At 44.9% G+C, this 288,358-nt stretch overlaps 1 protein-coding gene and 1 long non-coding RNA gene across 7 annotated transcripts in view; both read right to left on the bottom strand.

Annotated features, from left to right (window-relative positions):
• The window catches only part of LOC137846969 (uncharacterized), a 207,103-nt gene extending 137,410 nt beyond the window's left edge, over window positions 1-69,693 (bottom strand). Inside the window, exon 1 of one of the 2 annotated variants that reach the window (XR_011090684.1) lies at window positions 69,193-69,693. This is a non-coding gene — a long non-coding RNA (uncharacterized lncRNA). The remainder of the gene's footprint in view (window positions 1-69,192) is intronic. The other variant, XR_011090682.1, reaches the window with a different exon arrangement.
• Window positions 69,694-82,476: 12,783 nt separating this feature from the next.
• LOC137846967 (polycomb group RING finger protein 3-like) lies at window positions 82,477-209,769 on the bottom strand. 5 transcript variants are annotated; one of them, XM_068665122.1, is made up of 11 exons: window positions 209,484-209,769; window positions 141,886-141,928; window positions 136,540-136,704; window positions 135,480-135,597; window positions 134,000-134,096; window positions 129,420-129,475; window positions 127,534-127,644; window positions 126,452-126,537; window positions 102,069-102,206; window positions 96,523-96,603; window positions 82,477-84,700 (listed from the first exon to the last, which is right to left on the bottom strand). In XM_068665122.1, exons 3-11 carry the CDS (start codon window positions 136,654-136,656, stop codon window positions 84,653-84,655), a joined length of 852 nt encoding a protein of 283 aa, XP_068521223.1. In that variant the 5' UTR covers window positions 136,657-136,704; window positions 141,886-141,928; window positions 209,484-209,769; the 3' UTR covers window positions 82,477-84,652. The 5 variants fall into 5 exon arrangements, with proteins under 5 accessions (XP_068521223.1, XP_068521224.1, XP_068521226.1 ...); XM_068665123.1 differs by lacking the exon at window positions 209,484-209,769 and adding an exon at window positions 142,185-142,408; XM_068665125.1 differs by lacking the exon at window positions 136,540-136,704.
• Between the last annotated feature and the right edge of the window lie 78,589 nt (window positions 209,770-288,358).

Genomic DNA, 288,358 nt, shown 5'->3' with positions numbered 1-288,358 from the left:
AACCCCCATTCGGATTCCCCAACAGGTTCCCTTGCACCACTCGGGGGAAGGACGTACAAGAGGGTAGATGGAGGGAGGGTGTTTTTAGTTTGTTTTTAGTTTCTCGCTGTTATAGTCTGTTAGTGATAAGCAATAAATTTTATTAATCTCCCTATGCTGAGTCTGTTTTGCCTGTAACAATAATTGTTGAGTGATGTCCCTGTGCTTCTCTTAACCCTAGAACCCTTTTCATTGTATTTTCTTCACCTTTCCATTTGAGGAGGGGGAGTGAGAGAGCGGTTGTGGTAGAGTTTAGCTACCCAGCTGGGTAAAACCACCGCGCCAGTGACAAGACAAGAAGCAATGGGCACAAACAGAAGCACCAAAAGTTCTCTCTGAACATCAGGAAGTGCTTCTTTACTGCACTGGTGATGGAGCACTGAAACAGGTTGCCCAGAGAGGTTGTGAAGTCTCCCTCTTTGGAGGTCTTCAAAAGCTGCCTGGACATGGCCCTGGGCAACCTTCTTTAGGTGTCCCTGCTTAAGCAGGGGTGTTGGACCAAATGACCTCCAGAGGTCCCTTCCAACCTCAGCCACTCTCTGATTCTGTGATTTTTTGATCCTGCTCAGACAGAGAGGGGAAGGCCATTGGTTCTTTCTCTGTGCCTATCTGAGATCTGTGTGGTCAGCCATGTATAGATGTGCTATATATGTCTGCTCTGTGCACATACGACTACTGGGAATACATCTTCAACTTTGCTACTGGTTGGACCTGGGGGTCATGGAGCTGTGGCAGCTTCCCCTCTCTTGGGCCTGATATTTTTCCACTAACAGTTTGCAACTGAACAGCCTCTTTTAATTGCTCTCAAATGGCTTAAATAAGATTAACAAAGCCTTATAATATATCAGCTTATAATATATACGTTGGTAGCTCTTATTTATTAAAGAAGCTTGGAACAAATACAGACCTACTTACTTGTCCAGAGTCACTGCTTTGTAAGAGAATAGGACTGGAAAACCACAACCCCTAATTTCAGCCTGTGTAAGAGCCTGCAACTATAGTCCTTCACAGTATATTCTGTCACCAGAAAGGAAACCTCTTTACTATATAGCACTACACAAACTTTGCTTAGTCCAATTTCAGGCTAAGCATCTGCCATGATGACTGCAGTCAGTTTCAGCAGCTCTCAGGATCAGCCCCTCAGTTGTAAAATCTTTTCCCAATGTTCAAAAAATAACATGCACATTCAAACCTCAGTCAGAACCATAAACAAGATGTTTCACTTAATAAATGTTAATCCAAAATAGATATATATTTTCATTTTCTAGAAATAACAAACTTGTTAACAGTATTTGCATGTAGAGTGCATAACATTTTCAATTACAGATTCTTCATTTTGAAAGGATGAATGAAGATACAAACAACAATAATTGCCTACTAACCTTTGCCAGGTCCACCAAAGTGTTGGCTTGATCATTCAGTTTCCTTTGCTCCATTTTTAGGCTTCTTAATCTAAAAAGGGGAATTTGAAGTCAGATTTTTGTATGCGCTTGTGTACCTGTGTGGTCATCTTAGATCTGCTAAAACCATGCATAAAACTTACAATAAAGGATAACTACACGGACAATGCCTTGAGTCCTTTGTATAAAGTCAGAATTGGTCATGTGTCTGGTACAATGAGAAGCATGCCTCTTCAACACCACAAAAGAGAAAGAACAAGGAAATGTGATGTCCCAGAGACTAGTTTGCCATGGGTAAAGCTGCATTCAAAAAGGGAGATAACAATTTATCCAGACTATATGAAAGAAAGCCAAAGCATTCCTCAAAGCCTCAGTATCATTACAAGTAAATATAGGAAGAAAAATAGGACAAATGTTTTTTGTCATTAATGTAGCAATCAAGTATATTCCCATGCCTACAAGACTAGATACAGGTATTAACCCTGTTCTGTCAGAAATGGATTGGATTAGCAGGTGTTTGAACCTGATGGAAATACAGTAATAAGTGTGTTTCTCATTACTTTAAACAGAACTTCCATCTGAGCAGCATCTAAATAACCAATACACTTGCCAGTACATTTAATTTTCTTACCATGAATCTAAATATGGTTACATTTTAAACTTACATTAGATATACCTTTCCAATGCAATATTTCAACTAGACTGTTGTAAAAATTGTGAAAGAAGAAACAAGGGTGTCTTTTCTTTTTGACACCTAACAAACTGCATTATTAATTAGTGATGCACGTACTCTGACATATATGTAAGTGACCTTTTCTATGTGTTCTCTGAATCAAACTCCATGTTTTTCAGATTAACTACTAAAGGAGTGCTTTGTAGAAGTGATTTTTCAAAACTAAATTAATTTATGAAATGTGTGATAGATGCCATGCAGTATCTCAAAGGGCAGTCAAGCTAACCATTTTGTTAGCTCTCAGATGAAAATAATTTTGGCAGCATTTTGTGGTACATCAGTTGCTAACACATACTCCGCCTAGTTCTCAATTATTATCTTACTTAGATACATATATCTTATAAGGCAAACATGACTTCACAAAACCATATAAAACTGTTCCTGTAAAGCAAAAGCTAAAACTCTGGTAAATGGTACAAAATAACTCCTATATAATAACTGCTAGCCTGTATAGTACAGCTATAATAGTTGCAAAAGAGGCATTCTTTTTTACTTCAAGGCTTTGTATGCCTCAAAGTGTTCCAACCAAACCCTGAATATAGTGGATGAAATTCTGACTCAAACGACACAACTTCCAAAGCCTTCAGTGGGATCAGGATTATTTCCTTAAACTCCTAGAAGACAACTAATCTGTTCATCTTCAATAGGTTGATCGTTCCAAGATGGCTATAAATTATTTTAACCTGGATGCAGAACTGGGGGGTCAGGAGTCCTATTTAGGGACATGTATGTTTCCAAACTAAATTGGGGAAAATTAATACAAATTACCACTTAAATTCTGAGAAGCAGATGAAGTCTGGTAGGTTGAACAAAGTATCAAGTTTTTGTTATTGTTCGATTGTTGTTGTTTTTTTTTAAAATTAAAGCCTTTGCGAAGATACTCAGGAATCTGAAGTTTGTGTCAGATGTTTAATTACCATACATTTTTATTTCAAATCCATGAAAAAGAATGCTGTGAAATATTTTTCTTAATACGTGGTAATAACTGTTAAGGTAGAAATCGTTCACATAAAATTTACATTCCAGCGATCTGTTACTGGTGAATCATTGGGATGAATCACCGGCAATACCGTTTTTTCTCTGGATACCCAGTACCCTGAACTGGTGGAAGGGGATGGGGAGCAGGATGTGGCCCTCACTATCCACGAGGAAATGGTTGGCGACATGCTATGGCACTTGGATGTATGCAAGTCGATGGGGCCGGATGGGATCCACCCAAGGGTACTGAGAGAACTGGCGGAGGAGCTGGCCAAGCCGCTTACCATCATTTATCAGCAGTCCTGGCTATCAGGGGAGGTCCCAGTCGACTGGCGGATAGCAAACGTGACACCCATCTACAAGAAGGGCCGGAGGGCAGACCCGGGGAACTATAGGCCTGTCAGTTTGACCTCAGTGTCAAGGAAGCTCATGGAGCAGATTATCTTGAGAGTCATCACACGGCACTTGCAGGGCAAGCAGGCCCAGTTTTATGAAAGGCAGGTCCTGCTTGACAAATCTGATCTCCTTCTATGACAAAGTGACGCGCTGGGTGGATGAGGGAAAGGCTGTGGATGTGGTCTACCTTGACTTCAGCAAGGCTTTTGACACCGCTTCCCACAGCATTCTCCTCAAGAAACTGGCTGCTCTTGGCTTGGAGTGGCATATGCTTCGTTGGGTTAGAAACTGGCTGGATAGCCGGACCTAAAGAGTTGTGGTGAATGGAGTCAAATCCAGTTGGAGGCTGGTCACTAGTGGCGTTCCCCAGGGCTCGGTGCTGGGGCCGGTCCTCTTTAATATCTTCATCAGTGATCTGGATGAAGGCATTGAGTGCACCCTCACTAAGTTTGCAGATGACACCAAGTTAGGTGCGTGTGTCAGTCTGCTCGAGGGTAGGAAGGCTCTGCAGGAGGATCTGGATAGGCTGGACCGATGGGCTGAGGCCAACTGCATGAAGTTCAACAAGTCCAAGTGCCGGGTCCTGCACCTGGGGTGCAACAACCCCAAGCAGAGCTACAGGCTGGGAGAAGAATGGTTGGAAAGCTGCCATGCGGAGAAGGACCTGGGAGTATTGGTGGATAGTCGGCTGAATATGAGCCAGCAGTGTGCTCAGGTGGCCAAGAAGGCCAACAGCATCCTGGCTTGTATAAGAAGCAGCGTGGCCAGCAGGTCTAGGAAAGTGATTCCCCCTGTACTTGGGTCTGGTGAGTCCACACCTCGAGTACTGTGTTCAGTTTTGGGCCTCTCGCTACAAGAAGGACATCGTGGTGCTCAAGCGAGTCCAGAGAAGGGCGACGAAGCTGGTGAGCGGTCTGGAGAACAAGTCTTACGAGGAGCGGCTGAGGGAGCTGGGTTTGTTCAGCCTGGAGAAGAGGAGGCTCAGGGGCGACCTTATCGCTCTTTATAAGTACATTAAAGGAGGCTGTAGGGAGGTGGGTTTGGTCTATTCTCCCATGTGCCTGGTGACAGGACGAGGAGGAATGGGTTATAGTTGCGCCAGTGGAGTTTTAGGTTCGATATTAGGAAGAACTTCTTTACTGAGAGGGTTGTTTGGCATTGGAATAGGCTGCCCAGGGAAGTGGTGGAGCCACCATCCCTGGAGGTCTTTAAAAAACACTTAGATGTTGAACTTAGCGATATGGTTTAGTGCAGGACTTGTTAGTGTTAGGTCAGAGGTTGGACTCGATGATCTTGAGGTCTCTTCCTACCTAGAATCATAGAATCATAGAATATCCTGAGTTGGAAGGGACCCTTAAGGATCATCAAGTCCAACTCTTGACACCACACAGGTCTACCCAAAAGTTCAGACCATGTGACTAAGTGCACAGTCCAATCTCTTCTTAAATTCAGACAGGCTCGGTGCAGTGACCACTTCCCTGGGGAGCCTGTTCCAGTGTGCAACCACCCTCTCTGTGAACAACTTCCTCCTGATGTCAAGCCTAAACTTCCCCTGCCTCAGCTTAACCCCGTTCCCCCGGGTCCTGTCGCTGGTGTTAATGGAGAAAAGGTCTCCTGCCTCTCGACACCCCCTTACGAGGAAGTTGTAGACTGCGATGAGGTCTCCCCTCAGCCTCCTCTTCTCCAGGCTGAACAGGCCCAGTGCCCTCAGCCGTTCCTCGTACGTCTTCCCCTCCAGGCCTTTCACCATCTTCGTAGCCCTCCTCTGGACACTCTCCAACAGTTTCATGTCCTTTTTATACTGTGGTGCCCAGAACTGCACACAGTGCTCGAGGTGAGGCCGCACCAGCGCAGAGTAGAGCGGGACAATCACCTCCCTCGACCTACCAGCGATGCCGTGCTTGATGCACCCCAGGACACGGTTGGCCCTCCTGGCTGCCAGGGCACACTGCCGGCTCATATTCAACTTGCTGTCTACCACGACCCCCAGATCCCTCTCTTCTAGGCTGCTCTCCAGCGTCTCATCGCCCAGTCTGTACGTGCAGCCAGGGTTTCCCCGTCCCAGGTGCAGGACCCGGCACTTGCTCTTATTGAACTTCATGCGGTTGGCGATCGCCCAGCTCTCCAACCTATCCAGATCCCTATGCAAGGCCTTTCCACCCTCATTCGAGTCCACAGCTCCTCCAAGTTTGGTGTCATCAGCAAACTTGCTCAAAATACCTTCTATTCCTACATCCAGATCGTTTATAAAAATATTGAAAAATACCGGCCCTAAAATGGAGCCTTGAGGGACCCCACTGGTGACCGCCCGCCAGCCTGACGCAGCCCCATTCACCATAACCCTTTGGGCCCTGCCCATTAGCCAATTGCTCACCCATCGTATGATGTTTTTATTTAGCTGTATGGTGGACATTTTGTCCAGTAGGATCCTATGGGAAACCGTGTCAAAAGCCTTGCTGAAGTCCAAAAAAATCACATCAGCTGGTTTCCCTTGGTCCACCATACGGGTGATCTTATCATAAAAGGAAATCAGGTTAGTTAGGCAGGACCTACCCTTCACAAACCCATGCTGGCTGGGACCAATGACTGCTTTGTCCCCCAGGTGCGCCTCAGTAAGTTCGAGAACCATCTTCTCCATGATTTTACCAGGCACTGACGTGAGACTGACAGGCCTGTAATTGCTAGGGTCTTCTTTCTGACCCTTCTTGAAAATCGGCACAACATTTGCCAGCTTCCAGTCTACCAGGACCTCTCCAGACTCCCAGGATCGTTGAAAAATAATTGAGAGAGGTTCCGCGATGACGTCCGCCAGCTCTTTCAGCACCCGGGGATGAATCCCATCCGGACCCATGGACTTGTAGGGATCCAGGTGGAGTAGCAAATCCCGCACACGTTCGGGGTCGGTTGGGAGTTTGTCATCCCCACTGTCCCGGTCCTCCAGCTCAGGGCACCCTGAAAGAAGGGTGAAGACAGAGGTGAAGAAGGCATTAAATGTCTCTGCTTTGCCTATGTCCTTGTCTGTGAGGTGACCATCCCCATCAAGTAGCCGACCTATGTTTCATCTGGTCCTCCTTTTTCTGTTCACATATGTTAAAAAGCACTTTTTATTGTCTCCCACAGACATGGCCAGGTTCAACTCTTGTTGGGCTTTGGCCCCACGAATTTTATCCCTACAAACACAAACGGCATCCCTGTATTCCTTTCTTGTCGCCTGACCCTGCTTCGAGCATCTATACACTTTCTTTTTGTGCCTAAGCTCCAGAAGATCACTCGTCAGCCAAGACGGACTTCTGCCCCACCTGCTTGACTTCCGATATTTTGGAATTGCCTGGCCCTGTGCTTTTAGGAGGAAGTGCTTAAAGATTGACCAGCACTGATGGACACCAACGCCTTCAAAAGCAGTTTCCCAGGGGACCTTACCAACTAGTTCCCTGAGTCTGCTCTCCCTATTTCCAGGGCTGAAGTTTTGGTGGCAATTTTCCTCCTGTCACCAAGAATTTTAAACTCAACCACTTCATAGTCACTATGACCAAGATGGCTGCTAATTGCCACGTCTCCCACAAGATCCTCTCTGTTCTCCAGCAACAGATCTAGGAGGGCACCTTTCCTAGTGGGCTCCCTTAGCACCTGCACCAAGAAGTTATCATCAAGGTGCTTTAGGAAACTCCTGGACCTGCTCATGTCAGCCGTGTGGTAATCCCAGTTGACGTCTGGCAAGTTGAAGTCCCCCATAAGAACAAGGGTTAGTTGATCTCGAGGTATTTCTTAGTTCCTCAGAGAATAATGCATCAGTATCTTCTTCCTGGACGGGTGGTCTGTAATAGACTCCCATGACATCATCCCCTTCATTTGTTCGTCCCTTAATCCTTACCCAGAGGCTCTCAACTTTGCCACTGCCAACTGCAAGCTCCACATAGTCCAGCCCCTCCTTTACATACAGCACCACCCCACTGCCTCTCCTGCCCTGCCTGTCTCTCCTGAGAAGCCTGTAGCCATCTGTTGCAACACACCAGTCACAGGACTCATCCCACCAGGCTTTGCTTATGATATCATAGCTCTCGGACTGGGCCAAGACTTCTCGCTCATCTAGTTTGTTCCTCATACTGCGTGCCTTGGTGTAGAAGCAATTCAAATGTGCCTTATTGTACATAGCACCTTGTGGAGCAGACTGAAAGACCTCACTAGCACACAGTCCCTCTGATTCTGGCACGTCGTCCCTTAGCTTATCACCGGCAGGCCTGGTTTTATCCTTTTCCCCCTTCGACTCTAGTTTAAAGCCCTATCTATCAGCCTTGCTAACTCCTGGGCAAAAATCTTTTTCCCCCTCTGAGAGAGATGCTTCCCATCTGATGCCAGCAGGCCTGGTGTCGCATAGACCTTCCTGTGATCAAGAAACCCAAAGTTCTGCCAGTGTACCAGTCTCGAAGCCACGTATTGATGAGCTGAGTCTGCCTGTCAACGTTGATCCCTCCTATTGGAAGGACAGAGGCAAACACGATCTGTGCCCCTGATCCTTTAACCAGACGCCCCAAAGCCCTAAAGTCCCTTTTGATTGCTCTTGGACTTCTCCTTGCTACTTTGTCATTACCAGCCTGAAAAAACAGTAACGGGTAGTAGTCAGAGGGCCATACCAGGTGAGTTTTTATCTGTAACACAAGAGGACACAAGTCTGAAAATCTGCATATATTAAGCTATCACAGAGCATAGAAAATATATGAAGAAGTTATCACGGATTTGGGGTAGGAGGTTTAAAGAAACCAACGTTCCGGCAGTATCGGACAATAAATGGCACAGAAACTATAGTAATGCTGAGCCGTACTGGAGCAAACGATTTGTGAATAGCATATGCCAACAGAAATGTGCCTGTACCAGCAGCCCTTTTAGACTGCAGCAATGATTCACTGAAACCAAGTTTGAAGAGAACTGCAGTCATATCCACACCACTTGACACAGTCAGGTAGAAGATACTAATGAAATTCCAACGTGGAATGAAACCCCCACAGCACCACATTATTTGAAAACTTTTTTCAGCTGCTGGGATTTATTGAGTTTCTTGTTTTCACTGTTGAGATCTGTGGCGGCCTTTTCAGGGGATCCACCCACATCCTTGGCCGAGCTGCCGGTGGCGGCCCGCAACGCCAGCAGAGGGACCAGAGGGCAGAAGCGGGAGCGGGGAGGGGGGAGTGGCGGCGGCGGCAGCGGTGGTTGGCCCCGAGCCGGCCCGGGCACAACAGCAGGCGGAACATGGCAGCGCCTGGTGCGTGCATGCGTGCGCTCGAACCTGAGAAACGCAGCAGCCAGCGGCAGGGCAGGGTGGGCGGGTGCTCGGAGGTGACAGCAGGGGTGCAGTTGGCGCTGGACCCTGCGCTCAAATAATGACTCAGTCCCCATCAACTGTGGGATCCCTGCTCCCCGGAGGGTGTCGCCAGGCTGCCGTTCTATGTTACCCAGGGCAGCTAATACACACCCTGCTTTCCATTTTTGCTCCCAGAGTAATTTTTGTGTTGGCGTTAAAATCAGCGCGGCTATCTGATGGCAATTGTACGGCACCAACAACTGACCAGTCATAACATTTTCTAACAGTGACTGAGTAAATGGTGCGTGTAATCCATATGTAGCCACAGTCTGTCTTAATTCTTTAATTAGGTCCCATTGGAAGGCATTATATTCATTTGGACCGTTGGGTTGCACCTGCACTGGGAAAGCCATTCGTTCCAGGCCCCTGTCCTTTAGCGCTTCCTGGCACACTTGCTCCCATCGTTCCCATGGGTTGAAAGCTCGGGCCCCAAGGGAGGCATTATCAGGGGTAGGCAAGGTGGGAGCAGAGGGGGTCAGCAGGGAGGGGCTCTGCAGTGGCGGTCCGCAGTCCTCTTCCTTGTCATCCTTGCCCTTCCTTGTCTATCAACTTGCACCACTCTGGTGACCTTGCAGACTCTAATCTCAGTTCGGCTGCTGTTATTGCCTGGGCAGTGGTGTTCTGTACATTCTTTTCTGCCTGCCACGATCTTAAAGTCTCAGTCACCAGCCACCACGTAGTCATCACCTCAGCAGCATTAGTATCCCCACTGGACGCTGCTTCCCATATTTTTTCCCCCACTTGGTCCCAAGTTTTTACATCAAATACTGTGGAAGTCATTGAGGGGAACCCTTGTTTTCGCAAAAATTTCAATAATAGCTTTATCTTAAACAGATCGTTTTATACTCGTTTTATAGCTTCTTCCTCTGCCGAAAGGCTAGCTCCCATGATTACTGCCCAGCCGCTCACCTGTCCTTCAGGTGATGTCCCGGGGTTGAAGCTGCAGTCCAGCTGCGAGCTTGACTCGTTCAGCTGTGTTCCCTTAAGACGTTCATGCAGCGCTTCTCCTCCCCTATCACCATTGAAGGGTCACCACTGAAGGGATGCAAGACACGGACTCTTGATGGCTCTTGAACGGGAGACCTTTATTGCCCTTTTCACTGCTACATGTACTTTCCCTGTAGCCCCACGCACCGTCCACGTGCCCGAATCTGTCATACAATCGGTTAGAGACCCTCAGACACGCACCTCTAGCCAGCCAGCAATTGGCTGCTGCACAAAGCTCATCTTTAATACTGAAGCCAAGGTAATTTGTAGAAAAGTTAATTTGACCTTGCTCAAGTTTCTGTTTCTACTGCTTATTTCCTCATTATCTCTAATTCTGCTCAGGGAACTAGTCAGCAAGGTCCCCGGGAAGCTGCTTTTGAAGGCATTGGCATCCATCAGTGCTGGTCAATCTTTAAGCACTGCCTCCTAAAGGCACAAGATCAGGGAATTCCAAAATATCGGAAGTCAAACAGGCAGTGCAGAAGATCAGTCTGGCTGACCAGGGATCTTCTACTGGAGCTTAGACGGAAAAAGAAAGTGTATAGATGCTGGAAGCAGGGTCAGGCGACGAGAAAGGAATACAGGGATGCCGTTCGTGTTTGTAGGGAGAAAATTTGTGGGGCCAAAGCCCAACAAGAGTTGAACCTGGCCACGTCTGTGGGATACATCAGATTGATGTAGATATGACTGTCACCATGTCGTGTGGCTAATAAGACTGCTCTAAGTTCCCCCACTTGAGTGCTCCCTTTACCTATGTCCTGTGACTACTTCTAAAGCCATGACCTTATATTTCCCCTCATTATTTTGCCGATAAGATGTGCATCGATGAACCGTACTCGCTTAAGTTCACTGCCTTCCCTCAGAGGGAGACACCTCCTGAATCAGAGATGGTTTGCTTGGCAGGGTTTGGAATAGTAAAGTACTGTTTATATCTTTCTGCAATTTAGATACCTTAACATTGCCTTCTGTAATAGGCATAATTTCATTGATACCTTGCAGATAGGCATACCACTTACAGACTGAGTTTCTGGGCAATTCCTGCAGGTGGTACCAGACCCTTGTGAACTATATCTAGGAGATGGAAAGGACCCTGAACAATCACACTCTGTTCTATTTTTATCTGTTCCACCTGCTTCACCATTTGCACTAGAGACAGCAAGCTTTTTTCAAGATCAGAATACCTCATTTTGGTGTCATTAAAAGAGTGGGAGCTAAACTCTAGTGGTCTCTCTGGTCCTTCTGGTCCCTTTTGCCAGAGACTACAGTGGGAACCATGTTCACTGAATCCCCATTCTACATGCATAGGGTCTGTTGGGTGTAAGGGACCTAGCTGTTGAAATAACCTGAGTTATTTTATTAAATTCTAGCACATTCTTGTGCTGTTTAGTCCAGTCCCATGATTTCCTTTTTCTAAGTAGATTCTATAAGGGACGGGCAATGATAGAAAAAACAGGAATATGTTTACATCAGTAACCTAAAACTCCCAGAACTTGCTGTAACTACTTTGTGCTAGAAGGACTCTGCCCTTACTCTATTTACTCCAGGGTGTCTGGAGGAATAGAAGTGGCTCCTGTCATCCACCAGACTCCACAGGAACTTAACCTCTTGTGCAGGCACCTGACATTTTGATGGAGTGTTGTGGTTTAACCCGGCCAGCAGCTAAGCACCGCACAGCCGTTTGCTCACCCTCTCCCCTCCCTCTCTGGGATGGGGGAGAGAAACGGGCAAGTGAAGCCTGTGAGCTGAGATAAAGACAGTTTATTAAGACAGGAAAATAATAATAATAATAGTACTAAAATAATAATGTGAACGAAACAAGTGATGCACAATGCAATTGCTCACCACCTGATGATCAACGCCCAGCCTATTCCCACAGCAATCTCCTGAAGAAACTGGCTGCTCATGGCTTGGACTGGCGTATGCTTCATTGAGTTAAAAACTGGCTGGATAGCCGGGCCCAAAGAGTCATGGTGAATGGAGTTAAATCCAGTTGGAGGCCAGTCACTAGTGGCATCCCCCAGGGCTTGGTACTGGGGCCAGTCCTCTTTAATATCTTTATCAATGATCTGGATGAAGGCATTGAGTGCACCCTCACTAAGTTTGCAGATGACACCAAGTTAGGTGCATGTGTCAGTCTGCTCAAGGGTAGGAAGGCTCTGCAGGAGCATCTAGATAGTCTGGACCGATGGGCTGAGTCCAACTGCATGAAGTTCAACAAGGCCAAGTGCCAGGTCCTGCACTTGGGACACAACAACCCCAAGCAGCACTACAGGCTGGGAGAAGAATGGCTGGAAAGCTGCCTGGCACTTTTTGGTGGTGCCCAGTTACAGGGATCATCCCTCCGTAGGGATCATTCCCTTAGGCTTAAAGTTTTACATCCTTTTCTTCATGATGTCCTTTGCAATGTCCCTTTCCCTGAAGGAAAAGCTGAGGTACCCAGTAAGTGCTTTGCCTCAGTCTTCACTGGTGGTCGAGTTTCCTATGTCTGTCAGGACCATGAACCTCAAGGAGAGGGTGAGAGGAGCGGATTCCATCCCACTGTGACAGTGGACCAAGTCCAGGACTGCCTGATGAAATTGGATGTGTATAAGTCCATGGGGCCAGATGGTATACATCCCAGGGTGCTGAGAGAGATGGCTGATGTGGTTGCCGAGCCGCTCTCCATCATATCTGAAAAATCGTGGCTGTCAGGTGAAGACCTGGGGACTAGAAAAAGGGAAATATTGCTCCCATTTTTAAGAAAGGGAGAAAGGAAGACCCAGGGAACTACAGGCCGGTGAGCCTCACCTTTGTGACTGGGAAGATCATGGAGCAGTATGTGCTCTCTGTCGTGCTGTTTATCCTTTCCGAGCCCTGGTTTAAGATCGTTATGGTACTGTGTGGTGTAACACTGGCTTATGATACAATGAAATTTCTGGTCATGACTCTAACCTGGTATTTGTACTCAGCACTGTCATCGACTCTATACTTTGGAAACCTTTGGTAGTTCTACTCGAGTGGGCAGCCGAGCTCCACTACAACCGCTCTCTCACTCCCCCTCCTCAAAGAGGAATGGGGAGAAAATATGTGAAAAGGGCTCAAGGATTGAGATAAGGACGAGAAAATCACGCAATAATTATTGTAACGGGCAAAACAGACTCGGCATAAGAAGACAGATAGTAAGATTTATTGCTCATTACTAACAAGCTAGAGAAGTGAGAAACAAAGGAAAGAAACCAAAAGCACCTTCCCCCCCCATCCACCCTCTTCCACCTCCTCCCCCCGAGCGGCGCAGGGGAACGGGGGAATGGGGGTTATGGTCAGTCTATAGCGCTTCTTCTCTGCCGCTCCTCATTCACTCTCGTCCCCTGTGCTGTGGGGTCCCTCCCACAGGATGCAGTCCTTCCTGAACTGATCCTGCATGGGCTTCCCACAGGCAGCAGCTCTTCAAGAACTGCTCCTGATATGGGTCCATACCACGGGGTCCATCCCTCAGGAGCAAACTGTTCCAACCTGGATCCCCCATGGGCAGCAGCTCCTGCCAGGTCACCTGATCCTGTGTGGGCTCCTCTCCACGGCCTACAGGCCCGGCCTGTAATCTGCTCGTACAGGGGTCCTCCACAGGCCGCAGACTCCTTCAGGGCAGGTCCATCTGCTCCACTGTGGTCTCCTCCAGGGGATGCAGCGTGGAACCCTGCTCCACTGTGGTACTCCATGGGCTGAAGGGGTGCAGCCTGCTTCACCATGGTCCTCATCACAGGCCGCAGGGACTTCTGCTCCAGCGCCTGGAGCACCTCTCCCCCTCCTTCTTTACCAACCTTGGTGTCTGCAAGGCTGTTTTTCACTCCTCTCTCTCCCAGCTGTTCCTGTGCAGTTCCCCCCCCCCCCCCGTCTTAAATATGCTCTCATGGAAGCGCAAACAACTTCATTTTTTGGCCTGGCTCTGGCCAGCGGCTGGGCCCTTATCTAGCATGGGGCAGCTTCTGGATTGTTCTTGCAGATGCCACTCCTATGCCCCCCCGCTACCAAAACCTTGCCATGTAAATCCACTGCAAGTGTTCGTTCCCCTTTTGCTGTAGATAATTATATCCCAACCAAACCAGGACATATCTGACAACTTCAGTTACTGCTTCTGGTAATTGATAAGGATTTTTCAGATATTATTTCATTTAGATTAGTTTTCTTTCATAGAATCATAGAATCATTAAGGTTGGAAAAGACTTCCAAGATCATCTGGTCCAACCAGATTAACCAGATCCATACCCCTGCCACCAATGTTAGCCACTAAACCACATCCCTAAGTACTACATGCAGCCTTTCCTTAAACACTCCCAAGGACTGTGACTATACCACCTCCCTGGGCAACCCCTTTTAAGCAGGAAAAAAACCAACAAACATAACAACAACAACAAAACCCAACAATAACAAAAAAACTTTTCTCCTTAAAAGTATGAAGGTATTCAATAATCAGAGGAAACACAGAAGAGGCAAGTGTACATCACTGTGCTTTGTAACCTCTGGTCTCCTTGTGGCTTACAAAACTCTGTTTGCAAATCTTATGATGGTGCATTTTGAAGCATCTAAATGTCTAAAAAGATGTGTTGTTTTGTTTAATTCATTAAGAGCTTGACATTTCAAATACTACTCAAAATAGCAGTGTTAAATTTCTGCTCGACAAATTTATCACTAGTAGGAAGTTTGTCATGAATCTGCAGGTAAAATTATTTCACAAGATTAGACCTTGTTATAATACTTATATCTTCTTTTTTTTTTTTTTTTTTTTGAAATGCAAAAACATTTAGGAACCCTTGTAGAGTTGCATTACAATATTTACAATATATGTATGTGAAATATGTTTATCTGATTCGTGTCAGTATGGAACAATGCTAGGGCCCCATGGTATGATGAATGTGACCTTCTGTCTTACATACCCTTGTATAACCACAAGTCTAAGGAAAACAGAGTGGTTAATGTATATAATTCTTGTATCTTGCAAAGGAATGTTTTAGCAATTCGTGTCAATAGAGAGCTTGAAGGGAAATGTATTTGTAGGCTTTTCCTTGAACTCTCTGATATCTGGGGGGTTTCAGAATAACTGATAACTATTATGACTATTGCATGGGACACTATGCAAGTCTCTGATATCTGGCCAGGAGATTAAGGAGAAGGGGAGAGCTGAAGAACAACTAAAAGACAAAGCTTGCAGGGGACATCCACAGCCTTTCCCTCGTCCACCCAGCGCGTCACTTTGTCATAGAAGGAGATTAGGTTCGTCAAGCAGGATCTGCCTTCCATAAACCCATGCTGATTGGGCCTGACCAGAGAATGCAAATCTCATATCGCAACTAATTCAAGCTTTCAGGCATAGGCATAATGTTAGTCAAATCACAATGTGCCTACCCCTTCCCCAGTCTGCCAGTTCACCAGTAACTTGGAGAATATTGTCCATTGGACTGACCCAAACTTGGGAGGATATTTGGAAAATGCAAAACTGTGCAAATCTAACATGGCACACTGAGGAAGGGAAAGCTGACCTATAGTCGACTCTTACAAAAAATGGAACCATAGATAATTGCAATATCACTAAGCCTCCCCTAAAGATGAAGGTTGGCAGTGAAACAGCTGGAATGATCTATCGACCTTCTGGGGAAGAGTGCACCAACACACCTTGGGGAATGTGTATTCTAGGGTGTGGGGAGCATCACAGCATGGTCACTACTATTACATGCAGACTACTGACTGGTGTATTAATTGGTATAGCTCAATAGAGATAAGTTAGGCGAGCTAAAACAACCAATCAGAAGCAGCCAGAGAGATAGTTTACACAAGTTAGCTGTGTATAAGTAAAGGTGCTTAAAGTCAGTGGTGTGCTTGCTTTGGGAAAGATTGCCAAGCACCTGATTATGCAGAATTATATGACTAATTATTTAATTAAAAGACCTTTGTGTGAGTTCTGACTCTGTGTGCTTATTGGTGAGGTGCACCAGGCACGAACCTACGGATAACATTCCCACTGCCAAGTGAGTGAGATAGCAGCTGAGTCCTGATTTTGTCTAGGGTAGAGTTAATTTTCCTCCTAGTAGCTGGTAGGGTGCCATGTTTGGGATTTAGGATGAGAACTGATAACACGCTGATGTTTTAATTGTTGCAGAGCCGTGCTTACACCAAGCCAAGGACTTTTCAGCTTCTCGCTCTCTTCTGCCAGCGGGCAGGCTGGGGGTGCAGCAGGAGCTGGGAGGGGACAGACCCAGGACAGCTGACCCAAACTGGCCAAAGGGGTATTCCATACCATATGACGACACGCTGAATAATTAAGACGGGCTGGCTGGCTGGGGTGGGAGGACTGCTGCTCCGGGTTAGGCTGGGCATTGGTCAGTGGGTGGAGAGCAATTGCATTACACGTCACGTGTTTTGTACACGTTATTATTAGCAGTACTATTATCATTATTATTATCATTTTCCTTTCTTGTCTACCCTAATAAACTATCTTTATCTCAACCCACAGGCTTTCACTTTTTTTCTGAATCTCTCCCTGTCGTGGTTTAACCCGGCCAGCAGCTAAACACCACACAGCCATTCGCTCACCCTCCCCCCTCCCTCTCTGGGACAATATGTAACAATCTATGTAACAATAACAATAACAATAACAATAACAATACAATGATGATAATAGTACTACTAATAATAATTTTAAGTTGGTGGACCTCTTCATAAAGTTTCTCCACAGCTGAGACGCAGGCCTGTAAGGAAGAGGAGAGACTTTCTTCGTACTGCTGGAGTTGTTTAGCCACTTCATCCACTGTGGGTTCCTCATCCTCTTTCCAGGCCATTATTGCCAATGAGCTGGCATATGATGATGGTGCACTCCGTACAAACTTCCGCCACATGGGTCGTGTACACCTGACTTCATCTGGATCTTTGGATGTTTGTCTGAGGTCTGGGTCCTCATAAATCACTTCCCGTACGGCTAATTCCCTCAGGTACTGGATTCCCTTCTCCATAGTGGTCCACTTGCCTGGTAGACATAAAAGTTCTTCCTTGAAGGGATACCTTTCCCTCACAGCTGACAGGAGACGCCTCCAGAGGCTGGTGGATTGTGCTCCATCTGCAATTGCTTTGTCAATGCCTGCGTCTCGAGCAAGGGATCCCAGTCGCTTGGCTTCCCTGCCGTCTAATTCCACACAATTGGCTCCAGTGTCCCAGCATTGGAGCAGCCAGGTGACAAGCTGCTCACCTATACAGCGACCAAAATCTTTTTGCACATCTCGTAGCTCATGCTCGTATAGATTTTGGGGTAGTTACTGTTGATTTTTCGGCATCCTCATCTTCCTCATCCTGAATCCCTGATGGCCCAGCATCGTCATCTCTATACCTAGATTTGGCAGAAGACTCTCTGCGTTCTAAACGACCTGAATCTCTATACCATTTTTTCACCTTCTCTACAGGGGCAGCTTGCACTGCTACAGCTCATTTCTCTGACCCAGCTACAGGGTCTGCCACAGAGGTTGGAATACCCTCTGCAGGGTCAACTTGCACTGCTACAGCTTGTTTCTCTGACCCGGCCACAGGAGCTGGAGCAGCTGCAGGAGCTGAAGCAGCTGCAGGAACTGGAACTGGAGCGGCTACAGGAGCTGGAACTGGAGCAGCTGCAGAGTCCACCATAGGGGTCGCAGTGGCCATTGGATCTGTCACAGGACTTGGAGTGGCCGCAGGGTCTGTCACTAAGTTGATAGCAGTATCAATGGCAGCTCGATAGGCATGAGCCAGGACCCAGCAACAATTAAAACATCAGTGTGTTATCAACACTCTTCTCATCCTAAATCCCAAACACGGCACCCTACCAGCTACTAGGAGGAAAATTAACTCTATCCTAGCTAAAACCAGGACACACACTGATGATTTAATTTTTGCAGAGCAGTGCTTACACTAAGACAAAGGACTTTTCAGCTTCTCACTCTGTCCTGCCAGTGGGGTGGCCAGGCATGCAGCAAGATCTGGGAGGGGACAGAACTAGGATAGCTGGCTCACACTGGCCAAAGGGATATTCCATACCATATGTGTTGTCATGCTGAATAATTAATATGGGGTGGCTGGCCGGCGCGTGTGTGTGGGGGTACTGGCTGCTCCGGGATAGGCTGGGCATCGGTAAGTGCGTGGTGAGCAATTGCATTTTGCATCACTTGTTTTGTAAACATTAGTATAATAATAATAATAATTGTTATTGTTATTGTTATTGTTATTGTTATTGTTATTGTTATTGTTATTGTTATTGTTATTGTTATTGTTATTATTATTATCCTTTCTTTCAATCCTAATAAACTGTATCTACCTCAACCCAGAGGCTTCATTTTTTCCAGTTCTCTCCCCCATCCCGGTGGGGGGGAGGGGGGAGCAAACGGCTGTATGGTGCTTAGCTGCCGGCCAGATTAAACCACAATATATTTCCTTATAATTGTTTTACATACACTTTCTTTTTTAATCATAGGTATGCTTGCAAGTGGTTAGTGAGTAATGTGTAATACAGTAGAGAAATTTAGGAAATAAAGCCTCTTGTGCCTGTGTATTATGTAATCCTGTGAAGCCACTGTTTCTCTCTATACACCTTTATCTGGGTAATCCTTTAGGTCATGTCACTTATCCACCACTGGTCAAAGCTGAGCCAATGACTGAAGATGATAGCTCCTCTGTGAAAACATAGTTTAAAAGTTAAAAATAAATAAATAAATTGTGTGGCAGTTGTGAGAGAGTGAAGTAAGAAATGGATGCTAAAGGGATTTCTGTAGGTATTGTAAACTAATCAGGACTGAGACAGGAGGGCTCTGGAAGACAAGGGATTTCTATAGGTACTGTAAACTAATCAGGACAGGACTGAGACAATGGAAATGATTTCCTGGAACTCATTGTAATAAAGATCACCCTTTCAGGAAGAGGTTATGAGTACATGTATTTTCTCCCTCTGCCCTGTTGAGAAGGGGGAGTGAGAGACTGGCTGGACAGGCAGCTGGCCAAGGTCAGCCCACCACAATGCTACAGCATTATTTAAATAAAGCTTTTAGTATTTTCTGTATGCTGCATTGTAAGAGTATTCCCAGCAGGCTCCAGGTGAGGATGGTCAGGGCAATTAACATCTGTCAGTGCACTCAAGACCCTGACACAGTTAATTTCATAACAGTGCTTAGTGTGCTTGAAATCCAAAGTAAGGGGTTACTTCTGAAAAAGGGAATAGTCTAAGCTATATTCTCTAGTTTCTCAGTCAGTGTAGTTCCCATTCTTAGGTACCAACCTCTTCCTAGATAATTTGTACTGGGTAATACTTAAATCACTCTAGATCTAGCTCTCAAACTCAAAAGCATTACTTTTGTAATTATTTTTTCCAAATAGTCTTATAACTATACAGTGAACACAAAATTTAAATAAAGTTATAGAGAAGACATTTATTATTTGAAAATGTAAATGAGCTGATGATAGGAAGTAGATTTTTGTTTTGCTCACCTATGGTATTCACAAACATATCTAATATATTCCTTGGTTATGTAAACTCCATTTTCATTCATTGGTAAAGTTTCCTGAAACTCAGTTTAAACATATAATATGGTAAATTTAAATGCACTTCTTTAATGAAAGCCAGTATGTTGCTGTTGAAGTTGGCATCACTGCATGCTAATCTCTTGCTAGCAATTCATTTCTTATGACTACTTTTAAAGTAATCTTAGAGTCTATCTTGAAGGACAAAAGGGTGTAGTTTTTTCATTCCAGTTAGCACAGTCTACCTACTTTATATGAGTGGGAAACGAGCCAAGTGATTGAAGACGGTTATATTTTATCTCAGGGAAACTCTTTTAAAAATACATCCAGTTCAGGCAGGCAGCTTAAACATGTCATCCTACATCTTAATGGAAATTAAGAAATTAAATGATTTACCATCATTCAAGAAACAATATCTTTTCCTTTCAGTACAAAGGCTTATGAGATACAAGCACTGCAGAATTCATCCTGCTGTCCTTGAGCTTCATAAATCAAAGGTATACATATAATAATTTGTTTTTAATATCTGAAAAATGAATTATCATGGCAAATTTATCATAGTTTGGATTGGAGTAGCAACTCAGGTTACCAGTATTTCTCAAGCACTTGGATCACAGAATCACAGAACTGAAGGGGTTGGAAGGGACCTCGAAAGATCATCAGGTCCAAGCCCCCTGCCAAAGCAGGTTCCCTAGACCAGGCTGCCCAGGTAGGCATCCAGATGGGCCTTAAATATCTCCAGAGAAGGAGACTTCACAACCTCCTTGGGCAGCCTGTTCCAATGCTCCGTCACCCTCACCATGAAGTTCTTTCACATGTCGGTGCGGAACTTCCTGTGCTCTGTCTTGTGACCATTACCCCTTGTCTTGTCCCCACAAACCACTGAAAAGAGGTTGGCCAAATTCCTCCGTCTCCCACACCTCAGGTATTTATACACATGGATGAGATCCCCTCTCAGTCTTCTCTTCTCCAGGCTGAACAGACCCAGGTCTCTCAGTCTTTCTTCATAAGTGTCCTGGTTTTAGTTAGAATTAATTTTCTTCCTAGTAGCTGGTGGAATGCTGTGTTTTGGCTTAGGATGAGAAGAGTGCTGATAACACCCCGATGCTTTAATTGTTGCAGAGCAGTGCTTATACTAAGCCAAGGACATCTCAGCCTTTTGCTCTGTCCTGCCAACAGGCAGGCTGGGGGTGCAGTAAGAGCTGGGAGGGGACAGACCCAGGACAGGTGACCCAAACTAGCCAAAGGGGTATTCCATGCCATCTGACGTCATGCTAAACAATATATAGGGGTGGCTAGCCGGGAGGAGGGGGCCGGACTGCTCGGGGTTAGGCTGGGCATCGGTCAGCGAGTGGTGAGCAATTGCATTGTGCATCACTTGTTTGTACATATTATTATTACTTTCCTATTATCACCATTGTATCATTATTATTATTATTGTTATTATTATTTTTATTATTATTATTTTCCTGTCTTATTAAACTGTCTTTATCTCAACTCACGGGCTTCACTTTCCATTTCTCTCCCCCGTCCCAGAGAGGGAGGGGGGAGGGTGAGCGAACGGCTGCGTGGTGTTTAGCTGCCGGCCGGGTTAAACCACGACAGTCTTTTCGGCGCCCAACGTGGGGCTCGAAAGGTTGAGATAACGGCAGATCTAACCAGAGTGTGTTAAACTAAAATTGGTGTAAGGATTAGACCTGCTTAATAGTCACTTGTCATGATGCTGATTGCTTTAATCTCAACTCTGCTGCGCCTGTTTTCCAAATTGAGTATTATAGTACATTATTTTCCGTATTTGCTCTCTGTAGTGTTGTTTATCCTCTCCGGGCCCTGGTTTCAGATCATTATGGTACTGAGTGTTATAGCAATGGCTTATGAGACGATAAGATATCTGGTCATGACTCTAACTTGTTATTTATACTCAGTAACATCGTGGACTCTGTACGTTGGAAACAGCATCTTGGGAACTATTAGCAATTATACCTATTGTTTTTCTCCATTAGAGAGTCAATCTGTGGAGGGGAAAGGGGAAGATATTTTTTTCATACTTGATTACTCTGCCTTCCTCCTTCACCACCCTCTTATCCCCTGAGCTTGTCACAATAGCTCTCCAAGATATTGAATATTCTTGGGATACTCAGACCACCATAGTCTTGTTGTTCTGCCTCCTGAATGCACTTCAGATTCTGCTTAAAGTTAAACAACTACTTAGGAAGCTCATCCGGAGATCTGCCCGGAGGCAGTATAGTTGTGGGTGGCAGGGAGTATGGGTGGATATGGGCAGGCATCTAGAGCAGTTGGCACCCCCAGTGTTTTGGAAATTCACCCCTGAACAATGGCAAAATCCTCAAAAACTGGCAGAATGCTTGAAAAAAGGTGTCATGATTCTGGCAGTTCCAAAGAAACACAAATCATTGTAACGTGCTGGGGCCTGGCTCATGCCTATCGAGCTGCCATTGATACTGCTATCAACTTAGTGACAGACCCTGCGGCCACTCCAAGCCCTTGTGACAGATCCAACGGCCACTGTGACCCCTACGGTGGACTCTGCAGCCGCTCCAGCTCCGGTTCCTGCAGCCGCTCCAGCTCCAGCTCCTGCAGCCGCTCCAGTCCCAGCTCCTGCAGCCGCTCCAGTTCCAGCTCCTGAAGCCGCTCCAGCTCCAGCTCCTGCCGCTACTCCAGTCCCAGCTCCTGCAACTGCTCCAGCTCCAGCTCCTGCAGCCGCTCCAGCTCCAGCTCCTGAAGCCACTCCAGCTCCAGTTCCTGCAGCCTCTCCAGCTCCAGCTCCTGCAGCCGCTCCAGCTCCAGCTCCTGAAGCCACTCCAGCTCCAGCTCCTGCAACCGCTCCAGCTCTAGCTCCTGCAACTGCTCCAGCTCCTGCAGCCGCTCCAGCTCCTGTGGCCGTGTCAGAGAAATGAGCTGTAGCAGTGCAAGTTGACCCTGCAGAGGGTATTCCAACCCCTGTAACGGGGTCAGAGAAACGAGCTGTAGCAGTGCAAGTTGACCCTGCAGAGGGTATTCCAACCCCTGTAACGGGGTCAGAGAAACGAGCTGTAGCAGTGCAAGTTGACCCTGCAGGGGGTATTCCAACCTCTGTGGCAGACCCTGTAACAAAGTCAGAGAAACGAGCAGTAGCAGTGCAAGCTGCCCCTGCAGAGGGTATTCCAACCTCTGTGGCAGACCCTGTAACAAAGTCAGAGAAACGAGCAGTAGCAGTGCAAGCTGCCCCTGTAGAGAAGGTGAAAAAATGGTATAGAGATTCAGGTCGTTTAGAACGCAGAGAGTCTTCTGCCAATCTAGGTAAGGCTTCTGCCAAATCTAGGTATAGAGATGACGAAGATGACGACGACGCTGGGCCATCAAGGATTCAGGAGGAGGAAGATGAGGATGCCGAAAAATCAACAGTAACTACCCCAAAATCTATACGAGCATGAGCTACGAGATGTGCGAAAAGATTTTGGTCGCTGTATAGGTGAGCAGCTTGTCACCTGGCTGCTCCGGTGCTGGGACTCTGGAGCCAATTGTGTGGAATTAGACGGCAGGGAAGCCAAGCGGCTGGGATCCCTTGCTCGAGATGCCGGCATTGACAAAGCAATTGCAGATGGAGCACAATCCACCAGCCTCTGGAGGTGTCTCAGCTGTGAGGGAAAGGTATCCCTTCAAGGAAGAACTTTTATGTCTACCAGGCAAGTGGACCACTATGGAGAAGGGAATCCAGTACCTGAGGGAATTAGCCGTACGGGAAGTGATTTATGAGGATCCAGACCTCAGACAAACATCCAAAGACCCAGATGAAGTCAGGTGTACACGACCCATGTGGCGGAAGTTTGTACGGAGTGCACCATCATCATATGCCAGCTCATTGGCAATAATGGCCTGGAAAGAGGATGAGGAACCCACAGTGGATGAAGTGGCTAAACAACTCCGGCAGTACAAAGAAAGTCTCTCCTCTTCCTTACAGGCCTGCGTCTCAGCTGTGGAGAAACTTTCTGAAGAGGTCCACCAACTTAAAGAGAATCTATCTTCCCCCCAACCTGAACCAACCAGTGTCCAACGACCAAAAGAGAACACTTGGGAGAAACTTTCTGAAAAGTTTCACCAACTTGAAGAGAGATTATTCTCCTCCGTACCTGTACAAAGCAGTGTCTCAGCTGTCAGGGGTAGGCGTTCACCCACACAAGGAAGACGATATGGTGGGTACTCACCCCGTGCCACCCTGTGGTTTTACTTACGAGACCATGGAGAGGACATGAGAAAATGGGATGGAAAATCTACCGCGACCCTAGAGGCACGGGTACGTGAGTTGCAAAAGAAAACAATCAGGAAAAAGGGATTCTCCGAAAAGTTTGCTGCTCCAACTTCCAGCAGACAGTCCTTCAAACGCAGAAACGAAGAAGATTTTGACCAGGATTAGGGGGGCCCTGCCTCCAGCCAGGGGGAGGAAAGGGACAATCGAGTTTATTGGACTGTGTGGATTCGATGGCCTGGCACATCAGACGCACAGAAGTATAAGGCTTTAGTAGACACCGGTGCACAATGTACTATAATGCCATCGAGCTATAAAGGACCAGAGCCCATCTATATTTGTGGAGTGACAGGGGGATCTCAGCAGTTGACTGTATTGGAGGCTGAAGTGAGTCTGACTGGGAATGAGTGGGAAAAGCACCGCATTGTGACTGGCCCAGATGCTCCATGTATCCTTGGCATAGACTATCTTAGAAGAGGATATTGCAAGGACCCAAAAGGGTTCCGGTGGGCTTTTGGTATAGCTGCCTTAGAGACAGAGGGCATTAAACAATTATCTACTTTGCCTGGTCTCTCAGAGGACCCCTCTGTTGTGGGGTTGCTGAGGGTCGAAGAACAGCAAGTGCCAATCGCTACCACAACTGTGCACCGGCGGCAATATCGCACTAACCGAGACTCCCTGATTCCCATCCATAAGCTAATTCGTCAATTGGAGAGCCAAGGAGTGATCAGCAAGACCCAGTCACCTTTTAATAGTCCCATATGGCCAGTGCGAAAGTCTAATGGCGAGTGGAGACTAACAGTGGACTATCGCGGCCTGAACGAAGTCACGCCACCACTGAGTGCTGCAGTGCCGGACATGCTGGAACTTCAGTACGAACTTGAATCGAAGGCAGCCAAGTGGTACGCCACAATTGATATCGCTAATGCATTTTTCTCCATCCCTCTAGCAGCAGAGTGCAGGCCACAATTTGCCTTCACTTGGAGGGGAGTCCAATATACTTGGAATAGGCTGCCCCAGGGGTGGAAACACAGCCCTACCATTTGCCATGGACTGATCCAGTCTGCTCTAGGCAGGGGGAAGCTCCTGAACATCTGCAGTACATCGATGACATTATTGTGTGGGGTGACACAGCAGAGGAAGTTTTCGAGAAAGGGAAGAAAATAGTCCAAATCCTTCTGAAAGCCGGTTTTGCCATAAAACAAAATAAAGTCAAAGGACCTGCACGAGAGATCCAGTTTTTAGGAATAAAATGGCAAGATGGACGTCGTCAAATCCCAATGGATGTGATCAACAAAATAACAGCTATGTCTCCACCAACTAACAAAAAAGAAACACAGACTTTCCTAGGTGTTGTGGGGTTTTGGAGAATGCACATCCCAAATTACAGTCTGATTGTAAACCCGCTCTACCAAGTAACCCGTAAGAAGAATGAGTTTGAATGGGGCCCTGAACAACGACAAGCCTTTGAACAAATCAAGCAGGAAATAGTCCATGCAGTAGCCCTTGGGCCAGTTCGAACAGGACCAGATGTAAAGAATGTGCTCTACACTGCAGCTGGGGAGAACGGCCCCACCTGGAGCCTCTGGCAGAAAGAACCTGGGGAAACTCGAGGTCGGCCCCTGGGGTTTTGGAGTCGGGGATACAGAGGATCTGAGGCCCGCTATACTCCAACTGAAAAGGAGGTATTGGCAGCATATGAAGGAGTTCGATCTGCTTCGGAGGTGGTCGGTACTGAAGCGCAGCTCCTCCTAGCACCCCGATTGCCGGTACTAGGCTGGATGTTCAAGGGAAGGGTCCCCTCTACGCATCATGCAACTGATGCTACATGGAGCAAGTGGGTTGCACTGATTACTCAGCGGGCTCGAATAGGAAACCCCAGTCGCCCAGGAATATTGGAAGTGATCATGGACTGGCCAGAAGGCAAATACTTTGGGATATCATCAGAGGAGGAGGTGGGTCGTGCTGAAGAAGCCCCACTGTACAACCAGTTGCCAGAGAATGAAAAGAAATATGCCCTGTTCACTGATGGGTCCTGTCGTATTGTGGGGAAGCATCGGAGATGGAAGGCTGCTGTATGGAGTCCTACGCGACGAGTTGCAGAAGCTGCTGAGGGAGAAGGTGAATCGAGTCAGTTTGCAGAAGTGAAAGCCATTCAGCTGGCTTTAGACATTGCTGAACGAGAAAAATGGCCAGTTCTCTATCTCTACACCGATTCATGGATGGTAGCAAATGCCCTGTGGGGATGGTTACAGCAATGGAAGCAAAACAACTGGCAGCGTAGGGGCAAACCCATCTGGGCTGCTGCATTGTGGCAAGATATTGCTGCTCGGGTAGAGAACCTGGCTGTGAAAGTACGCCACGTAGATGCTCATGTGCCCAAGAATCGGGCTACTGAAGAACATCAAAACAACCAGCAGGTGGATCAGGCTGCTAAGATTGAAGTAGCTCAGGTGGACCTGGATTGGCAGCATAAAGGTGAATTATTTATAGCCCGATGGGCCCATGACACCTCAGGCCATCAAGGTAGAGATGCAACATACAGATGGGCTCGTGATCGAGGGGTGGACCTGCCCATGGACGCTATAGCACAGGTTATTCATGACTGTGAAACATGTGCTGCAATCAAGCAAGCCAAACGGTCAAAGCCTCTTTGGTATGGAGGACGATGGCTGAAATATAAATATGGAGAGGCCTGGCAGATTGATTACATCACACTCCCTCAAACTCGCAATGGCAAGCGCCACGTACTTACAATGGTGGAAGGAACCACCGGATGGCTGGAAACATATCCTGTGCCTCATGCCACCGCCCGGAACACCATCCTGGGCCTTGAAAAGCAAGTCCTATGGCGACATGGCACCCCAGAAAGAATAGAATCAGACAATGGGACTCACTTCCGAAACAACCTTATAGACACTTGGGCCAAAGAACATGGTATTGAATGGGTGTATCACATCCCCTATCATGCACCAGCCTCCGGGAAAGTTGAACGATACAATGGCCTGTTAAAGACTACCTTGAAAGCAATGGGCGCTGGGACGTTCAAAAACTGGGATACGCATTTGGCAAAGGCCACCTGGTTAGTCAATACTAGGGGATCTGCCAACCGAGCTGGACCTGCCCAATCAAACCAGTTACGTACTGTAGATGGGGATAAAGTTCCTGTAGTGCATGTAAAAAATATGCTGGGTAAAACAGTCTGGGCTACTCCTGCCTCAGGAAAAGGCAAACCTATTCGTGGAATTGTTTTCGCTCAGGGACCTGGATACACTTGGTGGGTGATGCAAAAGAACGGAGAGGTCCGGTGTGTACCTCAAGGAGATTTAATACTGGGTGAGAATAGCCCATGAACTGAATTGTACCATGTTAATTAGTATATTATACTGTATGTTATCACTACCATGATTACTATAGGTGACTAATTAGAATGTATGGAAAAGAGTGTAACCTGAGCATGACATAAATGGTATGGAATAAGGGGTGGATAGATGTCCTGGTTTCAGTTAGAATTAATTTTCTTCCTAGTAGCTGGTGGAATGCTGTGTTTTGGCTTAGGATGAGAAGAGTGCTGATAACACCCCGATGTTTTAATTGTTGCAGAGCAGTGCTTATACCAAGCCAAGGACATCTCAGCCTTTTGCTCTGTCCTGCCAACAGGCAGGCTGGGGGTGCAGTAAGAGCTGGGAGGGGACAGACCCAGGACAGGTGACCCAAACTAGCCAAAGGGGTATTCCATACCATCTGACGTCATGCTAAACAATATATAGGGGTGGCTAGCCGGGGGGAGGGGGCCGGACTGCTCGGGGTTAGGCTGGGCATCGGTCAGCGAGTGGTGAGCAATTGCATTGTGCATCACTTGTTTGTACATATTATTATTACTTTCCTATTATCACCATTGTATTATTATTGTTATTATTGTTATTATTATTTTGTTATTATTATTTTCCTGTCTTATTAAACTGTCTTTATCTCAACTCACGGGCTTCACTTTCCATTTCTCTCCCCCGTCCCAGAGAGGGAGGGGGGAGGGTGAGCGAACGGCTGCGTGGTGTTTAGCTGCCGCCGGGTTAAACCACGACACTTGGATGCTAAATTTAGCTACTGTATCTCGACTAGGACCTTGGACAGGGGAAAGTCATAACGGTGAATGGGTCTAAATTATGTCTTTCAAGGATCCTCTGGCATGCAGAAAGCAAACTCTACAATCAGTAAGATTGTAAAGTAGGTATGTAATAAATGGCTCAGTCTTCAAAATAGGACTATAATCAAAGTTTACAATTCATTAAAGGAATAGAGGTAAGCAAACAGCGCTGGGTGCGCCGGGAGTCTCTGCTCCACCAAGACGCACACCAGTCACATCAAGCAGCTGATTTTTATGCTCCTACGCTAATACATATTCATTACTACTTCTAGAAAAAACAGGGTTATTATAAGTAGTTTCCGGAATCCAAACCCTCCTACTGGAGCATGCGTATCAGTCTCCGGTGGTCCCTCTGGGGGTCTCTGGGGGTCTCTCGTGCTGAAGGTTCATAGTCTTCCTCCCTCTTGTCCTTCTCCTTTGTCCAACTTGGCTGTATGTCAGAGACTTGTGCAGCATCCCCTGCAAGCTTTTTCTTTTAGTTATTCTTCAGCTCTCCCCTTCTCCTTAATCTCCTGGCCAGATATCAGAGACTTGCATAGTGTCCCATGCAATAGTCATAATAGTTATCAGTTATTCTGAAACCCCCCAGATATCAGAGAGTTCAAGGAAAAGCCTACAAATACATTTCCCTTCAAGCTCTCTATTGACACGAATTGCTGAAACATTCCTTTGCAAGATACAAGAATTATATACATTAACCACTCTGTTTTTCTTGGCCTTGTGGTTATACAAGGGTATGTAAGACAGAAGATCACATTCAGCATACCATGCGGCCCTAGAATTGTTCCATACTGACACGAATCAGATGAACGTATCTCACAGGTATGTTTATTCAGCACTGGGCAGCACGGAGGGTAGTCCCACCAAAGTCATGCACACCCCAATGTGGCACTTGCCTTGGTTATATGTGGTGAAGAGTTACATATACATGAAGTTTCTTGATACACCTATACGTATGCATGACCTATCCCCACTTTGTATTAAAATTAGTTCCAGGGAGTCATTTTCATAGATTCCTCCTATCCACGGTTGCACAGTGTTTTCTGTTAGTGGTCGCTGGGGATCTTGGGGATGAAGATTAGTGAGTCTTCCTTGTCACTGATGGTTGACCTCTCATCTCAGCGCAGACTCATAAGCTTCTCAGCTTCTGCTTAAACTGCAGATTCGGTTTCAGTTGTTGTTTGTACTGGGTCTGGCTGGGGAGTTAACTTTCCCTGCAGCATCCCATACAGTGCTGCGCTCTGCACTTGTAGCTAGAACAGCAGTGGTATCACACCAGGGTTGTGTCTGCTGCTGAGCAGTGCTGGCACAGCATCGGGACTCTCTCTAACCCTCCTTGGGGGTGGGCAAAAAAGTGAGAAAATAAACATCACCAGGGCAGCTGACCTAAACCGACCAAAGGGATATTCCATACCATATGATGTCACACTCAGCAATAAAAGGTGGAAACAGGAAGAAGAAGAAGAGGGGTGGGCTCTCGTTTTGAAAATGTCGGTCCTCCTCCCGAACACCAGCTGCGTGCGTTGAGGCCCTGCTTCAAGGACGTGGTCAAGCATCACTCATTTGTGGGAAGTAGAGAGTAATTTCTTTCCTCTGCACTTCCACATAGCCTTTATTTGTTTTTTGTTTGTTTGTTTTTTCCCCTCCCTTTTCCCCTTTCCCTTTTTTTTCCCTTTAGTTAAATTGTTTAGTTAATAATAATCTTTCCTTAATAATTATTATTTTTTTCCCTTTGATTAAATTATCCTTATCTCAACCTGTGAGTTGTTCTTTCCTTTGCTTCTTCCCCTCCTCATCTAAGGAGGGGGAGTGAGAGAGTGGTTGTGATGTTTAGCTGCTTAGCATGGTAAAACCACCACAGTTCTTGAAATGTGTTTCCTGTTTTCTATCAGGAACTGTTTTTTGTGAGGAATCCCAGAATTTCCTACCTCAGTTTCTTTGCACAATAGGTAGCGGAAGATATAATACATGTCCCTTAGCCTGTATTATTTACTAAAATTCTTTTGGCTTCCTTTCACATGCCCATTAGCCTATCTTATCTACTAAAATTCTTTCAGCCTCCTCTCACCCCTTTAAGAAGGGTATATATACCTATATCAAAATAAGCTATGTATATTTGCAATAAGTCTGCAGACAGGTTTTTTTGACCTGTAATGATTTACTTAAATCCAGTATCTTTTCAAGAGCAAGAAAAGCCAAGTAATGTTCAATTTCAAAAACGAAAATTAAACAGAAATACAAAACCTTGCTCAAACAATAATTATGAGTAAAATCTGTACAAGCAGCGTGAAGACTACTTAATATATTGGACACTGAGAACAGATGTACACCACCTATAAAAATGTAAGGAGTGAGTAAAAATAATCCAAGCAAGGCTAAACTGCACGGAAATGGAAATTATAAGATGCAAGAAAGCATCCTAAAAAGCAGAAGTTGTGTCTAAGTGCGGAAGATATAAAGTCTCAAAATCCATTGGATTAAATGTAAAAACACAATAAAAAGACAGCAATGTACAAAATGCAAAAAATGCTTGGAAAAGCACAGATTAAGAGCAGAAAGTGCAACACAATTTGTAGAACTAACATTATTAAAGTATAAAGCTATTTTAAGATCCTTCCTACTACCTTCCATTATTGCTGGTCTAACGAATTCCTCAGATTCATGATATATTTGCTTGGAGAAAGATGTATAATGTATCTATTGCAAACTGATTTTACTGTTAGCCTTAAATTAATCCAAAAATTTAAATAAGACAATTCATGGTATTGAGAGGCCCTTGCTAAAATCAAACCTTCAAATGTCCTTAATATATTAACTGACTGAAGAAAAAGTGAGAATTCATCAACCTTGAAGCCTGCCAAACAAAAAAGACAAATCTTCATTTGAACTTTAGTTTGACCTATTGCGATTTTCATTGTCAGCCAAAGTCTGGATGAAATGAGAGGCTCTTCTCACAGTGACCCTCTACAAACAGGCATATATATGCTTTATTGAAAGTTTAGAGAAGAAAATAATAATACCCTGATTACTAATAATTGTTTTCACCATGAAAGAAAAAAATTCACAAAGAAAGGAAGAATAGATGAAGTTCACAGAACTGTAAGTAGAATTGGCAAACCAATCCAAAGGTGGTACCAGAGAAACAGGAATGACGACTCTGAACTGAAAATAATGAAGCATGATCAAAATCATAAAAGCCCTATGCTCTTGGGCAGACTTGCAAAGCCTGTGCTTATAGCATCACAGCTTTGTTGATATTTGTATTTAAGATGCATTAAATGCAGTTTGGATAGGCTTCAAAAACACTTCAGTGACAACATTTAATTGCAGTGCAGATAAAGCACAAATTAGAATTATTAATATATGGTTAGATATACTATTCCAATGTTTGTTTGTTTTTTTGGTCTTAGTTCAGTTTCACTCTTCTCTTTGATAATGTTCTCTAAATTATCTTGGTTTCCCAAATAATACAGTAGTGATGACAAATTTTTCCACTAGGGTTTGAATGATAAATGAGTAAAGATATACTACATAACACATATGCACATCAAAAATGCAGTAAAAATGTATATTTTTGTTATCATAAGTTTTATTGATTCTACAGAACCACTACATACAACACACATGCCCTTGTTATTTCCTGTCATTGTGACAACAAAAGCATTTTAAAAAACATTTTCAAAAAACAGAGGTTCGTAACAAAGGTTCATACAAATCAACCTCTGTACAGCTTTGTTTTGCAGTAGGTTGTGAAGTCCGTTTCTGTATTTCACCAAATGTCACACACATAATAAATGCATTAGAACAAATATTACGGAAAACCCTTTTCACCATCAGGACAGTCAGGAAGTGGAGCATAGGAATCCAGAGAAGTTGTGTAGTCTCCATCCTTGGTGGTTTTCGAGACCTCAGCAACCTGGTCTGGCATCATAGCTGACTGCTTTGAGTAGGAGGTTAGACTAGAGACCTCCTGAGGGTCCTTCCAACCTGAATTATCCTATGATCTTGAGATCTCTGGATTGTTTTTTATTAAAAATACTCTTCTCTTGCAAGGTTTGTAGTTAATAATTTAAACTTCCTATTCAACTTGTTATTTTAGATTTGATTTTTTTAAACTTAAATAACAATTGTATTTCTCCAGAATGAATTCACATCCTTCCTTTACATTTTTAATGCCAAGAAGTTATAAAACTGTAGAGGAATGGTTAACTGAAATAGGTCACGTAGACATAAAGCAGCTGAGACAGTAAGAATCCCATGGCCTGCTGTAGCTGAGCAAACCAAGCTACCAGAGTAACTGTGAGAAGCTCCCACGGCAATGACTCCCACATCGCCCAATTAAGGAACTCAGAAAAATACTGTTACCAGCAGCTGGCTTCAAGGACAAGGTTTACGTGACTGCTAAACACAAGGGGTTCTTTTCTTGCAGGTGGGGTTGTTTTCTTGTAACTGTTTGTCTGACTGCCTTTGACCAATGATCTTGTGTGAGACACTGTCCGCCCCTGTTAAGTTCACTATAAAAGTTAGGCTATTCGGGCAATAAAATGAAGCTTGCTGATCACTCATATTGAGTGTCCCTGTCTTCCTTCCGTCGACAACAAATGGCGCCCGAACAGGCTGAGACTTGAACGGGACCTGGACACCACTGGCGGTGAACCTGTGCCAATGTTGGACGGAATACGGGTACCGGTCCTGCAACGCAGACCAGGAGGTGAAAGGGACGAGAATCGCGGTCTGGTCTGAAAGGTGAAAGGGAAGAAAACTTGGAACCCCTGCACCCGTGTCGCCGCGGTCTGAAAGGTGACAGGGACGAAAACTTGGAACCCCTGCACCTGTGTCTTGGAAGGTGAAACGGAGTCCCCGCACCCGGGAGCACCTATAGAGGGTCCCGCTGGTTACACGCCGCTGCCGTCTTGCAAAGGCTGCAACATCATAAATAAAGGTATGGAGAGACAAGCGGCGTATGATTTGCTCAAATACTTTTTAGAAAAGCGGAGCACGCAGGGTATAGACTGCAAAAAGGATTTACCAGGATTATTAGCATATGGAGTAGCGCAGGGTTGTTTTATCAATCCTGATACAGTTTTTGAACAAACAGAGTGGCGTAAATTTGGGGAAAAATTGTTTGATGATGTTATTAATGAAAATAAGGCTGCTAAAAAATTATTGAAGCCTTGGAGAGCAGTCACTAACGCTTTAGCTATACATCAGGCTGAGCAGAGAGTCGCTGCTGCCGCTACAGAGCGACTGGGATTGCACGGAAGAGCTGGTAGTGTTAACCCTCAACAGGGAGGGATGGAGGGAGCTGGGGATTGCCCATTGCTGCCTTCAGTGAGATCAATAACGCTGCCTCAGGGGGCTATGGGACAAGGGGAGCCTCCTCCTCTCTCATCACCCCTCTCAGAGCCGGCGCTTGTGCTCCCGCCATCACCAGCAGCACCACCGGCTCCTTCTCACAAAAGTGGGAAAATGGATGAGGAACACAAAGAGAGTCACCCTCACCGTGTGGCGAGTCACAGAGCAGAGCAGAGGGGCGGACATCAGGACCCTGCAGACTGTCTGACGTAACCATGGAAGCAGCGGCGGCTGTGCTGCTTCTCTCTGGCATTCTTTTTATAAGAGGTTTATCTTGCAATGCAAAAAAGACTATTCGTCCCCAGATCAGTGTTATAACTATTACTAATGACGATTTAGCTCTATTGCAGGGCAGGAGTGCAGAGACGCAGCTTACACTGCCAAATGACCACCAGCAGGCTCTTTCACAAACAGCTTCTAAGGTTGCAGCTGGCACTGCCTGCAGCCGTATAGCAGACGTTACACTCTCTTTCCTAACTAGTAATCATGTGTCTCATCCATTTGTGGTGAATGGTCAGTGGCAAAAAGAAAAGGGGGAGAGTAAGGGACGACAAAGACAGAAATGGTACCGGGAGGATGCCACTGACACTAACAGCACGGGTAATAGGAGTAGTATAAGTGACACAGGTGCGGGGCGGCGGCGGGCGCTGCTGCGCTGCGGGGCACTCTGCCTGCTGCTCGCCTTCGCCGGCCTGTGCACTGCTGCTGACAGTGCTAGAGCAAAATGTGAAGACCGCTCAGATGGCAGTGATGAGAGTGCTTGTGTGAAGAAGATGTGTGCTGAATCTGACTTTGTGTGCAACAGTGGCCAGTATGTGCCAAACAGATGGCAGTGTGATGGGGATCTGGACTGTGAAAATGGGTCTGATGAGAGTGCTGAGCTGTGTCATATGAGAACATGCCAGGTAAATGAAATCAGCTGTGGTCCTCAGTCAACCCAGCGTATCCTGGTATCCTGGAAATGTGATGGTGAAAAAGACTGTAACAGAGATCCTGATTGCAAGGATGGAAGTGATGAAATTAACTGCCCTTCTCAGACCTGCAGGCCAGACCAGTTCAGATGTGAAGATGGGAACTGTGTCCATGGGAGTAGGCAGTGCAGTGGTGTGAGAGACTATCCGGATGGCACTGATGAAGCAAACTGTAACAATGTTATTCAGTGCTGTGGACCTGGCAAATTCAAGTGCAGAAGTGGAGAATGCATAGATATCAATAAAGTGTGTAACCAGCAGAGAGACTGCAAGGACTGGGGTGATGAGCCCCTGAAGGAATGCATCATAAATGAATGTGACTGTCCAGCTGGGTTTGAGTTTGTAGACAAGAGAAACTGGAGATATTGATGAATGCCAAAACCCTGGTATCTGTAGTCAAATCTGTATCAACCTGAAAGGTGGCTACAAATGTGAATGTAACTGTGGCAATCAGATGAATCCTGCTACAGGAACCTGGAAAGGGCTATACGGGTATAGAAATACAAATAACACCTGTGATTACAATGACACTGCTAAGCAGGGTTTAGGGGTTTATGGCACGGAGACAAGGGGTAACAGCTACAGTGTTTGGAACAATTGTACAGCTTTGGCCTTACCTCCTGATGTTTTTCTGATTTGTGAGGATAGGGCCTGGCAAGGTATCCCTGCAAATGCTATCAGATGTCCATGTTACTTAGATAAACTCATTGTATTTGCTCCTAGCTTGTTACAGTTGCATGAGATCACCAGACATAAATGGGCATTGCTTGCACCGGATTGCAATGATAAAGTTGAATTGTGTGGGGTTGCAGCTAGAGCGGCACTGGCAGCTTTAGTGCCTGGAGTGGCATCTGCGGCCGCACGTAACAACTGCTTGGCTGCGGGGATCGGCTGCGGCGTGGACGCCCCTAGGTGCACCCTGAGCGTTTTGTTCGGAGGGGACTCCACTCTCAGCTGCTCACCGCAGGAGCAGACAAAGATCTCCTGAAGCTGCAGACAAACAGTATGTTTTCAGCTGCTGGAGGGATACTAACTGGAGTGTTAATAATTGTATGTGTTATTCTTAAATGTCCAGGTATTTTGTGTTGAAAGTATTTGTGTAAGGGTAAGGTTTTAAAATAAAGTGTTGCAGGTCACTTCACGAGGAACACAATGAGAGACAATACTTGTTTGTTTGGTTATGATTCTAAATTATATTGGCCGCACGTATTGTTTGCTTATCATTCTAAATTATATTCTTGTGGTATGATTGAGGTTGTGGTATGATTGAGAGTGAGATGTGCCAGAGGCCTCTGGGTGTGCGAGTGTGCTGTGTACTGTGTTAGTGAGAGCGCGTTTATTGCCATAGTGCAGGCTGAAATCATAGGAAATTAGTGCCGGTCGAGCAAAATCATGTTTCACAACTATGGGATCATTGTGTGAAGTAGCCACTTGGAGAAACTTAAGGGAATGTACTGTTTAAACCTTTTGATCATAATGAGTCAATTCACAAATTCATTACTTTCCTGAAAGAACACATGAGAAAGAGTCAATATGGTATCAATCCTTTCAATCAATGGTTCATTGATTTGTTTGAAACAATGCATAGATGGTTACTGGGATTAATCAAAGAGGGATTAAGGATTCTGTTTGCTGTGGTGTCAATCATCATTGCATGTATTATTGTGATAAATGTGGTTAAAGGGTTACTTGCAAAAATGTTATAAAATGTTATAGAGATTTTGAAGTGGTGCCGGAAACAGGTACCCAGTGGATCACTGCAAAGTGGACTGAAGCAGCTTTAGAATCTGTACACGCCGAAGACAACCATGAAGAGGTTCCTGATAATCATTCTGACAATGACGTGGGCTGTGACACCTCAAGGACTGTCAAGAACAGCCTTCGATCACCATCAAGTGATTAGGTTTAAGTGTGTTACTATTAAGTTGTGTTACTTACTATTAAATTGTGTTACCATTAAGTGCTTACAGTAATTGTAGTGTTATTAGGGTTAAGTACTGCTTGTACAAATAGAAAGAATAGGAAAAGCTCTCTTTGTACTTAACCATTTATGTGTGTTTGGGGACAGCACTGAGCCCCCTATAGTACGTCACCATGCTGGGGCAGAAACTTCTAAGCCACGACACATGAAGGTGTTATACAGAGACATGAAAACAGGGCAATGGCTAGGCCCTGCTGAAGTGATTTACCTGAGGCGCGGTTATGTTTGTGTTTCTTCCCCTACAGGTGCGATCTGGGTGCCTAGCCAATGCGTAAAACCAGCTGTTGAAGACGCAGACGGCTGTCGCCAGAAGGAGAATATTGAAGAGTAAACAGCAGATAGAGTCAGCAGAAATGGCCTCGAAGCACTCAAACATTGGGTGGCCGGGGATGTACTGGGTCGGTCTCATGCTGGTGATGATGGTTGGAGATGACAGTGAAGCTGTATTGGAAAAGATTAATCCACAACAGAATATGTGGGTCACATGGGCCAATCAGACGGGGCAAAATTCATTCTGTCTGTCTCTTGCCTCGGCTACTGATCCCTTTAGGACGTTTATTTGGGGTACCAGTAGGAGATGCGGAACAGTTGATTAAAATGACGCAAGGGTACATGAAGAGCAATTGTAGCGACTTTACGCACAAAAATGTATCTGAAGCTGCGTCCTGTATAATTAGTAACTTGAACACCTCATTACCAGGGGATCCACAAGAGCTGGATCTCCTTGGGTCCGTAGCTGTGGGGAATAGTAGTGAAAGATGGACTCAAACATGCTTTATGATAGGCAATCATAGGCAAGGACTAAATATTTTCTGGAATCATAACCTTACAGGCTGGACCAATGTATCTTCCGCAACGCAAGGATTTGGATACCGAAATAAAGGGGACTACTGTGGCACCAATACCTCCAGGAATCAAGTCCAAAACATAAGGACAAATCGATCTGGAATAATGACACTGCAAAAGCTCTGCCATCTGGCATATTTTTGATCTGTGGGGACCGCGAATGGCAAGGAATACCTGCTAATGTATTTGGGGGTCCGTGTTATCTAGGACAACTTACGTTGTTCGCTCCGGACTTACACAGTCTCCGGAACCAGAGCTTGTCACGGAGATCCAAGCGAGCTCTTAAAACTTTGGGTTCTGACTGTGATGATGGTGTGGAATTATGGGGTGCTGCTGGAAGAGTATTTGCTTCGCTTGTTCCAGCAATTGGAACCGCACATGCATTAGCTAGTATTAATAAGCTTGCTTGTTGGGCTGTTAAACAATCAACGGTAACTACTCAAATCCTTACAGAAATGGCACAAGACAGGGATAAGCCTTCGACATGCAATTTTGCAGAATAGGGCAGCGATTGATTTCTTGCTTTTAGCACAAGGGCATGGGTGTGAAGAGGTCGAAGGGATGTGTTGTTTCAACCTCTCGGATCACGGTCAATCAATTCATGGCCAACTGAAATGGTTGAGGGAGCACACGGGGAAAATTACGGTACAAACTAGTTGGTTTGACAATTGGCTGCAATCCATCTTTGGGGGTCTATCTAATTGGTTAGTGAGTTTAATCAAAGAGGGATTTCACTTTCTGCTTATAGTTATACTGATAATAATAGCTGCGCGAGTAATTTTTGGGTGCTTAACTAAGAAGCTTGAGCAGGTCACAGAAAAGGCATTAGTAGTCCAAAATAAAAACGGGGGAATTGTAGAGGAATGGTTAACTGAAATAGGTCACGTAGACATAAAGCAGCTGAGACAGTAAGAATCCCATGGCCTGCTGTAGCTGAGCAAACCAAGCTACCAGAGTAACTGTGAGAAGCTCCCACGGCAATGACTCCCACATCGCCCAATTAAGGAACTCAGAAAAATACTGTTACCAGCAGCTGGTGTGGTGTAAATGCCTGAAGTAACTAGGAAAATAAAACTAACATTCACACTTTTAAGGAAAAGGTACAGCATTGAAGAGGCTTTCAGGGTAGGGCATAACTGCATTACCTGAGCATTCCCTAGGCTCCCAACCTTAGATGCTATCGCGCTGGGGAAACCTGGTGTGCTAGCTCTAAGGAACAGCACGGAGCGTGGAGTGGAGTGGAGACACCACGGCTAGGCTCTGTGATCAGGTGGGGCCTCGATTGTTCTTGTGCACAAAGCTGCACTTTTTGCCACCCTAAGCCAAAGACCTGTCATGTTTTGACAAATGCTGTACCCTAGTGTACTTTTTGCTCATTATCATATCATTATAATACCAAAACACACCTCCATCCCAAAAGCTACCCGCCTCCAAGGTGCGACCACCCCTCACTGAGCATACGCCCTGAATTTCTCGGAGCGTATTACTTTAAACGGAGACGGGAAAACTTTACACCAATCATAACTAAGATATGCTTGACTAGAGCCACTCAAGCTCCACCTAGAAGACAGAAAATAATATAAATTGGCCCAAGAGAGAGGGTGTTAGGGAAGATACCATCGTCAGGGGAAATACCATCCCGAGGACATACAACATCCTTAGGACCTCCTGACTCCTGGGATCAGTCGACGGGCTGAGCCTCTCTTCCCCCCCCATTGGGATGCCTTTGGGTGAGATCTGAATATTTGCTTATAAATCTCTATAGAGTCTTTGATCCTTTTAATGTGTTTATTTCTAGGCTGCGCACCTGTAACACCTATAACACCTATAACATCTGTAACACTTATAACATCTGTAACATCTGTAACATCTATAACATCTGTAACACCTACAACACCTGTATAACATCTGTAACACCTATAACACCTGTGTATTTCATGCATACTAGCTTGCTTTTGCAGATAGTCACTATCACCGGCAATCCAAAAGAACCTGATTATCTGTTGCTGTAATAAACCATACTTGATTGCATTGTGATAGCTCTCATTAATGCAACTAGGGTGAGGGTGGTTATCCGTGATAGTTCAGTGTTCTGAATCTAACCAGACCCCCAGACGGTTAATGCATTTTTGGTGAATGTCTGAACTGACCCCCAGGTGGTTAATACGTTTTTGGTGAATGTCTGAGCGGACCCCCAGGCAGTTATTACGTTTTTGGTGAATGTCCGAACGGACCCCCAGACCGTTAATGCGTTTTTGGTGAATGTCTGACTGGACCCCCAGGCGGTTAATGTGTTTTTGGTGAATGTCCGACTGGTTCAGTACTCTGAATCCAACCGGGCCCGTAACGGTTAATCAGCCTTTAACGCGACAGCTGGCTTCAAGGACAAGGTTTACGTGACTGCTAAACACAAGGGGTTCTTTTCTTGCAGGTGGGGTTGTTTTCTTGTAACTGTTTGTCTGACTGCCTTTGACCAATGATCTTGTGTGAGACACTGTCCGCCCCTGTTAAGTTCACTATAAAAGTTAGGCTATTCGGGCAATAAAATGAAGCTTGCTGATCACTCATATTGAGTGTCCCTGTCTTCCTTCTGTCGACAACATAAAACAATAAAATATTTTGTCCAAATCACTCCTGTTATCCTAAATTTAAAAACAACACTCAAAACAGATTTGCATATGCTTGAAGAATACCCACCCCACCCCCCTGATCAAGAAGGCCAATGGCATCCTGGCTTGTATCAGGAATAGTGTAGCCAGCAGGACCAGGGAGGTGATCGTCCCCTTGTATTCTGTTCTGATGAGGCTGCACCTCGAGTACTGTGTTCAGGTTTGGGTCCCTCACTACAAGAAAGACATCGAGGCCCTGTAATGTGCCCAGAGAAGGGCTATGAAGCTGGTGAAGGGCCTGGAACTCAAGTCTTATGAGGAGTGGCTGAGAGAACTGGGGTTGTGTAGTCTGGAGAAGAGGAGGCTCACGGGAGACATTATTGCTCTCTACAACTACCTGAAAGGAAGTTGTGGGGAGCTGGCGGTCAGCCTCTTCTTTCAGGTAACTAGAGATAGGACTAGAGGGAATGGCCTCAAGTTGCACCAGAGGAGGTTTAGTTTGGGAATTAGGAGACATTTCTTTTCAGAAAGAGTAGTCAGACATTGGAAGGAATTGCCCAGGGAGGTAGTGGTATCACAATCCCTGGGGGTGTTCAAGGAAATAGGTTGGATGTTAGGAAGAACTTCTTTACTGAAAGGGTTGTTAGGCATTGGAACGGGCCTACATCTACATTAGATGTAGAGCTTAGCGATATGGTTTAGTGGAGTTAGTGTTAGTGTTAGGTCAGAGGTTGGACTCGATGATCTTGAGGTCTCTTCCAACCTTGAAATTCTGTGATTCTGTGAAATGTTGGATGTGGTACTTAGGGACATGGTTTAGTCGGTGATATCAGTGGTAGGGGGATAGTTGAACCAGACTTTTATAGCAAACTTAACAGGGGTGGATAGTGTCTCACACAAGATTATTGGTCAAAAGCACTCAAACAACTGCAAGAAAATAACCCCACCTGCAAGAAAACAACCCCCTTGTGATTAGCAGTCACGTAGATCTTGTCCTTGAAGCCAGCTGCTGGCAAAAATATATTTTTTTTAATTCCTCAATCGGGCGATGTGGAAACACTGTCATGGGAACTTCTCACAGTTGTCCTGGTAGCTCGGTTTGCTCAGAGGAAGCAAGTCATAGCCTCCTTGCTGTTTCAAAAATCCCTCAACACCTTAAGCAAAATACCAGAAGATGAGGATTGGTAAATATACAAGGATGATTTACTTATATATTTTCTCATTCTAAACAAGGTACCTCTTTGTTATTTGCAACTAGAGGAATTGCTGAAGAGCTTTTATATTTCTGGTATGTTTTTCATCCTTGTACTGTATGTAAACATATTTAAATTTTATGTTAAGATTTTATTTATAAATATAATTCATAAACTATTAGTATTAAGCATTATTGATCATTATAGAATTTCAAAAATAATCTTGTTCAGTTTATGACATCTGTGATATTAACTGATGTTATTCAACTTTACCTACAGTGGTGCTTCCCCAACCTTTTGTTTTATTTCAGCTTCACCGTTCCTTCTCCTTGAATCCTTTTCTTTCACCCTTAGTCTCAGCCCTTGTTGCTGCCTCCTTGTCTTTCCCTTATTCTATATTCCGCATTTTTCCTACTGTGAGAAAAACACTACCTTACTCCTCCCCATTTCCAGTAACTCTAGCATCACCAGGAATAAACCCAAACTAGTAAGCCTTTCTGGACTCAGCTAATTGAATTCTGAGCTGATTCTGCATGGAGCCAGCATCAGCCCACTGAAGCCTTTCATCTTGAGCTCCATGCCACATCTCAGCTGTATCAGTTACGTGAAACTCAAACCATCTGTACTTATAACCTGCTTGTAGCATACATTAAATGTTAATCTTTAATCTTTTATAAGTGACTTACATTTATAACTTCAGAATTGTTTTCCATTATGAATACATCAGTAGATGTCTATGGACAAGTTTTATAGAAATGCTTTGAAGTGTACTTTGTGATAGATTTTAGTGGAACTACACACTGCAAATAAATTATTTTAATTACTTTAGAAGTTTTAACATTCTATGGAAGTAAATAACTTTGTGTACTATGCTACAGTAGCTGCTTCATATTGAGTAAGTTTGTTTATTGTTGTGTCTAATGCTCTACCATTTTTTTTCTGGGTGTTGCAGATGGAAATGATATGCACTTCACTTGGAAGAGAGAAGCAGCAATATGTTTATTGATATAAAGTAGTGATTTAACAAAGCTTATGTGATGTAACAAAGATTTGATGATGGCAAAGTACACTAGGTCATTTACTGTATAGAGGAGAGGGTGTGTCAAACACATCGGGGAGACCTTCCTGTTGAGTCACAATGTTCAGAGAGGACCCTCTCGCTTTCTAAACTCCTGCTGAGAGGAGTGTAGGTGCAACTGGATCCAGTCCTAGTCCCAGACTTGGTCAACGGTTTATGTCTAAAGGATTATATGTACACAATTAATCTAAGATATAATCTTAGTGAAGCTTACAAAGCAAGCTAATAGGCACTTGACAAGGGTCTGTTGCAGTAAGCAATCTCTCAGTGTCAAGGAGTAAGGGATCTCTGCAGCAAGTGTAACCTCTAGAGGCGTCCCTACTCAAAGGGAAACCCTGCCATGTAGCCTGCTGCCATGAAGGAGAGCTCAAAAGGCTCTTGGGCTGCTCACTATTTACAGGGTAAGATAGTATCATAAGTATGCAAATATGACTTACACTCATATTTGCATACCAAGTGCAGATGTTAATTTCTTCCAAATTTGCCTTGAGTCAGACATTCTTCCAAATTTGGCTTGACTCAGACAGTGACCAGCACTGTGGTTAGGTGGGCACATTGCTATTGTGTTCTTATCTGTCTCCCCTGAATCCACCTTGAGCTGGATCACAACCAGACACACCCATTACTACAGCCACTGGTGGTTATTGCTTGAGCAGGGCTATGGGAAATAAAGGTCAGGGTGGGGGAGTGAGGGGAAACACCATCACACTGGGTCCTTTTCTCCGGACTCTATTTATATTTATACCTATGTTTAACTTTGGTTGAGACATTCAGTGAGTTTTTTTTTTTCATTGTGCATACGTGCACAATGAGATGTTTCTGCTGCTTTAAAAAGAAATAGCCATTTCCTTTTGAATTTCCTGAACTGAAAGGAATTTTACTCAAATTTGCTTCATTTGGAGAAACTGCTGACTTAGAACACTATCTAGAAAAAAAACTTTTAATACACATTCTAAATATGTATGAGTTGTTTTGTTGGGTAGCATGTGAATCCCCAGGTTTTCTACTTTTGTGCAGAGAAGATTAATATGCCTCAACATCCATTCACTTCCTAGCAATTGCTATTGGAAATGAGAAGATCTTATTGGAAGACCTTAGTGCTTCCAAATCATGTGTTGGAAAGCCTTCTCAGTGCTATAATGCTTTAGAGTTGGTCACTGCCCTTTAACAGGGTTCTTTTGTGACTGTGCTTGACTTTTGGTTATAACAGCTGAGAAGTTTTTTGACTACAGTCATCCAGAACATTAAGGGAATTATTATTTATGATCTGTCCTCTGAAAGTTCAGATCTGTTTAGTGTATCCATTCTTCTTCAGGTCCTTACTCACAAAATACTCTATAAACAGTACTCCAGCAGCAAAAAGTAATTTTGTGTTCCAATATTAATCACAACAAAGGTTGCAAAAAAAAAGAAAATATAGGTGCTCCAAGTTGTTTGTTTGTTGTTTGTTGTTGTTGTTGTTGTTGTTTTTTAAAAAAAGAACAACCCTCAAAATACCCTTGTCTCTCCTAGTAAAAATTTTTATCCTGATTTATTCTGCATCATCAAGCATTGAACAGGTTTTTTAGATATATCAGGAATGCTGATACTAAAATCTCACCAGTGTCTCTTTAGTTTGCACTAGGATTATTATGGACTGTTGAGTTCTGCAAATGATTTTCAAGATTATGTAATACAGTTCTGGTCTTTACTGACAACCTTTCTGTTTCAGAAGCACTTATTATGAGACACTCCTGTGAATTATGATTCTTCTGTAGTTCTGAGAATGAAAAAGTTAAAAGAATACAAAGGTTGTCAAAGTATTGCAATTATTCTTCAGTTAGGTCTCCTTACACTTTTCCAGTAATGTGACTGTAACTGCTTTGTGTATAATCCCAGGAATGTTATCCTTCATGCAGAAGACTTGGTAAAGGCCCAGATAAGAAGTGAACTGACTAACAGGTGGGATTTTAAAGGCCCTCAAGTTGGGGTTAAGTGCATCTAAAAACGTTTATAAGCCTTTCCACTACCTTTCCTAGCCAAAGGGTTATTAATTTCCACACATAATAGAAGCTAAATCCATATGGTTAAAACATTCTGAAGAACAGATATTAAGCTATTTTACTTAATTCAGTTTGCTGTATAAAAATAAGAGCTTTAACATTGTACTTGGCTCTGGTGAGGCCACACCTCGAGTACTGTGTTCAGTTTTGGGCACCTCACTTCAAGAAGGTGCTCGAGCGTGTCCAGAGAAGGGCAATGAAGTTGGTAAGGGGTCTGGAGAACAAGTCTTACAAGGAGCGCTGAGGGAGCTGGAGTTGTTCAGCCTGGAGAAGAGGAGGCTCAGGGGTGACCTTATTGCTCTCTACAGGTACCCCAAAGGGGGCTGTAGTGAGGTGGGGGATGGCCTGTTCTCCCACGTGCCTGGTGACAGGACGAGGGGGAATGGGCTAAAGTTGCTCCAGGAGAGATTTAGGTTGGATATTAGGAAGAACTTCTTTACTGAGAGGGTTGTGAGGCATTGGAATGGGCTGCCCAGGGAAGTGGTGGAGTCACCATCCCTGGAGGTCTTTAAAAGACATTTAGATGTTGAACTTAGTGATGTGGTTTAGTGGAGGACTGGTTAGTGTTAGGTCAGAGGTTGGACTCGATGATCTTGAGATCTCTTCCAACCTAGAAATTCTGTGATTCTGTGATTCATTCATGTAAGTAGATAGATCGTTCTGTGGATGATGTCAGTGGGTGGGAGTGGATCTGTCTCCTGATAGCTAATTTTGGGATATACAGCAATGCCAGCCCTATGCAGTCTTAATACTTTCTAGTCTTAATGCATGTTGTCTGTAAAAGGACTCAAATTATTCAAGTGCAAAAGAAGAACAACTCTTTATTCTATATTCTCCTTGCATATCAGCTAAGGGTCATTGCACAGTCTGGTCCCTAGTTTCTTGCTAGATTTTTGTTTGTTTTGTGGTGGGTTAACCTTGGCTGGCAGCCAGGTGCCCACCAAGCTGTTCTCTCACTTCCCCTCCTCAGCAAGACAAGGGGAGAAAATGCAATGAAAAAAACTTGTGGATTGAGATAAGGACAAGGAGATCACTCAACAAATATCATCATGGACAAAACAGACTCGACTTGGGAAAGATTAATTTAATTTATTGCCAATTAAAAATAAAGTACGATGGTGAGAAACAAAGACGAAACTAAAAACACCTTCTCCCCACCCCTCACCCCTTCTTTCCAGGCAAAACTTCACTCCCAACTCTTCTGCCTCCTCCTCTCCCACTGAGCAGCACAGAGGGGATGGGGAATGGGGGTTGTGGTCATTTCATAACTCTTTGTCTCTGCTGCTCCTTCTTCTTCACTCTTTACCCCTGCTCCAGCATGGGGTCCTCCCATGAGCTACAGCCCTTCATGAACTGCTCCAACAAGGATCCTTTTCTATGGGGTACAGTCTTTCAGGAACAGACGGCTGTGTTGGGTCTTTCCCCTGTTTTAAACTCCAGCATTAGTATTTGCAGTAAATTGTGTTGGGTCTGTCTGAGCTGGAGTCACCTTTTCCCTGCAGCAGCCCACACAGTGCTGTGCTCCGCACTCGTAGCTGGAACAGCACTGATATCACTCCAGTGTTGTGTCTATTGCTGCATAGTGCTGGCACAGCATCAGGACTCCTTCCAAGCCCCCAAGAGCCAGCAGGCTGGGGGTGGGCAAGTGATGGGGAGGGGACATTGCCGGGGCAGCTGACCTAAACCAACCAAAGGGATATTCCATAACACCTGATGTCTCACTCAGCAATAAAAAGGGGGGCTCTTGTGGGTGAGGGGGCTGTTCCTCCTGAACAACCACTACGCGTTTTGAGGCCCTGCTTCCCAGGACGTGGCCGAACATCGCTCATTGATGGGAAGTAGAGAATAATTTTTTTTCCCTCTCTGTGCTTCCGCGCAGACTTGTTGTTTCTTTTGTTTCTTTTTTCTCCCCATTCCCTTTCCCGTTAATTAAACCTTTCTCATCTCAAACCTCGAGTTCTCTGTGTTGTATTTTCTCCCCCTTCCTCTTTGAGGAGAGGGGGAGTGAGAGAGCGGTTGTGGTGGAACTCAGCTGCCCACCTGAGTAAAACCACCAGAACGGCTCCAGTGTGGGTTCCCCACGGGATGCAGTTCCTGCCACGAGCCTGTTCCTGCATGGGCTCTCCATTGGCTCCATGGGCTGCAGCTGCCTTCAGGACATATCCATCTGCTGCAGTGTGGATATCTGCTCCAATGTGGTCCTCCATGGGCTGCAGGTGGACAACCTGCTTCTCCATGGTCTTCTCTGTGGGCTGCAGGGTAGTCTGCTCCAGTGCCCAAAGCACCTCCTCCCACTTCTTCTCTGACCTTGGTGTCTGCAGGGTTGTTTCTCTTGCACATTTTCTTACTCCAGTCTCTTACAGCTGCTGCACAACATTTTTTTTTTTTTACCCTTTCTTAAATATGCTATCACAGGGGCACAACCAGTGTCACCGATTGCCTTAGCTTTGGTCTTTGGACAGTGGTGGGTCCATTCTAGAGACAGCTGGAACCATCTCTGTCTGGCACAGGGGCAGCTCCTAACCTCTTCCCACAAAGGCCACTCCTGCAGACCCCCTGTTACCAAATCCTTGCCATGTAAATCCAAGATATTTAGCTCTTGGCCTTTGTGAAAAACAAATTTAGGAATTATCATTAAAATATAAATTCATCACACAATCTTCAGAAACTCACATCAACAAAAAGAATTCCCCACACAAAAGTAAACATATCATTATGAAACTGACAAATTTGGGAAGTTAATATACACAATATACCCCTTGTCACATTGCAACAACAAAAATTCCCCACAATTACTCCATTTTCCAGTAATGTCCAGTCTGAGTTTTGCCTGCTACATCTCTAACTTACTGTCCTTTTCTCAAATTCCTTGAGAACCTCATTTTGGAGCAAGATCCCAACACATTTTTTTAATGGAAATTTTTTAGTTACAAATTTTAATAGTGTGAAATGTGACAAACACCCTCTAGGGGCCCAGAATGCAGTTTGGGAAACATTGATAGAATTCTCACATACAGATGAAAACCACCCTGTATGCTAAACAACGTTTTATATTGTGGTGGGTTGACCTCTGCCAACAACCAAGCATCCACACAGCTGCTTGCTCACTCCCTGCACCTGCAGGACAGGAAGAAAATAGAAGGAAGGACAGAAGACTTGTGGATCGAGATAAAGACAGTTTAATAGGTGAAGCAAACGCTGCACACACTAGCAAAGCACAATAAGAAATTAATTTACTACCTCCCCTCAGTAGGCAGATATTTAGCCACTTTCTGGTAAACAGGGCTGTCGTGGTTTAGCCCGGCCGGCAGCTAAACACCACGCAGCCGTTCGCTCACCCTCCCCGCTCCCTCTCTGGGACGGGGGAGAGAAATGGAAAGTGAAGCCCGTGAGTTGAGATAAAGACAGTTTAATAAGACAGGAAAATAATAATAACAAAATAATAATAACAATAATAACAATAATAATACAATGGTGATAATAGGAAAGTAATAATAATATGTACAAACAAGTGATGCACAATGCAATTGCTCACCACTCGCTGACCGATGCCCAGCCTAACCCCGAGCAGTCTGCCCCCCCCCCCCCCCCCCGGCTAGCCACCCCTATATATTGTTTAGCATGACGTCAGATGGTATGGAATACCCCTTTGGCTAGTTTGGGTCACCTGTCCTGGGTCTGTCCCTTCCCAGCTCTTACTGCACCCCCAGCCTGCCTGTTGGCAGGACAGAGCAAAAGGCTGAGATGTCCTTGGCTTGGTGTAAGCACTGCTCTGCAACAATTAAAACATCGGGGTGTTATCAGCACTCTTCTCATCCTGAGCCAAAACACAGCATTCCACCAGCTACTAGGAAGAAAATTAATTCCGTTCTAACTGAAACCAGGACAGGGCTTCAGCACACGTAATGGTTGCTTGGGAAGACAAATGCCATAACCACAATCATCCCTGCTTCTTCTTCCTTTCCTTGAGCTTTTATTGTTGAACATGGCATCATATGGTATGGAATATCCGTTTGGTGAATTTGGGTCAGATGTTCTGTCTGTGTCCCCTCCCAGCTTCTTTTGCACACCCAGCCTACTGGAAAAAAAGAAAGCCTTGATGCTGTGCAGGCACTGATCAGCAGTAGACAAAACAACGGTGTGTTATCAACGCTGTTTTAGTTGCAGATCCAAAGTACAGCACCATAGGAGCTGCTATGAGGAAAATTAACTTTATCCCAGACAGACACAGTACAAATATCATATACAAGATTCAGTTAAGAAAACATTGAGAGTGTGATTAAACAGTCATAAAGCAGAAAATGCCGTAGTTAAATATACCCCCTTATGAGCTTAATTTGTGACATTACAGAGAAGAGAGAGACAGACACTTAGAGATGCACTGGAATAGGACAAGAGAAAAAGGATGCAAGCTGGAACATGGGGAAAATTCTATTAAAGATTTTTTTTTTTTCATGTTGAGAGTGGTCAAACACTGGAACAGAGGCCCAGAGAGGTTGTGGGATCTCCATCCTTGATTCAAACCTTGACCAGACAAGGCCCTGGGGAAAGTGTTCTAGTTGGCCCTGCTTTGAATCAGGGGTTGAAACACATGATTTTCAGAGGTTCCTTCCCACCTACATTACTCTGATTCTAAGAAAGACTGGACTTCAGGAATCTCAGGTACCAGAGACAAGGGGGAAAATCTGGAACAAGGAAGAAGGACGCTTGGTGGAAGAGTATCAGGTCAGGGAACATTTAAGCAAACTGAACATTTGCAAGTCCAGAATCCCTGTTGGGATAAAAAAAAAAAAAAAAAAGAAGACTAGAGGAAAGCAAATGTCACTCCTATTTTCAAGAGGTGCAAGAAAGAGAACCTGGGTAACTACAGGCCAGTGAGCCTCTCCTCAATCCCTGGGAATGTGATGGAGCAGCTAATCTGAGAAACCATTTCCAGGCACATGAAAGAAAAGAGAGTCATCAGGAGTAGTCAGCGTGAATTCACCAAGGGGAAGTCCCACCTGACCAACCAGATAAGCTTCTACTATGAAATCACCAGCCTGATGGATGACGGTGTGAAATATGTTCATCTGATTCTTGTTAGTATGGAACAATGCTAGGGCCGCATGGTATGATGAATGTGACCTTCTGTCTTACATACCCTTGTATAACCACAAGTCTAAGAAAAACACAGTGGTTAATGTATATAGTTCTTGTGTCTTGCAAAGGAATGTTTTAGCAATTTGTGTCAATAGAGAGCTTGAAGGGAAATGTATTTGTAGGCTTTTCCTTGAAGTCTCTGATATCTGGGGGGTTTCAGAATAACTGATAACTATTATGACTATTGCATGGGACACTATGCAAGTCTCTGATATCTGGCCAGGAGATTAAGGAGACGGGGAGAGCTGAAGAACGACTAAAAGTCAAAGCTTGCAGGGGACGCTGCACAAGTCTCTGACATACAGCCAAGTTGGACAAAGGAGAAGGACAAGAGGGAGGAAGACTATGAGCCTTCAGCACGAGAGACCCCCAGAGGGACCACCGGAGACTGATACGCATGCTCCAGTAGGAGGGTTTGGATTCCAGAAACTAATTATAATAACCCTGTTTTTTCTAGAAGTAGTAATGAATATGTATTAGCGTAGGAGCATAAAAATCAGCTGCTTGATGTGACTGGTGTGCATCTTGGTGGAGCAGAGACTCCCGGCGCACCCAGCGCTGTTTGCTTACCTCTATTCCTTTAATGAATTGTAAACTTTGATTATAGTCCTATTTTGAAGACTGAGCCATTTATTACACTTCCCACTGTGGTTTCAGAGTTTTTTCTGTAAGAGACTTGATATATATATAATCCCCAGGCTGTATGCCATGCACCGGTCCATCCAGCTCTCTACTCTGAGTTCCAGCCATGTGTTTGTCTATTTGTCTAAGTTGCTTACTCAAAGCCACCATATAGGTCGTCAATGTCTCTTCCCCAACCTGGGTAGTCATTCCCTTCTGGACCCCATATGGTCTCCCATAAAGCATTTCAAAAGGACTTAATTTTTCTTTAGTTCGGGGTTTAGTCCGAATCCGCAGCAATGCCAGAGGGAGAGCTTGGGGCCAGGGCAAGGTAGCTTCTTGCCCTAACCTTACAATTTGCTGTTTGATCAAATGGTTCATTTTCTCCACTTGACCACTCGATTGAGGGTGGTATGGAGTGTGGAGTTCCCACTCTATGCCCAAACGCAGACTAATTTGCTGTACTATTTCTGAGATAAAATGTGGCCCCCTGTCTGAGGACACGGTGGCTGGAACTCCAAAGTGTGGTATTATTTCTTGTAACAATACTCTGGTTACCTGTCGGGATTTGGCAGTCGTTTTCTGATTGTACATATGTATAGGTGTACTCGAGTTTAGTATGTAAAAGCAATGTTCTGTATATTTAGAATGTTCAATGTTCGTGTGTGCGTTGGTGGATCGTAGACTCCCTGCACACCCAGCGCTGTTTACTTGCCTTTTATACCTTTTGTAAGTATTCCTCTTATAAATGTTACTAAATTCAGTTTGAGTTGAGACTTCATTTAGAACAAGTCCATCCTAGCCAGACACATAAAATATAAATACATAAAATATATCAAAATATATGATGCACTGCCAAGTGAGATCCAGCTTATGGATATGTCTGTGATGCTTTAATACATGGTGTGCTGGCTTTGGCTAGGATAGAGTTAATTTCCCTCCTAGTAGCTGGTAGGGTGCTGTGTTTTGGCTTAGGATGAGAAGAGTGCTGATAACATGCTGATGTTTTAATTGTTGCAGAGCAGTGCTTACACCAAGCCTAGGACTTTTCAGCTTCTCTCTCTGTCCTGCCAACAGGCAGGCTGGGGGTGCAGCAGGAGCTGGGAGGGGACACAGACAGAACATCTGACCCAAATTCACCAAACGGGTGAACCCTGACTTGTGAACTGATTTCTTGGTTTGTCTTCAGACTTGTGTCATGTCTATAGACCTGCCTGGTAATCACTGGGCTGGTTAATCTCACCAAAACTGATTTGATACCACATGTATCAGTACAGGCTGGAGGATGACCTGCTGGAGAGGAGCTCTGAGGAGAAGGACCTGGGGGTCCTGATGGACAACAGGTTGACCATGAGCCAGTAGTGTTCCCTGGTGGACAAGAGGGCCAATGGGATCCTGGTGTACTTTAAAAGGAGTGTGGCCAGCAGGTCAAGGGAGGTAATCCTCCCCCTCTACTCTGCCCTGGTCAGGCCTCACCTGGAGTACTGCGTCCAGTTCTGGGCTCCCCGGTACAAGAAAGACAGGGATCTCCTGGAAAGAGTCCAGCGGAAGGCCACCAAGATGATATGGGGCCTGGAGCATCTTCCTTATTGTCGTGGTTTAACCCGGCCGGCAGCTAAACACCACGCAGCCGTTCGCTCACCCTCCCCCCTCCCTCTCTGGGACGGGGGAGAGAAATGGAAAGTGAAGCCCGTGAGTTGAGATAAAGACAGTTTAATAAGACAGGAAAATAATAATAACAAAAATAATAATAACAATAATAATAATAATAATACAATGGTGATAATAGGAAAGTAATAATAATATGTACAAACAAGTGATGCACAATGCAATTGCTCACCACTCGCTGACCGATGCCCAGCCTAACCCCGAGCAGTCCGGCCCCCTCCCCCCGGCTAGCCACCCCTATATATTGTTTAGCATGACGTCAGATGGTATGGAATACCCCTTTGGCTAGTTTGGGTCACCTGTCCTGGGTCTGTCCCCTCCCAGCTCTTACTGCACCCCCAGCCTGCCCGTTGGCAGGACAGAGCAAAAGGCTGAGATGTCCTTGGCTTGGTATAAGCACTGCTCTGCAACAATTAAAGCATCGGGGTGTTATCAGCACTCTTCTCATCCTAAGCCAAAACACAGCATTCCACCAGCTACTAGGAAGAAAATTAATTCTAACTGAAACCAGGACATCTATCCACCCCTTATTCCATACCATTTATGTCATGCTCAGGTTACACTCTTTTCCATACATTCTAATTAGTCACCTATAGTAATCATGGTAGTGATAACATACAGTATAATATACTAATTAACATGGTACAATTCAGTTTATGGGCTATTCTCACCCAGTATTAAATCTCCTTGAGGTACACACCGGACCTCTCCGTTCTTTTGCATCACCCACCAAGTGTATCCAGGTCCCTGAGCGAAAACAATTCCACGAATAGGTTTGCCTTTTCCTGAGGCAGGAGTAGCCCAGACTGTTTTACCCAGCATATTTTTTACATGCACTACAGGAACTTTATCCCCATCTACAGTACGTAACAGGTTTGATTGGGCAGGTCCAGCTCGGTTGGCAGATCCCCTAGCATTGACTAACCAGGTGGCCTTTGCCAAATGCGTATCCCAGTTTTTGAACGTCCCAGCGCCCATTGCTTTCAAGGTAGTCTTTAACAGGCCATTGTATCGTTCAACTTTCCCGGAGGCTGGTGCATGATAGGGGATGTGATACACCCATTCAATACCATGTTCTTTGGCCCAAGTGTCTATAAGGTTGTTTCGGAAGTGAGTCCCATTGTCTGATTCTATTCTTTCTGGGGTGCCATGTCGCCATAGGACTTGTTTTTCAAGGCCCAGGATGGTGTTCCGGGCGGTGGCATGAGGCACAGGATATGTTTCCAGCCATCCGGTGGTTCCTTCCACCATTGTAAGTACGTGGCGCTTGCCATTGCGAGTTTGAGGGAGTGTGATGTAATCAATCTGCCAGGCCTCTCCATATTTATATTTCAGCCATCGTCCTCCATACCAAAGAGGCTTTGACCGTTTGGCTTGCTTGATTGCAGCACATGTTTCACAGTCATGAATAACCTGTGCTATAGCGTCCATGGGCAGGTCCACCCCTCGATCACGAGCCCATCTGTATGTTGCATCTCTACCTTGATGGCCTGAGGTGTCATGGGCCCATCGGGCTATAAATAATTCACCTTTATGCTGCCAATCCAGGTCCACCTGAGCTACTTCAATCTTAGCAGCCTGATCCACCTGCTGGTTGTTTTGATGTTCTTCAGTAGCCCGATTCTTGGGCACATGAGCATCTACGTGGCGTACTTTCACAGCCAGGTTCTCTACCCGAGCAGCAATATCTTGCCACAATGCAGCAGCCCAGATGGGTTTGCCCCTACGCTGCCAGTTGTTTTGCTTCCATTGCTGTAACCATCCCCACAGGGCATTTGCTACCATCCATGAATCGGTGTAGAGATAGAGAACTGGCCATTTTTCTCGTTCAGCAATGTCTAAAGCCAGCTGAATGGCTTTCACTTCTGCAAACTGACTCGATTCACCTTCTCCCTCAGCAGCTTCTGCAACTCGTCGCGTAGGACTCCATACAGCAGCCTTCCATCTCCGATGCTTCCCCACAATACGACAGGACCCATCAGTGAACAGGGCATATTTCTTTTCATTCTCTGGTAACTGGTTGTACAGTGGGGCTTCTTCAGCACGACCCACCTCCTCTGATGATATCCCAAAGTATTTGCCTTCTGGCCAGTCCATGATCACTTCCAATATTCCTGGGCGACTGGGGTTTCCTATTCGAGCCCGCTGAGTAATCAGTGCAACCCACTTGCTCCATGTAGCATCAGTTGCATGATGCGTAGAGGGGACCCTTCCCTTGAACATCCAGCCTAGTTCCAGCAATCGGGGTGCTAGGAGGAGCTGCGCTTCAGTACCGACCACCTCCGAAGCAGATCGAACTCCTTCATATGCTGCCAATACCTCCTTTTCAGTTGGAGTATAGTGGGCCTCAGATCCTCTGTATCCCCGACTCCAAAACCCCAGGGGCCGACCTCGAGTTTCCCCAGGTTCTTTCTGCCAGAGGCTCCAGGTGGGGCCGTTCTCCCCAGCTGCAGTGTAGAGCACATTCTTTACATCTGGTCCTGTTCGAACTGGCCCAAGGGCTACTGCATGGACTATTTCCTGCTTGATTTGTTCAAAGGCTTGTCGTTGTTCAGGGCCCCATTCAAACTCATTCTTCTTACGGGTTACTTGGTAGAGCGGGTTTACAATCAGACTGTAATTTGGGATGTGCATTCTCCAAAACCCCACAACACCTAGGAAAGTCTGTGTTTCTTTTTTGTTAGTTGGTGGAGACATAGCTGTTATTTTGTTGATCACATCCATTGGGATTTGACGACGTCCATCTTGCCATTTTATTCCTAAAAACTGGATCTCTCGTGCAGGTCCTTTGACTTTATTTTGTTTTATGGCAAAACCGGCTTTCAGAAGGATTTGGACTATTTTCTTCCCTTTCTCGAAAACTTCCTCTGCTGTGTCACCCCACACAATAATGTCATCGATGTACTGCAGATGTTCAGGAGCTTCCCCCTGCCTAGAGCAGACTGGATCAGTCCATGGCAAATGGTAGGGCTGTGTTTCCACCCCTGGGGCAGCCTATTCCAAGTATATTGGACTCCCCTCCAAGTGAAGGCAAATTGTGGCCTGCACTCTGCTGCTAGAGGGATGGAGAAAAATGCATTAGCGATATCAATTGTGGCGTACCACTTGGCTGCCTTCGATTCAAGTTCGTACTGAAGTTCCAGCATGTCCGGCACTGCAGCACTCAGTGGTGGCGTGACTTCGTTCAGGCCGCGATAGTCCACTGTTAGTCTCCACTCGCCATTAGACTTTCGCACTGGCCATATGGGACTATTAAAAGGTGACTGGGTCTTGCTGATCACTCCTTGGCTCTCCAATTGACGAATTAGCTTATGGATGGGAATCAGGGAGTCTCGGTTAGTGCGATATTGCCGCCGGTGCACAGTTGTGGTAGCGATTGGCACTTGCTGTTCTTCGACCCTCAGCAACCCCACAACAGAGGGGTCCTCTGAGAGACCAGGCAAAGTAGATAATTGTTTAATGCCCTCTGTCTCTAAGGCAGCTATACCAAAAGCCCACCGGAACCCTTTTGGGTCCTTGCAATATCCTCTTCTAAGATAGTCTATGCCAAGGATACATGGAGCATCTGGGCCAGTCACAATGCGGTGCTTTTCCCACTCATTCCCAGTCAGACTCACTTCAGCCTCCAATACAGTCAACTGCTGAGATCCCCCTGTCACTCCACAAATATAGATGGGCTCTGGTCCTTTATAGCTCGATGGCATTATAGTACATTGTGCACCGGTGTCTACTAAAGCCTTATACTTCTGTGCGTCTGATGTGCCAGGCCATCGAATCCACACAGTCCAATAAACTCGATTGTCCCTTTCCTCCCCCTGGCTGGAGGCAGGGCCCCCCTAATCCTGGTCAAAATCTTCTTCGTTTCTGCGTTTGAAGGACTGTCTGCTGGAAGTTGGAGCAGCAAACTTTTCGGAGAATCCCTTTTTCCTGATTGTTTTCTTTTGCAACTCACGTACCCGTGCCTCTAGGGTCGCGGTAGATTTTCCATCCCATTTTCTCATGTCCTCTCCATGGTCTCGTAAGTAAAACCACAGGGTGGCACGGGGTGAGTACCCACCATATCGTCTTCCTTGTGTGGGTGAACGCCTACCCCTGACAGCTGAGACACTGCTTTGTACAGGTACGGAGGAGAATAATCTCTCTTCAAGTTGGTGAAACTTTTCAGAAAGTTTCTCCCAAGTGTTCTCTTTTGGTCGTTGGACACTGGTTGGTTCAGGTTGGGGGGAAGATAGATTCTCTTTAAGTTGGTGGACCTCTTCAGAAAGTTTCTCCACAGCTGAGACGCAGGCCTGTAAGGAAGAGGAGAGACTTTCTTCGTACTGCCGGAGTTGTTTAGCCGCTTCATCCACTGTGGGTTCCTCATCCTCTTTCCAGGCCATTATTGCCAATGAGCTGGCATATGATGATGGTGCACTCCGTACAAACTTCCGCCACATGGGTCGTGTACACCTGACTTCATCTGGGTCTTTGGATGTTTGTCTGAGGTCTGGATCCTCATAAATCACTTCCCGTACGGCTAATTCCCTCAGGTACTGGATTCCCTTCTCCATAGTGGTCCACTTGCCTGGTAGACATAAAAGTTCTTCCTTGAAGGGATACCTTTCCCTCACAGCTGAGACACCTCCAGAGGCTGGTGGATTGTGCTCCATCTGCAATTGCTTTGTCAATGCCGGCATCTCGAGCAAGGGATCCCAGCCGCTTGGCTTCCCTGCCGTCTAATTCCACACAATTGGCTCCAGAGTCCCAGCACCGGAGCAGCCAGGTGACAAGCTGCTCACCTATACAGCGACCAAAATCTTTTCGCACATCTCGTAGCTCATGCTCGTATAGATTTTGGGGTAGTTACTGTTGATTTTTCGGCATCCTCATCTTCCTCCTCCTGAATCCTTGATGGCCCAGCGTCGTCGTCATCTTCGTCATCTCTATACCTAGATTTGGCAGAAGCCTTACCTGGATTGGCAGAAGACTCTCTGCGTTCTAAACGACCTGAATCTCTATACCATTTTTTCACCTTCTCTACAGGGGCAGCTTGCACTGCTACTGCTCGTTTCTCTGACTTTGTTACAGGGTCTGCCACAGAGGTTGGAATACCCTCTGCAGGGGCAGCTTGCACTGCTACTGCTCGTTTCTCTGACTTTGTTACAGGGGTTGAAATACCCTCTGCAGGGTCAACTTGCACTGCTACAGCTCGTTTCTCTGACCCCATTACAGGGGTTGGAATACCCTCTGCAGGGTCAACTTGCACTGCTACAGCTCGTTTCTCTGACCCCGTTACAGGGGTTGGAATACCCTCTGCAGGGTCAACTTGCACTGCTACAGCTCGTTTCTCTGACACGGCCACAGGAGCTGGAGCGGCTGCAGGAGCTGGAGCGGCTGCAGGAGCTGGAGCTGGAGCGGCTGCAGGAGCTGGAGCTGGAGTAGCGGCAGGAGCTGGAGCTGGAGCGGCTTCAGGAGCTGGAACTGGAGCGGCTGCAGGAGCTGGGACTGGAGCGGCTGCAGGAGCTGGGACTGGAGCGGCTGCAGGAGCTGGGACTGGAGCGGCTGCAGGAACCGGATCTGGAGTGGCTGCAGGAGCTGGAACTGGATCAGCTGCAGGAGCTGGGACTGGAGCGGCTGCAGAGTCCACCGTAGGGGTCACAGTGGCCGTTGGATCTGTCACAGGGCTTGGAGTGGCCGCAGGGTCTGTCACTAAGTTGATAGCAGTATCAATGGCAGCTCGATAGGCATGAGCCAGGCCCCAGCACGTTACAATGATTTGTGTTACTTTGGAACTGCCAGAATCATGACACCTTTTTTTCAAGCATTCTGCCAGTTTTTGAGGATTTTGCCATTGTTCAGGGGTGAATTTCCAAAACACTGGGGGTGCCAACTGCTCTAGATGCCTGCCCATATCCACCCATACTCCCTGCCACCCACAACTATACTGCCTCCGGGCAGATCTCTGGATGAGCTTCCTAAGTAGTTGTTTAACTTTAAGCAGAATCTGAAGTGCATTCAGGAGGCAGAACAACAAGACTATGGTGGTCTGAGTATCCCAAGAATATTCAATATCTTGGAGAGCTATTGTGACAAGCTCAGGGGATAAGAGGGTGGTGAAGGAGGAAGGCAGAGTGATCCAGGAGGATACAGGGGTGGTGAAGGAGAAAGGGAGAGTAATCAAGTAAGAAAAAATATCTTCCCCTTTTCCCTCCACAGATTGACTCTCTAATAGAGAAAAACAATAGGTATAATTGCTAATAGTTTCCAAGATACTGTTTCCAAAGTACAGAGTCCACGATGTTACTGAGTATAAATACCAAGTTAGAGTCATGACCAGATATCTTATCGTCTCATAAGCCATTGCTATAACACTCAGTACCATAATGATCTGAAACCAGGGCCCGGAGAGGATAAACAACACTACAGAGAGCAAATACGGAAAATAATGTACTATAATACTCAATTTGGAAAACAGGCGCAGCAGAGTTGAGATTAAAGCAATCAGCATCATGACAAGTGACTATTAAGCAGGTCTAATTCTTACACCAATTTTAGTTTAACACACTCTGATCAGATCTGCCGTTATCTCAACCTTTCGAGCCCCACGTTGGGCACCAAAAAGACTGTCGTGGTTTAACCCGGCCGGCAGCTAAACACCACGCAGCCGTTCGCTCACCCTCCCCCCTCCCTCTCTGGGACGGGGGAGAGAAATGGAAAGTGAAGCCCATGAGTTGAGATAAAGACAGTTTAATAAGACAGGAAAATAATAATAATAAAAATAATAATAACAATAATAATAATAATGATACAATGGTGATAATAGGAAAGTAATAATAATATATAATAATAGGAGGGCTACGAAGATGGTGAAAGGCCTGGAGGGGAAGACGTACGAGGAACGGCTGAGGGCACTGGGCCTGTTCAGCCTGGAGAAGAGGAGGCTGAGGGGAGACCTCATCGCAGTCTACAACTTCCTCGTAAGGGGGTGTCGAGAGGCAGGAGACCTTTTCTCCATTAACACCAGCGACAGGACCCGCGGGAACGGGGTTAAGCTGAGGCAGGGGAAGTTTAGGCTTGACATCAGGAGGAAGTTGTTCACAGAGAGTGGTTGCACACTGGAACAGGCTCCCCAGGGAAGTGGTCACTGCACCGAGCCTGACTGAATTTAAGAAGAGATTGGACTGTGCACTTAGTCACATGGTCTGAACTTTTGGGTAGACCTGTGCGGTGTCAAGAGTTGGACTTGATGATCCTTAAGGGTCCCTTCCAACTCAGGATATTCTATGATTCTATGATTCTATGAATATGTACAAACAAGTGATGCACAATGCAATTGCTCACCACTCGCTGACCGATGCCCAGCCTAACCCCGAGCAGTCCGGCCCCCTCCCCCTGGCTAGCCACCCCTATATATTGTTTAGCATGACGTCAGATGGTATGGAATACCCCTTTGGCTAGTTTGGGTCACCTGTCCTGGGTCTGTCCCCTCCCAGCTCTTACTGCACCCCCAGCCTGCCCGTTGGCAGGACAGAGCAAAAGGCTGAGATGTCCTTGGCTTAGTATAAGCACTGCTCTGCAACAATTAAAGCATTGGGGTGTTATCAGCACTCTTCTCATCCTAAGCCAAAACACAGCATTCCACCAGCTACTAGGAAGAAAATTAATTCTAACTGAAACCAGGACACCAAGTAATCATAAAACAGCAAGGTTAGAAGAGACTGAATGCATTCATTTTAGACCATTCTTTAAGATAAACTGTAACTGTTGCTATTTCTGAAAGGTATTTGTCTAACCTGTTACTAAGGGCATCCTTTTCTTTCCTCCCCTTTCTTTTTTCTATTCTCTTCCTCAGCCACAATTTCCATTTTACAAACCATCCCTGTGCCCTGGGTAGTTCACAAAATCATAGAATGGTTTGTGTTGACAGGGACCTCAAAGATCATCTAGTTCCAGCACTCTTGCCATTGGCAGGGACACCCTCCACTAGAAAAGGTTGCTCAAAGCCCCATCCAACCTGGCCTTGAACTCTTACAGGGATGGGGCATCCACAATTTCTCTGGGCAACCTGTTCCAGTGCCTCACCACCCTCAGAGTAAAGAATTTCTTCCTGTCTTTCTGTCCTGTTTTAAAGGAAGAGAAAGAAATTTCAGGAGATTCCACTGCATTCAGAGGACTGGAGAGATTACAGTTTTTAACTGCTTAAGCATTAAACCTCCTGACACTTCCACATCCCTGATTCTTAAAAGAGAAAATGAAAGGTCATTCCTTAGGTCTACCTGCCACTCCCCTGTATGTATCCTCCTTCCATTGCAGTCTGGAAGAACTGATATTTCGTCATTAGTGGTTCAGTTTTGCTATTAAAAATGGATAAAAATGTGTTGTTATACATATCAAGTGACTTTGACTGTGAATGTGCTGGTTTTTTGTCTTGAAATGTAAGGGCATTGAAGTTGCAGACCAAACGTATCTTATTTGAGATAGTGTTATCTCTTGAGTTTAAATAGCTAAATTGTTTACGAGCTCTGTTTTACTTCATGGCAAGAGGGAGGAGAAAAATAGAGATTAAACTTGTTTCAAGGAAAGAAATTGTAAAGCTTATTGTGAGATTTGATTTTTAATTTTATTATGCACTGTTTGGTAATTGCATTTTGTACTCTTTTGTGTTCAAGAATACCTGGAATCAGAGACCAGTTGACATAACGTTATTAGTTTAGCTTTGTGACTGGCTGCATGGCTGATCATAGATAGATTATCTAGGAAAGTTTTATTACTGTTTAGGTATTTGAGAAGTGTCTAAAGAAGCTGTGTTGCCAGGCTTGGTGCTGACATGCACTAATGCTCCGTGGAAGAGGAAAGTGATACACTCTGTTATAAATGAAGATACAACTCAATCTGAATTTAGTAATATTTATAAAAGGCAAGTAAACAGCGCTGGGTGTGTGGGGAGTCTACGCTCCACCAACATGTACACACAAATATCAAACATTCTAAACATATACAGAACATTGCTTTTACATATTAAACCTGAGTATGCCTATATATATGTACAAGCAGAAAAGGTATCAATTGAAACATAAACATTGCAAAGTTTTTAAAGGCAAGTGTTTAATAAGCAATCCTTTAATTCTATTACTATTAATGTCCATGACTGGGGAAGCATAGTTGGAGTTAGTAATCCTGGTTGAAGTTGTGAGAAACACTCTGTAGCCAATAACTTAGGCTCAGGCGAGGATCTCAGTGAAGTAGTAATTTAATCGCGATTGCAATGGCGGGCGCCCCACAAGCAGGAGAGAGCGCATCTACTAGTTCCAAAACACAGTTTATATACCTTTTGATGACGGGACCCTCCCCTGTTTCCCCACTGAGTGTGTAATCCAGGTTCACAATCTATCTGATGCTTCACAAACAATGCATGGCCTTCAGTAGCCGGCCTGTTAAATTTCAAATTTCTTTTGACATTTTTACTGCTTGAAGTGGTAATGTTTCTTCACTTATCTGACTTGACTTGACACCGTGATTTTCACCTAATTGTCCTAAGGAGTCTGGTTGTCTGCATTCTACAAGGTCGCCTGCTAAGCTTTCTTATCACTGTAAGCATATCTCAGTACCACATTCCCTCCTTCTAAACAATGTAACTCTGCAAAAACAACATTTATATTCCCACAAAGTGCTCCCATATCTTCCATGACTTCATTAATTTCTCTCGGATCATATAACAGTCTCCATTTTCCATTCCTTTTCTTGATTACAAACACCAGAGAATTCCAGGGCTAGTCGTGGGAACAATATGTCTCACTATGTCAATAGTGGGTTTGAAAGGTAAACCTTGAGACTCAGGTCTAGGGGTTAAGAGAACAAAGGAGTTTCAAAATAACTATCGCATGGGGCGCTTCACGGGTCTCTGATATCTGGCTAAGAGATAAGCGAATAAAGAGAAAGGGGGGGAAGATGAAGAATGACTGAAAGACAAAGCCTGGAAGGAAGACTATGAGCCTTAAGTATGAGCAACCCCCCAGAGGGACCACCGGAGACCGATACGCATGTGTCTGTGGGATGGTTCGGATCCCGGGAAACTAATTATAATAACCCTGCCTTTTCCAAAAAGTGGTGTGGAATATGTATTAGCCTAGGAGCATAAAAAACAGCCACCTGATGTAATAGGTGTGTGTCTTGGTGGAGCAGAGACTCCTGGCACACCCAGCGCTGTTTGCTTGCCTCTATTCTTTAATAAATTGTAAACTTTAATTTCAATCCTATTTGGGACTCAGTCATTTATTACAGTTAATAAAGGGAATAAGCTGTAAGGTTACCAGGACAGTCTTTGTTCCTAAGGACGTATGATTTCCCATAGTGCGCAACTGCTTACCAGCTAGGTGCAGTTGTGTGCGCGGGTCCGCTTCTCTCAACTTGAGTTTCTTTCCAGCTCCGGTGCGCCTATTTCCAGCGACTGTCTGTATGAGCTTCTCTGAGCGGTTTGCTGAGTTTATATACTTATATATACTATATATACTTATATACTTTATATACTTATATACTTTATTTACTTATATAGTGTTGCATTTTCATCTTGAGGACAGGCTCCCCTCTTATACCCTTCTCTCCACAGCAGTTCTTTTCCACTAACTATTCATTGGTCAACAACTTTGCTAGGCAACTCGCAAATCCCCAGCAGCTTCCATGCCTTAACGGCTGGAGAACAAGCAACCCGAGACTGCATGGCCTCTCCTGAATCACCCTTCTTTGTTCCCCCTAAACTCTTTTACATTCCTGATGGCCTCATCTTAAGAGTCTGATGTTACCAGCAACCACCGGGCTTGCCGACCCCCATGGCCACACTCCCAAATCTCTCCCTTCTTTATTAATATCAACCATTTTCTCGACATGAATTACCATTCCATATATAATGTTATAAATGAAGTCTCAACTCAATCTGAATTTAGTAATATTTATACTTATAAAACGTATAAAAGGTATAAAAGGTAAGTAAACAGCACTGGGTGTGCGGGGAGTCTACGCTCCACCAACACGCACACACGAACATCAAACATTCTAAACATATACAAAACATTGCTTTACATACTAAACCCAAGTATGCCTATACATACGTACAATCAGGAAAAGTAACAAACAATCCTCTAAGTTCCATAACTTACTAAAATCAAGTAAGCCTATACATATTCACATTCAGAAAAGGTAACAAACAATCCTTAAAGTTCCATGACTTAACAGTCTCCATTTTCCATTCCTTTTCTTGATTACTGATTTAAAGATCAAATCCGAAATTTTCTTAAGTGGTATATTCTTTTTTGCAGCGCTGGATGCACGGGGGATCCTTCCGCCTATCGTGCATGTTCGAAGTGACAAAATATCTCATATTTATACAGCGAAACAATGAATATTCAATTAGCACCCATACATATTCATTACCTAACCCCGCCTACCCTCGCTTCGTATGCTAATTAGCTTATCAGTCCTTGCGCTTGCGCAAAGCCTTCCAAGAATTGTGGGCCGGGGTCTCCAGGATGTGGGCAGTGGTCTTTGGGAGGAAGGCTGTAGGTCTTCCTCGTAATGCACTTTTCACCTTTGCTTAATCAGTTGTTTTCCAAGCTGTAAAAATGCTGAGTTGGCTTTCAGTTTAACTGAGGGTCGGCAGATAACAGGAAGTCTCAGTTAACAAGACAAGACAATTGACTCAAGTTATCTCAAGTCTCAGCCTGACTAACGGTTAACAGATACTGGGATGTTTTCAAATAACAAGATGCTTAAACATAACAAAAGGTCTACAGATAACAAGATGTCGTTTACTTTGTCCTTGCTAACTTTTAACCACAAGTTTTATTCTATCCTAAAGTGAGTTTATATTATATCATTCCCCCCTTTTCTGGAAAATCTAGTAAATTCTTTTACTTAATACAGAAATTTTCTTCCCAGTCTTTATGATATGTACCCCTCAATACCTGACCATGCACATTTGTCAAGGAGGTTAACATGGACATTCGTTGTAACAATTTCCAATTCCAAACAAGTAATATAAAAGACAATATTAAACTTACACCAACTAATATCAATAAAACAATAATTGGGTGACTCAATGTGTTCAAAATCCCAGTTACAGTTGGCGACCATCCAAAAAGTGTATCCCACCAGTTGTGACTTGTGTCTCGTTTTACTCTTTGCAAAACTCTGCTTATTTCCTTTGTATCATGATGGACAGTAATTAGAGTCTTCTCTCCATTTTCCTGAATGCCTTTTAAAATTCTAATCAGGTCTTGGTGTTTAACTAGTTGCTTCACTAATGTGAGGTTCATCCCAATAGGTGTAGGTTGTAACTTATGATACATTGTGTTGTTAGACTTGATCAGCTGGTGGGATACCACTGGTGCCAAATATAGAATATCACACCCGACGATTCTAACAAAGTTACAAATACAGAAATTAGAATGATGTTTGCTATGGAGAGTTATGTTCTCCTTATCTACTTCTACAAAATCACAAACAGTTCTTAAACACACACACCCTTGACCAACATATACAAGCACATTCTTTTGGCTAGTATTTGGATGAATTTCAAAGTGACAGATACCTTGCTCCGTGTCAGAACATACATCCTGAGCCTCAATTGTATTGCTTTCACAAATAAATCCTCGTTGTTCCCCGGTAACACATGATTCTAGATTTACAGACTGCCATTTCCCATTCTCCATCCGTATAGTAAGCACGAAGGCAGTAGCCAATGGGCATAAGTACAATTTACCAGGGTCCACGAGGACTGGAACTTCTCAAAATCATTGGCATTGTCCCAGACTGCCTCTTGGACTTCAGCTGGAAAAATGCCTTTACTTCCTTCCCTAATGATCAAGGCAGCCGTTGCCTGCAACCATAACTGTGCTTGCATACAACTAAGAGCTCAGGATACATTATCTTGTGTCCACTCTTCTCCTAATTTTCACCATTCTGATGGTTTATATAAATAGTTACCATTTGTTCACCAGATGACCATAACTGATAACTTTCCATTAAAGTTCTTATCCTCTGTTGTTACGGCTTTAGTTCAAGGCCACCCACCATTCTCTATTATCACAGAGGCACCTTCTTGAATCACAATTACAACTACAAGCCATAAAAACAAAACAAGTCTATGAACAAATTTTCTACCAACCATATTACCAAATACTCCCGACCATAATGTCCTCATCTTGATCGACTAAGCTTTAGTTTCAGTTCATTGTCACCCAGTGTTACTTTTCAGGGAGCTCCTGGAGCCTTCTTCGCTCGGGAATAGTGGATCCAAGCGGCTTGTTCTCTAATCTTGATAGCAGTGTGAGTTGTCAGCAACACTTGATACAGTCCATTCCATTTTTCCTGTAGGGGTTGTCCTGAAAAAGTCTTTATACATATATTCCGCAGGCTTAAAGGGGTGGATTGGTTGATCCAACCCTCTAGCCCTAGTCCCTAACACAAATTTATGTACTTTATTTAATTGTTTTTGAAGTTCAGTTATATAAGTATATAAATATTCTGATCCCAGCTGCATTAGATCCTCTCCACTAAATATAAATTTATATGGCCTTTAATATAAAATTTCAAAGGGGCTCAAATTCTTCTTTACTCTAGGTTTAACTCTAATTCTAAGTAATGCTAAAGGGAGGGATTGAGGCCATGACAAATTAGCCTCTTGTCCGATTTTAGCTATTTGTTGTTTAATTAAATGGTTCATTTTTTCTACCTGTCCACTTGCCTGCAGTCTATAAAGAGTATGCAGTTGCCAATCTATCTTTAGAATCTTACTTATCTGTTGTACCACTTGCACACAAAAATGTGAACCTCTCTCAGAAGACATTGCTACTGGAATCCCAAAGCATGGTATTATTTCATTTAACAAGACTTTAACCACTTCTCTTGCTTTGTTTGTTCGACAAGGAAAAGCTTCGGGCCATCCTGGAAACATGTCAGTCAGAACCAGTAAATAACAAAACCCCCCTTTTCTAGGGAGTTCTGAAAAAATCAATTTACCACTGTTGTCCCAGATAATTTCCTTTACCAATTATTCCAAATTTTATTCTATTCCTGGTATTGGGGTTATTACGTAAACAGATGCTACATTGTTAAGTTACTTGTTTTATTGTTGTGTATAAATTTCATCCCACTAATGTCTGACTCATGCTCTTATGCAATGTGTCAGCTCCCCGATGTGTTTTATTGTGTTCTGTAAAAACTATGGGCCATATCAAATTAGAGGGTATTATTACACAGTTATCTTTTAAATATACTCATCTATCTGGTTTCATTTTACCTTTCAAATCTTCAATTAATTTTAAGTCTTCTTTTGTATAATTTGGCTTTTTGGTTCATGTATATAGTTTGGATTTTACCATCTGGTATTAAAAACAATGCCTTCACCTCAGTTATTTCAGCTGCCTGTTTAGCCTCTTGATCTGCCAATCGATTTCCAATTTCAAAATCAGCATTCCCCTTTTGGTGTCCCCGACAATGCATGATAGCTACCTTTTCTGGTTGTTTTACTGCCTCTAACAACCTTAAAATTTCTTCAGCATGTTTTATCTGTTTTCCCTGGGCAGTCAACAATCCACGTTCTTTCCAAATTGCTCCATGAGCATGTACCACGCCAAATGCATATTTAGAGTCTGTCCAAATATTTATTTTCCTTCCTGCTGCCAGTTCCAGTGCTCACGTAAGTGCAATTACCTGTGCTTTCTGGGTGGACGTCCCAGGGAGTAATGGTTTGGACTCAATTACCTGTTGAGCAGTTGTAACAGCATATCCTGCCTTACGTTGTCCTTGTTTTACAAAGCTGCTCCCATCAGTATACCAAGATTCATCAGCATCTTCTAAAGGTTCTTCCTTAAGATCGGGTCAACTAGAATACACAGTCTCCATTGTTTCTATACAATCATGAGTTATAGGTTCATCCAGAGTTCCGCTAAGGAAAGAAGCTGTCATTCCTAGAAAGATTCGTAGCTCCTTTACCGTTTGAGGTTCTGGAGTCTGGCAAATGACTTCCTTACGTTCAGTTCCTAGTTCTCGCTGACCTCCCGAAATTCCAAATCCCAAGTAGGTCACGTGTTGTTGAACCAGCTGGACTTTCTGTCGAGAGACTCGATATCCATTTAAACCCAGAAAATTAAGGAGACTTACAGTCCATTGAATACAACTCTCTTTAGTCTCGGTAGCTATTAAGAGACCATCTACGTATTGTAACAAAGCCCCTTCAGTGTCCAGAGGTATCCAAGTTTCAAGTTCCTTTGCTAATTGGTTTCCAAAAATAGTGGGGCTATTCTTGAATCCTTGTGGTGGCACTGTCCACGTTAACTGTGTCTTTCTGCCTGAGTCGGGGTTTTCCCATTCAAAGGCAAATAGGTTTTGGCTTTCAGTGGCTAAAGGTGGGCAGAAGAAGGCATCTTTTAAATCCAGTACGGTAAACCAGGCTTGACTATTCCTTAATTTAGTCAGCAAAGTATAAGGGTTTGCCACTACTGGATGTATATCCTCAGTGATCTTATTTATGGCCCTTAGATCCTGAACTAGCCTATATCTTTTTCCATCTGCCTTTTTAATTGGCAATATAGCTGTATTGTATTCTGATTCGCATTCAATCAATAATCCATACTGTATAAATCTATCAATTATCTCTTTAATTCCTTTGCTATCTTCTATCCTCAAAGGATATTGCTTAACCTTAACGGGTTTCTCTCCTGGCTTTAATTTAATAATTATTGGGGTCACATTTTTAGCTCTTCCAGAGACTTCAGTGGCCCAAACTCCTGGATATACTTGATTTATGATCTCTAAGGGTATTTCACTTTTAGGGTCGGTTTGTATTAGTGCCAGGCTTAACACATTTATTAGTTGTTCTTCTCCTATCCTTAATTCCATTTTCCTTTTTTCAAAGATAATTTCTGCTTCTAATTGTTCTAACAAATCTCAACCTAATAGAGATTTTGGAGATCCAGGTAGATATAAAAACCTATGTATCCCCATTTGTTTCCTGCTATAAATGAGGTCTGAATTTTGTAATATTTATAAAACAAATATTTCTAAAAGGTATATAAAAGGCAAGTAAACAGCGCTGGGTGTGCAGGGAGTCTATGCTCCACCAACACGCACACACAAACATCAAACGTTCTAAATACATGTATACAGAACATTGCTTTACATAATAACCTGAGTATGCCTATACATACATACAATCAGGATAGGTAACAAACAATCCTTTAAATTCCATAACTTAACAGTCCCCATTCTGCCAGCCTGTTCCTCTTCACTTCTTTTTCCTACTTCTGTACTGATGTAACTTCATAGTGTTTTTTTGTTTTTTTTTTTTTTTCCTTGAGGGCAGGCTCCCCTCTAATACCCTTCTCTCCACAGCAGTTCTTTTCAAAACAACTTTTTAATTGGTCAAACAACTTTGAATGTAACAACAACAGCAAACACCCAGAAACATCCATGCCTTAACGTCTGGAGAACAAGAAACCACCTGGAGAACAAGAAACCCCAGACTGCATGGAGTCTCCTGAATCACCCTTCTTTGTTAATATCAACCATTTTCTCGACACGAATTACCACTCCATATATAACATTTCCCCAACTTGTATTTCAAAGGTTCACAAAAATAAGCCTTTTTGGTTGCACCCTTTTACCCTAACATAATCATTCTGTAAAGGCATTAATGCTTGATTTAGAACTGAATACGTTGCCCCATATCAATAAGAAACTTCACTTCTGTTCCTCTCCTAACTTCATTATAATCAGTGGAGGATCTGCTAGGGTAGATTCCCCGGGTCCCCATTAGACCTGTTGAAATCAGGGGCCGATGATTACCCTAGAAAAAGGCTAGTCGATTTGTCCTCTGAAGCCAGGTCCAAACCGTTTTTTTTTTTTTTTTTTCTCTTTCTTCCCCATTACATTTCAGAGTTGGTCCAAAAATTCCACAGGGGTTTCTTTTAGACCTTGTTGGAAGCATATTCTCAATTCCCAATTCGTCCAGATTCTAGTATTTACTTAACCGTTCATAATTTTCAGGATGATTAGGGTCTTAGTGGGGGTCGGTCAGGAAAATGCAATTGTCCACAGTTCCCTGAGCGATCCCATCGGCAATCTGAGCTCGCACATGAACTCAGGTTGTTTTCAGAGTTAACTGCTTTTCTGTTTCTGTGACAACTCTCTGGGACCCATCATGATCCCTTTGCCCCAGAGGGCTAACACCCAAGATTTTAAGGTCTCAGCCCCAGGCCGAGGCAGAACCGTTAACATTCCTACATCCTCTTTCCCTGCTCATTCAACTTCAAACACCTTTAACACTTGCAATAACCCTTTTAACACTTCCTTTATCTTTCTCCAGCCTGTACTTTTCTAATGCCAGCATCAAAAGCGCAGTCAGGGACCAACTTAATTCCGTACCTTTTCCCTCCAAGATGCTGAAACAACATCAGTATACAACATTCCATCCTATTTTCCTTCTCAAAAACAACATTGACTGTAGCAAAGTATTATAGTTTAAAGCTCCATTAAAAGGCCACTTTTTCAACATTCCAGCTTATAAAGCAGCCACCATTGATTACAATATTTTGTCAGAGTTTTCTTATTTTCACTTCCACCCGGAGCCCTGTGGTGGTTTTACTGTACTGGGCAGCTAAACCCCACAACCGCTCTCTCACTCCCCCTCCTTTAGATGAGGAGGGGGAGAAGTAAAGCAAAGAACAACTCACGGGTTGAGATAAGGATAATTTAATTAAAGGGAAAATAATTATAATAATAAAATAAAGACTACCGAACTAACAATTTAACTAAGGGGAAATAAAAAGGGAAAGGGGAAAGGGAGGGGAAAAAAAGGAAAATAAAAAGAAGGGAGGAAAACAAACAAACAAAATAAATGAAGGCTATATGGAAGTGCAGAGGAAAGAAATTACTCTCTACTTCCCACAAATGAGCGATGATTGACCACGTCCTTGAAGCAAGGCCTCAACGCACGCAGCCGGTGTTCGAGAGGAGGACCGACGTCTTCCAAACGAGAGCCCACCCCTCCCCTCTTCTTCCTGTTTCCACCTTTTATTGCTGAGTGTGACATCACATGGTATGGAATATCCCTTTGATTGGTTTAGGCCAGCTGCCCTAGTGATGTTTCTCTCCTCACCTTTTGCCCACCCCCTAGGAGGGTTAGAGAAAGGCCTAATACTGTGCCACTGCTGCTCAGCAGCAGACACAACACTGGTGTGATAACACTGCTGTTCCAGCTACAAGTACAGAGTACGGCACTGTATGGGCTGCTGCCGGGAAAGTTAACATTCCAGCCAGACCCAATACAACCTCCACCCCTTATTCCATAACATTTGTGTCACACTCAGATCCCCATACTTTAGCATACAAGCATCCTCATCATTATTCCTTGTCCTTTAACAGGACAAGGATTTAATAGGGTATTTCTCGCATCTCACTCAGGGATAAGGATCGAGTGATTTCTGATTCCTTTATGATTTCTGTCTCGTCTTCCCGCTGTTTTTGTGATGGCCCTGCTTTAGAGGTGCCTGCCATTTCCTCTTCTCCCTCCTCCTTAGAAGAGCCTTCTTCCCTTACTAAACGAGCTGATTTCCGTTTCCATTTTTTTGACTTGACTATGGGGGCGACTGATACCATAGTTGGTTGGTCTTTTGGGTCAGCCACATCGTGTGTTACTTGGTCATCATATTCAGAGACTTCCTCCCTCTCTTCAAGTTGCTGGATGATGTTAAACAGTGTTTGATAGGAATAAGCCAGGACCCAGCACAATGCTGCAAGCTGTCGTTCTCCGGCATTATCAGGGTCAGGACATACAACTCTCAAACATTCTACTAATTTTTTAGGATTTAGCACTTGCTCAGGGGTGAAGTTCAAAACTATTGGAGGAGACACTCGTGACAGGTATCTGCTAACATCATCCCACACACCTAGCCACTCACCACAAGACTGTTTCGGGACAGATTCCCAAGTAAGTTTTCTAAACAATCGACTAATCTTAGAGAGAAAATGAAACTGGTTGTTCAGAATTAGAAATAGCAATACATGGGTTACAGATGGATCTTCAAAATACTCCCAAACGGTTGTAATTAGCCCACTGTGAAAGAAGGGAAAGGTACCATTCTTAATATTATTAATAAGCTGGTGTCCAGATGAGAAAAGGAAGGCAGTGTAGTTCTGAATATTCTCTGAAAGATAGTTTCCATGGGACCCAAATGATAACAGTGCAGAGCCTGAATTCCAGATTAAAACCAAGGTCAGTGCTTGGCAGCACAGCGAATTAAAAAAAGTGAACACAGATTGTAGCACTTTGTCGGATCGGATATATAGGAGAAAGGAGAATATGACACGGATTGCATGACATAGGAACAAAGCTATTATTATTAACAGGGCAATGTACATGGTTACTAGCAAGCAAGTGTGTTAGTTATATGCGTTTAATCAATTCTATTGTTATCTCAACCCTTCGAGCCCCACGTTGGGCGCCAAAAAGGACTGTGGTGGTTTTACTGTACTGGGCAGCTAAACCCCACAACCGCTCTCTCACTCCCCCTCCTTTAGATGAGGAGGGGGAGAAGTAAAGCAAAGAACAACTCACGGGTTGAGATAAGGATAATTTAATTAAAGGGAAAATAATTATAATAATAAAATAAAGACTACCGAACTAACAATTTAACTAAGGGGAAATAAAAAGGGAAAGGGGAAAGGGAGGGGAAAAAAAGGAAAATAAAAAGAAGGGAGGAAAACAAACAAACAAAATAAATGAAGGCTATATGGAAGTGCAGAGGAAAGAAATTACTCTCTACTTCCCACAAATGAGCGATGATTGACCACGTCCTTGAAGCAAGGCCTCAACGCACGCAGCCGGTGTTCGAGAGGAGGACCGACGTCTTCCAAACGAGAGCCCACCCCTCCCCTCTTCTTCCTGTTTCCACCTTTTATTGCTGAGTGTGACATCACATGGTATGGAATATCCCTTTGATTGGTTTAGGCCAGCTGCCCTAGTGATGTTTCTCTCCTCACCTTTTGCCCACCCCCTAGGAGGGTTAGAGAAAGGCCTAATACTGTGCCACTGCTGCTCAGCAGCAGACACAACACTGGTGTGATAACACTGCTGTTCCAGCTACAAGTACAGAGTACGGCACTGTATGGGCTGCTGCCGGGAAAGTTAACATTCCAGCCAGACCCAATACAAGCCCCCCCTATATCCTTCCAATAACTCAAAATACAGCCCAACGTACTTTTCTTAGGAATTTCACTGCTTACTCGTCCCCCCATTTTCCAGTTCACACTTTCAGAATACATGTATCACTTACAAAACTGTGGGCACACAGGTATCTTTCAATAGCAATGTCACAAAACTACTATTATTACCAGGAGATATTGCCAAAATCACAATAACAATAATCAGAGTCAAATTCCACATGCGATAGGTCAGAAAACCAAAATATGTAACACTGTAACGATATCTTTCTTATAACAACGCCACGAAACTACTATTATCACCAAGAAAATAGCCAAAATCGCAGTAACAATAACCAGAGTTAAATATCACACTCCATGAGTCAGAAAACCAAAGTAGGCAACACAATTCCAGATGGACCTTAAAGCGAGCTCTTTCCTTAAGGTCCCCAAATATACTTATGGTGCTTACCACAAAGTATATACCAAATACTGCCTTGCAGAAGATCACCTTCCGACTTACAGACAGTTCCAGATACAGATGGACCTCAAGGTCCCCAAATATACTTGTGGTACTAACCACAAAGTATATACCAAATACTGTCCTGCAGAAGATCACCTTCCGACTTAACGGACAGTTCCAAATGACCGGTCTACCAGCAAACCAAACCAGAATAAAGAATATACTCACTTACAATGATGGGGTCCTTGTCTGCCTCCGCAGTGATCCGGTGAGTCGAGGAGTCCCTCCGGGAAATCCCGGGGGTACCCTAGGGAGTCCTGTCCCCAGCGGGTCCTGCAGACCGGCAGAGAGGTTGTCCCATCTGGGTCGCCAAATTGATTTAAAGATCAAAGCCGAAATTTCCTTAAGTGGTATATTCTTTATTGCAGCGCTGGATGCACGGGGGATCCTTCCGCCTATCGTGCATGTTCGAAGTGACAAAATATCTCATATTTATACAGCGAAACAATGAATATTCAATTAGCACCCATACATATTCATTACCTAACCCCGCCTACCCTCGCTTCGTATGCTAATTAGCTTATCAGTCCTTGCGCTTGCGCAAAGCCTTCCAAGAATTGTGGGCCGGGGTCTCCAGGATGTGGGCAGTGGTCTTTGGGAGGAAGGCTGTAGGTCTTCCTCGTAATGCACTTTTCACCTTTGCTTAATCAGTTGTTTTCCAAGCTGTAAAAATGCTGAGTTGGCTTTCAGTTTAACTGAGGGTCGGCAGATAACAGGAAGTCTCAGTTAACAAGACAAGACAATTGACTCAAGTTATCTCAAGTCTCAGCCTGACTAACGGTTAACAGATACTGGGATGTTTTCAAATAACAAGATGCTTAAACATAACAAAAGGTCTACAGATAACAAGATGTCGTTTACTTTGTCCTTGCTAACTTTTAACCACAAGTTTTATTCTATCCTAAAGTGAGTTTATATTATATCATTACAAACAAGTCTCCATTTTCCATTCCTTTTGAACAATATGTCTCGCTTTAAGTTGTCAAGCAACTCGGTCTTCAGGCCTTATGTATCCCGTTCTTCCCAGATCGAAGAAAAGCATATCCATCTCCTTTTCAAGGCCAATAGGCCTGGGTCAAAAGGCATGTTCAGGTCAACAGGGGGCGTAACAGCAACAGGGGGCGTAACAATGGCTGTAGCAGCAGAGGGGCCCATGGCGTAGCAGTTGGATCAGTAAAGGAGCCCGCAGCTCCCTCACTGTCTGGCAAGCCACACGTTTGTGATTGTGGCTCCACATGGCTCTTTAAGGCCTCAGAGACTGCTCGCCAGGTGTCGAGCAATCCTACTGCAACCTTGACATTTTTAGTTGCAGAGTCCCACACCTTGACCGCAGTTTGGTCCCATATTTCAGGATCATAAACTGTCCGATTGTTAATAAGGAGAATGAGCTGTAAGGTTACCAGGACAGTCTTTGTTCCTAAGGACATATGATTCCCCATAATGCACAACTGCTTACCAGTGAGAGGCAGTTGTGTGCACGGGTCCGCTTCTCTCATCTTGAGCTTCTCTCCAGCTCCAGTGTGCCTATTTCCAGCGACTTTCTGTACGAGCTTCTCTGAGCAGTTTGCTGAGTTTGGCCGAAGCTATGTTCATGAGGCAATCAATGTGCCTGTTCCCGTCCTGGTCTCCATTCTGCCAGCCTGTTCCTCTTCACTTCTTTTTCCTGCTTCTTTATTGATGTAACTTCATCGTGTTGCATTTTTTTTTATCTTGAGGGCAGGCTCCCCTCTTATACCCTTGTCGTGGTTTAGCCCGGCTGGCAGCTAAACACCACGCAGCCGTTCGCTCACCCTCCCCCCTCCCTCTCTGGGACGGGGGAGAGAAATGGAAAGTGAAGCCTGTGAGTTGAGATAAAGACAGTTTAATAAGACAGGAAAATAATAATAACAATAATAATAAAATAATAATAATAATAATAATAATAATAATAATAATAATAATACAATGGTGATAATAGTACTACTACTAATAATATGTACAAACAAGTGATGCACAATGCAATTGTTCACCACCCGCTGACCGATGCCCAGCCTAACCCCGAGCAGTCTGGCCCCCTCCCCCCGGCTAGCCACCCCTATATATTGTTTAGCATGACGTCAGATGGTATGGAATACCCCTTTGGCTAGTTTGGGTCACCTGTCCCAGGTCTGTCCCCTCCCAGCTCTTACTGCACCCCCAGCCTGCTCGTTGGCAGGACAGAGCAAGAAACTGAGATGTCCTTGTCTTAGTATAAGCACTGCTCTGCAACAATTAAAACATCGGGGTGTTATCAGCACTCTTCTCATCCTGAGCCAAAACACAGCATTCCACCAGCTACTAGGAAGAAAATTAATTCTGTTCTAACTGAAACCAGGAGAACCCTTTTCTCCACATTTACGATGGCATACCTTGATCTTCTTTTTCTATGTACTACTTTGGAAGATACAATAATAAATAATTTTTCCCCTGTTTCTAATTCTGTCTCCTCGAGATCGGGCCAGATTTTGGTTTGCAATTCAATCACTTCCACACAGTTATGCTGTAGTTCTGTTAGGGGTTCCCCATATAGAAACTGTGCAGGACTCTGTGCAGCAGTTACTTTTAGTTCTAAATCAGGGGAGTCGATCAGGATGGCCTCATACTTCAGCATCCTACTATCAGTTAACCATTTTTCAGCCTTTTGCTGGAGTACTCCCCTAACATTATGTGGAGTATATATCTTCAGAGGTGCCCTAAAAGTGACTTTTCTAGCTTCCTCAATCAGTAAGGCAGTAGCCACAATTGCCTGTAAGCACACTGGCCACCCCCTATAGGCTCACAGGGTCTAATAGTTTGGAACAATATCCCACAGGTTTCTTGATTCCTGCCCATTCTTGAGTTAGTACTCCATATGCAGTTTGGTTAGAAACATTTACAAATAAATAAAAGGGTCTTTCTAAATCTGGGAGGCTCAGCACTGGAGCTTCTACATGTATTAACGTTTTCTTGATCAACCTCAACTTTTCCTCATCTTCCTCATTCCACTTAATTTTTTCTCCAGTCAATTTTTCATATAAAAACTTTGCCTTTTCACTAAACCCTTCAATCCAGGGCCTACAATATCCCAAGAGGCCGAGCAGTTGCCTCACTTCCTTCTTCATTTTGGGTGATGACAGGGCTAAAATCCCAGATACCCTGTCAGGATCCATTTTTTTCTTTCCTTGGCTAAGCCAATGTCCTAAATACCTTACTTCCTTTTCCACGAATTGTCCTTTCCCCTGTTAGTTCTTGCCCACAGAGCCGCATAATCGCTTTCTTCTTGGTTAAAAGGCTCCTTAGAGTTAACATAGAGGTTTAATGCCTGACATACCCAATCCTCAAAGGATCCAAAAGCTGGCCAAAAAACATGTGGCCTTAAAGGTTCCTTTGGCCATTTTTATCATACAAAATTGAGCCATTTTCTCTTTATTTTTTCCTTTCCTCGATTCCCAAACATCCCAATATTTTAACATTATCCCTAATGGGCTTTCTGGTGGAATGTCTGGGCTCTCTGAGTCTCCCAGGTCAGAGAATCTACTTTTCCCCCAGACCCATCCTGGAACCTTCAAATAAGTTCCGAATCCCTGGAACCCTTAAAGAGGTTCCGAATCCCTGGCTGTGTTTGTGTAGAGGTGTCTTGCAAGTGGTTAACCCACCCATGACCAATAGCATCAGTCCTTCACCAGCCGAGTCCCTCGCGGGAGATCGGAACCGCGGTTAGAAGATGTCCGCACTCGCTTTGGAACTAAGTTCCGTCTCAGTCACACCCTTACACACAGTCACACAACCGAATCCCACTCAACCAAATGGTATCTTCATTCGGGTCTTTGCGTGCACAATTATGAGTCACAAAGGGAGAGCTCTTGGTTCTTTACTTGCCTCTTATGTTTGAAATCTTGTTGGACTCTAGCACCACTATCGGCAAGGGCCACTATGTGGGGCGTCTACCTTTACCGGTCACAGATCCAAAGTCCAAGAAGATCATGTCGGGGTCACCAATTTGCTATAAATGAAGTCTCAACTCAATCTGAATTTAGTAATATTTATAAAAGGAATATTTATAAAAGGCAAATAAACAGCACTGGGTGTGCGGGTATGGTGCAATTGCCTGAAGTAACTACAAAAATAAAACTAACATTCACATTTTAAAGAAAATGTACAGCACTGAAGAGGCTTTCAGGGTAGGGCATAGCTGTATTACCTGAGTGTTCCCTAGGCTTCCAACCTTAGATGCTATCGTGCTGGGGAAACCTGGTGTGCTAGCTCTAAGGAACAGTACGGAGCGTAGAGTGGAGTGGAGACACCACGGCTAGGCTCTGTGATCAGGTGGGGACTCGATTGTTCTTGTGCACACCAAGACCGATAAGCTGCACTTTTTGCTACCCTGAGACAAGGACCTGTCATGTTTTGACAAATGCTGTACCCTAGTGTACTTTTGCTCATTATCATATCATTATAATACCAAAACACACCTCCATCCCAAAAGCTACCCGCCTCCAAGGTGCGACCACCCCTTACTGAGCATGTGCTCTGAATTTCTCGGAGCCTATTACTTTAAACGGAGACGGGAGAACTTTTCACCAATCATAACTAAGATATACTTGACTAGAGTCACTCAAGCTCCACCTAAAAGATAGAAAATAATATAAATTGTCTTAAGAGAAAGGGGATGTTAGAGAAGATACCATTGTCAGGGAAGATACTGTCGTGAGGGACCTTCTGACTTCTGGGATCAGTCGATGAGCTGAGCCTCTCTTCCCCCCCACTGGGATGCCTTTGGGTGAGATTTGAACACTTGGTTATAAATCTTTCTAGAGTCTTTGATCCTTTTAACGCGTTTATTTCTAGGCTGCGCACCTGTAACACCTGTAACACCTGTAACACCTGTGTTTCATGCATGCTAGCTTGCTTTTGCAGACAGTCACTATCGCCAGCAATCCAAAGAACCTGTGTACCTGTTGCTGTAATAAATCACACTTGATTGTATTGTTATAGCTCTCATTAAGTGCAACTAGGGTAAGGGTGGTTATACATTATTGGTGAATCCGTGACCGTGATAGTTCAGTGTTCTGAATCCAAGCAGACCCCTAATGGTTAATGCATTATTGGTGAATCCGACTGGACCCCTAACGGTTAATGCGTCATTGGTGAAATCTGTGATTGATAGTTCAGTACCCTGAATCCGACCAGGCCCATAACGGTTAATCAGCTACACCCCTTAATGCGACAGCGGGGAGTCTACGTTCCACCAACATGCACACACAAACATCAAACTTTCTAAATATACAAAACATTGCTTTTACATACTAAACCTGAGTACACCTATACATATGTACAATCAGAAAAGGTAAAAAACAATCCTTTAAGTTCCATGACTTAAGAGTCTCCATTTTCCATTCCTTTTGAGCAATATGTCTTGCTTTAAGTTGTCAAGCAACTAGGCCTTCGGTCCTTATGTATCCCGTTCTTCCCGTATTGAAGAAAAGCATATCCATCATGTCCATGGCTCTATGTCCAGGTGCAGACCAGTGACAAGTGGTGTCCCTCAGGGGACTGTCCTGGGACTGGTACTGTTTAAAATCTTTATCAATGACATAGACATTGGGATCGAGCGTACCCTCAGCAAGTTTGCAAAGGGCATCAAGCTGAGTTGTTCAGTTGATACAAGAGAAGGAAGGGATGCCATCCAAAGGGACCTGGACAAGCTTGAGAACTTGGCCCACATGAACCTAATGAGGTTCAAAAAGTCCAAGTGAAGCATGGGATTAAAAATTAGAGTGATTGATTAAGAGTGAATATATAGGCAACACTCATTGCTTAATATGTGCTATATTTCTGATGTACTGTGCCTGTGCTGCGCTTAGGCCTCCAGATAACAAGAGCCCCTGGGACCCCGAGAACCAGATGAAACCAACCTTATGGTTTGGACTGTGACCAAGGGCTCAGAAATAAGGAGGACTATTCTTAAAAAGGGATGTCGAACAAGCAAGGCCTCGAGATAACAGGAGCCCCTCGTGAGAGAGGGAGTTAGGAGAATCTTATCAAGTAGCGATAAAGCGCTGACGGCATTAAACTAGGATGCTACTTAGTGTCTTTGCTAACTATGGTGCATTGTGCAAATTAACTAAAGCAAGAAGCCTTGGGCCCCTTACCAAGGTCAGTCTCCTAATAAGAGTGTGAGCCTATTTTAAGAAACTGGTAGAAACTGGTCCTGCGGATGGACAAGAGCCAAGGAGCAACTGAGTCTGCGCAAAGACAAGAGGTCAACTAGCGGTGACGAGGAAGAGTCATCAATCTTCATCCCCATGACCCCCGACGACCACCACCAGAATACACTGTGCAAGCGCAGATGGGAGGAGTTTATGGAAATGACTCTTTGGAACTAATTTTAATATGAAGTGGAGACAGGTTATGAATATATACAGGCGTATTGTGAAACTTCATGCATATGTAACTGTTTACTACATATAGCTAAGGCAAGTTGCCACGTCAGGCGCGCACGACTTTGACGGGACTACCCCCCATGCTGCCCAGCTCTGAATAAACATACCTACTTTACAATCTTACTGATTGTGGAGTCAGTTTTCCATGAGTCACAAGTGCAAGGTGCTGCACTTGGATTGGGGCAATCCTGCACATGAGTACAGACTAGGAAAATAACTCATTGAGAGCAGACCAGCATGAAAAGGACTTCGGGGTTCTGGTGGATGAAAAGCTCGATGTGAGCCAGCAGTGCATGCTTGTAGATCAGAAGGCCAGCTGCATCCTGAGCTGCATCAAAAGGTGAGTGGCCAGCAGATCGAGGGAGGGGATTGTGCCCCTCTCCTCTGCCCTTGTGAGGCCCCACTTGGAGTACTGCATCCAGGTTTGGAGCCCCCAGCACAAGAAATATGTTGATCTGTTAAAGCGGGTCCAGAGGAGGACCACAAAGATCATTAAGGGGCTGGATTAGCTCTTCTACGAAGAAAGGCTGAGAGAGCTGGTGCTGTTCAGTCTGGACAAAAGAAGGATCTGGGGCAACCTTATTGCAACCTTTAAGTACTTAAAGGGGCCATAAAAAAGTTGGAGAGTGACTCTTTGCTCAAATAGATAATGTCAGGAGAAGGGGGAATGGTTTAAGCTAAAAGAGGTGAGATTTAGATTAGAGGTTAGGAAGAAATTCTTCACTCAAAGGGTGGTGAGGCACTGGAACAGGTTTCCCAGAGAGGTTGTGGATGCTCCATTCCTGGAGGTATTGAAGACCAGGTTAGATGAGGCCCTGGGCAACCTGATCTAGTGGGTGACATCCCTGCCTATGGCAGGGGTGTTGGAACTAGATGATCTTTGAGGTCCCTTCCAGCCCAAGCTATTCTATGATTGAATGACTCTATGATTCATTCTATGATTCTATGATTATATATGGCTACCATTGGTGTGAGAATTGCATGTAAGAACAAACCTCTAACTTGGAACCTAACAAAAACTCTTGACAGTTCCTAAATTGATAGCAGGAAAAGAACCCTTTTGCATTCCTCAATACAAAGAGCAATAGAATAGTCTGTAAACTTGCAATACTGTAGGAAGATGCTGTAAGAAAATCATCAGGGACAGGTATGACCCCTTCCCCCCCTATTTGAGAACAAACAGAATTTGGGTTGGTATGCATTTCACTTTTACTTGTGTCACAGTCCAATCTACCCTCTACATCAGCATCATCAGTTGCAAGCTAAACTTAAAGTAACATGTACATGTAGGGTAAGTATATTTAGATACACAAATACATATAGATGGCAAAACACCTACAACCCCCCAATAGAAGATATTAACTGACATTAATAGTTAATTTCAGCATGATAAGTAGTGAAGTATGGGGATAAATATTGATTATGGAACCATGTATGTCATTCTTGTTCCAATCGTTGTGTGTTTAAGAACATAAAAGACTAGCTCACATAATATAGTACTGGGGGCGGGGGCAGGGGTGGGGGGGAATGGAACAACTACCACCAGCCTTGCAGGATTTCAATTAGCTTTTTTACTTTTATTAACAAGCATATAATATTATTTGGCAAAACACTGAATACAAGCATCACTATCATAAAATCAAAACATTAAGCAATAATCCCAAAAGACTTCTTCAGACCAAAACTATACACCAATAGTACAAAAATCACAGAGGAAACAGTATAAAAAGTAAACTCTCAAGTGAAACCAAGTAAAAAATATGGTCTTACACTGTGATAGTTTTAGTATTTCTATTATGCCACATATTGAGGATAAAGGTTTAGTGATTGCACTAGCTTATTGTATTTAACCTTAATTTAATACTGTTGCAGAAAGAACAAACTCTTTTTGTCCAATTAAATTACTTCGATAAAAACTCTATTAAACCAATGCTTTAAGTTAAATGTTACAGAAACATCAATCCATCCTTCAAAAATTGGGACTCCATCTTGCAGACACACATTTAAGCAATTCCACTGCCTTCAGTGGAATCATCCAGGTTAGTAATAAAGTTACCAGTGTTAGAATTTGCAGAATTGGACTTTTAACCTCTGTTCTGTAATCTGACTTCAGCAGGTCATGGCAGCTTCAGAAGGTTTCCAAGAAGCCTTGAGGATCCGCTCAAGTGGCTCAATGAGCAGAAATGGAGTTTTAGATTTGTATATACGCATATCAAACTATGTTGTAGAAATTTAACTGTTGGCTTTCCATAAAAGGCAGGTACCCAAAGAGTGTCTGTACCTGATTACAAATTTTGAGGAAAGCAGACATTACATTATTTTTCTATGCTAATGTTATGCACCGTAATGCTCTCTCTGTACCTTTAAAAGAGACAGAAGTCAATACCTCTCAGTTGTATCTAAGTGAATCTTATGCAATGATTCCAATGCGTATGACATTTTTTCTTGTTATTAACTACTACCTTCTGGCAGAAGAACTAAAGCATAAATTGTATTAATATCTCCGGGTGAAATGTCCAAACTGAATCAATCACCATAGGAAATACATAAACTAGATTTCTCTATACAATTCAGCCTTATGTACTAAATACATTTCTTAAGTACTGCTAAGAAAACACATTTATTAAGTTTAATGTGTTGATGTACAGACTATTTGGCTCTTTCCTATTATACTTAACTAAGATTCATATAATTGGAGAATAGGCTAGCTGCATAGTCACTTTTACCATCCAGTAGGAACAACAACAAAAAAGTGAATCTCTTAAGACTAATTATACTGTTATAACAATAGAGCCAGAAAAGCTTTCAAAGCTTCATAGTCTATTGAAAAAACAATAGTACCATCATAGTTGTAGTATTATTTTGGCAGTTGCATGTTATCAGAGGTTACAAGTGCTGTGTATATTATTGCACAACCAATAAAAATACATATTCCCAGTTTAGATGATACACAAAGATACCAAACATAGCTATGGCAAAATACAATTTTAGATAGGCTGCATCTTTTGCAGATTACTTCCACAATTCTTGCTAGATAATTCATTTTAAAATATTGCTGATGGGTAGTTCTTGCACTTACATATTTTACAACCCCATAAAATTCCAAACTTCATTCTTAAACACAAAAAACCGACAAAAGCCACAAATGAAAATCCAAAGCAAAAACCCACTGAATATATATATGAAAATTCCCTCCTATATTCCTTTTCAGTTTAGGAGTAGATGCTAAATTTACAATTTAAACACATACCTTATAAATGCATGTTTTTGACCCACTGGACAAAAGAATCAATGCTCTTTAGCCATATATCTCAAAGACATACAAATAAAAGGCATTCAAACTTCATATAAAAAGAATCTGTAAAACCTTTTTTGTTCTTATATGCAAATAAAGCCAGACCTTTGAAACCAAAAATACTCAGATGACAAAGCAGAATGCTTAATATAATGAATAATTTTTATAAAGTTAACTTAAAGTTCACAAATCTTATTTAAATACAATATTATATATATTTCTGTGAATTACCTATTTTTAATGAAAACTATATCTACAGAAGCTCTGAACCTGGGATAATTCAGTCTCATTGCTGCTGAGGATAATGTTATGAGATACCTTTTATCTCAATTATTTACCAGCATAAGTGGATGCAAAAATTGCTTCACAATAATGCTATCTTCATTAAGATCAAAATAAATTAATCATGACCTCAGCAAGTTTCAAGAAATACTGAGCCCAACTTTAAGATTTTAAAGTTTAAAAAGTCAGTATTTTTTTTTACCCAATATAATTTTGACATTAAACCAACTGTTTCTTAAGCTTCAAATAAATAAAACTGAATTTTGACCCCAAGGCTTGCCTCTGACTTTAATTAACAGCTGTTGTGTAGTCTTTCTATAAAGCTAGAAAGCAAACAAATTGTGTAGACACCATCCCATTCCTCCCTATGGGAAATAAGTTTTTGGAATGAATATATTGTGAAATGATGAGAAAAAATAGGGCTGTGAGGTGTGGGTTGTTTGTTTGTTTGTTTGTTTTATTTTGTGTGTGTGTGTGGTTGTTTTTTGTTTTTTTTTTTAACATTGCTGAGGTTTTATCAGATTAAACTAAACACAGATAGAATTATGAGTAATCACCAGCTATAAGTATTAACACTGGCTACAGGTGCATACCTATATAAACAGATTTAAATATATTGATATAGCACCATAACAAATTCAAGTGATTCCAAATGTAGTTACATATTCTGTACTATAGACTGTTAGAGCAAGAGTTAGAACTGAATGGCTGAGTGGTTTCTGAAATTATGTTTGTAACTGCTAACCTCTTTCAGTTTCCACTGGCCTTACTGTGTCTTTCTTGGCCATCCCCATAGTTCAGTAGACTTTTTTTTTCCTCTTTGTATTTCTTTCAACTTCCTTACCATTCACATATGGGTACTGAAATGAAAACAAGGGTCCCATTCCCAAAGAAAAACAAGAAAACTTAACACTTCACTCTAGCAACAGCAAAACTAGGAACGAACTAAAAAGCCCAATTAAGAAAAGCATGGGAGATGCACAGAACAACATGTTTGAAAAATTCAAGAAGAAACAATAGGATTTAGAATACTTGAATAAGCCTCTTGTGGGATCAACCTCCCATTATCAAGTAACATTAAGCAATGCTTTCTTGCAAAGTAGGAGAACACATTTGGAAGAAACAGGACAGTGCTAACTGGCATACTGATTTTCTGAGTCACTGACATTTTATGAAAGAATAAAGTGTTTGATATAACTGCCATTTTCAGCTGACAGGAAAACTCATCCAAGAGTTAAAAACTACTGGCAGCCACCAGCTGCCAATAATACTACTTATCTTCTTTTCAGTGACTTAAGACCCCATGTCAAACACACACACCCATGCTATATATATATAATGCTATGCAGCATAAAGCTTGCAGAAATCACTTTCAACTACTACCACAATTTTATGAAGCTGACTATTTTAAAAAGCCTTTCAAGCTGTGCAATCAGTACTCTGCTAAGTACTACTGAAGGTAGATTCTCTAAGGTGCATGCACATCTGTACATAGACACCCATACACATATTGTATCTCTCAGGGGTTGACACAATCAAACTTATCAGATAAGGTCAGAAGGTACCCCTGTAATCTAATCTGACCTCAAAGATAACTATAAGTTGCGCTTAAAATAGTTATGGTTTCATATAGAAAACAGAAAGAAACACAGAACTGGTTTGCAGTTAACTGAAGAATTTTTATCTAGTGAAATGGAAGCTTCTGCAGCATCAATAAAAGGTGCCTAACAACCATAGTTTTTACAGCTATGAAACAGCAAATACTCCCTAAAGTAAAATTTGAGTTTTGCAATCTCTGATTACATGACATATTTGTTTTAAAACAATTTCACAAGTTCAGTACTTCTGAGCATTTGTTACAATCAGACCTAATGTATTCCATGGCAAAAATATTAAGACTTATTTAAAAAAAAAAAAAAGATTAAAGAAAAAGTCAAGTGAACTCATTTCTATTAAACCCAAAATAACACATAAATGTGGGGATATTAAAACATTACTGAAATACAAAATACAGATCAAACATTGCATAAAACTAATGAACTAATTGGATCTCCAGGCTTTTTGGAAGTTTATAATGCAGCATAATAAATATTACCAGTCACTGTATCATTAATTCAATGATACACTATGATTCACTATATTCAATGTTCTATAGAATGGCTTGATTAAAGGTGACAAAACTGGACATATTATATAAAACAAGAAAAACTCAGAAAGATATACGGAAATAAGTTGTAAAGTTTCAAGAAAAAAATAAGCAAATGTAGTAATTTTTTGTTAAAAGCAACATTTTAAATCATTCCCACGACATTCTAACTTATTTTTGTATGGCTACAAATAGATGAATCAGGCTGAGCTCCATGGAACTGTGAAGTGTTCACTACCTGTAAATTCAGTGCTGGTAGAGTACTGTTGAGTTGTGAATTATTTCATTTTGTACAAAAATATATATATATATTTGTCCAAAAATCCATGCAGCAAATCACTAGAAATATTCAGAAGGACAGTCTGCTATAAAAGCACTACAGACTTCCAAAATGATTCTGTTGGTTCACATCACATAAGAGTTAAATGCTGCACTAAGGTGTCAGATGATAGTCTCTTAAAAAAAAAAAAAAAAAAAAACACCTGTCCAGAAGGACAATAAAGATCTCTTACAGCAATTCCATTTTGGGTCTGTAATGTAGAAGTAGAGGTGCTTTCTGCAAGACAGAATCATCGGACAGGTTAAGAGGCAAAATTAAAATGAATTAAACTACTTTGTAAATAAAACTTATCTGTTTCATAAATTAAAGCTTAGAGGGACTATCAGTGTAGCTATATTCCAAAATGCAACCAAAATATCCCACCTATCGAGCTTCCCCCAAAGAATCCTTCTATTTTTGTTTGCAATCTGTTCCCAGCAGGGGCCAACTGCAGATCCTTGGGGAAAGGTATAAGAATGGCAAATAAATAACAATAGCCTCCAGAATGCTCCCCAATTACAAACAATTCAGGACTTTCCTAAACCAGATGTGGGGCCTTGTATTAATAATCCTCAGCCAATAATTCTTCTGAGAATTTACCAATTGCTTTTTAAAAGCTATGTAAATGTCTAATACCCACATCATCCTGCAGTACAGAGTTCTATAGTGTAAGTATACACAACATAAAGAACTGTTATAAAAGCCTCTTCTGTACAAGTTTGTGTGAATTGGCTCTATAGGTACATATGTATGTGGATGGAGCAATAGTTACCAGAAAAGAGCAGGCCAAAGAAGAAAAACCCATGCTGAGAAGATAATATGTGAAAGTCTCCCAAGGACTGATAAGCTCCTAAAACTAGCAATCCTGTTGAATCCACAAGAACCGATAAACTCAGAACACCAAAGGTCTGCTGAATGTCATGGCCATGAGCACACACTGGCATCAATAATGGGTTGCATACTTGGACCACATTCCAGACAGTGGTGGCTACTATAAGCAGGTGAAAACTAAGAGTATTATATACCATAGAATAATAGAATGGTTTGGATTGGAAAGGACCTTAAAGACCATCAATTTCCAACCCTCCCCCGCCATGGGCAGGGACACCTACCACTAGAAAAGGTTGCTCAAAGTCCCATACAACCTGACACTGAACACCTCCAAGGATGGGGCGGGCATCCACAAGTTCTCTGGGCAACCTGTTCCAGTGCCTCACCACCCTCATAGTAAAGAATTTCTTCCTTATATCTAATCTAAATCTACCATTTTTTAGTTTAAAACTTTTACCCATTCTCCTATCACTACATAACCTGGTAAAAAGTCCCTCATCTTTTCTGTAGGCCTTCTTTAAGTGCTGAAAGGCTGCTATAAGGTCTTCCTGGAGCCTTCTCTTCTTTAGGCTATAACCCAACTCTCTCAACCTACTTTCTGAGGGTGTACTCAATCCCACTGTCCATGTCACCAACAAAAATGCTAAATAATACCAGTCCCAAAAAAGACCACTAAGGGACAACACTAGTCACTGGTCTCTACCTGGACAATGAGCCGCTGACTGCAACTCTGTATGTGAACATACAGCCTACTCACTGGCGAGGCAGCATGAGAAGCACTATGTAAGCACTGCTTAGCAAAAACTAAAACATCAGTGTGTTATCAGCACTACTGTCATTACAAATCCATAACATAGCACCATACCAGCCACTATAAAGGAAATTAACTCTATCCCTGTGGGAGTATTGCCATGGGAGTCGACAAGCCCCATGACTGGTGATAAGTTGGACTCCTGATGATGAAGCCATGAGGAATGTAAACAAGTAAGAAGGAACAAAGAAGGGTGATTCAGGAGACACCTTGCTGTCTCAAACTGCTTATTCTCAAACATTAAGACATGGAAGTTGCTAAATATTTGCTTTTGCCGAGCAAATATTTAACCTACGAATAGTTAGTGGAAAAGTACTACTTGTAGAGCTAATGATATAAGAAGGGAGCCTGTCCTCAATAAAGTAGTTGAAGTTATTGATCCTAAAAGAAATGCTGGTGTCCTTGTGGTCATTACGCCACATGGGGCCCTTCCCAAACATGGGGCAGCTTCTAGATCTTTCTCACAGAAACCACCCCTATGGCCCCCTGCTACCAAAACATTGCCATGTAAACCCACTACAGTTACTATCCATTATATTTGTGAAGTCGTGGAAGTCTGGTGAAGTTCCCAGTGACTGGAAAAGGGGAAACATAACCCCTATTTTTAAAAAGGGAAAAAAGGAACACCCAGGGAACTACAGGTCGGTCTTCCTGGTTGAGTGGCCTGTAGCACACTCTAACTATAATGTCCCTTGTTCCTGCCCTCCCTTTAATCCTGACCCATAAGCTCTCAGTCAGCTCCTCTCCTCATCCATTCCCAGGCAGAGCTCTATGCACTGGTCATTGGCATAGAGGGTGACACCCCTTCCTCATCTCCCCTGCCTGTCTTTCCTAAAGAACCTGTATCCTTCCATTCCAACACTCCAGTCATAGGAGCCACTACATCTCCGTGATGCCAATAGGATCATAGCCCTGCAGGCATGCATACATCTCTAACTCCTCTTGTTTATTCCCCATGCTACGTGCATTAACGTAGAGACATTTGACTTGGGCCCCTGATGAAGCTAACTTACTGTCTGGAGTGGCTGGACTTCCTTTGTGCTGCTCTTCAGGTGTTCTCCTGCTGACCTGTGATACTTTTCCAGGCTTTGGGCATCTATTACTGGCACTGGCATCAAACTGGTAGGAGCTGGATGGACTGAGGTTCCCCTACAACAGCAACTTTAGTTTAAAGCCCTCTTCACTAGCTTGGCAAGCCTATGACCGAAGATGCTCTTCCCCGTCTCTGACAGATGGATGCCATCTGCCCCAAGTAGACCAGGTTTCTCAAAGCAAGTCCCATGGTCTAACTAGCTAAACCCTTGGTTGTCACACCAGTCCTGCAAACATCTGTTAATTTTCCAGCTTTGACTGGCCCTTTCAATCTTCTCCCCTTTGACCAGCAGGACTGATGATAAAACTACCTGCACTCCTGAGTCCTTTACTACTGCTCCCAGGGCTCTGTAATCCCTCTTGACACTCCTCAGGCTGCTCCTGGCTGCATCATTGGTGCCCACGTGAAACAGCAGCAGTGGATAATTGTCCTTAGGCCGTACAAGGCTTGGCAGTCTCTTGGTAACATCCCGGATACGAGCCTCTGGTAAGCAGCAGACTTACTTCAAGAGCAGATCGGGTCAACAGATGGGTGCCTCTGTACCTCTCAGAAGAGAATCTCCTACTAGAATCATAATCATAGAATCATTAGGGTTGGAAAAGACCTCCAAGATCATCTGGTCCAACCATACCCCTACCACCAGTATCACCCACTAAACCATGTCCCTAGGCACCACATCCAACCTTTCCTTAAACACCCCCAGGGATGATGTAGTGGGTTTATGTGGCAAGGTTTTGGTAGTGGGGGGGGCAGAGGGGTGGCTTTTGTGAGAAGAATCTAGAAGCTGCCCCATGTTAGGTAAGGGCCCCGCTGCTGACCAGAGCTGAGCCAATAAGTGGTGTTGTTAGCGCCTCATATTTAAGACAGGAAAACAAACAAACAAACAAACAAACAACTGCTGGGGAACAGCAGCAGAGAGAGGAGTGAGAAACAGTTTTGTAGGCACCAAGGTCAGTAAAGGAGGGGGAGGGCGGGAGCGGCGCTCCAGGCAGAAGTCCCCTGTGGCCTGTGGTGAGGACCATGGTGTAGCAGGTTATCCCCCTGCAGCTCATGGAGTACCATAGTGCAGCAGGGTTCCACACTTCAGCCTGTGGAGGAGACCACGGTGGAGCAGATGGACCTGCACTGAAGGAGGCTGCGGCCTGTGTAGGACCCCTGCCGGAGCAGATTCCAGGCCAGACCTGTAGCCCATGGAGAGGAGCCCACACAAGAGCAGGTGACCTGGCAGGAGCCATTGTCCATGGGGGACCCAGGTTGGAGCAATGTGCTCCTGAGGGATAGACCCCATGGTACAGACCCATATCTGGAGCAGTTCTGGAAGAGCTGCTGCCTGTGTGAAGCCCACGCAGGATCAGTTCGGATCAGACCTCCCTGGTCCTGCTGGCTACACTATTCCTGATACAAGCCAGGATGCCAGTGGCCTTCTTGGCTGCCTGGGCATACTGCCAGCTCATGTTCAGGCAAGCATCAGCCAACACCCCTAGATCCCTTTCCTCTGCACAGCTTTCCAGCCACTCTACCCCAAGCCTGTAGCGCTGCATGGGGTTGTTGTGGCCAAAGTGCAGGACCTGGCACTTGGCCATGTTGAACCTCATCCCATTTTTAATCTCTGCCTATTTATCCAACCTGTCCAGGTCCCTTTGCAGGGCCCTTCCAACCCTACAGCAGATCGACTCTTCCCCCCAGCTTGGTGTTGTCTGAAAACTTACTGAGGGCGCACTCTATTCCCTCATCCAAATCAGTAAAGATATTAAAAAGGGTGGGCCCCAACAAGGCCCACTAAGGGCTTGTTGAAGCACCAGATATGAGAGACTGAATGTTGGGATCACTCAGGCTGGAGGAAAAAGCTGTATGGGATCTCATCAATGTATATATACTCCTGATTAGGAACGAATGGGGGAAGCAGAGAGTAAAGAAGATGGAGCTAGACTCTCAGAGGTATCTAGTAACATGACAAACAGCAGCATACAGAAGCTGAGATACAGCATATTCCATTTAAACATAAGAGTAAACCTCTTTGCTATGAGAATGGTCAAATAACGAAACAGCTTCCCTAGAAGTGTTGTGGAGTCTCTATCCTTAAAGATATTCAAAATCCAACTAGATGTGGCCCTGGAGAACATGCTGTAGTTGAGCCTACTCTGAGCAGTGCATGGCAAGGTGGAGGAGGAGATGGACATTCACACAACTAGCTGATTTCCAGAGTTTTCATCTAACCTCAACAGTTTCGTAATTGTGTGAAATATTTTGATAAGCGTACTTTTAACACCACAGGTACATCAAAACATTCTTCTGCAAAAGGGGCGGGTGTTCCTGGTGCTCCAAGAATCAGGTTCTTAACTCAGAACTGTACTATTACCAAAAGTCAAAACTATGAAATGCTAGAGTACACTAACAACTGTTTATCTTAAACGTTTCAGATTACTATATTATTCAGTCAAGTTTGACCAAGTGGGAAGGTTACATAATAAGTTAGCTATCCGATAAGGAGGAAGTCAGACAACTACTCAAACCTCATTATGCGAACCTATACTTTTCTGTAGATGTCTGGGAGAAGCAGATTGCTTGCAAAGAGCAAAAAAAAGGAGGAAATTGTTTCTGTCAGTTGCCATTGCAACTGTAATAATTTAAAAATTAAGTGCAGGAAGTTTGGTTCACTGCAATGGTACAGAACAACGTAATAAATTAAGCAAAATATTTTCTAGATGAGACTACTCTGGGCACATGAAAAGCATTTGCATATACTGAACAGTTAGTTTACAATCCAAACATATTACTCTTACTTGGAAAATTTCTGTGTGACTATACTGAGGTACACAAAGATCAATCATAGATGATTTAGAGATTTTTAGTGATAATTCATTTTTCGCTTGTCATGCGTTGTTAGAATCTTCAGAGGCAAACTGCTAACCAGGCAGAGTCATAAGGCAAGTGCAAACTCAGCTACTAAATGTCCCAGACTGCTTAAAGAAATAATAGTATGCAACAAATACTACTATCACTCATTGCCTTTTCTTAGTTGGACTACTTGTTACGCGGGGAGCAGATTGGGCTGTCTTTCTCAGCTCCACCCTCCCTGCAATGGGTTTTTCCTTTTCAGTCTGCAGAGAGGGGTGAAGCAGTTCTGTAAGGGTACCTCAGGCTTTGGGGGGAAGACCGTGAGTGTCAGTGAGGGAGTTTTGGGCTGTTTGGCTGTGGGCTGTTGGTCCCCTGCAGACTGTCCTAGGATCCAGTTAACTCTGTTTTGTGTGAAAGAGATAAAATATGTACTTTGAGGAAAGGACAAGATGACCCAGGCCTTGGAGATGTCTAAAGGATGATGAACTGAGGAACTGCTAATCCTGCTAATCAGGAAGACCATTATGTTGACATTCTTGAGGGAAATAGGTCGCCAATCAATGTAATGTGAATAGTTCCCTGAAAAACAAAGATCAGGAGTATTCTAATATAATCTATCTGTGAACTATCCTCATTATAATAGTAAAAATCATGCCCCTAGGCTGGAAGACCCTGGCCCAACAAGGAATCCTTCCTCTCTGAGGATGTGCAGAATGATTATGTCATGTCAGCAGTATGCTAATTATGTAACCAATCAGAGGCTAGGGGATTGTAAAAACATGTAAATGTATTGATAAGTGATTGTATAAAGAGTGGCACGGAAAATCCTTAGGTGTGCCAGCTTAGTGGTAATCCACCTGGTACCCAGACTTGCACAATTCTGAAATAAACAATATCTCAACCTAGTGTGTGGATTGTCTCATTGCACACCAGGTAACAAATCTGAACTTCTTATCAGACAACAACGTGGCCCTCCATGGGCTGCATTGGGAACAACCTGCTTCAGGTTCATGGTCTTCTCCTAGGGCTTGTGGGGAATCTTTGTTCTAGTGCCTGGAGCACCTCCTCCCCTTCCTTCTTCACTGACCTTGGTGTCTGCAGTGTTGTTCCTCTCATATTTTCCTCACCCATCTCACCAAGGTGCTGCTGTGCAGTGTTTATTTTATCCTTTCTTAAATATGCTCTCACAGAGGTACAACCAGCATCACTCATTGGCTCAGCTTTGGCCAGCAGTGGGTCCCTTTTGGAGTCAGCTGGAACTGGCTCAGTCTGACACGGGGCCAGCTTCTGGCCTCTTTTCACAGAGGCCACCCCTGCAGCGCCCCCCCCCCCCCCAAAAAAAAAAAGTTCCATGTCAAACCAATACAGTACACCCCCCCCCCCCCCCCCTTAACTTATTAATCTGTCTTTATCTGGACCCCTGAGTTTTCTTGCTTTTTCTCTTCTTATTCTGTTCCCTGTCCCATTGATGGGAATAATTGACTGTGCGGGTGTTTAGTGGCTGGTCAGGGTCAACCCACAACAAAGGATTATCCAAAACAGCAGAAGTATAGGCTACCATAGAAGTTATTAAAAGGCAAACCCTCTAAACAGAACCCATTAAATCTCTTTATGTACAGTGATTATTGGAGTAAAATAGTAGACTAATGACTAGGTGAAAGAGGAATGGAAGACCAGAATGGAAGAAAAGCAGAGGTTCATTTTACAAGCTCAGAGAGACAGTGAGAAAAATATATAAGCATGTTAAAGCACATGAGAAGACTGAAAACAACACTGAGAAACAGTTCAATGATCAAATAGATCAGTCAACAATTGCCACAGTTTAAACCAGGAAACAGGTAATGATAAGAGGAAATGGATAGCAGTGTTGTCTTAAAGAAAACAAATCATCTTAGATTGTCATAATAAGTTACATGAAGGAGCACAAGGCACTCTAAAAAGAGTTCAAGGAATTTATACTTGGCCACAAATGAAGCAAGAAATTGAGCACATAATTAAAAATTGTATGAGATATTCAATGATACAAAAGTAAACTAGTAAAACTAAGGTGCCACCTCTATTGTATCAGAAAAGCATTGGATCTTAGCAAATACTTCAAATGGATTATAAAGATAAGTTTCCATGAACTAAAGGAGGATATAAGTATTTCCTTGTCATCATAGATATATTATCAGGATGGGTTGAAATTTTTTCCACTAAAAGGAACACAGCCACTGTAACTGTAAAAAATCTGTTTAAGGAAATTATGTGTAGATATGGAACACCAGCAGACAGAGGATCAGAAAACAAAGGGACTTTTGTAAATGAAGGTACTCAAGCCTGAATGAGTGACCGGGGGATTAAACAAAGACTGCATATATCCTACCACCCACAATCATCCAGAATGGTAGAAAGAATGAATCAGACTATAAAAAATAGTCTAACAAAAATTGTAGGACAATATCCAAAACAATGGGCTGGAAAAATACCCTTTATATTAGCAGCTTTAAGGAATGGTGACAGATTAAGTAGTGGTTTAAAACTGTACCATATAACATTTGAACAGCCCATACCTTGGTGACCCCTAGAGCTCCTGAAAAGAGATCAGTGTGAAAAAGTGAAAACATTACAACAGGATGAAGAAGAAATCAAGTCTCACGTGGAAGTAATACAAGAAAAAAATGGAAAATGAGAAAGGAAGAATTGAATTCATGTATATCCTATAGAAAAGGGGACCAAGTGATGTATTTGAAACTGGATAAATGGAACATGCTTTAGAGCTGAAATAGAAAGGGTCCAATTATATAACAGATAGGATGAACCCTGTAACATCAAATAGATGAAGGTAATGGCAAATATGTCAGGACTTTCAGGGCACTAATAGGCCTTAATGGACCTGAACAACATCACCTGGGGCCTCCCCTCATCTGTCCATCTCAGAGTTGAGCCTTCACTTCTTGTCTGAGATGTGTTGTGGGAGTATTGATCTCCACAGCTGTTGCTGATCATATACCCTCATAGATCCTGACCTGTGGCCTAACTTTCTGGCTTGATCTTGGACCTGACCTGTTTTGGACGTTACTTATATCTAATAATCAGAACTTAACCACTAAACCTAGCATTTCTGTAAAAGAAGAAAGAGAATGGTAGAAGTCTATACATGAATGTAATGAATGTGAACAGCTCTGTGTAATTCCCCCTGCTATTTCTCCTTCTCCCTCCCCAACTGTTTAGTCGCCTGCGTCCCAAGGATCCAAAGCCCAGCTCTGATACTACACAGCTGCCTAGCCTGGTGACACATTTCTGAGAAAATCACTAAGTTATGAGAGAGCCTGCAAGAAGATAAGAAGGGCAAAATTAGAGCAAGGATAGCTGAGAACTTTGGATCAGATCAAGCCACTAATATCAACAGTGAAAGCTAGATGAAACTGGTTTGATCATGTTCGCTTTTTCAGTAGTGACCAGGAATATCACTATTCTTGTACCAGGGCTACATTATGTGACAATTATATTAGGATACCTAACAAGATATGTAAAATGTACATGTATAATAGAATTGGGAAAGATCTGCTGTAAATGTAATCTTACTCATGATAAAAGAGAACATATTGGCTAACTAAACAATTATATGAGGAATGAGAAACATTTCAACATTACCAACATGTCATGGGGAGATATTGGGGAAAGCATTTAAGGGATAAGGCTGAAGGAAATATTTGTATATCTCTTAAGCCCCTCCCCGTTGTATGATTAATCACATTTGAATGTATAGTTTTATTAATTGTGATAATCATAAATACTATAGAATCAAAATGTTTATGCTTATAATTATTATACAGTTAATGAAACATTCTGTGATTATGTAAACTATGAATGAAAATTGACAATACTGTTTAACTTAGGTATGAACGTGGAGAGTTGTGTTATAAAGGATTGTTTGAACACCTACTTAGAAGCCACTGGCATGTCTGTATGACCCTCTGCTTCTGAATACACAGATGGAGTTGGTCTCCCTGTTGTTTTTCCAACTGGGTAACTATGAGCAAATGTGTGAGGGAATAAATGAGTTATCATCTGCTATTAATAATAGTTTGACCCTATTAGTAACAGCTTTATAAATTCTGTTATTAATGAATATTGGTTGTGATCTTTGTTTCTCCCAACTCAATTCCCCATCAGGGTAAATAGAATTTACAACAAAATTGCTTTTCCTCTTTGTTCATTCCAAACTTCATACCTACTAGTTTCACTTGCCACCCTTCATCTCTTTCATAGAATATGACAGTTTATAGTTTTTCCTTTTTCCATGCCAATCACGACTGCACATGATACAGGTAAATAGTGGATTTATACAGAAGCACAGCAGTGCTCTTGTTTAGCTCTCTATTCTTTTCCTAATAATTTCTAGCATTTCTTCTGTGTTTTTCTTGGACCATTACTGAGCCAATATCTTTATGTCTAACCCCAAAGCCTGATTACTGTTTGATGTCAGTCAATTCAGAGCCCACCATTTTTATACATAAAGTTCAGATACATGTTTTGCCCTTGATATGATTTATCTATGTATCTATGCCCAGATACATGATTTACCCTTACTGAACCTCAGGTGCCATTTTATCACCTGGTCATCCAGTACTATAAAGGTCTCCTGCGACCTTTCATCACTAACATTTATCTTTACTGTCTTGAATAACTTTATTGGTGCCAGTGTCACCTCACTATTTCACCTCTCTTCCAGGTCATTCACGAATATGTCATAACTGACCTAAGTCTCATATCCTCTGTTTCCTAATCTGAAATCAATTATTTCCTCATACATGGATAAAAATTGCCTACCTATTCTCACTCATCCCTTCTATTTATGCATCCAAAAGTATTAGGAAGCTTGTGTTGCATATTCATTATGAACACTAACCCCTCTTCAAAGTTCAAACTCATGAGGTATGAACCTCAAGAAGTTCAACTAGGCCAAGTACAAGGTCCTGCACCTGTGTTGGGACAATCCCAAGCATAAATACAGGATGGGCAGAGAATGGACTGAGAGCAGCCATGAGGAGAAGGACTTGGGGGTGTTGGTTGATGAGAAGCTCAGCGTGAGTCAGCGCATTGCTAACCATATCCTGGGCTGCATCAAAAATAGTGTGGACAGCAGGTCGAGGGAGATTATTCTCCCCCTCTACTCTGATCTTGTGAGACCCCACCCAGAGTACTGCATTCAGCTCTGGAGCCCCCAATATAAGAAGGACATGGGCCTGTTGGAGCATGTCCAGAGGAGGGCCATGAGGATGCTCAGAGGGCTGGAACACCTCTCCTACAAAGACAGGCTGAGAGAGTTGGGGTTCTTCAGCCTGAAGAAGAGAAGGCTCCGGGGAGACCTCATAGCAGCCTTCCAGTACCTAAAGGGGACCTACAAGAAAGCTGGGGAGGGACTCTTTATCAGGGAGTGTACTGATAGGACAAGGGGGAATGACTTTAAACTACAAGAGGGTCGATTTAGATTAGATATTAGGATGAAAGTCTTTACTCTGAGGAAGGTGAGGCACTGGAACAGGTTGCCCACAGAAGCTGTGGATGCCCCATTACTGGAAGTGGTTGGATGGGGCTTTGAGCAACCTTGTCTAATAGAAGGTGTCCCTGTCCATGGCAGGGGGGTTAGAACTAGATGATTTTTAAGGTCCCTTCCAACCCAAACTATTCTCTGAACCTATTATTCTATATAGGTTCTCTCTCCCAAACCATACACACTTCTAGGTGTGACTTGTAGCCTAGATTTTTAACCTGACATTTCATGATACTTAAACCCATTTTATTTGTGTGGGTATAAATCACATGAATGCACAGTATGAATCCTCATGAATCCAGTATAAATCTCTCAGTATGAATGCCCCATCATTGCTATTCAGTTCTGTTTTGTTGTGCAGGGGTTTGGTTTTATTTTGTTTAAAGATACTAACATCAGTAACTCAGAGACCCACTCAACTGCTTTCCCCAGACTACTAAATGTTGATACAAGTCTCTTGAACTTAAAGTGGGGAGTAAATTTAATTCATCCTCATCCTTTAATGAGTATATTCACCCTCTCTCTACCAAACTACAGGGTACGAATATACTAAATATTTGTCTCTTCTGCATTGTAACCAGTTTCACAACCTACACAAAGTAATATTAATTGTATATGATTTACATGGCTGAGAAAAATGCCCTTCTCAATGGCTTCAGCCTCTTTTACCTTATAATTTTTAATTACAATCAACTTGACATCTGCTATTAACTTCCCCTTTTCCTTAGTGGCATATTTTAAAATTTTCCTCCCTTTTCTCTTTCAAACCAAGAAAAATACCTGCTTTTAAAGGTAGTTTATTAGACATTTTTAAAAATATGTTTTAACCATTTTGAAGTTATTGCAGTATAGACATGTGAGATATATGTTTTATGAACTTTGTTCTTTAGTCAGCTAACGATTTATATGGAAAATGAAAATTTTGCTGAAAAGCAGTTGTGTCATACCTTAAACCTCCATCTAGTAACAACTACAAACTTGAGTGTGTGGTCCTTGCCAAGAATCTCTTCATTGCATAATATATCCAGCTGACAAAAAAAGAAGAAATAATTAATTCACTGATACACAGAACATGGCCTTGAAACAATGCACTTCATACAAGGCCCAATAAAAAGATCAAAGAAACAGAACAATTCTCAGGTAAAGACAGCTTTGTTGTTTGACATGCTATGAAAATTGCTTACACAGTGCCCAGGAAGTGACTTTCTACTTTGAAGATACATTTTTAAAAAGGCTATTCCCCCTTATACATCAGTGGGGTTTTTGTTTTACAGAGACTTTATAGTTGTTTTTTCTTTTCTATGTCAGCTTTGAAAGATCTTGATATTGGAAACAGCGAGGGTATGGATACATGAGCAAATGTGAAATCATGTGACCAGCCATCAGCTGAATTTCAATAGATGATCACGCACATGATCTTATCTTACCTGAACTGCAAGGTGACATGTACTGAAAGGATAAGTCACCGTGACAGTGACATATGCTAGTGGCACTTTACCACAACCTGAGAAAGCTAAGAATGTGCATGCAATCCATTAACATGGCTTAGCTGACAGACTCAAATCAGGATTTGTCTATAGCATTCAACCAAGTGTTCACATCCTTATAGCTTTCCTCCTCAACACATATTTTCACTGGACATACCAATACACAGTTTCCACAAAAATGCTGTGTGCCCTTTAAGGGGGAAAGACTCCTGAAACTCAAATACATGAACATTCTTGCATTTCAATAAGAACCAGGTAGGTTGTAAAAACAGAGATTGCTGCAGTGGAATAGTAAGTTTAAACACAAAAGGAATGGTGCAATTGGTAAGAAAGCAGTCCAGGTTTCTGAAAGGTATCGGAGACTAACATAGATGCTAGATGGGCCAACCAGGGGTGACATACAGCTGGATCTATTACTCACCAAAAAGGAAGAACTTTCTGGGGACATGATAATCGATGGCAGTCATGACTATAGGAACAACGAAATAGTGAAATTCAAGATTCTGAAGGGAGTGAGGAAATCAAGTAGCAGAGTATAGATCCCAGACTTCAGGAGAGCAGATTTTTGCTTTTCAGGGAGCTGGTGGGTGGGATCCCATGGGAGACAGCTCTGAAGTGCAAAGAAGCTCAAGAGATGACAGGTCTTTAAAGACAACCTCTTCCAACCACAAGAACTGTTCATCCCAATACTTAGCAAAATGAGTAGATGTGTCAGGAGATCAGTTTGACTCAACAGGAAGCTCATGACTGAACTCCAATGCAAAAAGAACATATACAGGAGGTGGAAATGTGAACAGGCTACATAGAAGGAATATAGAAACATTGCCTGGGTATACAGAGATGGTTTGGGGAAAGCTCATCTGGAATTGAAACTGGCAAGAGACATTAAAGGCAACAAGAACTTCTACTGCTATGTTACCAATAAAAGAATAAACAAGGAAAATGTGTGCCCATTGCTGCATGGGCTAGACAATTTAGTGACAGTGTCTGCAGATAAAGCTGAGGTACTCAGTTCCTTCTTTGCCTTGGTTTTCACCAACACGGTCTCCCATGTCTTTGTGCCTAGAGACAGGTTTCAAGGAGGAGAAAAACTACCAGTAGTAGAGGAGGATTGAGCCAGGGATCTATTGAGAAATCTCAACCCATAGTAGTCCAGATGGGATGCATCCAAGGGTGCCACAAGAGTTGGCTGATATAATTGCAAGACCACACTATCATCACTGAAAGGTCATGGAGATCAGGAAAGGTATCCAATGACTTGAGAAATGTTGCACCCATCTTTAAAAATGGTATTAAGGACTATCTAGGGAACTAGAGACCAGTCAGCCTCACTTTGGTGATCTCTGAGAGAGTCATCTTGGAAGCCATTTCTGGGCACATAAAGGTGAAGGTGTTGGCTATTTCCAGCCACCAAGGGAAAAATAATGCTTGACCAACCTGAATGTCTTCTTTAATGAAATAACTAGATCCATGGATCAGTAGAGAACAGTGGATGTTGTCCACCTTGACGGAAGCAAGGCTTTCAGCACCATCTTGCACAGCATCCTTGTATCCAAATTTGCTGGATGGGTGGACTTCCTGATGGGTGAAAAAATGGGTGGATCATTGGGCTCAGAGGGCAGTGGTTAATGGGTTGTACTCTACACAGAGAACAGTGACATGTGGAGTATTGCAGGGGTCTATCCTGGGACCTGTCCTGTTGAATGTCCTTATCAGTGATCTGGAAGAGGGGACAGAATCCATCTCATCAAGCTTGTGTATGACACCATGTCGTGGTTCCGCTCGAGTGGGCAGCCGAGCTCCACCACAGCCGCTCTCTCACTCCCCCTCCTCAAAGAGGAACGGGGAGAAAATATGATGGAAAGGGCTCAAAGGTTGAGATAAGGACGAGAAAATCACGCAATAATTATTGTAACGGGCAAAACAGACTCGGCATAGGGAGACAGCAAGATTTATTGCTTATTACTAACAACAAGCTAGAGAAGTGAGAAACAAAGGAAAGAAACCAAAAGCACCTTCCCCCCCCATCCACTCTCTTCCACCTCCTCCCCCCGAGTGGCGCAGGGGAACGGGGGAATGGGGGTTATGGTCAGTCTACAGCGCTTCTTCTCTGCCGCTCCTTCTCGGTCACTCTCATCCCCAGTGCTGTGGGGTCCCTCCCACAGGATGCAGTCCTTGATGAACTGATCCGGCGTGGGCTCCCCACAGGCAGCAGCTCTTCCAGAACTGCTCCAGATATGGGTCTGTACCACAGGGTTCATCCCTCAGGAGCAAACTGCTCCAACCTGGGTCCCCCACGGGCAGCAGCTCCTGCCAAGTCACCTGCTCCTGCGTGGTCTCCTCTTCACGGGCTACAGGTCCGGCCCAGAACCTGCTCCGGCAGCAGCCTCTGTCAGTGCAGGGCCACCTGCTCCACTGTGGTCTCCTCCACGGGCTGCAGCGTGAAACCCTGCTCCACCGTGGTACTCCATGGGCTGCAGAGGGACATCCTGCTTCACCATGGTCCTCACCACAGGCCGCAGAGGACTTCTGCTCCGGTGCCTGGAGCACCTCTCCCCCTCCTTCTTCACTGAACTTGGTGCCTGCAAGGTTGTTCCTCACTCCTCTCACTCTCCCAGCTGCTGTGTGGTGCAGCATTTTTTTTCCCTGTCTTAAATATGCTCTCACAGAGGCACAAAACAACATCGCTTATTGGCTCAGCTCTGGTCAGCAGTGGGGCCCTTACAATGGGACAGCAATGGGACAGCTTCTAGATCCTTCTCACAGAAGCCATCCCCATGGCCCCCTGCTACCAAAACCTTGCCACGTAAACCCACTGCACACCATACTGGGGGAGAGCAGCTGACGTAATTGAGGAAGCTGCTGCCATTCAGGGAGACCTAAACAGACTAGAGGGATGGGCTGACAAGAACCTCATGAAATTCAACAAGAATACTAGAAAAGTCATGAGATGGTACAAGCTGGGCAGCAGCTCTGCTGAAAAGGACCTAAGGGTTCTGGTTGACAGCAAGCTGAACATCAGTCAGCAGTATGTTCTTGCAGTGATGAAGACTAACAGCATTCTGGACTGTATCAATAGAAGCAGAGCCAGCAGATTGAGGGAGGTGATTATTCCCCTTTGCTCAGCACTTATTAGACCACATATGGAATGCTGCATCCAGTTTTGGCCCCTCCAGTACAAGAAATGTTGATAAACTTGAGCAAGTTCAGTGGAGGGCCACCAAGATGGTCAGGGTGCTTGAACACAGGACCTATGAGGAGAGGTTGAGGGAACTGGGCTTGTTTAGCTTGGAAAAGAGAAAGCTTAAGGGGAACCTAGTTACAGACTTCCAATACCTAAGAGAAGCCTATAGAGAATATAGAGCTAGGGTCTTTTCTGAGGTACATGGTGGGAGAATGAGAGACAATGGTCTTCAATGGAAAAAAAAAAGGAAGCTCTGACTGGATATAAGAAAAAAAATCAATACGAGGATAATTAATCAACAGAAAAAGTTGTCCAAAGAGGTCATGTCATCACCATCTTTAGAAGTTTTCAAGATTGAGAGATGGAAGTTTGAGAGTCAGACTGAATGGAAGGGACTGTGACTAATACCAACAAAGGGAGGAACAGAGGCTGAGTTTTCACATGCCTGCCATTATGTGTTCTAGTTTTAGAACCTGAAATGGCAGAACTTGCAGAGGATAGAAAAGCCTCTTTCTTCCCTTACCAAGATTTCTTTGAGGATCAGTCTGATTATATACTCCCTGCAGGGAAAAAGTTGTCCTAGTTTCAGTTAGGATAGAGTTAATTTTCTTCCTAGTAGCTGGTAGAATGCTATGTTTTGGCTTAGGATGAGAAGAGTGCTGATAACATGCTGATGTTTTAACTGTTGCAGAGCAGTGCTTACACCAAGCCTAGGACTTTTCAGCTTCTCACTCTGTCCTGCAAGTGGGCAGGCTGGGGGTGCAGCAGGAGCTGGGAGGGGACAGACCCAGGACAGCTGACCCAAACTGGCCAAAGGGATATTCCACCCCATCTGACATCATGCTAAACAATATATAGGGGTGGCTAGCCGGGGCGGGGGGGGGGGGGGGGGGGGGGCTGCTCGAGGATTGTCAGGGCATTGGTCAGTGGGTGGTGAGCAGTTGTATTGTGCATCACTTGTTCCGTATATATTATTATTATTATTATTATTATTATTATTATTATTATTATTATTTTCCTGTCTTATTAAACTGTCTTTATCTCAACCCACAGGCTTCACTTTCCCATTTCTCTCCCCCATCCCAGAGAGGGAAGGGGGAGGGTGAAAGAATGGCTCTGTGGTGCTTGGCTGCTGGCCAGCTGTGTGGTGCTTAGCTGCTGGCTGGGTTAAACCACAACAATTAACTCTATCCTAACTGAAACCAGGACAAGGTAAAATAGTTATTTACTGCCCTTCTGCTCAGAGTAGGCAGCACCAGCTGAGTTTCACTCAGAGTAGAGAAGCAGAAGAAAGTATATATGCTGCTTTCCATTAAATCAGTCTTTCAGTAATCCCCAAGTGTTATCATCTATTCTCCGCACTGAGTGAAAAATCTCAGCTGAAGCAGCGTATCCCTTCATTAAAGGCCACCAAAGCATCTTGCAGAACAGAGGTGGAAATACATAACCAAGCCTCTTGGTATATTTTAAAACTGGTCATGGAACAACACACGGAGCTGCACTGCCAACTCTGTATAAAGCCAACAATTAGTAAGAGCTACATTTCCATTGTATTGGAGGAGAGGAATAAAAGGGAAGATGACCAGCATTCCTAAATTAAAGTGTGTGTGTATGTGTGTATGTGTGTGTGTGAAAAAAAACTATTTCTCTGCATTAAGCTCATCAATTTAAATAGCCATTTTCTGTTTCTTTATATCAGGAAATACAGTATGCTTTTGTTTTTTGAAAATCTAATTGGAAAGAAATACACTGTTTTGAAAATAATCCATAAGATTTTGATTTACAAAATCATGTTTAAACATTAAAACATTAAAACAATTACCTCATTAAAAGAAGAAAGGTTAAGTTTTTTAGCAATGAACTTCTTTATATGCAAGACCGTTGCTTGTGCTGAGCAGCGGATCCATTTTCGTTTCAATCCACGTAATTTGCTGCTATTGCATTCCAAGCAGATGCTCACCTTTGGGGAAAAGCAAACAGTCAGGGCTGATTGACAGAATTTTCAGCAATCCCCATTAAGCATTGCACATCCAGCCTTCATGAGTCCAACAAAAAGGTGAAAATGTAGAATAACAGTATTGTTTAAACTGAAAAACATACAGTCTCACTAAAGAAAAGGTTCTCTAGTATTTTGTCATCTTATTATTAAGCACCATTCAATTCAAAATCACAGAATCACAGAATGGCCGAGTTTAGAAGGGACCTATGAAGATCATCTAGTCCAACCCCCCTGCCAAGCAGGATCACTTAGAAAATACTGCGCAGGATGGCATCAAGGTGGGCTTTGAATATTCCCAGAGAAGGAGACTCTACAACCTCTCTGGGCAACCTGTTCCAGTGCTCTGTCACCCTCACAGTAAAGAAGTGCCTCCTCATATTAAGCCAGAAGCTCCTGTGCTTCAGTTTGTGCCCATTGCCTCTCGTCCTCTCACTGGGCACAACTGAAGAGACCGGCTCCATCCTCTTGACACCCTCCCCTCAGATATTCATACATGTTGATGAGGTCTCCCCTCAGTCTTCTCTTTTCCAGGCTAAACAGGCCCAGTTCTTTCAGCCTGTCCTCCTATGGCAGGTGCTCCAGTCCTCTAATCATCTTCATAGCCTTCCTTTGGACTCACTCCAGTAGTTCCATATTACTCTTGTACTGGGGAGCCCAGAACTGATCACACTACTCCAGGTGTGGCCTCACTGGGACTGAGTAGAGGGGGAGAATCACCTCCCGTGACCTGCTGGAAACACTCTTCCGAATGCAGCCCATAATACCATTGGTCTTCTTGGCCACAATGCCACATTGCTGACTCATGGTCAGCCTGCCGTCCACCAGGACTCCCAGGTCCCTCTCTGCAGAGCTGCACTCCAGAAGGTCACCCCCCAGCCTGTACTGGTGCTTAGAGTTATTCCTCCCTAGGTGCAGGACCCTGCACTTGCCCTTTGTTGAACTTTATGAGGTTCCTCTCGGCCCAACCCTCCAGCCTCTCGAGGTCCCTCTGAAAGGCAGCACAGCCCTCTGGGGTGTCAGCCACTCCTCCCAGCTTTGTCATCAGCAAACTTGCTGAAGGTGCACTCTGTTCCATCGTACAGGCTCTTGATGAATAAATTGAACAAGACTGACCCCTGGGAGACACCGCTACCTACAGGCCTCCAACTAGATTTTGTACCACTAAGCAGAACCCTCTGAGCTCTGTTGTCCAGCCAATCGCCAATCCACCTCACCGTCTGCTCATCTAGGTTGCATGTCCTGAGCTTGTCTATGAGGATGTTATGGGAGACAGTGTCAAAAGTCTTGCTAAAGTCAAGGTAGACCACATCCACCACTCTCTCCTCATCTACACAACCAGTCATCTCATCATAGAAGGATATCAGATTGGACAAACATGACTTCCCCTTGGTGAACCCATGATGACTATTCCTGATCACCTTCGTATCCTCCACATGCTTGGAGATAGGATGAGCTGTTCCATCACCTTTCCAGGGATGGAGGTGAGACTGACTGGCCTGTAGTTCCCTGAGTCCTCCTTCTTGCTCTTTTTGAAGACTGGCATGACATTGGCTCTCTTCCAGTCCTCAGGCACCTCTCCTATTCTCCACACCATATTCTGGCCTAGCAATAACATCGGTCAGCTCCCTCAGCATCTGTGGGTGCATTCCATCAGGGCCCATGTATTTGTGGGTGTCAAGTTTGCTTAGATGATCTCTGAACTGATCCTCTTTGACCAAGGGAAAGTCCTCCTTTCTCTGGACTTCCTCTCTTGTCTCCAGGGTCTGAGATTCCTGAGGGCTGAAGCAAAAAAGGCATTCAGCAACTCTGCCTTCTCCATATTGTTTGTCACCAAGGCACCCGCCCCAAAAGGTTAAAAGGGTTGTTGAAGGTGTTAAAGGTGTGGCATGTAGTATTTACCAGAGCTGTTTGAAGTTGAATGAGCAGGGAAAGAGGATGTAGGAATGTTAATAGTTCTGCCTCAACCCAAGGCTGAGATCTCAAAATCACGGGCCTTCCTTGTTGTATCCCTGCATACTCTGACAGTGTCTCTATATTCCTCCCAAGTAGTCTGTCCCTTTTTCCACATGCTGTAAACTTCCTTCTTCTGTCTGAGCTTTGCCAGGAGCTCCCTGCTCATCCATGCAGGTCTCCCGCCCCCTTTGCTTGTCTTTTTGCTCATAGGGATGCACTGATCTTCAGCTTGGAGAAAGTGATACTTGAATACTGACCAGCTGCCTTGGATCCCCTTTCCTTCCAGGTCCCTAACCCATGGAATTCTTCCAAGCAGATACCTGAAGAGGACAAAATGGATCTGGACAAAAGTTCAAGGCAGAACGTGAGGGCTGCCTTGTTCCAGAGCTTTACTCCAACTGAAAAGGTTACAAGTAGTTCAGAAAAAGACTAGGTAAAAGCCAAAGTGAGAGATCTAATATGAAAACCTATAACAATAAGATAAAATGAGGTGTTAAAAGGGTTGTTGAAGGTGTTGACGGTGTGGCATGTAGTATTTGACAGAGATGTCTGAAGTTGAATAAGCAGGGAAAGAGGATGTATTCCAGGGTTGAGGCAGAGACCTCAAAATCACTGGTGTGAGCCCTCTGGAGCAGAGGGATCATGATGGGTCCGAGAGAGTTGTCATGGAAACAGAAAAACAGCTAACTCTTAAAACAACCTGAGTTCATGTGTGAGCTCAGATTGCCAATGGGACCGCTCAGGGAACTTTCAATGATTGCATTCCCCTGACCAACCCCCCCAAGTGAGACCCTAATCACCCCGGAAATTATTGACGGTTTTATACCAAAATATTGCCTTTGGATGGGAAAATAATAATAGAGGACGGAAAACTCAGCTTACTTAGTGTTACCACAGGGGTTCAAGAATAGCCCCACCATATTTGGGAACTCTGATCTTGAAGCTTGAAAGACCCCTCAGGAAAAGGGGACACTGCTGCAGTATGCAAATGATAGCTACTGAAGAAGAAAAGGAATGTGTATAATGGACTCTTATTTTATTTTATTTTTTATTTTTTTTTGGCACTAATACTGTGAACCCAGCCTCTTTCCTCAGTAACAGAGTTTCCAGATCACCCATTCATGATTGCATCAAGACACGGTACACTCCAGCTGACCAGATTTAAAGGAAACACCCCTAGAAGATGTGGAGGATTGGTATATAGATGGTAGCAGCTTCGTCCGCCAGGGATTTCGCCTCACAGGATATGCGGTAACAAACATCAGCCCAAAAGGTGGAAATCATCGCCTTGATAAGAGCTCTTGAGCTGGCAAACATTTGGACAGATTTGAAATATGCCTTTGGTGTGGTGCATGCACAAGGTGCAATTTGGAAGGAGAGAGGACTGTTATTTTCCTCAATTAAATATGCAGAAGAGGCTGATAGCAGTTATTAGGGAAGAAGGAAAAAGGAGGCCCAGACAGGAACAGCCCCAGCTAGGCAAGGAGCAATGTGCCCTATGTAAGAAATTTGGGCATTGGAAAAATGAATGCCCAGAATGGAAAAGAAATGGAAAAGGGAAGCGGGGAAGGGAGATGGTAGTCGCGCGTGCAAAAGACGACTGAAGAGGACCGGGGGAATCAACCCCAGCAGATCCACTGGTTATAAAAATGAAGCTGGGGAAGGAGGGAGAAGAGGTGGAACTTATGGTGGATGTGGGGGCAATATATTCAGTTTTAAATAAAGCATTAGTATCAGTGGGGAATGATTACGTTGTAGTGAAGGGGGCAACTGGCCAATCTGAAAGAGCATATTTCTGCAAACCATTGAAATATGGGAAACAGTGGGGCATTCACAAGTTCCTGTACATGCCCAACTCCCCGGAGTCACTTCTAGGGAGAGATTTATTGCAAAGATTACATGCAACCATTTTATTTAAAAATAAATAAAATTTATTAAAATATATATATATAATTTTTATTAAAAAATATATATATATGTAGGTAAATGATCAAAGATATGTGGAAGTGTTGAGTTTGATATTGACAGCTATTGAGACCAAAGAGGAAATTAGTGAGGAAATCCTAAGTCAAGTGTTTTCCAGAGTATGATCTTCTAATGTACCAGGGAAGGCAAAAAAAAAAAAAATGCACTTAAACAGTACCTCTTGAAAAGGGAAGATAGAGAAGGAATTAGCCCGATAATTGATTAACATGCTTAACACCAGAGCTAACTTGGTTTACCATTTTAGACCTGAAGGATGCTTTCTTTTGCCTCCCTCTCCATGAAGCCAGTCAGAAAATCTTTGCATTTGATTGGAAAAGCCCTAAGAGTGGGCGTAAAACACAGCTCACATGAACAAGGTTGCCTCAGGGCTTTAAGAACTCACCCACCTTGTTCGGAAAACAACTTGCAAAGGACTTGGAGACCTGGGAAGCCCCATCAGGAGAAGGAAGGCTGTTGCAGTATGACATCCTAATAGCCACCCAGACAGAAAGAAGCATGTGTGGCCTGGACAGTAAGCTTCCTAAACTTTCTGGGACTACAGGGTTACAGGGTATCGAAGAAGAAGGCTCAGGTGGTAAAGCAGAAGGTGACCTACCAGGGTTATGAGATTAGTGCCGGACAATGGACCTTGGGGCAAGATCATAAAGAAGCGATATGTCAAACCCTGAAACCCAAGACAATAAAGGAACTGTGAACCTTCTTGGGAATGACGGGGGGGTGGTGTAGATTGTGGCTCTATAATTACGGATTGCTTGTAAAACCACTGTATGCACTCATTACAAATGGGAAAAGGGACCTCCAATGGACAAAGGAGGCCACGTGAGCCTTTGACCAGCTAAAGAAGGCTCTCATGTCAGCCCCAGCTCTGGGACTTCCAGATGTGAATAAACCATTTTTCCCCTTCTCCCATGAGAAACAGGGGATTGCCCTGGGAACTAGCACAGGACCTGGGCCCATATCAAAGGGCAGTTGCTTATTTTTCTAAGCAGCTGGATGCTGCTGCCAAGGGATGGCCGGGATGCCTCAGAGTCGTTGCAGCAGTGGTGCTAAATATCCAGGAAGCACACAAGTTCACCTTGGGACAGAAAATAACTGTACTAGTGTCTCACACAGTGTCCACAGTGCTGGAAGTGAAAGGCGGTCACTGGCTTTCCCCACAAAGGTTCCTGAAATCAGCAGAAACCAAGGGGAGCCAGTACACCATGACTGCCTGGAGACCATTGAAGCTACCTACTCCAGCCATCCAGATCTGAAAGACACTCCTTTTGATGATGTGGAAATATGGGAGCAGCTACGTCATCAGCAGAAAACGACACATTGGGTATGCAGTTACCACTTGCAAAGACGTAATAGAATCTGGAAAATAAACATCTATACGGACTAAATAATGAGATTATGGGAAGCAGTTCAGCTGCCTGAAAAGGTAGCAATCATGCACACTGAGGCACACCAGAAGGTGAGCTCAGAATTGGAGGAAGGAAATGATCTGGCGGACAGAGAGGCAAAAGAAGCAGCAGAAGGTGAGGTAGCAACTGAGGGAGCCCTGATTCCAGACAGGCAAATTCCCCTTGAAGGTAACCTTGTATATAACAAAAAGGATAGAAAATTTATCAAAAGACAAGAGGGAAAATATAACCAAGAGGGATGGGCTATTACCAAAAAGGGAAGGGAAGCCAGTCATGCCCTCCAATTTATTGTGGTCACCGGTAAAGAAAGAACACCAGAAAACACATTGGGGAATAGACGCTTTTCATAACTATTTAATTGAAAAAAAATATTGCCAGGAACTTATATGCTACCATCACTCAAATAACAATGTGATCTTTGTCTCCAGACTACCCCCAAAAATGCCCCCAAACCAAAACTGTCAAATTGGAAAAGGCCATGAGCCCAGGAAACAGTGGCAAATTGACTTTTTTGAACTTCCAAGAAAAGGGGGGTGTTGATATTTACTGGTGTTGACAGATACCTTTTCAGGATGGCCAGAGGCTTTCCCCACTAGGACTGCCAAAGCCTGAGAAGTAACTAAGTCTCTTGTAGAGAAAACTTTGAAACCACAGTGGAAAGGACTATACCAGGTGCTCCTTACAACCTCCACCGCAATTGAGATCAAGGAGCAGAGTGCCTGGATTCACCATTCTCAAGTGAAGAAAGCTCTAGAAGACCCCTGGAAAGTAACGCCAGGTGACGGTGAACTGAAACTAAAGCTCAGTCGAGCAAAATGAGGACATTACGGTCAGGAGTATTTACTAATATAGTTAGCAGGAATTTAGTTAACAGAATTGTTTTATTTCTATGGCTTATAAGTTTTAATTGTGATTCAAGAAGGCGCCTCTATGATAATAGAGAATGGTGAGTGGCCTTGGTCTGAAGCTGTAACAACAGAGGATAAGAGCATTAATGGAAAGTTAGATCTTTAGCTCTTAGTTGTATGCAAGCACAGCTATGGATGCAGGCAACGGCTGCCTTGATCGTTAGGGAAGGAAGTGAAGGAATTTTTTCCAGCTGAAGTCCAAAAGACTGTTTGGGACAATACCAATGATTTTGAGAAGAATCACAGAATTTCTAGGTTGGAAGAGACCTCAAGATCATCGAGTCCAACCTCTAACCTAACGCTAACAGTCCCCACTAAACCATATCCCTAAGCTCTACATCTAAACGTCTTTTAAAGACCTCCAGGGATGGTGACTCCACCACCTCCCTGGGCAGCCTGTTCCAGTGCCTAAAAACCCTTTCAGTAAAGAAGTTCTTCCTAACATCTAACCTAAAACTCCCCTGGCGCAACTTAAGCCCATTCCCCCTCGTCCTGTCACCAGTCACGTGGGAGAACAGGCCAACCCCCACCTCGCTACAGCCTCCTTTAAGGTATCTGTAGAGAGCAATAAGGTCGCCCCTGAGCCTCCTTTTCTCCAGGCTGAACAAGCCCAGCTCCTTCAGCCGCTCCTCGTAGGACTTGTTCTCCAGGCCCCTCACCAGCTTCGTCGCCCTTCTCTGGACCCACTCAAGCACCTCGATGTCCTTCTTGTAGCGAGGGGCCCAAAAACTGAACACAGTACTCGAGGTGCGGACTCACCAGAGCCGAGTACAGGGGGACGATCACCTCCCTAGCCCTGCTGGCCACACTGTTTCTGATACAAGCCAGGATGCCATTGGCCTTCTTGGCCACCTGAGCACACTGCTGGCTCATATTCAGCCGACTGTCCACCATCACTCCCAGGTCCTTCTCTGCCTGGCAGCTCTCCAACCATTCCTCTCCCAGCCTGTAGCTCTGCTTGGGGTTATTGCGCCCCAGGTGCAGGACCCGGCACTTGGCCTTGTTGAACTTCATGCAGCTGACCTCAGCCCATCGGTGCAGCCTATCCAGATCCTCCTGCAGAGCTTTCCTACCCTCGAGCAGATCAACACACGCACCTAACTTGGTGTCATCTGCAAACTTACTGAGTGTGCACTCAATGCCCTCATCCAGATCATCGATGAAGATATTAAAGAGGATCGGCCCCAGCACCAAGCCCTGGGGAACGCCACTAGTGACCGGCCTCCAACTGGACTTGACTCCATTTACCATGACTCTTTGGGCCTGGCCATCCAGCCAGTTTCTAACCCAATGAAGCGTGCGCCAGTCCAAGTCAAGAGCAGCCAGTTTATGCCATCTATGTCATCAGTCGCCCCTATAGTAAAGACAAAACAGTGGAAACGGAGATCAGGTCATTTAATAAGGCAAGAAGCTCCTCCTACGGATGAGGGAGAAGAGGAAAAGGCAGGCAGCTCTAAAACAGCGTCATCACGGCAACATCACGGAGAAGAGACTGAAATCATAGATGAATCAGAAACTACTCGGTCTCTATCCTTGAGTGAGCTGCGAGAAATATGAAAAGACTTCAGTCATCATCCAGGTGAGCACATCCTCACTTGGCTGCTTCGATGCTGGGATAGTGGGTCCAATACCCAACAGCTAGAAGGCAATGAAGCCAAGCAGCTGGGATCCCTCTCTAGAGAAAGGCTCATTGATAGAGTAATTGGGAGAGAGGCACAAGTTATCAGCCTCTGGAGGTGAATCCTAACAGCTGTGAAAGAAAGGTATCCCCACAAAGAGGATATTGTATACCAAGTAAGCAAATGGACCACTATGGATAAGGGCCTCCAGCAGCTGCGGGAATTAGCTGTGCTGGAGATGCTTTATAGTGATTTAAATAACGCCCAGGCACCTAAAGACCCTGATGAAGTCCAATGCACAACGTCCATGTGGCAGAAGTTTGTACGGGCTGCACCCCCAACACATGCCAGCACACTGGCAGCAATGGGTTGGGAGGAGGGGATGGGGCCAACTGTGGACAACGTGTCCAATCAACTTCATAAATATGAAGAAAATCTCTCTGTCCCAGTACGGGGCTGCATTTCAGCTGTGGAGAGACTGTCCCAACGGTTAGATGAACACATAGCTTCGTCCTCACCTAGATGGAAAAATGTTTCGGCCATCAAGTGCCAGCAGTCTCCGGCTCAAACAAGGGAGAATCCGGGATGCACACCGCGAGGTACCTTGTGGTTTTATTTACGTGAACACGGGGAAGATATGAGGAAGTGGGACGGTGAACCGACCTCGGCCCTAGCTGCTCGGGTACGTGAGCTACGGAAAGATACCACAGCAAGGCACTGAGGGGAACATATCATAGAAACCAGGAAGAAGAATTTTTGTGTTAAGTAAAAGAATTTACTAGATTTTCCAGAGAAGGGGGGACTGAAACACGGGATTAGAAATTAGAGAGCAATTGATTAAGAATGAATAAGTGCTACATTTGCGATTGTGGGAATAAAAATGTGTTGTTTTTTTTTTCAGAGTTACATTGTTTAAAGATAAGCAATGTGGTATTGAGATATGCTTGCAGTGATAAGAAAATTTAGCAGGAGACCTTGTAAAATGCAGACAACCAGACTCCTTAGAACAATTAGGTGAAAATCACGGTGTTAAGTCAAGTCAGATAAGTGAAGAAATGTTACCACTTCAAAAAGTAACAAAAGTCAAAAGAAATTTGAAATTTAACAGGCTGGCAACTGAAGGCCACGCATTGTCTGTGAAGCATCAGATAGATTGTGAACCTGGATTACACACTCAGTGGGGAAACAGGGGAGGGTCCTGTCATCAAAAAGTATATAAACTGTATTTTGCAACTAGTAGGTGCTCACGACTTTGGTGGGACTACCCCCCGTGCTGCCCAGTGCTGAATAAACATACCTACTTTGCAATCTTACTGACTGTGGAGTCCGTTTCCGTGTTTCCAAGAATCACTCAGGGAAGGCAGTGAGACACCCTGCTCGGTGGTTGTTAGCTATACAACGGCTCTTTCATAAATACTACAAACTTGTAATTTTTATCCTGATAAGAATGTGGTGTAATTGCCTGAAGTAACTACAAAAATAAAACTAACATTCACATTTTAAAGAAAATGTACAGCACTGAAGAGGCTTTCAGGGTAGGGCATAGCTGCATTACCTGAGTGTTCCCTAGGCTTCCAACCTTAGATGCTATCGTGCTGGGGAAACCTGGTGTGCTAGCTCTAAGGAACAGTACGGAGCGTAGAGTGGAGTGGAGACACCACGGCTAGGCTCTGTGATCAGGTGGGGACTCGACTCTTCTTGTGCACACCGAGACCGATAAGCTGCATTTTTTGCTACCCTGAGACAAGGACCTGTAATTTTTTGACAAATGCTGTACCCTAGTGTACTTTTGCTCATTATCATATCATTATAATTCCAAAACACACCTCCATCCCAAAAGCTACCCGCCTCCAAGGTGCAACCACCCCTCACCGAGCATGTGCTCTGAATTTCTCGGAGCCTATTACTTTAAACGGAGACGGGAGAACTTTTCACCAATCATAACTAAGATATGCTTGACTAGAGTCACTCAAGCTCCACCTAAAAGATAGAAAATAATATAAATTGGCCTAAGAGAGAGGGGATGTTAGGGAAGATACCACCGTCAGGGGAGATACCATCCCGAGGGAATACAACATCCTTAGGACCTCCTGAGCCTCTCTTCCCCCCGCATTGGGATGCCTTTGGGTGAGATTTGAACACTTGGTTATAAATCTCTCTAGAGTCTTTGATCCTTTTAACATGTTAATTTCTAGGCTGTGCACCTGTAACACCTGTAAAACCTGTGTTTCATGCATGCTAGCTTGCTTTTGCAGACAGTCACTATTGCTGGCAATCCAAAGAACCTGTGTATCTGTTGCTGTAATAAATCACACTTGAGTGTATTGTTATAGCTCTCATTAAGTGCAACTAGGGTAAGGGTGGTTATATGTTATTGGTGAATCCGTGACCGTGATAGTTCAGTGTTCTGAATCCAAGCAGACCCCTAACGGTTAATGCGTTATTGGTGAAATCTGTGATTGTGATAGTTCAGTACCCTGAATCCGACTGGGCCCATAACGGTTAATCAGCTACACCCCTTAACGCGACAAAGACTGATATCAGTAATTACTAATGAAATAGAAGACGATTAAATATAAAGCACAGTCACCGTAAGGTAAAATTTACAGGGATTGATGGATTCATCATGGAATGCCTTACAACAAAAAGCAATTCCAAAACATTGGAAGTCAAGCAGGTGGGGCAGAAGGCCTTGGGTGACCAAGGATCTTCTTCTGGAGCTTAGACACAAAATGAAAGTATATGGCTGCTGGAAGCTGGGTCAGTGTCCTGGTTTCAGTTAGGACAGAGTTAATTTTCTTCCTAGTAGCTGGTAGAATGCTATGTTTTGGCTTAGGATGAGAAGAGTGCTGATAACACCCCGATGTTTTAATTGTTGCAGAGCAGTGCTTACACCAAGCCAAGGATGTATCAGCTTCTTGCTCTGTCCTGCCAACGGGCAGGCTGGGGGTGCAGCAAGAGCTGGGAGGGGACAGACCCAGGACAGGTGATCCAAACTGGCCAAAGTGGTGTTCCATACCATCTGACGTCATGCTAAACAATATATAGGGGTGGCTAGCCGGGGGGCGGGAGGCCGGACTGCTTGGGGTTAGGCTGGGCATCGGTTAGTGGGTGGTGAGCAATTGCACTGTGCATCACTTGTTTGTACACATTATTATTAGTAGTACTATTATCATCATTGTTATTATTGTTATTGTTGTTTTTGTTATTATTATTATTATTATTATTGTTGTTGTTGTTGTTGTTGTTGTTGTTGTTATTGTTATTATTATTTTCCTGTCTTATTAAACTGTCTTTATCTCAACTCACGGGCTTCACTTTCCCACTTCTCTCCCCCATCCCAGAGAGGGAGGGGGGAGGGTGAGCGAACGGCTGTGTGGTGTTTAGCTGCCGGCCGGGTTAAACCACGACAGTCAGGCAACATGGAAGGACTGTTGCGAGGCTGTGCAGGGATAAAATTAGAAAGGCCAAAGCTCATCTGGAGCTCAATCTGGCTACTGCCATTAAAGATAACAAAAAATGTTTTTATAAATACATCAAAAAGGAGGACTAAGGAGAATCTCCATCCTTTACTGGATGCGGGGGGAAACTTAGTGACAAAAGATGAGGAAAAGGCGGAGGTGCTTAATGCCTTCTTCGCCTCAGTCTTTAGTGGCAATACCGGTTGTTCTCTGGACAGCCAGTACCCTGCTGGTGGAAGGGGATGGGGAGCAGGATGTGGCCCTCACTATCCACGAAGAAATGGTTGGTGACCTGCTAATGCACTTGGATGTACACAAGTCGATGGGGCCAGATGGGATCCACCCAAGGGTACTGAGAGAGCTGGCAGAGGAGCTGGCCAAGCCCCTATCCATCATTTATCAGCAGTCCTGGCTATCGGGGGGAGCTGAGTGAGGGAGCTGCGGGCTCTGTTACTGATACGACTGCTACGCCATCGGCCCCCCCACTGCTACTGCCATCGCAGGCCTTTGCTGTTATGCCCCCTGGTGACGTGGACGTGCCTTTTGACCCAGGCCTATTGGCCTTGAAAAGGAGATGGATATGCTTTTCTTCATTCCGGGAAGAACGGGATACATAAGGCCTGAAGACTGAATTGCTTGACAACTTAAAGCGAGACATATTGTTCAAAAGGAATGGAAAATGGAGACTAAGTCATGGAACTTAAAGGATTGTTTGTTACCTTTCCTGATTGTACCTATGTATAGGCATACTTGGGTTTAGTATGTAAAGCAATGTTCTATATATTTAGAATGTTCAATGTTCATGTGTGCGTGTTGGTGGAGCGTAGACTCCCCGCACACCCAGCGCTGTTTACTTGCCTTTTATATGTTTTATACCTTTTATACCTTTTATAGCTTTTATACCTTTTATAAGTATAAATATTACTAAATTCAGACTGAGTTGAGACTTCATTTATAACAATGGGCTGGTAACAAATTTGGAGAAAAGAAGCATCATTACTCACATTCATTCCCCTTACAATTCTCCTGTCTGGCCACTTTAAAAGACAAATGGACCGTGGCATCTTATAATTGATTCTAGGCGACTGAATGCTAACACTGCCCCTTTAACTTCAGCCGTACCAAATATTACAGAGATGGTAAGAAATTCAGGGAGCATCATACCCGTGGATGGCAACTTTGGTTGTTATTTATATGCTTTTCATGATGCATCTGTAATGGAAGAAACTCTGCCTTGGAATAGATGTATAATCTGTTTAATTGAGCATCTCTATAATCAGATATTATTTATGTAGTACAGGACAAAATAAATTGCTTAACATTTACCTAAGACACATTACCATATATGGATAAAAGGGTACTTCATCAAAAAAGACCACCAAGGACCTCCAAAGAAAGGAAGGCATGCACAGAAGTTCCTGAAAAGGAGCCAAGAAGAATGGTGTAACACAATTACACAACATATGTAGATTAGCATGAATATGTATTAGATGGATAGAATATGCATAATTACAGTGTATAAATATATTAACTATTACGCTGGCATTGGATGTGCTTGATTTTTAGAGAATCCACTGAGCACCCAGGCCTGAATAAAAGTAATATCTCTCCTGAGTGTGTGAATTGGCTTATTGCACACCAAGTAAAAGAATCCACTTTTTTGGACAACAGTTTTTGGTGATCCAGATGGGACTGCCGTAAGGCCTTGCTTGGATCAACTTACTGGCTGCCAACGGGGAGACACTGTTCTCCGGACTCTAGTGTGCACTGAGCTTTTCAATGGGGACTCTGCAAGTATTCTTCCTGAGTCACAGTGGGTAAGTGACACAGTGGTGTAACATTTGCAGGAGATATTGCTTATCTTAGTTAATCAGTAATTGTATACACTTGACAGTGACAAGTGGAATCTACGATATTCAGGTAAAGCACGCTCTGGTATAGTTTGGTTAATCTGTAATTGTATGCGCTCGACAGTTATGACTGGAGTATACGGTATCTGGATATAAGCATAGGTACATTTTGGGAATAGGTATTCTGATGATATGAGATTTTGGTTAAAAAGATTCTTTTTGCGTAAAGATATGGGCAAAAGGATCTACAATAACTCCTTGCTCCCCTTTTGGTTGTGTTTCAAAACACTGGAACAAGTTTGGAGGGGATCCCCTGATGAAAAGAAAAATGACTGAATATTGTAATAATTTGTGGCTGATGTACAAATTGGACAGCGAAGAAAAAATGGCCTGAAAATGGGACTTTGAATTATAATACTATTTTGCAGCTGATGCTTTGTCGAAGATTAGATAAATGGGATGAGGTACCTTATGTGGATGTATTCTTTACTTTGAGGAATGATAACGTGAATCAAAATAAATGTAGATTATTGACTTCAGATTCTAATGTAATAATGAGGATGGATGATATGAAGAAGCCTTCGCAGCGTTGTTCCACTTGTAACACAGGAAAGATATTTAAAGCTAGAGAATGAAGAGGAGGGTATCCAGATGCTGATAGCTCCAGGGGGGAAAGTGTTATGACTGAAATGGAGGGTGGAGATCAGGGCAGCGAAACCTTTAGCCCAGTGGCCGGAAGAACTCAAGCACAACAGCATCCTGTGATCCAAGCCCCCCCTTCACCAGGCAGTGGGCCCAGATGGATCACCAGTATATGTAAAAGTACCATTTACAACATCAGACATAATGAACTGGAGGGAATCTGCTGAGCCCTATTGAGATAATCCTGATAAGATGCTTTGATCCTTTAGGATGATTGTTGAAAATCATAACCCAGATTGGCAGGGTATTCAAGTATTGTTGAATAATTTATGCGCTCCAGAAGAAAACAGAATGGTTATGGAAAAGGCAAGGGAAGAGAATGAGAGGCAGAATGATAGAGATGGTCCTGGTCAATTTATGCCAACCCAGGAACCCAACTGGAACCCGAATATGAGTGCAGGGAGATTAATGATTAAGCAATGTCAACAGCTAATCTTGCATGGAATTAAAAACAGAATATCTCGATCAAAGAACCTTACCAAGTTATACCAAGTGGTAAGTGGTAAGATGGAGGATCTGTCTGCTTTCTCTGAAAGATTGTGTGAGGTGACTAGAAAATGGACAGATCTGGATCCAGAGGATGAGGCTAATAGAATGACCTTTACTACTCTATTTGTGAGGCAGTCAGCACCTGATATTAGAAGAAAGTTGCAGAAGGTAGATGGGATGTCAGGAATGACCATATCTGAAGTGAATGAGATTGCATAGAAATTATATAATAGGGAGGAGGCTGAAAAAAAGGAAAATGAAAAGGAAAAATTGACGGTCAGAAAACAAAATGCAGCAATATTGGCAGACAGTTTCGCAAGGGCTCAAGCTCCATCTAGGGACTGGGATTTGAAAGAAAAACCAGGACAGGGGAGAGGTAGAAGAATAGGAAAAGACTAGATGTGAGGACTTCCTTGGCAAAAGATCAGGGTGCCTATTGCAAGGAGAAGGGACATTGGAAAAATGAATGTCCAAAAAGGCAGTCCAATTGGGTTCCCATTCCAACTACAACCCCAGTACCTGGAGAAATGACTGGAGTAGTGAAAGGGGACTCAAGACTGATGGGGACAGGGGGTTGAAGAAATGACATCCACAGTTGACCCCCTGGTTGACATTAAGCTAGGGAACGATGTAGTTAAATTTCTAGTTGATACAGGAACAAGTTACTCCATGTTAAATAGCTATAAAGGACCTATGAGTAAATATTCTGCAACCAGAATTGGTGCGACGGGAAGGCAGGAGGTTAAGACCTTTTTTCCAACCCATTACGTGCAGAACTGGCAACAAAATGTTTGTGCATAAGTTTCTACACATGCCCCTACCATACCACACCCCTAATGGGAAGGGACCTATTGAGACAGGCAGGTGGGAATGATGGTCTGGTTGTGGTGAAAAGTGCCTTTTTCAATCACAGATTTAAATAACTGGAAAATAGCTGCCAGAAGTTACAGGGATGACCCAGATAGGATGGCTAGTGCTTTGGAAACAATGAAATTCAGAGGAAGTTACTTAAGCTGCAGGGGGCAGATGCTAGAGATTTCACAAAATTGTTGGATACAGCTTGGGTGGTTTATAGAAATATGGAACAGCAGAAAGAGAAATGGACTGCTAGATTGATTGTTATACTAGAAGGAACTTATGGTTCTCAAAGAGGACCTGGAGGTGGATTTAGAAGAGGTTATGGGGGAAAAGGACGTGGTAAAGGAATGCCAAAGTCCCTGATAGGAGAAACTCAGTGTGCCTATTGTTAAAAGGAAGGGCACTGGAAATGAGAGTGCCCATCACTACAGGGGCCCAAGGGACCAAATATTCCCATAGTAGCCATAGAGGCTAGACAGTGAAAGGGACCAGAGGAAACTTCCCCAGCAGAACCCCTGGTTAAAATTAAGCTGGGGGGAGACAAAACTGAAATAGAGTGTCTGGTTGATACAGGGGCTACTTATTCAGTTTTAAACACAAAAGAATATGAATTAGGGTACGATACTGTAAGAAATACCAGTGCGACAGGAAAATCGGAAACAAGGCCCTTCTTTAAACCCTTAAAGTTTAAAACTGGAAAACAATAGGTAACGCATCAGTTTTCATATCTTCCAGGTACACCAAAACCATTAATAGGTAGAGATTTATTGGAAAGGTAGAAGCTGAAATAAAATGAAAAAATGGTGAGGTAGAGGTATTGCCTGATTCTAAATTTGTCCAAGCTTCAATATTGTTATTACAGGAGACTGAACAAGGGGAAGGAAAAATCTCAGTTGAGGTTGAGGACGCAGTGGTTCCTATTGCTTGGGCAGGAGAAATACCAGGAAGATCAAAGAGGGCTGAACCCATAAGGATAGATCTTAAACCAGGATTAGCACTGGTAAGATTGAAATGGTATCACTTAAAATTAGAAGCTAAACTTGTGTTAGTCCCTAATATACAGAAGTTTTTAGAATATGGGATGTTGAGAGTGTGAATCGAAGTATAACACTCCAATTTTACCCATTAAGAAAGCTGATGGGAAATCTTATAGGTTAGTCCAAAGTCTGAGAGCAGTGAATCAAATTATCCAAGATATCCACCCTGTGATAGTAAATCCATAGACGTTATTAACTGCTCTCACTGGAGAACAGGGATGGTTTATGGTTTTAGATTTAAAAGATGCCTTTCTCTGCATCTGAGAGTCAGGAATTGTTCACCTTTGAATGGGAGAACCCCGAGATGGGAAGGAAAACTCAGTGTACTTGGACAGTGTTTTCACAAGGATTTAAAAAAAAAAAAAAAAAAAAAAGGCAAAAGAATTAGAATTACGGAGACAAGACAACAGAAAGGGAATAATACTACAATATGTTGAGCTAACAACTCCCAGGAAGAATGTCTGGAACTGACAATTAGCCTATTAAACTTCCTCGTACTTAGTGGGTATAGAGCATCAAAGGAGAAGGCTCAAATTGCACAAGAAACTGTAGCATATTTAGGTTTTGAAATCTTAAACGGACAGAGACAGTAAAGTACTGAAAGGAAGGAAGCTATTTGCCAGCTCCCAGAACCTCGAAATGTTCATGAATTAAGAACTTTCCTGGGAATGGTGCTGCATGTGGATTCCTAATTATGGACTGATGATGAAAGCTTTATATGAATTGTTGAAGTTATCCAAGGGCTCCCTTCAGTGGACCAATGACAATCGGAGTCTGCTTAAAAGAGCCTTGAAGAAAGCCCTGGGTTTCAGGCTGCCTAATTTAGAAAAGCCTTTCAAACTGTTCACCTATGAAAAGCAGGCTGTAGCCCTCGATGTCCTGACCCAACGCTTAGGGGAATATGTTAGCAGTGGCATGCTTTTCCAAGCAATTGGATCCAGTGAGTCAGAGATGGCCTGGATGCTTGAGGGCAATGGCTGCTACAGTGTTGCTAATACAAGAGTCCTGGAAGCTCACCATGGGACAAAAAATAACTGTTTATGTTCTGCACGTGGTAACTACGGTATTGGATCAGAAGGGGGGACACTGGCTCTCCCCAGCATAATTTTAAAGTGGTACTTTGTGGGAAAGGAATTCGCAGGTGGCTTCGTGCTGTTTCACACATCCCTGAATTAGAGATAATGAGGAAACAAGTGGTAGAAACAAAAACTTGAGCAAGGTTGAGATAAAGTAAATTGGCTACAGTGTTAAAGATGAGCTTTGGGCAGTGGCCAATTGCTGGCTGGCTCCAGGCGCGTGTCTGAGGGTCTCTAACCAATTGTATGATAGATTCAGGCGCATGGACAGCGCGTGGGGCTACGTGGAAATTATATGTAGTAGTGAAAAAGGGCAATAAACATCTCCTGTTCAAGAGCCATCAGGAGTCTGTGTGTCATGCATCCCTTCAGTACTTATAGAACCAGATGATGTGACCATCAAGACTACAGCTGTGGTCAACCCTGTCATGTTTCTTTCAACTCGACATGAAGAAAGTAAACCTGAGCATGACTGCTTATAAACAACTGAGGAGTCTATTCAAGTAGACCTGACCTGAGTGATACCCCTTTGCAAGACACAAATTGGGAATTGTATACAGATGGTAGCAGTTTTATGAAGGAAGTAAAAAGAGTATCTGGATATGTAGTCACTACTGTTGAGATGGTAGTAGAAGTTCAAATGTTGCCTCCCAGCACATCAGCCCAGAAGGCCAAATTAATTGCCCTCACTTGAGCTTTGCAGTTAAGCAAAGGCAAACACATAAATACTTGACTGATTCAAAATATGCCTTCGGAGTAGTCCATGCACATGGAGCCATTTGGAAAGAGAGAGTACTACTATGCACAATGGACAGAGATAAAGCATAAGGAAGAAATTTTGAGTTTACTTGAAAGTATACAAGTCCCTGTTGTTGTAGCTGATATGCATTGTAAACCTCACCAGTCAGGGTGAACCACCCAAAAAAGAGGAAATAAGCTGTCTAATTTAACTGTGAAACAGTCTGCAGAAAAAAGCAAGGAAAAAGAAGTATTAGCTACAGTGCCACAGAAAAGTTTCTCTTCAAAAGAACATGGATCAAAAATAAGGAGGAGTACTCATCAATTATCCAGTGAATTCAATTGAAATGATGCAAATATGAGAAGCTAGTTTAGAGAATCGGGCTGTTATCGATTAGTTATTATTAAGACATAATCATGGCTGTGAAGAGTTCAAAGGAATGTGTTGTTTTAATCTCTGTGATAATTCACAGCTATTAGAGGAGAATATTCAACAGTTAGAGAAATTGGCTTTGGAAGTTTATGAAAGGGAAGGATGGGATCTCTCTTGGTTAACCTCGTGGCTCCCTAATCTAGGATGGCTTAAGCACTTATTTGTAATTATTTTGTTGATTGCTTTAATGATTATAGTCGCTTGCTACTTAATTCAATGTATACTTTTCTGTATCCCAAGAAGACGAAATAAATATGTTGAGACTTAAGGATGTTATATCACCTTAAGTCTCAAAAGGGGGGAGATAGTTGTAATTAGGCATGCACAGAAGAGCCTAAAAAGGAGCCAAGAAGAATGGCACAGCACAATTACACAGCCTATATAGGTTATCATGAATATTCATTAGATAGATAGAATATGCGTGCATGCAATGTATAAATGTAATGAAGAAACTGGCATTGGGTGTGCTTGATTTGTGGAGAATCCACTGAGCACCCAGGCCTGAATAAATGCAATATCTCTCCTTAGTGTTTGAATTGGCTTATTGCACGCAGGGTAAAAGGATCCACTTTTTCAGACAACACCCCTCCAGGACCACGATAAGACCCAATTTGCATTTACTTGGAAAGGGATACAGTATACCTTTAATAGACTGCCTCAGGAATATTAACACTCCTCTACCATTGCTCATAATGCCTCATCAAAGGTTTTAACAGAAGTCCCCAGTCTACCAGGTGTTACAGTATACCAATATGTCGGTGACATCTTGATAGGAGAAGAAAATTCGAAGGAAATTGGACATACCATGGAAGGTGTATGAGAAAAAAATGTTAAATTTAGGATTAGAAATTCCTCTGTCCAAATATAAGGGACCCGCACAAGAGCTAAAGTTCCTGGGGATCTGGTGGATTAAAGGAGCTGCTTCTATTCCCCCAGAAAAGAAGAGAAATGCTCTAATTTGGAGGAAATAGAGCACGGGCAAAATCCATCTAGCATGAGGGAGTTCGAGCAAGTCCTGGGAATTTTAGGTTATTATTGCTCATCCCTTATACAATTTGCTCAGAAAGGGAAAATCATGAGAATGGACTGAACAGCATGAGAACACATTAGAATTATTAATAAAAGAACTGAGGCTATTCCAGCAGCTAGGTCCTTTACACCTAACCCTATGCATGTAGAATGGGGATTCAGTGAGCATGGTTCCCATTGTAATTCTGGCAGAAGGGACTAGAAGGACCAGAGAGACCACTAGAGTTTAGTTCCCACTGTTTGAATGACACCAAAATGACATATTCTGATTGTGAGAAACAAAGTTGTGTTTTTGCAGTAGAATGTGCTTTTGCAGTGGAAAATTCCACTAACCTTGCATATACAACCCCCTTGGGCAGCCTGTTCCAGTGTTTTATCACTCTCACCGTAAAAAAGTTTTGTCTCATATTTAAGCAGAACCTCCTATGTTCCAGCTTGCACCCATTGCCCCTTGTCCTATCATTGGATGTCACCGAGAAGAGCCTGGCTCCATCCTCCTGACACTCCTTTACATATTGATAAACATTAATAAGGTCACCCCTCAGTCTCCTCCAAGCTAAAGAGACCCAGCTCCCTCAGCCTTTCCTCATAAGGGAGATGCTCCACTCCCTTAATCATCCTTGTTGCTCTGTGCTAGACTCTCTCAAGCAGTTCCCTGTCCTTGAACTGAGGGGCCCAGAACTGGACACAGTATTCTAGATGTGGTCTCACTAGGGAAGAGTAGAGGGGGAGGAGAACCTCTCTCAACCTACTAACCACACCCCTTCTGATACACCCCAGGATGCCATTGGCCTTCTTGGCCACAAGGGCACAGTGCTGGAAATTCCACTAACCTTGCATATTCAAATTCCACTAACCTTGCATATTCAAAATTGATTGTGCAGGCATGACAGTGGCATAGCAGTGGGGACTATGTTAAGCAGTAAGGGGAAGGTCCCGCTGTCCCAAATTAAGGAGGATAGCTAAGAAAAACAGGACAAGCACTGAGAAATCAGTAAAAACAAAAATCATGGGCCCTCTAGTCATGAGAGAAGGAAAAAAAAAAAGAAAAGGAGAAATTAATGGTTCGTCAAATTAAATTGTACATATATGATATAGTAAGGTGTCGAGTAGCTTGTGAACCTGTAGTACTCAGCCAATGAGGAAACAGGGAAGGAATCAAGCATCAGGTAATAGGGAATATAAGGTTATGATATACTTTTACTGTGCTCTTCTACTTGCAGGACGCCCACCACTGCAATTGCAAATAAAAATGCTACTTCACTGAGATCCTCGCCTGAGCCTATGTTATTGGCTACAGAGTGTTTCTCACAAGATCTTGAAAAAGGCTTGCTGTCCCTAGTGCAAGCAGTGAAACAGGTGGAACAGAGAAGAAAAGGACAGGTGCCGATCTCTTCTCTCTGGTAACACGCAATAAGAACCAAGGGAATGGCTTGAAGCTGCAACAGGGGAGGTTCAGGCTGGATATCAGGAAAAGGTTTTTCACCCAGAGGGTGGTTGGGCACTGGAACAGGCTCCCCAGGGAAGTGGTCACGGCACCAAGCCTGACAGAGTTCAAGAAGCATTTGGACAATCTCAGACACATGATCTGATTTTTTAAATATTTTTTTTTGGTGGTCCTCTGGGAACCCAGGAGTTGGACTCGATGATCCTTATGGGTCCCTTCCAACTCAGATATTCTATGATTTTATGACAGAGCATGTTCATCCAGGGACCTTTCTGTCTCCTAGATATAGTTCGTAAAGTTACACCGCCACCTGCAGGCATTGCCCAGAAACCTGGGCTGTAAATGGTATGCCTATCTGGAAGGTATCAAAGAAATTATGCCTATTACAGAAGACAACATTAAAGTATGTAAATTGCAGAAAGATATAGACAGCGCTTTGTTATTCCAAAACCAGACAAGCAAACCATCTCCAATTCAGGAGGTACCTCATCTGAGGGAAGGCAGTGACCTTGAAGGAGCATGGTTCACCAGTGTATCATCCTATAGGCAAAACAGTGAGTGGAATTATAAGTCTGTGGCACTGGAAGCGGCCACAGGGGAAAGGTTAAGTGAAACAGGTGGAGGAAGTGTGCAAATAGGAGAGCTTAGGGCATGCTATTAGCTGCACAATATGGTGCCAGCCATATCTACATAGACTCATACACTGCTTTCAAGGGAGCTACAGAGTGGATAGGCCACTGGGCAGCCAATGACTGGCAAGTAAATAGAGTCCCAGTCTGGCAAACTGACAGCTGGAAGCAATTGCTAGAAATAAGAGAACAAAGGGTGCTGCACATTGGTCTGGTAAAAGAGCATGATTGGTCAGCTTCCACTACTGCCAATTGAACCAACAAGTGGATAGCCTTACATGACTATGGAAAATTGATGTCATGAGTGATGACCACTAATGGGAACGCTTACTCAAATGGTTGCATGTAAAATGAGGCCACACCCAACAAACCAACTTGTATCGAGAAGGCATAGCCCGAGGATGGCCTGTATCAGTGAAGTTGTGCAAACAAGTGACCATTGCCTGTTCACAATGTCTTTTGAGACTGCAAAAAAAAACACACCAAACATTTGAGTAAAGTGCCTTCCCTGCATATCCAGGACAGAAAAACACTGTGGCACACCTGGCAGATCGACTATGTAGGTCTACTGTGACCCTCAGGGGGTAAAAAATACATATTGGTGGGGGTAGATGTCATCTCAGGAATTACCATAGCCACATAGCCACAGTAGTTGCAGCTTCCACTGGAGAAAGTACAGTCCATAGCTTAAAGGAATGGTTTACTACAGTCCCCCTTCCAGAGGAGATTCAGAGTGATAATGGATCATTTTTTACAGCTGTAGTTATACAAGACTGGGACAAGGAGGAGTCATCTGGTGGGTATTCCATACTCCATTCTATCCCCAGGCCAATGGTATTGTTGAACGGACTAATGGGTTAGTCAAGTGATTTGCTAAAACCCATGAATCTGGATGGCATCTGCGACTGTCCAGTGTCATCTATCAATTAAACAATAGATGTAGTGGAAATAGTTGTCCAAAGATGAAAGCTTTTTGTGCTTCTGCTACAATTTTGGTACTAAAGGAAGATGTAAAACTGAGGAAATACCCTACTGGCTTTTATGCAGGTCAGCCTGTGCTGGTTAAAATGACTCAGATTGGGACAGTGTTAATGGTATTAACAACCCCAAAGAACCTTTACACTTGGGAAGTGAAAGATAGTTCCAGGAAACTACATCGAATCAGCACTAGATGGTAGTACCCACCTTTTAACCTAAAATCTGCTGGTTGGATAACAACCGAGCACCTTTTCTTTTGTCTGTTCCCAGTTACTCTAAATGCTGTTTTCTACACCTGGGATCACAGACTCCCCTATACCAATCTAGAGTGTTCCCAAACAGAGTTAATTTTATTTGTTGGGTATTTCTGTTTTTTGTCTTATCTGTAAACCAAAACTGTAATACCAGCCATCATTAGGGAAGGAGAAGGAGGAACCTTACCCACTGAAATTCGCAAAGTAATCTGGGATAATGAATCAGAGTTTGAAAAGGAGTTTCAATTCTGGTGGCAATTAATCAACTTCACTTATCATTCAAAGTACAAAAAAAAATGTTGGCTTTGTCTTTACTATATGCAATGCTTCAATATATACCATATACCCAATTACTGTGCTAGGATTAGAACCCAGAGCATGTGCCCAACGAAATGTAAATACATGGCAAACTGTTGATGTTAATACATGTGTTGTTCGAGAACAACAAGGTTTCATTTGTGAGAGTAACACCCTTAAAGCTCAAGATACCTGTCTAGATACAGAACAGAATATCTGCTGCTTTGAAATACATCCCAATGAGATTCCTGGAACGGTAGTTCTATACATTGGGAAAGGGTGTGTATGTATGCAAACATTATGTAAATCCTTGTTAATAGATGATATTGTTAATAGTGTTACTAATCACTCTGATGTTTGTAACTTTTCCATAATCATAGATTGTGATTTTAATTTCTCTGCACCCATAATTACTCATGAAGATTTGTCTTTTGACTATATGCTATATCATGAACTGCAACCAGCACCTATTGGAATGTATTTGACCCTAGTCAAGCGACCCCTCCACCATCCTGACCTGGCAAGCCTCCTACAACAGGCACAGAGAACAGGACAAAAGACTCTTATCACAGTCCATCAATGACAGTGAAGAAATACATCAAGTGTTGGAGAGTTAGGAAGGACAGAGAATATCAATGGTGGGAAGTCCACATATACCCTTAACATGATAAGGATTAAAATAAATACTAAATTAAAAAAGACTTTTCATTCTAATTATTGAAACATATTCAGTCCTGATGCATCAGAGTGGCATGAGAGTAGACCCTTTCAGAAAAAGGGCCCAAATGACTTGAAATCTAGTTGAGATGAAAACCAACACAGAATTTAGCTGATAGTCCAAAAACTCAGAACTAGTTATAAACTATCAAACCTCAATCAAATTTCCCCACAGCTACCTAAAAAAAAAGACAAAGTTCAAGTTTACACAAAAGCATGGGAGAACACTGTATCTTGTCTCTGTCAGAGGGAAAAAAAATAATAATTTAAAGTAGAACAGGACTGAAGCTGAAATAGAAAATAAAACTAACAAATGACCTATATCAGAAGTAAGCCCACCTGTTCATCACTTCGATGATAGTCATTATCTTCTTCTTTTTCTTCAGAAGTTTCTTTGTTTGAATTTTCATCTGTTTTAGTTTCACCTTCAAGAATAAAGCAGAGCATTACAATAATTAAATTAGACATCTCAGATGACAATTAATCCTGAAACAAAGTCAAGGCTATAAGAGCAACTAGTTTTTGGTGGTTTTTTTTGTTGGTTTGTTGGTTGTTTTTTTTTTTTTGTGTTTGTTTTTCAAAGTAATTAGGTTTGTCAGAACATGATCAGCTTCTCTTCTAACCAGGAAAAAGGTTGGAAAACAGCTTTATTCTTGGTAGCAGAAACATATGTAATGCGTCTACCCTTCCTGGACATTAATCCAAAGCTTCCCAAAAAAGGCTTCTTGTCAATTCAAAACACCTTGCTATAAATTTATCAGGGATCATTCACTATTGTGTACAACTGGTATGCTCTCCTGACAGTCATAAATTTCAGAATTCTTTTGCCCTAGAATAAATACACACACACCTTAATATAACCACCACACCATTTCTATCACAAAATTATACTTAACATCAGCAGTTTCTGAAATTAATGTCAGTACAGTTCAGTACTGGAATAAAAAAATAACATAATAACTTAATAAAAAATAACCCTGCCTCCAAGTCATGGCCATCTACTTAAGCAACATCAGCTGCCAATAGGCCCACACAGTCAAAATGGGAACAAGTATATAGTGCAGCGCTCAATATAACCAGCTCTGCTAGCAGCCCAGAAGCAGAGTATCATCATAGAGCTCCCACATAGATACTAATGAAGATCTTCACCAGGAACGCATTACAGCCAGCTAAAAGAACATATTCTATAAACAAGTCTGATGCAAAACAACAATACTGGACTCAAATGGTGAGTTCAAAGATGGTGAGCACATATATAGTCCAATATACATGCACAAACAAGCATTGTACAATATTATACAATTACATGTGTTAATAAATATTAGCTAGACACCTAGCTATGACAGATCCTTTCAGCAGTTTAATGGCAGTCTGTTTCCCACCCCCCTACCCCAAGACAGAATAAACATAAGACCATTTACCACTGCGATATGAATCTAGATGTTGCTTTGAAGAGCATGTCTCCCCTTTGATGTCCCCTGGTACTTCCATACCCAGTTTGTGATAGAATTCCTTCTGCTTTTTCATTTCCGCTGTTTACAATTGTACATATTAGTTATGTAATAAAGTTATAGCCCAATATTTATCAAGGTATTCTAAAATGCTCCTCTGACCTGTAAAAGAAGCTTGTCAGGCAGAAAGTAGTATTAGCACTTTTTGCTACTTCTCCGCTCTTGCTGCCATAATCGTGTTACCCTAGATCTTACTCTTGAGAGGCATAATATTACCAAGTCATTTGCAGAGCTATTATTACACCATTATGTTATTATAGATAAAATAGATTTTAAATACTATACCATACTTTGTATTTCCTCCTTCAGTATTTCTGTCAAAACATTGGTTTTGAATGTTTATGCTTATTTCAATAAGGCCAAGTGCAAGGCGCTGCATCTCAGTTGGGGCAACTGCCAGTATCAGTGCAGACTAGGGGATGAATGGATTGAGAGCAGCCCACAGAGAAGGAATTGGGGGTACTAGTGAATGAAAAATTGACTATAAGCCAGCAATGTGCATTTGCAGCTCAGAAAGTTAATCATATTCTGGGCTGTATCATAAGAAGTATGGCCAGCAGTTTGAGGGAGGTGATTCTCCCTGTCTACTCCGCTCTCTTGATACTCCATCTGGAGTACTGCATACAGGTCTGGGGCCCTCAGCACAAGAAAGACTTGGACCTGTTCTGTTAGAGTGGGTCCAGAGGAGGACCGCGAATATGATCAGAGGGCTGGAACACCTCTCAGACTGAGAGAGTTGGGGTTGCTCAGTCTGGAGAAGAGAAGGCTCTGGGGAGACCTTAGAGGGGCCTTCCAGTACCTAAAGGGGAGCTACAGAAAAGCTGTGGAGGGACTCTATCAGGGAATGTAGCAATAGGACAAGGGGTAAAGGTTCTAAACTGAAAGAGTATAGATTTAAATTAAACATTAGGAAGAAATTATTTACTATGAGGATGGTGAGGCACTGGAAGAGGTTGCCCAGAGAAGTTGTGGATGCCCCATCCCTGGAAGTGTTCAAGGCCAGGTTGGACAGGGCTTTGGGCAACCTGATCTAGTGGTTGGCATCCCTGCCCATGGCAGAGGGGTTGGAACTAGATGATCTTTAAAGGTCCTTTCCAACCCAAATCATTCTATGATTCTATGATTTATGATTTTTCAATATCTTAGAAACAATTTAAAAACAATCCCTTTACCTAAACTTGCTTATAAATGTCTGATATTGTCCTCATTTGACAGCTTGATTGGATTCTACTTAAATAAAAGTAGCAACACACCACTGAAAAATAATACTGAATAATTAATATAAAGCATTCCTTTAGTTCAACAGATGCATGGTCAAAATAGATTATGAAAGAACAAATGTTTTGCTAGCAAGTACCTTGGTATTTAAGTATGTTTTAGGAGAAGAAAACTTAACTGAAAATAAAAATTACACTAGATTAATATTCTGTCTCTTAGAACTCTGCAAACCTGGCAGAAAAGACATGAATACATACACAGTTTAAAGAAGAATGTATGCAATATAGAGAATGCCAACATGAAAACTTTGTAGTGCTATTTAGGTTAACAAAATGTTACTTTTCACTGAAACAAACACTAGTATTTTCATTACTGACTTTTTTCAGTGATGCTGCTAGTACAAGTCTAAAACAGAAAAAAGCACTGAAGTATAGAGAAGTAGTGCTAGAACTGGAACAAGTGAAGATGGTATTTTTCATCTTCCCATGAATACTTTCCTCACTTCCTCCTTTCATTAATGAAAAGGAACTATGTGTAAATCTAACATTCAGTAAAAACAGGTCATACAGAAAACTTACCTTCTTGGAGGCCTGGCACAAGTTTGTAAACAATATCTTGCATTGTTCTATCATGACTAGCAGGGAAAAAAAATGAAGGTTTAAATTAGCCATCTTGATTCAAAACATTTCTCTTTAAGAGATTCCATATTAAATTGACTCCACAAACCTCTGAAGTCTTGTAAGAAATATACTGATTTCAGATAACTGAAATGTCAAACAGAAGACGACAGTAACAGGAAAGGAATGCAGACAAGGTTCAGGCTAAGACAAGAACTGAAAAAAAAAAATTAAATTGACAGAAGTTTAACAGAAATGCTAAGAAGGATGGTCTTTACGTTGCAAAGGAAGGAATCCTGTAAGAAATGTTTCTACCAGCATGTATATCAGTAACATACTCTCGAAATTCTTTGAAAAATTTGACAAAAGTATGTTTAGCTTTTCTGTTTCTAGACTCTAGACACTTGTCCTGGTTTCAGCTATGATACAATTAATTTTCCTCCTAGTAGCTGGTAGGGTGCTGTGTTTGGGATTTAGGATGAGAATAATGTTGATAACACACTGATATTTTAATTGTTGCAGAGTAATGCTTACACTAAGTCAAGGACTTTTCAGCTTCTCACTCTGTCCTGCAAGTGGGCAGGCTGGGAGTGCAGCAGGAGCTGGGAGGGGACAGACCCAGGACAGCTGGCCAAACTGGCCAAAAGGATATTCCACACCATCTGACGTCATGCTGAACAATTAAGATGGGGGGAGGCTGGTCAGGGTGGGGGGACTGACTGCTTGGGGATAGGCTGGGCATCGGTCAGCAGGTGGTGAGCAATTGCATTGTGCATCACTTGTTTTGTACACATTATTATTATTAGTACTATTATTATTATTACTTTATTTTCTGTCCTAATAAACTGCCTCTGTCTCAACCCACAGGCTTCATTTTTCTGATTCTGTCCCCCCATCCCAGAGAGGGAGGGGGGCAGGTGAGCGAGTGGCTGTGTAGTGCTTGGCTGCCAGCTGGGTTAAACCCCAACTACACTTTTATTTTAATAGAAATTAGACTGCTTCTTATCCCTTTTAATTAATCTCTCATGTTGTTAGGTTTTTAGCTATCCATACTGGGATTTTTAAAAAACATGAGGAAAGGAGCCTATAGGGAAAAAAAAAGGAAGGGAGCAAAGAAAAAAAAAGTGTTTTCTCTTAATCAAAATTTTACTCAAGAGCACCACCATGTAGCACAGAATCCCATCTAGCAAAAAGGGTGTAACAAAAAGGACAGACTGATCCAACACATAAGACAGGAACTGGGAGAGCAGGACTAGTTAAGATTCTAAACTTCCATTCTTCAACTCACCTAGGTAGCACTCTGATGTTTTCAACCTGTTTCAAAGTGTAAATACAAGCTGCTCTTTTCTGGATTACTCTAAAACAAGTCATTGCCTGAAAGGACCAGAACATTACACTGAATTCCAAACTATAAATAAAATTCAATACAAGCTAAAATTTCATCTTCAGCTGCTACCAGGGCATTAGCTCCAGAAGAGATTACAGTACCAATCTCCAGCTTTGATTCTCAGGTTAGGATTTTTAAGTGTCATTTACAGTTTGCAGGTACATCTCCCAAAACATTTCAAAATAAATGAATGATATTAGCCACCAGCATGAGAGAAGAGAGAAGAATTTAACAGTATTCTTAGTCATGACACATGAGTTTCATGACTCCTGTGTTTGTTCAACGTATTTCCCAGATGGCTGGGTGTTATGGTTTAAACACCGGTAGGTAGCCGAGCACCATGCAGCCACTGTCTCACTCCCCCTCCTCAGCAGGACAGAGGGAGAAAATATGATGGAAAAAATCGTGGGTTGAGATAAGGACAGGGAGATTGCTCATCAATTACCATCACAAGCAAAAACAGACTCAGCAAAAGGGAGATTAAATTAATTTAATGCCTATTATCAACAGATCAGAGCAGTGAGAACTAAAAGCAAACTAAAAACACCTTCCCCCCATCCACCCTCTTCTTCCTCTTCCCCCCCGAGGGGTGCAGGGGAAAGGAGAATGGGGGTTGGTGTCAGTCCATAATGCTTTGTCTCTGCCACTCTGTGGTAGTTTTACACTGCTAGGCAGCTGAGCTCCACTACAACCGCTCTCTCACTCTCCTTCCTCAAAGGAAAAGGGGGACAAAATACGATGAGAAGGGCTCAAGGGTTGAGATAAGGACAGGGACGTGACTCAACAATTATCATCACGGGCAAAACAGACTCAGCATTTATTACCTATTACTAGCAAGCTAGAGAAGTGAGAAACAAAGAAAAACTGAAAACACCTTCCCCCCCATCCACCCTCTTCCATCTCCTCCCCTCAAGCGGTGCAGGGGAACAGGGAAATGGGGGTTGCAGTCAGTCTTCTCCTTCGCCCCTCCTTCATGGTCAGTCTCTTCCCCTGCTCCAATGTGGGGTCCCTCCCACGGGAGGTAGTCCTTCTCAAACAGATCCTGCATGGGCTTCCCATAGGCAACAGCTCTTCGAGAACTGCTCCAAATATAGGTCCGTACCACGGGGTCTATCCATCAGGACCAAACTGCTCCAACATGGGTCCCCCATGGGCAGCAGCTCCTGCCAGATCACCTGCTCTTGTGTGGGCTCCTTTCCATGGGCTACAGGTTTGATCCAGAGTCTGCTCCTGTGGGAATTCTCCACAGGCTATAGCCTCCTTCAGGTCATATACATCTGCTCCACCGTGGGCTCCTCCACAGGCTGCAGTATAGAAATCTGCTCTGCTGTGGTACACCATGGGCTGCAGGGGGACAATCTGCTTCACCATGGTCCTCTCCACAGGCCCCAGGGGAAATTCAGCTCTGGTGACTGGAACACTTCCTCCCCCTCCTTCTTCACTGAACTTGGTGTCAGCAGTTCTCACTCCTCATTCTCCCATCTGCTGTAGAGCAGCAGTTTTTTCCCCTTTCTTAAATCTACTCTCACAGAAGTGCAACCAATATCACTTATTGTCTTGGCTTTAGCAAGTGACGAGTCCCTTTGGAGATGGCTGAAACTGGCTCTTATCTAACATGGAACAGCTTCTGGATTCTTCTCACAGAGGCCACCCCTGCAGCCCCCTACTACCAAAATCTTACCACGTAAACCCACTACATACTCCTTCATTGTCATGCTCTTCCCCTGTTCCAGCATGGGGTACCTCCCATGGGATGCAGTCCTTCCTGAACTGATCCTACATGGGCTTCCCACAGACTGCAGTTCTTCAATAACTTCTCCAGCATGGGTCCGTACCATGGGGTGCAGTCCTTCAGGAATGGACTGCTCCAGCTTGGATACCCCAGGGGCCGCAGTTCCTGCTAGACAACCTGCTTGTCCATGGGCTCCTCTCCACAGGCTGCAGCTGCCCAGGCCCAAATTGCTCCTGCATGGGCTGTCTATGGGCTGCATCTTCCTTCAGGCAATATCCACCTGCTCCAGTGTGGGGTCCTCCAGGGGCTGCAGTGACATGGTACACCATGGGAAGCAGGGGGACAACCTGCGTCACCATGTTCCAACAATCTCAGCTCTGGTGACTGGAGCGCCTCTTCCCCTTCCTTCTTCACAGACCTTGTCTGCAGGATTGTTCCTCTCACAGCTGCTGTGCACTGTTTCTTAGCCTTTCTTAAATATGCTATCACAGAGGCACAACCAGCATTGCTCAGTGTCAGGTCCCTTTTTGAGCTGGCTGGAACTGGTTCTTATCTAACATGGGGCAGTTTCTGGTCTCTTCTCACAGAGGCCACCCTGCAGCCCCCCCCCCAAAAAAAAAAAAAAAAATCTTGCCATTTAAACCCAATACAATGGGGATGAATTAGATCACAGATTTTTGTAACTACAACATAATACAAAGTTCCTCCCTATTAATTCTCTACTGAAAAAACACCAACTTCCAAAAGAGGTTGCACAAAGGCTATCTGTTTTTATCTTGAAGGGGCAGTGTTTTGTAACTGCCTCAGGAAAATACTTCCCCTAGGAGGACATCCTTATTTTTCAAAGCAATAGAGAAAAAAAAATAGAATAAAGAATGGGATCAATTTTTAAACAGACAATACTGTACACTCAGTGTCCATAAACAACTGTCAAATCCACTTCTAACTTTTCAATTAGAGGTCAAGTTCTCAGGCCTCTCTTAGCATTGAAAACAGCCTTCTGAATCAATACACGGAAGCATTCCTGTAGCTTTACAGAGGACAACCACACTGTGTGGTTTTCATGCCATTTGTTTCTTCTTGCCTACTGGCACGGATTTGTCATCGCTGTTTTGTCGTACTTCAGAATACACTTTAGTATAGTCTCTATGTCATTCTCAAAAGGTATAAGGAAAATCTTATTTCAGACTCCTGAAGGGGACTTAGTTTTGAGCAATTCAGAAAGTTTTTATAGGACATCCAGAATTGTCAGTGAAAGTGGAGAGAATAAAATTAATTTTCTAATCAACCTTCTTTATATATATTTAAAATACTGATAAGCAAATTTTAAAATATCTAAAGAGAAACTTTGCTATATTTGAGAGGTCTATACAGTCCAGAGAGTAACTGGTTGTGCTTTACACTTTCATACTGCACACTTACCCGATATACTGTAATGGATGGCTCTGGTGTATAACTATCCTACATGTTGGACAGGTGTTGTTTTCCTCCAAATACTTCACCAAGCAGCTTCTACAGACTAATAACAAGAACATTAATAAACAGGAAAAAATAAAACAAGATGTAGTTTGAAGAAAAAGAAGCTTGCTATATACAGTTTAAGAACCACATGGCACTGTAATCATGAAGTTAATTTGTGACCTCAACCGCTCCTCCTCCTCCTATGTCTTCCCCTCTAGGCCCTTCACCATCTTAGCAGCCCTTCTCTGGACACTCTCCATTGGACCAACCCTAGCAGCTTTACTCACTAAGCCCAGGGAGTGAGCATTGGAATCTACTCCAGTGGAATATTCTAGCAGATCCAGTTGCAAGGGTGAGGCCCAAACCTGTCTGAACCACATAAACAGAAGAACCAAACTCATCTTGTAAAAAACACAATCACTTGCCAACAGCAGATCCTCCAGTTCAGAATAAGCAGATACCAACCTCCTAAACTCAGCTCAGCACGTCAGCTCAGTTTGTCACAGACAAAGTAAAAAGATACAAATGGGGAAACACTTTTCCAACAGCTATTTTTGAAAAAGCTGTCCCCTACCCTTCCACTCATAACATGAGGCTATGTGTCCCCTCAGAATTAATACCATAAGTCTAAGGATGAAACCAAAAGCAATAAAACTTTCTGAAAACATAAATTCATAAGACATAATCCACAAGGAAAAGCAAAGCAAAGCAAAGAAAAAGAAGAGGGCAGTAAAACCTCCCTGGCTTCTCAAGCAAGCCCTGTAGGTTTGCTCTAAAAATTCATTGCTATATACAAACTAGAGAAATGGCATGGCCTATGTGAAACATGCTTGCAGTGCATGTTTTAGGGTTGCAAATAAATAAATAAGTACATTTTAGAACAATGAAAAAGTGACCCTCTAGCAAGACCAAATGCAATACTTAACGGCAGCCTTACAGGATTTGGGACATATCAAAGCAACTCCTAGATTAGGTTTCTAAATACTTTACTCCAAACAGAACACTGAGGAACTTTAGATTTGGAGCACATGGAGAAGGAGCTCAAGAATGAGCTAAAAAAGGAAAGCAAATACATTAAAGCTGATGAACAGCATCTAGAAATCAAATGCAGTGGAAAAAGTGATCTCTGGCAAATGAAACACCATACACGTATAATCTCTGTAGAGCATGCCACATTTCTTCTAGTATTCAACAGGAAAACTACATTCCTGAATATACATTGCTGTTGATTATATAGATGTTTTAAAGTTTCCTCTCCCTATTTGTCTCATGAGACAATATATATTGCTTTATTGAAAAATTGTAAGTGCATAGCAAAGCTTGCATTATTCTGGTTGAAAAACAGTAAATTTTGAAACTTCAACTACAAACTGTTAAAACATCTAGTATATCAAGTACAAAAACAATTTTAGCTTATTCACAGAATTATATTCCTACTTACAAGTATGTAAGCATTCTGTTACAGTGGTGGCATCAATCAGGTATCCATTGCACAAATGACATGTTATGTGGGCATTAATGTCCCAAAGCTTAATCTTTCTAGTCATCATCTTTGGTATCTGTAAAAAAAAAAAAAAAATAAATCACCCACACATTAGATAGTAACTCAGATGTACCAATGACGTAAAAGTAGTTTTGGAATGAATTATTAACTATAATTCACATTAATTATATGCTTATGCAGAGAGCTTCAGGTTCTTGTATACTCATGCACATATTTTGAATGAGTACCAAACTTTTAAAGGATGATAAAAATTAATGGTGAAATAATTGAAATCTACACTATTTTACATGTCAAGATTTCAGAATGGAAGACTCCTAGTACATTACTAATACTGCTCTCCTACTTACCAAATGTGGTGGGTTAGTCTTGACTAACAGCCAACCTTCCACACAGCTGCTCATTCATTCCCCTTCCTCAACAGGACGGGTGGGGAAATAGGAAGAATGGGAACAAGAAAGCTTGTGGTTTGAATAAAGACAAGGAGATTGCTTACCAATTACTACTGCAGGCAAAACAGACTCAACTTGTGGAAAATTAACTTTATAGCCAACAAAAATAAAATTGTAATTACTAAGTCAGGTAGTGGGAAACAAAAAGACAAACATTAAAACAACACCTTTCCTCATCCCCCTTTCCTTTGTCTAACTTCACTCCTTCACTCCAGACTCTTCTACCCTCCTGAGCGGCACATGGGAAATGGAGTGGGGAGTTACAACCAGTAATGGTTTCTCTCTGCTATTCCTTCTTCCTCATGCTTTTCCTCTACTCTGGTATGAGTTCTCCACAGGCAGCAGTTCCTTCAGGAATATCCATCTGTTCTGGCACGGGTTATCCACAAACCGCAGGGAATATCTGCTCCATTGCCATGGAGCAAGCAACTCCCCCTCCTTCTCTGATTTTGGTGTTGCCTCTGTTTTCTTACTCTTTGTTCCCAACTTCTCTCTCTGTAGTGCTTTCTGCCCTTTCTTAAAGATATATTCACAGAGGTGCCACAAACCTTGCTGATGGACTCATCTTTGACATGTGGTGGGTCTGTTGCAGAGATGGTTATATCCAGAACATGGCAGTCCCTGACATCTTCCCACAGAGGTCTAACCACACTAAGTTTTGGCATCTCTATATGGTTAGAGCATGATTTTTAATTCATATCTGAAAAAGGGATCTGAAAAGTAAAATTAAAAGGGTTTCTGAAAAGGTAAAAATTAAATTAAATAAAGAAAACATGACAAACTAAAACTGTTGTCCCACCAGTAGAGCTACACCCTGTTTTATTAAAAAATGTGAAGTACAGACCTTTTTATTTCCCTCCCTTACAGATTAAAGGGTGCTACAACCACCATTAAAGAGAAGGCATTTGGAATTTAAAAATGAAATAGCTTTTTAAAAATATTTTTTGACAACATTGCTTATCACTGTTACTGAAAACAGGCTACAAAATGCATGCCTTAATGAAACAAAGAAATGCTTTAAAATGCTGTTTTAGAAGAAGCAATGCCAGATATATTTGTAACTGTTTAGAAAGACAAGAAGAAACTTGCAGCAAAATGGTACATTATAAAGATGTAAGTTTGATTAAACTACAGATACTAACCAACCTGATAGAGATTTAGATTAGACTAGAGATACTAACCAACTGATGTGCTTCGCAACTTTTTTTTTGTTTTTAATCTGCAAAGTGAACATTGATTTAACATTCAAAGTACTATTAAGTCACCTTTATCCTTTCTCTTTAAAGTAACATCTGAAATCAGAAGTTCTGAGCCAACCATGAGGTTATTCCTATTTGAGCTGTTTTGTTTAAAGAGGAAAAGAGAAAATAATTCTAAACAAAACAAAACAAAACAAAACAAAACACACAAACTACTGAAACATATAAAGAAGAAATGAGAGGACTCAAATTACCACCTTAAATGAGACATTAAAATTAGGAGCAACAATTAAAAATACTTTAGAAAAAATGTATTTAGGAATTTATCAGGTTTATATCATATAAGAGGAAAGTGCATATTGCAAAGTGAATTAAATAATCATCCATTAACTATTTTTTCCTCCTAATTGTACTGGATCTAGCTGGGATGGAGTTAACTTTCTTCATAGCAGCCTACATGGTGCATCGCATTTGTCATTAAAACAGTGTTGATAACAGACCAATGTTTTGGCTACTGCTGAACAGTACTTGCACAGCCTCAAGACTTTCTTCCCCTCCTTGCCCCCATCTCACACACACACAGAGTGTAGGCTGTGGGTGAGCATGGGGTTGGGAGGGGAAACAGCCACAAGAGTCTGGGAGGGGAAACAGCCGGGATAGCTAACCCAACCAAACTGACCAAAGGAATTCAAGTTTATGGGGCTTGATGACATGCATCCCAGCATCCTGAAGGAATTGACTGATGCAGTTGCCAAGCCTCTCTCCATCGTATTTGAAAAGTCCTGGCAGTCAGGTGAAGTCCCTGGTGACTGGAAAAAGGGAAACTTCACTCCCATTTTCAAAAAGAGTAGAAAGGAAGACCCAGGGAACTACAGACAGGTGAGCTTCACCTCTGTGCCTGGAAAAGATCATGGAACAGATCCTCCTGGAAGCAATGTCAAGGCACATGCAAGACAAAGAGACAGCCAGCATGGCTTCACCAAGGGCAAATCGTGCCTGACCAACTTGGTGGCCTTCTATGATGGAGTGACTGCATCAGTTCACAAGGGAAGACCGACCAATGTCATCTATCTGGACTTCTGTAAGGCCTTTGACACAGTCCCACGTGACATCCTGGTCTCCAAATTGGAGAGAGATGGATTTGAAGGGTGGACCATTCAGTGGATAAGGAGTCGTCTTGAAGGTCGCACCCGGAGAGTCGCACCCAGAGGGTCTTTTTTTATTTTGAAGTTTCCTTGTTGCAGCATCATTTGATCCTACGTGAAAAAGTAGAAAGGGGTGGTAGTCTTTGGGACCCACCAGACTTGGTAGCCTCTTCATAATATCACAAATATGGACCCTAGGCAGGCAGCAAATCTCTCTGGAGAGATTGTCCGGACAGCAAATGGGAGCCTCAGTGCCTCTCAGAGAGGAGTCTCCAACGACTAACGCCCTTCGTACTTTTTGTGGCACTGGTTCTGATGCAGGTGGTAGACTGAGCCAACTTTGCGTGGTTGGCCTTTCTGAGGTCTTTACTAGTTCTCTTGGAGCCTCCTCTCTCCTGCCTTAGGACATCAACTCTATTGTGCAAGGGCACTTCAGGGGCAAGGGGGAGACTCCTCCTCTGGCTCCAATCAGAGACAAGGGTCGACTCTCCCTTGTCCTGCGAGTCTTTCATATGTGCTCGTTCAGGACTGCAAGCTTGTTTACCTTCCCCTTGCCAGGACTTAAGGCAGGGCTGTTGCTCGGACCGTGTCAGTGCATAATACCATTTATCAATCTCCCGCTCAGATTCCTGGATGCTACGTTGCCTGGTAAGCTCCTTCTTGCAACAGAACCACCTGTTTGAAGAGCTCATCCAGCTGGACACACTTGCACCCATGACACCCATCTCTACCTTCAGGGCCTAGGGGGACTTCCAGAGACTGGAGTTCCCTGGAACTGAGGATCAGGGCAGCTCTTTCGATACTCGGGAGGTCTGTTTGGGTATAGACATCTGCCTATAGGTTGCAGCCCTCCCATCTGTGTTTCAGCCTCAGACCAGCAGACTCGGTGGGTGAACACCATTTCTATTAAAGTAGAATGCCCTTCCTCTGCTTCTCCCAGAATACAAAATGACCCACCTTGAACCCTGACTGCGGGTGCTGCCACGCCATACCCTGACTGGCACACCATGCCCTGTTTGCCTGCATTCCCTAGGGGCTGCCTTTGTACATCAGGGCGGGGGTGGGGGGGGCACTCCTGTCTCCACCCAAGCCTCATCAGCCACCCTTGCCTCATCAGCCACCCTTGCGAGGGCTGCCAGGTCCTGATGGCTCCCGTGGCTGCCTCAAAGGGGCCTCAATGTAGGAAACCCCCTGCACACTGCAATCACCTGCTCTGCTGCAGAACGCATCTGCCCCGGAGCCTTGGTGAGTGACTGTAAAATGGCGGTTACACCCAATTTAAATGGCCTGCCACTGCTCCTGGCTCAGCCCAAGCCTCCCTTGGCTGCCTCGAAGGGGCCTCGATATAGGAGTACCCCCTGCATGCCGAGATCCCCTGCTCCGCTGCAGAACACATCTGCCCTGGAGCCAATTGCCTCAGCAAGTCAATCACATCGAGTTTTATCACTGACATAATTATAGAAGCTTTTCTTGTTGCCTTTGACATCCTTGGTCAGATTTAATTCTATCTATTGCATGCAACTGGATTTAAAAACACCCCAGGACCCTGCAATAAGTCTCAGGTGAACCTTGCCATTCTCGAATCTTTAACTAAGTGTCTGTTTTTATTGTAGCAAGTTCTTTAGATCATTGTGTTAATTAACTAACGCTTAGATACTGATTAAGTGCTGTTAAAAATCATGTAATCTAACTTTGCTGTTTGATATAAAGGTATATAATAAATTGCTGCTAGATTAGTGTTGTGTAAAATCTAATTCCGTGACACCACATAGCCAGGTGTTAATCTGCATGATGCACTGACTTCTGCCCAAACCCCTGTCTCTGACTGGTAAGACAGAGAAGACCACCTGGGCCCCCATCCCCTTCACTTGTGCCCCCAGGACCCTGAAGTCCTGCTTGATCTTTCCCAGGCTATGCTGTACCATATGTGTCCATATGGAAAAGAAGTAGGAAATAGTAGTCAGCACTTTTTACCAATTGTGGCAGTGTCTCTGCAACATCCCAGACCTTGGTTCCTGGCAAACAGCATACTTCACTGCATATCAGTGAACGCCTTGGTGCGTTTCAGTAGGGAGTTACCCACTACCAGCACTTGCCATTTCCTTCTGAAACTTTTAGCATGTGTAGCTGGTGCTGTTTCACCGTGAGTCTTGCTCTTTAATTTTATCCACTGCTAAAATTTCATATTTGTTTCTGGTTGGTACTTGTGAGGAAATGGGGAATCATCATCCTGTTGCCACAAGTTATGAGAGACCATGACGCCTCCTTTTCCAAGGTGCTATCTATGTCTTGATTTCCTTTGTTTGCTAGCCTTAGAGGTCAGTGTAACATTCTCTGTGCAATGCCTCAAGTAATACTCCATCATTTCTTGTTCCCCTTTGCTAATGCAGCATAACCTGCTGACTTCTGCAGATCTTGCACCTGCTGCCTGAGTGACTCCACCAGTGCACAACTTGCACAGGTGGAGTTCTCGCCCTCCTTTACCCAGGAGTGTGGGCTGTAGATTTTGCAGCCCTCCACCTGGACACCAGCTGCCCTGAGAGGAAGCTCTGTCTGGATGACTACCTCCACTCATCCCAGGCTGGCCTGGCTAAGGAAATGGTTCCTGGCTGCTGCAGAGCACAGCATTTGAATAGTCTCAACCACTATTCTTCCAAAGATCTCTGAGGATCAGGGATCTAATCAGCCCTGATAATTCCATGGAAGCCTCGAGCTGCTCAGTAGATTTGCACAGTCAACAATGGGCTGGAGAGACCCTCGAGTCTGCAGCATAAGTCTGCTGGTGAGAGGAGATGGCAACCCACCTACTGGCAGAATGCACGTGCCCTGCCTCACAGCTCTTGCACCACTTCCTGTTTGTACACCCTGGTCGCTGACACTCCCTAAGGGTGGGTTACATGTGGCTTCCTGAAATTTGAACTGGCCACATCATCAGCCAGCACTGCCTAATCTCACCCGCCCCTCTCACAGAACCGATCGCTTGCTGGTCAGTGTCTCCATACACACAACCCGAGAGTGTCAGGACTCAGAAACCTTCTCAGAGATCCTCACAAGCCTCACATTCCTCTCAGCAAGTGGCAATGGCTGCTGCTGCTGCAGTTTTACTAGTGATGAATAATGTTACGACACACTGGGGCTTGGAACAGTGTTGGTGCCTGATAGCCCAAGGGAGGAAGGGAGTAGGGGAAACTACAAAAGTCTTTGGAGTATACTCCCAAACTTAAAGAAAATCCACAGGAGGAGTGGGTGGATGGGGGTAGGTATGTGTCAAATAAAGTATCACCATTCACGCTATACTTTTTCTACCAAGGTAATGTCCTGTTAAAATTATCAACCAGAAAGGTAAGCAGTATATTACAGACATCTTCAGTAAAGTTATGTCACTGACAAGGCAGCTTTGAAGAAGCAGCTTTCAGAGATTCCAGCACTGAAAACTTTTTATAGAGTAGACTCACAGAAACAGAAGAGAAGCAAAAGAGACACCCCACACACAAGCTTTATCATTAGTGTATATTCTAGTCAGGAATATTTTGGGCTACATGAGGCATACCTCTTAAAACTGCATTTCTTTTCAGAGTCTGCCATCCAGAGACCTAAAAAAATAGAAAAATATTCTGAAAGATAACATCCCAAACTCCTTAGAATCCAGATACCACATGGAAATCTTAACTTAGTAAGCTCACTTAAGACAACCTACATGTATTAACCCAAGACAACTCAAAGAAAAAATAAATATTAATTTCTCATTAAAATTAAAAAAAAAAAAAAGGAAAGCCAGCCAAAATTTGAAGAAAAAAGGGACTTCAGGAAATACCCACATAACATCCTTCTGTGAATGGACAAACTTACCACAGAAAAGTAAAAATTCAAGCAGTCCTTGAATTTCTGTCCTCCTCACTTGGAGGAATGTCCAGTACACCTGGAATCGACTGACCCAGGGGTGGAAACACAGCCCTACCATTTGCCATGGACTGATCCAGAATGTCCTGGAACAAGGGGAATCATAGAATAATTAAGGTTGGAAAAAACCTCCAAGATTATCTGGTCCAATCATCCCCCTACCACCAATATCACCCACTAAACAATGTCCCTAAGCACCACGTCCAACATTACCTTAAACACACCCAAGGATGGTGACTCTACCACCTCCCTGGGCAACCCATTTCTGAAATAATTGCCTGAGGGACTTGGAAATTAAGCTGATATTCACATTTTATAGAAAAGGTACAGCACTGAAGAAGCTTCCAGGGTGGAGTATAGCTGCACTACATAAAAGTTCCCTAGGCCTCCAACCTTAGATATTAATCACACCAGAGGAACTCAGTGTGCTGACTCTAAGAGGAACAGTACAGAGCGTGGAGGGGAGACACCGTGGCTAGGCTCTGTCATAAGATGGGAACTTGATTGTTCTTGTGCACACTGAGACCAATAAGCTGCGCATTTGCTGCCCTGAGCCAATGACCTGCCATGTTTTTGACAAAATGCTGTACTTTGTGAACTTTTTCATTATAATCTCATTATAATACCAAAACACACCTCCATCCCAAAAGCTACCCACCTCCAAGCTACCACCCCTCACTAAGCATGCGCTCTGAATTTCATGGAGCCTATACCTTTAAAGAAAAGCAAGAAAACTTTTCACCAATCATAACCAAGATATACATGACTAAAGTCACTCAAGCTCCACCTAAAAGATAGAAAATAATATAAATTGGTTTAAGAGAAAGGGGATGTTAGGGAAGATATCATTCTGGCTTCTGGAATCAGTTGGCAGGCTGAGCCTCTCTTCCTCTGCATTGGGACACCTCTGGGTAAGATTTGAACACCTGATTATACCAAGTACTTCCCCAGGAAACTTAGAAATCTCTATAAGAGTCGCTTTATACCTTTTGATGTGTTTATAGCTAGGCTGTATTACTCATACTTTTGGTATTTGTATGTGCTTTGCAGACAGTGAATTTATCGCAGGTAGTCCAAAGAACCTGTGTACCTGTTGCTTTAATAAATTGTACTAGATTGCATTGTTCCTAGCCGTGATAGATCTCACTGAATGCAACCAAACTCTTTAAGTGTGGCTGTAGTAGTTCATAGAATGCGACTAGAGTGAGGGTTTACTATGTTACTTATGAATCCATAATCGTGATTGTTCAGTACTCTCAATGCAACCAGACTTATAACAGCTAATTGGGTATACCCTTAATGCAACAGAAAAAATTGGCCTACTTGGCAGGGTTGTCATGGATAAACTGCTGCAAAAATACAAACGTGCCCCTTCCCAGGTTGGGAAGAAGTGGCCTCAAAATTTTTGGAAAAATGAAGAAAAAGTGGTAGAAAGCATTAAGCAGTGCCAGGCTGCACAAAAGATTGGAGTGAGAAAAGGTAAAGGTGCAATCTGTGCAGTATTAGAATTCTGTTTGTCTTGCGCTCAGCAAGAAGCTAAGGAAATTCCTGCTCCCAAACTAATCTCTGATGTGGAATATACAGCTTTAAAATCAGAAGTTGAGGTGTTAAAGTCAACATTGGCCTTTGAAAAGGAGACAGGAAAAACACTAGGAATCAGAGTTGCTATACTTTTGAATGAGAATAATCATCTTAAACAGTTGCTGTAAAGGGTTAATCGTCTGTTAGATAAAATGTGATCTTCTGCTCCAGTTAAGCAGGTTCACAAATTAAGACGTAATACAGACCCTGAAAGCTGGGATGGTGATATTTGGCATGATAGTGATGATGAGGTTAAAGGGACTGCCGATTCCAAAACCAAACTAATTTCCTTATGACCTTCAATTAAAACTGAGACCACTGTTGATGACGAAGATTGTGAGATATGTTCATCTGATTCATGTCAGTATGGAACAATGCTAGGGCCGCATGGTATGATGAATGTGACCTTCTGTCTTACATACCCTTGTATAACCACAAGTCTAAGAAAAACAGAGTGGTTAATGTATATAGTTCTTGTATCTTGCAAAGGAATGTTTCAGCAATTCGTGTCAATAGAGAGCTTGAAGGGAAATGTATTTGTAGGCTTTTCCTTGAACTCTCTGATATCTGGGGGGTTTCAGAATAACTGATAACTATTATGACTATTGCATGGGACACTATGCAAGTCTCTGATATCTGGCCAGGAGATTAAGGAGAAGGGGAGAGCTGAAGAACAACTAAAAGACAAAGCTTGCAGGGGACTCTGCACAAGTCTCTGACATACAGCTAAGTTGGACAAAGGAGAAGGACAAGAGGGAGGAAGACTATGAGCCTTCAGCACGAGAGACCCCCAGAGACCCCAGAGGGACCACCGGAGACTGATACGCATGCTCCAGTAGGAGGGTTTGGATTCCGGAAACTACTTATAATAACCCTGTTTTTTCTAGAAGTAGTAATGAATATGTATTAGCCTAGGAGCATAAAAATCAGCTGCTTGATGTGACTGGTGTGCGTCTTGGTGGAGCAGAGACTCCCAGCGCACCCAGAGCTGTTTGCTTACCTCTATTCCTTTAATAAATTGTAAACTTTGATTATAGTCCTATTTTGAAGACTGAGACATTTATTACAAATGGGGGCTCATCCGGGATGGCTTTGGTTCCTGAATTCTGATCTGATCTAGGAGAGGCGCCCCACCATTTGGTGGCTCCTGTTTGAGTCCGGTTGGGACTGAGACGGAACTTAGTTCCGAAGCGAGTGCGGAGGTCTTCTAACCGTGGTTCCGATCTCCCACGAGGGACTTGGCCGGTGAAGGACCGAAGCGATTGGTCTAGAAATTCGTGAGTGGGTTAACCACTTGCAAGACACCTCTACACAAACACAGCCAGGGATTCGGAACCTCTTTAAGGTTTCCAGGGATTCGGAACTTATTTTAAGCTTCCAGGGATTTGTCCAGGGATTCAGAACCTCTTAGAGGATTCCAGGGATTCAAAACCTCTTTAAGGGTTCCAGGGATTCGGAACTTATTTTAAGCTTCCAGGGATTCGGCCAGGGATTCGGAACCTCTTAGAGGATTCCAGGGATTCGGAACCTCTTTAAGGGTTCCAGGGATTTGGAACTTATTTTAAGCTTCCAGGATGGGTCTGGGGGAAAAGTAGATTCTCTGACCTGGGAGACTCAGAGAGCCCAGACATTCCACCAGAAAGCCCATTAGGGATAATGTTAAAATATTGGGATGTTTGGGAATCGAGGAAAGGAAAAAATAAAGAGAAAATGGCTCAATTTTGTATGATAAAATGGCCAAAGGAACCTTTAAGGCCACATGTTTTTTGGCCAGCTTTTGGATCCTTTGAGGATTGGGTATGTCAGGCATTAAACCTCTATGTTAACTCTAAGGAGCCTTTTAACCAAGAAGAAAGCGATTATGCGGCTCTGTGGGCAAGAACTAACAGGGGAAAGGACAATTCGTGGAAAAGGAAGTAAGGTATTTAGGACATTGGCTTAGCCAAGGAAAGAAAAAAATGGATCCTGACAGGGTATCTGGGATTTTAGCCCTGTCATCACCCAAAATGAAGAAGGAAGTGAGGCAACTGCTCGGCCTCTTGGGATATTGTAGGCCCTGGATTGAAGGGTTTAGTGAAAAGGCAAAGTTTTTATATGAAAAATTGACTGGAGAAAAAATTAAGTGGAATGAGGAAGATGAGGAAAAGTTGAGGTTGATCAAGAAAATGTTAATACATGTAGAAGCTCCAGTGCTGAGCCTCCCAGATTTAGAAAGACCCTTTTATTTATTTGTAAATGTTTCTAACCAAACTGCATATGGAGTACTAACTCAAGAATGGGCAGGAATCAAGAAACCTGTGGGATATTGTTCCAAACTATTAGATCCTGTGAGCCTATAGGGGGTGGCCAGTGTGCTTACAGGCAATTGTGGCTACTGCCTTACTGATTGAGGAAGCTAGAAAAGTCACTTTTAGGGCACCTCTGAAGATATATACTCCACATAATGTTAGGGGAGTACTCCAGCAAAAGGCTGAAAAAAATGGTTAACTGATAGTAGGATGCTGAAGTATGAGGCCATCCTGATTGACTCCCCTGATTTAGAACTAAAAGTAACTGCTGCACAGAGTCCTGCGCAATTTCTATATGGGGAACCCCTAACAGAACTACAGCATAACTGCGTGGAAGTGATTGAAGTACAAACCAAAATCCGACCCGATCTCGAGGAGACAGAATTAGAAACAGGGGAAAAAATATTTATTGATGGGTCATCCAAAGTAGTAGATGGAAAAAGAAGATGAGGATATGCCATCGTAAATGGGGATATGGTCCTAATAGAATCGGGACCACTCAGTGCTGCCTGGTCCACTCAAGCATGTGAACTTTATGCGTTATTACGAGCCCTAGAACTATTGAAAGGAAAACGTGGCACTATTTATACAGACTCTAAACATGCTTATGTTACTTTAGTTACTCAAATATTGAAGGCATTGAGAAGACCTAGGGAGATTGCTGTGGTACATGTCAGAGGACATCAAAAGGGAACTGGCTTCCACATAAGAGGGAATAACCTAGCGGATAGAGAAGCTAGGGAAGCAGCTCTTAGGAAGCATGATGTAGTCCTAACCCTACAAGAAACGGATAACGGAAAAGGGATACGAGAAAAAGTATACAGAAGCAGAAATAAAAATTATAAAGACCATAGGAGCAGAACTGAAAGAAGGAAAATGGATTCTGCCTGATGGAAGAGAAATACTGCCAAAGGAACAAACTAGGCATCTACTTTTACGGCTACACCTACAAACCCACTGGGGAACAAAAGCACTGAGTGATCAATTTCTAAAATTTTATGGGTGTGTAGGAATATATGAGATAGCCAAACAAACCGTCCAAGGATGCTTAGCATGTCAAAAGGTAAATAAGAAGGTGATTACGCAAGCACCTGCTGGAGGAAGAAGAATTGCATATCGACCATTTGAGAGAATACAGGTGGACTTTACTGAACTACCAAAGGTAGGAAGATATAAATATCTGTTGGTAATCGTGGATCAACTAACACATTGGGTAGAGGCTTATCCTGCAGCACGAGCCACCACTGCAGTGGTAGCTAAAAACCTGTTGGAGAATGTTATTTCTTGCTTTGGTTTAATTGGGAGCATTGATTCCGATCAGGGGACACACTTTACTTCAAAGGTTTTAAAGGCTTTGACTGTGGCCCTGGGCATTAAATGGGAATATCATACACCATGGCATCCTCAAAGTTCTGGACGAGTCAAGAGAATGAATCAGACAATTAAACACCAATTGGCCAAATTGATGATTGAGACTCAATTATCATGGGTAAAATGCTTACCATTGGCATTGCTAAACATAAGAACCATGCCACATGGGGAGACTGGAGTATCACCTTATGAGATGCTTTACGGTATGCCGTATTCCCAAGGAATGCCCTTAGATCATTCTCTGATAGAAGACTATGAGACCCAGAAATATGTGATAACTCTGGGAACACAACTGAACGAACTTCGGGAGAAAGGGATGTTGGCTCAAAATGTGCCCATGGGGTTCACAATTCATAAAATACAGCCTGGAGATAAAGTGTTGATAAAAACTTGGAAAGAAGAATCACTGTCTCTACATTGGGAAGGTCCTTATCTTGTCTTGCTTACTACAGAGACGGCTATAAGAACGGTGGAAAAGGGGTAGACACATGCATCACGAGTAAAGGGACCTGTAACAGGAACCTGGAAGGTTGAGTCTACTCCTGGAGATCTAAAAGTTAAGCTTAAAAGAACTTGAAGTATATCAGGGCATACCTACCCTTTGGATGCTAATTGTATGTATATTAAATCTTGTATTGATTAGAATATTAGCAATCATTGGAAACTCATATAAAGGCCCTAATATAAGGATTTGGGGACCCCAAAATCCCATAGGGGGAGTGCCACCTCCAGTAGAGATACCCGCAACATCTTGAATTACCTGAAAATTTAATAATAGGTGGGAAAATTTACCTAGATGGTTGATTATCTGCTTTGAATTGAGCCCCCACTAACTCGTGGAAAAGTTGAAAGCAAATAGAACCATCAGGTGTGTAAGTCTGGACCATTTCCTAAGAAGCATCAGGGAGAGGGCAAGACCCGAGAAGGGACCAGTACTGCGGCTCAAGAAGGTTTACCAAGGGCTGCAACCCCTTAGGGTAATAACCGTCGGGTAACATGGCCTTTACCGGACCTCTCCTAATTACATGCTATTGGTCTCAGAATTGTAGTGAATGTATTGTTAACACCCGGAGGGGAAGAATTCAGGAACAAACACTACTATGCCTATTAAACCTATGCTATGGAAACCAGAGTATGCTCGATGTAATGAAAGCAATAAGATAACCAGTTATGAGCCAAAAGAGGTCCCCTATCAATGGTGGATAGAGGTAAGAGCTAATAATGAAGGAGGGTTAATTGGGAAAAGTACAATTATTATACACCTTGCGGAATCATGAAATTGAAACACGAGTTAAATATGGGATTCCAACCATTGCTAAAAACTTGTTTATAAAACTTACAGAGAATACTGTGAAAGCATTCTTTTATGGTTCAATTGGCTTTGGCCAAATTTGAAGCCAAGACACAAATTAATGAAATTCAAAAGAAGAGGAGGGATTGTTATATATGGAGTGATAATTTGTGTCAGAAAAATGGTTGATATTAATAAAGAAGGGGGAGATTTGGGAATGTGGCAATGGGGGTCGGAAAGCCTCGTGGTTGGTGATAACATCAGACTCTAAACGATGAGGTCATCAGGAATGTAAAGAGTTTAGAGGAAATAAAGAAGGGTGATTGAGGCTACGCCCTGTCGTTTGGGGTTGCTTGTTTTCCCCTCTGTTAAGGCACGGAAGTTATGGGGAGGGGTTGCTGGTTAGAACTGTTAACATTTATTGTTTAGTGTGGTTTCAAGGGTTAACGAAACGCGGGAAAAGCAATCGTGCAGAAGAAGAGGGAGACAGTCGAAGCCGCTCCTGCAGTCTGGAACAAAAGGTTGCTAATGGTGATGGGGAAACCGTGAGCCTTTCACCCACAACGACCACCACAAAGAGAATTATAATATGAAGCAGGATACGATATCCATATGTATAGGCATACTCGGGTTTATTGTAAATATGTAACAGCAATGTCCTATATATATATTTGGAAAGTTCGACGGTTGGGTGTGTGTGTTGGTAGAGCATAGACTCCCCGTGCACCCAGCGCTGTTTACTTGCCTTTTATAAATATTCTTTTATGTACTAAAGTCAGAGTTGAGACTTCATTTATAACAATGACCAAGGGCCAGAAGAAAGGGAGCAAATTACCAGACAAAGTAAAAATTACCAGAAAGTCCATTAGGAATAATGATTAGAAATTGGAACGATAGGGGCCCCAGAAAATGAAAGAGTAAATTTTGTATTTTGGCCGATATTTGGGTCCACGAAGGACTGGGTCTGTCAGGCTTTGAACATTAATGTTAATAGTAGAATACCCGTGGATCCGGAAGAGAGCAAGTATGCTGCAGCTGAAACATGGAATTAGAAATTAGAGAGCAATTGATTAAGACTAAATATGTGCTACATTTGTGATGTACTGTGCCAGCGCTGCGCTTAGACCTCCAGATAACAGGAGCCCCTTGGACCCCGAGAACCATGTCAAAACAACCTCATGGTTCAGACTTTAATCAAGGGGTCTGAGATAGAGGACTGTTCACAAAGGGACAGGTTATGCATATGTATAGGAGTGTTGGGAAACTTCATGTATATGTAACTCTTTACGACTTTGGTGGGACTACCCGCCCCTCCCCAACTCCCCCCCCCCCCCCCCCCCCCCGCCCCGTGCCGCCCAGAACTGAGTAAACATACCTACTTTACAGTCTTACTGATTGTGGAGTCAGCTTTCTGTGAGTCATTTTGGTGAGCCAGGCAGGAGACACTCTGCTCGGCTGCGGGATCGGCTGCGGCGCGGACGCCCCTAGGTGCACCCTGAGTGTTTTGCTCGGAGGGGACTCCACTCTCAGCCGCTCACCACAGGAGCAGACAAAGACCTCCTGAAGCTGCGGACAAACGGTATGTTTTCAGCTGCTGGAGGGATACTAACTGGAGTGGTAATAATTGTATGTCTTATTCTTAAATGTCCAGGTATTTTGTGTTGAAAGCATTCGTGTAAGTGTAAGGGTTTGAAACAAAGTGGAATAAGTCACTCCACGAAGAACACAGAGACAATACTTGTTTGGTTTGTTATCATTCTAAATTATATTCCTGTGGTATGAATGAGATGTGCTAGAGGCCTCTTTGTGTGATTGCGTGATTGTGCTGTGTGAGTGAGACGCAGCGTTGCTGCAAAACGAGTGCAGAGTTCCGATCCGCGGTTCCATATTCTCCGCGACGGGAGTGGGCGGAGACGAACGAAGTGCGTGACAGACCGAAAAGAAGGGCTGTTTTATCCAAGCGTTGATTGGTGGTGCCCAATATATGGGCCTGGCTGTGTATCTTGTGATCCTATTTTTGCTCTTAAATGCTTTGAGTGTGACAAGAAAAAAGTCGGCAGCATTATCTAAGTAACTAGCAGTTGAGAAGTGTTGGTGTATTTGCTGTGGTCAGTTTCCCAAGTACTGGGGGGGGAGGGTGCTGACTGATTATCAAAGCAGTAGAATGGAGAGAGTCATTTCTTCGGTGGTTCGGGCTTGAGCCCTGGGAATTTGGTAAGAAGGGGGAGAGCGAGTTTATTTAGGCCTCAATACCTTTTAAACCCCCATATTGATGGATACACAGTAGTGATTCCTTGTTTTGTGTGGGCTTACTAACAAAGTGCATGAAAAAATTGTCATTCGGCTTGAAATTCGGTCCTGTTGAAATGTACATATTCTGGAAAAGGTGGTAATGTTCGTCTAGAAGACAGAAGGCTAAGTGCTTCAGCTCTTTTCCTGAAGTTGCGTGGATTTATGATTGAAATGGGGCTCATTAATAATCTGAAATTGTAAAGTTTGTATGTGGGAAGAAGCGTTTAATCCCAGAGAATTGGGACATTGGGGAAGAAGATTAGAAAAAGATAGTAAAAAGGCTTGCGTGGAAATCGAAACAAAGGAAATTAAGTAGTAAGGAATAGTAATAAATAAACAAACAAATAAAAGGGAATTGGAAATCAAGGAAATGCGTAATATCCAAAACAATGACGTTTTAAAGAAAGCCTCCTCGGGTGCATATTGGCACATTCAAAAGATATTGTTAGAACTGGGGGCACAGGAATCAAGAGGACTTTCACTAAGTATTGCAATCAGTGGTGGCCACTATATAAACTAAATGGCCACTTTATGGATCAGTCGACTATAACACTATCTTGCAATTAATGTTGTTTTTGAGGAGAGAAGGAAAACAGGATGAAATGTCTCATACTGATGTTGTTTCAGCATCTTAGAGGAAAAAGGAGTGGAATTAAGTTGGCCCCTGACTGAGCCTTTGGTGTTGGCATGAGAAAGTACAGGCTGGAGAAAGATAAAGGAAGTGTTAAAAGGGTTGTTGAAGGTGTTAAAGGTGTGGCATGTAGTATTTAACAGAGCTGTTTGAAGTTGAATGAGCAGGGGAAGAGGATGTAGGAATGTTAATAGTTCTGCCTCAACAGGAGGCTGTGATCTCAAAATCACCTGTGTGAGCCCTCTGGGGCAGAGGGACCATGATGGGTCCAGAGAGTTGTCATGGAAACAGAAAAGCAGTTAACTCTTAAAACAACCTGAGTTTATGAGTGAGCTCAGATTGCCAATGGGACCGCTCAGGGAACTGTTGACGATTGCATTCCCCTGGCCGACCCCACACTGAGACCATAGTCACCCCGGAAATTATGAACGGTAAATACCAAAATCTGGTTAAATTGGGAATGGAGAATCTGTTCCAACAAGATCCAAAAGAAACCCCTATGGAATTTTTGGACCGACTTTGAGATACAATGGAAAACAAAACAAACAAACGAAACTGGAGAAAATAGGGGCTAAGTTAGAACAAGGAAAATGGACACTGCCAGACAGGTGAGAGATATTGCCAGAAGCTTATGTGAAGCAAATATTGGGACATTTGCATGCATAAACACATTGGGGTACAAAGGCGTTAAGTGGTCATTTACTTAAACAATTTGGTTGCATTGGTTTTTTTTTGAAATAGCAAAGCAAATTACACGAGGTTGCTTAACTTGTCAGAAGATAAATAAGAAAGTGTTTCAACAAGCAGCCGCGGGAGAGAGAAAAACAGCTTATAGGCCTTTTGAGAAAGTACAAGTTGATTTCACTGAATTGCCCAGAGTAGAGAGGATAAAATATCTATTGGCAATAGTAGATCATTTAACACAATGGGTAGAAGCTTATCCTGTAGCACGAGCTAAAGCACAAATGGTGGTAAAAATTCTATTAGAACACCTGATACCTAGATATGGGATAATCCAGTACACTGATTCTGATCAGGGCACACACTTTACTTCTGAAATAATAAAATTATTATGTCAATCATTAGGTATTCAGTGCAAATATCATATTCCGTGGCACCCACAAAGCTCAGGGAAAGTAGAAAGACTGAATCAAACAATAAAACAACAATTGGCTAAATTAATGATCGAGACACAAATGCCCTCAACGAAATGCTTACCATTGGCACTTTTAAACATAAGAACTAAACCACACAGTGAGACTGGATTATCACCATATGAAATGTTATATGATATGCCTTATTCTCAAGGGAAGACTCTAGGGAACAATGTAGTTGAGGATTGTAGCATCCAGAAATATATAATTACTATTGGAAGAAGATTGCAAGAGCTAAAATAAATTGGAATGATGGTTCAAACACCACCCTTAGGATTTGCTATTCATAATATACAACCAGGAGACAAGGTCTTAAACCTGGAGGGAAGAATCATTGAACCCCCGATGGGAGGGACTGTACCTTGTTTTACTTACTACTGAAACAGATGTGAGAATAGCAGAAAGGGGTTGGACTCATGCATCCAGAATAAAAGGACCAGTAACTACCGCAACTTGGAGGGTTGAGTCTGCTCCTGGGAAACTGAAACTCAAGCTAAAGAAGAACTAATATTCTGGCAACGAGGCTCTGCATGAATTAAGGATGCCAAATAAAGGGGACAAGCTTGAAGGGAGGAAAGGGAGAAGGCAAGACCAGGGCAGGACCCTCCACTGCGGTGTGTATGGTCTACCGAGGGAGGCAACCCTTATGGGTATTGACTGCCGAGTGAGAGGGCCTCGACTGGACTTCTCCCACACTAAGGTCAGGTTGTCCCGAGAAAATAACATAAGAGCCTTTTTTTTTAAACCCTTATAAAATTGTGATTTGTTTTCCAGGAGCTGGATCACCCAGACAGGCTGAACGGTAACACAAGCCTGAATCGACCCTGAAAGTGGGCCCAACCCCTTGATTGAAGGTGTTTGCCTATTATGATCCAGCTATGTGGGCAGAAGACGGATCCTGGGGATATAGGACCCCAATATATATACTTAATAGAATAATAAGGTTACAAGCTGTAATAGAAATAGTTATAAATAAAACCGGAGATGCACTTGGATTAATTGCAAAGCAAAATACCAAGATGAGACCTGCTTTGTATCAAAATCACTTAGCTTTGGATTATTTACTAGCACAATAAGAAGTCTGTGGAAAATTTAACCTTAGTAATTGCTGTTTAAAGATTGATGATGAGGGTGTTTCTTCCTAGTAGCTGGTAGAATGCTATGTTCTGTCTTAGGATGAGAAGTGTGCTGATAATATGCTGATGTTTTAATTGTTGCAGAGCAGTGTTTACACCAAGCCAAGGACATTTCAGCTTCTCACTCTGTCCTGCCAGAGGACAGGCTGGGGGTGCAAGAGCTGGGAGGAGGGCCAGACTGCCTGGGGTTAGGCTGGGCATCGGACAGCGGGTGGTGAGCAATTGCATTGTGCATCACTTGTTTCGTACACATTATTACTAGTAGTACTATTATCATCATTATTGTCATTATTATTATTGTTATTATTATTTTCTTGTCCTTAACTCACAGGCTTCACTTTCCCATTTCTCTCTCCAATCCTAGAGAAGGAGGGGGGGAGGTGAACAAACGGCCATGTGTTGTTTAGCTGCCAGCTGGGTTAAACCACAACAGAAAGAAAAGCTGTAAATGAACTTGTAAAGGAAATTAAGAAAATTGCACATGTCCCGGTTCAAATTTGGAATGGAATCAATCTAAGAGGATTATGGGAGGGGGTTTATGGGTGGTGATTGGTTTGCTAAAATAAGGATGGTTGTATTGGGGATATGTGGAGGATTGTTAATAATTCCATGTTTAATACCCTGTATTACCAGACTAATACACTCAGTTATACAAGGAATGCAAATATCTGCGGTAGTTGTTGACCCAGAACCAGGGAAAGAGAAAACCCATTCCCTGATGATAATAAAAACAAACAAAGATCCAAAATTGGTATCAATTCGTCAAGTATTGACTCGATTGGAAAGGAAAACACGAATCAATGCCATGAAAAAGGAGATGGGGAATTGTGAGATATGTTCATCTGATTCGTCTCAGTATGGAACAATGCTAGGGCCGCATGGTATGATGAATGTGACCTTCTGTCATACATACCCTTGTATAACCACAAGTCTAAGAAAAACAGAGTGGTTAATGTATATAGTTCTTGTATTTTGCAAAGCAATGTTTTAGCATTTCATGTCAATAGAGAGCTTGAAGGGAAATGTATTTGTAGGCTTTTCCTTGAACTCTCTGATATCTGGGGGGTTTCAGAATAACTGATAACTATTATGACTATTGCATGGGACACTATGCAAGTCTCTGATATCTGGCCAGGAGATTAAGGAGACGGGGAGAGCTGAAGAACAACTAAAAGACAAAGCTTGCAGGGGACTCTGCACAAGTCTCTGACATACAGCCAAGTTGGACAAAGGAGAAGGACAAGAGGGAGGAAGACTATGAGCCTTCAGCACGAGAGACCCCCAGAGGGACCACCGGAGACTGATACGCATGCTCCAGTAGGAGGGTTTGGATTCCAGAAACTAATTAAAATAACCCTTTTTTTTTTAAAAAAAAAAAAAAGTAGTAATGAATATGTATTAGCCTAGGAGCATAAAAATCAGCTGCTTGATGTGACTGGTGTGCGTCTTGGTGGAGCAGAGACTCCCGGCGCACCCAGCGCTGTTTTCTTACCTCTATTCCTTTAATGAATTGTAAACTTTGATTATAGTCCTATTTTGAAGACTGAGACATTTATTACAAGATCAAATTCGCACTACTGTGCGAACGATTCCATGGTCACCATCAGAGCTGATAAAAATACAGGAGAAATTCTCAAGGCGGTCTGGAGAATTGGAAGTTGAGTATGTGTGGCAAGTTTCTCTTGAAGGAAGAGACTGAATTATGTTGAGTGAGGAAGAAGCAGGAGGCTATTGGAGACCAGAAGTATTTTTAACTACCACACCGGGAGAGCATAATTAGTCCTTAACAGCAAGAGCTGCATACTAGGCAGGTGGTATAGATCCTCATGAGAGATGGGAACCACTTGAATTAAAGCCACAAGCTATTCTGAGCTGGCTGTAGCAGTACAGAAAGAAACCTGTATACAGGCAATATATGAAAGAGATTAATTGAGGAAATCCCCAATGTTAGCTCCTATTGACCCAGCTTGATTAACCTCTCTTATCCGTGGCCTCCCTAATTGTCTTAAAATGTTTGTAGCAAATACTCAGGATTGCATACTAGCTGCTTGTAGGGACAGTGATCATAGTCGTAGATAAAATCTGCACTCCCCCATTCCCACCTGGAGTGAATTTGTAGAAAACACAGATAAGTAGGGACACCAAATGGGCTGGATTAGTTTGTCCAGTACTAAGCCCCCAGATCACTCCTGCTGAGTGTGCCAAATCTATATTCAAAAACCCAGATACCCCAAATTCAAATAAAGGTTCAAACCTAATAAGGAACAGGGTGAGTTGTGGTGTAAGGCTCTAGATTTGGGTGTACCCCAACCAATTTTGTGTGGCGTCTCTACAGAGGATCTCCATACATTAGTCCGATCTCTGCGTAAGTAAAATATCCCAGCTGAGGAGAATTGCCTAGCTGGAAAACCCCCAATCCATAAGGAAAGTGCACCTTCTGCATCAAGCCCAACTGACAAGGCAGAATCTCAGACAAAAAAAAAACTCCTGTTCCCCAGGAGGGCAGCAAGCCACACTGCTCAGTGGGTATTAGCAATTCAATGTCTCTCTGATGAATACACTGGCCCTACCACTGCCCTTCCCCATGGACCCCGCAAAATACTGGTAAACTTTCTCATTGACATCATAATCGTGATACTTCACTACACTGAACACGACTGGCCTTATAACGGCTAACTGGGTGTACCCTTAACGCAACACCGTTCCAATGTCTTAGTACTTTTTCTGAGAAATATCTTCTAATTTCCAACCTCAACCTCCCCTGGCGCAACTTGAGGCCATTCCCTCTAGTCCTGTCTCTGGTTATCTGAGAGAAGAGGTCAACCCCCAGCTCCCCACAACTTCCTTTCAGGTAGTTGTAGAGAGCAATAAGGTCTCCCATTAGCCTTCTCTTCTCCAGACTAAACAATCCCAGTTCCCTCAGCCACTCCTCATAGGACTTGTGTTCCAGGCACTTCACCAGCTTCGTAGCCCTTCTTTAGACACGATCCAGGGCCTCGATGTCTTCCTTGAAGTGAGGGGCCTGAAACTGAACACAGTACTCAAGGTGTGGCTTCACCAGAGCAGAGTACAGGGGGACAAGCACCTCCCTGGTCCTGCTGGCTACACTATTCCTGATACAAGTCAGGATGCCATTGGCCTTCTTGAGCACCTGGGAACACTGCCAGCTCATGTTCAGGTGAGTGTTGACCAACACCATCAGACCCTTTTCCTCTGTATAGCTTTCGAGCCACTCTGCCCCAAGCCTGTAGCGTTGCATGGGCTTGTTGTGGCCAAAGTGCAGGACCTGGCACTTGGCCATGTTGAACATCATCTCATTGGCCTCTACCCACTGATCCAACCTGTCCAGGTTCCTCTGCAGGGCCTTCCTACCCTCCAGCAGATCAACACTTCCTCCCAACTTGGTGTCATCTGCAAACTTACTGAGGGTGCACTCAGTTCCCTCATCCAAGTCATCAATAAAGATATTAAAGAGGATGGGCCCCAACACTGACCCCGTGGAACACCACTTGTGACCAGTCGCTATGTGGATTTAACTCCATTCACCACCACTCTCTAGGCCTGGCCATCCAGACAGTTTTTAACCCAGCAAAGAGTGTACCTGTCCAAGTCTTGGGCTGCCAGCTTCTCCAGGAGAATACTGTGGGAGACTGTGTTAAAAGCCTTACTGAAGTCTTGTTAGACTACATCAACAGCCTTTCCCTCATCCACCAGGTGAGTCACCCAGTCATAGGGAAATCTTCCCCAAAAGTCACAGAATCGAAGGGGTTGGAAGGGACCTCAAAAGATCATCAGGTCCAACCCCCTGCCAAAGCAGGTTCCCTAGAGCAGGTTGCCTAGGTAGGCATCCAGGTGGGCCTTGAATATCTCCAGAGAAGGAGACTCGACAACCTCCCTGGGCAGCCTGTTCCAGTGCTCCATCACCATGAAGAAGTTCTTTTGCATGTTGGTGCAGAACTTCCTGGGCTCCATCTTGTGGCCATTACCCCTTGTCCTGTCCACACAAACCACTGAAAAGAAGTTGGCCAAATCCCTCTGTCTCCCACACCTCAGGTATTTATAAACATTGATGAGATCCCCTCTCAGTCTTCTTTTCTCCAGGCTGAACAGACCCAGGTCTCTCAGCCTTTCCTCATAGGGAAGATGCTCCAGGCCCCATATCATCTTGGTGGCCCTCCGCTAGACTCTTTCCAGGAGATCCTTGTCTTTTTTGTACCGGGGAGCCCAGAACTGGACACAGTATTCCAGGTGAGGTCTGACCAGGGCAGAGTAGAGGGGGAGGATCACATCCCTTGACCTGCTGGCCACGCTCCTTTTAATGCACGCCAGGATCCCATTGGCCCTCTTGTCCACCAGGGCACACTACTGGCTCATGGTCAACCTGTTGTCCACCAGGACCCCCAGGTCCTTTTCCTCAGAGCTCCTCTCCAGGAGGTCGTCCTCCAGCCTGTAGATGGTTAAGTGTTAAACTGGAAAGTGTTAAACTGGAAAGGTATAGGTGTTAAACTGGAAAAACTCTGTCGGACCCTATAGGGAGAATCTGACAGAAATGTATCAGTTTTTAGAAACTATTATGATTTCTCATAACCCTAACTGAGCGGATATGCAAGCCCTGTTAAATACACTGTTGACTGTAGAAGAAAAGAGAATGGTTGTAGAAAAAGCTCAGGCAGAAACGAGGAACTTGTACCCAAGAGAGGATGTAGAAGAATTACCTGTTAAGAAAGATCCTAAGTGGGACCCAAATACTGGTGGGGGTCAGCAATCCATAGAACGATATTGGCAATTAATCCTATATGGGATTCAACACGGAGTACCAAAGAGAAAACACCTCTCTAAATTATATGAGGTCCGACAGGGCCAGGATGAAAATCCATCTGCTTTTTATGAATGCCTCTGTAAAACAGCTAGAAAGTGGACAGATTTAGACCCAGATGAGCAGGTGAATGATAGACTGTTTTCCATGCTGTTCATAAGGCAATCAGCCCCAGACATTAGGAAAAAGCTGCAAAAGAGAGAGGAGGTGAATGGAAGAATGTCAATATCATAACTGATCAACAAAGCCTATAAGGTTTATAACAACCAAGAAACAAAGAAAGATAGGGATAGGATGAAAGTACAGGTGTCACTGATAGCAGTGGCTATGAGAGGAGGTGGTAGGAATAGGGATGAACAAGAGGAATTTTCAGGGAGGCAAGGGCAAGAGAAGGCAAGGGAGGCACAGCGAAAAACTCACTTGGGCCCCAACCAGTGTGCTATCTGCAAGAAGGAGGGGCACTGGAAGAAAGACTGTCAACTGAGCAAGAAAAAGAAAACAGAGAGCAGGCTTTGGTTGTGCTAGAGGACTCAGACTGAAGGGGACCGGGGGATGAATTTTCGATTTCCCTGGCAGATCTCCTGATCCCCTGGTTCCAGTGAAGCTGGGGGGAGTAAATAATTAAATTTATTTTAGATAGTGGAGCAACTCATTCAGTAATAACAGATTGCAAAAGACCCTTAAGTAAGATAAAAGTTCCAATTATAGGAGCAACTGGAAAACATGAAAACATACTTTAAGACACTTTAAGACACATCCATACAGCCTATGGATTGAGAGAGCAGAGGGAAGATTTTGGCACACCAGTTCTTATATATGCCTGAATGTCCTCTCCCTTTGTTGGGAAGAGATCTGCTGTGCAAACTGCATGCACAGGTAACCTTCTCCACAAACGGGATAACAGCTAAAATTCCATCTGAGAATGCATGGAAGGCATAAATTTGTTTATTGACAGAACCGAAGGCAGAGGAAAGGCTGCAGATCCCTGAAGAGGTGTTGAATGCAGTGACTCCTTTTGTATGGGCAGGAAAACAGCCTGGAAAAAGTGCGAAAAATGCACTTCCAGTTCAGATTGAGCTTAAACCAGGAGTTGTACCAGTATGGGTGCCACAATATCCAATTAGCCTTACAGCAAGGAAAGGACTGGAGAATCCGATAAACAATTTCTTATCTTATGAACTAATCTGAGAGTGCCAATCTATCTTCAACAACCCAATTCTGCCAGTAAAAAATAAAAATAAAATAAAAATAAAAATAAAAAAGCAGTGAATACAGGTTTGTGCAAGATTTCTGAGCCACAAACAAAATAACCGAGGACATCCACCCTGTAGTGCCAAACCCATATACCCTTCTAACAACACTATCTGAAAAAGATTCTTATTTCACAGTATTGGATCTTAAAGATGCCTTCTTTTGTATACCTCTGGAGCCCGACAGCCAGACTATTTGCTTTTGAATGAGAAAGTCCCACAACTGGGAAAAAGACTCAAATGTAATTGGACACTACTACTACAAGGATTCAAGAATAGCCTCACATTATTTGGGACTGCCTTAGGGGCAGATTTAAACAATTGGCAAAGCAAGAATAAAGAAATCTTATTACAGTATGTTGATGACTTGCTGCTAGGAGCCCCAACCAAAAAAAATGTTTACAGTTGACTATTACCTTGTTAAATCACCTGGGAACAGCTGATTACCGGGTGTCCCAGAAAAAAGCCCAGATAGCCCATCAGAAAGTACGGTACCTGGGCTTTGATGTTTCTCAGGGACAACAAATATGTGTGGAAGTGCGGAGGAAAGAAATTACTCTCTACTTCCCACAAACGAGCGATGCTTGACCACGTCCTTGAAGCAGCGCCTCAACTCATGTAGCCGTTGTTTGGGAGGACAGACGTTTTCACAACGAGAGGCCACCCCTCCCATCTCCTTCCTTTTCCCACCTTTTATTGCTGAGTGTGACATCATATGGTATGGAATATCCCTTTGGTTGGTTTAGGTTAGCTATCCTGGTGATGTCCCTTTCTCACTTTTTGCCCACCCCCAGCCTGTTGGCTCTGCGGGGGTTAGAGGGAATCCTGATGGGGTTCCAGCACTGCTCAGAAGTAGACACGACGCTGGTGTGATACCAGGGCTGTTCTAGCTACAAGTGCAGAGCACAACACTCTATGGGCTGCTGCAAGGAAAGTTAAAATCCTAGCCAGACCCAGTACAGAATTAGATCCGTTTAATAATTGCTAATCATAATGTTGATTTTTTTGATCTCAGGTCTGCTGTGCCTGTTTACTAAATTGAGTTATATAGCACATTAATTACTGTATGTGTTCCCTGCCGTGCTTTTTACACTTTCTGGGGACTGGTTTAAGATTATTACTTTACTGTATGGTGTAACACTGGCTAATGATATGATAAAATTATTGGTCATGAGACTAATCTGGTATTTGCACTCAGCATTGCCATCAACTCCATACCTTGGAGACCATATCTCAGAAACTATTAATAATTACACCTTTTACCTTTTTTCTTCAGAGACCCAATCTATGGAGGGGACAGGAGGAGATATTTTTTCCTACTTGTTCACTCTCCCTTTCTCCTTCACCTGCCCTGTTCTTCTCCAGGCTAGTTACAATAGCTCTTCAAGACTTTGGGATGTTCAGACCAGCATGTTCTTATTGCAATGCCTCCTCAATGAACTTCAGGCTTTGTTTAAGGTTAAACAACTACTTAGGAATCTCATCTAGAGACCTGTCCTGAGACAGGATAGTTATGAGTGGCAGGGAGTGAGGGAGAATACGGGCAGGCATCTAGAGCAGCAGACACTTTCAGTGCTTTGGAAAGTGACCCCTGAACAACTGCAAAACCCTAAAAAACCACCCTGGCAATTCCAAAGAGACACAAATTACTGCAGCGTGCTGGGGTCTGGCCTATGATTCCCGAGCTGAAATCGATGCAACTATAACCTTAGTGACAGACCCTGTGGCCACTCCAACACCTGTGACAGGCCCAGCAGCCACCCCAACCCCTGTGGCGGGTGCAGCGGTCATTCCAACCCCTGTGACGGGCCCTGAAGCTGTTCCAACTCATGTGACAGGCCCCAAGGCAAGGTCAGGGAAACAAACTGTACAAGTGCAAGTTGCCCCTGTATCCAAGATGAAGCAATGGATGAGAAAGTCAGGTCATTTAGGAAGCAGAGGAGCTCCTACTCAGACAGTGGAGGAAGAAGAAGACGAGATAGGCTACTCTGCAGTGGCTGGGCCATCAGACAAACAGGAAGATGAAGAGGAAGATATCATAAGAGCATCAATAACTACCCAAGGCCTATACCAGTGTGAGCTGCAAGCTATGTGAAAAGCTTTCAGTCATTGTCCAGGTGAGCACCTTGTCATCTGGCTGCTCCAGTGCTGGGACAGTGGAGCCAGTAGTCTGGAATTAGAGGGCAGAGAAGACAGGCAGCTGGGATCCCTTGCTAGGGACGCAGACATTGACAAAGCAATTGGAAAAGGAACAAAAATCTTCACCCTCTAGAGGCATCTCCTGTCAGGGCAAAAGGAAAGGTATCCCTTCAAGGAAGAACTTGTATGTCAACCAGGCAAATGGACCACCATGGATAAGGAAATCCAGTACTTGAGGGAATTAGCCATATGGGAGGCTATTTAAGATGACCTAGACAATGACCACAGATCCGGATGAAGTCAAGTGTACACAATCCATTTGGCGGAAGTTTGTACGGAGTGCACCACCATCATATGCCAGCTCACTGGCAGTAATGACCCGGAAAGACCATGAGGAACCCACACTGGATGAACTGACTAAACAACTCTGGCAGTACGAAGAAATTTTCTCCCCTTCCCTACAGGCTTGTGTCTCAGCTGTGGAAAAACTTTCTCAAGAGGTCCACCAACTCAGAGAGAATTTATCTTCTTCCCCACCTTTGCAAACTAGTATCTCAACTATCAGGAGTAAGTGTCCTTCCATTTAAAGAAAGAAGATATAGTGGGTAAACACCTCCTGCCACCTTGTGGTTTTACCTATGTGACCATGGAGAGGCCATGAGAAAATGGGATGGAAAATCTACCTTGTGAGGAATGTTTTAACAATTTGTGTCCATAAAGAACAATTCTGTTTGAATCCTGTCTGCCTCTGGGCCCTGCACTGGCAATTTAATTCTTGAACCACAGATGCAGTGTGTCCCAGTCTCCCCCTCATTCTAGTCAATTTATCAAGTCTTCAGAAAATACTCCTTAAATTTATGAACCTGTTTGCTTTTGTTATTCCGGACTTCTATTTCTAACAGTTACAGCCTTTTTTTTTTCTGTCTTCTTCGAGATTAACTTAACACTGCTATAGATGTGACTGTGAATAGCTGGGAAAGAATGTTTTAATTGCTCGTGAGGCGTCAATAAGAAAGCTGTTTGTGTTTGATGTCTGGGAGTTTCAGAACAACTGATAATAATTGGTGACTGTTATGAGATACTATGTGGATCTTTGGTATCTGGCCAGGGGGCCAAGAGATTAAGAGGAAGGAAAAAGAAGCTTAAGGACGGTTGGGAGACAAGACCTGCAGAGAGTGTTCTATAAACTTGGAATGGTGCCGAGTGAGTACAAAGGTGAGAGGAAGACTACGAGCCTTCAGCATGAAAGACCCCTAGAGACCCCCAGAGGGACCACCTGAGACTGATGCGCATGCTCCAGTAGGAGGAACTGGACCCTGGAAGCTAATTATAATAACCTGTTTTTTTTTAGAAGTAGTAATGAATATGTATTAGTGTAGGAGCATAAAAATCAGCTGCTTGATGAAACTGGTGTGCGTCCTGGTGGGTCGGAGACTCCCGGTGCACCCAGCGCTGTTTGCTTACCTCTATTCCTTTATATTCTTCTAATAAATCCTATTTTTTTATTCTATCCTAATTCGAATCCTGAGCCATTTATAACATACCTCGACCCTAGAGGCACAGGTAGGTGATTTGAAAGGAAATACAATCGAAAAAAGGGGGGTTCTCTGAGAAACTTGCTGCTCCAGTTTCCAGTGGGCATTCCCCCAGAAACAGTAATGTATATTATGACCACGATTAGAGATGACCTGCCTCCAGCCAGGGGGAGGAGAGGGACATTCAGGTTTATTGGACTGTGTGGATTCGATGGCTTGGCACTTCAGACCCACAGAAGTATAAGGCTTTAGTAGACACCTGTGCGCAGTTGCACTGGGTCTGGCTGGGATGTTAACTTTCCCTGCAGCAGCCCATACAGTGCTGTGCTCTGCACTTGTAGCTAGAACAGCCCTGGTATCACACCAGTGTCGTGTCTACTTCTGAGCAGTGCTGGAACCCCATCAGGATTCCCTCTAACCCCCGCAGAGCCAACAGGCTGGGGGTGGGCAAAAAGTGAGAAAGGGACATCACCAGGATAGCTAACCTAAACCAACCAAAGGGATATTCCATACCATATGATGTCACACTATAGTGGATTTACGTGGCAAGGTTTTGGTAGCAGGGGGCCATAGGGGTGGTTTCTGTGAGAAAGATCTAGAAGCTGCCCCATGTTTGGGAAGGGCCCCATTGTTTTCCAGAGCTGAGCCAATAAGCGATGTTGTTTTGCGCCTCTGTGAGAGCATATTTAAGACAGGGAAAAAAACGCTGCGCCACACAGCAGCTGGGAGAGTGAAGGGAGTGAGGAACGGCACCAAGGTCAGTGTAGAAGGAGGGGGAGAGGTGCTCCAGGCGCCGGAGCAGAAGTCCCCTGCGGCCTGTGGTGAGGACCATGGTGAAGCAGGATGTCCCCCTGCAGCCCATGGAGTACCACGGTGGAGCAGGGTTTCACGCTGCATCCCCTGGAGGAGACCACAGTGGAACAGATGGACCTGCCCTGAAGGAGTCTGCGGCCTGTGGAGGACCCCTGTACGAGCAGATTACAGGCCGGGCCTGTAGGCCGTGGAGAGGAGCCCACACAGGATCAGGTGACCTGGCAGGAGCTGCTGCCCATGGGGGATCCAGGTTGGAACAGTTTGCTCCTGAGGGATGGACCCCGTGGTACAGACCCATATCTGGAGCAGTTCTTGAAGAGCTGCTGCCTGTGGGAAGCCCATGCCGGATCAGTTCATCAAGGACTGTATCCCGTGGGTGGGACCCCACAGCACAGGGGACGAGAGTGACCGAGAAGGAGCGGCAGAGAAGAAGTGCTGTAGACTGACCATAACCCCCATTCCCCCATTCCCCTGCGCCGCTCGGGGGGAGGAGGTGGAAGAGGGTGGATGGGGGGGGAAGGTGCTTTTGGTTTCTTTCCTTTGTTTCTCACTTCTCTCGCTTGTTAGTAATGAGCAATAAATCTTACTATCTGTCTTCTTATGCCGAGTCTGTTTTGCCCGTTACAATAATTATTGCGTGATTTTCTCGTCCTTATCTCAATCCTTGAGCCCTTTTCACATATTTTCTTCCCATTCCTCTTTGAGGAGGGGGAGTGAGAGAGCGGCTGTGGTGGAGCTCGGCTGCCCACTCGAGCGGAACCACGACACACACTCAGCAATAAAAGGTGGGAAAAGGAAGGAGATGGGAGGGGTGGCCTCTCGTTGTGAAAATGTCTGTCCTCCCAAACAACGGCTACATGAGTTGAGGCACTGCTTCAAGGACATGGTCAAGCATTGCTCATTTGTGGGAAGTAGAGAGTAATTTCTTTCCTCTGCACTTCCACACAGCCTTTGCTTGATGTATTTTTTCCCCTTTTCCCCTTTCCCATTTTTCCTTTAGTTGAATTGTTTAATATTAATTTTTTCCTTAATAATTATTTTTCCTTTAATTAAATTATCCTTATAAGTTAAGAAACAACTCAACCCGTGAGTTGTTTCTTTCCTTTTCTTCTTCCCCTCTTCTTCTGAGGAGGGGTAGTGACAGAGAGGTTCTGGTGGAATTCAGCTGCCTAGCAAGGTGAAACCACCACACCAGTGGACCCTAATGCCATCAAGCTATAAATGTCCAGAACCCATCTGTATTTCAGGGGTGACAGGGGGATCCCAACAGTTAACTGTATTGGAGGCTGAAGTGAGTCTAACTGGGAATGATTGGTAAAAACACCATATTGTGACTGGCCAGGATGCTCTGTGAATCCTTGACATAGACTGTCTCAGAAGAGGATATTTCAAGGACCCAAAAGGGTACCTGCTGGGCTTTCAACATAGCTGCTTTAGAGAAAGCAGACATTAAACAGTTATCTACCTTGCCCGGCCTCTCAGAAGACCCTTCTGTTGTGGGGTTGCTGAGGGTCGAAGAACAGCAAGTGCCAATCGCTACCACAACTGTGCACCGGCGGCAATATTGCACTAACCGAGACTCCCTGATTCCCATCCATAAGCTAATTCGTCAATTGGAGAGCCAAGGAGTGATCAGCAAGACTCGTTCACCTTTTAATAGTCCCATATGGCCAGTGCGAAAGTCTAATGGCGAGTGGAGACTAACAGTGGACTATCGTGGCCTGAACAAAGTCACGCCACCACTGAGTGCTGCAGTGCCGGACACACTGGAACTCCAGTACGAACTGGAATCGAAGGCAGCCAAGTGGTACTCCACAATTGATATCACTAATGCATTTTTCTCCATCCCTCTAGCAGCAGAGTGCAGGCCACAATTTGCCTTCACTTGGAGGGGAGTCCAATATACTTGGAATTGGTTGCCCCAGGGGTGGAAACACAGCCCTACCATTTGCCATGGGCTGATCCAGTCTGCACTGGAACAGGAGGAAGCTCCTGAACACCGGCAGTACATCGATAACATCATCATGTGGGGCGACACAGCAAAGAAAGTATTTGAGAAAAGCAAGAAAATAGTCCAAATCCTTCTGAAGGCTGGCTTTGCCATAAACCAAAATAAAGTCAAAGGACCTGCACGAGAGATCCAGTTTTTAGGAACAAAATGGCAAGATGGACGTCGTCAAATCCCAATGGATGTGATCAACAAAATAACAGCTATGTCTCCACCAACTAGCAAAAAAGAAACACGAGCTTTCTTAGGTGTCGTGGGTTTTGGAGGATGAACATTCCAAATTACAGTCTGATTGTAAACCTGCTCTACCAAGTAACCCGTAAGAAGAATGAGTTTGAATGGGGCCCTGAGCAACAACAAGCCTTTGAACAAATTAAACGGGAGATAGTTCATTTGGTAGCTCTTGGGCCTGTCCTAGCAGGGAAGATGTAAAGAATGTGCTCTACACTGCTGACAGGGAGAATGCCCCCACCTGGAGCCTCTGGCAGAAAGAGGACGACCCCTTGGGTTTTGTAATCGGGGATACAGAGGATCTGAGGCCCACTACACTCCAACTGAAAAGGAGATATTGGCAGCATATGAGGGAGTTCGATCTGCTTCGGAAGTGGTTGGTACTGAAGCACAGCTCCTCCCGGCTTAAACCTGTTCTGGTTTAACCCAGCCGGCAGCTAAACACCACACAGCCGTTTGCTCACCCTCCCCCCTCCCTCTCTGGGATGGGGGAGAGAAACGGGAAAGTGAAGCCTGTGAGCTGAGATAAAGACAGTTTATTAAGACAGGAAAATAATAAGAAGAATAATGATGATAATAATACTACTAATAATAATGTGTAAGAAACAAGTGATGCACAGTGCAATTGCTCACCACCCGCTGACTGATGCCCAGCCTAACCCCGAGCAGTCCGGTCCTCCTCCCCCGGCTAACCACCCCTATATATTGTTTAGCATGATGTCAGATGGTATGGAATACCCCCTTTGGCTAGTTTGGGTCAGCTGCTCTGGGTCTGTCCCCTCCCAGCTCTTGCTGCATCCCCAGCCTTCCTGTTGGCAGGACAGAATGAGAAGCTGAGACATCCTTGGCTTGGTATAAGCACTGCTCTGCAACAATTAAAACATCGGGGTGTTATCAGCACTCTTCTCATCCTAAGCCAAAACATAGCATTCTACTGGCTACTAGGAAGGAAATTAACTCTGTCCTAACTGAAACCAGGACACACCCCGATTGCTGGTACTAGTCTGGATGTTCAAAGGAAGGGTCCCCTCTACACATCATGCAGTTGATGCTACATGGAGCAAGTGGGTTGCACTGATTACTCAGCGGGCTCGAATAGGAAACCCCAGTCGCCCAGGAATATTGGAAGTGATCATGGACTGGCCAGAAGGCAAATATTTTGGGATATCACCAGAGGAGGAGGTGGCCCAAGCAGAAGAAGCCCCACTGTATAACAAGCTACCAGAAAATTAGAAGCAATATGCCCTGTTCACTGATGGGTCCTGTCGTATTGTGGGGTAGCATCAGAGATGGAAAGCTGCTGTATGGAGTCCTACACGACGAGTTACAGAAGTTGCTGAGGGAGAAGGTGAATCGAGTCAGTTTGCAGAAGTGAAGGCCATTCATCTGGCTTTAGATATTGCTGAACGAGAAAAGTGGCCAGTTCTCTATCTCTGCACTGATTCATGGATGGCAAATGCCCTGTGGGGGTGGTTACAGCAATGGAAGCAGAGCAACTGGCAGCACGGAGGGAAACCCATCTGGGCTGCTGCATTGTGGCAAGATATTGCTGCTCGGGTAGAGAACCTGGCTGTGAAAGTACGCCACGTAGATGCTCATGTGCCCAAGAATCAGGACACTGAAGAACATCAAAACAACCAAACAGGTGTGTCAGGCTGCTAAGATTGAAGTGGCTCAGGTGGACCTGGACTGGCAACATAAAGGTGAATTATTTATAGCTCGATGGGCCCAAGACACCTCAGGCCATGAAGGTAGAGATGCAACATATAGATGGGCTCGTGATCGAGGGGTGGACCTGACCATGGACACTATTGCACAGGTTATTCATGATTGTGAAACATACACTGCAATCAAGCAATCCAAACGGTCAAAGCCTCTTTGGTGTGGAGGACAATGGCTGAAATATAAATATGGAGAGTCCTGGCAGACTGATTACATCACATTCCCTCAAACCCTCCATGGTAAGCGCCACATACTTACAATGGTGGAAGCAACCACAGGATGGATGGAAACATATCCTGTGCCTCATGTCCCTGCCTGGAACACTAGGCACGGTGGGGGGACCAGCTGCTCGGGGATAGGCTGGTCATCAGTCAGTGGGTGGTGAGCAATTGTTTCCATTGTGCATAACCCTGTAGTGCATTTAAGAAACATGCTGGGGAAGATGGTCTGGGCTATTCCTGCCTCAGGCAAAGGCAAACCCATCCGTAGGATTGCTTTTGCCCAGGGACCTGGATGCACTTGGTGGGTAATGCAAAAGAATGGGGAGGTCCGATGTGTACCTCAAGGGGATTTAGTACTGGATGAGAATAACCTATGAGTTGAATTGTATTATGTTAATTATTATATAATACTGTATGTCACCACTACTATGATTGCTTATGTCACTGTCACAACATCACATTAGCAAGTCTCCAGTCACCCGGGACCTCTCCAGATGACCGTGACCACTGACAGATGATGGAAACAGCTCAGCAATCACATCCACCAACTCCCTCAGCACCCTCAGGTACATCCCATCAGGGCCCATAGATTTGTGGATGTCTAGCTTTCCTAAATAACCTCTAACCCAATCCTCTTCATCCAGGGGAAAGTTTTCTTTTCTCCCATTTTCCTCTCTTGTTTCCGGGCTTGGTAGCGCTTGGGGGCTAGTCTTATCAGTGAAGACTGAAGGAAAGAAGGCATTCAGTAACTCCACTTTCTCTGTATCTGCCGTCATCAAGGCACCCACCTCATTTAGCAGTGCACCCACATTTTCCTTAGTCTTCCTTTTGCTGCTGATGTATTTGAAGAAGCCCTTCTTGTTGTCCTTGATGTCTCTTGCTAAATTTAATTCTAACCAGGCCTTGGTCTTCCTCATTGCGTCCCTTCATTCTCTGAAAGTGTTCCTATATTCCACCCAAGTGGTCTGTCCCTTCTTCCACATCATGTACACTTTTTTCTTCTGTTTAAGTTTTCCCAAGAACTTGCCCATCCACACAGGTCTCCTGCCCCCCTTGTTAGATTTCTTTCTTGTAGGGATGCACCAATCCTGAGCTTGGAGGAAGTGATGCTTGAATATTAGCCAACTCTTCTGGGCTCCCTTTCCCTCTAGGGCCCTAGCCCAGGAGATTCCTCCAATTAGTTCCCTGAAAAGGTCAAAGTTAACTCTCTTGAAATCCAGGGTTGTGGTCTACTTTTTGCCCTGCTTCCTCCTCGCAAGATCTTCACCTCCAACATCTTGTGGTCACTGAAGCTGAGACTGCCCTCAATCTTCACGTTTCCAGCTAGACCATCTCTGTTTATTATTAGTATCAGGTTCAGCAGCATCCATCTCCTTGTTGGCTCACCTACCACTTGCATCAAGAATTTATCTGCAACATTCTGCAGTAACCTCCTGGACTGTTTGTTCCAAGCTGTATTGTCTTTCCAGCAAATATCAGGGTGGTTAAACTCCCCCATAAGAACCAGGGCCTGCGAACGTGAGGCAACTTGCAGCTGCCTGCAGAAGGCCTCATCCACTTCCTCTTCCAGACCAGATGGCCTGTAGTAAACACCCACCACAATGTCACCCCTGTTAGCCTGCCCTTTAATCCTCACCCATAGGCTCTTGACTCACATTTCGTCCACTCCTAGACAGAGCTCCATGCATTCCAGTTGCTCACTCACGTAAAGAGCAACTCCACCACCTCGCCTTCCTGGCTTGTCCTTCCTAAAAAGCACAAAGCCGTCCATGGCCACATTCCAGTCATGGGAGCTGTCTCACCATGTCTCAGTACTTGCAATGAGATCATAGCCCTACAACCTCGCGCACACCTCCAGTTCCCCTTGTTTATTCCCCATGCTGTTTACATTCACATAGAGGCATTTGAGTTGGTCTCACAATGCGTCTACCTTTCTGGATGGGGAGACAATAACTCATCCATGTGGGCCTACAGTAGCTCTCCTGTTAAGCTCTGTTGCCTCTCTAGATTCTGGGCATCCTTTCCCAGCTCTGGTGTTCAGCTGGCATGAGTGGGATGGCATGTCATCCCGTACCTTGTCACCAGCATCCCTGATGATTTCCCCTTTCCCCACTGAATCTAGTTTAAAGCCTGATCAATGAGCCCCAACAGCTCATGATCAAGGACTTTCTTCCCCCTTTGGGAAAGATGAATCCTGTCCAATGCCAGAAAGCCTGGTGCCATGTAAGGGTTCCTGTTGCCAAAGAACACAAAATTTTGGCGATGACAACAGCTACAGAGCCAAATGTTAATGGACACTATCCTTCTGTTCCTGTTGCTGTCAGTACTGGGGAGAACTGAGGAGAAGATGACTTGCGCACTCAAGTTCCTGATCATCCATCCCAATTCCTTGAAGTCCCTTTTGATTGCTGTCGGGCTATGCATTGCCACTTTTCTTCCTAGATGTAGGACCAGCAGTGGGTAACAGTCTGAGGGTTGAATCAAGCTGGGAAATCTCCTGGTGACATCCTTAACCTGGGCCCCAGGAGGACAGCAGACTTCCCTTAGAGAAGGGTCCCTTCTACACACTGGACCCTCTGTTCCCCCTGTTGTGGAATCACCCACAACTAAAACCCACCTTTTCTTCCTCCTGCCAGTGGTCACGATACGGGGGGTTGGCCTTTCCGACCCTGGCAATATCTCTGGTGGAGAGGGATCATCACTTTCTCCATCAATCGATTACCTTTCAGCTTCCAGGGCCTCATACCTGTTGCAGAAAGCACGGCCGAAAGCACGACAGACACCAGTAGAGTCAGATCATGCTCCATTTTATTGCCCGAATAGCCTAACTTTTATAGTGAACTTAACAGGGGAGGATAGTGTCTCACACAAGATTATTGGTCAAAAGCACTCAGACAAACAACGACAAGAAAACAACCCCACCTGCAAGAAAACAACCCCCTTGTGATTAGCAGTCACGTAGACCTTGTCCTTGAAGCCAGCTACTGGTAACAATATTTTTCTGACTTCCTCAATTGGGCGATGTGGGAACACTGTCATGGGAACTTCTCATAGTTGCCCTGGTAGCTTGGTTTGCTCAGCTGCAGCAAGCCATGGGATTTTTGCTGTTTCAAAAATCCCTCAACACATACCTATTGCTCAGGGGTACCTGATAGTGTGAGATGGGTGAAGGCAGATTTCTCCTGCCATCTCAAGCCTGGATTGTTTCCATTCATTCACGTATTTGCAGCTTACGCCTTGTATCTGCTGGGGGATGGATACTGCATTCCCTTCTTGTTGGAGAACTCCTGGTGCATGTTCTTGTTTGACAGAGTCCAGAGCTTGGCACCACCAGTCTATCTCCCTCTCTGCATCCCAAATGCCCCTCAGTTTTTCCACCTCTTCTCATAGCACAGCTACCATGCTGAGCACATCTTCCACCTGCTCACATCTCATGCAGTTGCTATCTCCACAGCTGCCCAAAGGTGGTGTTGTCCTGGTTTCAGTTAGAATTAATTTTCTTCCTAGTAGCTGGTGGAATGCTGTGTTTTGGCTTAGGATGAGAAGAGTGCTGATAACACCCCGATGTTTTAATTGTTGCAGAGCAGTGCTTATACCAAGCCAAGGACATCTCAGCCTTTTGCTCTGTCCTGCCAACAGGCAGGCTGGGGGTGCAGTAAGAGCTGGGAGGGGACAGACCCAGGACAGGTGACCCAAACTAGCCAAAGGGGTATTCCATACCATCTGACGTCATGCTAAACAATATATAGGGGTGGCTAGCCGGGGGGAGGGGGCCGGACTGCTTGGGGTTAGGCTGGGCATCAGTCAGCGAGTGGTGAGCAATTGCATTGTGCATCACTTGTTTGTACATACTATTATTACTTACCTATTATCACCATTGTATTATTATTATTATTATTTTATTATTATTGTTATTATTATTTTCCTGTCTTATTAAACTGTCTTTATCTCAACTCACGGGCTTCACTTTCCATTTCTCTCCCCCGTCCCAGAGAGGGAGGGTGAGCGAACGGCTGCGTGGTGTTTAGCTGCCGGCCGGGTTAAACCACGACACGAAGCTTTATCCTCTGCACAGCTTTCCAGCCACTCTGCCCCAAGCCTGGAGCACTGCATGGGGTTGTTGTGACCAAATTTCAGGACCCAGCCCTTAGCTATGTTGAACCTCATCCCACTAGCCTCTGCCCATCAATCCAACTGTTCAATAAACCTCCTGAACACCTGCAGTACATTGATGACATCCTTGTGTGGGGCAATACAGCAGAGGAAGTTTTTGAGAAAGGGAACAAAATAATCCAAATTCTCCTGAAAGCTGGTTTTGCCATTAAAAAGAGTAAGGTCAAGAGACCTGCACAGGAAATCCAGTTCCTGGGGGTAAAGTGGCAGGATGGACATCACCACATCCCCACTGAAAAGGAGAAACTAACAGCATATGAGGACGTTCGAGCCACCTCAGAAATGGGTACAGAAGCACAACTCCTCTTGGCACCACAGCTACCTGTGTTACATTGGGTGTTCAAAGGGAAAATCCCCACTACATACCATGCAACCGATGCTATGTGGAGTAAGTAGGCAGCATTAATAATGAAGCAGGCTTGAATGGGGAAACCTGACCACCCAGAAATCCTGGAAGAGATCATGGACTGGCCAGAAGGAAGAGATTTCAGAGTTTCAACCAAAGAGGTAACTCGTGCCAAAGAGGCACCACCATACAATGAGTTGCCAGAAGACAGAAAGCAGTTGTTCACTGACAGATCCTGTCATGTGGTAGGGAGCCATCGGAAGTGGAAAGCTGCTGTGTGGAGTCCCACACGACAAGTTGTGGAGGCCATGGAAGGGGAAGGAGAGTCAGCAAGTACTCTGTGGGGGTGGCTGCAGCAATGGAAACAGAGCAACTGGCAGCACAGAGGTAAACCTATCTGGGCTGCTACCCTGTGAAAAGATATTGCTGCCCAGGTAGAAAACCTGGCCGTAAAGGTACATCATGTAGATGCCCAAGAGTCAGGCCACCAAAGAACATCAGAATAACAAAGAGGTGAACCAAGCTTCAAAATGAAGTGGCTCAGGTGGACCTGGACTAGGGACATAAGGGTGATCTGTTTGTAGCTCGATGGGCCCATGAAACAGCAGGACATCTGGGGAGGGATGCCACATACAGATAGGCTCGTGATCAAGGGGTGGACCTGACCATTGAGGCCATCACACAGGTCACCAATGAGTGTGAAACCTGTGCTGCGATCAAGCAATCCATGAGGGTAAAGTCTCCTTGGAATAGGGGGCATTGGCTAGGATTTGATATGGTGAGGCCTGGCAGATTGACTACATCGGACCACTCCCACAAACCATCCAAAGCAAACGGTACAGACTCACCATGGTAGAAGCAACTACTGGGTGGCTGGAACCATACCCAGTAAACCATGTCACCACCAAAAACACCATCTTGGGCCTGGAAAGGCGAGTGCTGTGGCATCATGGTACACTAAGGAGAACTGAGTCAGACAATGGGAGTCATTTCTGAAACAATCTTGTCACCTCCTGGGCCAAGAGGCATAGCATCGGGTGTATCACATCCCTTATCACCCACAAGCCTCTGGGAAGGTTGAGAGGTACAATGGACTGTTAAAGACCATGTTGCGAGCATTGGGTACTGGGACATGGAAACAGTGGGACAAATCTACCAGAAGCCACTTGGCTAGTTAACACCAGAGGGTCCGACATCCATCCTGGTCCTGCTGAAACAAAATCCCTACACACTGTGGGAGGAGCTAAAGTCCCCATAGTGCATGTAGGGAAGTGGATGGGGAAAGCAGTGTGGGTTGCTCCTGCCTTGGGAAAAGGCAAAACCACTCAGGTGATTCTCTTCGCCCAAGGACCAGGGTACACCTGGTGGGTCATGCAAAAGTATGGGGATATCAAGTGTGTGCCTCAAGGAGATTTAACCTTAGGAGAAAACTAATCTGTAATCTAAGTTATTTGTTGTAGGAAGACACTGCAGAACCAATGACAGGTCAACTTCGCAAGGAGCTGGGCAAGTGCAGCAACGACTCGAGCTAAGCTGGTGCTGGCATCCAGAAATCCAACTCTACCTGTCCTAAGTGAGCATTTTGGTAGATGAAGACTAAATCATCAACAGTTCTTATGGACATTTTGGGAAGAGGCCTATAGAATGAAAAGAAGTAGCTATTGATAAATCTGTTAAAGGACAGGGAACAGTGGTGATTAGAATACCTATATGCTAAGGTATTTGGGACCTGAAAGCAACACAGATGTTATGGAATAAAGGGTGAAGGTTGTACTGGGTCTGGCTGGGATGGAGTTAACTTTCCCTGTATGGTATTCCCACTGAATACCTAATGATTGACATAATTTTATTATTTCAGAAGTAAAGTGTGTGCCCTGATCAGAATCAGTGTACTGGATTATCCCATATCTAGGTATCAGGTGTTCTAATAGAATTTTTACCACCCTTTGTGCCGTAGCTCGTGCTACAGGATAAGCTTCTACCCATTGTGTTAAATGATCTACTATTGCCAATAGATATTTTATCCTCTCTACTCTGGGCAATTCAGTGAAATCAACTTGTACTTTCTCAAAAGGCCTATAAGCTGTTTTTCTCTCTCCCGCGGCTGCTTGTTGAAACACTTTCTTATTTATCTTCTGACAAGTTAAGCAACCTCGTGTAATTTGCTTTGCTATTTCAAAAAAAAACCAATGCAACCAAATTGTTTAAGTAAATGACCACTTAACGCCTTTGTACCCCAATGTGTTTATGCATGCAAATGTCCCAATATTTGCTTCACATAAGCTTCTGGCAATATCTCTCACCTGTCTGGCAGTGTCCATTTTCCTTGTTCTAACTTAGCCCCTATTTTCTCCAGTTTCGTTTGTTTGTTTTGTTTTCCATTGTATCTCAAAGTCGGTCCAAAAATTCCATAGGGGTTTCTTTTGGATCTTGTTGGAACAGATTCTCCATTCCCAATTTAACCAGATTTTGGTATTTACCGTTCATAATTTCCGGGGTGACTATGGTCTCAGTGTGGGGTCGGCCAGGGGAATGCAATCGTCAACAGTTCCCTGAGCGGTCCCATTGGCAATCTGAGCTCACTCATAAACTCAGGTTGTTTTAAGAGTTAACTGCTTTTCTGTTTCCATGACAACTCTCTGGACCCATCATGGTCCCTCTGCCCCAGAGGGCTCACACAGGTGATTTTGAGATCACAGCCTCCTGTTGAGGCAGAACTATTAACATTCCTACATCCTCTTCCCCTGCTCATTCAACTTCAAACAGCTCTGTTAAATACTACATGCCACACCTTTAACACCTTCAACAACCCTTTTAACACTTCCTTTATCTTTCTCCAGCCTGTACTTTCTCATGCCAACACCAAAGGCTCAGTCAGGGGCCAACTTAATTCCACTCCTTTTTCCTCTAAGATGCTGAAACAACATCAGTATGAGACATTTCATCCTGTTTTCCTTCTCTCCTCAAAAACAACATTAATTGCAAGATAGTGTTATAGTCGACTGATCCATAAAGTGGCCATTTAGTTTATATAGTGGCCACCACTGATTGCAATACTTAGTGAAAGTCCTCTTGATTCCTGTGCCCCCAGTTCTAACAATATCTTTTGAATGTGCCAATATGCACCCGAGGAGGCTTTCTTTAAAACGTCATTGTTTTGGATATTACGCATTTCCTTGATTTCCAATTCCCTTTTATTTGTTTGTTTATTTATTACTATTCCTTACTACTTAATTTCCTTTGTTTCGATTTCCACGCAAGCCTTTTTACTATCTTTTTCTAATCTTCTTCCCCAATGTCCCAATTCTCTGGGATTAAACGCTTCTTCCCACATACAAACTTTACAATTTCAGATTATTAATGAGCCCCATTTCAATCATAAATCCACGCAACTTCAGGAAAAGAGCTGAAGCACTTAGCCTTCTGTCTTCTAGACGAACATTACCACCTTTTCCAGAATATGTACATTTCAACAGGACCGAATTTCAAGCCGAATGACAATTTTTTCATGCACTTTGTTAGTAAGCCCACACAAAACAAGGAATCACTACTGTGTATCCATCAATATGGGGGTTTAAAAGGTATTGAGGCCTAAATAAACTCGCTCTCCCCCTTCTTACCAAATTCCCAGGGCTCAAGCCCGAACCACCGAAGAAATGACTCTCTCCATTCTACTGCTTTGATAATCAGTCAGCACCCTCCCCCCCCAGTACTTGGGAAACTGACCACAGCAAATACACCAACACTTCTCAACTGCTAGTTACTTAGATAATGCTCCCGCCTTTCTTCTTGTCACACTCAAAGCATTTAAGAGCAAAAATAGGATCACAAGATACACAGCCAGGCCCATATATTGGGCACCACCAATCAATGCTTGGATAAAAAAGCCCTTCTTTTCGGTCTGTCACGCACTTCGTTCGTCTCCGCCCACTCCCGTCGCGGAGAATACGGAACCGCAGATCCACTCTGTTTCTCTTGGACTTGTGGTTATTTATACAAGGGTATGTAAGACAGGTGGTCACATTTCATCATGAGGCCCTAGCATTGTTCCATATTGACAGAAATCAGATGAACATATTTCACACTATGAAGTTCACACTACCCTTATTCAAACCTTTTCTGAAGTCAAAATTAAAAATAGCTCGAGTTATCACTTGCATACAATCTCCTTAAAGAATTCAAATAATAGTTACAGGTAAAAAAAAAAAAAAAAAAAGAATAAATAAAAAATAAAACTTTCCCAATCAAATATTAAGTTTGTAGAACAGCATTTAAGCTTATGCTTCAGAAGCTGTATTAATGAATGCTTAAAACTAAATACATTATTTTTCAGTTTCGCATCTCTCAAAAACCCACCTAGTATATTCAAATACCAATTTATGCAGGTCAGTACACACTCTCTACTTCTTCCAAAAACGTTCTGAAAAATCAAGTCAGGAGAGAACCTGTCACACAGAAGAATAAACAAAAGAAAATTTGCTCCAATGGCTGGCCACAAATCTTTGCATCTAATCCGGGCTGCATTTATGCTCTCATGGGAAGAAAAATCCTACCATGACATAAATTGATATCCTGATGTACAATAACAAAACCAAGAGCTGTACCAAGTCTCTTATGAATGAATTATAGCACAACCTGTTCACACACACACACAAGGGATTTCTACCTCTCCCTAGGCAGTCAGATTATACAACCTATAGCACAAGGATTCATGAACTAGCATCCACATCAAGCATAATAAACCTCTTGACTTGGGCCTCCAGGCATTCCAGTATTATAAACACAACAACAAGTGTTATTAAAAATAAAAATAAAAAAAGCTCTTCCAGTTAAGCTGTTCTTGTTTATCAATAGTTAAAATTCAAACTTCTCTTCTGACTAAGCAACTACAACACCATCCACACCTTGATTTAAAAGGGCTCGTTTAACTATCAGAATCCGATGATACAGATTCCATGGAAATTGGCATCAATTTAGAAATTCCAAACCCTATTAGGAAAATTTGAGATGGGAAGCAAAGTGCTTATGGGGGGGATATCCAGAAAAGACTGCTGGGTATACCCCAACAAACTGTTTGAAATATGTTCAAGCATAAAGTAGAAAGGAGGAAGAGCTTTTTAACTAAACATACACTCTTGTTAGGCCAATACTAAAAGCATGACATCAGAGAGCAGGCTGACTAAAGAAACAAGGCCGCTTTGTGACCAATCATCTTGAACAGTTACAAGAAAAGGTTGACTTACATACCTCATTGATAAAGAAAACAGGCTTATGGTTTCTAAATATACCATGTAGTTATTTCTGAAACTAAAGTATACTTTTACACCCCAGTTCCCACATGGTCCCTCAAGTGCAGGGCCTTGGCGGGGGGGCAGCAGCATACCATCAGGCACCTTCAGTTGGACAGTTGGAGATAAGTTCTATGACTGGTGAACATTTAACATGTTTGACAAGTGGCCAGGTTATATTTACTTCCCAGCCCCCTTAGGGAGGGAGGGAGGAATAAATTAAATTTTAAGAACCATGTATAGAAAACTAATTAGATATCAGCAATTACCCCTTTTTGTTTCAACATCATGCTGGTTAGTGAATATAATAATTGGAGAAAGACAAAGATCATTAGAACAGACAGAATCAGTTAGATATTATATACATCTCTGGAATCCATACTTAAAAACAAAACAAAACCACCACTGCACACCAATTCAAAACAAAATATTTCAAGAATTCAACTTGTGGGTTGAGTTAAGGACAGGGGGATCACTCAACAATCACCATCATGGGCAAAACAGACTCAATGTAGCGAGATTAATATCATTTATTGCCTATTACTAACAGACTAGAGCAGTGAGAAACTAAAAGCAAACTAAAAACACCTTCCCCCCTCCATCCACCCTCTTCTACGTCCTCATCCCCCCCCCCTCCCCCCAAGAGGCACAGGGGGGCAGGGAATACAGGTTGCTGTCAGTCCATAACACTTCATCTCCACTGCTCCTTCATGGTCATTCTCTTCCCCTGCTCCAGCATGGGGTCCCTCCCATGGGATACACTCTTTCACAATCTGATCCTATGTGGGTTTCCTCCAGACTGCAATTGAAGAATTGCTCCAATAAAGGTCTGTACCATGGGGTGCAGTCCTTCAGGAACAGACTGCTCCAACATGGTGTGGTGGTGTTACTCGGGTGGGCAGCCAAGATCCACCACAACTGCTCTCTCAACCCCCCTCCTCAAAGAGGAACGGGGAGAAAATACGATGAAAAGGGCTTGAGGGTTGAGATAAGGATGGGGAGATCGCTCAACAATTATTGTGACAGGCAAAACAGACTCAGCATAGAGAGATAGTAAGATTCACTGCCTATTACTAAAAAGTTAGAGAAGTGAGAAACAAAGAAAAAAAAAAAAGAACCAAAAGCACCTTCCCCACATCTGCCCTCTTCCACCTCCTCCCCTTAAGTGGCACAGGGGAACAGGGGTTATGGTCAGCCTATAACACTTCTCCGCCGCTCCTTCTTGGTCACTCTTGTCCCCTGTGCTGTGGGGTCCCTCCCACAGGATGCAGTCCTTGGTGAACTGATCCAGCGTGGGCTTCCCACAGGCAGCAGCTCTTCAAGAACTGCTCCAGATATGGGTCCATACCACGGGGTCCATCCCTCAGGAGCAAACTGCTCCAACCTGGATCCCCCATGGGCAGCAGCTCCTGCCAGGTCACCTGCTCCTGCGTGGTCTCCTCTCCATGGGCTACACGTCCGGCCTGAAATCTGTTCTTGCGGTGGTCCTCCATAGGCCGCAGCCTCCTTCAGTGCAGGTCCACCTGCTCCACTGTGGTCTCCTCCACAGGCTGCAGCGTGAAACCCTGCTCCACCGTGGTACTCCATGGGCTGCAGGGGGACAGCCTGCTTCCCCATGGTCCTTGCCACAGGGGACTGCTACTGTGGCTCCTGGGGCACCTCTCCCCCTCCTTCTTCACTGACCTTGGCACCTGCAAGGCTGTTTCTCATTCTCCCAGCTGCTGTGAAGCACAGCACTTTTTATTTATTTATTTTTGTTGTGTTTTTTTTTTTTTTCCTCCTCCTGTCTTTCCTGCCTCTTGCCGAGGTGATCAGCTCCGGGGCAGATACGTTCTGCAGCAGAGCGGGAGATCGAAACGAGCAGGGCTTCTTTTCAGCATCGAGGCCACTCAAAGCAGCCAAGGAAGCCACCAGGACCCAGAAGCCCTCGCAAGGGAGTCTGATGAGGCGTAGACGCCAGCAGTGCCCCCCTCCCCGGCCGTTCAAAAGCAGCCCCTGGGTAGCGCAGGTGACCAGGAGCGCGGCGAGCAGGGCATTACGCGGCAGTTTGCACAGGCAGGGCCCCTCGCCACTCTTTCACAGCGGTCTTTCCCATCAGTACTTGTAACCTGCTTGTGAGGAACCTGGTCATGGTATCAACCAGGCAGAAAACCATGGCCTCCACATCTCTTGCAGCCTCTCCAGCCACAGTCACCGATGTGGCTACTCAGACGGAGTGCTTGGGAAAACACACTGCCATCCAGGTCTTGGGCTGCAGGATGTGCCTGAGTCTTCTGTCAGTATCTGACTGCAGCAGCCAGGGGTATGCTTGTGGGAGGTGTGCCCAGGTTGAAGAGCTGCTCAGCCAGGTAGCGGAGCTTCGGGAGGAGGTGAGCAGGCTCAGGAGCATCAGGGAGTCAGAGAGGGAAATTGACTGGTGGAGGTGTAATCTACCCTCTCTGAGACAGACTCAGGAGACTGCCACAGCACAAGTGTCTCCTGTTACACAGAAGACAAAAGTTCATTCTCCCATCCCACCAGGCAGTAGGAGGAGACCTAGGCCAAGGCGGGGAATGGAGGCAGGTTCCTGTTCGGGGTGGTAGGCGAGCCCTGTCCCTGCCCACCTCACCTTCCCATCTATCCTTATATAACAGGTATGAGGCTCTAGAACATGATAGTCAGAACAATGATGTAGACAAAAGCCCGTCCCAATTGGAGAGGGTGCCTAAGGCAAGGCAACCTACACCCCTGCGTTGCTACATCTTCTGTCAAGAAAGAAAGAAGGGTTATTGTCATGGGGAACTCCCTTCTGAAAGGGACAGAGGGCCCAATATGCTGAAGTCTGTTGCCTCCCTGGGGCTCTGGTGAGAGACTTTGCTAAGAAAGTCAAGCACCTGGTACGGCCCTGTGACTACTACCCACTACTGGTCTTTCAGGCTGGTAATGACGAGGTAGCAAGGAGAAGTCCAAGAGCGATCAAAAGGGACTTTAGGGCTTTGGGGCAACTACTTAAAGGATCAGGGGCACAGTTCGCGTTTGCCTCTGTCCTTCCAATAGGGGGGATTGATGCTGACAAGCAGACTCATCACATTAACACGTGGTGTCGGGACTGGTGCAACTGGCAGAACTTTGGGTTTTTCGATCATGGTCTACGTGACTCCGGGCCTGCTGACACCAGATAGGATGCACCTCTCTCAGAGAGGGATAAGGATTTTTGCTCAGGAATTGGCAGGGCTGATAGATAGGGCTTTAAACTTGACTCGAAGGGGGAAAGGGATAAAACCAGGCACGCCGGTGATGAGCTAAGGGATGGTGCGCTAGAATCAGAGGGACTGTGTACTAGTGAGGTCTTTCGGTTGGCTCCACAAGGTGCTGCGTGTAGGGAGGCACATTTGAAGTGCTTCTACAAAAACGGATGCAGTATGAGGAATAAACTGGATGAGCTAGAAGTCTTGGCCCAGTCCCACAGCTACAACATCATCGGCATAAGTGAAACCTGGTGGGACGAGTCCTGTGGCTGGTGTGTCGCAACAGATGGTTACAGGCTCTTCAGAAGGGACAGGCAGAGTAGGCATGGTGGCGATGTATGTGAAGCATGGGCTGGACAGTGTGGAACTTCAAGTTGGCGATGGCAAAGTTGAGAGCCTCTGGGTAAGGATTAAGGGACGAACAAATAAAGGGGATGTTGTTGTGGGAGACGAACACAGCAGAGACGCTGGTGGATACCGTCCGATTGGAGTCTGGACGAAGACGACTGATTCGTAAGATACCGTCCGGTTGGGTAAAGGTACGGTTGCCAGTTTTTGTGTGTGAGAGTGTAACTGAGACTTCTAAAGTCAGCGTGGAGGTCTTTTTGTTTTCTCACTGGTTCTAATCTCCTGTCGGGGGGGCTGGACTGGTGAGAAGAGGGATACGTGGGTGGGTGATAGGTCCTAAACCCCCTGCAAGACACTCTCACTGGGGGCAACCAAGGGCTGTGGGAATTGCCACTAGTAAAATTCCTGGATGGGTCAGATAAAATCGAAGACCAAGGACCAGAAAGGGAGCAAATTACCAGATATATGACCAAAAAGTCCATTATGAATAATGATTAGAAATTGGAACAATAGGGGCCCCAGAAAATTAAAGAGTAAATTAAAAATGATCCAGTATTTTATGATAGAATGACCAAAAGAACCCTTAAGACCCCCTGTATTTTGATCCACGGAGGACGGGGTCTGTCAGGCTTTGAACATTAATAGTAGAATACCCGTGGATCCAGAAAAGAGCAAGCTGAAACATTGGAATTAGAAATTAGAGAGCAATTGATTAAGAATGAATATGTGCTACATTTGTGCCTGTGCTGCACTTATACCACCAGATAACAGGAGCCTCTCGGGCCCCGAGAACCAGATCAAAAACAACCTCATGGTTCAGACTTAAACCAAGGGGTCTAAAATAAGGAGGAGTGTTCACAAAGGGACAGGTTATGCATATGTATAGGAATGATCATGTATATGTAACTTTTTACTAAAGCAATTTGCCACGTTAGGCGTGCACGACTTTGGGGGGACTACCCGACTACCCGCCCCGTGCTGCACGGAACTGAGTAAACATACCTACTTTACAATCTTACTGATTGTGGAGTCAGCTTTCTGTGAGTCATTTTGGTGAGCCAGGCAGGAGACACTCTGCTCGGCTGCGGGATCAGCTGCAGCGCGGACGCCCCTAAGCCATTTATAACACATCCCAGAGAAGGAGGGGGGGAGGTGAGCGAGCGGCTGTGTGTTGTTTAGCTGCCCACTGGGTTAAATCACAACAGAAAGAAAAGCTGTAAATGAACTTGTAAAGGAAATTAGAAAATTGGCCCACGTCCCAGCACAAACCTGGAAGGATATGGAATGGGATTTATTTTCATGGCTGCCTGGTGGACCATGGGTTAAAAGAGTGTTATTTTTATTGTTATGTGGTGTAAAGATGTTATTGTTTATACCTTGTATGATACCTTGCCTTACATTATTAATACGCCGGGTGATAAATAGTACATTTGTAATAACTTCATTAAAAAACGAAGGGGATATGTCAATTATGATGCTTAAGAATTGGACCCTCCAAGAACGGACTGATGAAATCCAGTTGACAACAGAAGAGACACGAATTGGGGATATTAAAAAGAAGATAAGGGATTGTTAGGAATGTTTTAACAATTCGTGTCCATAAAGAACAGTCCTGTCTGCCTCTGGGCCCTGCACTGGCAATTTAATTCTTGAACCACAGATGCAGTGTGTCCCAGTCTCCCCCTCATTCTAGTCAATTTATCAAGTCTTCAGAAAATACTCCTTAAATTTATGAACCTGTTTGCCTTTGTTATTCTGGACTTCTATTTCTAACAGTTACAGCCTTTTTTTTGTCTTCTTCGAGATTAGTTTAACACTGCTATAGGTGTGACTGTCCCTGTGAATGGCTGGTGAAGAATGTTTTAATTACTTGTGAAGTGTCAATAAGAAAGCTATTTGTGTTTATATGAAGTCTTTGATGTCTGGGGGTTTCAGAACAACTGATAACAACTAGTGACTGTTATGGGATACTATGCAGGCCTCTGATATCTGGCCAGGTGGCCAAGAGATTAAGAAGAAGAAAAAAAAAGAAGCTGAAGGATGGCTAGGAGACAAGACCTGCAGGGGATGCTCTATAAACTTGACACGGTGCCAAGGAAGTACAAAGGGGAAGGACGAGAAAAAAACTTGGAGAGGAAGACTACGAGCCTTCAGCATGAAAGACCCCTAGAGACCCCCAGAGGGACCACCTGAGACTGATGCGCATGCTCCAGTAGGAGGGACTGGACCCCGGAAGCTAATTATAATAACCTGGTTTTTTTTAGAAGTAGTAATGAATATGTATTAGTCTAGGAGCATAAAAATCAGCTACTTGATGTGGCTGGTGTGCGTCCTGGTGGAGCGGAGACTCCCGGTGCACCCAGCGCTGTTTGCTTACCTCTATTCCTTTAATAAATCCTATCTTTTATTTAATCCTATTTTGAAGACTGAGCCATTTCTAACACCAGATGTCAACTAGGATCACCACACCGCTGACATGAGCAAGTCCGGGAGGTTCATAAAGCACCTCGATGATAACTTCTTGGTGCAGGTGCTAAGGAAGCCAACTAGGAAAGGTGCCCTCCTAGATCTGTTGCTGGAGAACAGAGAGGATCTTGTGGGAGACGTGGCAATTGGCGGCCGTCTCAGTCATAGTGACTGTGAAGTGGTTGAGTTTAGAATTTATGGTGACAGAAGGAAAACTGCCACCAAAACTTCAGCCCTGGATATGGGGAAAGCAGACTTCAGGCTTCTCAGGGAACTAGTCAGCAAGGTCCCCTGGGAAGCTGCTTTTGAAGGCATTGGCGCCCATCAGTGCTGGTCAATCTTTAAGCACTGCCTCCTAAAAGCACAAGATCAGGCAATTCCAAAATATCGGAAGTCAGGCAGGCAGGGCAGAAGGCCGGCCTGGCTGACCAGGGATCTTCTACTGGAGCTTAGGCGAAAAAAGGAAGTGTACGGCTGCTGGAAGGAGGGTCAGGCAAGGAGGAAGGAATGCAGGGATGCTGTTTGTGGTTGTAGGGAGAAAATTCGTGGGACCAAAGCCCAACTAGAGTTGAACCTGGCCATGTCTGTGGGAGACAAAAAAAAAGTTTTTTTTAGATATGTGAACAGTAAAAGGAGAACCAAAGAAAACATAGGTCTGCTACTTGACAGGGAAAGTCTCTTCACAGACCATGATATAGGCAAAGCAGAGATGTTTAATGCCTTCTTTGCCTCTGTCTTCAACACTGATGATGGGCTTCGGGTCCCAGGGTGCCCTGAGCTGGAGGACCATAACGGTGGGAATGACAAACTCCCAACCGACCCTGAACGTGTGCGGGATTTGCTGCTCCACCTGGATCCATACAAGTCCATGGGTCCAGATGGGATTCATCCCAGGGCGCTTAAAGAGATGGCTGACGTCATCACAGGACCTCTCTCAATTATTTTTAAATGGGCTTGGGAATCTGGAGAGGTCCCAGTAGACTGGAAGCTGGCAAATGTTGTGCCAATTTTCAAGAACGGCAAGAAAGAAGACCCTAGTGATTACAGGCATGTCAGTCTCAAGTCAGTGACTTGTAAAATTATGGAAAAGATGATCCTTGAAATTATTGAAGCGCACCTGGGGGACAATGCAGTCAGTGGTCCCAGCCAACATGGGTTCAAGAGGGGTAGGTCCTGCCTAACAAATTTGATTTCCATTTATGATAAGATCACCCATCTAGTCAATCAAGGGAAACCAGACGATGTGATCTTTTTGGACTTCAGCAAAGCTTTTGACACAGTTTCCCATAGGATCCTACTGGACAAAATGTCCAGCATACTACTAAACAAAAACATCATACGATGGCTGACGGGCAGGGCTCAAAGGGTTGTGGTAAATAGGGCCACATCAGGCTGGCGGATGGTCACTAGTGGGGTCCCTCAAGGCTCCATTTTAGGGCCAGTCCTCTTCAATGTTTTTATAAACGATTTGGATGTAGGACTAGAAGGTGTTTTGAGTAAATTTGCTGACGACTCCCGCAAGGGACGAACAAAGTGCATGACAGACTGAAAAGAAGTGCTGTTTTATCCAAGTTTTGAGTGGTGGTGCCTAACATATGGGCCTGGCGATTGTCGTGGTTTAACCCGGCCGGCAGCTAAACACCACGCAGCCGTTCGCTCACCCTCCCCCCTCCCTCTCTGGGACGGGGGAGAGAAATGGAAAGTGAAGCCCGTGAGTTGAGATAAAGACAGTTTAATAAGACAGGAAAATAGTAATAACAAAATAATAATAACAATAATAACAATAATAATAATATGGTGATAATAGGGAAATAATAATAATATGTACAAAAAAGTGATGCACAATGCAATTGCTCACCACTCGCTGACCGATGCCCAGACTAACCCCGAGCAGTCCGGCCCCCTTCCCCCGGCTAGCCACCCCTATATATTGTTTAGCATGACGTCAGATGGTATGGAATACCCCTTTGGCTAGTTTGGGTCACCTGTCCTGGGTCTGCCCCCTCCCAGCTCTTACTGCACCCCCAGCCTGTCCGTTGGCAGGACAGAGCAAAAGGCTGAGATGTCCTTGGCTTAGTATAAGCACTGCTCTGCAACAATTAAAGCATCGGGGTGTTATCAGCACTCTTCTCATCCTAAGCCAAAACACAGCATTCCACCAGCTACTAGGAAGAAAATTAATTCTGTGCTAACTGAAACCAGGACATCTATCCACCCCTTATTCCATACCATTTATGTCATGCTCAGGTTACACTCTTTTCCATACATTCTAATTAGTCACCTATAGTAATCATGGTAGTGATAACATACAGTGTAATATACTAATTAACATGGTACAATTCAGTTTATGGGCTATTCTCACCCAGTATTAAATCTCCTTGAGGTACACACCGGACCTCTCCGTTCTTTTGCATCACCCACCAAGTGTATCCAGGTCCCTGAGCGAAAACAATTCCACGAATAGGTTTGCCTTTTCCTGAGGCAGGAGTAGCCCAGACTGTTTTACCCAGCATATTTTTTACATGCACTACAGGAACCTTATCCCCATCTACAGTACGTAACAGGTTTGATTGGGCAGGTCCAGCTCGGTTGGTAGATCCCCTAGTATTGACTAACCAGGTGGCCTTTGCCAAATGCGTATCCCAGTTTTTGAACGTCCCAGCGCCCATTGCTTTCAAGGTAGTCTTTAACAGGCCATTGTATCGTTCAACTTTCCCGGAGGCTGGTGCATGATAGGGGATGTGATACACCCATTCAATACCATGTTCTTTGGCCCAAGTGTCTATAAGGTTGTTTCGGAAGTGAGTCCCATTGTCTGATTCTATTCTTTCTGGGGTGCCATGTCGCCATAGGACTTGCTTTTCAAGGCCCAGGATGGTGTTCCGGGCGGTGGCATGAGGCACAGGATATGTTTCCAGCCATCCAGTGGTTGCTTCCACCATTGTAAGTACGTGGCGCTTGCCATTGCGAGTTTGAGGGAGTGTGATGTAATCAATTTGCCAGGCCTCTCCATATTTATATTTCAGCCATCGTCCTCCATACCAAAGAGGCTTTGACCGTTTGGCTTGCTTGATTGCAGCACATGTTTCACAGTCATGAATAACCTGTGCTATAGCGTCCATGGTCAAGTCCACCCCTCGATCACGAGCCCATCTGTATGTTGCGTCTCTACCTTGATGGCCTGAGGTGTCATGGGCCCATCGGGCTATAAATAATTCACCTTTATGCTGCCAATCCAGGTCCACCTGAGCTACTTCAATCTTAGCAGCCTGATCCACCTGCTGGTTGTTTTGATGTTCTTCAGTAGCCCGATTCTTGGGCACATGAGCATCTACGTGGCGTACTTTCACAGCCAGGTTCTCTACCCGAGCAGCAATATCTTGCCACAATGCAGCAGCCCAGATGGGTTTGCCCCTGCGCTGCCAGTTGTTTTGCTTCCATTGCTGTAACCATCCCCACAGGGCATTTGCTACCATCCATGAATCGGTGTAGAGATAGAGAACTGGCCATTTTTCTCGTTCAGCAATGTCTAAAGCCAGCTGAATGGCTTTCACTTCTGCAAACTGACTCGATTCACCTTCTCCCTCAGCAGCTTCTGCAACTCGTCGCGTAGGACTCCATACAGCAGCCTTCCATCTCCGATGCTTCCCCACAATACGACAGGACCCATCAGTGAACAGGGCATATTTCTTTTCATTCTCTGGCAACTGGTTGTACAGTGGGGCTTCTTCAGCACGACCCACCTCCTCCTCTGATGATATCCCAAAGTATTTGCCTTCTGGCCAGTCCATGATCACTTCCAATATTCCTGGGCGACTGGGGTTTCCTATTCGAGCCCGCTGAGTAATCAGTGCAACCCACTTGCTCCATGTAGCATCAGTTGCATGATGCGTAGAGGGGACCCTTCCCTTGAACATCCAGCCTAGTACTGGCAATCGGGGTGCTAGGAGGAGTTGCGCTTCAGTACCGACCACCTCCGAAGCAGATCGAACTCCTTCATATGCTGCCAATATCTCCTTTTCAGTTGGAGTATAGCGGGCCTCAGATCCTCTGTATCCCCGACTCCAAAACCCCAGGGGCCGACCTCGAGTTTCCCCAGGTTCTTTCTGCCAGAGGCTCCAGGTGGGGCCGTTCTCCCCGGCTGCAGTGTAGAGCACATTCTTTACATCTGGTCCTGTTCGAACTGGCCCAAGGGCTACTGCATGGACTATTTCCTGCTTGATTTGTTCAAAGGCTTGTCGTTGTTCAGGGCCCCACTCAAACTCATTCTTCTTACGGGTTACTTGGTAGAGTGGGTTTACAATCAGACTGTAATTTGGGATGTGCATTCTCCAAAACCCCACAACACCTAGGAAAGTCTGTGTTTCTTTTTTGTTAGTTGGTGGAGACATAGCTGTTATTTTGTTGATCACATCCATTGGGATTTGACGACGTCCATCTTGCCATTTTATTCCTAAAAACTGGATCTCTCGTGCAGGTCCTTTGACTTTATTTTGTTTTATGGCAAAACCGGCTTTCAGAAGGATTTGGACTATTTTCTTCCCTTTCTCGAAAACTTCCTCTGCTGTGTCACCCCACACAATAATGTCATCGATGTACTGCAGGTGTTCAGGAGCTTCCCCCTGCTCTAGCGCAGACTGGATCAGTCCATGGCAAATGGTAGGGCTGTGTTTCCACCCCTGGGGCAGCCTATTCCAAGTATATTGGACTCCCCTCCAAGTGAAGGCAAATTGTGGCCTGCACTCTGCTGCTAGAGGGATGGAGAAAAATGCATTAGCGATATCAATTGTGGCGTACCACTTGGCTGCCTTCGATTCAAGTTCATACTGAAGTTCCAGCATGTCTGGCACTGCAGCACTCAGTGGTGGCGTGACTTCGTTCAGGCCGCGATAGTCCACTGTTAGTCTCCACTCGCCATTAGACTTTCTCACTGGCCATATGGGACTATTGAAAGGTGAATGGGTCTTGCTGATCACTCCTTGGCTCTCCAATTGACGAATTAGCTTATGGATGGGGATCAGGGAGTCTCGGTTAGTGCGATATTGCCGCCGGTGCACAGTTGTGGTAGCGATTGGCACTTGCTGTTCTTCGACCCTCAGCAACCCCACAACAGAGGGGTCCTCTGAGAGACCAGGCAAGGTAGATAATTGTTTAATGCCCTCTGTCTCTAAGGCAGCTATACCAAAAGCCCACCGGAACCCTTTTGGGTCCTTGCAATATCCTCTTCTAAGATAGTCTATGCCAAGGATACATGGAGCATCTGGGCCAGTCACAATGCGGTGCTTTTCCCACTCATTCCCAGTCAGACTCACTTCAGCCTCCAATACAGTCAACTGCTGAGATCCTCCTGTCACTCCACAAATATAGATGGGCTCTGGTCCTTTATAGCTCGATGGCATTATAGTACATTGTGCACCGGTGTCTACTAAAGCCTTATACTTCTGTGCGCGTGATGTGCCAGGCCATCGAATCCACACAGTCCAATAAACTCGATTGTCCCTTTCCTCCCCCTGGCTGGAGGCAGGGCCCCCCTAATCCTGGTCAGAATCTTCTTCGTTTCTGTGTTTGAAGGACTGTCTGCTGGAAGTTGGAGCAGCAAACTTTTCGGAGAATCCCTTTTTCCTGATTGTTTTCTTTTGCAACTCACGTACCCGTGCCTCTAGGGTCGCGGTAGATTTTCCATCCCATTTTCTCATGTCCTCTCCATGGTCTCGTAAGTAAAACCACAGGGTGGCACGGGGTGAGTACCCACCATATCGTCTTCCTTGTGTGGGTGAACGCCTACCCCTGACAGCTGAGACACTGCTTTGTACAGGTGCGGAGGAGAATAATCTCTCTTCAAGTTGGTGAAACTTTTCAGAAAGTGTTTTCTCCCAGGTGTTCTCTTTTGGTCGGTGGACACTGGTTGGTTCAGGTGGGGAGGACAATAGATTCTCTTCGAGTTGGTGAACCTTTTCAGAAAGTTTCTCCACAGCTGAGACGCAGGCCTGTAAGGAAGAGGAGAGACTTTCTTCGTACTGCCGGAGTTGTTTAGCCACTTCATCCACTGTGGGTTCCTCATCCTCTTTCCAGGCCATTATTGCCAATGAGCTGGCATATGATGATGGTGCACTCCGTACAAACTTCCGCCACATGGGTCGTGTACACTTGACTTCATCTGGATCTTTGGATGTTTGTCTCTGGTCTGGATCCTCATAAATCACTTCCCGTACGGCTAATTCCCTCAGGTACTGGATTCCCTTCTCCATAGTGGTCCACTTGCCTGGTAGACATAAAAGTTCTTCCTTGAAGGGATACCTTTCCCTCACAGCTGAGAGGAGACGCCTCCAGAGGCTGGTGGGTTGTGCTCCATCTGCAATTGCTTTATCAATGCCGGCGTCTCGAGCAAGGGATCCCAGCCGCTTGGCTTCCCTGCCGTCTAATTCCACACAATTGGCTCCAGAGTCCCAGCACCGGAGCAGCCAGGTGACAAGCTGCTCACCTATACAGCGACCAAAATCTTTTCGCACATCTCGTAGCTCGCGCTCGTTTAGGCTTCGGGTAGTTACTGTTGATTTTTCGACATCCTCATCTTCCTCCTCCTGAATCCTTGATGGCCCAGCGTCGTCGTCATCTTCGTCATCTCTATACCTAGTTTTGGCAGAAGCCTTACCTGGGTTGGCAGAAGACTCTCTGCGTTCTAAACGACCTGAATCTCTATACCATTTTTTCACCTTCTCTACAGGGGCAGCTTGCACTGCTACTGCTCGTTTCTCTGACTTTGTTACAGAGTCTGCTACAGGGGTTGGAATACCCTCTGCAGGGGCAGCTTGCACTGCTACTGCTCGTTTCTCTGACCCCGTTACAGGGATTGGAATACCCTCTGCAGGGTCAACTTGCACTGCTACAGCTCGTTTCTCTGACACGGCCACAGGAGCTGGAGCGGCTGCAGGAGCTGGAGCAGTTGCAGGAACTGGAGCTGTAGCGGCTACAGGAGCTGGAGCTGGAGCTGGAGCAGTTGCAGGAGCTGGGACTGGAGCAGCAGTAGGAGCTGGAGCTGGAGCGGCTTCAGGAGCTGGAGCTGGAGCGGCTTCAGGAGCTGGGGCTGGAGCGGCTGCAGGAACTGGAGCTGGAGCGGCTGCAGGAACTGGAGCTGGAGCGGCTGCAGGAGCTGGGACTGGAGCGGCTGCAGGAGCTGGGACTGGAGTGGCTGCAGGAGCTGGGGCTGGAGCGGCTGCAGAATCCACCGTAGGGGTCACAGTGGCCGTTGGATCTGTCACAGGGCTTGGAGTGGCCGCAGGGTCTGTCACTAAGTTGATAGCAGTATCAATGGCAGCTCGATAGGCATGAGCCAGGCCCCAGCACGTTACAATGATTTGTGTTACTTTGGAACTGCCAGAATCATGACACCTTTTTTTCAAGCATTCTGCCAGTTTTTGAGGATTTTGCCATTGTTCAGGGGTGAATTTCCAACACACTGGGGGTGCCAACTGCTCTAGATGCCTGCCCATATCCGCCCATACTCCCTGCCACCCACAACTATCCTGCCTCCGGGCAGATATCCGGATGAGCTTCCCAAGTAGTTGTTTAACTTTAAGCAGAACCTGAAGTGCATTCATGAGGCAGAACAACAAGACTATGGTATTCTGAGTATTCCAGAAATATTCAATATCTTGGAGAGCTATTGTGACAAGCTCAGGGGATAAGAGAGTGGTGAAGGAGGAAGGCAGAGTGATCCAGGAGGATACAGGGGGGGTGAAGGAGAAAGGGAGAGTAAGCAAGTAAGGAAAAATATCCTCCCCTTTCCCCTCCACAGATTGACTCCCTAATGAAAAAAAACAATAGGTATAATTGCTAATAGTTTCCAAGATACAGTTTCCAAAGTACAGAGTCGACGATGTTACTGAATACAAATAACAAGTTAGAGTCATGACCACATATTTCATCGTCTCATAAGCCATTGCTACAACACACAGTACCATAATGATCTGAAACCAGGGCCCGGAGAGGATAAACAACACGACAGAGAGCAAATACGGAAAATAATGTACTATAATACTCAATTTGGAAAACAGGCGCAGCAGAGTTGAGATTAAAGCAATCAGCATTATGACAAGTGACTATTAAGCAGGTCTAATCCTTACACCAATTTTAGTTTAACACACTCTGGTCAGATCTGCCGTTATCTCAACCTTTCGTGCCCCACGTTGGGCGCCAAAAAGACTGTCGTGGTTTAACCCGGCCGGCAGCTAAACACCACGCAGCCGTTCGCTCACCCTCCCTCTCTGGGACGGGGGAGAGAAATGGAAAGTGAAGCCCGTGAGTTGAGATAAAGACAGTTTAATAAGACAGGAAAATAGTAATAACAAAATAATAATAACAATAATAACAATAATAATAATATGGTGATAATAGGGAAATAATAATAATATGTACAAAAAAGTGATGCACAATGCAATTGCTCACCACTCGCTGACCGATGCCCAGCCTAACCCCGAGCAGTCCGGCCCCCTTCCCCCAGCTAGCCACCCCTATATATTGTTTAGCATGACGTCAGATGGTATGGAATACCCCTTTGGCTAGTTTGGGTCACCTGTCCTGGGTCTGCCCCCTCCCAGCTCTTACTGCACCCCCAGCCTGTCCGTTGGCAGGACAGAGCAAAAGGCTGAGATGTCCTTGGCTTAGTATAAGCACTGCTCTGCAACAATTAAAGCATCGGGGTGTTATCAGCACTCTTCTCATCCTAAGCCAAAACACAGCATTCCACCAGCTACTAGGAAGAAAATTAATTCTGTGCTAACTGAAACCAGGACAGCGATGTATCTTGTGATCCTATTTTTGCTCTTAAATGTTTTGAGTGTGACAAGAAAAAGGCGGGAGCCCGGAGCGGCGCTGAGAGATCGAGTTGCTATGGGAGACCAGAGGCGTCAGTGGACACCGGGAGCCGACCCTCACTGTGTGGCATCGGCACATAGCAGAGGGGCGGACATCAGGACCCTGCAGCCTGTCTGACATAACTATGGAGGCAGCGGCAGCTGTGCTGCTTCACTCTGGCATTCTTTTTATAAAAGGTTTATCTTGCAATGCAAAAAAGACTATTCGTCCCCAGATCGGTGTTATAACTATTACTAATGACGACTTAGCTCTATTGCAGGGCAGGAGTGCAGAGATGCAGATTACACTGCCAAATGACCACCGGCAGGCTCTTTCACAAACCTAAGGTTGCAGCTGGCACTGCCTGCAGCCGTATAGCAGGCGTTACACTCTTTCCTAACTAGTAATCATGTGTCTTATCCATTTGTGGTGAATGGCCAGTGGCAAAAAGAAAAGGGGGGGGACAAAGACAGAAATGGTACCGGGAGGATGCCACTGACACTAACAGCACGGGTAATAGGAGTAGTATAAGTGACACAGGTGACAGTGCAGGGCACTCTGCCTGCTGCTCGCCCTCGCCTGACTGTGCACTGCTGCCAACGGTGCTAGAGCAAAATGTGAAGACTGCTCAGATGGCAGTGATGAGAGTGCTTGTGTGAAGAAGATATGTGAAGAAGATGTGTGCTGAATCTGACTTTGTGTGCAACAGTGGTCAGTGTGTGCCAAACAGATGGCAGTGTGATGGGGATCCGGAACGTACAGACTGGGCGATGAGATGCTGGAGAGCAGCCTAGAAGAGAGGGATCTGGGGGTCGTGGTAGACAGCAAGTTGAATATGAGCCAGCAGTGTGCCCTGGCAGCCAGGAGGGCCAACCGTGTCCTGGGGTGCATCAAGCACGGCATCGCTAGTAGGTCAAGGGAGGTGATTGTCCCGCTCTACTCTGCGCTGGTGCGGCCTCACCTCGAGCACTGTGTGCAGTTCTGGGCACCACAGTATAAAAAGGACATGAAACTGTTGGAGAGTGTCCAGAGGAGGGCTACGAAGATGGTGAAAGGCCTGGAGGGGAAGACGTACGAGGAACGGCTGAGGGCACTGGGCCTGTTCAGCCTGGAGAAGAGGAGGCTGAGGGGAGACCTCATCGCAGTCTACAACTTCCTCGTAAGGGGGTGTCGAGAGGCAGGAGACCTTTTCTCCATTAACACCAGCGACAGAACCCGCGGGAACGGGGTTAAGCTGAGGCAGGGGAAATTTAGGCTTGACATCAGGAGGGGGTTCTTCACAGAGAGGGTGGTTGCACACTGGAACAGGTTCCCCAGGGAAGTGGTCACTGTACCGAGCCTGTCTGAATTTAAGAAGAGATTGGACTGTGCACTTAGTCACATGGTCTGAACTTTTGGGTAGACCTGTGCGGTGTCAAGAGTTGGACTTGATGATCCTTAAGGGTCCCTTCCAACTCAGGATATTCTATGATTCTATGATTCTATGAATGTGAAGATGGGTCTGACGAAAGTGCTGAGCTGTGTCATATGAGAGCATGCCGGGTAAATGAAATCAGCTGTGGTCCTCAGTCGACCCAGTGTATCCCAGTGTCGTGGAAATGTGATGGTGAAAGAGACTGTGACAGTGGAGAAGATGAAGAGAATTATGGCAATGTGACTTGTAGTGCAGCAGAGTTCACATGCAGTAGTGGACAATGTATTTCCAAAAGCTTTGTCTGCAATGGTCAAGGTGACTGCTCCGACCACTCGGATGTATCTTTGGAGCAGTGTGGCTGCCAGCCTGCACCTCCAGTGAAGTGTTTTGTGAGTGACGTGCAGTGCGGCTCAGGTGAATGTATCTACAAGAAGTGGTGATGTGACAGAGATCCTGATTGCAAGGATGGAAGTGATGAAATTAACTGCCCTTCCTGGACCAGTTCAGATGTGAAGATGGGAACTGTGTCCATGGCAGTAGGCAGTGCAGTGGTGTGAGAGACTGTCTGGATGGCACTGATGAAGCAAACTGTAACAATGTTATTCAGTGCTCTGGACCTGGCAAATTCAAGTGCAGAAGTGGAGAATGCATAGATATCAATAAAGTGTGTAACCAGCAGAGAGACTGCAAGGACTGGGGTGATGAGCCCCTGAAGGAATGCAACATACATGAATGTGACTGTCCAGCTGGGAAACTGTGGAGATATTGATGAATGCCAAAACCCTGGTATCTGTAATCAAATCTGTATCAACCTGAAAGGCTATCAGATGAATCCTGCTACAGGAACCTGGAAAGGGCCTTACGGCAAAGCAAATTAGATAACTGTTATTTAACTTGCCAGAAGATAAAAAAGAAAGTGTTTCAACAAGCAGCCACGGGAGGGAAGAATCACTGAACCCTCGATGTGAGGGACTGTACCTTGTTTTACTGACTACTGAAACAGCTGTGAGAACTGCAGAAAGGGACCCACACATCCAGAATAAAAGGACCAGTAACTACTGAAACTTGGAGGGTTGGGTCCGCTCCTGGGAAACTGAAACTCAAGCTAAGGAAGCGGCAGACGGACAGAGAAACAAATGTAAGGACTATAAATCAAAACTGGACATTGGAATTCATTATAAAGGTACAACAAATGGAAGAATTAGCAACAACCAGCGCTTGCAATTAAGAAACATGCCAACTCAGCAGATTCCTGACCAAAGGTGAAAAGTACACTGTGAGGAAGACTCGGGGTCTTCCTCCCAAGTTGTTATAAGAAAGATATCGTTACGGTGTTACATATTTCAGTTTTCTGACTTATTGCATGTGGAATTTGACTCTGATTATTGTTATTGTGATTTTGGCAATATTCCTGGTAATAGTAATAGTTTCGTGACATCGCTATTGAAAGATACCTGCGTGCCCACATTTTTGTAAGTGATATGTGTATTCTGGAAGTGTGAACAGGAAAACATTGATAAAATATTGTAATCAATGGTGGCCGCTTTATAAGCTGGAATGTGGAGAAAAGTGGCCCCTAAATGGAACTTTAAACTCTAATGTTTTGCTACAGTTAATGTTGGTTTTGAGAAGGAGAACAGGATGAAATGTTGTATACTGATATTGTTTCAGCATCTTGGTGGGAAAAGGTACGGAATTAAGTTGGCCCCTGACTGAGCCTTTGATGTTGGCATTAGAGAAGTACAGGCTGGAGAAAGATAAAGGAAGTGTTAAAAGGGTTGTTGAAAGTGTTAAAGGTGTTTGAAGTTGAATGAGCAGGGAAAGAGGATGTAGGAATGCTAATAGTTCTGCCTCTGCTCTAGGCAGAGATCTTAAAATCATGGGTGTTAGCCCTTTGGGGCAAAGGGATCATGATAGGTCCGAGAGAGAGTTGTTATGGAAACAGAAAAGCAGTTAACTCTTAAAACAACCTGAGTTCATGTGCAAGCTCAGATTACCGACGGGACCGCTCAGGGAACTGTGGACAATTGCATTCCCCTGACCGACCCCACTGAGACCCTAATCATCCCGAAAATTATGAACGGCTAAGCAAATACTAAAATCTGCATGAATTAAGGATGCCAAATAAAGGGGACAAGCCTGAAGGGAGAAAAGGGAGAAGGCAAGACCGGGGCAGGACCCTCCACTGCGGTGTGTACGGTCTACCGAGGGAGGCAACCCCTATGAGTATTGACTGCCGAGTGAGAGGGCCTCGACCGGACTTCTCCCACACTAAGGTCAGGTTGTCCCGAGAAAATTGTGATTCGTTTTCCAGGAGCTGGATCACCCTGACAGGCCGAATGGTAACACAGGCCTGAATTGACCCTGAAAGCGGGCCTAACTCCTTGACTGAAGGTGTTTGCCTATTATGATCCAGCTACGTGAGCAGAAGACAGATCCTGGGGCTATAGGACCCCAGTATATATACTTAATAGAATAATTAGTTTATTAGCTGTAATAGAAATAGTTATAAAGATGAGAACTGCTTTGTATCAAAATTGCCTAGCTTTGGATTATTTACTAGCACAAGAAGGAGAAGTCTGTGGAAAATTTAGCTTTAGTAATTGCTGTTTAAAGATTGATAAAAAGGGTGTTTCTTCCTAGTAGCTGATAGAATGTTATGTTCTGGTTTAGGATGAGAAGAATGTTAATAATATGCTGATGTTTTAATTGTTTTTAATTGTTACAGAGCAGTGCTTACACCAAGCCAAGGTCCAAGCCAAATTCAGCTTCTCACTGTCCTGCCAGCAGGCAGGCTGGGAGGAGGGCCGGACTGCTCGGAGTTAGGTTGGGCATCGGACAGCAGGTGGTGAGCAATTGCATTGTGCATCACTTGTTTTGTACACATTATTACTATTATTATTACTATTACTATTATTATTATTATTATTATTATTATTATTATTATTATTATTATTATTATTATTATTATTTTCTTGTTTCTATCTCAACTCACAGGCTTCACTTTCCCATTTCTCTCTCCCATCCCAGAGAAGGAGGGGGGGAGGTGAGCAAGCAAACACAAACCTGGAAGGATATGGAATGGGATTTATTTCCATGGCTGCCTGGTGGACCATGGGTTAAAAGAGTGTTATTTTTATTGTTATGTGGTGTAATGACGTTATTATTTGTACCTTGTATGATACCTTGCCTTACATTATTAATACGCCGGGTGATAAATAGTACATTGGTAATAACTTCATTAAAAAACGAAGGGAATATGTCAATTATGATGCTTAAGAATTGGACCCTCCAAGAACAAACTGATGAAATCCAATTATTAATAACAGAAGAGACACGAATTGGGGATATTAAAAAGAAGATAAGGGATTGTGAGGAATGTTTTAACAATTTGTGTCCATAAAGAACAATTCTGTTTGAATCCTGTCTGCCTCTGGGCCCTGCACTGGCAATTTAATTCTTGAACCACAGATGCAGTGTGTCCCAGTCTCCCCCTCATTCTAGTCAATTTATCAAGTCTTCAGAAAATACTCCTTAAATTTATGAACCTGTTTGCTTTTGTTATTCCGGACTTCTATTTCTAACATTTACAGCCTTTTTTTTTTCTGTCTTCTTCGAGATTAACTTAACACTGCTATAGATGTGACTGTGAATAGCTGGGAAAGAATGTTTTAATTGCTCGTGAGGCGTCAATAAGAAAGCTGTTTGTGTTTGATGTCTGGGAGTTTCAGAACAACTGATAATAACTGGTGACTGTTATGAGATACTATGTGGATCTTTGGTATCTGGCCAGGTGGCCAAGAGATTAAGAGGAAGGAAAAAGAAGCTTAAGGACGGTTGGGAGACAAGACCTGCAGAGAGTGTTCTATAAACTTGGAATGGTGCCGAGTGAGTACAAAGGTGAGAGGAAGACTACGAGCCTTCAGCATGAAAGACCCCTAGAGACCCCCAGAGGAGACTGATGCGCATGCTCCAGTAGGAGGAACTGGACCCTGGAAGCTAATTATAATAACCTGTTTTTTTTTAGAAGTAGTAATGAATATGTATTAGTGTAGGAGCATAAAAATCAGCTGCTTGATGAAACTGGTGTGCGTCCTGGTGGAGCGGAGACTCCCGGTGCACCCAGCGCTGTTTGCTTACCTCTATTCCTTTATATTCTTCTAATAAATCCTATTTTTTATTTAATCCTAATTTGAATCCTGAGCCATTTATAACACTCCTACAGAGGCACAAACAACATCACTTATTGGCTCAGCTCTGGTAAGCAGCGGGGCCCTTACTTAACATGGGGCAGCTTCTAGATTGTTCTCACAGAAGCCACCCGTATGGCCCCCTGCTACCAAAGCCTTGCCTCGTAAACCACTACACATGGGTCCCCCACAGGCTGCAGTTCCCACCAGACCACCTACTCCTGTGTGTGCTCCTCTCCATGGGCTACAGTTTCATCCCAGTCTGCTCCTGTGGGGGTTCTCCATGTTCTGCAACCTCCTTCAGGCCAGATCCACCTGCTCCAGAGTGAGGTCCTCACAGGCTGCAGTGTGGATATATGCTCTGACATGGTACACCACAGGCTCCAGGGAGACATCCTGCTCCACCATGGTTCTCTCCATAGGCTGCAGGGGAATCTCAGCTCTTGTACCTGGAACACCTCCTCTCCTTCCTTCTTTGCTGACCTTGGTGTCTGCAGGGTTGTTTCGCTCACATTTTCTCACTCCTCTCTTCCAGCTGCTGTTACACAGCAGTGTTCTCCCCCCCCACCTTTCTTAAATATGCTCTCACAAAGGTGCAACTCATACCAGTCACTGGCTCAGTTTTGGCCAGCAGCAGGTCTGTTTTGGGGCCATCTGGAACTGGCTCTTACCTAACACGGGGCAGCTTCTGGACTCTTTTCACAAAGGCCACCCCTGCAGCCTCCCTGATACCAAAACCTTGCCACATAAGCCCAGTACACAGAGGCCAACTGTGGTGTATCAGCACCTTTTTCAAATAACAAGTACTAAAAAAGGCTCTAGCTAGCAGATAAAGGTATACCAAGGGTTAGGGTTTGGAATAAACTTCTGCATACAATATTTGTTTATCAATCAACTGTAAGACTCAACAATACATATTACAAGAGCAAGGACTGCAAAGCAACCCATCCTTTCCTCTCTTTGACTGCACTAACTACATTTCAGCAAAGCAAATAAATTTAGAGCAACTGTGAGCCTTTAATTTGATCTCCCCAACATCTGTCTTTCATTAAAGTTATGAATTTACCCTAGAGACAGGACTCCAGTACAAGTCCTGTACCAAATAAAAGATTCTGGACATGAGCAGTGTCTTTCTAGCCATTTATTTCAATCAGATATTCTAATCTGACATTAAGTCAATTTTCCTCGCCGAGGCAATCGGCTCTGGGGCAGAAATGTTCTGCAGCGGAGCAGGGAGATCTCGGCATGAGGGGTTTTTTCCTGCATCGAGGCAACCCGGCAGCCCTTGTGAGAATGGCTGGCGAGGTGTGGGCGGAGCCAGGAGCAGAGTCCGTTCCCTGCCTCCTGTTCAAAGGCAGCCCCTAGGGAGCGCGAGCGACCTGGAGTACAGTGAACAGAGCGGGAAAACGGCGTAGCGTGGTAGTTTGCGCGGCAGGGCGCGCTCGGACAGGGCAAGGCATCCCTCCCCACTAGCTCATCTGCCGGCTGTCTACCTGTAGCTAAACCAGCCACGGTCTGCACTAGGCAGAAAGCTCTTTCCAGGAAGTCTCTGGCGCCCCAGACTGACTACCTGTTCAAAAATGTGTCAGTTTAGGTCTCTGGATGCAGGGAGTGCCTGAGCCTGTTGCTGCCAGCTGAGGGCGGCAGAGACCGTGCGTGTGAGGTGTGAGCAGGTGGATGACCTGGTCAGCCTGGTGGCAGAGCTCAAGGAGCAGGTGGAGAGGTTAAGGGCTATTAGGGAGTGTGAGCAGGAGATAGACTAGTGGAGCAACGCCCTGCCAGGCCTGGGAGAAAAGCACTGGGATGAGACACCCCAAATAGTGGTGGACCCCTGTCCTGTCGCGGTTGGGCAGAGGGAGGGGACCTAGTAGATGAGGAGGAATGGAGACAGGTCCTTACTCAGCATTGCAGGCAACCCCTCTCCCTACTGGCCTCGCCTTCCCAGGTGCCCTTACACAACAGGTTTGAGGCCTTGGAGTTTGAGAGACTGGTGGGTGAGGATGAGGTGGAAAGTCCACCCAGGAGGTTGCCTAAGGTGAGGAAGCCGACTCCACACCTCAAGACTGCCTCCACTAAGAAAGAAAGAAGAGCAATCATTGTAGGCGACTCCCTTCTCAGGGGAACAGAAGGCCCTATATGTCGGCCTGACCCTACCCATAAGGAAGGCCTCCCTGGGGCCTGGGTCAGGGACATTGCCAGAAACCTTCCCAACCTGGTTCGCCCCTCTGATTACTATCCTCTATTGATAGTCCAGGCTGGCAACAATGAAATTGCTGAAAGAAGCCTGAAGGCTATCAAAAGGAACTTCAAGGGACTGGGGCAGTTTGTAGATGGAGTGTGTGATATATGTTCATCTGATTTGTGTCAGTATGGAACAGTGCTAGGGCCGCATGGTATGATGAATGTGACCTTCTGTCTTACATACCCTTGTATAACCACAAGTCTAAGAAAAATGGAATGGTTAATGTATATAGTTCTTGTACCTTGCAAAGGAATATTTTAACAATTCATGTCAATAGAGAGCAGTTCTGTCTCTGGATCCTGCACTGGCAATTTAATTCTTCCACAGATATGGTTTCTTCCCTTTCCTCCCAGTGTCCCAGTCTCCCCCTCATTATAGTCAAATTATCAAATATTCCAAATCTTCAGAAATATTCCTCAAATCCATGAGCCTATTTGCTTTTGTTATTCCAAACTCTTATTCCTAACAGTTACAGCCTTTTTGCCTTCTTTGTGGTTGATTTAGCACTGCTATAGATGTGACTGGAGTGTCCCTGTGAATGGCCTGTGAGGAATGTTTTAACAACTCCTGAAGTGTCAATAGAGAGCTATTTGTATTTGTATGTTCTTTCTTTGAAGTCTCTGATGTCTGGGGGTTTCAGAACAACTGCTAACAACTAGTAACTGTTATGGCTTCTGAATGGGACACTATGCAAGCCCCTGATATCTGGCCAGGTGGCCAGGAGATTAAGGAGAAGAAAGAAAGAAGCTGAAGGACGGCTAGAAGACAAAACTTGCAGGGGACACTGTGTAAGCTTTTGACATGCTGCCAAGGAGTACAAAGGGGAAGGACAAGAAAAAAAAAACTGAAAGGAAGACTACAAGCCTTCAGCATGAAAGACCCCCACAGACCCCCAGGGGGACCACCGGAGACTGATGCGCATGCTCCAGTAGGAGGGTTTGGATCCCAGAAGCTAATTATAATAACCCGTTTTTTTCTAGAAGTAGTAATGAATATGTATTAGCCTAAGAGCATAAAAATCAGCTACTTGATGTAACTGGTGTGCGTCTAGGTGGAGCGGAGACTCCCGACACACCCAGCACTGTTTGCTTACCTCTATTCTTTTGATAAATTGTAAACTTTGATTATAATCCTATTTTGGGACTGAGCGATTTATAACAAGTGGAAGTACAGGTGGTGTTTTCCTCTATCCCTTCAGTGGCTAGGAGGGGTACAGAGAGGACTACAGAAAGCCCACCTGATAAACACATGGCTCAGAGGCTGGTGCCATCACAGAAATTTTATTTTTTTTTTTTTGGCCACGGGACACTTTACTCGGCACCTGGCCTGATAGCTGCAAATGGGTCCCACCTATCTCTAAAGAGAAAACGGATACAAGCCGAGGAGCTGGCAGGGCACATTGGGAGGGCTTTAAACTAGGTAACAAGGGGTAAGGGGATGAAATAAGGCTTGTTACAGATGAGCCTGGGGGAACAATGTCAGGGCCCGTGGAAAGGGCAATGGCTCAACTGAAGTGCATCTACACCAATGCAAGCAATATGGGCAACAAACAGGAGGAGCTGGAAACCAATGTGGGGCAGGCAAACTACGACCTAGTTGCTATCACTGAAATGTGGTGGGACCACTCCCATGACTGGAGTGCTGCAATGGATGGCTATAGGCTCTTCAGAAGGGACAGACAACACAGAAGGGGCGGCAGTGTGGCTCTCTATATTAGAGAGCATTTTGATGTTGTAGAACTTGAGCCTGGGAATGATAAGGTTGAGTCCCTATGGGTTAGGATCAGCAGGAAGGCCAAAAATGCGGACATCCTGGTAGGGGTCTGTTAGACTGCCAAACCAGGATGAAGAGACAGATGAAGCATTCTACAAGCAGCTGGCAGAACTCACACAATCGCCAGGACTTGTTCTCATGGGGGACTTCAAATTCCCAGATACCTGCAGGAAATACAATACAGCTCAGAGGAAGCAGTTGTCCTGGTTTCAGCTAGGATAGAGTTAATTTTCCTCCTAGTAGCTGGTAGGGTGCTATGTTTTGGATTAGGATGAGAAGAGTGCTGATACCATGCTGATGTTTTAATTGTTGCAGAGCAATGCTTACACTAAGCCAAGGACTTTTCAGCTTCTCACTCTGTCCTGCAAGCAGGCAGGCTGGGTGTGCAGCAGGAGCTGGGAGGGGACAGACCCAGGAAAGCTGACCCAAACTGGCCAAAGGGGTATTCGATACCATCTGACGTCATGCTGAACAATTAATATGTGGGGGGGCTGACTGGGGTGGGGGGCTGGCTGCTCGGGGATAGGCTGGGCATTGGTCAGCGGGTGGTGAACAATTGTATTGTGCATCACTTGTTTGTACACATTATTATTAGTACTATTATTATAATTATTATTTTCCTTTATTTTCTGTCCTAATAAACTGTCTTTATCTCAACCCACAGGTTTTCATTTCTTTCTAATTCTCTCCTCCCATCCCAGAGAGGGAGGGGGGAGGGTGAGCGAATGGCTGTGTGGTGCTTAGCTGCTGGCCAGGTTAAATCACAACAGCAGTCTAGAAGGTTCCTGGACAGCGTAGAAGATAGGTTCCTGATGCAGCCAGTTAGTGAGCCTACCAGGGGGGTGCCAGAAACAGGCCACAAACAGAGAAGGACTGGTGAGAGATATGGTGGTCGGGAGTGGTCTTGGGCAGAGTTACCACAAGATGGTGGAGTTCTCCATTCTTGGCAAAGTCAGGAGGGGGATCAGTAAAACCACAGTCTTGGACTTCTGGAGGGCTGACTTTGAGCTGTTCAGGACACTGGTTGGGACTGGAGTCCCTGGGGAGGCAGAGGAGTCCAGGAAGGCTGGGGACTCTTCAAGAAGGAAATCTTAATGGCGCAGGAGCAGTCTGTCCCCACGTGCTCAAAGACGAGACGGCACGGAAGAAGACTGGCCTGGCTGAACAGAGAGTTCTGGCTAGAGCTCAGGAAGAAAAAGAGCATTTATGACCTTTGGAAAAGAGGATGGGCCACTCAGGAGGACTATAAGGATGTTGTAAAGCTGTGCAGGGACAAAATTAGAAAGGCCGAAGCTCATCTGGAGCTCAGTCTGGCTGCTGCTGTTAAAGATAACAAAACATGTTTTTATAAATACATCAACATGAAAAGGAGTACTAAGGATCTCCATCCTTTACTGGATGTGGGGGGAAACTTAGTGACAAGAGATGAGGAAAAGGCTGAGGTGCTTAATGCCTTCTTTGCCTCAGTCTTTAGCGGCAAGAGCAGTTGTTCTCTGGGTACCCGGTACCCTGAGCTGGTGGAAGGGGATGGGGAGCAGAATATGGCCCTCATAATGCACGAGGAAATGTTTGGTGACCTGCTACAGCACCTGGATGTACACAAGTCGATGGGGCCAGATGGGATCCACCTGAGGGTACTGAGAGAACTCGCCAAAGTACTCACCAAGCCACTTTCCATTATTTATCAGCAGTCCTGGCTATCAGGGAGGTCTCAGTTGACTGGCGGCTAGCAGACGTGATGCCCATCTACAAGAAGGGCTGGAAGGTGGACCCGGGAAACTATAGGCCTGTCAGTTTGACCTCAGTGCCAGGGAAGCTCATGGAGCAGATTATCTTGAGTGTCATCACGCCACACTTGCAGGGCAATCAGATGATCAGACCCAGTCAGCATGGGTTTGCGAAAGGCAGGTCCTGCTTGACGAACCTGATCTCCTTCTATGACAAAGTGGCATGCTTAGTAGACAAGGGAAAGGCTGTGGATGTGGTCTACCTTGACTTCAGCAAGGCTTTTGACACCGTTTCCCACAATATTCTCCTCAAGAAACTGGCTGCTCATGGCTTGGGCTGGATTACGCTTCGTTGGGTTAAAAACTGGCTGGATAGCCGGGCCCAAAGAGTCGTGGTGAATGGAGTCAAGTCCAGTTGGAGGCCGGTCACTAGTGGAGTCCCCCAGGGCTCAGGTACTAGGGCCAGTTCTCTTTAATATCTTTATTGATGATCTGGATGAGGGGATCGAGTGCACCCTCGGTAAGTTTGCAGATGAATCATAGAATCATAGAATCATAGAATATCCTGAGTTGGAAGGGACCCTTAAGGATCATCAAGTCCAACTCTTGACACCGCACAGGTCTACCCAAGTTCAGACCATGTGACTAAGTGCACAGTCCAATCTCTTCTTAAATTCAGTCAGGCTCGGTGCAGTGACCACTTCCCTGGGGAGCCTGTTCCAGTGTGCAACCACTCTCTCTGTGAAGAACCCCTTCCTGATGTCAAGCCTAAACTTCCCCTGCCTCAGCTTAACTCCATTCCCGCGGGTCCTGTCGCTGGTGTTAATGGAGAAAAGGTCTCCTGCCTCTCGACACCCCCTTACGAGGAAGTTGTAGACTGCGATGAGGTCTCCCCTCAGCCTCCTCTTCTCCAGGCTGAACAGGCCCAGTGCCCTCAGCCGTTCCTCGTACGTCTTCCCCTCCAGGCCTTTCACCATCTTCGTAGCCCTCCTCTGGACACTCTCCAACAGTTTCATGTCCTTTTTATACTGTGGTGCCCAGAACTGCACACAGTACTCGAGGTGAGGCCGCACCAGCGCAGAGTAGAGCGGGACAATCACCTCCCTTGACCTACTAGCGATGCCGTGCTTGATGCACCCCAGGACACGGTTGGCCCTCCTGGCTGCCAGGGCACACTGCTGGCTCATATTCAACTTGTTGTCTACCACGACCCCCAGATCCCTCTCTTCTAGGCTGCTCTCCAGCGTCTCATCGCCCAGTCTGTACGTGCAGCCAGGGTTTCCCCGTCCCAGGTGCAGGACCCGGCACTTGCTCTTATTGAACTTCATGCGGTTGGCGATCGCCCAGCTCTCCAACCTATCCAGATCCCTCTGCAAGGCCTTTCCACCCTCATTCGAGTCCACAACTCCTCCAAGTTTGGTGTCATCAGCAAACTTGCTCAAAATGCCTTCTATTCCTACATCCAGATCGTTTATAAAAATATTGAAAAGTACCGGCCCTAAAATGGAGCCTTGAGGGACCCCACTGGTGACCGCCCGCCAGCCTGACGCAGCCCCATTCACCATAACCCTTTGGGCCCTGCCCGTTAGCCAATTGCTCACCCATCGTATGATGTTTTTATTTAGCTGTATGCTGGACATTTTGTCCAGTAGGATCCTATGGGAAACCGTGTCAAAAGCCTTGCTGAAGTCCAAAAAAATCACATCAGCTGGTTTCCCTTGGTCTACCATACGGGTGATCTTATCATAAAAGGAAATCAGGTTAGTTAGGCAGGACCTACCCTTCACAAACCCATGCTGGCTGGGACCAATGACTGCTTTGTCCCCCAGGTGCGCCTCAATACGTTCGAGAACCATCTTCTCCATGATTTTACCAGGCACTGATGTGAGACTGACAGGCCTGTAATTGCTAGGGTCTTCTTTCTGACCCTTCTTGAAAATCGGCACAACATTTGCCAGCTTCCAGTCTACCGATGACAGGGAGCTCTGCAGGAGGATCTGGATAGGCTGGACCGATGGGCTGAGGCCAACCATATGAAGTTTATCAAGGCCAAGTGCCAGGTCCTGCACTTGGGGCACAACAACGCCAAGCAGAGCTACAGGCTGGGAGATGAGTGGTTGGAAAGCTGCCTGGCAGAGAAGGACCTGGGAGTATTGGTTGATAGTCGGCTGAATATGAGCCAGCAGTGTGCTCAGGTGGCCAAGAAGGCCAACAGCATCCTGACTTGTATCAGAAACAGTGTGGCCAGGGAAGTGATTGTCCCCCTGTACTCGGCTCTGGTGAGGCCGCACCTCGAGTACTGTGTTCAGTTCTGGGCCCCTCGCTACAGGAAGGACACCGAGGTGCTCAAGCATGTCCAGAGAAGGGCAATGAAGTTGGTAAGGGGTCTGGAGAACAAGTCTTACGAGGAGCGGCTAAGGGAGCTGGGGTTGTTCAGCCTGGAGAAGAGGAGGCTCAGGGGCAACCTTATTGCTCTCTACAGGTAACTTAAAGGGGGCTGTAGTGAGGTGGGGATTGGTCTATTCTCCCACATGCCTGGTGACAGGACGAGGGGGAATGGGCTTAAGTTGTGCCAGGGGAGGTTTAGGTTGGATATTAGGAAGAACTTCTTTACCGAGAGGGTTGTTAGGCATTGGAATGGGCTGCCCAGGGAAGTGGTGTAGTCACCATCCCTGGAGGTCTTTAAACGACGTTTACATGTAGAGCTTAGCTATATGGTTTAGTGGAGGACTTGTTAGTGTTAGGTCAGAGGTTGGACTAGGTGATCTTGGAGGTCTCTTCCAACCTAGATGATTCTGTGATTCTGTGTTTCTCTTGCCTCCCTTCAAACTTGACAGAGTCCCTACCACCTCACAAAGGGGTAGCGTTTGAATTGTTACTCGGCCTTTTACTAGTAATTTCAAAAAGGAAACAGTTTAGACCACAGGACATTCAAGAACATCAACATTTTTATATGTGTTGCATTACCAAATACTGCTGAACTACTGATAAAGGCTTTTGTTTAGTGTCTGTCTCAAGCTACATACCAGTCAGACCACTATCCCAATATGAAAGGATGAAGGGAGATATACACAAACAGGAATATTATACACTTACATTCTTACAAGATATATTTTTAAGTAAGCCCACATCACCTATTAAAAACAATAGCTGAAAGGGTAAAACACTGCACAGATGCAGTGTTTTTCCCAAAACATACATTCCCTTTACAGACATATCTAGCTTAAAGTTTGCATGAATTTTTAATATATTTATGAAGTAGCTTCCTGGAGAGACATTTTGATCTAAAACTACTTTAGTCCAGAAAAGGATCATTATGCACATGAAATTTGTAAGTTAGAATGAATACTGTGTTTAGATAGCATCTGTAGTTTTTTGTTTGTTTGTTTGTTTGTTTTAAATGTGAATCTTCTTATCCACAACTTTAATTTTAAGAAATATACGCAGACAATTATGCAGGGCTCCTGAAAAATACCAAAGCAAAACATTTTTAAAGGAACATTCCAGAGCACACATGGGTTATCAAACAGAATTTCTAGATCTAGGTTTCTCAGTCACCCATATTTCATATGCATAGGGGGAAGAAGGAAAAGAAAAAAAAAACTGATTTGAGACTACGCATACACAAAATCATGGAGTACACAACATTTCCCCAAACAAAATATACATGATCTAGTAAAGAGCATATGAATATTATATAACCATAGTATTAGAGTATTAAGTGTCCTGTAGCTTCTTCACAGGACACTCTGAAGTGGAATCAGCTACTTTTCGACAAGAGACCAATTGCCACATTATTCCATAGCACCACAACTCACTGGCAAACTCTACCTTTGTAGAAAATAACTAGAAACTCTCAGGGCAGGGAGGAGGGGGACTGGGCGCACCCCAATGCAAACCACAATCATTTATTTTTTAAATCTACTTCAAGTCCTACTTCTCATAGAACTTGAAAGCTACACGCAGCATTGCAACCTCACATCTGTATAAATGAGGTCATTTAGCAAGGAATATGCCCACTCCATTCTGACTAGATACAGATTCCTTCCCCTCCCCCCGCCAAAGACAGTGGGGTTTTAATCCATGCAAAGCCATGAACAGAGGAGCAGGACGAGAGGAAAAGCTCTCTGAACATGACTCAGCTCCCATCTCAACTCTACCATCGCCTCTTCACAAACACGAAAGCGTTCCTTATCACCCTGCTGAGGTACATGCCTAAGCCAATGCACAGCAATGCAAGGTCTCCATGCAAACTTAAGAACAATTGGCAGGATGCAGAGGCACACTGACCATGCACACATAAAGAAGGAAGTGCTCCCACTCCTCCGCAAGCCAGGAAGCTTAACAGTTACAAAAGGAAAGGGAGGGGTGAAAATTGAAAGGGGGGTGGAGGAAGAAGGTATTCTTATGCACTGAAAAATGCCATCTTATTAACGTGCACAGAGGTGCACACATACAGTCCTTTTAACTCCGACAGCCAGCAGAAGACTCGCACATCCTAGGGGAACGGGGGGGGGGGGGGGGGGGGGGGAGGGGGGAGCGGCAGTAGGGGGAGGAGGTTAAGAACAAAAACCCACATTATCTATTAAAACACCATCGAACCCACCGAGACAAAAACGTACATTTTCTGCATCATAGAAAGTTCAAGTACAGCCTTTCCCCCGTATGCCCTCACCCGACCCGGTGTCGTCCCCGTCCAGCACCGTAGGGCGGCAGACTAACCTGTCAGCAAGCAGCAGTGGCAGAAGAGGAGAGGAGCAACGCTGTACCCGGCTACTGGGAAAAATGGGAGGAGCAGGAATCTTTTATCTCCGTGTGTGAATCCCCCCTCCGTGTTTTCCTCCCAGTTCTGCTTTTATTTTTCCCTTCCCCCGCAAAAAGAGAGGGGGGGAGGGGGAAGAAAAAACAAAACAAACAAAAAAACAAACCACTTTGTCTTTCCTCCCCTGACCCCGACTCAGAGTTTAAAACAAAAGAAACGGAAATAGCCGAGCGCGGTTCGAATGAAGCCGAGTGAATGTCATGCGTACAGTGCATGCGTACTATGTGTACACACTCACAGGTCTACTTTTGTCTCCCTCGAGCTAGAGGGTTAGTTTCGCACTAGCCATTCCTCATATCCCACTCCATTATGCGTGTGATGAAAGAGGGGTCCCATTTTCTCATTCTGCCTAGGGTAGAGGATACCTCTACTGCACTCTGCATTTCTAACTAGGGTGGCCCCTGAGGGACTCCCTGCCTGGTATCACCCCCTCATGAATGCACAGGGTAGCATACCTGTATACTCTTTTTGTTAAGAGGGTGGTGATTGGGTGAGGGGTGAACGTACCCAGAAATAGTGATAGGCACCCCTGGCAGTACTCCTCCAAACCTGTGCCTTCTCCACGTGTAAAGACAAGCACCCCAGAACAATTCTCCCTGTTATATATGGAGTGGTAATTCGTGTCAAGAAAATGGTTGATATTGATAAAGAAGGGGGAGATTTAGGAATGTGGCCATGGGGGTTGGAAAGCCCCATGGTTGAGATTACATTAGACTCTTAACGACCAGGCCATCAGGAATATAAAAGAGTTTAGAGGGAACAAAGAAGGGTGATTCAGGAGACTCCATGCAGTCTCTGGTCTCTTGTTCCCCAGCCATTAAGGCATGGATGTTTCTGTGTGTTTGCTGTTGTTACATTCAAAGTTGTAAACTTTGTATGTAATGAAACCAATGAAAAGTTGTTTTAAAAAGAACTGCTGTGGAGAGAAGGGTATAAGAGGGGAGCCTGCCCTCAAGATAAAAAAGGCAGCACCATGAAGTTACATCAATACAGAAGCAGGAAAAAGGAGTGAAGAGGAACAGGCTGGCAGAATGGAGACCAGGACGGGAACAGGCACTTTCATTGCCTCACAAAGACAGGTTCGGCCAGACTCAGCAAACTGCTCAGAGAAGCTCGTACAGAAAGTCACTGGACACAGGCGCACTGGAGCTGGAGAGAAGTTCGAGCTGAGAGAAGTGGACCCGTGCATACAACTGCCTTTGCACATTATGGGGAATCATACGTCCTTAGGAACAAAGACTGTCCTGGTAACCTTACAGCTTATTCTCCTTATTAACAATTGAACAGTTTATGAGCCTGAAATATGGGACCAAATTGAGGTCAAGGTGTGGGACTCTGCAACTAAAAATGGCAAGGTTGCAGTGGGATTGCTTGGCACCTGACGAGCAGTCTCTGAGGCCTTAAAGAGCCACGTGGAGCCACAATCACAAATGTGTGGCTTGCCAGATAGTGAGGGAGCTGCGGGCTCCTTTACTGATCCGACTGCTACGCCATGGGCTACAGCAATTGAAGGCGTTTGCTATTACGCCCCCTATTGACCTGGATGTGCCTTTTGACCCAAGCCTATTGGCCTTGAAAAGGAGACAACTTAAAGCAGGACATTGTTCAAAAGGAATGGAAAATGGAGACTGTTAAGTTATGGAACTTAAAGGATTGTTTGTTACCTATCCTGATTGTATGTATGTATAGGCATACTCGGGTTATTATGTAAAGCAATGTTCTGTATACATGTATTTAGAATGTTTGATGTGTGTGTGTGCATGTTGGTAGAGCGTAGACTCCCTGCACACCCAGCGCTGTTTACTTGCCTTTTATACCTTTTATAGCTTTTATACCTTTTAAAAATATTTGTTTTATAAATATTACAAAATTCAGATTGAATTGAGACCTCATTTATAACATCCCCAAGCCTGCACCTTTCCACATACATTGATAATCATTATTGTCACAAATCCATCCCCATAAACAGAGACAGACCTTCTCTCAGTGCCCTTTTAACATATAGCCCTAACATATAGGGAGGATAAACACTTGCAACATAAAAGGAAAGATCTCCCTGCCAAACTCACCAACACCCTTATTTACATGGGAATAAACCCTGCACAACCCGCCAAAAGCTCTTCTCCACCAACGATCCCCTTCCCCCCCCAGGACTTAACAATGCTAGTCATCTATTTGCAGCACACAAAGGCACCAAAAGAGTGCACCCTCAGTAAGTTTGCAGACGACACCAAGTTAGGCACAAGTGCTGATATGCTCGAGGGTAGGAAGGTTCTACAGAGGGATCTGGATAGGCTGGACCGATGGGTGGAGACCAACTGTATGAGCTTCAAGGAGGCTAAGTGCCTGATCCTGCACTTAGGGCACAACAACCCCATGCAATGCTACAGGCTGGGGGAAGAGCAGTTAGAAAGCTGCCTAGCAGAAAGGGACCTGGGGGTATTGGTCAATAGCTGTCTGAATATAAGCCAAAATTATATCATAACTTTATATTCCCTATTACCCAACGCTTGATTCCTCCCCTGTTTCCTCATTGGCTGAGTACTACAGGTTCACAAACTACTCGACACTTATTACTATACCATATATTTTTATTACCACATAATTTTATTTGACCAACCATTAATTTCTCCTTTTCCTTTTTTTTTTCCTTCTTCTCTTGTGACTAGAGGGCCCGTGATTTTTTCTTTTTACTGATTTTGCACTGCTCATCCTGTTTTTCTTATCTATCCTCCTTATTTTGGGATGGTGGGAACTTCCACTGTCCTCTTATCTGCTTAACATACTCCCCACTGTTATGCCTGCACAATCACTTTTGAATATGCAAAGTTAGTGGAATTTTCCACTGCAAAAATGCGACTTTAATTCTCACATATCATATTCCAAACTTTTTTTTTTCCAGAAGCAGGTGGTTTTTTTTTAGGTAGCATTATAGTGGGACTCTGCTACAGGCCACTCAAACAGGAAGGCCAAGCAGATAAGGCCACAAACAGACAGATAGGAGCAGCCTCATGTTCACAAATCCTGGTTTTCATAGGGGTGTTAACCACTCTGATATCTGTCGGAGAGACAACACAGCAGGGCACGGGCAATCCAGGAGGTTCCTGGAATGCATTGATGACAACTTCCTCCTCCAAGTGATAAAGGAACCAATAAGGAGAGGTACTCAGCTGGACATCATTCTCACCAATGAGGAGGGGCTGGTGGGGAATGTGAAGGCCAAAGGCAGCCTTGGCTGCAGTGACCATAGGATGGTAGAGTTCAAGACCCTCAGGGCAGCAAAGAGGGTGCACAGCAAGCTTATCACCCTGGACTTCAGGAAAACAGCTTTTGGATCTGCTTGGTAGAGTCTGCTTTTTGAACAGCTTCAAGGATCTGCTTGGTAGAGTCTTATGGAATAAGGCCCTGGAGGGAAGAGAGGCCCAAGAAAGCTGGCAAATATTCAAGGATCACCTCCTCCAAGCTCAAGAGTGATGCATCCCAACAAAGAGGAAGTCAGGCAAAAATGCCGTAGGAGGCCTGCATGGATGAACAAGGAGCTCCTGGCCAAACTCAGACACAAAAAGGAGGCCTACAGAGGGTGGAAGCAAGGACAGGTAACCTGGGAGGGATACAGAGACATTGTCAGAGCATCCAGGGATGAAGTTAGGAAAGCTAAATCCCACATGGAGTTGAATCTGTCAAGGTAAATAAGAAGAGCTTCTACAAGTATGTCTGATAAAAGGAAGACTAGGGAAAATGTGGGCCCTCTCCAGAAGGAAATGGGAGATCTGTTTAAACAGGAAGATCCCTGGAATGGTAATGGAGCAACTATTCCTGGAAACCAATTCCAGAAACATGAAGGACAAAGAAAACCATCAGGAGTAGTCAGCATGTATTCACCTAGGGGAAGTAATTCCTGACCAACCTGATAAGTTTCTATAATGAAGTCATCAGCCTGATAGATGAGGGGGGAGCAGTGGATATTGTCTTCCTAGACTTCAGTAAGAAACTTGACACTGTCCCCCATAAGATCCTCATAGACAAGCTGCTGATGTATGGGCTGGATGAGCAGACAGCGAGGTGGATTGAAAACTGGCTGAACAGATGGACCCAGAAGGTAGATGTCAGTGGTGCAAAGCGTAGTTAGAGGCAAGTAATGAGCAGAGTACCTCAGGGGTCCAGTCCTGTTTAGCATCTTCACTAATGAGCTGGATGATGGGGTAGAGTGCATCCTCAATAAATTTGAGGATGACACGAAACTGGGGGGAGTAGCTGACTCACCAGAGGATCATGCTGTCATCCAGAGGGACCTTGATAGGCTGGAGAGATGGGCTAACAAAAATCTCATGCAGTTCAACAAGGAGAAGTACAGAGTCCTTCACCTGGGCAGGAACAACCAGCACATGCTGGGGGCTACCCAGCTGGAAAGCATCTCTGCAGAAAAGGCCCTGGAGGTCCTGTTGGACACCAAGTCGATAGCCGTCTGAATATGAGCCAGCAGTGCGCTCAGGTGGCCAAGAAGTCCAACATCATTCTGGTTTGTATCAGAAACAGTGTGGCCAGGAGGACTAGGGAAGTGATTGTCCCTCTGTACTCAGCTCTTATGAGGCTGCACCTTGAATGCTGTGTTCAGTTTGGGGCCCCTCACAACAGGAAGGACATTGAGGTGCCAGAGAAATGTGTGTCCAGAGAAGGGCAACAAAGCTGGTGAAGGGTCTAGAGAACAAGTCTTATGAGGAGCGGCTGAAGAAGCTGGGGTTGTTTAGCCTAGAGTAAAGGAGGCTCAGGGGAGACTTTATTGTGCTCTGTAATTACCTTAAAGGAGGCTATCCTATGGAGATCAGTCTCTTCTCCCAAGTACTAAGTGATAAGGCAAGAGGAAATGGGCTTAAGTTGCACCAGGGGAGGTTTAGGTTGGATATTAGGAAAAATTTCTTCCCTGAAAGGGTTGTAAAGTATTGGAACAGGCTGCCCAGGAAAGTAGCTGAGTCACCATCCTTGGAGGTCTTCAAAAAGCGTGTAGATGTAGAGCTTAATGACATGACTTAATGGTGGACTTGGTGGTGCTAGGTTAAAGGCTGTATTTAATGATCAACGATTAAAACAAAACCCCTGTAGATCCTGCATCCTTAGAATCCTCAAATCAGGAATGGATTCCTTGCGTCTTGGACACTTCACATTTTAGTCAAGAAACAGTTATGCTCAGTGCAAGGGCATTACACTCAGTGTAAGGGCAACTGTGTGAAAGTTAATGGTCTGATACACAGGCAGTCAAACAAGATCAGACAAGACCTTATGGTCTTTATGTATCATAAAAAGGATCGTAACACTACAAATTTCACATTATCCTTATTTGAGTCACTTAAATTTCACAGCATAGCTAGCCAGTCAAAAAGGTGATTCTCTCACTATATTTAGCATTGTTGTGGCCTCACCTTGAATTTTGTCTGCAGTTCTGGTCTCTACAATATAAAAAGGATGGAAAGGTCCTTGAAAAAGTCCAGAAAGTAACATTTAACATCAAATTTACTTATTTGAGGATATTTGAATTTTTGATTTAATAGAGTGATCCATCAATATACTGAAATTGCAATACAGTTGTAAGTTACACTTAGGAAAATATAGTGATTGCAATGTACGGTTTGATCATAATACCAGTGTGATCCCCATTATTAGTCTTTATAATGATATAAAGATAAGGATTTGAAGGGTGGACCATCTGGTGCACAAAGAATTGTCTCGATGGCTGCACCCAGAGAGCAGTGGTCAATGGTTCTATGTCCAGGTGGAGGCCAGTGACAAGTGGTGTCCCTCAGAGATCTGTCTTGGGACTGGTACTTTTCAATATCTTCATCAATGACATAGACAATGGGATTGAGTGCACCCTCAGCCAGTTTGCAGATGACACCAAGCTAAGTGGTGAAGTTGATACAACAGAAGGAAGAGATGCCATTCAAAGAGACCTAGACAGGCTGGAGAAGTGGGCCCATGTGAACCAAATGAGGTTCAACAAGTCCAAGTGCAGGATGCTGCACCTGAGGCAGGGCAATTCCAGACAGGAGTACAGACTGGGAGAAGAACTCATTGAGGGCAGCCCTGAGGGGAGAGACTTGGAGGTTCTGGTGGACAAAAAGCTCGACATGAACCATCAGTGTGGACTTGTAGCTTAGAAAGCCAACTGTGTCCTGGGCTGCATCAAAGGAGGTCAACCAGCAGGTCAAGGGAGGTGATTGTCTCCCTCTACTCTGCCCTCGTGAGGCCCCACCTGGAGTATCGCATCCAGGTTTGGGGCCCTCAGCACAAGAAAGATGTGGACCTGTTAGAGCAAGTCCAGAGGAGAGACACAAAATCATCAGAGGACTGGAGCACCTCTCCTATGAAGAAAGGCTGAGAGAGCTGGGGACATTCAGCCTGGAAAAGAGAAGGCTCCGGGGAAACCTCATTGCAACCTTTCAATACATAAAGGGGTCTTATAAAAACGTTGGAGAAGGACTCTTTACTTGGGTAGATAATGATAGGACAAGGGGGAATGGTCTTAAACTAAGAGGATAGATTTAGACTAGACATTAGGAGGTCATTCTTCACTGTAAGGGTAGTGAGGCACTGGAACAGATTGCCAAGAGAAGTTGTGGCTGCCCCATCTCTGGAGGTGTTCAAAGCCAGGTTGGATGGGGCCTTGGCCAACTTGATCTAGTGGGTGTCATCCCTGCCTATGGCAAGGGGGTTGGAACTAGATGATCTTTAAGGTCCCTTCCAACCCAAGCCATTCTATGATTCTATGATATCCCAGCTTTTAACTCACTGTTTAAAGGTACTTTAGAATCATAAAATCATAGAATCACAGAATCCTAGAATAATCCTAGAAGTTGAAAGGGACCCATAAGGATCAAATCCAACTCCTGGCACCGCACAGGTCTATCAAAAAGTTTAGACCATGTTACTAAGTGCACAGTCCAATTGCTTTTTAAATTCAGACAGGCTTGGTGCAGTGACTACTTCCCTGGGGAGCCTGTTCCAGTGTGCAACCACCCTCTCAGTGAAGAACCTCTTCCTGATGTCAAGCCTAAACTTCCCCTGCCTCAGCTTAACACCATTCCCGTGGCTCCTATCACTGGTGTTTACAAAGAATAGGTTATCTGCCTCTCTACTCCCCCTCACGAGGAAGTTGTAGACCACAATGAGGAGTTGTAGACCATGATGAGGGGTTGTAGACCACGATGAGGGATATTTAAAAGTTACAGTATGCAAGTCAACACTACCAGAAATACATATGATCCCTTACTGGTACACTTCTATTTTCAAATATATAATATTATTTGTTGGTAAAGTTATAATTGTGTACATGAGACAAAACTTAAGAAATGCATGGAGATTCATTGTTTATACATTATATTAGGTTTACATGACAAGGATTTGGTAGCGGGGAAGGCAATACTTAAAGGGGGCTTATAAAAAAGATAGAGTGTGACAGAAGCAGACAGTGATAGGACAACAGGGAAGAGTTTTAAATTAAAAAAGGGAAGATTTAGATTAGAATGTTAGGAGGAAATTCTTCACTCAGAAGGTGGTAAGGCACTGGAACAGATTGCCCAGAGAAGTTGCCCCATTGTCATGGTTTTGGCTAGGACAGAATTAATTTTCATAGATATTCACATAGTGGTGTGTTTTGGATTTCTGATGAAAATAGTGGTGATAACATACTGATGTTTTTAGTTACTGCAGAACGATGTTTGCATAGACCCAAGGACTTTTCAGCTTCTCATGCTGCCCTGCCAGCAAGGAGGCTGGGGGTGCACAAGAAGTCAGGAGGGGACACAGCCAGAACAGCTGACCCAGGATGATGTACGGGGTTTGCATGACAAGGTTTTGGTAGCGGAGAGGCCTGCAGGGGTGGCCTCTGTGAGAAGAATCCAGAAATTGCTCCATGATAAGAGCCAGTTTCAGCCATGTCCAAAAGGGACTTGCCACCATCCAGAGATGAGCCAATAAGCGATATTTGTGCCTCTGTAAGATCATATTTAAGAAAGGGAAAAGAAACTGCTGCATAACAACAGTTGGGAGAGAGAGGAGTGAGAAACAGCTTTGCAGACACTAAGTTCAGTGAAGAAGGAGGGGGAGAGGTGCTCCAGGCGCCGGAGTCAAAGTTCCTCTGCAGCCTGTGGAGAGGACCATGGTGGAGCAGGTTGTCCCCCTGCAGCCCATGGTGTACCACAGCAGAGCAGATCTCCATGCTGCAGCCTGTGAAGTAACCCATGGTGGAGCAGGTGGATCTGACTGGAAGGAGACTGTGGCCTATGAAGAACCCCTGCTGGAGCAGACTCCAGGCTGTACTTGTACCCTGAAAGGAGCCCATGCAGGAGCAGGTGATCTGGTAGGAGCTGCCACCCATGGGGGACCCATATTAGAGCAGTTTGCTCAGGATGTATGGAACCTGTGGTTCGGACCCATATTTGGAGCAGTTCTTGAAGAGCTGCTCCCTGTGGGACGCCCACACAAGATCAGTTTGGGGAGGACTGCATCCCTTGAGAAGGACCCCACTTTGGAGCAGGGGAAGAGAGTGACCTTGAAGGAGAGGCAGAGATGAAGTATGTGGAATAATTGCCTGAGGTGACAGGAATTTAAACTGATATTCACATTTTAAGGAAAATGTACGGCATTGGAGAAGCTTTCAAGATGGAGTGTAGCTGCACTACCTAAGCGTTCCCTAACCTTAGATGCTATCACACTGGTGTTAGAAATGGCTCAGTCTTCAAAATAGTTCCCATCTTCACATCTGAACTGGTCCAGGAAGGGCAGTTAATTTCATCACTTCCATCCTTGCAATCAGGATCTCTGTCACATCACCACTTCTTGTAGATACATTCACCTGAGCCGCACTGCACGTCACTCACAAAACACTTCACTGGAGGTGCAGGCTGGCAGCCACACTGCTCCAAAGATACATCCGAGTGGTCGGAGCAGTCACCTTGACCATTGCAGACAAAGCTTTTGGAAATACATTGTCCACTACTGCATGTGAACACTGCTGCACTACAAGTCACATTGCCATAATTCTCTTCATCTTCTCCACTGTCACAGTCTCTTTCACCATCACATTTCCACGACACTGGGATACACTGGGTCGACTGAGGACCACAGCTGATTTCATTTACCCGGCATGCTCTCATATGACACAGCTCAGCACTTTCGTCAGACCCATCTTCACATTCATAGAATCATAGAATCATAGAATATCCTGAGTTGGAAGGGACCCTTAAGGATCATCAAGTCCAACTCTTGACACCGCACAGGTCTACCCAAAAGTTCAGACCATGTGACTAAGTGCACAGTCCAATCTCTTCTTAAATTCAGACAGGCTCGGTACAGTGACCACTTCCCTGGGGAACCTGTTCCAGTGTGCAACCACCCTCTCTGTGAAGAACCCCCTCCTGATGTCAAGCCTAAATTTCCCCTGCCTCAGCTTAACCCCGTTCCCGCGGGTTCTGTCGCTGGTGTTAATGGAGAAAAGGTCTCCTGCCTCTCGACACCCCCTTACGAGGAAGTTGTAGACTGCGATGAGGTCTCCCCTCAGCCTCCTCTTCTCCAGGCTGAACAGGCCCAGTGCCCTCAGCCGTTCCTCGTACGTCTTCCCCTCCAGGCCTTTCACCATCTTCGTAGCCCTCCTCTGGACACTCTCCAACAGTTTCATGTCCTTTTTATACTGTGGTGCCCAGAACTGCACACAGTGCTCGAGGTGAGGCCGCACCAGCGCAGAGTAGAGCGGGACAATCACCTCCCTTGACCTACTAGCGATGCCGTGCTTGATGCACCCCAGGACACGGTTGGCCCTCCTGGCTGCCAGGGCACACTGCTGGCTCATATTCAACTTGCTGTCTACCACGACCCCCAGATCCCTCTCTTCTAGGCTGCTCTCCAGCGTCTCATCGCCCAGTCTGTACGTTCCGGATCCCCATCACACTGCCATCTGTTTGGCACACACTGACCACTGTTGCACACAAAGTCAGATTCAGCACACATCTTCTTCACATATCTTCTTCACACAAGCACTCTCATCACTGCCATCTGAGCAGTCTTCACATTTTGCTCTAGCACCGTTGGCAGCAGTGCACAGTCAGGCGAGGGCGAGCAGCAGGCAGAGTGCCCTGCACTGTCACCTGTGTCACTTATACTACTCCTATTACCCGTGCTGTTAGTGTCAGTGGCATCCTCCCGGTACCATTTCTGTCTTTGTCCCCCCCCTTTTCTTTTTGCCACTGGCCATTCACCACAAATGGATAAGACACATGATTACTAGTTAGGAAAGAGTGTAACGCCTGCTATACGGCTGCAGGCAGTGCCAGCTGCAACCTTAGGTTTGTGAAAGAGCCTGCCGGTGGTCATTTGGCAGTGTAATCTGCATCTCTGCACTCCTGCCCTGCAATAGAGCTAAGTCGTCATTAGTAATAGTTATAACACCGATCTGGGGACGAATAGTCTTTTTTACATTGCAAGATAAACCTTTTATAAAAAGAATGCCAGAGTGAAGCAGCACAGCTGCCGCTGCCTCCATGGTTATGTCAGACAGGCTGCAGGGTCCTGATGTCCGCCCCTCTGCTATGTGCCGATGCCACACAGTGAGGGTCGGCTCCCGGTGTCCACTGACGCCTCTGGTCTCCCATAGCAACTCGATCTCTCAGCGCCGCTCCGGGCTCCCGCCTTTTTCTTGTCACACTCAAAACATTTAAGAGCAAAAATAGGATCACAAGATACATCGCCAGGCCCATATGTTAGGCACCACCACTCAAAACTTGGATAAAACAGCACTTCTTTTCAGTCTGTCATGCACTTTGTTCGTCCCTTGCGGGAGTCGTCAGCAAATTTACTCAAAACACCTTCTAGTCCTACATCCAAATCGTTTATAAAAACATTGAAGAGGACTGGCCCTAAAATGGAGCCTTGAGGGACCCCACTAGTGACCATCCGCCAGCCTGATGTGGCCCTATTTACCACAACCCTTTGAGCCCTGCCCGTCAGCCATCGTATGATGTTTTTGTTTAGTAGTATGCTGGACATTTTGTCCAGTAGGATCCTATGGGAAACTGTGTCAAAAGCTTTGCTGAAGTCCAAAAAGATCACATCGTCTGGTTTCCCTTGATTGACTAGATGGGTGATCTTATCATAAATGGAAATCAAATTTGTTAGGCAGGACCTACCCCTCTTGAACCCATGTTGGCTGGGACCACTGACTGCATTGTCCCCCAGGTGCGCTTCAATAATTTCAAGGATCATCTTTTCCATAATTTTACAAGTCACTGACTTGAGACTGACATGCCTGTAATCACTAGGGTCTTCTTTCTTGCCGTTCTTGAAAATTGGCACAACATTTGCCAGCTTCCAGTCTACTGGGACCTCTCCAGATTCCCAAGCCCATTTAAAAATAATTGAGAGAGGTCCTGTGATGACGTCAGCCATCTCTTTAAGCGCCCTGGGATGAATCCCATCTGGACCCATGGACTTGTATGGATCCAGGTGGAGCAGCAAATCCCGCACACGTTCAGGGTCGGTTGGGAGTTTGTCATTCCCACCGTTATGGTCCTCCAGCTCAGGGCACCCTGGGACCCGAAGCCCATCATCAGTGTTGAAGACAGAGGCAAAGAAGGCATTAAACATCTCTGCTTTGCCTATATCATGGTCTGTGAAGAGACTTTCCCTGTCAAGTAGCAGACCTATGTTTTCTTTGGTTCTCCTTTTACTGTTCACATATCTAAAAAAAACTTTTTTTTTGTCTCCCACAGACATGGCCAGGTTCAACTCTAGTTGGGCTTTGGTCCCACGAATTTTCTCCCTACAACCACAAACAGCATCCCTGCATTCCTTCCTCCTTGCCTGACCCTCCTTCCAGCAGCCGTACACTTCCTTTTTTCGCCTAAGCTCCAGTAGAAGATCCCTGGTCAGCCAGGCCGGCCTTCTGCCCTGCCTGCCTGACTTCCGATATTTTGGAATTGCCTGATCTTGTGCTTTTAGGAGGCAGTGCTTAAAGATTGACCAGCACTGATGGGCGCCAATGCCTTCAAAAGCAGCTTCCCAGGGGACCTTGCTGACTAGTTCCCTGAGAAGCCTGAAGTCTGCTTTCCCCATATCCAGGGCTGAAGTTTTGGTGGCAGTTTTCCTTCTGTCACCATAAATTCTAAACTCAACCACTTCACAGTCACTATGACTGAGACGGCCGCCAATTGCCACGTCTCCCACAAGATCCTCTCTGTTCTCCAGCAACAGATCTAGGAGGGCACCTTTCCTAGTTGGCTTCCTTAGCACCTGCACCAAGAAGTTATCATCGAGGTGCTTTATGAACCTCCCGGACTTGCTCATGTCAGCGGTGTGGTGATCCTAGTTGACATCTGGTGTTAGAAATGGCTCAGTCTTCAAAATAGGATTAAATAAAAGATAGGATTTATTAAAGGAATAGAGGTAAGCAAACAGCGCTGGGTGCACCGGGAGTCTCCGCTCCACCAGGACGCACACCAGCCACATCAAGTAGCTGATTTTTATGCTCCTAGACTAATACATATTCATTACTACTTCTAAAAAAAACCAGGTTATTATAATTAGCTTCCGGGGTCCAGTCCCTCCTACTGGAGCATGCGCATCAGTCTCAGGTGGTCCCTCTGGGGGTCTCTAGGGGTCTTTCATGCTGAAGGCTCGTAGTCTTCCTCTCCAAGTTTTTTTCTCGTCCTTCCCCTTTGTACTTCCTTGGCACCGTGTCAAGTTTATAGAGCATCCCCTGCAGGTCTTGTCTCCTAGCCATCCTTCAGCTTCTTTTTTTTTCTTCTTCTTAATCTCTTGGCCACCTGGCCAGATATCAGAGGCCTGCATAGTATCCCATAACAGTCACTAGTTGTTATCAGTTGTTCTGAAACCCCCAGACATCAAAGACTTCATATAAACACAAATAGCTTTCTTATTGACACTTCACAAGTAATTAAAACATTCTTCACCAGCCATTCACAGGGACAGTCACACCTATAGCAGTGTTAAACTAATCTCGAAGAAGACAAAAAAAAGGCTGTAACTGTTAGAAATAGAAGTCCAGAATAACAAAGGCAAACAGGTTCATAAATTTAAGGAGTATTTTCTGAAGACTTGATAAATTGACTAGAATGAGGGGGAGACTGGGACACACTGCATCTGTGGTTCAAGAATTAAATTGCCAGTGCAGGGCCCAGAGGCAGACAGGACTGTTCTTTATGGACACGAATTGTTAAAACATTCCTAACAATCCCTTATCTTCTTTTTAATATCCCCAATTCGTGTCTCTTCTGTTGTCAACTGGATTTCATCAGTCCGTTCTTGGAGGGTCCAATTCTTAAGCATCATAATTGACATATCCCCTTCCTTTTTTAATGAAGTTATTACAAATGTACTATTTATCACCCGGCGTATTAATAATGTAAGGCAAGGTATCATACAAGGTATAAACAATAACATCTTTACACCACATAACAATAAAAATAACACTCTTTTAACCCATGGTCCACCAGGCAGCCATGAAAATAAATCCCATTCCATATCCTTCCAGGTTTGTGCTGGGACGTGGGCCAATTTTCTAATTTCCTTTACAAGTTCATTTACAGCTTTTCTTTCTGTTGTGATTTAACCCAGTGGGCAGCTAAACAACACACAGCCGCTCGCTCACCTCCCCCCCTCCTTCTCTGGGATGTGTTATAAATGGCTTAGGGGCGTCCGCGCTGCAGCTGATCCCGCAGCCGAGCAGAGTGTCTCCTGCCTGGCTCACCAAAATGACTCACAGAAAGCTGACTCCACAATCAGTAAGATTGTAAAGTAGGTATGTTTACTCAGTTCCGTGCAGCACGGGGCGGGTAGTCGGGTAGTCCCCCCAAAGTCGTGCACGCCTAACGTGGCAAATTGCTTTAGTAAAAAGTTACATATACATGATCATTCCTATACATATGCATAACCTGTCCCTTTGTGAACACTCCTCCTTATTTTAGACCCCTTGGTTTAAGTCTGAACCATGAGGTTGTTTTTGATCTGGTTCTCGGGGTCCGAGAGGCTCCTGTTATCTGGTGGTATAAGTGCAGCACAGGCACAAATGTAGCACATATTCATTCTTAATCAATTGCTCTCTAATTTCTAATTCCAATGTTTCAGCTTGCTCTTTTCTGGATCCACGGGTATTCTACTATTAATGTTCAAAGCCTGACAGACCCCGTCCTCCGTGGATCAAAATACAGGGGGTCTTAAGGGTTCTTTTGGTCATTCTATCATAAAATACTGGATCATTTTTAATTTACTCTTTAATTTTCTGGGGCCCCTATTGTTCCAATTTCTAATCATTATTCATAATGGACTTTTTGGTCATATATCTGGTAATTTGCTCCCTTTCTGGTCCTTGGTCTTCGATTTTATCTGACCCATCCAGGAATTTTACTAGTGGCAATTCCCACAGCCCTTGGTTGCCCCCAGTGAGAGTGTCTTGCAGGGGGTTTAGGACCTATCACCCACCCACGTATCCCTCTTCTCACCAGTCCAGCCCCCCCGACAGGAGATTAGAACCAGTGAGAAAACAAAAAGACCTCCACGCTGACTTTAGAAGTCTCAGTTACACTCTCACACACAAAAACTGGCAACCGTACCTTTACCCAACCGGACGGTATCTTACGAATCAGTCGTCTTCGTCCAGACTCCAATCGGACGGTATCCACCAGCGTCTCTGCTGTGTTCGTCTGGGATCGAACCAGAGGGTATCCAAACGACTGTCGTCTTCATCCGGATCTTCACGCGCAGAATTACGGCAAAAAACAGCCGGCAAGGGAGCTCAAAAAAAATCAAATTCTTTGCTTACCTTTATTCAGGTTCAGGATGGCATTAGTCCCGATCTGACTCAAACAGGAGCCACCAAATGGTGGGGCGCCTCTCCTAGATTAAATCAGAATTCAGGAACTATAGCCATCCCGGACGAGCCCCCAAATTGTTATAAATGGCTCAGGATTCAAATTAGGATTAAATAAAAAAGTAGGATTTATTAAAAGAATATAAAGGAATAGAGGTAAGCAAACAGCGCTGGGTGCACCGGGAGTCTCCGCTCCACCAGGACGCACACCAGTTACATCAAGCAGCTGATTTTTATGCTCCTAGACTAATACATATTCATTACTACTTCTAAAAAAAATAGATTATTATAATTAGCTTCCAGGGTCCAGTTCCTCCTACTGGAGCATGCGCATCAGTCTCCTCTGGGGGTCTCTAGGGGTCTTTCATGCTGAAGGCTCGTAGTCTTCCTCTCACCCTTTGTACTTACTCAGCACTATTCCAAGTTTATGGAACACTCTCTGTACACTCTCCACAGGTCTTGTCTCCCAACCGTCCTTCAGCTTCTTTTTCCTTCCTCTTAATCTCTTGGTCCCCTGGCCAGATACCAAGGATCTCATAACAGTCACCAGCAGTTACCAGTTATTATCAGTTGTTCTGAAACTCCCAAACAGGTTGACGACTCACGAGCAATTAAAACATTCTTTCCCAGCTATTCACAGTCATCTATATAACATCTATAGCAGTGTTAAATCAATCTCGAAGAAGACAGGAAAAAACTGTAACTGTTAGAACTAGAAGTCAGGAATAGCAAAAGCAAACAGGTTCATAAATTTAAGGAGTGTTTTCTGAAGACGTGATAAATTGACTGGAATGAGGGGGAGACTGGGGCACACTGCATCTGTGGTTCAAGAATTAAATTGCCAGTGCAGGGCCCAGAGGCAGACAGGATTCAAACAGAATTATTCTTTATGGACACGAATTTATGGACACGAATTGGAATTGTTAAAACATTCCTCACAGATGGGAGAGAGGAATGGGAAAGTGAAGCCTGTGAATTGAGATAAAAACAAGAAAATAATAATAATAATAATGACAATAATGATGATAATAGTACTACTAGTAATAATGTGTACGAAACAAGTGATGCACAATGCAATTGCTCACCACCCGCTGTCCGATGCCCAGCCTAACCCCAGGCAGTCTGGCCCTCCTCCCAGCTCTTGCACCCCCAGCCTGTCCTCTGGCAGAACAGAGTGAGAAGCTGAAATGTCCTTGGCTTGGTGTAAACACTGCTCTGCAACAATTAAAACATCAGCATATTATCAGCACTCTTCTCATCCTAAGACAGAACATAGCATTCTACCAGCTACTAGGAAGAAACACCCTCATCATCAATCTTTAAACAGCAATTACTAAAGTTAAATTTTCCACAGACTTCTCCTTCTTGTGCTAGTAAATAATCCAAAGCTAAGCGATTTTGATACAAAGCAGGTCTCATCTTGGTATTTTGCTTTGCAATTAATCCAAGTGCATCTCCGGTTTTATTTATAACTATTTCTATTACAGCTAATAACCTAATTATTCTATTAAGTATATATATACTGGGGTCCTATAGCCCCAGGATCTGTCTTCTACCCACGTAGCTGGATCATAATAGGCAAACACCTTCAATCAAGGGGTTGGGCCCGCTTTCAGGGTCAATTCAGGCTTGTGTTACCGTTCAGCCTGTCAGGGTGATCCAGCTCCTGGAAAACAAATCACAATTTTAAATAGGTTAAAAAAAAGGTTCTTATATTATTTTCTTGGGACAACCTGACCTTAGTGTGGGAGAAGTCCAGTCGAGGCCCTCTCACTCGGCAGTCAATACCCATAGGGGTTGCCTCCCTCGGTAGACCGTACACACCGCAGTGGAGGGTCCTGCCCCGGTCTTGCCTTCTCCCTTTCCTCCCTTCAGGCTTTGTCCCCTTTATTTGGCATCCTTAATTCATGCAGAGCCTCGTTGCCAGAATATTAGTTCTTCCTTTGCTTGAGTTTCAGTTTCCCAGGAGCAGACTCAGCCCTCCAAGTTTCAGTAGTTACTGGTCCTTTTATTCTGGATGCATGGGTCCCTTTCTGCTGTTCTCACAGCTGTTTCAGTAGTCAGTAAAACAAGGTACAGTCCCTCAAATCGGGGGTTCAATGATTCTTCCCTCCCGTGGCTGCTTGTTGAAACACTTTTTTTTTTTTTTTTTTTTAATATCTTCTGACAAGCTAAGCAATGGTTATGTAATTTGCTTTGCCGTATGGCCCTTTCCAGGTTCCTGTAGCAGGATTCATCTGATAGCCACGGCTACATTCACATTTGTAGCCACCTTTCAGGTTGATACAGATTTGACTACAGATACCAGGGTTTTGGCATTCATTAATATCTCCACAGTTTCTCTTGTCTACAAACTCAAACCCAGCTGGACAGTCACATTCATTTATGTTGCATTCCCTCAGGGGCTCATCACCCCAGTCCTTGCAGTCTCTCTGCTGGTTACACACTTTATTGATATCTATGCATTCTCCACTTCTGCACTTGAATTTGCCAGGTCCAGAGCACTGAATAACATTGTTACAGTTTGCTTCATCAGTGCCATCCGGATAGTCTCTCACACCACTGCACTGCCTACTCCTATGGACACAGTTCCCATCTTCACGTCTGAACTGGTCTGGCCTGCAGGTCCGAGAAGGGCAGTTAATTTCATCACTTCCATCCTTGCAATAAGGATCTCTGTCACATCGCCACAATTCTCTTCATCTTCTCCACTGTCACAGTCTTTTTCACCATCACATTTCCACAACACTGGGATACACTGGATTGACTGAGGACCACAGCTGATTTCATTTACCTGGCATGTTCTCATATGACACAGCTCAGCACTCTTGTCAGACCCATCTTCACAGTCCGGATCCCCATCACACTGCCATCTGTTTGGCACACACTGACCACTGTTGCACACAAAGTCAGATTCAGCACAAGTCTTCTTCACACAAGCACTCTCATCACTGCCATCTGAGCAGTCTTCACATTTTGCTCTAGCACCATCGGTAGCAGTGCACAGTCAGGCGAGGGCGAGCAGCAGGCAGAGTGCCCCGCAGCGCGGCAGCACCCACTGCCACCCCGCACCGTCACCTGTGTCACTTATACTACTCCTATTACCCGTGCTGTTAGTGTCAGTGGCATCCTCCTGGTACCATTTCTGTCTTTGTCGCCCCTTACTCTCCCCCTTTTATTTTTGCCACTGGCCATTCACCACAAATGGATGAGACACATGATTACTAGTTAGGAAAGAGAGTGTAACGTCTGCTATACGGCTGCAGGCAGTGCCAGCTGCAACCTTAGAAGCTGTTTGTGAAAGAGCCTGCCGGTGGTCATTTGGCAGTGTAATCTGCGTCTCTGCACTCCTGCCCCGCAATAAAGGTAGTAATAGAGCTAAGTTGTCATTAGTAATAGTTATAACACCGATCTGGGGACGAATAGTCTTCATTGCAAGATAAACTTCTTATAAAAAGAATGCTAGAGAGAAGCAGCACAGCCGCTGCTGACTCCATGGTTACGTCAGACAGGCTGCAGGGTCCTGATGTCCGCCCCTCTGCTATGTGCCGACTCGCCACACAGTGAGGGTCGGCTGCCGGTGTCCACTGACGCCTCTGGTCTCCCGTAGCAACTCGATCTCGGGTCTCCCGCGTCGCACCGCAATTACTTCAATTCCCCACGTTTTCCAGCTTCTGTCCGGTCTATTCTGTGTCTCTCAGAGCCGTCCGTGGCTCTGAAGCGTCTCTCAGGGCTCTCTCCGTCCAGCGGTACTCCCTCAGTGTGCCTCGGGTCTCCTGGTGCCGCTCCAGGCTCTTGGCCTGTTCAGGTCTCAGTGAGTCCAGGTCTCGGCCTGTGCGGGCCTCATATGTTGCAGGAAGCACGGCCGAAAGCATGACAGGCACCAGTAGAGTCAGATCATGCTCCCGCCTTTTTCTTGTCACAGTCAAAACATTTAAGAGCAGAAATAGAATCACAATATACACCGCCAGGCCCATATATTAGTCACCACCACTCAAAACTTGGATAAAACAGCAATTCTTTTCAGTCTGTCAGGCACTTCGTTCGTCTCTGCCCACTCCCCTTGCGGAGAGTACGGAACTCTGCACTCGCTTTGCAGCGACGCTGCGTCTCACTCACACAGCACAGTCGCACACAGAGGCCTCTAGCACATCTCATTCAAACCACAGGAATATAATTTACAATGATAACCAACCAAATAAGTATTGTCTCTGACTGTGTTCTTCGTGAAGTGACTTGTAACACCTTGTTTCAAACCCTTACATTTACACAAATACTTTCAACACAAAATACATACAAAATGCAAATATTACAGAATCACAGAATTTCTAGGTTGGAAGAGACCTCAAGATCATCGAGTCCAACCTCTGACCTAACGCTAACAGTCCCCACTAAACCATATCCCTAAGCTCTACATCTAAATGTCTTTTAAAGACTTCCAGGGATGGTGACTCCACCACCTCCCTGGGCAGCCTGTTCCAGTGCCTAAAAACCCTTTCAGTAAAGAAGTTCTTCCTTACATCTAACCTAAAACTCCCCTGGTGCAACTTAAGCCCATTCCCCCTCGTCCTGTCACCAGGCACGTGGGAGAACAGGCCATCCCCCACCTCGCTACAGCCTCCTTTGAGGTATCTGTAGAGAGCAATAAGGTCGCCCCTGAGCCTCCTCTTCTCCAGGCTGAACAAGCCCAGCTCCCTCAGCCGCTCCTCGTAGGACTTGTTCTCCAGGCCCCTCACCAGTTTCGTCGCCCTTCTCTGGACCCGCTCAAGCACCTCCATGTCCTTCTTGTAGCGAGGGGCCCAAAACTGAACACAGTACTCGAGGTGCGGCCTCACCAGAGACGAGTACAGGGGGACAATCACCTCCCTAGCCCTGCTGGTCACACTGTTTCTGATACAAGCCAGGATGCCGTTGTCCTTCTTGGCCACCTGAGCACACTGCTGGCTCATATTCAGCTGACTGTATATTACAATATACAAAATTTCAACACAAAATACATACATAAAAACACATACAATTATTAACACTCCAGTTAGTATCCCTCCAGCAGCTGAAAACATACCGTTTGTCTGCAGTTTCAGGAGATCTTTGCTCCTGCGGTGAGCAGCTGAGAGTGGAGTCCCCTCCGAGCAAAACACTCAGGGTGCACCTAGGGGCGTCCGCGCCGCAGCCGATCCCGCAGCCGAGCAGAGTGTCTCCTGCCTGGCTCACCAAAATGACTCACAGAAAGCTGACTCCACAATCAGTAAGATTGTAAAGTAGGTATGTTTACTCAGTTCCGTGCAGCACGGGGCGGGTAGTCCCACCAAAGTCGTGCATGCCTAACGTGGCAACTTGCTTTAGTAAAGAGTTACATATGCATGATCATTCCTATACATATGCATAACCTGTCCCTTTGTGAACAGTCCTCCTTATCTCAGACCCCTTGATTAAAGTCCGAACCATGAGGTTGTTTTTGATCTGGTTCTTGGGGTCCGAGAGGCTCCTGTTATCTGGAGGTATAAGCGCAGCACAGCACAGTAGCACATATTCATTCTTAATCAATTGCTCTCTAATTTCTAATTCCAATGTTTCAGCTTGCTCTTTTCCGGATCCAGGGGTATTCTACTATTAATGTTCAAAGCCTGACAGACCCCGTCCTCCGTGGATCAAAATACAGGGGGTCTTAAGGGTTCTTTTGGTCATTCTATCATAAAATACTGGATCATTTTTAATTTACTCTTTAATTTTCTGGGGCCCCTATTGTTCCAATTTCTAATCATTATTCATAATGGACTTTCTGGTCGTATATCTGGTAATTTGCTCCCTTCCTGGTCCTCGGTCTTCGATTTTATCTGACCCATCCGGGAATTTTACTTGTGGCAATTCCCACAGCCCTTGGTTGCCTCCAGTGAGAGTGTCTTGCAGGGGGTTTAGGACCTATCACCCACGTATCCCCGAATTCTATAGGAACCACTTCTATAGAATCACTCCCTTCACCGGCCAAGCCCCCTGACAGGAGATTAGAACCGGTGAGAAAACAAAAAGACCTCCACGCTGACTTTAGAATTCTCAGTTACACTCACACACACAAACACTGGCAACCGCACCTTTACCGAACCGGACGGTATCCACTTATGACTCCGTCGTCTTCGTCCAGAATCCAACCGGACGTCCAACTGGGCGTCGTCTTCGTCCAGAATCCAACCAGAGGCAGACAGGATTGTTCTTTATGGACACGAATTGTTAAAACATTCCTAACACTGGGGGAACCTGATGTGCTGATTCTAAGGAACAGTATGGAATGTGGAGCAGAGTGGAGACACTGCGGCTAGGCTCTGATGAATGTGACCTTCTGTCATACATACCCTTGTATAACCACAAGTCTAAGAAAAACACAGTGGTTAATGTATATAGTTCTTGTGTCTTGCAAAGGAATGTTTTAGCAATTTGTGTCAATAGAGAGCTTGAAGGGAAATGTATTTGTAGGCTTTTCCTTGAAGTCTCTGATATCTGGGGGGTTTCAGAATAACTGATAACTATTATGACTATTGCATGGGACACTATGCAAGTCTCTGATATCTGGCCAGGAGATTAAGGAGACGGGGAGAGCTGAAGAACGACTAAAAGTCAAAGCTTGCAGGGGACGCTGCACAAGTCTCTGACATACAGCCAAGTTGGACAAAGGAGAAGGACAAGAGGGAGGAAGACTATGAGCCTTCAGCACGAGAGACCTCCAGAGGGACCACCGGAGACTGATACGTATGCTCCAGTAGGAGGGTTTGGATTCCGGAAACTACTTATAATAACCCTGTTTTTTTCTAGAAGTAGTAATGAATATGTATTAGCCTAGGAGCATAAAAATCAGCTGCTTGATGTGACTGGTGTGCGTCTTGGTGGAGCAGAGACTCCCGGCGCACCCAGCGCTGTTTGCTTACCTCTATTCCTTTAATGAATTGTAAACTTTGATTATAGTCCTATTTTGAAGACTGAGCCATTTATTACACTATCGCGCTGCGGAAACTTGGTGTGCTAGCTCTAAGGAACAGTACGGAGCGTAGAGTGGAGTGGAGACACCACGGCTAGGCTCTGTAACCAGGTGGGGACTCTATTGTTCTTGTGCACACCGAGACCAATAAGCTGCACTTTTTGTTACCCTGAGACAAGGAACTGTCATGTTTTGACAAATGATGTACCCTAGTGTACTTTTTGCTCATTATAATATCATTATAATTCCAAAACACACCTCCATCCCAAAAGCTACCCGCCTCCAAGGTGCAACCACCCCTCACCGAGCATGTGCTCTGAATTTCTCGGAGCCTATTACTTTAAACGGAGACGGGAGAACTTTTCACCAATCATAACTAAGATATGCTTGACTAGAGTCACTCAAGCTCCACCTAAAAGATAGAAAATAATATAAATTGGCCTAAGAGAGAGGGGATGTTAGGGAAGATACCACCGTCAGGGGAGATACCATCCCGAGGGAATACAACATCCTTAGGACCTCCTGACTCCTGAGATCAGTCGACGGGCTGAGCCTCTCTTCCCCTCGCATTGGGACGCCTTTGGGTGAGATTTGAACACTTGGTTATAAATCTTTCTAGAGTCTTTGATCCTTTTAACTCGTTTTTTTTCTAGGCTGCACACCTGTAACACATGTGTATTTCATGCATGCTAGCTTGCTTTTGCAGACAGTCACTATCGCCGGCAATCCAAAGAACCTGTGTACCTGTTGCTGTAATAAATCACACTTGATTGCATTGTTATAGCTCTCATTAAGTGCAACTAGGGTAAGGGTGGTTATACGTTATTGGTGAATCCGTGACCGTGATAGTTCAGCGTTCTGAATCCAACCAGACCCCAGACGGTTAACATGTTATTGGTGAATATCCGACTGGACCCCAGACGGTTAATCCGTTATTGGTGAATATCCGACTGGACCCCAGACGATTAATGCATTATTGGTGAATATCCAACCGGACCCCAGACGGTTAACGCGTTATTGGTGAATCCGACTAGTTCAGTACCCTGAATCCTACTGGGCCCATAACGGTTAATCAGCTACACCCCTTAACGTGACAGTAAAATTGGCATAGTCGGCAGGATTGCTATGCATAAACTGCTGCAAAAATACAAATGTGCCCCTTCCCAGGCAGGGAAGGAGTTTTCCCAAAAGTTTTGGAAAGATGAGGAGAAAGTGGTAGAGCACATTGAGCAGTGTCAGGCTTCACGAAAGATTGGTCAAAGAAAGGGTAAAGGTGCAATTTGTGCTGTGTTAGGAGCCTGTTTGTCTTGTGCTCAGCAAGAAACTAAGGAAACTCCTGCTCCCAAACTGATCTCTGATGCGGAACATACAGCTTTGAAATCAGAGAATGAGGTATTGAAGTCATCATTGGCCTTTGAAAGGGAGACAGGAAAAGCATTAGGAGTCAGAGTGGATAAACTTGTGAGTGAGAATAATTATCTTAAACAATTACTGGAGAGGGTTAGTCATCTTTTAAATAAAATACAGCCTTATGCTCCGGTCAAGCGGAACGGTCTGTCCCCACGTGCCCTAAGATGAGCTGGCGGGGAAGAAGACCAGCCTGGCTCAACAGAGAATTGTGGCTTGATCTTAGGAGAAAAAAGAGGGTTTATAATCTTTGGAAAATTGGGATGCAACTAGGCAGGACTATAAGGATGTTGTGAGGCTGTGCAGGGACAAAATTAGGAAGGCCAAAGCTCATCTGGAGCTCAATCTGGCTACTGCCGTTAAAGATAACAAAAAACGCTTTTATAAATACATCAACACAAAAAGGAGGACTAAGGAGAATCTCCATCCTTTACTGGATGCGGGGGGAAACTTAGTTACAAGAGATGAGGAAAAGGCGGAGGTGCTCAATGCCTTCTTTGCCTCAGTCTTTAGCGGCAATACTGGTTGTTCTCTGGATACCCAGTACCCTGAGCTGGTGGAAGGGGATGGGGAGCAGGATGTGGCCCTCACCATCCACGAAGAACTGGTTGGTGACCTGCTACGGCACTTGGATGTGCACAAATCGATGGGGCCGGATGGAATCCACCCAAGGGTACTGAGAGAACTGGCAGAGGAGCTGGCCAAGCCCCTATCCATCAATTATCAGCAGTCCTGGCTATCGGGGGAGGTCCCAGATGACTGGCGGCTAGCAAATGTGATGCCCATCTACAAGAAGGGCCGGAGGGCAGACTCGGGGAACTACAGGCCGGTCAGTTTGACCTCAGTACCAGGGAAGCTCATGGAGCAGATCGTCTTGAGAGTCATCACGCGGCACTTGGAGGGCAACCAGGCGATCAGGCCCAGTCAGCATGGGTTTATGGAAGGCAGATCCTGCTTGATGAACCTGATCTCCTTCTATGACAAAGTGACGCGCTGGGTGGATGAGGGAAAGGCTGTGGATGTTTTCTACCTTGACTTCAGCAAGGCATTTGACACCGTCTCCCACAGCATTCTCCTCAAGAAACTGGCTGCTCTTGACTTGGACTGGCGCACGCTTCGTTGGGTTAAAAACTGGATAGCCAGGCCCAAAGAGTCGTGGTAAATGGAGTCAAGTCCAGTTGGAGGCCAGTCACTAGTGGCGTCCCCCAGGGCTCGGTGCTGGGGCCGGTCCTCTTTAATATCTTCATCAATGATCTGGACGAGGGCATTGAGTGCACCCTCAGTAAGTTTGCAGATGACACCAAGCTAGGTGCGTGTGTCGATCTGCTCGAGGGTAGGAAGGCTCTGCAGGAGGATCTGGATAGGCTGCACCGATGGGCTGAGGTCAACTGCATGAAGTTCAACAAGACCAAGTGCCGGGTCCTGCACCTGGGGCGCAATAACCCCAAGCAGAGCTACAGGCTGGGAGATGAGTGGTTGGAGAGCTGCCAGGCGGAGAAGGACCTGGGAGTGATGGTGGACAGTCAGCTGAATATGAGCCAGCAGTGTGCTCAGGTGGCCAAGAAGGACAACGGCATCCTGGCTTGTATCAGAAACAGTGTGACCAGCAGGTCTAGGGAGGTGATCGTCCCCCTGTACTCGTCTCTGGTGAGGCCGCACCTCGAGTACTGTGTTCAGTTCTGGGCCCCTCGCTACAAGAAGGACATGGAGGTGCTTGAGCGGGTCCAGAGAAGGGCGACGAAACTGGTGAGGGGCCTGGAGAACAAGTCCTACGAGGAGCGGCTGAGGGAGCTGGGCTTGTTCAGCCTGGAGAAGAGGAGGCTCAGGGGCGACCTTATTGCTCTCTACAGATACCTCAAAGGAGGCTGTAGCGAGGTGGGGGATGGCCTGTTCTCCCACGTGCCTGGTGACAGGACGAGGGGGAATGGGCTTAAGTTGCACCAGGGGAGTTTTAGGTTAGATGTAAGGAAGAACTTCTTTACTGAAAGGGTTTTTAGGCACTGGAACAGGCTGCCCAGGGAGGTGGTGGAGTCACCATCCCTGGAAGTCTTTAAAAGACATTTAGATGTAGAGCTTAGGGATATGGTTTAGTGGGGACTGTTAGCGTTAGGTCAGAGGTTGGACTCGATGATCTTGAGGTCTCTTCCAACCTAGAAATTCTGTGATTTCTGTGATGATAATGAAATCAGCACTACTGTGCGAATGATTCCATGGTCACCGGCAGAGTTGATTAAAATACACGAAAGGTTCTCAAGGCGGTCAGGGGAATCGGAAGTTGAGTATGTGTGTCGAGTTTCTCTTAAAGGAGGAGATCGAATGAAGTTGAGTGAGGAAGAGGCAGGAGGCTTTTGGAGACCTGGAATATTTTTAACTGCCGCACCAGGAGCTGACCTGGCTGTAGCAGTACAGAAAGCAATCTGCATTCAGGCGATATATGAAAGAGATGAATTAAGGAAATCCCCGATGTTAGCTCCTATAGACCCGGTTCGATTAACCCCTCTCATCCGTGGACTCCCTGACTGTCTTAAGATGTTTGTAGAAAATACCCAGGATCACATACTAGCTGCTTGTAGGGATGATGATAGTGGTTGTAGGCAAAATCTGAACTCCCCCATTCCCACCTGGAGTGAATTTGTGCAAGACATAGATAAGTACGGATGCCAAATGGGCTGGATAAGTTCAGCCAGTATTAAATCCCAAGACCACTCTTGGTGAGTCCGCCAAATCCACACTCAAAATCCCAGATACCCCAAATTCAAAGAGAGGTTCAAACCTAATAGGGAACGAAGTGAGTTGTGGTGTCAGCAAAAAACCTCTTCTCCCCGGGGAGGGCAATGAGCCACCCTGCTCGGCAGGTATTAGCAATGCAATGGCTCTCTAATGAACACTCCGATCCAATCATTGCCATTTCTGTTGAACCCCCCAAAAAATTGGAAAATTTTCTTATTGACACCAGGACCCAAATGTCAGTAATTATACATGAGACAGCACAAACCCTGAGCATAACACCTGGTCAACGCAGGGTTAAATTCACGGGAATCAGTGGTGTGGAAAAACAATGCCCCACTGCAAAAATTTCACTCTGGTTGCCAGAGGAACAAAAATTAAACAGGATAGAAGTATTAGTTGGTGCTGCATACACTAATATTTTAGGATTTGACCTACTGCGTGGTCATATGTGGAAACTCCCTGATGGAACTGTGTGGAGTTTCGCGACACATCAAAGGGATTCAGGTACAGTGAGACTGAGCCTGTTACAAACATCCATACCCTTATCCCCTGCTAAAATCACTAATGTTCGGCAATATCTGTTGTCAGCAGCAGCACTTATGGGAATTGATGGGTTGGTAATAGAATTGGAAGAAAAAGGCATTATTAAAAGGACTCATTCACCTTACAATTCACCGGTGTGGCCGGTAAAGAAACCAACGAGACAATGTCATTTTACGGTGGATTACAGACAATTGAATGCTAACACTACACCTTTGACTGCCACAGTTCCAAACATGGCAGAGATAGTGAAAGTCTTCTGTGTATCTAACAGTAGCAATAATGCTAACTACTCCCAAATATTTCTATGCATGGGAAATCAAAGATTGCTATTTCACCCTCTTTCTAACCCTGCCGGTTGAATACAACCGAGCATATTTTATTTTCTTTTGTGTTCACAGGAACCCTGAGCGAACTGTATATGGACAGCTGGAAGATGAAGAATCAACAGTTTGGATTAATGATGCTATGCTTTACCCTGACCTTGATGCAATTACAGACCTTAAAGGAAACTTAGTTACTGTGGCTGTGCATGGAGCTGAGGTGTTTCACCATGGCATCTAACCATGTATTGTCACAGTATAGCACAATCACTGGAACATCTCAAAACAAAAGGACCTAAATCTCTCTACTTTAATTCTACATGGAAACAAAATATTTTCAAAAGATGAATGGAGTTGGAACGATTCTCTAAGAATGGCTGAACTTCAAGCCACGTCTGGCCAGAAAATACAAATTGGTTGCTGAATAACTAATGAATCCACTTATAATCGGCCGACTGAAATTAAGACAGTTTCCAAAATAACTGAACCAAATTTTGAATTTTACTTTCACCAAACCTATAATTGTGTACTGTCTTTGGGGCTACAGAGGCACAGAATTACTATTTGAATTCATGGTTAATACAGAAACATCATCGACTGCAAAGGATAAGAAGCCTCTGCCCCTGCAGATATTTGAAAATGAACCTACTCGGCCTCCCATTGGTCTAACTCCTTCCATCTTCAACACAGGTCCTTACATAATTAAAAATGTGGGACAACAACAAATTCTCTTTAACCCTAGTTGGTCCCTAAAAAGAGTAGAGCTAGTGCTGCACATTAATATCAACTCAAAATGTACCACCTTTTGAGAACTGCTTACACTGGCTGGTTAGCATGGTTACATGGATGTTCTCTGAAACAATCTTGGTGCACGCCACGGGATGCAACTGGGTTATTGGGAACAGGATTAGGTATATTTTTAGGTATATTTTTGCACCAGGGGAGTTTTAGGTTAGATGTTAGGAAGAACTTTTTTACTGAAAGGGTTGTTAGGCATTGGAACAGGCTGCCCAGGGAGGTGGTGGAGTCACCATCCCTGGAAGTCTTCAAAAGACGTTTAGATGTAGAGCTTAGGGATATGGTTTAGTGGGGACTGTTAGTGTTAGGTTAGAGGTTGGACTCGATGATCTTGAGGTCTCTTCCAACCTAGAAATTCTGTGATATTAAATAGCATTGATGCTGAGGTCCTAATGAGTAGAATAACTGCTACTACAGATGACCTAAGGAAACTGGAACAACAATGAAATCATCCTTATTGGCTTTAGGAGCAAATCAATGGCTTCTATCAGATGTTTTACCCCATTGGGAACAAACTGAGGAAAACGATCATCAATTAATTGTAAATGCCCTTGGAAAAACCCAAGACAATACCTCCCTGGCCTTGAGCTGCATCCAAGCGCAGTAATGGATAAAATCTGAAGCAGCAGCTATCATTAGAGAGGGAGAAGGAGGAACTTTGCCCACTGAAATTCGAAAATTGACTTTGGATAATGCTTCAGAATTTGAAAGAGTTTCAAGCTTGGTGGCAATTAGGCCTTTATACTTACCATAAGTAATGCCACCATATACAATGTATATCCAATCATTGTATTAGGACTCAATCATAATGGAACTATACTTTATCCTTAGGATAAAGCATAAAGTATGGGCCCATCAAAAGGGAGGAAAGTGGCAAACAATTGATGTGAATGCATGTATTGTGCATGAACAAAAAGGTTTTATCTGTGAAAGTAACACGCTGGAATCCCAAGACATTTGTCTTGACACTGAGCAAAACATTTGCCACTTTGAGATACATCCTAATGAAACCCTTGAAACTGTACTTGTATATATTGGGAAAGGTTGTGTTTGCATGAGAACTCATTGTGATTCTATAGTCGTAGATAATACAATGGTAGATACCAGTAATCACTCTAATGTTTGTGTTTGCAATTTTACCAAAATTCTAGGATGTGATTTTAAATACTCAGCTCCTGTCACTTCTTAACAACTTATTGCATCTAATTATATTCTGCTTCATGAACTGCTGCCTACCCCTATTGGAATGAACCTCACCTTGGTGAAGAAATTGCTGGTACATGAGGACCTGAAGCGGCTGATGACACAAGTTCGAGAAAATGGACAAAAGACTCTGATTACTGTCCATCAAGATGTACAAGAAATACATCAAGTGATGGAAAGAGTAAAGAGAGATGAGAGACACCGTTGGTGGGACACTTTGTTTGTGTATTTCACCTGTGTATTTCATGCATGCTAGCTTGCTTTTGCAGACAGTCACTGTCACCAGCAATCCAAAGAACCTGTGTACCTGTTGCTGTAATAAATCACACTTGATTGCATTGTTATAGCTCTCATTAAGTGCAACTAGCAGGGCCACTTAGAGCTGGTTGTGCAGGACTATGTCCAGATGGTTTTCAAATATCTCCAAGGAGGGAGACTCCACAACCTCTCTGGGCAACCTGTCCCTTAAAGCAGACTTTGTAAGTACATCATTCCGACAATTGTGACTTTGGATTAAGTTATTGTTGATGCAGTTTGTCCAATATAGCTGGGAGATGTGAGGAGCTCAACCTGGAAGTGATTTTTGTCTCCAGAGGAAAAACATTGGAAAAGTAGCAGTTGTTCTGGAGCTCTGATGCAGAAGGGAAACCTCCTTGACTCTGAATGAATGCTGAACAACATATGTTTTCAACTCTCATGGAAGTGAAAGAAGTCATCCTAGGCATCCTAGGAGGTAAATTACCCTTGTATGTGGCTTTCTTAACCATGCTGTGTGCATTTAACTGAACTTTTATGGTATTGTATGTTGTGTTTCCTTTCTTCTCCCCTTGGGGGGGGGAGGATCTCCTTGTACAAATTGTGTTTGCCGAATCAGTTGTTCTGTACTGAGGTTCACACCTCCTCATGTCACAACTGAAGTCTTACCACCAGCATCTACTGAAATGCTTCCAGTCTTCATACGTTGTGCCTCTTCCAGGCAAAATTTACATAATTCCTGGGAAAACTGTTAAATTTATGATACAAAGCTACAAGTGCTACATGATATTGCCGGGGAATGAGCTCAGTGTCCCAATTCTGTGTCATTTATTCCCAATTATGATGGGGGGAGGGGGGGGGAGAAAACTTCATGCTGAGTTTGTTGTATTTGTCTTCTGGCTGTTTGCCTGAGGACAGAAAATTCCAGTGCTCGGGCTTAAAAACAACCACACCATCAAATAACTCAAAAGTCAATATCAAGTCAAAACCTGAAGTCTGTTTACATATCTTGTTCTGGCTGCAGATAGCACTATACCATAGAATCATAGAATATCCTGAGTTGGAAGGGACCCTTAAGGATCATCAAGTCCAACTCTTGACACTGCACAGGTCTACCCAAAAGTTCAGACCATGTGACTAAGTGCACAGTCCAATCTCTTCTTAAATTCAGTCAGGCTCGGTGCAGTGACCACTTCCCTGGGGAGCCTGTTCCAGTGTGCAACCACCCTCTCTGTGAAGAACCCCCTCCTGATGTCAAGCCTAAACTTCCCCTGCCTCAGCTTAACCCCGTTCCCGCGGGTCCATCCCTTCGTCTTTGCTTGCCTTGCCATAGGGTTAAATGTTGCTAGAAGGTTAAATATTCCCTTGGGTCAGGGGGTTTAATCTTGCTCACATCCTAGCACAATTCAGGTACCAGGTTAAGGTTTGTGTAAGTAGTTGAGTTAGTAGTTTTAGCTAATTCTGACTATACATGTCAGTGAACTTTTTGGGGCAGAGCTCCTTGTCTTTCCTTTCTTCAGAGGCTGAACAAGCAGTTTTTCTCCTTACATTAGTGAACCCCTCCAAGTCCATGGAAAGCTCGAGGCAGCTGTGGTCACAAAGGCTTAAGCATGTTAGCTCATGGGGCCGCTGCATGGTGAAAGGGAGAACATCAGTATGAGCTCAAAGGTCAATGAGCAATGGGAGAGAAACTTTCTAGGAGCTGGAGCACACTAGTGAGGTGATATTCTTCCCCCCACTGCAAGTTATGTCAATTAGTTTCTGTCTCCCTGCAGTAGTGGGAGAAGGAATGCCTAGGAAAATACTTGGGAAAAGCCCAGAAACAAGACCCAAGCATAATAATAACTAGCAATGCTAAGATCCGTGAAGCTGGCTCATACACTGCTCAACTCATGGATTTCATCCTGTGCATCAGTATTTTTTTATAATCATCCGGATTAGTTTACGTAATCACTTTCTCTCTGACTCCAATTATTCAAAACAACACTTTTTTTTTTTAATTCTTTTTAAAAAATATTATTATTTGGACAATATATATACATATTTACAAAAACATGTCTACTTTTTTATTTCTTGTTATTTACAAAACAGGACAACAAAATAACTTATAAAGAATACTGATACTGTACAGAAAGAAAACTGATTAAACTGTCAGAAAGCTGGTATTTTACAGTGTTACAGAACACTTATCTGTAAACCAGCATTTTGAAGTATGTGTCCTGTTTGTTGTATGCTGGGCTAAGCTTATCTGCAAACTGAAAATCATTCTATAATACAGGTCCATATAAAATTGTTCAGAAAAGGTGTTGTATAACTATACCTTTAAAGTTATGACTTCACTATAGTAATGGGCTTTCTTGACCAAGGAGATGATCTGTCCTAACTTCAACACTATAAAGTATTTCCAAAACATACAAGTACATATGGTATTAGAGAACCTGATTTTCTTTTCCACCATTTGAAATTCTTTCAGAACTTAACTTCAACATGCAAAGAACTAACCTATAGTTTGTTTCATGTTAGATCTGCTGTTCATTTTTACTAAATAAAAAAAAAGCCCTAAAAAAATCAAATGAACGAAACAAATAGATACTCCAAACCTGATAATTCCCAATATATTCTATTAGTGGCTAATGAATCATATTAATCCCATCTGTCCAAAGCTGAAATAATGTATACTTTAGAGCAAATCGGTTATTGTTTAGGAGATTATTATTTTTTTTCAGAAACAGGATTTTGTCACAGGTTATAATGACATGAGTCTATATATTCCATTGTTTCATGGGACAAAGTACCCCCGTCATCCATTAATTCCTTTAGAATGTGAATAGTGACATTTCATTAAATGTGCATTCTACTCCAACTATTTGAGCTGGGATCCCTAAATTTGGACATTTACATCCATATATAGGTTATTCCTGGTAGCCAAGTGACCAAAACATTTACACGTAGATTTAAGAGGTGCTTATCAGAGGTAGCTCCCCATTGTAGTAAACATTTCCTCTCATAAAGAGTAGTCAGGCATTGGAATGGGTTGCCCAGGGAGGCGGTGGAGTCACTGTCCCTGGGGGTGTTTAACGAAAGGTTGGACGTGGTGCTTAGGGACATGGTTTAGTAGGTGATATTAGTGGTAGGGGGATGGTTGGACCAGATGATCTTGGAGGTCTTTTTTTCCCTTTCCCCCTCTCTTTTCCCCTTTCCCTTTTTTTTCCATTTAGATAAATTGTTTAGTTAATAATAATCTTTCCCTTTATTATTATTATTTCCCTTTAATTAAATGATCCTTATCTCAACCCATGATTTTTTCTTTACTTTACTTCTTCCCCTCCTCATATAAGGAGGGGGAGTGAGAGAGCGGTTGTGGTGTTTAGCTGCCTAGCACGGTAAAACCATCACAGGCCTTAATTTTCCAAGTGCTGCATTTGTCCTACAAAATGGCAACAATACAGACTGTAGGACAGATTCTAAAGTTTGTGTGATCTTCACAGAGAAGAATGAAGATGAATGTGAATGCTCCTTTGAATGTCACTGGATTACACATGGTCATGACCCCACTCAACAAGGCAGCATTAACAGTACTGGTAAGTAGAACACTATATTTCTAGATCAATAGAAATACTGGTGAACTATTTTTATTAGGAAGAACATGTCTCTACAACCCAATTTGGATACCAGAAATTAAAGTTTGGTTTCTAAAATAAAAGTTTCAAAAAGCTAAAACAGAGGTAGAAAGTGTGATTGGTTTCCTGATACTTTCACTGAAGAAAACACATCCCTTTTTATTACACAGACTGCTCAATATCCCTAATGCCATAAAAGCAGTTCTCCTCACATAGACAGACTTTATCATGAACTACATAGGTAAAAGCTCTATATGGAAATTGTTTCTAATGCTGAAAGCTATATATAGCTGTAGAAGAAAATACAATCTGTGTTTTGTTTGTTTTTAATGTTTGTTTCTAGGAAGCAAGCTTTTTAACAGGTAAAACAAAAAGATACTGTAATTGCAGGTGTACTAACACTGATAACCTCTTATAGTTCATGCTTTTAACATAAATAAAGATAGAATACTCAGATAATAGATAGATACTCAGATAATGACAATGATTTAAAATTTTCCTTCAGTGATGCTTTTTCTCCTCTTAAAGAGCAAATCAGTTTTAAAATAAACACAATATTCCCTTTCTCAGTAATTTATGTCATGCATGACACATTTACAGTGAAAGGTACATAGAGAAGCTTATGTCATAAGGAACATTATGACACACCTTCTGTGTTTTAATTCCAATTAGAATAGAATAGAATAGAATAGAAGAGTTGGAAGTGTGAAATGTGATTCATCTGACTCTTGTCAATATGGAACAATGCTAGGGCCCCATGGTATGATGAATGTGACCTTCTGTCATACATACCCTTGTATAACCACAAGTCTAAGAAAAACACAGTGGTTAATGTATATAGTTCTTGTGTCTTGCAAAGGAATGTTTTAGCAATTCGTGTCAATAGAGAGCTTGAAGGGAAATGTATTTGTAGGCTTTTCCTTGAAGTCTCTGATATCTGGGGGGTTTCAGAATAACTGATAACTATTATGACTATTGCATGGGACACTATGCAAGTCTCTGATATCTGGCCAGGAGATTAAGGAGAAGGGGAAAGCTGAGGGACAACTAAAAGACAAAGCTTGCAGGGAATGCTGCACAAGTCTCTGACGTACAGCCAAGTTGGACAAAGGAGAAGGACAAGAGGGAGGAAGACTATGAGCCTTCAGCACGAGAGACCCCCAGAGGGACCACTGGAGACTGATACGCATGCTCCAGTAGGAGGGTTTGGATTCCGGAAACTACTTATAATAACCCTGTTTTTTCCTAGAAGTAGTAATGAATATGTATTAGCCTAGGAGCATAAAAATCAGCTGCTTGATGTGACTGGTGTGCGTCTTGGTGGAGCAGAGACTCCCGGCGCACCCAGCTCTGTTTGCTTACCTCTATTCCTTTAACAAATTGTAAACTTTGATTGTAACCCTATTTGGGACTTAGCCATTTATTACAGAAGGGACCTACAAAGATCATTTAGTCCAACTGCTTGATCACCTCAGGGGTAACCAAAAAATAAAGCATATTGATGAGGAAAGTATCCCAATGCCTCTTGAACACTGACAGGAATGGGTCATCAACCACCTCTCTAGGAAGCCTGTTCCAATGTTTCACCACCCTCACAGTAAAGAAATGTTTCCTAATGTCCAGTCTGAACTTTCCCTGACACAGCTTTGTGCTGTTCCTTTGTGTTCTGTCCATGTTAACCATGAAAACCATGTTAGCTCATGTCTCATGTCCATGAAAACCATGTTAGCTCATGGTTTTCCCCCATACTCTACAGAAACATATAAAGAAATATAGGAGACCTTACAGAATGTTTTTTAAAATAATTTAGCTGTTTCAATTAATAGAGTGCTCTTAAGGAAAGGTCTATTCTCTCCATAAACACACACAACTCCCACTGGATTTTGCAGAAGTTAGATAAGTGTATGAAGAGAATAAATCTTTAAGGCAAGTGTACAAAGAGAAAAAAAAAAAAAAGAAAAAAAAAACACTTTAAAAAGCAGGAGTTCATAAAGATGGCAGCTGCTGTTATGCACCCATTCAAAATAAACACAGAATAAAGGACTGTTACTGACATTTCTATACTATAATACTGTATTTCTTGTCAAATTAGTATATTCTAGGCAGGGAAAGAGGGGTGGGGGTGTTGACCTCTATGTTAGGGAAGGAATTGATTGCAAAGAGCTGCCTCTGAGAAAATGCCATAGACAGGTTGAGAGCTTGTGGGTAAAAGTTAAGAACCACACCAATAAAGGACACCTTATAACCTTTGGGGTCTACCTTGGGGTCTACTACAGGCTGCTTGATCAATGGGAGCCGGTTGATGAGGCCTTCTTGCTTCAACTACAAGAAGTATCATGCTTGCACTCTCTCATCCTGATGGGGGACTTCAACCACCTGGATGTCTTCTGAAAAAGCTACACAGCAAGCTGTCAGCAATCCAGGAAACTTCTGGAGTACATTGAGGATAACTTCTTGGTCCAGGTATTAGACAAACCAACCAGAGGAGAAGCATTACTGGACCTGGTGCTCACCAATGCGGATGAGCTCATTAAAGAGGTCAAGATTGGAGACAGTTTGGGCTGCGGTGACCATGCCCTGGTTGAGTTTGTGATCTCAAGGAATATGGGCCTGATGAAGAGCAAAGTCAGGACTCTGAGCTTCCGAAGAGCAAACTTCCAGACATTTAAAGACCTAGTGGATGAGATCTCCTGAAACACTGTCTATAGGGATAAAGGAGCTGAACAGAGCTGGCAACTCTTTAAGGAAGCTTTTCTTAGAGCACGAGAACTCTCCATCCTCATGTGTAAGAAAGCAAGCGGAGAGGGCAGGAAACCAGGATGGCTGAGCAAGAACTTGCTAGTCAAACTGAGGCGCAAGAAGGAAATGCATGGGCAGTGGAAGCAGGGACACATGGCCTGGGGAGAGTTCAGAAATGCAGTCTGGATGTGCAGGGATGGGATGAGGGAAGCCAAGGCACAGATGGAACTGAGCTTGTCAAGGGATGCAAAGAATAAAAAGAAGGGATTCTATAGGTACATTGCTCAGAAAAGAAAGGCCAAGGAGAGTGTATCCCCTCTGGTGGATGGGAAGGGTGAACTGGTAACGACAGACATGAAGAAGGCTGAGGTACTCAACAACTTCTTTGGTTCAGTCTTCACTGCCAGACTTCCCTGAACCTGTAGATGAGGGCTGGGGGAGCAAAGTCGCTCCCACTGTAAGCGAAGAGCAGGTTCAAGACCACTTGATGAAAATGAACGAGTACAAGTCTATGGGGCCTGATGACATGCATCCCAGGGTCCTGAGGGAACTGGCTGATGTAGTTGCCAAGCTTCTCACCATCATATTTGAAAAGTCCTGGCAGTTAGGCGAAGTCCCTGTTGACTGGAAAAAGGGAAACATCACTCCCATTTTAAAAAAGGGTAGATAGAAGGACCCAGGGAACTACAGACAGGTAGTTTTCCAGTCACCTCTGTGCCTGGAAAAGATCATGGAACAGATCTTCCTGGAAGCAATGTCAAGGCACATGCAAGACAAGGAGGTGATCTGAGACAGCCAGCATGGCTTCACCAAGGGCAAATCATGCCTGACCAACCTGGTGGCCTTCTATGATGGAGTGACTGCATCAGTCAACAAGGGAAGACCGACCGATGTCATCTACGTGAAAGGCCCTTGACATGGTCCCACATGACATCCTGGTCTCCAAATCGGAGAGATATGGATTTGAATGGTGGACCATTCAGTAGATAAGGAGTCGTCTTGAAGGTCGCACCCAGAGGGTCAGGGCAATCCCAGACATGATTACAGACTGGGAGAAGAATTCATTGAGAGAAGCCCCACAGAGAAGGATGTGGTGGTTCTGGTGGATGAAAAGCTTGACATGAGCCATCAGTGTGCTTGCAGCCCAGAAGGCCAACTGTATCCTAGGCTGCATCAACAGAGGCATGACCAGCAGATCAAGGGAGGTGATTGTCCCCCTTTATTCTACCCTTGTGAGGCCCCACTTGGAGTACTGCATCCAGGTATCGAGCCCCCAGCACAGAACCACAGAATCACAGAATGGGTGGGGTTGGAAGGAACCTCTGAAGATAATCTAGCCCAACCCCCCTGACAAGCAGGATCACCTAGAGTATGTTGCACAGGATGGCATAAAGGCAGGTTTTGAATATCTCCACAACCTCTCTGGGCAACCTGTTCCAGCGCTCTGTCACCCTCACAGTAAAGAAGTGCCTCCTCATATTAAGCCAGAACCTCCTGTGCTTCAGTTTGTGCCCATTGCCTCTCGTCCTCTCACTGGGCACAACTGAAAAGAGACCGGCTCCATCCTCTCGACACCCTCCCCTCAGATATTCATACATGTTGATGAGGTCTCCCCTCAGTCTTCTCTTTTCCAGGCTAAACAGGCCCAGTCCTTTCAGCCTGTCCTCCTATGACAGGTGCTCCAGTCCTCTAATCATCTTCGTAGCCCTCCTCTGGACTCACTCCAGTAGTTCCATGTCCCTCTTGTACTGGGGAGCCCAGAACTGGACACAGTACTCTAGGTGTGGCCTCTCCAGGGCTGAGTAGAGGGGGAGAATCACCTCCCTTGACCTGCTGGCAACACTCTTCCGAATGCAGCCCAGGATATAGACTGCTGCAAATAGCAGTCTTGTTTTCTGTTGGGAATTGGCACAAAGGGCATGGACATGAGTCCGTGGAACAGTTGTTCGATCTGAGCTCGTTCTAAGCAACCAGGAGTAGGCCTCAGCAAATCCCATGGCCTGCTGTAGCTGAGCAAACCGAGCTACCAGAGTAACTATGAGAAGCTCCCACAGCAATGATTCCCACATCGCCCAATTGAGGAATTCAGAAAAATATTGTTACCAGCAGCTGGCTTCAAGGACAAGATCTACGTGACTGCTAATCACAAGGGGGGTTGTTTTCTTGTAGTTGTTTGTCTGAGTGCTTTTGGCCAATAATCTTGTGTGAAACACTGTCCACCCCTGTTAAGTTCACTATAAAAGTTAGGCTATTCGGGCAATAAAATGGAGCAGCATGATCTGACTCTACTGGTGTCTGTCGTGCTTTTAGCCGTGCTTCCTGCAACGCGCTCTAACAGTTTTCCTAAGTAGTTTTGCTCTTGCCTGATGGCAAAAGATTTCTTTATTTCAGTTTTCATTATTTGTGTGCTTTTCCATCATCTCCCTCAGATTTATGATAGGAGGAGTCATCTCTGCTGCAGTTCTGTACCTCTGGATTTTTCAACAGGTGCTGCAGATAGAGGTGGAAGTCTCTGGAACTTCTTTATCGTTGCTTATCTGAATTAAATCATCTTTGTTAAAGCCACTGAACTGCAGCTCCTAACCTCAGTCATCCACATCTAAAACAGCATTTTTGTAGTGAGAAGGTAAATGATGAATCAGGATACTGGGAGATACCTGTATTATTAATGTACTACTAATGGTGACTTTATATTTTTTTGAGAATCCCTTCCTGCACAAGACCACAGTGTGAAATATCTGGACTGTCTCAGGGTAGGAATAATATAAATAACTGACCCCTCTAGTCAGAAGAAAATTGAAAGTTACCTGCCTCAGGTCATACAAAGCAGCTTGGATGTGGAGTTTAAATTTGCAGAGAAAGAAAAAACTCTCAGTTTGAAGGAGAGTACATGAGAAGGAACAGGGATAAAAGATCAACTAGAGAAGAGATCAAAAAAGATCCACAATGGCCTTTATATCCATATGGGATTTAAAGCAAACCAGGGTTGGAGAAGCAAGAGTTCTTTAGACTTCAGAGAAGCTCTAGGGAGAGCCAATGTCAGCTTGTGCTGACTACATCTCTGGTGGCAAACAGGACAAAGAATGGGAATTCTGCAGACACCTATTCCAGTAACCTGTAAAACAATTTGTTTCATTTGTTACTTCTGTAAGCTGCCCTGGATATGTATTTTGAATAAAGTTATTTACATCTTTTATTTCTTGTTCATATTCTATTGCACATTTCCATTGTAACGGTTTTAAGATGGTGATACATCACCAGCCATTCATCCATCACTTGATTGAAATCCAAACTAGGGTATATTTTAAAACATAATCAGCATATGTAAGTATAAGTATGATTCAACACCACCGTTTTAATGGTTTATTCCTCCCATTCGTTTGATGAACGAATAAAGGGGATGTCGTTGTGGGAGTCTATTACAGACCGCCTGGCCAGGACGATAGCGCCGATAAATTATTCTTTACAGAACTAAGAGAGGCCTCGAGATTAACTCCCCTTGTCCTTATGGGGGACTTCAACTTGCCAGACATTAACTGGGAGTGCCACACGGCTGACACGAGCAAGTCCAGGAGGTTCATGAAGCACCTAGATGATAACTTCTTGGTGCAGGTGCTAACGGAGCCAACTAGGAAAGGTGCCCTCCTAGACCTGTTGCTAGAAAACAGAGAGGGTCTGGTGGGAGATGTGGTGATTGGTGGCCGCCTCGGTCATAGTGACCATGAAGTGGTTGAGTTCAAAATTTACGGTGACAGAAGGAAAAGTGCCACCAAACCTCATCCCTAGATATGGGGAAGGTGGACTTCAGGCTGCTTGGGGAACTAGTCAGCAAGGTCCCCTGGGAAGCTGCTTTTGAAGGCCTCGATGTCCACCAGTGCTGGTCATTCTTTAAGCGATGCCTCCTAGAAGCACAAGAACAGGCAGTTCCTAAATATCGCAAGTCAGGCAGGCGCGGCAGGAGGCCGGCGTGGCTGACCAGGAACATTCTAATGGAGATTAGGCGGAAACAGAGAGTGTTTCGCTACTGGAAGGAGGGCCAGGTGTCATGGAAAGAATACAGGGATGCTGTTCGTGTTTGTAGGGAGAAAATTCGTGTGGCTAAAGCACACCTAGAGCTGAAGCTGGCTGTGTCTGTGAGAGAAAATAAAAAGGGTTTTTTTAGATATGTGAATGGAAAAAGGAGAACTAAAGAATACATAGGGCCGCTCCTTGATAGGGAAGGTCTCCTCACAGACAATGACATAGGCAAAGCAGAGACGCTTAACGCCTTCTTTGCCTCTGTCTTCAATGCCGATGATGGGCTTCGGGACCCAGGGTGCCCTGAGCTGGAGGACCGGGACGGTGGGGATGACAAACTCCCAACCGACCCCGAACGTGTGCGGGATTTGCTACTCCACCTGGATCCCTACAAGTCCATGGGTCCGGATGGGATTCATCCCCGGGTGCTGAAAGAGCTGGCGGACGTCATCGCGGAACCTCTCTCAATTATTTTTCAACGATCCTGGGAGTCTGGAGAGGTCTCGGTAGACTGGAAGCTGGCAAATGTTGTGCCGATTTTCAAGAAGGGTCAGAAAGAAGACCCTAGCAATTACAGGCCTGTCAGTCTCACGTCAGTGCCTGGTAAAATCATGGAGAAGATGGTTCTCGAACTTACTGAGGCGCACCTGGGGGACAAAGCAGTCATTGGTCCCAGCCAGCATGGGTTTGTGAAGGGTAGGTCCTGCCTAACTAACCTGATTTCCTTTTATGATAAGATCACCCGTATGGTGGACCAAGGGAAACCAGCTGATGTGATTTTTTTGGACTTCAGCAAGGCTTTTGACACGGTTTCCCATAGGATCCTACTGGACAAAATGTCCACCATACAGCTAAATAAAAACATCATACGATGGGTGAGCAATTGGCTAATGGGCAGGGCCCAAAGGGTTATGGTGAATGGGGCTGCGTCAGGCTGGCGGGCGGTCACCAGTGGGGTCCCTCAAGGCTCCATTTTAGGGCCGGTACTTTTCAATATTTTTATAAACGATCTGGATGTAGGAATAGAAGGTATTTTGAGCAAGTTTGCTGATGACACCAAACTTGGAGGAGCTGTGGACTCGAATGAGGGTGGAAAGGCCTTGCAGAGGGATCTGGATAGGTTGGAGAGCTGGGCGATCGCCAACCGCATGAAGTTCAATAAGAGCAAGTGCCAGGTCCTGCACCTGGGACGGGGAAACCCTGGCTGCACGTACAGACTGGGCGATGAGACGCTGGAGAGCAGCCTAGAAGAGAGGGATCTGGGGGTCGTGGTAGACAACAAGTTGAATATGAGCCGGCAGTGTGCCCTGGCAGCCAGGAGGGCCAACCGTGTCCTGGGGTGCATCAAGCACGGCATCGCTAGTAGGTTGAGGGAGGTGATTGTCCCGCTCTACTGTGCGCTGGTGCGGCCTCACCTCGAGCACTGTGTGCAGTTCTGGGCACCACAGTATAAAAAGGACATGAAACTGTTGGAGAGTGTCCAGAGGAGGGCTACGAAGATGGTGAAAGGCCTGGAGGGGAAGACGTACGAGGAACGGCTGAGGGCACTGGGCCTGTTCAGCCTGGAGAAGAGGAGGCTGAGGGGAGACCTCATCGCAGTCTACAACTTCCTCGTAAGGGGGTGTCGAGAGGCAGGAGACCTTTTCTCCATTAACACCAGTGACAGGACCCGCGGGAACAGGGTTAAGCTGAGGCAGGGGAAGTTTAGGCTTGACATCAGGAGGGGGTTCTTCACAGAGAGGGTGGTTGCACACTGGAACAGGCTCCCCAGGGAAGTGGTCACTGCACCGAGCCTGACTGAATTTAAGAAGAGATTGGACTGTGCACTTAGTCACATGGTCTGAACTTTTGGGTAGACCTGTGCGGTGTCAAGAGTTGGACTTGATGATCCTTAAGGGTCCCTTCCAACTCAGGATATTCTATGATTCTATGATTCTATGATTTCAAGCCTTGACAGTACTAAGAGAAAAACATGAGGAAAAAATGTCTGACTTAAGGCACAGAAGTCAGTAGCACCATATGGAGGCAGCACTAGTGTGCATTGCAACCTCTATGCCCTTGCACATCTGGCTGCATATAAAGTGCATACCTGAGTTTTTTGTTCTGTAGACTTCTACACAAACACCTCTCCTCCCTAAGAAATAGTGTGCTGAATATAACCAACAACTTTTCCATCTCTGAGTACACAATTATCACATGTCAACAGATATTTCTGCTTTTAAAAAAGCTTTCAAATGCACACTCCACTGCTCTGCATCTATTCAGTCAGTCACTGGACCACCATCTCTCTGGCCTTTTATAATTGGTTATAGCTTCATAACCAAAGGGATCACTAGATTTTTGGGCTTGGAGACAATCACTGAGGGCCTGGAAAAGCATCCGTCCACCTTGTTTCTGCTCTTAACAAATACAGAGTTTTAACACTTTATTGTGTTATGGATTATGCCTGGCTTCTTTTAGATATGTTTCCAATGTGGTTGTGACAATATCCTAAAGCTTGTATTGCCAAGGTGAAAGCTTGTATTGCCAAGATGAAATATTTTTCTGTCACCATACTTTGGGACTTGGCTGTAAGTGGCTTGTGATGGGTTCCAGTTGGAGTTCTCATGTCTTTCAGGCAGTGCAAATGTTTGTATCTTTCAGTCATCTCTGCTGCATTGCTACCCTGTGTGCATAGGCAGCTCTTCTATTTATAACAGGGCATACCTCCACCACGAGTCTCCCTGTGGCCTTTGTAGCTCAGTGCTGGTTTCCACAGGGAGGTTGCTTCACCAAATCTTTCTATTTGTATGTGACAGAATCACACAGAATCATCTAGATTGGAAAAGAGCTTGTCATGGTTTAACCCGGCCGGCAGCTAAACACCACACAGATGTTCGCTCACCCTCCCCCTCCCTCTCTGAGCCCAGAACTGAACACAGTACTCTAGGTGTGGCCTCTCCAGGGCTGAGTAGAGGGGGAGAATCACCTCCCTTGACCTGCTGGCAACACTCTTCCGAATGCAGCCCAGGATGCCATTGGCCTTCTTGGCCACAATGGCACATTGCTGACTCATGGTCAGCCTGCTGTCCACCTGTGGGAAAGGAATTTGCAGGTGGCTTTGCGTTGTTTCACACGTCCCTGAATTAGAGATAATGAGGAAACAAGCGGTAGAAAAAAAAAAAAAAAAAAAAAAACTTGAGCAAGGTCGAGATAAAGTAACTTAACTGGGCTACAGTGTTAAAGATGAGCTTTGGGCAGTGGCTAATTGTTGGCTGGCTCGAGGCGCGTGTCTGAGGGTCTCTAACCAACTGTATGACAGATTTGGGCGTGTGGACAGTGCATGGGGCTACAGGGAAAGTATATGTAGTGGTGAAAAATGGCAATAAAGGTCTCCTGTTCAAGAGCCATCAGGAGTCTGTGTCTTTCATCCCTTCATCCACCAGGACTTCCATGTCTCTCTCTGCAGAGCTGCTCTCCAGCAGGTCAGCCCCCAGCCTGTACTGGTGCTTGGGTTTATTCCTCCCTAGGTGCAGGACCCTGCACTTGCCCTTGTTGAACTTCATGAGGTTCCTCTCGGCCCAACCCTCCAACCTGTTGAGGTCCCTCTGAATGGCAGCACAGGAAGAAAGGAGGACAAGAAATTTAGGGGAGGATATTTTCTATGATTCTAGCGTACCATCCCTTAGGTCTTCACCAGCATGCCTGGTTTTAGCCCCTTCCCCCTTCGACTCTAGTTTAAAGCCCTAACTGTAGTTTAAAGCCCTAAAAAGAAGAATGGTTTTGAATGGGGCCCTGAGCCTTTGAACAAATCAAGCAGGAAATAGTTCATTCGGTAGCTCTTGGGCCAGTCCAAACAGGACCAGATGTAAAGAACGTGCTCTACACTGCAGCCGGGGAGAATGGCCCCACCTGGAGCCTCTGGCAGAAAGAACCTGGGGAAACTCGAAGTCAACCCCTGGGGTTTTGGAGTCAGGGATACAGAGGATCTGAGGCCCGCTGTACTCCAACTGAAAAGGAGATATTGGCAGCATATGAAGGAGTTTGATCTGCTTCGGAGGTGGTCGGTACTGAAGCGCAACTCCTCCTGGCACCCCGACTGCCGGTACTAGGCTGGATGTTCAAAGGAAGGGTTCCCTCTACACATCATGCAGCTGATGCTACATGGAGCAAGTGGGTTGCACTGATTACTCAGCGGGCTCGAACAGGAAACCCCAGTCGCCCAGGAATCTTGGAAGTGATTATGGACTGGCCAGAAGGCAAATACTTTGGGATATCATCAGAGGAGGAGGTGGTCTGTGTTGAAGAAGCCCCACTGTACAACCAGTTACCAGAGAATGAAAAGAAATATGCCCTGTTCACTGATGGGTCCTGTTGTATTGTGGGGAAGCATCAGAAATGGAAGGCTGCTGTATGGAGTCTTACATGATGAGTTGCAGAAGCTGCTGAGGGAGATGGTGAATCGAGTCAGTTTGCAGAAGTGAAGGCCATCCAGTTGGCTTTAGATATTGCTGAATGAGAAAAGTGGCCAGTTCTCTCTCTCTGCACTGATTCATGGATGGTAGCAAATGCCCTGTGGGGGTGGTTATAGCAATGGAAGCAAAAGAACTGGCAGCGTAGGGGCAAAGCCATCTGGACTGCTGCATTGTGTCAAGAAATTGCTGCTCGGGTGGAGAACCTGGTTGTAAAGGTACGCCACGTAGATGCTCATGTGCCCAAGAATCGGGCTACTGAAGAACATCAAAACAACCAGCAGGTGGATCAGGCTGCTAAGATTGAAGTAGCTCAGGTGGACCTGGACTGGCAACATAAAGGTGAATTATTTATAGCTCGATGGGCCCATGACACCTCAGGCCACCAAGGGAGAGATGCAACCTACAGGTGGGCTCGTGATCGAGGGGTGGACCTGACCATGGACGCTATAGCACAGGTTATTCATGATTGTGAAGCATGCACTGCAATCAATCAAGCCAAGCAGTTAAAGCCTCTTTGGTATGGAGGACGATGGCTGAAATATAAATATGGAGAGGCCTGGCAGACTGATTACATCACACTCCCTCAAACATGTAATGGCAAGCACCACGTACATACAATGGTTTAAACAACCACTGAATGACTGGAAACATATCCTGTGCCCCATGCCACCGCCCAGAACCGGCTTTGGCAGTGGTGTTGAACCCGATGACCTTTTGAGGTCCCTTCTAACCCCTACAATTATGTGATTCTGTGAAATCATTGTAGATGGACAACAATCTTCATTCCCCTGAACCAGCTGGGGGAATGTACTGCATCTGGCTGCGATGGAGTTAACTTTCCCTGCAGCAGCCCATATAGTGTTGTGCTGTGCACTTGTAACTGGAACAGCATTGGTATCACACCAGTGTTTTTTCTATTGCTGAGCAATGCTGGCACAGCATCAAGACTCCCTCCAACCCCATTGGCCCTGCCTGCCCCAAGAGCCAGCAGGCTGAGGGTGGGAAAGTAGTGGAGAGGGGACATCTCCAGGGCAGCTTACCTAGACCAACCAAAGGGATACTCCATACCATATGACATCATGCTCAGAAATAAAAGCTGGGGAAGGGGAAGAAGAAGGGGGGGCTCTCATTATAAAGGTGTCTGTCCTCCCAAACAACCCAGAGGCTGGCCTGGAGGCTTTGTGCATGCTGGAAATCCAGTTCCTGGGGGTAAAGTGGCAGGATGGACATTACCACATCCCAACGCATGTGATTAACAAAATAACTGCTATGTGTCCACCAATTAGCATAAAGGAATCACAGCCTTTCCTAGGCCTTGTGAGATTCTGGAGAATGTATATTCCAGGCTATAGTCAGCTTCTGAGTCCACAATATCAAGTGACTTGAAAGAGGAACTATTTTGAGTGGGGCCCCAAGTAACAACAGGCCTTTGAACAAATCAAACAAGAAATGCTCGTGCAGTAGCCCTTGGGCCTGTCAGTACCAGGTCACCTGTGCAAATCGTCCCCAACAGTGCAGCTAGGGAGCTTGGCCTCACCTGGAGCCTCCGGCAGAAAACCCCAGGAGAAACTTGAGGTCAACCTTGGGGGTTCTGGAGCCAGGGCTATCAAGGATCAGAAGCCAATTACACCCCAACCGAAAAGTGTTTCGACCAAAGAGGTAACTCATGCCGAAAAGGCACCACCATACAATGAGTTGCCAGAAGACAGAAAGCAGTTTTTCACTGACAGATCCTGTCATGTGGTAGGGAGCCATTGGAAGTGGAAAGCTGCTGTGTGGAGTCCCACACGACAAGTTGTGGAGGCCATGGAAGGGGAAGGAGAGTCAGCAAGTACTCTGTGGGGGGTGGCTGCAGCAATGGAAACAGAGCAACTGGCTGCACAGAGGTAAACCTATCTGGGCTGCTACCCTGTGAAAAGATATTGCTGCCCAGGTAGAAAACCTGGCCGTAAAGGTACATCATGTAGATGCCCACATGCCCAAGAGTCAGGCCACCAAAGAACATCAGAATAACAAAGAGGTGAACCAAGCTTCAAAATGAAGTGGCTCAGGTGGACCTGGACTAGGGACATAAGGGTGATCTGTTTGTAGCTCGATGGGCCCATGAAACAGCAGGACATCTGGGGAGGGATGCCACATACAGATAGGCTCGTGATCAAGGGGTGGACCTGACCATTGAGGCCATCACACAGGTCACCAATGAGTGTGAAACCTGTGCTGCGATCAAGCAATCCATGAGGGTAAAGTCTCCTTGGAATAGGGGGCATTGGCTAGGATTTGATATGGTGAGGCCTGGCAGATTGACTACATCGGACCACTCCCACAAACCATCCAAAGCAAACGGTACAGACTCACCATGGTAGAAGCAACTACTGGGTGGCTGGAACCATACCCAGTAAACCATGTCACCACCAAAAACACCATCTTGGGCCTGGAAAGGCGAGTGCTGTGGCATCATGGTACACTAAGGAGAACTGAGTCAGACAATGGGAGTCATTTCTGAAACAATCTTGTCACCTCCTGGGCCAAGAGGCATAGCATCGGGTGTATCACATCCCTTATCACCCACAAGCCTCTGGGAAGGTTGAGAGGTACAATGGACTGTTAAAGACCATGTTGCGAGCATTGGGTACTGGGACATGGAAACAGTGGGACAAATCTACCAGAAGCCACTTGGCTAGTTAACACCAGAGGGTCCGACATCCATCCTGGTCCTGCTGAAACAAAATCCCTACACACTGTGGGAGGAGCTAAAGTCCCCATAGTGCATGTAGGGAAGTGGATGGGGAAAGCAGTGTGGGTTGCTCCTGCCTTGGGAAAAGGCAAAACCACTCAGGTGATTCTCTTCGCCCAAGGACCAGGGTACACCTGGTGGGTCATGCAAAAGTATGGGGATATCAAGTGTGTGCCTCAAGGAGATTTAACCTTAGGAGAAAACTAATCTGTAATCTAAGTTATTTGTTGTAGGAAGACACTGCAGAACCAGTGACAGGTCAACTTCGCAAGGAGCTGGGTAAGTGCAGCAACGACTCGAGCTAAGCTGGTGCTGGCATCCAGAAATCCAACTCCACCTGTCCTAAGTGAGCATTTTGGTAGATGAAGACTAAATCATCAACAGTTCTTATGGACATTTTGGGAAGAGGCCTATAGAATGAAAAGAAGTAGCTATTGATAAATCTGTTAAAGGACTGGGAACAGTGGTGATTAGAATACCTATATGCTAAGGTATTTGGGACCTGAAAGCAACACAGATGTTATGGAATAAAGGGTGAAGGTTGTACTGGGTCTGGCTGGGATAGAGTTAACTTTCCCTGCAGCAGCCCATACAGTGCTGTGCTCTGCACTTGTAGCTAGAACAGCCTTGGTATCACACCAGTGTTTTTGTCTATTGCTGAGAAATACTGACACACCATCAAGTCTCCCTCCAAACTGCCTTTCCCAAGAGCCAGAAGGCTGGGGGTAGGCAAGAGGTGGGGAGAGGACATCACCAGGGCAGCTGACCTAAACCAATCAAAGGGATATTCCATACCTTATGAGGTCACACTCAGCACTAAAAGGTGGAAAAGGGGAAGGAGGAGGGGGGCTTCCGTTATGAAAACACCCATCTTCCCAAACAGCTATGCCTATTGAGGCTCTGCTTCCCAGGATGTGGCCAAAAATTACTAATTGATGGGAAGTAGAGAGTATTTTCTTTTCTCTCACACTGCGGTTCCACGTGGCCTTTGCTTTTTCCCCAACCCCTTCCTTTTAATTAAATTATCCTTATCTCAACGTATAAGTTGTTTTTTTTTTTTGTTGTTCTTCTTTTCCAGTATACTTTTTTCTTCCCCTCTTCTTCTAAGGAGGGGGAGTGAGAGAGCAGTTGTGCTGGAGTTCATCTGCCCAGCAAGGTAAAACCACCACGCTGCTCCATGTTAAGAGCCAGTTTCAGCTGACTCATAAAGAGACCCTAGACTGGCCAGAGCCAAGCCAATAAGCCATGTTGGTTGTGCCTCTGTGAGAGCATATTTAAGAAAGGGAAAAATATTGCTGTGCAACAGCAGCTGGGAGAGTGAGGAGTGAAAGACAGCCCTGCAGACACCAAGTTCAGTGAAGGAGGGGGAGGAGGTGCTCCAGGCTCCAGAGCTGAATTTCCCCTGGGGCCTGTGGAGAGGACCATGGTGGAGCAGGCTGTCCCCCTGCAGCCCATGGTGTACCATGGCAGAGCAGATTTCCACACTGCATCCTGTGGAGGAGCCCATGGTGGAGCAGGTAGATCTGTCCTGAAGGAGGCTGCAGTCTGTGGATAGTCCTCACCAGAGCAGACTCTGGGCAGAACTTGTAGCCTGTGGAAAATAGCCCACACAGGAGCAGGTAATTTGACAGGAGCCACCACCTATGGGGGACCCATGCTGGAGCAGTTTGCTCATGATGGATGGGTGCTGTGGTACAGACCCATATTTGGAGCAGTTCTCCAAGAACTGCTGCCTGGGGAAAGACTGCACAGGATGTTTGGGAAGAACTGCATCCTGTGGGAAGGACCCCATGTTGGAGCATGGGAAAAGAGTGACCCTGAAGGAACAGCAGAGACAAAGCATTATGGACTGACCACAGACCCCATTCCACATTCCCCTGTGCTGCTCGGGGGGAGAACATAGAAGAGGGTGGATGGGGGAAAGGTGATTTTAGTTTGCTTTTGATTTCTCACTGCTCTAGCCTGCTTGTGATAGGCAATAAATTATATTAACCTCTGTATGCTTAGTCTGTTTTGCCCATGATGATAACTGTTGAGTGATTTCCCTGTCCTTGTCTCAACTCTTGGGCCCTTTTCATCGTATTTTCTCCCCCTTTCCCTTTGAGGAGGGGGAGTGGGAGAGAGGTTGTGTTGAAGTTCAGCTGTCCAGCTGGGCATGACTACCACATAAGTACTGGTGCTAAAGCAAAGATTCATTTGCAGTCCATAGAGAGGAGCCCATGCTGGAACTGTCCGTTCCTGAAGTACTGCATCCTGTGGAAAAGAACCCATGCTGGAGTAGTTCTTGAAGAACTGTAACTCTTGGAAGGGCCAACGGAGGAGCAGAGTCTGCTGGGCTGTCGCTGAGGATTCAGGAAGCCTGCAGGGGGTGCAGGAGGCCAAGCCACGCCCCGCTGCCACAGCCCTGCCCACGGCAGCAGGTGCTGCTTTCACCCTCTCGCGGGAGTTGGTGGCCTGCTGTGGTGTAATTGCCTGAAGTAACTAGGAAATAAAACTATCATTCATATCTTAAAGAAAATGTACAGCATTGAAGAGGCTTTCAGGGTAGGGCATAGCTGCATTACCTGAGCGGTCCCTAGGCTTCTAACCTTAGATGCTATCACGCTGGGGAAACTTGGTGTGCTAGCTCTAAGGAACAGTACGGAGCGTAGAGTGGAGTGGAGACACCACGGCTAGGCTCTGTAACCAGGTGGGGACTCTATTGTTCTTGTGCACACCGAGACCAATAAGCTGCACTTTTTGTTACCCTGAGACAAGGAACTGTCATGTTTTGACAAATGATGTACCCTAGTGTACTTTTTACTCATTATAATATCATTATAATTCCAAAACACACCTCCATCCCAAAAGCTACCCGCCTCCAAGGTGCAACCACCCCTCACCGAGCATGTGCTCTGAATTTCTCGGAGCCTATTACTTTAAACGGAGACGGGAGAACTTTTCACCAATCATAACTAAGATATGCTTGACTAGAGTCACTCAAGCTCCGCCTAAAAGATAGAAAATAATATAAATTGGCCTAAGAGAGAGGGGATGTTAGGGAAGATACCACCGTCAGGGGAGATACCATCCCGAGGGAATACAACATCCTTAGGACCTCCTGACTCCTGAGATCAGTCGACGGGCTGAGCCTCTCTTCCCCCCGCATTGGGACGCCTTTGGGTGAGATTTGAACACTTGGTTATAAATCTTTCTAGAGTCTTTGATCCTTTTAACTCGTTTTTTTTCTAGGCTGCACACCTGTAACACCTGTGTATTTCATGCATGCTAGCTTGCTTTTGCAGACAGTCACTATCACTGGCAATCCAAAGAACCTGTGTACCTGTTGCTGTAATAAATCACACTTGATTGCATTGTTATAGCTCTCATTAAGAGCAACTAGGGTAAGGGTGGTTATACGTTATTGGTGAATCCGTGACCGTGATAGTTCAGCGTTCTGAATCCAACCAGACCCCAGACGGTTAACATGTTATTGGTGAATATCCGACTGGACCCCAGACGGTTAATCCGTTATTGGTGAATATCCGACTGGACCCCAGACGATTAATGCATTATTGGTGAATATCCAACCGGACCCCAGATGGTTAATGCGTTATTGGTGAATCCGACTGGACCCCAGACGGTTAATGCATTATTGGTGAAATCTGTTATTGTGATAGTTCAGTACCCTGAATCCGACTGGGTCCATAACTGTTAATCAGCTACACCCCTTAACACGACACGTGCTCACTGACCGCTGCCCTGACAGACACTGCACCTGACCAAGCCACACTGTTTTATGTGTTTCCGAAGGCTCTCGGACAGATTTGTGATGCTTCCGGCTCACATGTGGCCCCCTCCCAAAGTGTGTATGCATGGGGAAAACAGGTAATGTTGCATTAAGCGGTCCCCACGGGGTTCACTCAAGGACAAACAATTCCCTCGAGCCCCGCCACCAGCCCACCTGCCCCCCGTGCCCGTGGGCTTTTAAGTGGGAGGACTTCCCGTATACCTTGTCCCAGCCACTGTAGGGGCACTTGTGCCACTTCTCAGCCCCCTCCTTCATCTTGGGGCGCATGGCATAACACAGGTGCGGGGGCTGCCCCAGTGCCAGGTTGCATTTCAGGCTTGACCCCAGCTCCGTGGTTGAGTTGCTGTCAGAGCCCACATCCTCATCCAGGATCTTCACGTTGTACCGCAGGCAGAGGGGATGGGCAGGGGACAGTAATTGTTCAGCTCCAGGAGGCTCTTGGCAATAGTCATCAAGGTGCAATAGTCCTTCCAGGCATCACCCAGCTCCTTGCTCACCTGCCCCTTGCCTGGTACCTTCAACCATGCCGCCTCGGGCACAGCAGAGTGGTTGGAGATGGACACCAGGCACTGGGCAGCCACAAAGTCCATGTAGGCAACAGCTGACATTGTACAGGCACGGCCCCACCACTGTCATGCACAGCCCTGCTGTCAGCTGCACCTCTCTGAGTCCCCAGGCGGTGTGGAGCACCTCAGTATGCTCCCGCGGGGCCTGCCACGCTGCTGCACTACGTGCTGCAAGCCATGGCTCACCGACTGCTGGAGGGTCAGTCCAGTACTAGGCAGCACGCTGTAGGGATGAGGCGTGGGGTTGCCAACCTTCAGTAGCTCACTAGGAGATATTTAGTAAAGAAAATAGGAGGGGAAAAAAAATCAAATCTTTCCCATAGCACCCCCCCACCCCCAGTATTCATCTGGCAGAAGGAAGTGCCGAGGATCTGGCGGTGGCTGATTGCAGATGTGCAAGCACTGCTAGAGAAGAAACTGCTGGCTACTCGATGCATTCCGGCTCAGGAACAGCTGCACAGAATCCCATCCCGTTAAATGTGGAGCTGAACGAGTCACGCTCCCTCCCCCATTGGCCATCAGACAACACAAATCGATTCTATTTACCTTCTTGCCTCTTTCACGAAAATTAGCCTTTTTTTATATGGGATGGTGTGTCCACCAGGCAGAAGATCCACCAATCCCCATGTTCTCTTGCTAGACCACGTGCTACTCTGGGTGCCTTTGCACACCCATTTAAAAGGGTGATGATTCAGGGGGAGGAGAGGGGTATCTGTGTTGTCCTTGTGGTTTCCTTGTTGCAGCTTCTACAAGGCTTGATTCCCATTGACGGGGTGCATGGTGCTGCTGGTGGACTGCGGGGGGATGCGTTTGTGGAGACGAAGGTGCTGCACAGCGTTGAAAGTGTTAAGCATTTTTCTGGAAGAGTTACAGTCCCAGCAACCAGCTGGCTAATGAAAAGTGAGATGGCTGATATCACTGGCAAGTGCTCAGCTAATCAGGACGAGGTTCTGAAGGGTGCATAACACTTGTAAACCCAGCAGGCCAGCCCTGGCTTCATGGGCTGAATGGCTCGCTCAGCTTCTCCAAAACCTCCATCTGACTCTTCTGTAAAACCAGCAGGCCTTCTCTCCACCCAATGCAAGACAGCATGAGTTTAGGACAATGTAAAATTACTTAACAAGCAACTTTTGTATGTGTTCATATATGTTTTTAGTCTGGCTTCCTTATCTGGAGGAATCTCATTGAGTCTCATTTCACCCTGCCATGAAAAAAGCAGCCATGCCACAGGCAGCTCTGTATCTCCTCAAGGAAACAGGGTAAGCACAACTTTTCTGAATGAACCTGCTGTTGTGCTGTACTGGGTCTGGCTGGAATGTTAACTTTCCCGGCAGCAGCCCATACAGTGCCATACTCTGTACTTGTAGCTGGAACAGCAGTGTTATCACACCAGTGTTGTGTCTACTGCTGAGCAGCAGTGGCACAGCATCGGGCCTCTCTCTATAACCCTCCTAGGGGATGGGCAAAAAGCGAGGAGAGAAACATCACTAGGGCAGCTGACCTAAACCAATCAAAGGGATATTCCATACCATGTGATGTCACACTCAGCAATAAAAGGTGGAAACAGGAAGAAGAGGGGAGGGGTGGGCTCTCGTTGGGAAAACGTCGGTCCTCCTCTCGAACACCGGCTACGTGCGTTGAGGCCTTGCTTCAAGGACTTGGTCAATCATCGCTCATTTGTGGGAAGTAGAGAGTAATTTCTTTCCTCTGCACTTCCATATAGCCTTCATTTATTTTATTTGTTTGTTTTCCTCCCTTCTTTTTATTTTTCCCTTTCCCCCTCCCTTTTCCCCTTTCCCTTTTTATTTCCCCTTAGTTAAATTGTTTAGTTCATAATAATCTTTATTTAATTATTATTATTATTTCCCTTTAATTAAATTATCCTTATCTCAACCCGTGAGTTGTTATTTGCTTTACTTCTCCCCCTCCTCATCTAAAGGAGGGGAGTGAGAGAGTGGTTGTGGGGTTTAGCTACCCGGCACGGTAAAATCACCACACAAGTCCTCCGCTAAACCATATCCCTAAGCTCTACATCTAAACATCTTTTAAAGACCTCCAGGGATGGTGACTCCACCACTTCCCTGGGCAGCCTGTTCCAGTGTCTAACAACCCTTTCAGTAAAGAAATTCTTCCTTACATCTAACCTAAAACTCCCCTGGCGCAACTTAAGCCCATTTCCCCTCGTCCTATCACCAGGCACGTGGGAGAACAGGCCAACCCCCACCTCACTACAGCCTCCTTTGAGCTATCTGTAGAGAGCGATAAGGTCGCCCCTGAGCCTCCTCTTCTCCAGGCTGAACAAGCCCAGCTCCTTCAGCTGCTCCTCGTAGGACTTGTTCTCCGGGCCCCTCAACAGCTTCGTCGCCCTTCTCTGGACCCGCTTGAGCACCTTGATGTCCTTCTTGTAGCGAGGGGCCCAAAACTGAACACAGTACTCGAGGTGCGGCCTCACCAGAGACGAGTACAGGGGAACAATCACTTCCCTAGCCCTGCTGGTCACACTGCTTCTTATACAAGCCAGGATGCTGTTGGCCTTCTTGGCCACCTGAGCACACTGCTGGCTCATATTCAGCCAACCAATATCAACCAATACTCCCAGGTCCTTCTCCGCCAGGCAGCTTTCCAACCACTCATCTCCCAGCCTGTAGCTCTGCTTGGGGTTGTTGCGCCCCAAGTGCAGGACCCGGCACTTGGCCTTGTTAAACTTCATACACCTGACCTCAGCCCATCGGTCTGGCCTATCCAGATCCTCCTGCAGAGCCTTCCTACCCTTGAGCAGATTAACACTGACATGAAAGTGACTTCCCAGAGGCTGACTTGATGAATCCAAATCTAATTGTCATATTAATAAATACTCAATTGTATACCTAGAAGAGACAACTCTCATTTCATTGGGCTGTCAAACAGAAGGAGCTATTCTGATGAAAAGGAGTTCACAGATGCTGTGCTGGTAGAGAAGAACTAAAAACATTTTTCTTCCTAAAAAGCTGTTTGGAGAGAGGTAGGGGATCATTAAGTGTGACTGTGATGTGCAGCAAAGATAACAAATTCAGTTATTGGGATCAAATGTAATGTATACTGAGTCAGCCTGAGGTAATGGTGTGGGTGATGATGGGATACAGATGAGAAACATACTCAAAAGTTTCAGACTGATGGCTCAGGATAACTAATAACCAAAATTATCAGAATGTCTAGGCATAGCATGATTGAGCTCATTTTATTTCTCATTATCCTTTGCCTTTCTTCTCTCTTTGTTCCACTATCTGTTACTATGGCTAGAAGTACCTCAGATCTAACCTTCCTACTGCAGAAATATTTTTCCTGCAAAAATCTGTAGTTGAATCATAGATTACCATAATTATTCTTTAGGAAGTATGTTATCTGGAGATATTTGGGACAAACTCGTGTTTCTCTTAAAGATTTTATTTTAGGTTTTTTGCCTAAAAAATAACTTTCTTCATATCAGGTTTGAGGTCATTAGCAACAGTTTTTGAGGAGGCTGCTTGTTTTCTGACCCAGAGGAAATGCACGTTAATAGGCACTCTTTGTTACAGAGGGTGTAAAAGAGAAAAACGGTGATCCCCAAAATCACAGAATCACAGAATCACAGAATTTCTAGGTTGGAAGAGACCTCAAGATCATCGAGTCCAACCTCTAACCTAACACTAACAGTCCCCACTAAACCGTATCCCTAAGCTCTACATCTAAACGTCTTTTGAAGACTTCCAGGGATGGTGACTCCACCACCTCCCTGGGCAGCCTGTTCCAGTGCCTAACAACCCTTTCAGTAAAGAAGTTCTTCCTAACATCTAACCTAAAACTCCCCTGGCACAACTTAAGCCCATTTCCCCTCGTCCTGTCACCAGGCACGTGGGAGAACAGGCCAACCCCCACCTCACTACAGCCTCCTTTGAGCTATCTGTAGAGAGCGATAAGGTCGCCCCTGAGCCTCCTCTTCTCCAGGCTGAACAAGCCCAGCTCCTTCAGCCGCTCCTCGTAGGACTTGTTCTCCAGGCCCCTCACCAGCTTCGTCGCCCTTCTTTGGACCCGCTCAAGCACCTCGATGTCCTTCTTGTAGCGAGGGGCCCAAAACTGAACACAGAACCCGACGTGCGACCTCACCAGAGACGAGTACAGGGGGACGATCACCTCCCTAGCCCTGCTGGTCACACTGTTTCTGATACAAGCCAGGATGCTGTTGGCCTTCTTGGCCACCTGAGCACACTGCTGGCTCATATTCAGCCGACTATCAATCATCACTCCCAGGTCCTTCTCTTCTTGGAAGCTCTCCAACCACTCATCTCCCAGCCTGTAGCTCTGCTTAGGGTTATTGCGCCCCAGGTGCAGGACCCGGCACTCGGCCTTGTTAAACTTCATGCAGTTGACCTCAGCCCATCGGTGCAGCCTATCCAGATCCTCCTGCAGAGCCTTCCTACCCCCGAGAAGATCGACACACGCACCTAACTTGGTGTCATCTGCAAACTTACTGAGGGTGCACTCAATGCCCTCGTCCAGATCATTGATGAAGATATTAAAGAGGACCGGCCCCAGCACCGAGCCCTGGGGGACGCCACTAGTGACTGGCCTCCAACTGGACTTGACTCCATTTACCACAACTCTTTGGGCTCGGCTATCCAGCCAGTTTCTAACCCAACGAAGCGTGCACCAGTCCAAGCCTAGGGCAGCCAGTTTCTTGAGGAGAATGCTGTGGGAGATGGTGTCAAAAGCCTTGCTGAAGTCAAGGTAGAAAACATCCATGTTGGGAATTGGCATAATTGTTCGATCTAAGCTTGCTTTAAGCAACCAGGGGTAGGCCTTAGAAATCTCAGGGCCTGCTGTAGCTGAGCAAACCAAGCTGCCAGAGTAACTGTGAGAAGCTCCCACGGCAATGACTCCCACATCACCCAATTAAGGAACTCAGAAAATATTGTTATCAGCAGCTGGCCTCAAGGACTAGGTCTACGCGACCGTTAAGCACAAAGGGGGTTGTTTTCCTAACTTCTAATCAAAAGGTGGTGTTATTTTCTTAACAGTTTGTCTGGGTGCTTTTGACCAATAATCTTGTGTGAAACACTGTCCACCCCTGTAAAATTCACTATAAAAGTTGGGCTATTCGGGCAATAAAATGGAAGCATGATCTGACTCTGCTGGTGTCTGTCGTGCTTTCGGCCGTGCTTCGCAACAAATGGCGCCCGAACAGGCTGAGACCTGAACAAGGCCTGAACAGGACATCGCAGCGGGACAGACATCGCACCGGAGCAGACATCGCAGCCGAGCACGGACATCGCAGCGGCGCCGGGGCAAACATCGCAGCGCAGCGGGACACCAGCGGCGCCGGCACATTCGAACGCAGGTAGACCAGGAGACCAGCGGCGTCGGGACCAGCGGCGCCGGGACATCGGCGCGGCGCCGGGACCAGTGCCGCCGGGGACCAGCGCCGGGGTCACAGCGTCGAGACTGAGACATCGGAGCGGCGCGGGACATGGGAGTGCCGCCGGAACTTCGGAGCGGACATCGGAGCGGCGCTGCAGCTGACCAGACACCGAGCCGCAAATGCTGTACACAGGACTCACGGTGAGACGCGGTACTCCCGGTGAGAGACGCGGAAAACGCGGTACTCCCGGTGAGAGACGCGGGACACGGTGGGACGCGGGGACGCGGGGACTCACGGTGAGAGACGCGGGGTACGGAACCGCGCAGGACATTGAAGTAATCGCGGGACACTGAAGTAATTGCGGTAGAGGTAAAAGGGACGATAATCCCCGCACTTGCACTCTGACAGGTGAACGGGACGTAACGGGACGTAAACGCGGAATCCCCGCACCCGAGAGCACCTATAGAGGGTCCCTGTCAGTCGTGTCTCGCAAAGGCTGCAACAGCATAAATAACGGCATGGAGGCATATGATTTGCTCAAATGCTTTTTAGAAAACCGCAGCACGCAGGGTATAGACTGCAAAAAGGATTTACCAGGATTATTAGCATATGGAGTAACAAAGGGTTGTTTTATCAATCCGGATACAGTTTTTGAACACGCAGAGTGGTGCAAATTTGGGGACAAATTGTTTGATGAAGTTATTAATAACAATAAGACTGCTAAAAAATTATCGAAGCCTTGGAAAGCAGTCACTAACGCCTTAGCTATACATCAGGCTGAGCAGAGAGTCGCTGCTGCCGCTACAGAGCGACTGGGATTGCCGGGAAGAGCTGGTAGTGTTAACCCTCAGATGGACGAGGAAATAAGAGAGCAAAAACCAGACAGAAAAAACACCAGCCCGTTTACAGACGGTGTTCAACAGAGGCAGAGGATGTGGAACCAAATAGCAAATGAGGCCCTACGTGAGGGTGAACACGAGATAGCTGCACAATTGATTCCAGAGGCCTTCCCGGTAATATACTCACCACCGGACGCCCAGGGTAATGTTACGGTTAATCTAGTGAATTTGGACTGGAAATTGTTAACTCAGCTGCGGTCCACAGTAAATGACTCAGGTCTGAAAGGTGAACCTACGAGACACATGCTGGACTACATTTGGGGAACAAATATTTTGCTTCCAGGAGACATACGCAACATAATGAAGTTAATTTTGACCCAACACCAGCAGCTCTTATTTAATGCCCATTGGCAGGCTGCTTGTCAAGAATCAGTCGCAGTGATAAGACCACCGGGGGACCCTTTACATGGGGTCACGCTGGAAGAGTTGATGGGGATAGGACCGTATTTTAGGACAGAAGCACAGGCATCGCTGGGACCTGATAAAGCCAAGGAATCAATGAGAACGGCCAGAAGAGCATTGGATCGGATAAAGGAGCCAGGGGGAATACCTTCCTACATGGGAATCAAACAGGGTAGAGAGGAACCATTTGGGCTTTTTATTGATCGCGTTGCAAATGCAATACAGGCGGCAGGGGTGCCCGATTACCTCCAGGGCATGATATTAAAACAGTGCGCAATTCAGAATAGCAACCCCTCTACTCGCAATATATTGGCTTCCTTGCCCGGGACATGGACAATCGAGGAAGGGTTGGAAAGAATGGCTCAGGTACCAGTAGGCCCACAGGCTATGTTAGTAGAGGCAGTAAAGCAATTAGGTGACAGCATGCGAGAACAGGCACAGGCTGTGAAAGAGCATGCTGAGTTTACACAGAGTCAGGTCCTTGCAGCTCTTGCTCCTTTGCAAACCGCCGGTGGTCAAGTACCACCCCCTAGTAACCAATTACCACACCGCTGCCGATGTTATCGTTGTGGTGCTTTTGGACACGTGAGACGAAACTGCAGAGCTGGGGCAGTATGGTGCTCAAATTGTCAGTCGAACAATCACAAGGAAGCGGCATGTCGACGCAACATGCCGGGAAACGGCCGGAACAGCGGCAAGAGTCGCAAACGCCTCCCGTGGCCGCTCCGCTCCCGGCCCTGGCCCCGGCGCCGGCACCGGCCGGGGCAGCGCGGCCGCGGGCGGCCACCTCTCGGCTGGGGCTGGTCCCGGTCCCTGTGCCCGAAGTTTCCCAAGCCCGCCCCGCCGAGGCGGAGGATGCAGCAGGACGGCGCGGAGCAGGGCGGCTTCCCATGGCCGGAGCCGCTGCCCGTGGCCGGCCCGGCGCTGCCGTCCCGCCGCCCGCGCTGCGGGGAGCGCGGCCGGTTCGGCCGCGGCGTGCATGTCAGGGCGAAGTTCAGCAGGATGGTGGAGGCCGTGGACAAGACGATGGAGAAGCGGCTCGACAGGCTGACCGGGGAGCTGGCCCAGAAGACGGCGGAGCTGCTGGAGGTGCGGGCGGCCTTCGTGCAGCTCTCGCAGAAGCAGCAGGAGGTGCAGCGGAGGGAGCGAGTGCTCAGCAGGCAGGTGGACGTGGCAGTGGAGATGATCGCGGCCTTAAAGCAGCGCCTCAGTGAGTTCGAGAAGGAGACAGAAAAAGAATTGCGGGGAAAAGCCAGGCTCCAGCACTTCATTGAGAACCTGCTGCAGTGCATGGACCTGGCAGAGAGGCAGCTAGAGTATTACCAAAACCAGCAGATCGCCTGCAGCTGTATAGCAGATGTTACACGCTCTTTCCTAACTAGTAATCATGTGTCTCATCCATTTGTGGTGAATGGTCAGTGGCAAAAAGAAAAGGGGGAGAGTAAGGGGCGGCAAAGACAGAAACGGTACCAGGAGGATGCCACTGACACTGACGGCACGGGTAATAGCAGTAGTATAAGTGACACAGGTGCGGGGCGGCGGGCACCAGTGTCCTGGAAATGTGATGGTGATGAAGACTGCTCAGATGGCAGTGATGAGAGTGCTTGTGTGAAGAAGACGTGTGCTGAATCTGACTTTGTGTGCAACAGTGGTCAGTGTGTGCCAAACAGATGGCAGTGTGATGGGGATCCGGATTGTGAAGATGGGTCTGATGAGAGTGCTGAGCTGTGTCATATGAGAACATGCCGGGTAAATGAAATCAGCTGTGGTCCTCAGTCGACCCAGTGTATCCCAGTGTCGTGGAAATGTGATGGTGAAAGAGACTGTGACAGTGCAGAAGATGAAGAGAATTGTGGCATTGTGACTTGTAGTGCAGCAGAATTTACATGCAGTAATGGGCAATGTATTTCCAAAAGCTTTGTCTGCAATGGTCAAGATGATTGCTCCGACCACTCGGATGAATCTTTGGAGCAGTGTGGCCGCCAGCCTGCACCTCTGGTGAAGTGTTCTGTGAGTGAGGTGCAGTGCGGCTCAGGTGAAAAAGACTGTGACAGAGATCCTGATTGCAAGGATGGAAGTGATGAAATTAACTGCCCTTCTCAGACCTGCAGGCCAGACCAGTTCAGATGTGAAGATGGGAACTGTGTCCATGGAAGTAGGCAGTGCAGTGGTGTGAGAGACTGTCTGGATGGCACTGATGAAGCAAACTGTAACGATGTTATTCAGTGCTCTGGACCTGGCAAATTCAAGTGCAAAAGTGGAGAATGCATAGATATCAATAAAGTGTGTAACCAGCAGAGAGACTGCAAGGACTGGGGTGATGAGCCCCTGAAGGAATGCAACATAAATGAATGTGACTGTCCAGCTGGGTTTGAGTTTGTAGACAAGAGAAACTGTGGAGACATCGATGAATGCCAAAACCCTGGTATCTGTAGTCAAATCTGTATCAACCTGACAGGTAGCTACAAATGTGAATATAACCGTGGCTATCAAATGAATCCTGCTACAGGAACCTGGAAAGGGCCATATGGGTATAAAAATACCAGTAACACCTGTGATTACAATGAAACTGCTAAGCAGGGTTTAGGGGTTCATAGCATGGAGACAAGGGGTAACAACTACAGTGTTTGGAACAATTGTACAGCTTTGGCCTTACCTCCTGATGTTTTTCTGATTTGTGGGGATAGGGCCTGGCAAGGTATCGCGGCAAATGCTATCAAAAGTCCATGTTACTTAGATAAACTCATTGTATTTGCTTCTAGCTTGTTGCAGTTGCATGAAATCACCAGACATAAATGGGCATTGCTTGCACCGGATTGCAATGATAATGTTGAATTGTGTGGGGTTGCAGCTAGAGCGGCATTGGCAATTTTAGTGCTTGGAGTGGCATCTGTGGCCGCACGTAACAACTGCTCGGCTGCGGGGATCAGCTGCGGTGTGGACGCCCCTAGGTGCACCCTGAGCGTTTTGTTCGGAGGGGACTCCACTCTCAGCTGCTCACCGCAGGAGCAGACAAAGATCTCCTGTAGCTGCAGACAAACAGTAGGTTTTCAGCTGCTGGAGGGATACTAACTGGAGTGTTAATAATTGTATGTGTTATTCTTAAATGTCCAGGTATTTTGTGTTGAAAGTATTTGTGTAAGGGTAAGGTTTTAAAACAAAGTGTTGCAAGTCACTTCATGAGGAACACAATGAGAGACAATACTTGTTTGTTTGCTTATCATTCTAAATTATATTCTTGTGGTATGATTGAGGTTGTGATATGATTGAGAGTGAGATGTGCCAGAGGCCTCTGGGTGTACGATTGTGCTCTGTATGTGTGATTGTACTGTGTACTGTGTGAGTGAGAGCGCATATAGCCACAGTACAGGTTATTGTTGCCATAGTGTAGGATCCCGGATATAACCACAGTGCAGGCTAAAAGCATAGGTAATTGGTGCCGGCAAAAAATCATAGAAAAATGGATTTATTAGAAAGATTCAATATGATATCAATCCTTTCAATCAATGGTTCACTGATTTGTTTGAAACAATGCATAGATGGTTACTGGGATTAGTCAAAGGGGCATTAAGGATTCTGTTCATTGTGGTGTCAATCATCATTACACGTAGTATTGTGATAAATGTGGGATTTTGAAGTGGTGCCAGGAACAGGTATCCAGTGGATCACTGTAAAGTGGACTGAAGCAGTTTTAGAATCTGCACACGCTGAAGACGACCATGAAGAGGTTCCTGATAATCATTCTGACAATGACATGGGCTGTGACACCACAAGGACTGTCAAGAACAGCCTTTGATCACCATCAAGTGATTAGGTTTAAGTGTGTTACTATTAAGTTGTGTTACTTACTATTAGATTGTGTTTACATTAAATGCTTACAGTAATTATAGTATTATTAGGGTTAAGTTGTATAGTTGTGTTATGTTATGTATTTGACACCTGATGTAAAACCAAGTACTGCTTGTACTAAAAGAAAACGGGGGAATTGTTGGGAATTGGCATAATTGTTCGATCTAAGCTTGCTTTAAGCAACCAGGGGTAGGCCTTAGAAATCTCAGGGCCTGCTGTAGCTGAGCAAACCAAGCTGCCAGAGTAACTGTGAGAAGCTCCCACGGCAATGACTCCCACATCACCCAATTAAGGAACTCAGAAAATATTGTTATCAGCAGCTGGCCTCAAGGACTAGGTCTACGCGACCGTTAAGCACAAAGGGGGTTGTTTTCCTAACTTCTAATCAAAAGGTGGTGTTATTTTCTTAACAGTTTGTCTGGGTGCTTTTGACCAATAATCTTGTGTGAAACACTGTCCACCCCTGTAAAATTCACTATAAAAGTTGGGCTATTCGGGCAATAAAATGGAAGCATGATCTGACTCTGCTGGTGTCTGTCGTGCTTTCGGCCGTGCTTCGCAACACATCCACAGCCTTTCCCTCGTCCACCCAGCGCGTCACTTTGTCATAGAAGGAGATCAGGTTCGTCAAGCAGGATCTGCCTTCCATAAACCCATGCTGACTGGGCCTGATCGCCTGGTTGCCCTCCAAGTGCCGCGTGATGACTCTCAAGAGGATCTGCTCCATGAGCTTCCCTGGTACTGAGGTCAAACTGAGAGGCCTGTAGTTCCCCGGGTCTGCCCTCCGGCCCTTCTTGTAGATGGGCATCACGTTTGCTAGCCGCCAGTCATCTGGGACCTCCCCCGATAGCCAGGACTGCTGATAATTGATGGATAGTGGCTTGGCTAGCTCCTCTGCCAGTTCTCTCAGTACCCTTGGGTGGATTCCATCCGGCCCCATCGATTTGTGCACATCCAAGTGCCGTAGCAGGTCACCAACCAGTTCTTCGTGGATGGTGAGGGCCACATCCTGCTCCCCATCCCCTTCCACCAGCTCAGGGTACTGGGTATCCAGAGAACAACCGGTATTGCCGCTAAAGACTGAGGCAAAGAAGGCATTGAGCACCTCCGCCTTTTCCTCATCTCTTGTAACTAAGTTTCCCCCCGCATCCAGTAAAGGATGGAGATTCTCCTTAGTCCTCCTTTTTGTGTCGATGTATTTATAAAAGCGTTTTTTGTTATCTTTAACGGCAGTAGCCAGATTGAGCTCCAGATGAGCTTTGGCCTTCCTAATTTTGTCCCTGCACAGCCTCACAACATCCTTATAGTCCTCCCTAGTGTCCTGCCCACTTTTCCAAAGATTATAAACACTCTTTTTTCTCCTAAGCTCAAGCCACAGTTCTCTGTTGAGCCAGGCTGGTCTTCTTCCCCGCTGGCTCATCTTTGGGCACATGGGAACAGACTGCTCCTGCGCCATTAGGATTTGCCTCTTGAAGAGCGCCCAGCCTTCCTGGACCCCTCTGCCCTTCAGAACCGCCTCCCAAGGGATTCCACCAACTAGTGTCCTGAGCAGCCCAAAGTCAGCCCTCCGAAAGTCCAATACAGTGGTTTTACTGGTTCCCTTCCTGGCCTCGCCAAGAATAGTGAACTCCACCATTTCGTGGTCACTCTGCCCAAGACAGCTCCCGACAATCACATCCTCCACCAGTCCTTCTCTGTTTGTGAAGAGAAGGTCTAGCGGGGCACCACCCCTGGTAGGTTCACTAATCAGCTGCGTCAGGAAGCTATCTTCCACTTTCTCCAAAAACCTCCTAGACTGCTTTCTCTGGGCTGTCTTGTGCTTCCAGGATATGTCAGGGAAGTTGAAGTCCCCCACGAGTACAAGCGCTGACGATTTCGCAACTTCTGTCAGCTGCCTGTAGAACTCCTCATCCGTCTCCTCATCCTGGTTCGGCGGTCTATAGCAGACCCCGACCAGGACACTAGCCTTGTTGTCCCTGCCGATCCTAACCCAAAGGGACTCGATCTTGTCATTCCTAGCCTCGAGTTCTACAACATCGAAAGACTCTCTAATATAGAGAGCCACACCACCACCCCTTCTGTGCTGCCTGTCCCTTCTGAAGAGCCTATAGCCAGGCATCGCAGCACTCCAGTCATGAGACTGGTCCCACCTGGCACAGCCCCAACAATCCTTCCTTCAGCCCCATCCCCCTTCTTTCCTAGTTTAAAGCCCTATCAATGAGCCCCGCCAGCTCCTGGCCAAGGATCCTTTTTCCCCTAAACGATAGGACCCGTCTACAGCCATCAGACCAGGTGCTGAGTAAACTGCCCCATGGTCGAAAAACCCAAGATTTCTGTGTTGGCACCAGCCCCGGAGCCACGTGTTTAACAGGTGGGCTTTCCTTGTCCTCTCCATACCCCTCCCTGTCAACGTAGGGATGGACGAAAACACTACCTGCACTCCCGCTCCGTCCACTAACCGTCCCAGCCCCCTAAAGTCTCTTTTGATTGCCTTCAGGCTTCTGTCTTCAATGTCGTCACTGCCCGCCTGGACTATCAGAAGAGGATAATAATCAGAGGGGCGTACCAGGTTGGGAAGCTTCCTGGCAACGTCCCTGACCCTGGCCCCAGGGAGGCAGCAGACTTCCCTACGGGTAGGGTCAGGCCGGCAAATAGGGCCCTCTGTTCCCCTAAGGATAGAGTCTCCCACAACAATCACCCTTCTTTCTTTCTTGATGGAGGCAGTCCTGAGGCGTGGAGTCGACCTCCTCGCCCTAGGCATCCTCCTGGGAACACTTTCTACCTCTTCCTCAGTTGCTGGTCTATCAAGCTCCAGGGCCTCAAACCTGTTGTGTAAGGGCACCTGGGAAGGTGGGGCCAGAAGGGGAGGGCATCGCCTTCCATGTCAAGCAGGGACCTGTCTCCATTCCTCCTCAACTCCCAGATCCCCTCCCTCTGCCCGACGGCGACAGGGCAGGGGGTCCACCCCCATTTGGGGTGTCTCACCCTGGTACCTCTCCTTGAGACCCTGCAGGGAGTTACTCCACAAGTCTATCTCCCGCTCACACTCCCTGATGGCCCTCTCAGATGAATGAGATTAGATTAGGACTCAGGTCACAACAAGAGAGTCAAGCTTCAATGGCTAACAGGGAGACATTACGGGGTGCAGCAGAAGGGAAGTAGAAAAGAGGAAAATGAAAAGTGAGATTCAGGCACATGTATGAAGGAGAGGAAGAACAAGTCTGCTTGCTCACATACATGAAGGAAAAGGTAATCCTTTATGTGGTACTTAAGTTTTCCCTATAAGAAAGATATGTACAGGTTCTGTGAAAGAGGAGGGGTCATGATGGGAACAGAGTTCTTTCTTTTCTTTATTATTTTTGAGAATTAAATAAATGCTTTCTATTTGCAAAACTAGAAGTTTTTCTTCAAAATAATAATAAAAAAACAGCCCTTCTCTCCACCCCCCACCCAATCTCCTACATTCTGATCATTAATTTAATGTTAGCCTAAAAAATTGCCCCTTGTTTTCTTGGAGAAAACGTATGGTATACAAGTGCCTGGCAGGAATGCTTGAAGAGACTTGCAGTCTCCACAAGCATGGAAGTTTTTATGCACCAAAGGCCTCTTCGTGTAAATGAGCTTAGTGCTTCTGTGACTGAGAAGCTGTTTGTTCAACCACCAAATGAGTGTATGAAGGCATACAGGAATCAGTCATTTTACTTTAGACTTTATTCAATTGCTCCCCTAGTCTCTTAAAGAGTGCAGAAGTTTATTCTCTACTGGTTTCTTCCCACTAAAGATAAAATATAGAAATCCCCTTTGGTCTGTATTAATATTTGCTAATTCTTTGCTAATACCAGAAGTTCTGAGTAGAACTGCTTTGACTATTTTCATTCTCCAGAGCCCTTGAAACTATGTTTAATATAAGCTCTATATGATTTGAGAACTGACCAAGAGCAAGAACGTTAGAAATTGCTAAAATAATATGCTGGTATAAATGACCTATTTGCTGATCTGTATTCTTAATGTTCATAACAATGCTGAAAATACTACATCTTACTGATATTCTGTCGGTGTTACAAAATAGTATTCAACAGTCATATAAATATGAACACATCATAAAATATTATACATGCACACAGTATTGTTCATACCAGTGTGTTGCACGGGTTCTCTGCATACATCGTTAGTGAAAAGTATCTACCTTTTCCATGAGACAACAGCAACTACCCATTTCAAAGCCTAGTGCAATAAGAAGGAATCACAGAATCACAGAATTTCTAGGTTGGAAGAGACCTCAAGATCATCGAGTCCAACCTCTGACCTAACACTAACAGTCCCCACTAAACCATATCCCTAAGCTCTACATCTAAACGTCTTTTGAAGACTTCCAGGGATGGTGACTCCACCACCTCCCTGGGCAGCCCGTTCCAGTGCCTAACAACCCTTTCAGTAAAGAAATTCTTCCTAACATCTAACCTAAAACTCCCCTGGCGTAACTTTAGCCCATTCCCCCTCGTCCTGTCACCAGGCACATGGGAGAACAGGCCAACCCCCACCTCGCTACAGCCTCCTTTAATGTACTTATACAGAGCAATAAGGTCACCCCTGAGCCTCCTCTTCTCTAGGCTGAACAAGCCCGAAGTATTTTAACATTTTGAAGAAGAGCCTCTTTGTTACTAAACACATGAAGGGTTGCCCTTGGCTAGCTGCCAGGTACCCACCATGTTGCTCTCATGTGCCCCCTCCTCAAAAAGACGGGGAGAAAATATGATGAGGCATTCGGTTTACGTGGTAAGGTTTTGGTAGCAGGGTGCTGAAGGGGTGGCCTCTGTGAGAAGAAGCCAGAAGCTGCCCCAGGTTAGATAAGAACCAGTTTGAGCTGGCCTCACAAGGGACCTGCTGCTAGCCAAAGCTGAGCCAATGAGTGATGCTGGTTGCACTTCTTTGAGAGCATATTTAAGAAAGGAAAAAAATACTGTGCTCTCCTCCTTGCAGGATGCCCGCCATTGCAATCACAAATAAAACAGCTTCACAGAAGGTCCTCTCTGAAGAAAAATATTGAGAGTTTTCTCACAATTTGGGGGCTCATCTGGGATCTTGTCGCCTACCGAAGATTTCTTTCCACCACAGAGAGGAAGAGGCACCCTGCTGATTTCAGCAGTCCCATAGGGGGTGTTAGGTTGTCTCAGTATGGCTGGCAAAGGACCGAGACTGTTAATCTGAAGACAGGCTGTGTGAAGCACTGGGGAGAAGGGAAGCCAGCCCAGACACAGACCAGACACAGTACAGGCACAGGGATGACTGCTGATAACCCAGACCAGGAATTCCGTGCACGGATTGAGGTAAGGCAAACTTTACCGTATATTGCCTCAGGGAGGGTTTGGGGAGACTCTTGTGTGGAGTGTGAACGAGACGCACTTTTAGTGCAAAGCAAGTGTGGAGTCCCGATCCGATCCACAATTCCATAGTCCTGTGAGGGGCGTGGCTGGAGACGGACGAAGCAAAAGAGAGCCTCAGAGGTTTGGGCCCTTAGGTGCACGGTACCCTGAGCATGGTGAGGTGAGGTGCTCGGCATTACACCCCACCTCTGTCTTAATCCTAGGTGAAGGTGTGTGGTACCCTGTGGGTGGTAAAGTCCACAGCAGCACATCAGGAAGAGATGAGGATTAAGGGTTCCAAGAGCCAGCAAGATGGGGGTGGAGACCCTGGGATTGTGCCTAAAGATAGTCCTTTGGGGAGAATGATTTGGAAAAAAAACACAAACCAAAAATAAGGGAAAAAGATTTTTTTTAAAAAATGAAAGAAAAAAGGTTAGATATTGTGTAATTGTCTGGCCTAAAACGCCAATAAAAGGAACTTTAGTATTTTGGCCAAAATATGTGTCTGATGAAAATTCAGGCTTTAAATTTATATGTAAGTAATAAGATTCCTTTTTCGGAGAAGGAGCCAAGTTATGCTCCCTATAATACTAATATTGCACTGGTGGCAGCAGCAGTGGCTCCAGGAAGGGAGACAGGGACTGCAATTAACACTGTCCCTAGAGAAGGAGAGTAGTCTAGGCTCTGGTAAGAATTAGAATAAGGTAGAAGAGATATTGAGAATTTTGCCTGAGAGAGGGAGTTAGGAGAATCTTATCAAGTAAGATAAAGCGCTGACGGCATTAAACTAGGATGCTACTTAGTGTCTTTGCTAACTATGGTGCATTGTGCAAATTAACTAAAGCAAGAAGCCTTGGGCCCCTTACCAAGGTCAGTCTCCTAATAAGAGTGTGAGCCTATCTTAAGAAACTGGCAGAAACTGGTCCTGTGGATGGACACGAGCCAAGGAGCAACTGAGTCTGCGCAAAGACAAGAGGTCAACTAGCGGTGACGAGGAAGAGTCATCAATCTTCATCCCCATGACCCCCGACGACCACCACCAGAATACACTGTGCAAGCGCAGATGGGAGGAGTTTATGGAAATGACTCCTTGGAACTAATTTTAATACGAAGCGGGGACAGGTTATGAATACGTACAGGCGTATAGTGAAACTTCATGTATATGTAACTCTTTACTGCATATAACCAAGGCAAGTTGCTGCGTCAGGTGTGCACGACTTTGGCGGGACTACCCCCTGTGCTGCCCAGCGCTGAATAAACATACCTACTTTACAATCTTACTGATTGTGGAGTCCGTTTTCTGCAAGTCATGCCTTCCCTGATGCTAACAGTACTAACACTAACTGTGTATCCTCTTAGAAGAACTCCCCCTCTCCTTACCGGCAGAGAGATGTTAGGGGTTTTAAGAAGGAGATGAAGTCTTTAATTGAGGACCCCATCAGGCTAGCTGAACTATTAGACCGGTTCCTAGGGCCTAACTTATACTCTTGGAGGGAAATGATGTCTATACTAAGTATGTTGTTTAGAGGGGAAGAAATGGGAATGATCAGGAAGAGAGCTGCTATACAAGAATGGAAAGGAGCTCATCCTCCATGACAGGGGGTAATACCGGCAGAGCAGGGGTGCCCACTTGCCAATCCTGGCTGGAGTGGTGAAAGTGCACAGCACAGGGGTCATGTGGGAGACTTGGGGTCGGGTTGAGTGAGTGCTCGGAGTGAGTCCCGGGGACCCGGTGTCCCAGGGGCTCTTGAAAGTTCATTTTGTGGTTGGAGCCTGGTCAGATACATGGCGGGGAGGGGGCTCTGGAGGGTGGGAGGATGTATTGAACAGTCACTGGGGGCCCTTCTGAGGAAGGCCCTGAAGGTGCATGTCAGGAAGGGAGATGAGAAGGAAAAGCAGAGAGCAAAATTAATGGTATTGACAGTGTAGCAGGTAGTGAGGCAGAGGGTTGGAGAAAGAGGAGGAAAATCTTCAGGGGGAGTCAGGGCCAGGATGGAAAGGAGAGGAAGAGAGATGAAGGAATGGCAGGCAAGGAAGGCTGCCTGTGTTGTGGCCTGAACCCTAGCAGGGACAGGCTTTGATAAGAAGTGTGGTCAGGCTGGCCACTTCAAATAGGAATATCCGGAGTGGAAGAAGGAGGAGAGAAGGAAAATGACATGAAATATGGTATACTGATGTTATATATGGAGTAGTAATTCGTGTTGAGAAAATGGTTGATATTAATAAAGAAGGGGGAGATTTAGGAATGTGGCCATGGCGGTTGGAAAACCCCATGACTGAGATAACATTAGACTCTTAATGAATGTAGAAGAGTTTAGAGGGAACAAAGTCAGGAGACTCCATGCAGTCTCCGGTTTCTTGTTCCCCAGCTGTTTAAAATTTGTTTGGAAAAGAACTGCTGTGGAGAGAAGGGTATAAGAGGGGAGCCTGCCCTCAAGATAAAAAAAAGGCAGCACGATGAAGTTACATCAATAAAGAAGCAGGAAAAAGAAGTGAAGAGGAACAGGCTGTCAGAATGGAGACCAGGACGGGAACAGGCACTTTGATCGCCTCATGAAGATAGGTTCAGCCAAACTCAGCAAACTGCTCAGAGAAGCTCGTCGCTGGAAATAGGCGGCACTGGAGCTGGAGAGAAGCTTGAGCTGAGAGAAGCGGACCTGTGCACACAACTGCCTCTCGCTGGCAAGCAGTTGCACATTATGGGGAATCCATAGGATTCTTTGTTCCTTAGGAACAAAGACTGTCCTGGTAATCTTACAGCTTATTCTCCTTATTAACAATTGGACAGTTTATGATCCTGAAATATGGGACTGTTGGGAATTGGCATACAGGATGTGGACATAAGCAACCAGGGGTAGGCCTTAGAAATCTCAGGGCCTGCTGTAGCTGAGCAAACCAAGCTGCCAGAGTAACTGTGAGAAGCTCCCACGGCAATGACTCCCACATCACCCAATTAAGGAACTCAGAAAATATTGTTATCAGCAGCTGGCCTCAAGGACTAGGTCTACGTGACCGTTAAGCACAAAGGGGGTTGTTTTCCTAACTTCTAATCAAAAGGGGGGTTCTTTTCTTGCAGGTGGTGTTATTTTCTTAACGGTTTGTCTGAGTGCTCTTGACCAATAATCTTGTGTGAAACACTGTCCACCCCTGTAAAGTTCACTATAAAAGTTGGGCTATTCGGGCAGTAAAGATGGTGAAGCATGATCTGACTCTGCTGGTGTCTGTCGTGCTTTCGTCCGTGCTTCGCAACATGGGACCAAACTGAGGTCAAGGTGTGGGACTCTGCAACTAAAAATGACAAGGTTGCAGTGGGATTGCTTGGCACCTGGCGAGCAGTCTCTGAGGCCTTAAAGAGCCATGTGGAGCCACAATCACAAACGTATGGTTTGCCAGACAGTGAGGGAGCTGCGGGCTCCTTTACTGATCCAACTGCCACGCCATCGCCATGGGCCCCTCTGCTGCTACAGACATCGAAGGCTTTTGCTGTTATGCCCCCTGCTGACCTGGACGTGCCTTTTGACCCAAGCCTATTGGCCTTGAAAAGGAGATGGATATGCTTTTCTTCGATCTGGGAAGAACAGGATACATAAGGCCTGAAGACCGAGTTGCTTGAACTTAAAGGATTGTTTGTTACCTTTCCTGATTGTACATATGTATAGGCATACTTGCATTTAGTATGTAAAGCAATGTTCTGTATATTTAGAATGTTTGATGTTTGTGTGTACGTGTTGGTGGAGCGTAGACTCCTTGCACCCCCAGCGCTGTTTACTTGCCTTTTATACCTTTTAGAAATATTTGTTTTATAAATATTACAAAATTCAGATTGAGTTGAGACCTCATTTATAACAACATTGAGGCCCAAGTCTGGGTCCAGGATGTTATAAATGGCTCAGGATTCAAATTAGGATTAAATAAAAAAATAGGATTTATTAAAAGAATATAAAGGAATAGAGGTAAGCAAACAGTGCTGGGTGCACCGGGAGTCTCCGCTCCACCAGGACGCACACCAGTTACATCAAGCAGCTGATTTTTATGCACCTAGACTAATACATATTCATTACTACTTCTAAAAAAAATAGATTATTATAATTAGCTTCCGGGGTCCAGTTCCTCCTACTGGAGCATGCGCATCAGTCTCCTCTGGGGGTCTCTAGGGGTCTTTCATGCTGAAGGCTCGTAGTCTTCCTCTCACCCTTTGTACTTACTCGGCACTATTCCAAGTTTATGGAACACTCTCTGTACACTCTCCACAGGTCTTGTCTCCCAACCGTCCTTCAGCTTCTTTTTTCTTCCTCTTAATCTCTTGGCCCCCCTGGCCAGATACCAAGGATCTCATAACAGTCACTAGTTGTTATCAGTTGTTCTGAAACTCCCAGACATCAAACACAAACAGCTTTCTTATTTGACGCTTCACGAGTAATTAAAACATTCTTCCCCAGCCATTCACAGACACATCTATAGCAGTGTTAAGTTAATCTCGAAGAAGACAGGAAAAAAGGCTGTAACTGTTAGAAATAGAAGTCCGGAATAACAAAAGCAAACAGGTTCATAAATTTAAGGAGTGTTTTCTGAAGACGTGATAAATTGACTGGAATGAGGGGGAGACTGGGACACACTGCATCTGTGGTTCAAGAATTAAATTGCCAGTGCAGGGCCCAGAGGCAGACAGGATTCAAACAGAATTATTCTTTATGGACACAAATTTATGGACACGAATTTATGGACATGAATTGGAATTGTTAAAACATTCCTCACAAGGAGATAAGAGAATAGGGGGGAGTTTTTGAGATAACTGCTGACTATTGTGCGAGACGCTGCACAAATCTCTGACATCTGTCCCAGAGACTACAAAATAAGAAGAGAAGGGAAACTGAAGGAAAACTGAAGGACAAAGGAAGGCTACGAGTCTTCAATGTGAGGGACCCCCAGAGCGACCACCAGAGACTGATACGCGTACGCCTACGGGAGAGTCCAGACTCCGGGAACTAATTATAATAACCCTGCCTTTTCTAGGAGTAGTAATGAATATGTATTAGCCTAGGAGCATAAAAACCTGCCATCTAATGTAACTGGTGTGTGTCTTGCTGGAGCAGAGACTCCCGGCACACCCAGAGCTGTTTGCCTGCCTCTATTCGTTTAATAAATTGTAATTTTTAATTGCAATCCTATTTGGGACTCAGTCATTTATTACAACTGGGGGCTCATCCGGGAGGGCTTTGGTTCCTGAATTCTGATTTGATCTAGGAGGGGCGCCCCACCATTTGGTGGCTCCTGTTCAAGTCAAGTCAGGACTAATGCCATCTTGAACCTGAATAAAGGCAAGGAAAGATATTCATTTTTTATGAGCTCCCTTGCCAGCTGCAGCACTGTATTTTGCCCATAATTCTGCGCACAAAGGTCCGAATGAAGACGATGGAACAGTAAGTATTTAAGGCGTATACCGTTCGGTTGGGTGGGATTCAGTTGCCTGTGTGTGTAAGAGTGTGACTGAGACGGAACTCAGTTCCGAAGCAAGCGTGGAGGTCTTCTAACCGTGGTTCCAATCTCCCGCGAGGGACTTGGCCGGTGAAGGACCAAAGCGATTTCTGTAGGATTTGTGGGTGGGTGATAGGTCTTAAACCCCCTGCAAGACACTCTTACTAAGGTAACCAAGGGCTGTGGGAATTGCCATAGTAAAATTCCTAGATGGGTCAGACATAACTGAAGACCAAGGACCAGAAGAAAGGGAGCAAATTACCAGACATACCACCAGAAAGTCCATTAGGAATAATGATTAAAAATTGGAATGATACGGGCCCCAGAAAAGAAAAAAGTAAATTAAAAATGGTCCAGCATTGTATGATAGAATGGCCAAAGGAGCCTTTAAGACCACATATCTTTTGGCCTGTTTTTGGATCCTTTGAAGACTGGATTTACCAGGCCTTAAATATACATCTTAATTCAAAGGAACCCTTTAGCCAGGAAGAAAGTGATTATGCAGGATTATGGATCATGGCTTCACGTCCTTTTCCAGCCTCAATATTTATACTAAAAGCAGACGAGAAATTTGAAGGAGAAGAAAAACAGGAAAAAGAAAAGGATGATAAATGGGAGCCATTGGATAACCTACCACCTCCATATCCTAACAATCCACCCCCAGAGGCTCACCCTCTGGTGGCCATGGTATCTCCACCAGTACCACCGTTGCCCCTGCCTCCATCACCGACAGCACCAGAATTAGACCAATCCCCGGCTGCATGTATGAGAAGTAGGACTGCCGAATCTGAGAGAGCCTCTCTATATCCGTTAAGAGAGGTACCCCTTGGAGGCAATCGGGGAGGCATCGGGTTCGTGGCAGTCCCATTAAATACCACACATGTAAGGAATTTCAAGAAAGAAATGGGGACCCTATTAGATGACCCCCTCGGAGTAGCTGAAAAACTGGACCTATTCCTAGGCCCTAATACTTATACCTGTAAGAAATACAGTCCATTTTAGGGATCTTATTTACTGCTGAGGAAAGGGGAATGATTAGGCAAGCTGGAATGAGGATTTGGGAAAGACAGAATCAAGCAGGACCCCCAGGAGACGAAAAATGGCCAAATGTGGATCCCCACTGGGATCATCAACAACCCCAAGGAAGACAGAAAATGAGGGATTTGAGAACATTAATCATACAGAGAATGAGCTGGCGGGGAAGAAGACCAGCCTGGCTCAACAGAGAATTGTGGCTTGATCTTAGGAGAAAAAAGAGGGTTTATAATCTTTGGAAAAGTGGGCAGGCCACTAGGGAGGACTATAAGGATGTTGCGAGGCTGTGCAGGGACAAAATTACAGAATCACAGAATCACACAGAATCACAGAATTTCTAGGTTGGAAGAGACCTCAAGATCATCGAGTCCAACCTCTGACCTAACGCTAACAGTCCCCACTAAACCATATCCCTAAGCACTACATCTAAACGTCTTTTAAAGACTTCCAGGGATGGTGACTCCACCACCTCCCTGGGCAGCCTGTTCCAATGTCTAACAACCCTTTCGGTAAAGAAGTTCTTCCTAACATCCAGCCTAAAACTCCCCTGGCACAACTTAAGCCCATTCCCCCTCGTCCTGTCACCAGGCACGTGGGAGAATAGACCAACCCCCACCTCGCTACAGCCTCCTTTAAGGTATCTGTAAAGAGCCAAAGCTCATCTGGAGCTCAATCTGGCTACTGCCGTTAAAGATAACAAAAAACGCTTTTATAAATACATCAACACAAAAAGGAGGACTAAGGAGAATCTCCATCCTTTACTGGATGCGGGGGGAAACTTAGTGACAAGAGATGAGGAAAAGGCGGAGGTGCTCAATGCCTTCTTTGCCTCAGTCTTTAGCGGCAATACTGGTTGTTCTCTGGATACCTAGTACCCTGAGCTGGTGGAAGGGGATGGGGAGCAGGATGTGGCCCTCACCATCCACGAGGAAATGTCTGGCGACCTGCTACGGCACTTGGATGTGTGCAAGTCGATGGGGCCGGATGGGATCCACCCGAGGGTACTGAGAGAACTGGCAGAGGAGCTGGCCAAGCCACTATCCATCATTTATCAGCAGTCCTGGCTATCGGGGGAGGTCCCAGCTGACTGGCGGCTAGCAAACGTGATGCCCATCTACAAGAAGGGCCGGAGGGTAGACCCGGGAAACTACAGGCCTGTCAGTTTGACCTCAGTACCAGGGAAGCTCATGGAGCAGATCCTCTTGAGAGTCATCACGTGGCACTTAGAGGGCAACCAGGCGATCAGGCCCAGTCAGCATGGGTTTATGAAAGGCAGATCCTGCTTGACGAACCTGATCTCCTTTTATGACAAAGTGACGCGCTGGGTGGACAAGGGAAAGGCTATGGATGTGGTCTACCTTGACTTCAGCAAGGCATTTGACACTGTCTCCCACAGCATTCTCCTCAAGAAACTGGCTGCTCTTGACTTGGACTGGCGCACGCTTCGTTGGGTTAAAAACTGGCTGGATAGCCGGGCCCAAAGAGTCGTGGTAAATGGAGTCAAATCCAGTTGGAGTCTGGTCACTAGCGGCGTCCCCCAGGGCTCGGTGCTGGGGCCGGTCCTCTTTAATATCTTTATCAGTGATCTGGATGAGGGGATCAAGTGCACCCTCAGTAAGTTTGCAGATGACACCAAGCTAGGTGCATGTGTTGATCTGCTCGAGGGTAGGAAGGCTCTGCAGGAGGATCTGGAAAGGCCAGACCGATGGGCTGAGGTCAACTGCATGAAGTTTAACAAGGCCAAGTGCCGGGTCCTGCACCTGGGGCGCAATAACCCCAAGCAGAGCTACAGGCTGGGAGATGAGTGGTTGGAGAGCTTCCAAGAAGAGAAGGACCTGGGAGTGATGGTTGATAGTCGGCTGAATATGAGCCAGCAGTGTGCTCAGCTGGCCAAGAAGGCCAACAGCATCCTGGCTTGCATAAGAAACAGTGTGACCAGCAGGTCTAGGGAGGTGATCGTCCCCCTGTACTCGTCTCTGGTGAGGCTGCACCTTGAGTACTGTGTTCACTTTTGGGCCCCTCGAAGGACACCGAGGTGCTTAAGTGTGTCCAGAGAAGGGTAATGAAGTTGGTGAGGGGCCTGGAGAACAAGTCCTACGAGGAGCGGCTGAAGGAGCTGGGCTTGTTCAGCCTGGAGAAGAGGAGGCTCAGGGGCGACCTTATCGCTCTCTACAGGTACCTTAAAGGAGGCTGTAGCGAGGTGGGGGTTGGTCTATTCTCCCACGTGCCTGGTGACAGGACGAGGGGGAATGGGCTTAAGTTGTGCCAGGGGAGTTTTAGGCTGGATGTTAGGAAGAACTTCTTTACCGAAAGGGTTGTTAGACATTGGAACAGGCTGCCCAGGGAGGTGGTGGAGTCACCATCCCTGGAAGTCTTTAAAAGACGTTTAGATGTAGAGCTTAGGGATATGGTTTAGTGGGGACTGTTAGCGTTAGGTCAGAGGTTGGACTCGATGATCTTGAGGTCTCTTCCAACCTAGAAATTCTGTGAGGGAAGTGGTTCCCCGAGGGCAAAACATTAATAAAGCATTTAAAGAACAACAAGGGAAAGATGAATCTCCAACAGAATGGTTGGAGAGATTAAGGAAAAACCTACAAATGTATTCTGGAATTGACCCGAATTCAGTGGCCGGAACTGCACTCCTTAGAATGCAATTTGTAGCTAAATCCTGGGGGGACATAAGAAGAAAATTAGAAAAATTGGAAGACTGGCAAGAGAGAGGATTAGAAGAATTACTTAGGGAAGCACAGAAAGTATATGTTAGGAGAGATGAGGAAAAACAAAAAGCAAAAGCCAAGATCTTTGTAGCAGCAGTAGGAGAAAGTCAGGAAAATACCTTGTCCGGAGAGAGGAGAAAAAAAAGAATAGAGAAAACCCCTGGGGGTCAGCCTTGTCGAGGGAAATAGACAATTCCTGCCTGTTACTATTGCAACAAGAAGGGACATGTTCAGAGGAACTGTTGTAAGCAGGAACAAGATGAGAAAATGTTTAAAGAAGAATAGGGGTGTCAGGGGCTATATCTTCTGGGGACTTCAACATCAACGGAGACCTTGATAAAACTATTAATTGGTCCTCATAAAGAGGAAGTCTTATTTTTAATAGACACAGGGGCTGAAAAATCCACTATTCAAAAACTTCAAAAAGGAATAGAAGAAAGGAAGAGTTATATGTCAGTAATAGGGGCAAAAGGAGAGCCCTTTAAGGTACCTGTTTTGAAAGATGTAGAAGTGTCCTGGTTTCAGTTAGAACAGAATTAATTTTCTTCCTAGTAGCTGGTGGAATGCTGTGTTTTGGCTTAGGATGAGAAGAGTGCTGATAACACCCCGATGCTTTAATTGTTGCAGAGCAGTGCTTATACTAAGCCAAGGACATCTCAGCCTTTTGCTCTGTCCTGCCAACGGGCAGGCTGGGGGTGCAGTAAGAGCTGGGAGGGGGCAGACCCAGGACAGGTGACCCAAACTAGCCAAAGGGGTATTCCATACCATCTGACGTCATGCTAAACAATATATAGGGGTGGCTAGCCGGGGGGAGGGGGCCGGACTGCTCGGGGTTAGGCTGGGCATCGGTCAGCGGGTGGTGAGCAATTGCATTGTGCATCACTTGTTTGTACATACTATTATTAGTAGCACTATTATCACCATTGTATTATTATTATTATTATTATTTTATTATTATTGTTATTATTATTTTCGTGTCTTATTAAACTGTCTTTATCTCAACTCACGGGCTTCACTTTCCATTTCTCTCCCCCGTCCCAGAGAGGGAGGGGGGAGGGTGAGCGAACGGCTGTGTGGTGTTTAGCTGCCGGCCGGGTTAAACCACGACAAGTAGAAACGGAAAAAAAAAAATTGTCTTAATGATTTACTTTTGCTCCCTGAAGCAGAGTACAATCTACTAGGAAGGGATTTGATTTTGAAATTAAACTTGAGCATTCAAAGCCAAGGGGATAAATTGCAGATTAAATTATACACTTTAACACAAAAGGATGAAGAATTCATTAACCCTTCAGTGTGGTATAAGGAAGGGGAAATTGGAAAGATAGAAATGGCCTGTTCTCCCATGTGCCTGGTGACAGGACGAGGGGGAATGGGCTAAAGTTACGCCAGGGGAGTTTTAGGTTAGATGTTAGGAAGAATTTCTTTACTGAAAGGGTTGTGAGGCATTGGAACGGGCTGCCCAGGGAGGTGGTGGAGTCACCATCCCTGGAAGTCTTCAAAAGACGTTTAGATGTAGAGCTTAGGGATATGGTTTAGTGGGGACTGTTAGTTTTAGGTCAGAGGTTGGACTCGATGATCTTGGAGGTCTCTTCCAACCTAGAAAATTCTGTGAAAATTCTGTGATTCTGTGAAATGGACCCCATAAATGTTCAAATAATGGATCCGCATTGTCCAGTTAGAGTCAAACAATACCCTATACCAATGGAGGGTCGAAAAGGATTAAAACCTCTGGTTGACAGCCTTCGGGAAAAAGGAACTCTAGAACCATGTATGTCACCTCATAATACACCCATCCCCCCCCGAAGAAATCGGATGGGTCATACAGATGGTACAGGACATGAGATCTGTAAAACAGTGAACAGTCACTAAATTCCCTGTGGTGGCAAATCCTTATACTTTACTAAGTCATATCTCTTGCAGACATACTCGGTATAGTGTAATAGATTTGAAAGATGCTTTTTGGGCCTGCCCTCTGGATGAGGAATCCAGAGATTATTTTGCCTTTGAGTGGGAGGACCCCGAAACGGGATGGAAACAACAATTAAGATGAACTGTGCTACCACAGGGCTTTACAGAGTCACCAAATCTATTTGGACAAACTTTAGAGAAAGTTTTACAAGACTTCACATTACCCAGGGAGGTAAAATTATTACAATATGTGGACGATCTATTAGAAGCGGGAAAAACTGAAGAGGGGACCCAAGAAGCTACTATTAAATTGTTAAATTTTCTCGGAGAAAAGGGATTAAAGGTATCTCAATCAAAATTACAATTTGTGGAACAGGAAGTAAAATACTTAGGACATTGGTTGAGTAAGGGAAAAAAGAAGTTGGATCCTGACAAGGTTTCAGGATCCTGTCCCTAAGACCTCCACAAACTAAAAAGGAAATCCAGAAAATATTGGGGTTATTAGGATATTGTAGACCATGGCTTGAAAGCTACAGTGAAAAGGTCAAATACTTATATGAGAAATTAAATAATAACCAACTTAAGTGGTTCACAGAAGATGAACAGAAATTCGAGGAAATAAAAAGGGCATTAATACAAGCACCTGTATTGAGACTCCCTGACCTGGAAAAAACATTCTATCTTGTTGCAGGAAGGACGGCCGAAAACATAACAGACACCAGTACGGTCAGATCATGC

Source organism: Anas acuta, chromosome W (genome assembly GCF_963932015.1).
Source record: "Anas acuta chromosome W, bAnaAcu1.1, whole genome shotgun sequence".
NCBI lineage: Eukaryota > Metazoa > Chordata > Aves > Anseriformes > Anatidae > Anas > Anas acuta.
This window is presented reverse-complemented; position numbering and strand designations above follow the sequence as displayed.

Bases quoted from the DNA above. Each gene is read 5' to 3' on its own strand.
- LOC137846967 (XM_068665122.1), bottom strand. From the start codon at position 136,656: ATGCCAAAACTTAGTGTGGTTAGACCTCTGTGGGAAGATGTCAGGGAC. The intron at 135,598-136,539 runs GTTTGTGGCACC...TTTTTTTTACAG, and splicing joins AAGATGAGTCCATCAGCAAG to ATACCAAAGATGATGACTAG. The intron at 127,645-129,419 runs GTAAGTTTTCTG...AATTGTAAACAG, and splicing joins TGTGCCAGGCCTCCAAGAAG to CGGAAATGAAAAAGCAGAAG.